This window comes from Anolis carolinensis, chromosome 4 (genome assembly GCF_035594765.1).
Source record: "Anolis carolinensis isolate JA03-04 chromosome 4, rAnoCar3.1.pri, whole genome shotgun sequence".
In the NCBI taxonomy this organism is placed as follows: Eukaryota; Metazoa; Chordata; class Lepidosauria; order Squamata; family Dactyloidae; genus Anolis; species Anolis carolinensis.
In genome coordinates, this window is record NC_085844.1 from 145,012,581 (window position 1) to 145,300,938 (window position 288,358).

At 40.4% G+C, this 288,358-nt stretch overlaps 1 protein-coding gene and 1 long non-coding RNA gene across 3 annotated transcripts; both read left to right on the plus strand.

Annotated features, from left to right (window-relative positions):
- The first annotated feature begins 16,948 nt into the window (after positions 1-16,948).
- On the plus strand, positions 16,949-224,429 carry olfm3 (olfactomedin 3). 2 transcript variants are annotated; one of them, XM_008109141.3, is made up of 6 exons: positions 16,949-17,341; positions 181,441-181,587; positions 193,671-193,826; positions 205,390-205,609; positions 221,824-221,930; positions 223,040-224,429. In XM_008109141.3, exons 1-6 carry the CDS (start codon positions 17,273-17,275, stop codon positions 223,715-223,717), a joined length of 1,377 nt encoding a protein of 458 aa, XP_008107348.1. In that variant the 5' UTR covers positions 16,949-17,272; the 3' UTR covers positions 223,718-224,429. The 2 variants fall into 2 exon arrangements, with proteins under 2 accessions (XP_008107348.1, XP_003220033.3); XM_003219985.4 differs by lacking the exon at positions 16,949-17,341 and adding an exon at positions 158,499-158,817.
- On the plus strand, positions 56,372-105,994 carry LOC134298295 (uncharacterized). The gene is made up of 2 exons (XR_010005303.1): positions 56,372-56,509; positions 63,238-105,994. It is a non-coding gene; the product is annotated as an uncharacterized LOC134298295 (long non-coding RNA).
- Positions 224,430-288,358: the final 63,929 nt, after the last annotated feature.

Here is a 288,358-nt window from a genome sequence, read left to right on the forward strand (position 1 = left end):
TTAGGCTTCATGGAAGAATGCAAGAAAAAAGCCATTGTCAAAATAAAAAGATGTTTATTTATGACTTGTAGGAGATACAGCAAACAATGCGGGGAAAGGTTTTTGGGTTTTTTGCGAGTGTCAGGAGCAATTTGAGAAACTACAAGTGAGGTGAAATCTTCTGAATAGGAGCACAGAGAAAAGAGCAAATATCACAGGAGTGTTCCCTATGCTAAACAAGATGACAGACAGACAGACAGACAGACAGACAGACAGATAGGCTGGAGTTATACTTTAAAAATGTACCCATTCTGACTTACATATAAATTCAGTCTAAAAACAAACCTACAGAACCCATTTTTTTCCTAGCCTGTAGACTGCCTGTATTGGCTCAAAGAGGCAAAAGCTTATATGGGTTTATTTATATAGATTTAACTTTTGCTCCATATTTCTTTTACCTTCCCGGTGTTCAGTATGTACATTGTGGTCACCCTAGATACATCATGAATTTTGGAGAAATGCCTTCTAAATATGAACTGATAGTTATGTTTGATTGCTGTGTTATAATGAATTGTTTGCAAATAATCACATTAAAACTGTTGCATTTGTGGGTATTTTACAAAGTGTGTGAGTTTGTAAAATATTTCTACGAATCATAGCATCCATGGAGTTTTAGGTCTTGGTAGAAAATAGGATGTCAACTGTTTTCCTGGCTGTTGCTCTTATGCCTTTAACAGCAGGTTAAATTTTAGACAGTTGACAATGATGCTTATCTCTCTGCAGTGCAAAGCGTCACAGTGGGAAAGTATATGTTCTGACATGGTTTCTTAAAAGGATTTCAAGTAGTCATGCTGAGAAGGGACTGTCAGTCATAGGGAAAAATATTGTATTAGATAGATCAATGGATTTACTTGGTGTAATGTTAAGTTCATCTGCAGATTTCAGCTCATCTGACTGTGAAAAGGAGAAGAAGAGAAGCCATTTTTCTTCCGGGTTAGTTGGCAACCCTGCAATAAAGCCACATATTATCATATAGCTTTCTCAATTAGACCTGATGGGCATGAATACAAATCAGAGAGAGACACTTTCCATGTATGTGGTTGTATTCGGTTGTTTTAATTTGCACTCTGCTCTGAAGTCATTAATGTGGTTAAGTATGAAAAGTTAATAAACAGATATCTTTTGATGATGTCATCATAAAGTTAAGCATGATTATACAAAGTAAAGAAGATGATAGGTTCATAAAAACATTTCAAAGCTTGGTGAAAATAAGTAACTTAATACATTATTTTTATACTGCTCATCATTTTCATTGCATTTTAAGGAGACCCCCCCTTAGAACTGACATGAGAACTGCATAAAACCCATGTCATTATTAGTTTGTGTTTGAATTATACAAATTCAGCATCTCAATCATTGCACTTTTATCTACAAGTATGTTTCAGTCTTGGTACCATTTTATAGTAATTATAAAGCAATGTTTAAACTGTTGAACTTGGAACAGAGAAATACAAGTTCAAATCCCAACTTGATTATGGAATTTATCCTGTGACCTTAGGCCATCACTAACTCTCCATCAAATCTACTGTACGAAGTTGCTGTGTTGATTAAAACAAAACAGAAATTGGTAAAAGTATAAATGTATACATAGTATACAGTGTTCCCTCACTTATTGTGGGGGTTACGTTCCAAGACCACCCGCAATAAGTGAATATCCGCGAAGTAGGGGTGCTATATTTATTTTAATATTTACACATTATATTAGTAGTTAGGTGGCCTTTCTCCCCTTTGCAATCCTTCTTCCTGTGCTTCTTCTTGGTGGCCTCCTCTCCAGAGCCTGCCAGTTTCCCATTTGCACATGCGCCTCCATTCAGAAAAACTGGCACCTCCTGCGCATGCGCCACCGTTCAGAAAAAACCGCAAAGCAGCAAGGGAGCAAAAAGCGAACCGCAAAATAGGGAGGGAACACTGTACAAAGTGTAAATCAGTTAAAATAATAGCTTTGTTTTCCCTGTCTCCAGATCCATGCAGATATCTTCCAGTAGGCTTTAACTTTCCAGTAGCAACCTTTAACCCTCTGGATGTTTTAGCCCACAGTTTCCATGATCCTTTGCTATTGATCATGCTGAGTGAGGTTGCTAGAGATATAAACTTCAGCATTAGAAGGTCAAAGGTTCCAAGCCCTCTTTGAGTTGGTCCATTTATTTATAGATTAGGACTTTACCTTTCTGACTGCATTTTTAAGAATCCTCTTGCTGGTAAGGCTATGGAGATTTGGAGGGCAGTTTCAGACAGCACCAAATTGTGGGGTTTAGTCAGGGGCAAAAAAAGGACCTGAGAACAGGTCCTGATACAGACCTGTTAGTCCTGGGATTTCTACCTCCATCGTCCACACTTCCTGCTTTGTCCTGGGATTTCACAGCCCCCAAGATGGTCGCTGTGGGACATTTGCTGAAAATTTCAGCATTTTTAAAAGAAACTTAGGATACAAATATGCTAATATGTGAATAATAAGTTCTATTCCTGGCTCATAGAGACTGCACAGCCATCTGTGAAGACAGGTTTGGCTATACACTTGTGCTTGGGAACTACGGAGTGATGTTCCTGGGTTGTACATATCTGTTCCTCATTGCTTTTATTATAAAAACATAGGGAAAGTTGATTACATGGCAAAACTTTTGTTTATGTGTCAGAAACTTCATTTAAAGTGTGGAAGATAAAGTTTCTCTTGCCAGGATAAAGTTTTCGCCCTCTAGTCAACTGTTGCTATGGTTTTAGGATACACTCCATCAAGAACTGACATGTATAACCCAGGAACAAACCAACATAAAAAATCCTGTATTTTCTGAGTTTAGGAACATACAGAGATTCGAATAACAGCATTTCCGGCCAGAACAAGGATATTCCCATAACTGAAAATCTCGTGTGTTTATTACTTTGTTGCAATTACTCCCATGTTTTCAAGATATGTCATTTGGCCAGCCTCCATTTTGAACCAGGAGCTCCTGGAATAAAGGTACTGTGAGAATGGGTCCTGAAAGACATCCTTTTGCAAAGTAAGATGATCATGTTCTGTTCATTATTTATTTATTATGTGTTTAGTTTTGTATATTTTATTTTCTACTTCACATTTTGACACCAATCGGCATGTAATATTGGTCACTGAACTGAAAAGAATTGCCACTAGAGGTGAAGTATATGACAAATGTCAATGAACTCTTGTGAAACTCTTGATCTATCTAAGTTCAAATGAATCCTGTCCAAGGTTTGTGTTAAGAGGGTGTCCCACAAAAATGTTTCCTCACCTTGTTGTAGGCCAGACCTGGTTCTTTTTCATGTCTTCCCAGTCAAATTAATTTCAGCAAGCATAGCCACACATGAATATTGATAGCTATAAAATCCCATACAATACATCCATCTATCAAGGAGGCAGCACAATAAATATCAATAGGCATACTTCACTTAACGAAGTCTCTAAATAAGGAGTTACCTTTTTACAAAAAGACGTTATCACACAAAACTCCTAAAATGAGTCCTACTATTATGGGGCCGCAATGGCACAATGGGTTAAACTGCTGAGCTGTGGAACTTGCTGACTGGAAAGTTGGTGGTTTGAATCCATGAGACGGGGGTGAGATCCCACTGCTAGCCCCAGATTCTGCCAACCTAGCAGTTTGAAAACATGCAAATGTGAGTAGAGCAACAGGTACCGCCTCAGCTGGAAGGCAAACAGCACTCTATGCAGTTATGCCGGCCACATGACCTAGGAGGTGTCTACGGACAACACAGGCTCTTCGACTAAAAATGGAGATGAACACCAACCCCAGAGCCGGAGATGAACATCATCCCTCAGAGCCAGAAGGGGAAGCCATTACCTTTATCTGTGTTTCATTGTTTTTAGGCATTTAATGTTTGCCTTTGTGTTGTGTATGCTGTAATCCATCCTGAGTCTCCTCGGGGAGAGAGGGCGGAATACAAATAAAAAAGTATTATTATTATTATCGTCATCATCATCATCATCATCAATCTGTCTTGCTTGAGATGGGAGTACACTTGCCTAGTCCCTCTTTTTATCACACCAAGCCTTATTGAAAGTGCTTAGAAAAAAGCTCAACATGTGTTTAGATTACTACAGTAGCAAGATGTAACTCCTCCCAATCTATCCATTCCCCATCTTTGTCCATGCCCTCCCTTTTTTGTATGTCGGAATTGCATAACCCCAGGAGTTCACAATCTTGCAAGACCAGCCTTTCAATCTATGAAGATTCACAGCTTTTCCCTTTTTATTTCCATGTTTTCAACTTTTCATCCCCATGAGCCCTTAAAATAATTTAAAAATAAACAAGCATTTTGCAATTAAGAGTGTTTTCTATTTTGTGTATTCTGTAAGGGGGAGATACAGTTTTGACTTTGAAACCATGTATAGCAATGCAAAACCATAGGAAGTTCTTCAAATGGTCTTGTAAGAAAAGGAAATAATTAAGAGGGGAAATTCTTATCAATGGCTTCGTTCAGGTTATGTAGCTGCACAATTCCTTGAATTTAAGAAAAGGAAGCTATTTGGAAGAAGGGGGAAATGTATAACTATGCAGCAAGATGTCTTCTCTATCCGCTACTGGAAGTGGAAATGGCAGCAGATTGAGAATATGGAACTGCAGAGGGTAGAAGGAACCATGCCCACAATAGATGTTAGGTCCCATCTACACTGCCATATAATCTGATTTATGATCACAGATTCTCTGCTTTAAACTGGATTATATGAGTCTACATTTCCATATAATCCAATTCAACACAGATAATCTGGGATCAGAAACTAAATCATATGGCAGTGTAGATGGAGCCTCATATAATCAGGTTCAAAGCAGATAACCTGGAATCGGATACTGGGTTATACAATAGTTTAAATCCAGCCTCACTAGCCCCAAAGTCACTGCAGAATTGGCTTCCCATTACCACATTGCTGAATAAAGACTTCTTTAATGCCCATTTTCAAAAATGCCTGATTCAAAACAAGATGAAAATTGTTTTGCAGTGAGTTTATGACATTGTCATGTGATGCTAAGTTTTTTTCATTTGTGGGTAGAGAGCCTCTAACACAGTTTACATACTCATGTAACAACATCCAACGTCTTTCTATGCCAATCCAGACTCTGCTTTTATTTCTTGTCCTCTGTTTAACTGGAAGCTTTTTAGCAGCATATGCAACGTAGGATGGTGAAGGAGGGATGGAGAAACACAAAACTTTCAATGGCTGGTTGCAATGCTGAATGTTGCAAACAATGCAATAAACCTGAGCTGACTGTACTGCAGCTATATATGCCTGCCTATAACAGGCAAGGTAAACAGAAACTGTCCCTGAATCCTTTGTTGGGCATGCGTGAATAGCAATACAGAGAGCAAGGGGAAGAGCCAATAAGCCTATCTACCTGACCTTCTTATAGCAACACCAGAGGCACTCCAAGTGGCCAGCTACTGGTCAAAGGACATTTAGTATAATGCCAAGTTTGTAAAAACTTTATGTTTTCAAATACATTATAACTTGTACCCTTGGTTCACTTCTGACATGATAAATAAATACCCGCTACCACAGTACATTAAAGCAGCCACAAAAATGGAAATCGCAGTAAAAGTGGAGGCTGATAAAAGAAAAAGTCATCTTTGGATGCATTTTGGAAGTTGTTTTCAGGTGGTCTTTGGCAGATTGCAAATGTTTTTGTTTGTATATGCAATATTTACCTAGCTTGGTTGTTTCATTTCACATGTGCATATTATTAATTTTGAATAAAGGTTCTCTGAAAATGCTGAACTGCTGTTCTTTGTGGTGTAGAAACCTATCCCCATCCATTCCATGTTCTTTCTACCCGTGACACCAACATTTATCTTAAGGAAGTAATGTCCAGGAACATTTTTACACCATTAACTAAAATGTAACCCCCGGTGGCGCAATGGGTTAAACCCTTGTGCCAGGGAGCAGGGTGAGCTCCTGTCTGTCAGCTCCAGCTTCCTATGCGGGGACATGAGAGAAGCCTCCCACAGGATGGTAAAACATTCAGGCATCCCCTGAACAATGTCCTTGAAGACAGCCAATTCTCTCACACCAGAAGCGACTTGCAGTCTTTTAAGTCGCTCCTGACATGAAAAAAAAATAACTGAAATGTATCTGTACTAGGACATACACACACCATAGATTACTCATTTGCTGATACTGAAATATAGATAGCATCACATATATAAACCCAGTATACTCAGAAGAGCTGAATTTGTTTTTATCAGTGTGAATGCTTTTGCTAGAAAATATTTAAACCCGATGGTTTAAACAGCATATTGGATACAAGGCTAACAAATGTGAGACATGAAAGGATTAAGTATGTGTCATTTCAAAGGAACATATTCCCATTGACTAGACTTGCCATTTCCTAGCCTGTAGGGAAGTCTGATTCTTTGTTTTTCAATAGATGAGCAATGGGGAGAAGCTGGTCAAAATGAGCTGTCACAAATACATTAATCTGAAAAAAAATGTGATTTCATAAGAACATAGCAATTGTCATTTCAAGTCACACCAAAATGAATTTAGTTCAGCTTTCTGCTTTTAAGAGGAAATAAATCTTTAAAAACATACCCATAGCAGATATTTTTTACTACAGTCCTATCATCCCCTCCCAGCAGTTGTCTAATGTGATGGGAGTTGTAGTCTAAGACAGCTAGAAGGCATCAGGTTGTGAGTGACTGTTCTATATGCTCACCACAAAGCAAGGATTTGGTGACATTTTTTTGGTTCCCTAACATATGGAAGGAAAAAGGAAGAAGGAAAAAGGAAGAGGGGCTGACCAAGGGCAAGATGGATGGATGGTATCCTTGAAGTGACTGGCTTGATCTTGAAGGAGATGGGGGTGGCCATGGCATGGGCTGGTCTATGGGGTCACAAAGAGTCGGAAGCGACTGAACGAATAAACAACAAAGCATATTGCCTCTGGAACTGGGGGTTTCCTCACCGTTTTTTAGACCTTTAACTCATTAATTTTTAGACCTCTCATTTTTAGACCTCGCACTCATTAATTTGCTTATTCCTTTTAATAAGCTATCAAAACTACTAGTCCTCGTCATATCTTGTGAGAACAAATTCTGAAGCTTATTTATCCTGATGAATCAATAGAAATGAAACATATGGCCAGTCCCAACAAACTCACAACATCAGGTGTCTATGATGCATGTAGCTGACACTTGTGACTGTAATTGTTTTACATTTAGATTGCACACTGAACAGTTTTGTAGAATTCATCCCATAGATTGGTGTCCATAGTGACATAGCACCACAGAAGGCACTTCTGTTAACGTAACTCTTGTCACTCATTCTTTTTCTTTAAAAAACCCCCCGAAGCATTTGATCCTATAGGACAGACTGTACAGGCCATACAGAGGTCCCAAAATAAGATTGTGATTTATTCAGTGACAACCTTGAGTGGGAAGCACCAGAAAAGGAAGAATTTTCTCTCTAAAATATATATAAATGAATGCAGTGGGGGAAGAAGTAATACCGCTATTCTTCTCAAGTTCCCTTGCCTTTAAAGCTGACCAATTCTTTGTCCTTTCCACAAAAGAACATATTTGCTCACCCTCTGTCTCCTTGGGAGCAATTACTTTCCACTTTAATATTCCAGTCCTCATGGAGGGAAGTTCCATTAGATGCCCTGCTTGCTTTTTACAATTGACTGATTTAACTCACCTCTACTTGTTGATTTTATTTTTTTCCCCCAGAGATTACTCATTATGTCTCTGTTTCATCAGATATAAACCTGGCTTCATTAAACCAGTTGTAGATTTTACTGACTCAGTTCTACTCTCATCTTAGATGAAACATTTTCTGTTCATATTCATTTCTCTACATTTCCTTTGACCAAGTATATCCATGCAGTTAAAAAATGCTTTCCATCCTGTGGTAAAAGTTTGTCTGTAGAAGTGCTGCAAATCCTAAACCATAAGGCAGTTTTTCAGCTTTAAAGGTCACTTCTGCATTATCACAGGATGTCTACACCCCACACCACTGGAGAAATTATACTGGTTAGCCAGTATTGCACCACCTGACATCCGTTGGAAAGTAACACCCTGTAATGAAAGGACCAAGGCATTGACATCTCCGGCCCATCCTCTGTTCAGATATCAGCCAGCAAGCCAACACCTTAAATAAAAAAAATAGCTTCCTAAGATCTACAGAGATACACCTCAGCAAGCGGGAGTCCAAAAGTGGCAGGCTAAAACCCAGAACCTCAATAAGTGGTTGATACCAGATGAGAAATTCCCTCCTGGGCACACAGAAGACTGGGTGACTTGAAAGGTGTTGAAAAGACTGTGCTCTGGCACCACCAGATGCAGAGCTAACTTTAAGAAATGCGGCTACAAAGTGGAGTCCATGACATGCGAGTGTGAAGAGCAGCAAACCACAGACCATTTACTACAATGTAATCTGAGCCTTGCCACATGCACAATGGAGGACCTTTTTACGGAGACACTGAAAGCACTCGAAATGACCAGCTTCTGATCAAAGGAAATTTAGTATAATGCCAAGTTTTTAATTTTGTTCTTGTTTTTCTATAATGTTTTTCTATACATTATAATTGTATTCTCAATTTACTTCTGACACCATAAATAAATAGTTTTAAAGGTTTTGGAAGACTAGTTATGACTTGATAATTGTATGCACTTTGAGTCTGGGCTAGCCATTTTACTTGTTTTACTTTATACAGTTATTTAGAGAGTGTTGACATATTTGTGTGCCTTCAAGTCACCTCTTGACTTATGGTAACTTCAAGAATTTCATTAGTTTTTCTTATGTAGTGTATACTCATAGATGGATGCCAGTTCCTTCCTCTGAAATATACCCTACAGAACCTGGTATTCATTGACTGTCTCCCATTCAAGTACTCAATAGGACCAATCCTTCCAAGATCAGATAGGATCTGGTGCTTTTAGGGAAGGCATCTTCAAACTTTGGCCCTACAGTTATTTGGGCCTCTAACTCCCAGAATTCCTGAACATTGTACTAGCTGGCTATAGCTTCTGGGAGTTGGAGTCTCAAACAGCTGAAGGGGTACAGTTTGAGGAGGTCTGCTTTAGGTTATTTAGGGAATGGTTACATCTGTGTCTGTACCTTCTATGCACCTTTGACAATCACTTGAATTCCATAGGACTTTCTTCAGCAAAGAATACTCAGAAATGTTTTGGCTAGTCTTTCCTTTGAAATATAGCCTATAAAACCTGGTATTCATTTATGGTCTCCTATACAAGTACAACCTATCCAAAATTTTAAATTTCAAAAACAGACACTGTTACCTGATAGCAAAGAGCCAGTGCACTTCAGCAAAGAGAATTTTTTTTTTCGTGTCAGGAGCAACCTGAGTTGCTTCTGGTCTGAGAGAATTGGCCGTCTGCAAGGACGTTGCCCAGGGGACACCCGGATGTTTTGATGTTTTTACCATCCTTGTGGGAGGCTTCTCTCATGTCCCCGCATGGAGCTGGAGCTGATAGAAAGAGCTCATCCGCGCTCTCCCCGGGTGGGATTCGAACCTGGCAGCCTTCAGGTTAGCAACCCAACCTTCAAATCACAAGGCTTTAATCCACTAGGCCACGGGGGCTCCTATAGCAAAGTGAATGCTAGTGATGGATTCAATAACTTGAAACCATAATACAGAATAGGGATCCCCAAACTAAAGCCTGTGGGCTGGATGTGGCTCTCCAAGGTCATTTACCTGGCCCTCGCCCCAAACTTTAGACTTAGGATCACCCTAAGTCTGAATCAAATTGAAGGCACATACCAACAACAATCCTAATTAACTTGACTATTTCATCAGCCAAAAGTAGCCCCCAGTGGCACCATAGGTTAAACCCTTATGCTGGCAGGACTGATGACTTGAAGGTTGGGTTGCTGACCTATAGGTTGCCAGTTCAAATCCAACCCGGGGAGAGCGCAGATGAGCTCCCTCTATCATCTCAATCTCTGTCCGGGGACACAAGAAAAGCCTCCCACAAGGATGGTAAAAATATCAAAACATCCGGGTATATCCTGGGCAATGTCCTTGCAGACAGCCAAGTCTCTCACGCCAGAAGTTACTTGCAGTTTCTCAAATCAACCCTGGCATGAAAAAAAATCAGCCACGCTTCCCATTGAAATGCAGATAAGTTTATATTGCTTAAAACTGTTCTTAATTGAAATATTGTATTGTTCTTTCATGTTTTTTGCCCTACACATAAGATATGTGCCATGTGCATAGGCATATGTTCATTTTTTTTCCAAACTATATTCCAATCCCCTAACAGTCTGAGGGACTGTGAACTGGCCTTCTGTTTAAAATGTTTGAGGACCCCTGATATAGATGATCAGTTTGCTTAATACTTAGTTGCACAGTGTACTAATACCTCATAATGCTGTTGTGATCTCTTATGTGGTAGGATCTTGTGTTTCAACCATTCATTTGCAGGATACACAGACGGAGACATATATAATTCCAAGGTTCATTTATCTTGCAATTATAATACTGAACTGGTGCTTTCTTCCATCACTTCCTCTTCACTTGCTCCTGACCTGCTTCTACATATAGCTAGGGCACAGTTTGCCTCTCAGATGTTGTTAGACCATTTCCCACCAGCTTGTCTAGAAGAATCAAAGGTGAAGGATGATGGGAGCTCTAATTTAACTATATTTGGAGAGCAGCAGATTTAAACTAGAGCCTAGTTCTCAGCCAAGTGGTTCACCCTGTTCCTTGTCTGTATCATTTCAGAGAGCAGGTGGAGGCTCACATGGCTGAATCCCCCTATATGCATGCATACATAAAGAAATAATCTATTCACATAAAAAATAAATGTGAAGGAAACTAGACTCCTTCTGCTTATGAATATGGGGGGGGGGGTCCCTCCTACGGAAGCAGCATTCAGTCCACATAATAACTGCAGCAAAGATTTTCTGGAGAGGAAAATTTGAACCTGCATAATGATTTGTGATTGTCATTCATGCACACAATGTAAACCCCTCCAACACACCTGTGAATTTTCCTTCGGTGCTCTTGCACATGCCTCTTAGATTCACTTTCTTTGATTTTCAAAATGAGAACCTGATTGTATTATATTCAAATACTACACAAAACAATATTACATTTGAACATTAGGACTGCTATATAATTATATTTAGATTGAACAGTGTGTGTGTGTGTGTGTGTGTGTGTGTGTGTGTGTGTGAGAGAGAGAGAGAGAGAGAGAGAGAGAGAGAGAGAGAGAGAGAGAGAGAGAGAGAGAACAAGAAAGAACAGATGTACAAATCCAGGACAGGCAGCCTTAGCTTATACCCCTGTCTTAAATATGTCTTGCTATGGTTTTGCTAGCCTTACTGTCCCTGTTATAACACTGACAACTCCACACCAGTTGTCATGTAAAGAGGGTCCTTGGTCCTCCCATAATTTTATTATTATTATTATTATTATTATTATTATTATTATTATTATTATTATCGACTTAGACGAAGGGTTAGAAGGCACGATCATCAAGTTTGCAGACGACACAAAACTGGGAGGGATAGCTAACACTCCAGAAGACAGGAGCAGAATTCAAAACGATCTTGACAGACTAGAGAGATGGGCCAAAACTAACAAAATGAAGTTCAACAGGGACAAATGCAAGATACTTCACTTCGGCAGAAAAAATGGAAATCAAAGATACAGAATGGGGGACGCCTGGCTTGACAGCAGTGTGTGCGAAAAAGACCTTGGAGTCCTCGTGGACAACAAGTTAAACGTGAGCCAACAATGTGATGCAGCGGCTAAAAAAGCCAACGGGATTCTGGCCTGCATCAATAGGGGTATAGCGTCTAGATCCAGGGAAGTTATGCTCCCCCTCTATTCTGCCTTGGTCAGACCACACCTGGAATACTGCGTCCAATTCTGGGCACCACAGTTGAAGGGAGATGTTGACAAGCTGGAATGTGTCCAGAGGAGGGCGACTAAAATGATTAAGGGTCTGGAGAACAAGCCCTATGAGGAGCGGCTTAAAGAGCTGGGCATGTTTAGCCTGCAGAAGAGAAGGCTGAGAGGAGACATGATAGCCATGTACAAATATGTGAGGGGAAGTCATAGGGAGGAGGGAACAAGTTTGTTTTCTGCTGCCCTGCAGACTAGGACACGGAACAATGGTTTCAAACTACAGGAAAGGAGATTCCACCTGAACATCAGGAAGAACTTCCTCACTGTGAGAGCTGTTCGGCAGTGGAACTCTCTCCCCCGGGCTGTGGTGGAGGCTCCTTCCTTGGAGGCTTTTAAGCAGAGGCTGGATGGCCATCTGTCGGGGGTGCTTTGAATGCGATTTCCTGCTTCTTGGCAGGAGGTTGGACTGGATGGCCCATGAGGTCTCTTCCAACTCTACTGTTCTATGATTCTATGATTCTATGATTCTATTTATTTTCTTTGACAAGTGTGAAATAGAGCAACCCAAAGGTGGGGTGGGACAACAAGTGGAATTTGTAGTACAGGTGTGTGTCTCATTGTATTGTAACAAGGCATTGAATGTTTGCCTGTATCTGTGTACACTGTAATCTGCTCTGAGTCCCCACGGGGAGAAGGGTGGAATATAAATAAAGTGTTATTATTATAATTACAGGTGGAGTATCCCTTATCTGAAATGCATGGGACCAGAAGTGCTTTGGATTTGGGATGTGTTTCATTTTCAAAATACTTATATCTATGTATATCATGAGATATCGTAGAGATGGAGCTGAGCCTAAACACAAAACTCATGTATGTTTCTTTCATATGCACCTTATAAGAGGTCATCTTATACAATATTTTAAATAAGTTTTGTATGAAAAAGGTTTGTGTACCATCAGGAAGCAAAAGTGTCTCTCTCTCAGCTTCCCATGTTAACATTTTTGGAATATTCTGGAATCACGAATAAGGGATGTTCAACCTATAATATCTCCTGCCTTGGTTCTCATGTGTATAATTGGATTCTTCCCCGGCCCTGCTACATTGCTCACTAGTGCTTCCGTGCACACAAAGGGCAATAGCAGGGCAAAAACTAAAGCATAGAAAAGATATTTTAGGACAATGTTGTTTGAAGGTCCTGTATCAGTGAATCAGCTCCATGTTACAACCTGAGTTTGAAAGGAACTGTCCAAAGTGCTGAACCCAGCTTTCAAAATAGCTTTAGCTTTTCAGATTACACGTCTCCGAATCACCTAGTTCTGGGAGTTGCAGTCAAAATATAACTTTTCTAAGTTCTACTAATTAAATTATGTCTGCTATCCCATAAACTCTCTGAGGAACCCTTTTACTCACTTTTCATATTGTCATCAATTACACCAACTAATATCATGCAACTTTTGTGTAACTTTAATTTTGGAACTGCCCAGACATTCCTTTAGAACTTAAAATGTTGTTTAGATCTGCAACTTTGTGCTTGGTTGCCCATAAAGAATAGAAGAAAGAAACCATCTTTTTCTGTCTAACTATTCACCGGATGAAAAGGATAAAGTCTATGGGACAGAGAGCTCATTGCTATAGTCCTTTGAACAGACCAGCAGCTCCGCTAGTTCTACATAATTCTGCCTAGGCACTACAACTGTAGGCTTGTGATGGTATGGAAACTGGAGAGAATCTATTAGTAGTAATTCTTATCTCCTCCTCTTCCTTCTCCTCTTCTATTTCCCCTAAGAAGTTATAATAGTTCCTACCTAAAACTGCCCAGGGCCGCAACCCTATACCAACTCACAGGGTAACTAAATTCAGAGGGAGTAAGTTTTGAGCAGATTGTAGCCTGAATTAGGAAGAACCTCCTGATGGTAAGCACTGTCAAACTGTTCAATACTTGTGAGGCGGAGTGTCTTTCTCTGGAGGTTTTTAAACAGATCTATTGGGAAGACTTTGATTGTGTATCACTGCATGAGAGAATGGGTTTGGACTGAATGGCCATGAGAATCTCTTCCAGCAATATGAGTCTATGCCAGTGGTTCCAACCTGTGGTCCGTGGACCATCAGTGGTCCCCAAGAACTAAAATATGCTCTGTGGCCTCACTGTTACTACACCGTTGCAACGAGAGCAACTGGTCTCACAAAACCCTTTTATAATGCTGAGGCAATGGGGATGTTTGGAGGGGAAAGGTTGACTACCCAACAACAAGCTTCCTGACTGCTGCTTCTCCTCCTCCTCCCTCCCCCTAAGCAGAGCCATTTCATGTGGTGCCTGGAAGCGGGGGCACCTTGGTGTCTTTGTTTTTAGGCCTGTCCCTGGGGTTATTTGGGGTGCTGATTCAGAAAATTGCATTGGATAGACCACATCATCTCTAGATTATTAAATATAGTTTTCTGTGGATAAGCATATGGTGTCTACTGGATGTATCAGAAACTAGAGCTGATGTGGTCTATCCAATTCAATTTTTTGAAGCAGCACCTCAAATAACCAAACCGAATCTTAAGTTGACCAAAAACTGATCCGTAACCCTTTTGGTACTAATGTTGGAGAGTGGTCCCTAGTCAAAGTAGTCCCTGGTCAAAAAAAGGTTGGGTACCACTGGTGAATGCAATGCAAATCTTACACCAGAAAAGGCACAGTCATAGGCTGGATCTACACTGCCTTATAAAACAATTTCAGAATGCAATTTAACTGTATTGAAGTGGATTATATGCAGATTCATATAATCCAGTTCAATGCAGTCAATCTACATTCTAAAACTGCATTACATGGCAGTACAAATCCAGTCACAAGCTAAACCAGGGTGGGCATTTTGTAGTCTTCCAAGACCCTGCTGGACTGCAACTTCCAACACTCCTCACTATTGGCTGCGCAGCCTGTAGCTGATGGAGGCTGCAGTCCAGGAACTGGTGACAGTTGCAGGCCAATGACTGATTAGAGATACAGTCAAGGAACTGGTGAGAGTTGCAGGCCAATTACTGAAGAGAGTTGCAATAATAAATAATAATCTATAATAACTTTATTCTTGTACCCTGCCTCCATCTCCCCAAAGGGTGGCTTACATATGACACAAATGCCTGAAATAGAGCATAAAATAAACACACAGTACAATACAACAAAGTAAAACAATAAGCATATAAAATGACAATTTAAAACTCAGAACAGTACCAAAAACCTATGGTGACACCTATTGTAGGACCTGGCCAGACTGTAGACAAGACAATAATAAATAATAATAATAACTTTATTTTTATACCCCGCCACTATCTCCCTGAAGGGACTTGGGGAAGCTTACACAAGAAAAAACATGAACAACAATATAGCATTACAATATAATTAAACAATATGATTTAAAAACACTGCAACACAAGATAAAACAACATCACAGATTCTTAAAAACCTAAGCATAAAATTATTCTGCACAGCAGAGGGAGACTAGTGTAGCGTTCCAGAGGGACCAAGGCTAAAATCCAAGCGAATAAGGGTGGAACATGGGAACAATTCCACTTAAAGTGCTATAACAAATAGAGTGAGGAGCAAGATAAAGGGAATGAGATAGTGCAAATTGTAGCTAAGGAACAAGAGCATGGGATGAAAGTGCAGTATTGTGTCATTGATTGCAGACCATTGGAGACCAGGCATGGGCAAACTTTTCTGCCCTGGGGCTGCATTTTGGGCCCAGCCAAGAGGTCCAGGCTAGGGGAGACGGAAACATGCTGGGTGGAGTGGGCCCGGGAACAGGAGGGCCAGGGCAGGGCAGGATTGTTCTCCTGGCATAAGGACATGGCTGCTAACCCCATTCTTATGTTGGGAGAAAGCCAAGACACGCAGCAACTGCCCGTTCCTCCTCACCCGATCCTTAGGTTGTCCTCTTGCCATTATGCCAGGAGGAGGGTTAGACAAGCAGGGGCTGAGAGTGCTCTGAAGGGCTCTCAGCCATCATGTACCTTCCTCAAGCCATCCTCCTGGCATTAGGATGGGGTCACTTGCACCATCTTTATGCCAGGGGGAGGGGTTTTTTCGTGTCAGGAGCAACTTGAGTCGCTTCTGGAGTGAGAGAATTGGCTGTCTGCAAGGACATTACCCAGGGGGTGCCCAGATGTTTTTTTGATGTTTTTACCATCCTTGTGGGAGGCTTCTCTCATGTCCCCTCATGGAGCTGGAGCTGATAGAGGGAGCTCATCCGAGCTCTCCCTAGGTGGGATTCGAACCTAGCAGCTTTCAGGTCAGCAACCCAACCTTTAGTCCACTATGCCATCGGGGCTCCTAGGAGGAGGGTGAGACACGCAGTGGCTGAGAGTGCTCCAAAGGGCTCTCAGCTGCTGCATGCCTTCTGAGGCAGTCCACCCTGGACAAGGAAAATGAGGACGGCCTGAAGTAAGCGCCTAGGGGCTAGACATTCTCAAAGGCTTGTTTAAACATCAAAGTCTTCAGATGCAGGAGCTGATGAGTATTGCAGTCCAGGAGTTGAGAGTTGCAGTCCAAAGACTGATGGGAATTGAAGCCCAGGAAGTGATGAGAGTTGCAGTCCAAGGACTGATGGGAAGTAAAGCCCAGGAAGTGATGAGAGTTGTAGTCCAAGGACTGATGAGTATAGCAGCCCAAGAACGGATGGGAATTACAGCCCAGGAACAGATGGGAGTTGCATCCCAGGAACTGGTGGGAGTTGCAACCCAGGAACATGGGAATAGGGGGAAATGTAAGAGATCAGGGATGCTCAAGATCCCCTCCTCCTTCCTCCTTGCCCTCTCCTGCCTCCCCCCCCCCCAACCGCCAAATCCGCGGGCTCCCATCAGGAGCCATTCATTGATGTCACATCCGCGCTGGCTGGTTCCCTCTCTGCGGGAGGCTGGCTCGACTTTCTGTGTCCCGGGCGCCCAGCGGGCAAACTTTTCCCTGGTGATGTGTGTGTGGGGAGGGGAGGGCCAGTGACAGAGAAAGAAGGGCTGAGGGCGGCACCCCTCCCTCCCTCCCTCCCTCCCGCTGGCCTGGCTCCTTCCTTTGCCTGCTTGAATTGGGCAGCGGCACCCTCCTCCTCCTCCTCCTGCTCCTGCTCCTCCTCCTCCTCCTCCTCCCTCCTTGCCTCTTCTCTCGTTTGCTTCGCGGAGGCTGCCTGCGGAATGAATGAGCCTCCCCCGGGCAGCTGCTGCTGCTGCTCATGCTCCCAGTATTGTGGCGGCGGCAGAAAGTGGACGCGACTCGAGGGGTTCCTGCAGTGACTGGATGAAGGAGAGTCCAAGGGAGGAGAAGAAGGAGGAAGAGGAGGAGGAGGAGGAGGAAGAAGAAGAGGAGGAAGAGAGCAGCCGCGGCCGTCAAGCAGCAGCAGCAGCAGCCGCGGACCGGCAGCATGCAGCCCTCCTCCCGCATCCTCAACCTCCTGCTGCTGGCTCTCTTGAACGGGCTGGATCCTTCCAAGGTAGGAGATGATCCCAAGGGTCTCCTTTCGATTCTGACCCTTCTCCTGGTTGTTTCTGGAACTCAGGACCCCCTCCCCCCTCTTCCCTTCCCTTCCGGGCACCCTTCCGCAAGTTGAGACGGAGTGAAAGCGAGAGAGAGGCAATGCGGATCTCTCTCCCGGGGATGGAGATGTGCGCCTCGGTGCGTGCGCGTCTATGGGAAGGGAAGGCAGCCAAGGAAGGAGGCAAGGCAAGGCAGGAGCTTTCTGGGGCATCCTGTGGGTCACCCCAGCCCCAGCCTTTGCAGTTGAGGCTTTCCAAACACTGCCTGGGCTCGCTTGGGAGGGAGTCCATGAATGTGTGCGCACACTGGGCTCTCTATTCTCACCTTGCAACGTTGGGATGTCAGAAATAATGCAGGAAGGAAAGCTTGTTGTTCCCCCCCACCATCTGGAACCATGCTGTGGCTCTCCTCCCAGCCCCCTTTCTTGCTTTCCTCGAATGACAAGAACACTGTCTAACCCACCACCCAAGGGTCCCTCATGGTCCAGGGTTACTGTTGGGACTGGGTTGCTGTGAGTTTTCTAAGGTGTATAGCCACGTTCCAGGAGCATTCTCTCCTGACGTTTCGCCCACATCTATAGCAGGCATCCTCAGAGCTTCTGAGGTCTGTTGGAAACTAAAACAGTGGGGTTTATATATCTGTGGAATAATGTCCAGGGTGGGAGAAAGAACTCTTGTCTGTCTGAGACAAGTGTCAATGTTGCAATTGGCCACTTCCATTAGCATTGAATAGCCTTGCAGCTTCAAAGCCTGGCTGCTTCTTGGCTGGTGGAATTCTTTGTTGGCCTTGATTGTTTCCTGTCTGGAATCCCCTGTTTTCTGAATATTATTCTTTATTTGACATCCTGATTTTAGAGTTTTTAATACTGGTAGACAGATTTTGTTCCTTTTCATGGTTTCCTCCTTTCTGTTGAAATTGTCCACATGCTTGTGGATTTCAGTGGCTTCTCTGTGTAGTCTGACATGGTAGTTGTTAGAGTTGTTGGGATTTCTTCTCTTTCCTTCCCTGCCACCTCCATGTTATTGTACAAGTTTTAGCAACATAGAAATGAGGGTTGGGATTTGGATGCCAAAATGCTATGGGATCCCTCGATGGGAACCAACCATCCTTTTTCTAGAACTGAAGAGGCTCCTCATTTTGAATAGTAGTTTGATGCAAAACTGGGCTATCTATCTACCCCAGAGCAGATATATTTACTCTGGACTCTGGAGGAGTTTGACTGAGCCTTGGTGAGATCTAGTGAAAAAGACTAGACCTTGCTGGAATGGGATTTGGAAAGAGAGCTCAGCAATGATAAAGAAAAAAGGGTGTTAAGAGTGTGTAAAAATGCATCACATTCTGAGTTCTTTGGAGCATGGGTATAGAAGCCATGTCTTGCTGTGAGTTTTCCGGGCTGTAAAACTCACATTCTCTCCTGATGTTTCGCCTGCATCTATGGCAGGCATCCTCAGAGGTTGTGATGTTTGCTGGAAACTAGGCAAGTAGGGTTTTTATATCTGTGGAATAATGTCCAGGGTGGGAGAAAGAACTCTTATCTGAGGCAAGTGTGAATGTTACAATTGATCACCTTGATTAGCATTGAATAGCCTTGCAGCTTCAAAGCTTGGTTGCTTCCTGCTTGGGGGACTCCTTTGTTGGGAGGTGATTAGCTGGCCCTGATTATTTCTTGTCTATAATTCATTTGTTTTTGAGTGTTGTTCTTTATTTACTGAATAGAAGCATCTTTCTGAAACCAAACTGAGAGGGGGAGAGAAGAGACATGTGCCATCTGCCCCCCCCCCCTCCATCTATCTATCTCACGGGGAAGAGAAGGCTGGGCTTTGCTTCCTGCCTTGTGGCCATGTGTAAATGTAATTGCCCTCAGGTTGCACAAGGGTTCTCCCATCCCCTGGCCATTTGTGCGATCAAGTAAGATTTGCTCCAAGAGCTGAATGACAGCCCTGCAAATCAAAACAAGATAAATACAAGGAGTTTTTGTGCAATGGTGCCCAGCATTTGAAAACCCTTCCATCAGACCTTGGAAACAAGACTTGTCTAAAGCTATTAGTGAGGAAGGGCTGAAGTGCAAGCAGGGCCTGGAGATAGATGTGTGCGGTGTGCGTACTCCTCAGCGTCAATGTGAAGCTCGCTCTCTCTGGATGATTTTGCATCGTGGGCAAGCTCTGTGTAGCTTGATGCACGGCTCTCTTTGAGAGAACCACTAGCCATTACAGCTCCTCCACATTGTGTGTGGATTGCCGGTGTCTGCTTTAGAGAGGCATTTGAAGTGCCAGACAAAGAGCATGGACTATTTTCAGTTCTTGTAAACAGCGCTTTGTGTCTCGATAGATGTCAGAATTGCTCACATCAAAAACACATAATGGAGGGGGTTTGGAATATAAATATAGGAGCAGACTTCAAACTGGCAATTGCGCTCAACTTCAAAGCAGTTTGCAGGGAATCGTAATTTTGATATTGGGGAGCGAGGGACACCAAGAGAGAGAAGGAGAGATTGAGAAGGAAAGAAAGGACATCTAGTACAAAACCTTTATTAAGGTAGATGTGTAGTTGCTGTAGTGCTCATTTCAAGCGTCGTCTTCTGTGTTGGCTAATAATTTGCCAAAATGATTTTGATGGAAGATGGAAATCGTAACTGTAGTTGCATGAGATACTTCAGATTGAAAAGACAGGAATTTGGGATTTTGTTTTGGGGATATATATATATTTACTTAACACTTTCCTACATGTAACTTAGTTAAACGAAGTACCTTTTGTGAATTGTCTTAGCTCCTGTTGTTAAGATTTACTCTACAATTTAAAGTTGTATAGACACATCTAGTGAATGCCTTCCCTAGCTTACATTGGTAGTTTTCTTTTTTTTTATTCCTCCCCATTTTGAATGAGAGTTAGATGCAATACTATGTTTAATTGCCTGTGTGTCTGTGTCTGTATGTTGTATTTCTAATGACATTGAATGTTTGCCATGTATATGTACATTGTGATCTGCCCTGAGTCCCCTTCGGGGTGAGAAGGGTGGAATATAAATATCATAAATAAGTAATAAATACTGGATTATGCACCCAACTCCACTTCATATGAGATAAATCCTCATATGGCAACACACATCTTTACTCTGGACTCTGGAGGAGTTTGGTTGAGCCTTGGCTGAAAACTACCTTAATTTTTCTCACCTATAAGATAGCAAAGTGATATTTTCTATATATTCCCTCTCTCTATCAGTTTTCAAGAAGTTGCTGTTGTAAGTAGTGAAGAATAACGTCAAGGATAGGGTTATGCTTGGGTAAGAGTTCTTACTATTGCAAGAGTATGAACTGATCTGAAGTTAATTGTGATTAACTTTTTCCAATTTGGCCATACCAAAATCTAAAACCAGACAATCCAACCCAAAGATATCTGTCAAACCTTATTGTGGAACCTTATGTTATCATAGAATAGAGTCTATTTCCTTAAATTAACAAAGTGGTCTAAAAATTTTTTTCCTTCCTCCTTTCCTCTCACATGTATTGTATATAAAATGTGTGTGTGTGTGTGTGTGTGTGCATAAGGAAAAATGTAAAAACAGAGATCGAACTAGGAAGATATGATAGTAAGAAGTAGGTGTGTCCCTATCTCTAGTGATCACCAAAGGAATCAAGATCCAGGTCGATAAACTCAAGGTCAGTCTACACATTATAAGGCAGGTGTGTGGATCGCTCTGCCATAAAAAAAGGAAATTAAAATCAGCCTGAGAGGGGGATATGAATGTAGTAGCTTTAACCAGTGTCTGCTGTCTGATCAATATTTTCTCCACATTTCATTTCTTTTTCATGGACATTCCACGAGTTTTTCACATACCCATTTTCTACAAGACCATGAATAGAAAATAGAACAGCAATTAAAAAAATACATACAGGGAGATAAAACAACTCATGCCCATGTATATGCATAATGATAGCCTACCAGAGCTGCTTGTCATTAAAAAACAACACCAAGGAAACAGTTACTTGCATTAGCAACTAGTAGCTCCCAAGTCAATGAGGCAATGATCCCAGCCTGAATTATTTGGGAGACAGGTTTAGAACTTTAAATAGCTTAAACAGCTCCATTAAATTTTAAATTAAGACCCAGAGTGAGTTTACTGTAGCCCTGCCAGAGGAGCTACCACCTACTGCAGGTTACATGCATCTGCTTTGTTATATATCTTTGACCCTAAAGTGTCAGTGATATCTAAACCTCCATCCCCAGCCCAAGATACCCAGAGACTGAAAAATCTCCACATTGGTAAGTCACCATTGCAGAAGATAAAGATATCAAATCAGAATATAATAAAGGGGGGGGGGGGAAGTATTTTCTTTCTCGTCACTTCAAACATACTTCCTGTTTGTCTCATAGGTATTACAGCAGTGAGCTTGTATTTTGCACTACTTGGATATCAAAAGGTTGTGTAAAGGCTATTGTAACACAGCACAAGTTAAAGTCATGTCCCTGGGTTATGGTTGAGCATTTTAGAAATCTGCCTTGGAGATCCTTATGAGTGGGTAGAAAGGAAATAAAAAAATAAGAATTCCCAGGCTGAAAAAATGTCAGCATTAAAAAATGCTCTTGGAATTTTGTATACCTAAGGAGAGAACTTAGGAGCCCCCAATGGTGCAGCGGGTTAAACCACTGAGCTGCTGAACTTGCTGACCAAAAGGTCGGCGGTTTGAATCCGGGGAGTGGGATAAGCTCCCACTGTTAGCCCCAACTTCTGCCAACCTAGCAGTTCAAAAACATATGAAAGTGAGTAGATTAATAGGTATTGCTTTAGCAGGAAGGTAACAGCGCTCCATGCAATCATGCTGGCCATGTGACTTTGGTGGTGTCTATGGACAACACCAGCTCTTCAGCTTAGAAATGGAAATGAACATCAACCTTCAAAATCAGACACTACTAGACTTAATGTCAGGGGAAAACCTTTGCCTTTACCTTTTAAGCAGAGGAAAAGAACAGTAACAAAATTAGACACTTCTTCAAGGAAAATGCCATTAATGTTTCACTTTTAAACTGTGTGTATCTAGCTTGCATGTTTGTGGGTACATACACATCTTTCTCTGTGTGTGTTACCTGAAAAAATACATTAAATTGGAGGGTTCAGACTTTGCTGATGCTTCAGATTTTTTGTTTTCTTTTATTTTATATCATTTGGAATATTCCTAAAACCAATAATTAGGATCCCATCAAATAATCAATATTTTTAGAATCAAAGACAGTCCTTCTTCTCCTGTTAGGGTTGTTATGCTTTGTTGTAACATGGAAAACAACAAGATGGGGTGATAATGACACAAAAATTCTCAAAAGATTGTCAGATAAAGTTGTGCTTCTCTGCATGCATATATTATATACCCTATCTGTACTCAACTGTTGCTTGTTGGATAATGTGACCTTTTCAGATGCATCATTTAGATCAGCAGTTCTCAACCTTCCTAATGCCACAACCCCTTAATACACCTCATGTTGTGGTGACCCCCAACCATAATTTTTTTTCCTACTTCATAACTGTAATTTTGCTACTGTTATGTGTCATAATGTAGATATCTGATATGCAAGAAGAATGTATTTTTATTCACTGGACCAAATTTGGCACAAATACCTGATACGCCCAAATTTGAATACTGGTGGGGTTAGGGGGGATGGATTTTGTCATTTGGGAATTGTAATTGCAGGGATTTATAGTTCATCTACAATCAAAGAGCATTCTGAATTCTACCAATGATAGAACTGAACCAAACCTGGCACACAGAACTCCCATGACCAACAGAAAATACTGGAAGGGTTTAGTGGGCTTTGACTTAGAGTTTTGTAGTTGTAGTTCACCTACATCCACCCTTCTCTGCCAAAGGGGTTCCCAAGACCATCAGAAATATTTGTTTTCAGATGATCTTTGATGACCCCTCTGACAGCCCCCTCGTGACCCGCCCAGGAGTCCCGACGCTGATTTAGATACACAAACATTGCTCAAAATCTGTCATTTTAGAAATATAAGTGTTTCATAGTGTCTAAGGATTAAGAAATCAAGATGTCTAAGTATGTGTTGGGACAGCACTAGATCCTTTAAGGTTGGCATTGCCCAAATGTTTATGTATCACCATATCATGGTGATTTGTGTTACTGTGGTGAGGGAGACGAGACTTGTTTAAGATTTCTGCAGGGGTATAATTTGAGGGTTACATTCCTGGCTTTCAATAGGACAGACTATTGACTCCACTCAGATGGGAATGAAACCGAGACACTGAGTAATGCTGCTCAATGCTAATGAAGGCATGCTGGTTGTATTTCCATATCCCTGCTGAAATGTCTTGTATGTTAATTATCCTCTGATTAGAATTTCCATTTTTAGACTAATATATATATAAAGAATATTTTTCCTCCTCTCTAATTTTAATAATGTACTACGGAGAGAGTCTTTCTCTGGGCATGTTGTTCGTCTTTTAGGTATAAAGCCAAGCTAAAGCCAAAGGTTTTGCAGTGAGATACATTAAAAAAACAACACAGTGGCCATTACATTATGCCCATTTTTTAATGCCTCAAAAGAGTGAAATGTTTCAGATCTGGAAATTCCTAAGTGCTGCTGCTAGATGGCATCTCTGTGCTATTTTTCCCACCAAGAAATGCAGTGCTTCTGCTGACCTTGGTACTCTGTGTGCAGCAGGTAGGCTTATGCCACGAAGATCACTCAAGGCAAGCTGTCTTTCAATCTTCGCTGCGGGAGAACAGAAAAGGAACCATTTTGAAGTTGAGTGACATAAAGCCAGCATCTAAAGGAAAGGTACACCTTGTGAAAGGTTTAGCAGAGTCGTCTCAAGCCAGAAATCCCACACAGTGCTTCCCCTGCTTGCAAGGGCTTTCCTATCTATTTCAGTATAACACTTTTTCCTGTCTGGTTCAAGAAACAGAGTTTCCTGTACTTTAGCAAAAGGTTCTGGCATGTACAGAGATACTATCTCAGTGGAAAAGAAAGTGGGAAGACTGCATTCACCCAGTCTGTCCATGAAACATCCCAATCACCTCTGGGTGTGTCAGACTACAATTCCCATCATGTTTACTGGCAGAAGATTATTAGAGATTATAGTTTAATTCATCTGGAAAGTGTAAAGTTAGTTAAGGCTGGAGTCCTACCACAACATTTGGGTTTCCAAACTTTTTCAAAATTATAAGCAAGACTCAAGCAGCTGGGAGCTAAAGAGACACAGGAATGAAAAGACCAAATGTATTCCTTTCTGTTAAGAACAAACATTTACAAAGAAAACAGCTCTGGTTCAGTCCCATGGTGTATGTGTATGCTGAGAATAGTGTGTAAATAGTCATAGGATTGTTGTGCATAAAATTGGCTCACATTCCTACATGTCTTCCAAGGTATACATCAGAATTTGGAGCTCTCATTCAAAACTCTCAGCCCATCCCAGGAAAGCTTAAAAAGAAGCACCAACTCTCTCTACTACACTGTAACACCACTTCTGGATTTGTGAATGCCTGGCTGGGGAAATGTCAGTATAACCCTCCATTTATCATCATTTTGGCCAATAATCTGTGCTTGATTTATACACGAGGTCAACTTATACATGAGCATATATAGTAACTAAGATAAGAACTTTGTTAATATTTAATTTTACTTTGTAGTAATCCTGGCTTGTTGTTACATATAAACCAGATGTTATGATTTAAACAAACCAGTGAAATTAATTTCATAATCCATGGTTTGAAGGTCGCTTTTTTACAAAATGATCAGAGTTTGTTATTATTTAATTGTTGTAGTAGTTAGTTAAATGTAGTTATTCTGATTCAAATATTTTACATCTTTGTCTAGATGGTTAGCTACTGAGCAATTTGTGCAGTGCTGTGGGAATGCCTGTCTTGAGAGGCATGAGATAATGTCTGGTTATATTGTCATTGCATGACATATGTGGCCTTCCTTTATAGAACATCAGTTTATTCTGGGATAAAATAGGCTTACAGTGTTGTACTGGACAATTTTTCAGAGCAGGTATGTTTCTCTTGTCAGCGAACTACACCCACATCAACCACATCATAAGTTCACCATGACAAATACAGTCGTACAAGACTCTTTTAGTGTTTACAAAAGCCTGAGAACATCTGTCTCCCCACCCCAGGAAGTCTAGAATATGGCTTTTAAAATTCTTGCTTGAAGCTTTTTCTCAGTGGCTTCATTTATCAAGATATGATTTCAAGTGTCTCATGATATTTGAGCCTACATCATATGTTAGAGTGTTTAAAAATCATTGCTACAGTTGCTGAAGGTCCTTTAGCACTATTTCTCATGGGTTTCCAGCAGTTCCTAGTTGTTGGAAGACAACAACAACAACAACAACAACAACAACAACAATTTATTTAGCCAGAAGACAAAACTATGTCGTATAGCCTCTTAACAGTCTTGAACTTGTCTTCATATTCAGGTGTGGTGAAGGATGCTATTCTGTTAGCAGTATAGAAGAGAAATCATCTTCTAGCCCAGTGGTTCTCAACCTGTGGGTTCCCAGATGTTTTGGCCTACAACTCCCAGAAATCCCAGCCAGTTTACCAGCTGTTAGGATTTCTGGGAGTTGAAGGCCAAAACATCTGGGGACCCAGAGGTTGAGAACCACTGTTGTAGCCTAATGAGTTTGCCTGAAACAGGGAAAAGCTGGTATCTTCTTGTCCTTTGTTTCAAGCAGCAAATGTCTTGGAACAACCCTGCCCTTAACTGCTTTGCAACACTTTCTGGGAGCCACATGTTGCTGTTAAGAACTTTTACTTTGTCAACTCACAGAGCTGGATAATCTTGTACCCGTTTTTTTTCTGGTTTATCTCCCATCTCCAAAGTGGTTTCTAAAGAGTTGAACTGAGCAAGTGTGGGAAAAGGCAGTGCCTTAGTTTCGGTCCCTCGCTGATATGAAGAAGGCTTTCTGAATTCATCTACCGTGAAGCAGAGCCCTATCCACCTTGAGACATGTTGGGATGATTTCTTCAGTCTCCATAAAACTAGTGTCCATTCACAATGCCATGACTACATCCTGTAGAATCCAGCACTTGTACAGTATGACTGCGGTATATGCAGGGATATATTCCTGTTCATGCTGTGGAAACTGGAAATAGTGAACACTAGTAAAACTTACTGAAATGAATGTCCACCATGGGGGCAGAGCACCACCATGACCTTAACCTCAGGCTAGCCTGGACTTCAGGACTTGGTCACTTGTTCCAGCTAGCAGCTTTTTCGTTCTGTATTTGATAGGAGAATGAAAGAGCTCCTTACTTTTCTATAGCTGGGTAAAATTGAGCATGGAGAAAAATCAGCTTGTTATCTCTTAGATCCCTATTTGAATTCACCTCACTCTTGTCAAAGCCTTTGCTTTGATGTACTGCACTTTGAAACATCTAAATAAAGAGAGTTGAAACTTAGAGGAGGAATTCTACAGTTAAATCCTAATTTTGAGCCCCAGGATTCCTTCCCTCCACCTCATAGAATGTAAAATTGTTGCCCTCCTTATTTCATTGTACCCCTATAGTGTGGTTACAATATTATTTTAGATAATAATCCAAAGGTCCCTTGACTCGCAATGGGATGGAGAAGCAGACCATAAGGAAAACAGTGGGTTGTGGCAGATTCAGCCATACAACCAACATGATATTATAATGGTCAGAGATCTCAAAAATGATGATTGCTAGAGGAATCAATGTTTGGTACAATATTTCTGGCAGGGAATTCACTTTGATAGTGAACCAAGGTTTTGAGCAAGGGAGAACCATAGAAGTTTAGGTTGAATATAGGGAGCTTGCTTTATACTGTGTCTGAGCAGTGATTGTCTGTTTCAGTATTGGCTGTTATCTACCCTGAGTTCCCATGAGGAGAAAGGCAGGGTAAAATTGAAGCTAATTAATTAATTAATATTGTCAAGACTGACTTGCAGTAGTCCCATAGGGTTTTGAGTAGGAAATTTTACAGCCCTATCTGTAGATGCTATGAACTGAACATGCAACCATGAGAAATTACTACCACTGAATTATAGTCCCTCCTTCGGGTTTTTCATGTAATAATTTTATCATGCAATTGCCATGCCTAATCCACAGAATTTAACGTAGAGTCTAGATGTTATATCCCTTCCTCGCTTTCCCCTTGTTTCTTCCAATTCTTCATACAAAAGCAAATCTATTAGACAGAATAACTGGATGGGGTCTTTTGCTTGGTAGTGGTAGAAGCTATTTGTGGGGGAGCACGCCTTATTCTGAATTTCACCTTGGGTGCAATCAAGGTCCACTCTGGAGATCTTCAAGGCGACATACAACATACTGCTACGATTGCAAATGCCAGGAAATCCCAAACAATAAGTTTTAAAAAATCAACGTCTGGTATCATATTGCTGGCAATAAAGGGCTTGATGCCAGTAAGTACAGAGAACTTAAATTGACTTACCACCTCACCACATGAGGGGTTGGGTTGGCCACAAATCCTGACATATCCCATCAGATGATGCAGGCTGCAGCCTCGCCCCCTTGATGGGTAAAGTGGTGAGGAATTGTTGCAAGAAGCTTCCTCGCCACTATGGTGAGAGACCCTTTTTTGGGGTAGCTCTGATGGAGCTACAGTTTTTAGACTTTTCCCCTGTCTGATGGGGAAAACAGCAACGCAGCAATGCTCCTTGCTCCAGTTCTGACAGGCTGTCCCCTGTCTGATGAGGGAAGTAACAGGACACTTTGTTCTGATCTGATACCCTTTCCCCATGTGACAGGGGAAGGAGGGAGGGTGTGCAGCCACCGTGAGATGCCTGCCACACATACCTTCCATTGATTGCTGGTGAAATGGGACAGAAGGGAGGGCTCATCAGTATGATGAGATTCTAGTCAGGTAGTTCTGAGAGGAACGTTGCATGAAACTTATAGATTTTGGATGGATGGGGCACTTTCTTTTAGTTCTGTCATGACTGATTCCCTGCCACAACAATTTTGAAGGCCCAAAATACCAAGGGAAGATTCCTTTCATTCTAGAAACCAATATCGATATCACCAGTTACCAGCTGAGACCTGAAGACAGGGAAATCTAGCCTGGGAATCTTGGTTCTTCTCTTTGATACAGAGAAAAGAGCATGGGATAACTCTGACAAATGGAGCTTTGGAAGGAAGTGGGTACAAACAGAGCGTGCATTCCAAATAGAGAAGCTTTGCAGGCTGAATTTCATCCTGGTCTCCACAGCCCTAGTTTAAACAATATTGTACTAAGATAGATAGACCAGTCAGTTGGACTATTTTCTGACACAGAATACAGCAGTGTCCTATGTTCCCAATGGTAATGAAATGGACCATGTCAATAAATCCAGGCACCAGTTATTTTTTTAGTACAATACGAATAGATCTCATGATAGGACAACAATAGGATTAAAATATAATAAAATAGTAATTTTGGGGCAGAAATCATAGGAAGTGACTATCTCGCACTTGTTATATATGAATTGGCTCATGGAGACTTCTCTCTGTTTATTCACAACACTTATTCATTGAGAGAAATGGTGTTTCGACAAATTGCCTTGCTGACTTTGAAGGTTCACTGGAAGACATGAGAAAATAATTCAGTCTCTGTGTCCATTTGCTATCTGCTGAAACAGCCAGCTTTAGTGCCAAAAATAGTGGCACTGATTCTGTGACACTGACACACATCTGGAGAAGCATCAGCACTTTATCATCAGCATTTAATTAAATCAATTTGTATGTGATTGCTATTAGTAACAAGGCTGAACTTGGAACATTTGCATCAGATCTTATAATAAAGCTACTGATGTCATTGTTCTTTTTCATCATTTCCATATTTTAACAACTTGGGGAAATAACTAATTTCAAACTAGACATGACTAGCTAAATTTTGTTCACACTCTAGTATTTGGTGATCCAAAGTGTTGTGAAATAATTATTCTGTTCAGAATACATATTTGGCGTGGGGGGGGGGCATGGTTTTGAGCAGAAAATGATCTTCTTGTGATCTTCGAGAGTTCTTGGAGAACGGGAGAAGTCCCAGCAGATTGGAGGAGGGCGAATGTGGTCCCTATCTTCAAGAAGGGAAAAAAGAACGACCCAAACAATTACTGTCCAGTCTGCCTCACATCAATACCAGGCAAAATTCTGGAAAAGATCATTAAGGAAGTGGTCTGCGAACACTTAGAAACAAATGCGGTCATTGCTAATAGTCAACACGGATTTACCAAAAAAAAAGTCCTGCCAGACTAATCTGATCTCTTTTTTCGATAGAGTTACGAGTTGGGTCGATACAGGGAATGCTGTGGATGTAGCGTACCCGGATTTCAGTAAGGCCTTCGACAAAGTCCCCCACGATCTTCTGGCAAACAAACTAGTAAAATGTGGGCTAGACAAAACTACGGTTAGGTGGATCTGTAATTGGCTAAGCGAACGAACCCAAAGGGTGCTCACCAATGCGTCGTCTTCATCATGGAAAGAAGTGACAAGTGGAGTGCCGCAGGGCTTCGTCCTGGGCCCGGTTCTGTTCAACATCTTTATTAATGACTTAGACGAAGGGTTAGAAGGCACGATCATCAAGTTTGCAGACGACACAAAACTGGGAGGGATAGCTAACACTCCAGAAGACAGGAGCAGAATTCAAAACGATCTTGACAGACTAGAGAGATGGGCCAAAACTAACAAAATGAAGTTCAACAGGGACAAATGCAAGATACTTCACTTCGGCAGAAAAAATGGAAATCAAAGATACAGAATGGGGGACGCCTGGCTTGACAGCAGTGTGTGCGAAAAAGACCTTGGAGTCCTCGTGGACAACAAGTTAAACATGAGCCAACAATGTGATGCGGCTGCTAAAAAAGCCAATGGGATTCTGGCCTGCATCAATAGGGGTATAGCGTCTAGATCCAGGGAAGTTATGCTCCCCCTCTATTCTGCCTTGGTCAGACCACACCTGGAATACTGTGTCCAATTTTGGGCACCACAGTTGAAGGGAGATGTTGACAAGCTGGAAAGCGTCCAGAGGAGGGCGACTAAAATGATTAAGGGTCTGGAGAACAAGCCCTATGAGGAGCGGCTTAAAGAGCTGGGCATGTTTAGCCTGCAGAAGAGAAGGCTGAGAGGAGACATGATAGCCATGTACAAATACGTGAAGGGAAGTCATAGGGAGGAGGGAGCAAGCTTGTTTTCTGCTGCCCTGCAGACTAGGACACGGAACAATGGCTTCAAACTACAGGAAAGGAGATTCCACCTGAACATCAGGAAGAACTTCCTCACTGTGAGAGCTGTTCGACAGTGGAACTCTCTCCCCGGGGCCGTGGTGGAGGCTCCTTCTTTGGAGGCTTTTAAGCAGAGGCTGGATGGCCATCTGTCGGGGGTGCTTTGAATGCGATTTCCTGCTTCTTAGCAGGGGGTTGGACTGGATGGCCCATGTGGTCTCTTCCAACTCTACTATTCTATGATTCTATGATTCTATGATTCTAAACACTTTTCTACAAAGAAACCTGTTCTCCATGCTCAAAGTGGTGCTGATAGTGGTTTTGCATACTAAACCAAGGTCTTTTTCCAAAGAAGCATTTGTTTACACTAAGTCCACTCAAGAACATTTGAATATGAGAAAAATTCTACTGAAAAATATTCATTTCCTCTTACAGCATAAATTATTTTAATTTTTGTCTTCATGTGCATGGATATGATAGTCAAGGAGGTTCATCACAACCACCATTAACTTAGGCTGGTACTGAAAAAGAACAAGCATTTTCATGTTGCTTCAGAAAACTGGGTTTCCCAGTTGCTGGAAAATAGCTTCCATCATCCAACCACTTCTATGCTGTTTGTGGATGATGGAAGTTAGAAGCTTAAAAGGAACACAAGGAACATGAATAGGCACCATTATCCTTCAGATTTCTATCTCTTCACCTGTGGACATCTTGGAAAGGATAGATCATCTCTATGGCTTCTTCCTGAGATGGCTCAGAAAGAGGCTTATCTCAACCCCCATACTTTGAGGAGTTTTTGCTGAACAATTATTATTCCAGCATGGAGTGTTGGACTATGATTGTGGAGACTAAGATTCAAGTCTTGGCTCAGCCATGAAAACCCACTGGGTAACAACCTGGGCCAAGTCACAAACACCCAGCCTCAGAAAAACCCATGATAAGTTTGTCTCAGGGTTTGCAAAAAGTCAGAAATAACTTGAAGGCACACAACAACAGCAGGAGCAGCAATAGTTAAAATGACTTCTTTATTTTATAAAGAAACTAATTTAGGTAACCGGGCTGTGGCGCAGCTGTTGAGCAGCAGCTGCCTTAAATCACTCTGACCATGAGGTCATGAGTTCGAGGCCAGCCCGTGGCGGGGTGAGCACCCGTCAATTAAAAATAAAAAATAGCCCCTGCTCGTTGCTGACCTAGCAACCCGAAAGATAGTTGCATCTATCAAGTAGGAGATAAGGTACCACTTATAAAGTGGGGAGGCAAGATTAACTAATTTACGACCTGGTATGAGGAAGTGCCGTCAGTGTGGATGATGAAGCAGCTGCTCCCCCCTCTGGCCAGAATCGAACATCCCCTCAGAAGAAGGTTAACTTGCCTCTACGTGTGTCTCTCAGTCTCTGTTTGATGTGTTTATGGGCATTGAATGTTTGCCCTATGTGTGTTATAATGTGATCCGCCCTGAGTCCCCTTCGGGGTGAGAAGGGCGGAATATAAATACTGTAAATAAATAAATAAATAAATAACCGGCAATGCCCAGGTTTGGTCATTTTAACACTATTTATTAGAAAAAGGTATTATTTGTTTTTGGATTTTATGAATGGTCCTATTAGAAAATGCATAAGGATATGAGTAAATTACCACTCCCATCATTTCATGTCCACACCCACCCCCACGCCACCAACACTTAAAGTTGTCAATGGGAGTAAGTGTGCCAAGTATGTTCTAGATCCATCAATGTTGGCGTTCACAGTGCTCCCTGGATGTGGGGTGAAATGCAATTTCCATAATTTCAGGTTTCAGTCCTCTCCCCTCAAATCCCTTCTGTATTTTAAATACAGGTGTGCTGAATTTGGTCACAGGACTCTCTGGAAGTGGGAGCCATCTCGGTAAATACATACATACCTACATATATATTTTCACATATATGAAACAGCTTCACAGGAATAAAGAAGTGAAAGAATGGGTTTTTAATAGTGCTTGAAAGAAGGTCCTTTGCATTTAGGTCCAAAGCTGTTCAGGACAGCTCTTCCAATGTGTACTTGCTCTTGGCACGTCTTCAAGTGCTGTCCTCCATAATGACTTCTCCTTGAATCATGGCTGTCTGGACTCATTTGAGGGCATTTAGTATAGTTATTTTACAACCAATGTTTTAATTTCAAAAGGCTTTTATTGGGCATTAGGGAATTCATTTTTTTTAAATGCACTCCTTTTTTCCATTGGCATAAATAATAAAGAAGATTTAATAGTAAATGTTTATTTAATATTGCATCAATGGCCGTGGGGCATTTGTTTTAGTCTGCATCCACAAGTCTTTTAAAAATAGTTTACTCATATTACAGTTACTTATATGAATGCTTGTTCATGCGTACAGCATAATACACTATTCAGATGAGCTCCTCTGTTATCTTCAGACTACCATATGGGGGATTTTTTTTCCACATGGCTCATGAAAGGTCACAAATGCTTTCAATTCTTTTTCAATTGACTTTGTTCTCATAAGGTGATAGAAAGAAACTTTCTATAAAAGTATACAAATATCCACAGGTCTATCAAGTGACAAGAATGTGTATAAAAATATGGCCATAGAGCTGAGATGTTTAGCTGATTTTCCTAACATCTTCCTTTCCCCACCTTTTCTCTTCTTTCCCTTGGTATTAGCTTTCATTGCAGCAATCTGGTCCCCACAACTGGCTCTCGTGATATTGGATTTCCAGTTCACAAAAGCTTCAACCAGCAAGCCAATGATGGCAGTGCTAGTCCAACAACCTCTAGAAACCCACAGCTTAGGAACCATGATCCAGAAGATTGAGACTTCTGTGATCTCTAGCAGTGCTGCCTAAAAGGATGAAACCATTTTGGTCAATGGACATAAATATTGTGCCAGTTCCTCGTAAACTAGGAAAAGAGGGAGAAGCCCCCAACTCAGAGAGCTGTAGTCTCCAAGCTGGTCACATAAGAGTTCAGAGAGTTCAGATGTTCAAACTCTGCTCTGTCAGAGTTCTAGTGTTATACTCAAACCACTAAACCAGGTGGGGTCTCAGATAGATAGATAGATAGACAGATAGATAGATAGATAGATAGATAGATAGATAGATAGATAGATAGATAGATAGATATTCCCCCTTCTTAACATATATATTTTAATATATTTTTCCAACCCTTATGAAAATCTTTGAATATTTTAAGTTTTTCTGCTTTGAAGACTGGCATTGATTGGTAGTGATATGGGTACTCCTCATGCATATTAGAATAAAATCTCATGTTATGTGAACAGACTCTCTTGTTCAACAATGCTATTTTGTTCATATCTCTTCTCACCCTTCAGAACCTGTGTGACCCCTGTTTGCAAGGGACTTTTGCAATCCTCCAGAGCAGGTTTTAAAGGTCTGGGGATATTTATATTGAAAGACGATCACCCTATTCAGCTGATAAATAAGGGCAGTTCTCCACTGACACAACAACCCAGTGTGGAACCAATTTGGGAGGAATTGGTTTCACTGCAGAGTGATCAGACTGACAGGTCTAGAACTCACTTGAAGCCAGGAAGTTGAATACATTTAACACGGAACCTGGCCTCAAACTGATTTACAGAGTTGTTGTTGTTTTTTCCCCCATTTCCCAAAGAGATTTGCATCAGTGCACCAGAAGCATATGGGATGTTTTGGCAACCTCTGTCATACTTCAACAGAGAAAGGTGTGTCTACACTACACTCTGCATTTTGTAGAGCTGCTTTCACCCTGGATCTGGGATATAATACTGCCATCTGCAGCAGTACATTATTTGGCTGAACGATTACTTCCTTGGAACTTTTATTTACTGTTTGCATTGGAGGTGTGGAATTTGTGATCATCACAGTCAACTTCAAACTGCAATATGGTCAGTGTAAAGCGTCCAAAGGTTTTGTTGGCAGGAAGAGTTAAATGGATGCCATCAGTTATTGTCACTTTCAGAATTAATTGTATGTGTAATGTTTATATTTCTAGTATATAGCAGATCCTGAAATAAGCAATGTTTGCTGTTGATATATAAGATAAAGGTAAAGGATTTCCCCTGACATTAAGTCTAGTCGTGTCCGACTCTAAGCCAAAGAGCCGTTGTTGTCCATAGACACCTCGAAGGTCATGTGGCCAGCATGACTGCATAGAGCACTGTTACCTTTCCGCCAGAGCGGTACCTATTTATCTGCTCACATTTGCATGCTTTTGAACTGCTAGGTTGGCAGAGGTTGGAGCTGACAGTGGGAGCTCACCCCGCTCCCCAGATTCGAACCGCTGAACTTTCGGTCAGCAAGTTCAGCAGCTCAGCGGTTTAATCCCCTGCGCCACCGGGGGCTCCTGTTGATTTATAGTAAATTATTATTTAATTTGTAGGAGTAAATAAACATTAAATCATGTCAGAATGACTCCCTTCAATATATAATATTAAAAGATAATTTGTTTGGTGCTTAAGAAATTGTGAGTTACTTTGTTTATATTTACATTTCACTTTGTATTTTGATTTAAAAAAAGAAAGACTAAGCATACATAACAATAAGTAATAAGGATGAAGGAGAGGACATTGCAAATTAGAATATTTCACTGGCAATGTACCATTATATCACAGCAATAGTTTTGAACTGGATTATTACTAATTTAAAAAATGAAACTTAAGGTAACATTAGTGTCTCTGTTGTTGTTGCTGTTGTTTAGCACCATCAAATGTATGTGGTGCTTTACTGTAAAAGAACCAAAACCAATGGAGTCTGCCAAAGACATGCAAACTGAAATATATGTGTACACCCATACAACACTGAGAGAAGAATAACAAAACAAAACACTGTACAATGCAATTTCAAAACAAATAATCCAGGTAAAATTTAAAAAAACCCAACAATAATGTAATACAAATGAAACTGACCAATACATGTAATGAAAATAAACAGGACTTCAAAACAATGTCAAACCAATATGTCAAACGCTTTGGAAAACAGAAAAAGTTCTGCCTACTCTTTGTACTGCTCTATTATGCGGAGCTCCTCTTCCCACCCTCCCCTTATAAACATTTCACTAGTGGCAATAAATGGGTAATTAACATCCGCTAAAAATAACTAACACACATTAATATATCTTGGCTATGCCCCATTGAGATTTTAGTATGATTGCGGCAAGCCACTGCATGGATTAATACTGCTACTCTGTACAAAATGAATGAGAAATCAGAACAAATACTCTTGGAAAGCAGGTACAAAATTACAGCTTAAGGTGCCTTAAAATTTACTATTTTGGTGAGATCAAATAGTGCTAGTGGCATCAAGACATTTGAGTGCTTGTGCTCTCTCTTGAAGATGCAATTATTCTTGATTACTAATCAAGTATGCCAAGGATGGTGAGCAGTATATTTTTAAATAAATAGATGCACCAAAATGTAGTGGAAGGAACTCCTATCTTTGCTAAGCCATGGCTGAATTTCAAACTATCTGTGGCACATATTACTCTTAAACCCTCTTATATTAAAAGCTTTGCCTACTTTCTTAATTGCCTGGCCCTAAACAAGTGCTAACAGCGCAATCCACAACACAGTCGAGATGAAGTACTTTGGTTTATGATTATTGAGCTCAACAACCTTCATCTTAAATCAGCATAAACTAAAGCATTCAATTTTAACAGTGTTATGTACTAAGCTGAATTATTCTGTCATCAAACGATATAATCAACCAGCTCTTCAGCCAGACTTCGAGTACTGATGCTATGTTCTATTTTTGTTGCAAGTTGTCTTTCTGCTCTTGTCCCAGTTCCTTAATTGTTTTTCTGCAGCAGTAGCTAGCTTGACATTTTCTGGATGTTTTACTATTCCATGAGGCCCTTTAACTAGTAACATCCAGAGGTCTGTTTGTGGTGCTGACTTGCATGCTATCATGTGACTTTATCTTCTTCTTTTTTTAACCTTTGATGTCTTTCTCTTCTGTGGACTTTTCAATGTAATGTCATTCTTCCTTGTTTGAGAAACAGGGATTGTATTAATAAACCAGTGGTGCTACTCAGGATTTCATCCCATGAGTGGGAAAAAGTGGGAAGAATTGTATTCTTTCTCATAGCATTTTGTTCCAGTCCATTCATAAGATAAATGGATAATATATTCACCACCATCACATGTGATTCTACAATAATCCTTTGCATTCTGAGCTATTACATGGGTGAGTGTGGTCCCCGCCCACACAACTTTATTTCTTTTTAAAAATAAAAAAAACTACCCCACTGGCTGCCAGTTCCTTTCCGGGCCTGATTCAAGGTGCAGATTTTGACCTTTAAAGCCCTACTTACCTATCTGACCACATCTCCTCATACCAACCTGTCCGAACGTTAAGATTTTCTAGCGAGGCCCTTCTCTCGTTGCCTCCACAATCACAAATGCAGTTGGCAGCGACAAAAGAGAGAGCCTAAATTCCCCACTAAATTCTGCCGCTTGTCCTCAACCAGCCGGTCACCCCTTCCCGCAGCTGCACAACATTGCCAAAACGCTGTGTTGCCAGCCACACCCCCATTGTTGGAAACAAGTGGTTGAGGAAGCAAGTGGCAGAATTTAGTGGGGAAGGAGTTGCAAAGCTCCTTCATCCCTATGGTAAGTGTCTAGATTTGAATGGCGACTACGTGAGATGTGGTATTTGGGTGTGGCTTTCAACTGCATATGGTAAATGTTTTCTCCTATACTTTGTTCATTTTTAATTCCAAAACGTAATGTACTTTCTGGATAACCCTCATATTATAAAAAGGGGGGGACCTCAGAATTGCAGAAGTCTTAAATCTAGGTCTAAAAAGGGGGGAAATATATCTACAGTGAACTGGTAATATATTGAAATTGTGCAATTCCTGAAGAATAAATTATTTTAAAATAATTACTGTAAATGTTTAATGCAAGAAGATTAATGGTGCGAAAAAGAGCATCGTGCGACAATTAGAGACTGCCCAGAAGAATGCCCACACTTTGACATCACTACAATGACCTAGCATGAGGGAATCAGATAATTCCTATCCCACATGTAAATAAGCATCCTTTTCTTCAATCAGGAGCTTTGAAGACAATTACTCCCCAACTCCAAAACATCAGTTCCTACACAATTTAAAAACAGTTTAGAGATAGATTCCCATGGGGAACCACTGTTTTTTAGCATGTCAGATGTGACTTGAGAACATACTGCAAGTTGCTTCTGGTGTGAGAGAATTGGCTGTCTACAGAGACGTTGCCCAGGGGATGCCCAGATGTGTTACCATCCTGCGGGGAGGCTTCTCTCATGTTCCCGCTAAACCAATGTAAGTAGTCTTGCTTCATATAATGGGCTCCATGGAACTCAATCTTTAAACTGCAAAGTGTGTAGAGATGGGGAGGGGGGGGGCTGCATCTGATGATGTCATAATAATGAATCCTTAGCATTAGAAATAAATCTTCATTGACTTGCTATCTTGAGGCTGATCCAGCATGCTATACTCCCAGCAGTTGCAGAGATGTCAGAGTCCCAACTGCCCAGCATTGCTGAACATGGTTTGGCACCACTGGACTACATCCTTACAGCCTTCCCCATCCTCCATGTCATGGTGGTCCCCAGCTGCAATATGGGTTCTATGGATCATCCGTCATCTGCAATGATGTTGGCCAGGGCAAAGGGGGAACAATGGGGAGAGAGGAGGAATTTTCCCTCCTCTCCCCCCCCCCCTTCCGCAATCACCCTGGAGAGTGTCTGACTAATATTTTTATCTGTTTTATTATACATCACTCTGGTACTCTTGGTGGATGATAATATGAATAGCCCACTGGATACAGTTTGGTATTTTTGTGATCTGGATAGGTGCTGGATGCAAAATGACACAAAACTAGAATCAGTCTCAGAGACAACTGCTCCAATTGTATCAATTAGGTAAGATGCAATTTATTTATTCAAATCTGGAGTTATCACATTAATGCCACGTCTGTTCCAAACCATAAGGAGGCTATTTAAAATAAAATGCTGTATTATGTCTTTGAACCTGGAAAAATATATTTTACCATCCTAGTGTTATGTGGAAGCTGTATTTAGTATCTATTCCAGGCATTTCAAAACAGTTTTAAAAAAAATTACAAAAGTAGCCAGCCAGGTAAAGAGGCATAGTATTCACAGAATAATCTAGAGGTGCATCTCCACTGCAGAATTAATATAGCAAGACTGTGGGGAAGATGCATTCGCTGCTTATGCTGAATAGATAAGCAATTCTTGATGTCCCAATCAGCCATCCCACTCCACCCACTTGAAAATGGTTTGGTCTCCTAGCAGTCTAGCATTGGCTTTGTTCTATGAATCAATGACCTGCATACCTAGTAATTTAATAACATTTTTGCTTCATCATCCTCATATTATGAAAGATCCAAGCCCTGAGGCAGGCTTTCAAAAGTGGTCCCTCTAACTGGTATATATTCAGGGGATGAGGGAATCAATAGATTGCTCCAGGCTTACTTTATTAAAATCATGGGGCTCTAAATCCAAACAATGCACACCAAAACAAAATCTGGCTCTGACTATTCTAGCTGCTGTGTTTGGTGGTTGTCACAGCAGCAGCAGGTTGCTGTCATGCTGCTGTGATGGTCTTGAGCATTAGCAAGTCAGTTGCCTCATTGGCTGTGAGAGATTTTAATGTGTGTGGCTTTGCCTGGAAGAAATCTGTGTGTAGTCCAGAGGGAATTGCAGAAAAGATGGAAAGTGTAGAGCCTACTTTCACAAGTGGCAACAGATTATCCAAACTGTGAAATACTTGACTCTACTGCTCATAGTGACAGCCACAAATACAACAAGACAGTGTGATTCTGTATCGAGTGTAACTTCTGGCCACCATTTACTATACAGCTACCAGTTCTTGCAATGCATGTGTCCCTGTTGGGTGGTTAGGTTGAACCTGGAAGCAAGCAAGCAAGCAATAAGGAAAGGACAAGCAGGATGAGAATCCTGTCTTTATTGGCTGTATATACTCATGTATAGATCTAGAATTTTAGTCAAAATGTTGGGTTAACTTGTGCACAGATCAGTCTAAATAGGGCACCTGAATTCTTATTGAAAAAGGAACTATGCCCTTCTGTGAATATAGAGGTGAAAGGTGACAGGTTGGTCTATCCAAATAGAACCTCAAAGATGTGCCAACTCCCTCTAATGCCTCAGTGTCTCCTTGAGGAGAAATGCCAAAGAGTCATCACTACTGTGTTTTCCACCTAGGCATTCAAAAATGGCTGAAGTGGTGCCATGGTCGAGAAAGTAGAGACAGCCAGTTTTTTTTAGGCCATCCCAGAATGAACTAGGTTCTTGTTTATCACCAATTATCAAGGAGAGAATTTTTTTAAGATACTGTCCATTAACTTTAAAGGACACCATCCTCTTTTCTGAGTAGTGTGGCGAAAGTCCTTTTTCAATACCTAGGGTGGGGAAATGATGGTGACAAAGGCCAGGGGAGCTGTCCCCCTGAGGCTGTGTTGGAATGACACTCAATTTATCCATGAGTCATATCAAAATCCATAATCATGCCTGAAAAATCTGTCCTCGACTTATACATGAGATGAACTTATACATGAGCATATATGATAAATTATGAGTGGTTCAGACTGAGGTACTTGGGTAGTTTCAGGAACTTTGCAGAAGAAGGTTGGATGTTATTGACCTATTGTGTCCCTGACTTCCCTCTAGAACTGATAGGTACAATAATATATTTTAGTCATTCACATTTAAAGATGCTAAAGCCAGCTAGGAAGATATCCATGCACATTATCAGATGTTTCCAGAGCTCCTGGGTTAAGAGTGACAATATCACGAAGCACCAATCTCTTGGAATGACATCCACTTCTATATATGTGGCATTCATTATTACATGATTATCTATTTTTGTTCTCCCATTCTGTGAAAAAAGTCATAAACAGAGCTTTAATTAATATATTTGTTCAAATTGGAAGAGCATTTCCTAACTATATCAATGCAGTCTCAAGTTGACCTAAATGCACTGCAACAGAGACTTGATTAATGAAATGAAAAATCAAATAAAATAAGTTATTTTTAACAGGAAACATAAAAACCTTGCTTTTTTTGCTGGCAAATGATAAATAAATTGGATGTATTTTTCTTCTAATGTGCTGCATCAGAGCATCATTTGAGATATCTTTATCCTATATTTTAATTATACACACACACTTTGCAAGAGAACAGGCATAAACAAGCTAAAATTAATAACATTCATATAGGGTTAAAGTCCTTCTAATCAAATGCAACTTATACAATTTGAGCTCAAGATATGAATACTTAATTAAGTGGAGAACCTTTGATTATCCATATTTTATAGGGTGCTGTTCTCATCACCCTTGCCATTGGCTATGCAATCTGGGACTTCTGGGAACTATGGTCCAAAACAGGTAAGACCTTTGAATAAGGTGCAGTGGTAGAAATATAATGAACACTTCCCATGAATGCAGTGTCAAAGTTAAGTAGGTTGTAATAACTATAACAAATATAATTTTTTTTCTCCCATACAAACCAAAAACAAAAAATCAAAAGTTATGCAGTCCAGTAATGACAGAATGCTTGCCGGGTTTAGAACATCACTTAGCTTTGTTTTTATCTTTCTTTCAGATCCACATTAAAGATTCCGAGACAATAGGCAGTTGACTGTTGAATGAAGAAGTGCTGTGAGCTTTTCAATATGGAAATGTTAGCACTTTAAGTCGTTTTCTGAATTTTCAACATGTCTGTGCAGTGCCACGCTATTGTGAATAACGGCAGACAGCTGAAACTCAGGAGACATCATCCTAATTTCTGTTTCATTATCAGAAGCTTGAAGTGCTGATATTGATTTTTCTACATCAGAAATTTGTATCCCATAGCCATTAGTAGATTAATTTGTATTACCTAATTTACTCTGTGCTGCTGAGTTGCTAATCATAAAGTATAACATCAAGTAGCCCAAGGTTGTTGATTTTCTTTTCATAAGTTGCATATTATAGCAGAATTGATAATAGGGGAGTAAGATTGAATCCATTCTCAAGGGTTTGGCTGAAGTCCTATATTTGCTTCCCTGTGAGTGAGCACCATTGGAAATAGGGGTGTGCAATTTTTTCGTTAGTCTTTGTAAGTTGTATGAAATTTGTTACATTTGTACTTTTGAGGTGATATCTGACATGTGGGTGTGGCCCACACCATGAACTTAAGAATCAAAACTTATCCAATACATTTTTGCTTGCATTTTGTAAATTTCAGATGCCTGCCAAAGTCAGTGTATTTGTATGAAAGCAAAGCAAAGCCAAAAAGTTTGCCTTTCCTCTTTAAAGTAATAGTAGTTTGGGAAGGCAAGGAGCCCTATGCCAGAGACTTCAAAAGGCCTTGCCCTAAACTACATTTCCCAGAATTCTGCTCGCTTCAGAAGGCCCCAATCATAATAGGGGAGAGATGTAGCAGCAGGCAGCTAGAGCTCCAATAAATGGTTGAATCTGCAAAAAGGAGGGCTGACTGAAACTTCTAGTAAATAAATCACTATGCTGAGTTGGGAAGAAATCTCTAAATGGATGGCCCTTGGGGGTCCCTTCCAACTCAATAGGGGAAGCATATCAATTAGTTTAGAGGCTGGATGGCCATCTGTCAGGAGATTTTTGATGGTTCCCTTCTGCCTGAAAAAAGGGGGTTGGACTTGATGGCTCTTGGGGTTCCTCTTCAACTCTAGGATACTATGAAAATGTAGAATTGGTTAATATTGGTTTATATTTGTTAATATATGAGAGGCATTCAATGATAGCTTGTTGTGGCTTTTAAAAAATGTTTTTGTCAAAACTTTTTAAACATTCTCTAAAATCAGTAGATGTATGAATATTTCTTTAAGTTGGGGGGAATGATCTCCTGTTATCTTGTTGTCGTTGTATAGAAAATTCAAGAAGATAGGTCTTGTATTTTTTAAATGTTGTTTTTTAAAACTTTGAAAATTTTGGGGATAAGTGAAGTGTTCTAAAACTGGATGGGCTACATTGGTAAATATCTTATACCATTGTAACGAGTTTCATCCCAATAGCTGTAAAAATGAGGGAGAAAGAAGCCCCTGGGGTTTCCCCAATTATAGTAATTATGCGCAATTACTACAATGATAAAGTAACAAAATTGTATTACTCTCGTTATAGTAATGAAATTTTCACTAACTACACTTTAGAAACCTTTTAGAAATGAAACATCAGCACCCCCTAATTTTGTAATGATTATTGAAACTTTTTTAAAAATTGATCGCACATGCCTAATTGGAAACAATGGGACTTATTTGTGAATGTGGACCTTGATCTGGTGATCCCAAAGAGAGCTTGATGATTCAGTCTCAACAAGCTTCCACCTCATCACACAGAGTTTATTTTTCTCCTTAACATGTTGGGGCTCCTCTTCAGCCAAGGATCCAGACACACTGCAAACTGAGGCCCCACTTCATCAGTGGGGGAAGCTGCGAGGAAGTGTTGAACAAAGCTTCCTTGCCACCACGGTGAGTCTCCCATCTTTTTGGTTAGCTCTAACAAAGCTATGCACATTTTTTACACTTTCCCCCGTCTAATGGGGGAAGCGCCAACACACCTTGCCATGATACTGCCTCTCTTCCCCGTGTGGTAGGGGAAGGAGGGAGGGCACGTGGCTCTTCGCAAGTACCCACACGCACACCTTTTGTTTTGCTGATGATTACTGACAAAATGGGACAGAAGAGAAGGAGGGGGCTCATCAGTGTGATAAGGTCCTTTGAAAACCATAAAATACAGTTTGGACCCAAATCAGACCCTTACTTCAGAAATGAATTACTTTCTCACTCTTCACCATCATCACATAAAAATAAATGGCCATTTGCTTTGTGACAAAAGCAAATGAAATTTATATAATAGTAGCTTGCAAAAGGAACCCCGGTGGTGAAGTGTGTTAAAGCACTGAGCTGCTGAACTTGCAGACCGAAAGGTCACAGGTTCAAATCCCAGGAGCAGAGTGAGTGCCCACTGTTAGCTCTAGCTTCTGCCAACCTAGCAGTTCGAAAACATGCCAATGTGAGTAGATCAATAGATACCGCTCCGGCAGGAAGGTAACGACGCTCCATGCAGTCATGCCAGCCACATGACCTTGGAGATGTCTACGGACAATCCCGGCTCTTCGGCTTAGAAATGGAGATGAGCACCAACCCCCAGAGTCAGACATGACTGGACGTAACATCAGGGGAAACCTTTACCTTTTTAGCTTGCAACCGGGAACGTCTAACAGACTGCAACCTGTTCATTTTTGGACAAATAAATGTAAGTCTAGAATTGATAGGTGCCTTTAAAATTGATGTTTTTGTTTTAAAAGAGGGAGTGCCAGTACATGTATTTGTTGGTCTAATTGGATGGGATCTACATTCATAGTTGACCTGTGAATGGGATAAATCTTGTCAATTTATGGCCTAAAAAGGGTATGTGCAAGGAAAGCATTTTGAGTCTGTAATTTTTCTAAGAATGGTATCTAACTTTGCCTGCATCCCTTCTAAGGTTCTTTCTCAGACAGTCAATATGAAAATGAAACACTGCATGGAGACCTGAAATGAATAAGCATCTACAATTTGTGAGGATAAGACTATCTGGGCTGAGATGTGGACTCAATGGCTCTAATAAAATTTGATTGGCCCTTATCTGGGACTAAAAGTATTTTGGATTTCAGGGTTTTTTTCTTCAGATTTTGGAATACCTCAGTTTACATAGACATAGGACCTCTTCACATGTGCCACCAGAATCTCCCAGTATCACCGCGGGTTATGGTGGAAGTGCCTGACTGGGAGAAATGGAAAGCTGTTGCCCTGTGCCCCAAACCATCACAGCTTCCTTCCACCTCATCACATGGGAGAAGCCTCTTTAAGCCATCTCAAGCTATCTTTCCTTATGAAAAGGTGGGGAGCCTCCCCTTGTGCACTGCCAGCAATTTTTTGGTGGTGACAAGGGGGTGGGGTTGACCAGTTTTGCCCCAGAGCCACTTCAGAATACTTCTCTGGGATGTGATGGTAGCTGCCAGGCTCCATGGCAAAAGTACAAAGAACCTGCTGCCACCACCGCCAAATTTGGGCTCGTGTGAAGAGGTCCATATACAATTAAATATCTTGGAGATGGGACCCAGGCCTAAACAAAAAAAATCATTTATGCCCCATGAATAACTCATAATATAGCATTAATAGTCCCCTCGGGTGAGAAGGGCGGGGTATAAATGTTCTAAATAAATAATAAGGATAAGGAATGCTCAACCTGTATTCATTTTTCTCCATAGTAGTCTTGACTTTTATGATTGAAGTTTTCCCTAATTTAAAAAAAGGAATATGGAGAGGAAGGAGAAAAGGATTTTCCATGTGATAGTTCAAAGGCAACAACAACAGGGGAAAACAGGGAGAAAACTGAAGAGGGGAAACGTGTGATGCGAAGACAGAATTTGAAACAGATGATTAGGGATTGAAAAGTACTATTCCCTTCACTAGGCAGACAGTCCACCATGCTTCTCAAGGTCCATTTGATGAGGTCCTAAGGCCCGAATCTCTGCTTAACCATGAAACTCTAGTGGACAAGTCAAACTCTCGCATTGAAAGAAAATCTGGAATCACTCATAAATACCACCTTAAATCAATGATGAAAAATAGTAGGGAAAATAAATATTTTTAATAACATACTGGTTTTCCTCTTTCTAGTTACCTTGGAGTCTTCATTTCTGAAGAAAGAAAGGATACTAATATGATTATAAATACATTACCCATAGACTTGATAGTCATGATTTCAGTAATCTGCACTTCAAAAAATATTCCCTTCCAGAAGGTTTGTGGGATTCTCTAGGTCCTCCAGGGATATTCTATGGTATGATTCCAGTCTAGGTATAGTAAAAAAAGAAAAAAGAAAAAAAGAAAGAATTTGCTATTATTTGTGGTTTCAGGAATCCATGGAAAATCTTGGAAATTATCTCCTATAGATACAGGATTTATATTAAAATGAATGAATAAGAATAATAATAGTTTCTGATGAAATGAATACTGAAAATCATCTTTCAATTCTTCCTGCCTGCATTGTACACAGGGTTCACGTTTATGTGCATCAGACTTAATTCCTTAGTAAACTATGTCTTCTTGGCAGGCTTATTTTTCTTATTAAGCAATGTATGTATCCGACATGTACCGATAGCACATTTGAAGATTTTAAATGCAAAAAATGCAACTGGAGAGCTTCCAATTACCAGAGTTATATTCCACTATGGCACCCCAGTGGCCTTTCAACACTTGCCATCTCCTCCTTCTTCAAGGAATGATAGATACTGCTGCAATTCTCAAAGCTCTCTTTAGAGGCGTTCTTCAGATTTTAAATAGCCTCTCAAGGTTCATGAGCTGTACACATGCAAGTTAATGTGTGCATGCTTCTCAGTTCGAAGCAACCTTCAGTAATCACTCTACACAAGTACTGTAGAGTAGATATATTTTTAAAAACCAAATGAGTCTCAGTTTGACTTTTGCAGAATTCTACAGACTGATCAGAAGAGAAAACAAGGATTAGTCCTGAAGGACTCCCTTCATGTGATTTCTGAGCTTCCAGATAGAAGTGTGATGCTACAAGATGATGTTGTAGACAAATGACATTCATACCAAAATGGAATGGATAAAACACAGTTCTTGGATGTGTTTCCCTTTAGTCATGTTTGTATCTTGTTTCCCCTGTAATATCTACTACTCACTTAATTGGCTTGCTGGTAAATTTTGGTAGTGTAATATTGTCATTGAAAGGAAGCTACACTTTTTAGCTAAAATAAAGTGTGCAAAAGAGTTGTTCATAAGAGCCAGGATGATGTAGTGGATTCACTGCTGGACTAGGACTTGGAGTCCAGAATTTGAATCCCCACTTGATTGTGGACTCACTCTGCATAAATCTTGGCAAGTAGCTTTAGGATTTCCATAAATTGGAAATGGCTTGAGGGCCGACAATAAGAAGGTTCATTCGTGATTTGCTTTAGAAAACAATTGTGCCCAGAGAAGTGAAGCTTTCTTTTTTTTAAAGTATATAACTAACTTTCACTTAACTGAGTTTCTATTCAAATGCATTGTGAGCAAGTGATTATTTTATATTCCTTGCTGCTGCCATGTTGCCTAATCCCAGTGTCACATAATAAACTACAATCCACAATGGAAGCTAGAGGATAATATTTCTCTTCTCTGGTTCATTTTTCTTTTTACAATTGACCAGTGAGAGTTCATCACTTTGATCTCCCCTAACTGCAAATGGCTATTTATGTAAGTGTAGCTTGCTTAATAAACTTGATTTCTCCATACCTGTTCCATTTTTTAAACCTCTCCATTATGTCAAAATAGGCAGGTACTTCAGCAGCCATAAATGCCTGAACATTGCCAAAATGCTGATAATCAGGATCAGTCTTTTTTTTTTAAAAATAAATAAATAACAGATTTCTTTTTATTTTTTTTCTGTGTGTGAATCAATTTTTCTACTTCATTGTAAAATAGATGCAATTACAATTAGAGATGAAAAATAACTGATTGCAGCCATTATTTTTTTCTTTTCACCAAGAAACAGGGTACATTAATATATCTTCAATTGGGCACATGGATAATTTTCTGGACTTTGTTGTTCTTGAACAGCTTCCTAAGTGTCTGGCCATTTTATATTTCATAAGAAGATTTTACTATTCTTTCTCAGTCTCCACTTCTATTTTCCCCCTTTTTTTCTTCTTTATGCTGGAGGATTTGCAGTCAGGAAGGTGCCAGAAAATCTTTCCTTTCTATCTTACTTTAGGTTTGATATGTATACTATTAGGACTTAGTAATTTGTCAGCTTTAATGGTCTGTAGCATTTTAAAAACAAAAAGATGTTATCTATTCCTTCCTGATTACTGAGCTTCTGTCCCATGAGACAGTAGCTAATTCGTTTCCCACCTTTCCCATTTTAAGGCAGATATGGGTAATCTTGTTTTTAAGATTTAAACTGCAGTACTTAAAATGTGAAATTATTTATTTGATCTATGCATGTGTTCAAATAATTCAAACTATTATATTTTATTATATGGCGTGCTGTCTATAAATGATCATGCCAACTCAATTTACTGCCAGGTTTCTTCCTTCCTTGTATTTTCTTCCAATATTGTTGATATTAGACTTGTGCACAGATTTGGATTTGTCGGTTCCCTTCGGCCAGTCCAGCTTGTTTGGCTTGTTCGGATGACCATAATCACTCAGCTGCCAGATTTCATTCACCCAAAATGGCCTATGTGGCTGACGGGTGTGACGGGAAGAAAGGAACGGGTCCCAGTAAGGGTACTTCTTTAACCTCATTGCTCAAACCCAGACTCCCTTGAAAGGAAGAAAGGATCCCCAGAATGGAAAGGGGAGCCTTGTAAGTTCCCCATTTCCGCCAATTGGCTGGAGCTTCCCAGACCTTTCGGCTGTGAAGCTGAAAACAGATATTTCCATTAGCTGATTTTCAGGAGGCTCCCAAAAACAAATCTGGGTGCCCAACGAAATTTGGATACCAAAAACAGATCACCCTCCAGCAGAAATGTACAAGCCTAGTTGATATCTCCCATCTCTAGAATTGTTACCTGCCTATTTCAGTTCAGATTCAACCAAACAGCAAATGTGGCCCTATCATTTGGCAAGGTGAAGCAATTTGCTCCAGCCATCCCATTTGGGATTTCATGAAAGGGCAAGAAATTTAAATGTTTATAAACTTGCATCTTGTTATAATGATTGTTAGAAATACAAATATATCCTTGTAGAATGTTCTACTCTGTTTGAGTGTTGTAGTGTGACTCTGAAGACAAGAGTTTAAATTTGTGCTTGGCCATGAAACCCGTAGGCTGGCCACAGGCGAATCACACACTCACAGCTGCAGTTTCTCATGTCACTCCTGACATGAAAAAAAAGCCTCGGTGGAAGGCAGTGGTAAACCTCTTCTGAGCAAATCTTGCCAAGAAACTCCTGTAATAGGTTTGCCTTAGGGTCACCATAGATCAGAAACAACTTGAACACACAATAGTAATGTCAAAATAAACGTGACACAGGTTCCTTCACCCACCCTTGACATTCCATATATATATATATATATATATATATATATATATATATATATATATACGCACCCCACTTGCCACAGTTGCAGGCAAAACTTCAGTAGAGAATGCTACTATTACATGGTCATACAGCCCAAAACATTCACAGCAACTCAGTGATCCAGCCATGAAAGCCTTTGGCAACATGATATCAAAATAGCTTTCCTAATTATGTACCCTGATCTGCATGTGGATTGCTGTACCACAATGGGAAGCAAATGTGTTGGACTAATTGTGTGCCATTGGAATTGAAATGGAGGAGAAGATTGAATGTGCAGTCAAGTGAAAAGCACCCACCATATTGGCTCCAGTGATTTAATTCACATGCACACACAGGATCATGGATGGATGGTGTGAAGGCACGCTGGGGGAAATGGCTATCTCTAGGTCTGGCTACCCAAGCGGCGTTTGGTTTACCCTTTAAATATACCTCAAACCCCAAAGTAAACACTCTTTGAAGCTAGTTAAAAATAACCAAACATATGTTTATTGAACACAGGAAGCAATCCTTTTACTATATTAGAAATAATGAGATAAAATTGCTGAAATTATAAACAAATTAAAACTATATTGCTAGAGAATGAAGGTTATAAAGACTATAAAGGATAAGCAGACAAGCTATGAGGAAACTATAAGGCAAGGACTATAGGGTACGTACAAGGCTATGATAAGCACTATCTATAATGACTCTGAGGTAAACTATGAGGTAAGTACAAGGCTATGATAAGTGCTATCTATGCTATAGGGAACTACTAGCTATGAAATAACTATAAGGTGATAAGCTATAAGGTAAGTACATAAGCTATGAGGAAAACTATGAGGTATAATAACTATATGGTAAGTACGAGGCTATGAGGTAAGTACGTGATTTATGTTGCCTGTTTGAATTTGCCAGGTCAAAGAACCCAGACCAAATTCTAAGAGCTATTTCTAAGAGGTTTTTCTCTGGAATGCCAAATGGAGGGGGGAAAGCTTCTAGAGCCTAGCTCACAGGCTGAACCATCTCATCCAAACCTACAGGGGAGTCCCAAGCTCCACCCCCAAAATGAGAGCCAATGGAACATTCCACCCAAGAACCGCAAAGCAGGAAATAAGCAGGGGATAGGAACCCAGTAAGACATCACAGAAGGAGCATGATGAACCACTTCCTGTGTAATCCTCTGAATATGAATGGATCTTTTCCTCTTGAGGCACTGACTTTCTCCTTTAATGTATACATGAATAATATTTTGGAAGCAAGCACTCCCCCTCCCCTTATGAAAGTTGATATTTAGCCAACTGGTACACTAACATTCACAATAGTATTTTTTCTGTGTATATATAATTCCCAAGTTACGAACAAGATAGGTTCTGTAGGTTTGCTCTTAAGTTAAACCCTTTGGTTTTTGTTTTGCTATCTCTGCCTCACTTTCTGTCACTGTGAGAATTGGATTTTGAAAAAAAATGGCTTGTTGTGGCACTCTGATGCATTCTTTTGTGAGACTGTTGCAAATTTTATCTTTGAGATTTAGTAACTTCTAGGTATGTTTTCTTTTTATCTGACTTCCTCTTGTTGTATATACCTATGTTGTGATTTTGTTGTTGTATGCCAATAAAGGCTGTGTTTGTGGCTTGTTGTGGAAACAAGGATTGGTGTGAAAGCTTCAGTGGAGACACCTTTTCCCCATGATAACTCCTTCAGGGATGAATTTCCCTTCCTAGGAGTAGATTTCTCTCACTTTCTGTTTTCTCACCCCTGTTCTTAACTATGTAAGTTTGTAAGTCAGATGACTACCTATAATTCTTTAATAAGTAAATGTAAAACATTCTAGACACAGAAATAATACATCAGAAAAGACAAGCCTATGACATTCTTCCTGACGTTTGGACCGTCTTGTGATAAACTAGTTATAATTGTGAGTTTCATGTGGGGAAGAATTCATATAACAGGCCTGAGTTTGTCATCTCCACATTATAGAATTTCAAGTAGGCTATGTGTTTTTGGCTCAAGTAAGGGATTCCCAATCCAAAAAAGGCCAAATCTGGCAGTGCAAGAGGTACAAAGTCATGCTTTGTATGAGGAAGGGCAAACTCCATCTAATTTGGCAAGGCAAAGCAAAATTACATGGTAAGCTTTAGGTTGAAACTTCTCAAAGCATCTTTGTTACTTCACTTCTCTCTCCCATTCCAACAATTTATCTGACTCCATAGTACATAGTATTAAAAATGCATTTCTCAAATGTTGAGAAGTTGTAAGGAAAGCAATACTGGACTGACAAGAATAGTCACAATTTGGGACTTATGACACGTGAAATTTGCATGTGATTGGTTTATGCAGAAAATGTTTTATATATAGAACAACCCTGCATGAATTCTGTGCAAAATAAATCTCCAATTGCAGCATTTTCTGAACAAAAAATAAAGTTTCTGAGTAAAAGCATTCTTTTTGGCATTATACATGCAATTTCCTCTGAGAAAAATACCACTGCATGCTAGTATTGCACAAAATAAGGCTCTAGGCTGAGAATAGTCTTTTAAAAACTGCACAGCTATCTCCCTCAATTTTGTAGAAACATTCTCATTCTCAATATATGTAGATGGGTCAGGAGTTCCTATTCAGCACAGAGCAGCTTCGTATTTCAATAATCTCTATGGAGAATGAAATGGTATAAAACACAATTAAATTCATCAGGTGGAACTTAATCCCCTAAATCCAAGGCATAGCCAGCCATGGCACCCTCCTCTGAAGTTTTCACAAGCTCCTGATTGACTAGATGCTATTTTAATTCATAGTAACTTATCTGTATTCTTTCACCTACCTACAGAACACATCAGAGCAGACAAGGGATGGATGTGCTCCTTTAGGCATAAATTAGAAAGTAGGATGTGAAATGTCCAATGCATCTTCACCAAGAATTTTCTCTATAGATTTCAATGTCCGGAAGTAGTGGGAGAGTTTGAGAGACCGAGATAGATTTTTTGTCACCAAGTGTACCTGACAGGAGTTAAAATAAGCCCTTGTGCCGCTTTGCTTAATTTGAAATTATAACCATTTGCAAACCATTACTGTTCCCTACAGGGCTGCCATTCAGTCAGTCTTTGGGGCACAAGAATTAACAAATAAGCTGCTTCAACTGTTTTCCCAGCAACACTTCTGGACGCTGTGCATGATTGCTACTTATATGTTACACTTCCAATCCATTATTCAATCAGTGACTTTGGTATGGTGCTGGTTTATGTCAATCTACCTTTAAAAATAAATGTAGCATGCTATCAGAGTCTGGAATTACTTGAGTTATTGCAGCATATTTTAAAGGTCTTGTGGGCTCTCAAAGGCTCCTTTGAGTGTAAGAGGAAAGTCTTATTTCTCAGCCTCAAAACTAAAGAAGGGGCGGTTCCAGACAGCCCTTTAACTTGGTAGCAATCACATTTCTTTGACACCACTTTAAGTGTCACAACTCAATGCTAGAGAATCCTGGGAGCTGTAAATTGGTGAGCTACCAGGACTATTTGGCAGAGAAGGCTAAACCATGATTTCATAGTATTGAGCAATGACAGTTAAAGAATAAACAGCATTTATTCTACAGTTTAGATATATCCTTAATTTTCCATCTCCTCTTTTCTTTCTCCTCACTACTTAGACTTGAACAAGAAAGCTGCATTTGAAATGAAGATGACAAGGACACTTCTAGAATTATGTCTTTTCTTTAAAACTACTGCTACTAGTCTTCTTTGTTGTAAATGCTAGCTTAGACAGTATGGTGTCCAAATACCTGAAAGGGATCGGGATCAAGGAAGCAAATCTAAAGAAGTTTTGAGTTATCTTGATTTCTGAGAGAGAGAGAGAGAGAGAGAGAGAGAGAGAGAGAGAGAGAGAGAAGCATTCCCTAATTCATAATCCTATAGAATAAGTGTATCATATCTACCAGCTGTAGTTTCCCTGCTGAGAGACCTAAGGCCAGTGCTAGTTGCCTGACACTGATAACATGGCGGGATTAAGCTGCTACATGAATAATGTTAAGGGGAGGCAGGAAATTGCAGAAAGAATAAGAATAGGCATAATGTTCTCAATGGACAAGATAGCATTTGTAAACTGAGACGAAACAGAAGTTCAGAGCATGCTCCCATGAATGCAAAATGCCCTCTGAATTAACCTACATGTATTGCTGGTTAAAAAGCATGTGTCTCATGACATTTTCTGGCTGCCCCTCGAAGTCTTTCTCAAAACTGCCTTGGTACTTCATCAACCATAATAAATAAAATATAATAATAGCCTCTATAGTTCCCAACATTTTACTTCTCCCATCTTTAGGAGATAACACTTCAGCCATGAAAAATGTCATGCATTGCCCTATGTTCGAGTCAACAAGTGACCAGATGGTTGGAATGCAGGCATTGTCAATGAATTAATTCAGTCAAGGTCAGTCATGATATCCAGTAGGATGAAGGAAGAAGTAATAGAGTGGTCACCAGCTGATCCAGACATTGTTCAGCAAATCAATAGAACATATAAACTAAGTCAGTAAGGAGTGAAAACAGAGCTGGCCAAAGGTCAAGAAAACATGCCCTCTTTTTTAATTATAATAAAGAAGGTTGAATGCAACTGAGCTGCCAGGGAGTGGTGGGAGATTTATATCCAGGTAATTAGACACCAGCTGCCTAATTAGTTCAGTGACTCTAACTTAATAACCACTGGGAGCTAAGTCATCTCTCTGTATCCTCATTGTGCAAGAATGATGGCAATGGGTCTTCAGCCTTCTGCTAGACAGTGATGGTTCTCTCAACTGCTGGCTCAGAAAGGCCATTGTTAACATGAGCTATAGATTCCTGGCAGTCTGCTCCTTCCTTCCATCTGAATGATCCAACTCTAGATGTTGAGTCATGGCATGCATCATCACCTAAGAGGACAAAAATAGACACAGATTTGCATAAAATTTCATTTTCTAATTTAGAGTTACATATGAAAAATTAGAAATAATTGTCCATATTCTATATTGTCCATAATTGTCCATATTCTATATCAGCTATTTAGTTACATCTTCTGGCAGACTGACTCCCCAAGCCTACCTGAATAGCCAACAGCCAAGGAGCCCCCGGTGGCGTAATAGAGTGAGAAAGACTGTGACCAGGTGAACGGTGGGCTCTAGGGTCTGCTATCCAGATATTATAATTGGATAGTTTCAGAATTATTGCTCTTCCTCCTTATGGACTAAATATTCCTTCAATGAGATCATATCATTCCCCTTCTGCCAGGGACAGGGAGAACAGATGGCTGCAATCCAGCACAGCTGGGGGGTATCTGGTTGGGGAAGCCTATTGTAGTGTGACCAAAACTATAAGTAGATGGAGAATGTATTGATAGAAACTATTTTACATTCAATGGATAGGTTCAACCCTGCTCTGAGAATGTATATGCATCTAACTGGACTGTTCCACATCTGGCAAGTTAGTTATTGTCATTCACATGGAATGCAATTTCTCTTTCCGTGGCAGAAACTTAGGAACAAATATCAGGACCAAAACAGTTATAATTAAACTGCCAAACTGGAATTAAAATGGTTAGATTTTTAAAGAAGCTGATAGATGTATGTCTGCATCAAAATTCTTCTACTTTTTGTGCAATTTCTGATGACACACCCTGCCCTTCTATTTACACCTGGATGAAAGTTAATGGAAACTTCCTTTCTGCATTGACATTTTAATCATATCAGTACCTCATTGGAGCCCCCGATGGCGTAGTGGACTAAAGCCTCGTGACTTGAAGGTTGGGTTGCTGACCTGAAAGCTGCCAAGTTCGAATCCCACCCAGGGAGAGTGCGGATGAGCTCCCTCTATCAGCTCCAGCTCCATGCGGGGACATGAGAGAAGCCTCCCACAAGGATGGTAAAAACATTTTTAAAAAACATCCGGGCGTCCACTGGGCAACATCCTTGCAGACAGCCAATTCTCTCACTCCAGAAGCGACTCAAGTTGCTCCTGACACGGAAAAAAGTACCTCATTACATAATGAATGCTGGTTTGTCAAAATATATTTTCCCAACATCTTTACAGCATCCAGAATTTCAGAAACAAAGTAATTTCTATAGCACATCATAGTTAGGGTTTTTTGGACTAGAGCTCCCTGATGTTTCCAGCCAGCAAGTCCAGTAGGCATTCTGACTGTTAGAGTCTGGGAGCAACAATTCAAAAACTTACCTGACTGGGCTCTGCAAATGTCTCTCTTCACATGCATACAAAGCAACTTTTCCAGCATTTGATCTGCTGTCTGGGAAAGGATTTTCTTTTTCAGCACTTTTTCCTTTTAGTCTTCTGCAAGAAGGAAGGCCTCACCCGCTCCAATCATTTGCTTTTGATTCCCCTTTTGAGACATATATTTCATTGAAGACTCACCTCAGATAAAATATATACCAGTCCCAACACGCTCTGATTTTTAGGACACAACCCCCATCTTTGACACATGGCAAAGGGATGGTGTGTGCTGAAGTTAGATGAAACAAGCATTATTTTGCAATCTAAAATGTCTAGATTTCCTCTTTGCTCAATGAAGTTATCACTCCATTATATTCAACACTGCAGCCGAGATGGAGCAAGGCATCCAGCAGGTAGCACTGTGATCAATGTGTTATCATAAATGAAAGTGTTCTTAAAAGACAAATCAGCTGAATTGGAGTAACAACCCCCTTTTACCCTTTTTCATTTATTCATACTACAAAGTTGCAAGGCCATATTTGTGTTCTATCTAGGAAAGTATTCTTCACTAAACTTTCCAGAAACTCCCAAAGAAACTGCAACAATTTGTTTTAAATGCATGCATTTTAAAAGCTAACCAAAAGGTCTAGCTTGGTGTGCACAATAGGCTTGTGCATTTTGGCTGAACCTCCATCCATTTCTGCTGGCCGGATACTGGTAGACCCCTGTATCCATTTTTGCACACCTCCCGAAAATGGGGAGGGGAGGGTAGCCGGATAGCTGTTTTCAGTCCATAGCCTTGTACCCTTTCCTTTTTCCCTTCAAGGGAGTCTGAGTGTCAGCAATGGGGTTAAGAAAGCACCCTTCCTGGGACCCTTTCCTTTTTTCCTTCAAGAGAGCCTGGGTGTGAGCAACGGCAACTCTAAAGGAGAGGTGCTGCGGGCAGGTGCATGCTTTCTCTCCCTGCAGCACACCATGCAGCTTTCCAAGGCATTTTAAGGAGGCTCAGGGAAGGAAGAGCAAAGCTATCCTCCCTGGGCTTCCTTTTTAAAGCCCTCTTTTTTCTCTACTACAGGCCCTGTCTGAAGTGGGCACACTTCAATCTCCTTTCTACTTTCTGCTTTGGGTTTAATGCTTCCCTAAAGCTGTTTCTACTTTCTACTCTAGAGGAGAGGTAACTGGTAGTAGTTTTCTGAGAATGAGGGTTTTCTTTTTGTTTGCTGGGTTTAATTATTATTATCTTTTAGAAGTATTTGAAGCAGAGGAAGGGAAGGAGAAAAAAAGGTGACTCTCTCAAGTCCCCAAATGCACATACACACACACTCACCTGTCCCACACACCCCCAACTCCCAGTCAGTCCCACTAAATAAAAAGAATCAAGAAAATAAAGGAAAATAAAGAAAAATTCAAAATATTAAACTATGATGCCAAATAGAGGAGGAGGAGGCAAGATCAGTTGCCATGTGGTCCTGTTATGGACGGGAATCCGTGAGGACTGGGCCCTTGCTGTTATGGGCACCCGAACAAACGGAAGAAGCTGGATTGGCCAAAGGAAATGGCTAAAAACAGATTTGCATTCAAGCCTAGTACACATATGGATAGGTTACATTCCTGCTAACACTGAATGTGTGCCTGCCAGCTTGTGTTTTGGCGAAGCCTGAGAGACATGATGTGCCGTCCGCCGGACAATAAAAAACTATAAAACTGAAACGTGCTGTCCTTTATCCGGGCGAACTGCAAATCCCTATAAGCTGGCCTATAGATATTGAACGACTGAGTCTGGATAACTTCAAAAAAGGATGTTTATTCATACAAGGTTGTAAACCTGGCACAGATCTTAAAGTTGCAGAAAATGAAACAAATTTCTATAGGTTTTAGTTGCAGAATTATCCCTGATTCCAGAAGGCAAAAGTGATTATAAAACCACTATACCCTAATCACGCTGCCTATATTAGAAGGAGAAACTCTTTCCTTCCCTATCTTTACAGCAAAGATTAGTTCTAGAAGCGATGGAATAACTCTGCTCCTCTAACTAGATTTCTTATTCCAGATCAATATAATTCAATACTTATCTAATTTGGATAGGCTTAGATTGGCCTGGTTTTGAGGATGATTTGTCCCAGTTAGCCTTGCACAGCTCCAGCACGTTGGAAGACTATAGCCAGAATGAAACTCTAAAATGGAGACTAGACCCTGGTAAAAAGGGCGGTCCTAAGATGTTGTACTCTTTGACCAATCATTGCAAAGAAAACTGCAGCCAGCTCTTGCAGACTTCAAGCCACCTTTCCTGGGCTATTGCAGCCAGAGGCTGAAACAGAATGCAAAGGAGGGAAAACAAACAAACGACCAATAAGTAAGGCAAACCATCGTCCTGGGGGACGGAACACTCCCCGCTAAATTCCCAGGATGTGGGAATTTACCAATCAAAAACATACAAACACCTTTGTATACACAACAATAAAACACTAGAACTTTAAACATCTCCAATAAGCAACACGAGATTGCTGGTTGGTCTGTCCAGGACAGACATTTTGTCCTTACTATGAGCCTTTACCTGAACTTTTCTAACCTTACCATCAGGGAAAGGAAAGGTCTTTAGTATAATGCCCATAGGCCGGGCATAGCGGGGCAAGTCTTTGTCCTTTAGCAACACAAGGTTTCCCACCTTGACATTGTCCTTTGGGGTTTGCCAGAGTCTTCTGGTTGGAAGCTGGCTTAAGTATTCGGCCTTCCACGTCTTCCAGAAGTGGTTGGCTAAGGTCTGCACATGCAAAATTGGTGCCACAGTCCGACCAAATTAACTTAATTGGCCCTCTGAGGGCTATGAACCTTTTCAATGCGTTTATGAATGATGAAGTGTCCATTCCCTCTGCAACCTCTATATAGACAGCTCGTACTGACAAACAAGTAAACAAAACCGCACATCTTTTGTTATTTACAACACCACCCCTGGTTTTCCTAGTGACAACCTCCCAAGGACCAAACACATCGATTCCCACATGGGAAAGGGGTGGGTCTGTCAAAGTCCTATCCTGAGGTAGTTCTGCCATTAACTGACTTTGACAGTTACGTCTGAGTCGCCGACATTTGACACACTTAAAAATAACACTGCTGACCAAACTTTTAGCATTTACCACCCACAGGCCTTCATTTCTAAGGGTCGCCTCAGTCAGAGTTCTACCCTGATGATGGATCCTTTCATGGTGATGCCGAACGAGCAGCAATGCAGTGTGACTATTAGGGGGTATGATGATGGGGTTTTTTATGCACGCCTTGAGTTTAGCTTTGGCTAACCTTCCTCCAACTCTCAAAATACCCTCCTTGCCTAGAAATGGGTTTAACTCATGCAAGAAACTCCGACTGGGGGTGTCAAGCCCTTGTTCTAACCTGGCTATTTCTAGACTAAACTCATGCCTCTGAACTGACCTGAATATTACTCCCTTAGCCTTCAACATGTCCTGAACTTGCAAAGGCTGACTATCTTTGCAGACTAAGCGATGTATAAGCCTAGCAACTGCTCTAAGAAGACTGTGCCACTCCGAAAAACGTTCAAAACGGTGTGGTTCCAGGCAAGATCTTTGGCCCATCTTGATTTCTGTGGTTGATTTGCAGGCTTTCACCTCTGCACTTCGTGAGACTTGAGCATTCATAATGTCCGAAAACCTTTGCTCATCTTTCGAGAGCGCTGTGGCTTCGTCTCTCTCAGAGACTTTGAAGATGGAGGAATACTCTGGAGTTATTGCTTGGCAGTAGACCGAGATATGACTTAGGCAACTGCGCACAAGTGTAGGACGTCCACCTTTAAGCACCTGTGCTTGATTGGAGTCCAACGACGATGGTGGGTGCATCTTGTTTATGCACACTGGGCCTATGACTGTCCAGCCTAATGGCAATTGTTGTGCGATAGGTGCACCTGGAGGTCCTTTAACTTGGTCGTTCACACAGAACAAGCTCGGGCAGTCCGAGCCAAGCAAAAGGGCAATGTCCACATCTGGCCGAAAGGCTGGTATAGCATTCTTTAACCGTCGCAAATGTGGATGAGCCTCCACAACTTCTCTAGTTACAATTTGTTTTCTGTTCCGAGGGATGGAGGAACACTCAATCAGGTCTGGCAACTTGAACTGTCTCTTCTGGTCGCAAGAGGAGACAACAAAGCCAGATGCTATGCGACCCTGCAACTTCTTTTTTCCTGCACACGTAGTCATAGTGTAGTCGACCATCTTGGTTTTAAGGTCAAACATGCGGAAGAACTCTGGAGTAGCCAGGGAGGCATCGCTCTGTGAATCTAGGGCCACATAGAGTCTCTTTTTAAGCCAAGGGCTCTTGGATGGATATACATCCGCTAGGCAGATAGGATGACAGACTCTGAACTGGTGCACGTTAGAGCATAGTTCAGTGCAGGCGACCGATGGAGCATCCTCCTGCATCCGTGACGCGGCCTGCATGTTGGTGGCTTCAGTAGATGACCCTTCTTTGGAAAACGTGTCCCCTTTGGCGTGGGAGACAGCGTCAGAGTTGTGCATCGCGGTGCAATGCTTAAGGCTGTTACACCTTGCGCATTTGACATCCTCTTTGCAGTTGGATGCAAAGTGAAGAGTTGCTCCACAGCACCTAAAACATATGCCCAGCTTCTGTACAATCTGTTGTCTTTCTTTATAAGGCTTCTTGCCAAATTCCCGGCAGTTGGCCAAACTGTGAGGCTTTTGGTGAATGGGGCAGAGCACCTCCTTCACCTCTGACTTGGATTCGTTGGCCCTGTGCTGAGTTTCAACAGCCCTAACACTAACCGGTCTTTTGGCCTCTCTGGATGGTTTCTTGTCCACTTCAGGTGCCTTCTCTGGCTGGGTCCCTTGGTATAAGGTGGGGAGGCCCGTCTGCGGATCATTCCTTTCTCTGGCCGCCCTGGTGATGAACTGGACCAAATGAGAAAATGGAGGGTATGCCTGGGAGTGGGCCTCCTTGTAGTTGAAGACCTCCTGTCCCCAGCGTTCTTGCAAAGTGAAGGGCAGCTTGGTCAAGATCTGCCTCTGGGACAGGTGCTGATCGAGGCACTTCAAACCGGGCAGTTCTGGATTCTCCTTGGCCGACTCTAATTCCGCAAGGAGATCGCTGAGGTCCCACAAGAGTTTGAAGTCTTTGAGTTTTAAAGCTGGGAACCTTTGGAGCTTGTCCATAAGAGATGCTTCAATCTCTGTGCTGGCCCCATACCTCTGCTGCAACCTGGCCCAGGCCTTTTCCAGGGCTTTGTCGGGATCGGCTACGTGGGCTGCGTAGATCTTCTTAACTTGTGAGGATGAGGCTGGGCCCAACCATGCAGCCAGAAGAGTCAGTTCTTCCTCCGGCAATAACTTTAAGTCTCTGATAGCTCTCTGGAAGGTGGCCTTCCAGAGAAGAAATTCCTCAGGCTTGTCCGAAAACTTTTCGACACCCTTGTCCTTAAGATCTCTTCTGGGACTTCTGATGATGGAGACAAGCTGGGACTCCGGCGTCGAAGGGAACAATTGAGGAGTTTGCTGTTGTGGAGTGGACTCCCACCGTGTACCTTGCGTCAACCTTTGGCCTCTTGGAGGGATGACATCGACCACTGACGAATCGATGGTTCCCTGTGCAGCTGTCTGTAGGGGCCAACTAGCGCTCGGCCTTGAGGCCCTGATTGACTGACCTAGGGTTTTAGCAGGAGGCACAGGTAGCTCGAGCAAGGGTGAGCTCCCCGCTATGACGCTCTGCTCTGCAGGAAACTCAAAAGTGACTTTGGGGCCCTGCTCTGGGTAAGGAGAGAAGTCTCCCTGTTCCTCATCCGAAAACTGGCTGTACATGCTGCCAAGGTGCGCAAACACTTTGGCAGAAGGGTCCTGTATTGGTAACTGGCTTACATTTTCTTCTGTGAGTGGCTCAATTAGGGCCTTGGCCAAAGTCTCAGCCCTTACCCTTTTGGCTGCGGCATCCATCTTTATTCTAAGCATCTCTATACGAGCCTGTTCTATTTGCATTTCGCTTTGTCTACGGGCCTGTTCTATTTGCAGTCGTTGCTCTTCTTCTTTAAAGGGAAGGGTGAGATCAGCTGCCTTAGCATCAGCCTCCGCCCCCGCTACCTTGCTCTTTAGCTCCAGACGTGCAGCCTCCTTAATGTGCAAGGCAGCTAGGGAAGAGATGGCACTCCCAGCAGCAGAAGACTTGCTAGAGTGGCTATGTTTAGATGATGCACACTCCCTTAGTTTAGATACCTGGCTAGAGCGGTTGGACTTAAGACTAAGTGCCACAGCAGGTGATTTTAAAAGATTGGTCTCATGGCTGCATAAGGAAGACTGATTTCCTTTTGGCTCAGACCTTAGATTAACAGGTGGAGAACTAAATTCCAAGGCATCTAGAATTGCCCTCACCTTATTTTCTTTCTCATTAGTGTCAGCTAAGACACTCACTATTTCTAACTCTGAATCCTTGGCGTTAATGCACTCGAGGACCTGGACTATCTTAGACACCAAACCCCTCCAAATACCGAAGGTCTCTTCAAGGTCTGTCTGTAATATGGATGGCACCCTTGTAATACCCAAGCTCTCAATTCTGTCCATCAATGTTACAATTCGCTCCCATGCCGAACCTAACCTCACATGGAGGAGCTCCTTTTCATCTATTAGATGGGCTAGCATCTTGGCTGAAGGGTGCTTTATCCTTTGGGGCCTTTCATTCCTACTTTCAGCCTCAGAAGGAGGTATACCATCTGTATCGTCTTGAAATTGCATAGACATTATGTATTCTTAATAGCAAGTAAATTTACAACAAAAGCAAATACAACATACCAGCAAGTAAATTTACAATAAAAGCAAATGCAATATATAATACAATGCACAACACTTAACCATAGCAATATATATCACTAAGTAACTATACTTTACAAAGATTGTGACCTTTGGCGCCAGATTTTGGTGGGCAAGTTGCAAAATGCCAACTGACAGCAACTTGCCACTTGATACCTCCCTTGCCCGAGTGACGTAAACTGCCAAAATGGCGACTTCGCCAAATTTTCAAGCACCTCGTGCTCTGCGGCTCGAGGCCTGCCGCCGAAGGAGCACCGAGGCTGGCTTTGGAAAGGAGGAGAGAAGAGACGCCTCCTCCCCGCTGTGAAGGGAGGTCACCACCGCAGGTCGATGAAACAGGTCACCACCGCAGGACGATGAAGCAGGTCACCACCGCAGGACGATGAGGCAGGTCACCACCGCAGGACGATGAGGCAGGTCACCACCGCAGGACGATGAGGCAGGTCACCACCGCAGGACGATGAGGCAGGTCACCACCGCAGGACGATGAGGCAGGTCACCACCGCAGGACGATGAGGCAGGTCACCACCGCAGGACGATGAGGCAGGTCACCACCGCAGGACGATGAGGCAGGTCACCACCGCCAGGCGACTGTCCCGGCCGAGTGCTTCTGGACTCACCACCTCCAGGACCTACTGCTGGGTTTTGCACAGCCGTGCAATTGCCGAAACAGCCGCAGGGCTACGCGCACACACGCGAGCTGAAGAGCAGGATACTGCAGAGGCTGAAGGAATGGAGCCCCACTCTCTCACTTGCCTTTCGGCCTGGCAGCAAGCTTTCACTGCAACAGACCAACAAAATCAAAGTCTCTATGGCCGTGCAAGCTAGCTGAAGCGGAAAAACCGCTGATCTACCTCAAAACTGTGCCGTCCGCCGGACAATAAAAAACTATAAAACTGAAACGTGCTGTCCTTTATCCGGGCGAACTGCAAATCCCTATAAGCTGGCCTATAGATATTGAACGACTGAGTCTGGATAACTTCAAAAAAGGATGTTTATTCATACAAGGTTGTAAACCTGGCACAGATCTTAAAGTTGCAGAAAATGAAACAAATTTCTATAGGTTTTAGTTGCAGAATTATCCCTGATTCCAGAAGGCAAAAGTGATTATAAAACCACTATACCCTAATCACGCTGCCTATATTAGAAGGAGAAACTCTTTCCTTCCCTATCTTTACAGCAAAGATTAGTTCTAGAAGCGATGGAATAACTCTGCTCCTCTAACTAGATTTCTTATTCCAGATCAATATAATTCAATACTTATCTAATTTGGATAGGCTTAGATTGGCCTGGTTTTGAGGATGATTTGTCCCAGTTAGCCTTGCACAGCTCCAGCACGTTGGAAGACTATAGCCAGAATGAAACTCTAAAATGGAGACTAGACCCTGGTAAAAAGGGCGGTCCTAAGATGTTGTACTCTTTGACCAATCATTGCAAAGAAAACTGCAGCCAGCTCTTGCAGACTTCAAGCCACCTTTCCTGGGCTATTGCAGCCAGAGGCTGAAACAGAATGCAAAGGAGGGAAAACAAACAAACGACCAATAAGTAAGGCAAACCATCGTCCTGGGGGACGGAACACATGAGCCTACTCTTCCCCTGTGCATTTCCATAGATATGGAAGGAAATGTCTCAAGACATCATAAATTGTTGGATTTTATACATTAATACTATTTTTTTCACTTGGAAGTATGTCTAGATTAATTCAGTAGGTAATGTCTTTAAGCCTCAGTGAGAGAGGCATGCTGAAGCCAATTTTATAATTGTTTCATTTTCCTGTGTATGTTAATACGAAAATGAGCTTCTGGATTTCACTGAGTCCAGATTAGAAAAGGTCTGAATCAATCCAAACTGGACTGTGACAAGATTGACATAACTAGGTTATGCCCTGAAATGAATCATGGGATCCCTTCCATGTCCCAGTCTGATGGACTGAAATCACCAGGCAAACCTGAATTATCACTTGGTGACTTTGCATATTGAGCTATTCTTTATGGAATGGCTATGTGAACATAGGTTATGCTTCTATGTGAACATTGACACACAAACACAATATTAAAGTATTTGTTAACTTATTAACACTCCTAAGAGATGACAATAATTTACATTTCTAAAAGATATTAATTAGAAGCGTTCTCCTAAAATTGCTACAGCATGTGTACTGACATCCTAATTTTATGAGTTGGTAGAGTTAATTTTCTTTTAAAGAAAATATGGCAGGATGTCATAAAACTCTTTATCTTTCTATCCAGGCTTCCTTGTGCTATATAAAGCAATGCTGGCATTTTCATGCCATTTGAGTAGGAGTCAGTGTTTAGTCATCCAATTTTATAATGTAACAATCATTGTATAATGTATATTTTCATAGTATATCCTGTAGTGCCCTGGAAACCCTTGTGAATGATGGGTAGTTTATTAAATTCAAAACTACATATAGCATGCCTACCATTTGAGATGGCCTAGTACTAACTGGCAGCAGGGGGAGTTATTTGCTATCGAGTTTGTTTCTAGCAAAGCTGGCAGCAAAGCCACAGTTATTTTATTAGCTCCATTTATATCTCACATTTCCCCACTGAGCAGAAGGTGGTATGCATGACCCTTCATCTCAATGCTATCATACCAACCTCCCTGTTAAGTAGGTCAGGTCAGGAGATTGACTGCCCCAAGATCAAGCAGTGAACTTATATCTCGGTGCACCCTTGAAATGGATCTTCCAAGTCACACTTTTGTCATTATACCACACTGGCTTTCTGCCAGCTGTCTCTCTCACACATACATACACACACTCCTCCTAAATCTTATTCCTCTGTTCACCTCTTTTTCTAGATTCAGAGGGCTCCACCCCAAGACTCTGCCCAGGTACTAGTGTTTTTGTTGTTGTTCCAAAAGTTGGCATTGCTATCTTCAAAGGACTGCTGGTGTGACCATTAACACCGCACAGAAAAATCAAAGCCTCACACTGCTTTTCTGCCTGAGAGGTTTTAAAGAATGGAACCATGTCTCTATTTATGTGCCATTCATTATTAGTGAAATAAAAATGCCACGTAAATATTTCATTACAGTGAGTCCTTCATAATGGAATAAAATCAACATACTCTGATAAATGCTGCTTTGTTATTATGGTTTGCTGGGAGGTGACCAAGCTCGTAACATGTTTTTCTTTCCCCAGACAATAACTACAGCTGTTGCCCCTTGATTCCATGCAGTCATATTTTATCTGTCTAGCAACCCAATGAACTGTCTATTGTTAAAATGACAAGCTGGCTCTATAGCTTCACATTAAGGGAACCTGTGAACAGAATAACACCTTGTGCCTCTAATGATATCATTGGGATAAGTATTTTCAGGTAGTATTTGGGTAGTGGCTTAAAAAGGACAGCTGTACTCCTCTAATTTTAAAATAGTGTTAGAAGTCACCAAAAATTGTGCAGGTCGTATCCTACCTAGAGATGTATGGAAAGCAGGCCTGTAGCGAGGTTCAACCCCCCCCCCCCCGAAATTTTTCAGGTTATAAAAAAAACTTGGTTTACTCATGAATTTTAACTGGTTAACCAAATCCCCATGCTAAGTCTATGAGACACAAAACATTAAGAGTCCCTCCAGGCACTATTTCAAGCAGATATTGACAGGTTTGTAGCGGGGAGAGGTGTGTGCTAGGGGTTCAACCCCCCCCCCCCCCCCCGAAATTTTCAAAACCCCTCCCGAAATTTTTTTCTGGCTACGGCCCTGATGGAAAGTATACCCATAGTTTTAACTTGCTTGACAAGAAAGCATAATTTGATATAATGAGACACTGGGCACATCTACACTGATCATTTAGGTCTGTGTGGGGCCAGATCAGTTCTCTGGTTGTCAAATACTGCACAGAATTGATTTAGGGTAATGCAGGGCCACATCAAAGCACCTTTGTCCCACATTAACAAAACACATTAATGGTGTTAATTGACTTCAGGTGCCTCTGAATAGTTGTGTTGGTTTCAGAACAGAACCAGCCACAGCTGTTCCCATTGCCATTCCATGTATCCCAGGCTCAGGAATCCCAGGGACATGGGTTGACAGTCACTGTCTCACATGCAAAAATGAAACAAGGAATTGTTTACATCTCAAGTATTTCCCATCTTTTTGAATGTGATTCAGAAGTATTGCAAGAACACACATTGTCCAAGCATGTGATGCAGAAGTATAGGGGTACTTTCTTGGGACATCTTCTGTCCAATCTAATGCATGTGGTCACTCAGATAGCCACATATCCAGCATGGTGCAGAAAACATACAACCTCATCACACTCACCAAATTCAGCATCCTAGAATGCTTCCAGATTGTTTTGGGGACGGAGCTCCATACTGGCCATTACATGATGTTGTGTAACTTCTGTCAGAGGCCCACCCCCAACCTGGGTGGAAGCGTTCTTGGATACTTCCCTCACAACATGGAAAGCTCCAATGGAGCCAGAACAGATCTTTCTCAGAAAAGTGATGCTTTGCACATGTCATGGAAGAAGCTTCACCAAGAAGGAGCTGTGCATGAGGCAACGGATTCACTCCACTGGCCCTCTCTTTCCTCCGCAAAGGCAAGCAAAGATCATAATCTGCTAGGGCCCTTACTCACATGGAGGAGATGTTCATGCATATGTCTTCAGATGCACAGGAGCAAAATTTGGAAGATATGTAGAGTGCAGATGCAGTAAGATGGGTTTGTTTCACAGGCACAAACCTTCACTGCTCTTTCATTAATTATGCTGAACATTTCCGTTACTGCAATGAAAGAGGAAATGCAAGGACCTTGGGTATCATCATGGACTTCAGATAATGATACTGGGACAGAGTCAAGTGATCTACTGGAGAATTATATGTACTTGCTGCCTTCAGAATCCTCTTCAGAAAGTGGAATCAAGCTGTGAAACATCAAGCCATATGATTTTTGTCAGACAGTATGAACACTGTAAATTAGACAGCTCTCCTAAAAATATCAGGTTATAAATAATCTTCTGCTAGTTGCTTTATACACACAGAGTCATACACATCCTAGTTACAAGGAAGAACTACAATAATTCTAAAATTGGAGAACGCATCATACAAGTTTGAATTTCAGTAAGGTGCCTGTCTCTGACAGGAATTGTGTTCATGTTCAGGGAAGTAGCTGTAAAATAACATGAAATTCTCATTACTTGCTGAGACTTTATGATTTGAAACTTTCAGCAAATACCGAAATACTATGTTGACAGAAATATATCTCAATTGAAGAACACAAAAATAAGAAAAGAGAAATGATAGATGTGCCCTACACCCCAATCTCTTGTTTCTTGGCCTTGGCATGTAATGTATTTCATATTGGCATTTCAAGCTATTTCCCAAGATCTTATAGAAGTTTGATTTAGCATGCCCTGATCTCTGCATGGAGTATTTTAGATATGATTTTTGTGTTGAACTTGCAATGCTTTAGTGTATTATTTCTAATTCATGTGAATTACCTCAATCTCAGAGCTCCATTAACTTGCACTTTACCATTCACAGGCTGGCAACATACCAATTCTCACATCTTAGTACTAGAAGAGAAGAAAAGACAGGGAAGGCAGGTGTGGAAAATAGGCAAACATTGAAGACCATTCACCAAATATCAGGCTCATTGTAGCCCTGTTAGATCTTAGCTACCAGAAGAGGGAACACTGAGATGTCAAAGTTCTGGTGATCAGTTTTCTTACTGCATTTACATGATGAGAATGGAGCTCTGTTGTGGGAATTTTGCCAGTGATGGTTCATTGTGTGACTGTGAACTCTATTTGAAAATCATTTTCAAATCCAGAAGACAGGAGCAGAATTCAAAACGATCCTGACAGATTAGAGAGATGGGTCGAAACTAACAAAATGAAGTTCAACAGGGACAAATGCAAGATACTTCACTTAAGCAGAAAAAAACGAAATGCAAAGATACAGAATGGGGGACGTCTGGTTCGACAGCAGTACATATGAAAAAGATCTTGGAGTCCTTGTGGACAACAAGTTAAGCATGAGCTACAGGAAAGGAGATTTCAAACTACAGGAAAGGAGATTCCACCTGAACATCAGGAAGAACTTCCTCACTGTGAGGGCTGTTCGGCAGTGGAACTCTCTCCCCCAGACTGTGGTGGAGGCTCCTTCTTTGGAAGCTTTTAAGCAGAGGCTGGATGGCCATCTGTCGGGGGTGCTTTGAATGCGATTTCCTGCTTCTTAGCGGGGGGTTGGACTAGATGGCCCATGAGGTCTCTTCCAACTCTACTATTCTATGATTCTATGTGATGCAGCAGCTAAAAAAGCCAATGGGATTTTGGCCTAAATAAATAGGACTATAGTGTCTAGATCCAGGGAAGTCATGCTACCCCTCTATTCTGCCTTGGTCAGACCACACCTGGAATACTGTGTCCAATTCTGGGCACCGCAATTGAAGGGAGATGTTGACAAGCTGGAAAGCGTCCAGAGGAGGGCGACTAAAATGATCAAGGGTCTGAAGAACAAGCCCTATGAGGAGCGGCTTAAAGAACTGGGCATGTTTAGCCTGCAGAAGAGAAGGCTGAGTGGAGACATGATAGCGATATACAAATATGTGAGGGGAAGTCATAGGGACTCATGTCCTATTTATATACAGTGGTGCAGTAAAATATCATGCTTTATATAAAGTGACAAAATCAAGGTTTGTGTTTTGGGGGCAGTGCAGTATTTTCATAATGTGGATGGTTGAATCCATCAGTGTAGAACCTTTGGCCAGAGAGGGCCACACGTTCTCCAGCACAAAAGCTCTACCACAGAAGCTGTCAACAGATGCTCCACCATAAAAGCTATCAATAGCTTGTGGTTAAGGAAGCATACCCCCTGCCCCCAATACAGAGATAAGTAGCTTTTTTCTTAGATTTTTTTAGAGCAGCATTTCTCCAAAGCTTAACTATGCCACTTTGTATTCATTTCTAGAACAGCCTCATAGAATCATAGGGTTAAAAGAAACCCAGTCGAACCCCCTGCCATCCAGGAATACACCATCAAAGCATTCCCATCAGATGGCCATACAGCTTCTATTTAAAAACAGAGAAAGAGGTTTTAAAACATAACTACCTAATCGCACTTGCCCACTAATAGGCATGTGGTTCTTCTTTCTGGTTCCCCCACCCCCAAATCTGCTAAAAGCAATGGCCCTTATTGGCCAAATGTAACTATGTAGTCCCTTAAGTATGGCTTCCACAATGAGAGAAATATGTAAATACAAAGAGGCAAATGGTAGGGGAGATGTGAAGATGCTGAACCCCAACCCCATCGATCTCACTTCTACCTGGGGGATGGAGTACATGAACAACCCCACACAAACAGAAATAAAGAAAGAATAAATAAAAATCCAAGTCATTTTTAATGCTCAGATGAAAACTCGGTTACTTTGTTCCTTAAAGTTATAGTCCTTGGGCAATTAAAAGTTCTGACACCGCTCTAGGAGAAAGTGAGTCTTGTAGTCCATAAGAAAGTTAGAATTGGGGCTCAGGTATATTTTTAGCCCTTTGGTCATGGCGGGGATCTATGTTGTGAGATTCCTATTGGTCAATGCTAGGATTGTAGTAATCATTTGAGCATGGGTCCCTCACTCTCAGATTCAGTCTTCTCCATTTGGAAAGGACTAACTGTAGCTAGATCAATATCCCATTTCCAGTACTGGTCATCCAGATGCTTCCTGGAAGGTAGCAAACATTTGCCTCTTCTGTTCTCATTTCTTTTATGCTAGAAACTGGTATTCAGTGCTGTGTGGATTATTTGCATAGAGTTCACAGTTTGTTTCATGCTATTTAGTAGTATGGAAAATATACCTTCTTGGAGTATGACTTTCCAGATTTCTGAGCTAGTACAGGCACTAGACCATATAGTACAGTGGCTCCCAAACTTATTTAGCCTGCCTCCCCCTTTCCAGAAAAAATATGACTCAGTGCCTCCTGGAAAGGGGGGCATGGCTTAGAAGGGTGGGCATGGCTCCTGTTCAAGCGGGCAGGGCTGAGCCTCTCCCCTAGTCCAAGATGCAGCGCTGCAAGGGGAGGTGAGCGGGGCCACAAATGGGCAGCCAGGACTGGGATGGGCGGAGTTACGAGCTCTGAGTCAGGGCTGAGCTTCTATCCCTCTCCTGCGGTGCCTGCCAGAACAGAGGAGGCGGGGCTAAAGGAGGGGAAGGGCCTCTTCCCAAGTGCCTGATGGGGCTGAACCTCTATACCCCACCCCTGTGTTCTAACAAGTGCCTCAGGGGATGTATCAGCCCTGTCTCGTGGTCTTGGGAAGAGGCCCTGCCCCCAACCCCTAGCCCCGTCCTTTAGTCCTAAAAGGCCTCTCAGGAGAGGTATAGAGGCTCAGCCCTGTCTCGGGCTCTTGGAAGGAGGCTCCACCTCGCCCCCTTCCCTAGTTTTGCCCTCTGTCTCCCAACAAGCGCCTCAGGAGAGGTATAGATTCTCAGCCCTGTCTCGGGCTCTTGGGAAGAAGCCATGCCCACTCCTCTAGCTCCACCCCCTTTGTGTCCTAACAGGCGCCTCAGGTGCTCAGCCCTGTCTCCGGCACTTGGGAAGAGGCCCCGCCCCTTCTCTCCTCTGGCCCCACTCCCGTGTCCTAATAGGTGCCATCACCGCCCCCTGGGTCGCTCCAGCACCCACCAGGGGGCGGTAGCACCCACTTTGGGAATCACTGATATAGAATGATAGTTCAGCCAGCCATACTTCTGTTTAATCCCCTCTTTTAATCTTCAAAGCCCAGAAGCCATCACAATATCTTATCTCAAAATTCCATTATAACAAATAAATGAAATGGTAGAGCTAGGAATGCAAAGAAAGCTCAAAAATAGATCATCCCTCTTGCCAAATGGGCCCACTATGACAGATGAGTCACTTGACTCCATAACACTAATAAATAGATTCTAGAACCTTTCAAGTCTAAACACTCTCAAAATAGCCAGACTGAGACTTTTGCACTTTGACCATATTATGAGAAAACATGACTCAGTTAAAAAATCAACAATGTTTGTTAAGGTAGGAGATGGTAGGAAAAGAGCAATACCATGTTCCATACCCATGGCCCTGAGTATGCAAGAGATGAACATGACTATTGATGATAGGATGACTTGGAGGTCTCTCAGTCCAGATGCCATGGGCTGCAATTTCCATCATTCATCACAATTGGCTCTCCTGGTTGAAGCTGTTGACAGCTATAATCTAACAATTCCCAGCCATAATCTACGTGCTTCTCTCTTCCCTAGTCATGAAGATCCATTATTAGGTAGCACTTACAGCAATGCTCAGCGGCTTTTGGAGTTGGTGGTCAGCTGCTGATTAAATCATCTATGTAGTAAACTATGTGGTAAACGCTTTACACATTTAAACCCTAAGTCGCCTGAAGACTGCTATTTGTTACTACTAATACAGTGCCATTAATGTACAATGCATTTATATTCATGTTGTATAAGGTTGCATTAACGACTGTCAGAAACTATCTATGATACAATGCACTAAAATGGCACCAGAAGCATTATAAATTATACCAAGTATGTTTGCTGTAATGTTTCCATAGATAATATCTTAGTCATAAAAACAATACTCTCTGTATTACCAAGGACAAGCTGTAATTGAGGACAGATTGTTATGGACATAGACATTATTCTGATGCCTGTCTGGGGGAAAGAATTAGCATTTGAAAAGACTACAGTCTTGATCAATCAGCTAAAATGTGGAATAGACCATTTTTAGAAGGGTCAGATTGTTGCATGTGGACTCTTTGCCACACCTAAACTTCACATATTATCTTTTCTGTGCAGTACATATACATGTAGTTACTGAATGCACATAAGCTCTCTAGAGAAACTCAGTGAACCTGCAATTTCCACAGATCTGATTTCACATGGATAGCTTACCTGTACACAATTTGTACACGCATGGGCTTTGTGTAGGATAGCTGAGTTACCATGTAAACATAAAGCAAAGCCAGTGTGCTACTGTCAGGCAGATGCTTCAGTTGGCACTTACTGGGAAACAGCAGCAGTAGCCCACAAGCTATTGGCAAATAGAGATAAATATGTGACATGGCTTGTCCTTCAGCCCATAAACCAAGGGTGGGACCCCCTGCAGATATCCAGTGTTGTTCTAAACTAGCTGATTGTCATCAGATACAGTTTGGGTTGCCATTCAGCAACACATTATTCCATGAAACCCAGAGCTAAGGACCGGGCAAAGGAGGGAGAACAAAAAGTGGCAAAATTATGCCTGGGGCCACTGAATGAAAATAGGCCAAGAATATATGTAAAATCCAGTTAACTGCAAGGCAGGAAGAAAATGAAATATTTTTTTACATTAGCTGAGCAGATGACACAAAACAACAAGTAGCTGTTTTGTTACATTCACTGCTAGGGCTCATTTCTCACATGGCTCTACTACTGCATACATGGCATGTGGCACGTTTGTCCAGAACCTACAGCTAAGGCTTGGGGAAGCCTTGTTGTTTATAGCCTTTAGGGCAGTGGTTCTCAACCTGTGTGTGCCCAGATGTTTTGTCCTTCAACTCCCAGAAATCCTAACAGCTGGTAAACTGTCTGGGATTTCTTGGAGTTGTAGGCCAAAGCATCTGAGGACCTACAGGTTGAGAACCACTGCTTTAGGAATATTTTTCCTACGGGCCCACTATTGCTACTGCCAGAGTTTCTAAAATAAGTATGGCAATAACTCCTAATGCTGGCAGCCTACCAAAGGGCACAAGGAGCTCATACATGTGCTCAGTCTTTGTATTCTAATTTTCACCTTTTTCTTTTGCAAATTATGTTGTGCACATGAGATGCACTTTGTTTTGACTCCGAGAACCCAGCACTATCTGGGAACTAGTGAAGATGAGTGCCCGGGGTTGAAAGCACAGAAACTAAAATAAAAATCTCTCCTGTCACATGTCTTTCTCAGTGTGGCAACCCAGAGAAATATACCATTTCCCAGAAATATTGGCAAGCACCTTAAGATGTTCCAGTGAAAATCAGTGTCCGACTGTGAGTTTTGAACAAAACTCCATGACCAATTTGATTTATTTGTAGAAAAGAACACTATCTTCTCCTTTGCCTCAGATCAAAAGAAAAATCTTTGTCCCCTATCATGAAGCATGTTAAGTGTCTTGCCACTAGGTAGCAGTCAGAGAAATAACCAATGAACAAGACAAAGAGGAATAAACCAGATTGCTAAAGTAGCCAAAGGACTCTAGGAATCAGGAATTCAGAAGCACTGAAAACAGAATAGCCAGGAATGGAAGATACTGAATCTAAGAATTCCAAGTTTCAGACATGGTTATACTCAATTGGCTGTGATAATGCCCCTGATGCTGGTTAGGATTCTTCCATTTCAAGATCTGCTTGAGGTTTGTATTTTGTTTTGTTTTTGTTTTTTTTTCAAATGTCTTTTTTGCTGGTGTCTCTTCAGAAGCTGGAGAAGCCCAATGTTTCAATTCCCCTCCTGAATGGGAACTGGATTTCTGTTGGAAGGCCCAGGCTTTGCCTCACCTTCCTGCTCTGATTCCTCATGCTGGGGCCCATCCACCTGGATATCCTTCTTGGTAAGGCATGGCAGGTTCCCACATATTATTATTATTTATTAATTTATATCCCACTTTTCTTCCCCATCAGGGATTCAAAGCAGCTAACAACAAGGTATAAAACATACAAGGTGCATTTGGATAAAAGGAGTATGCATAATTTAAAAATAACAATTGAAACATAATAAAGCCGTTAGACCATCATAGAACACATTGCAGATTAAAATACATTCAACACTTTATATATAGTTAAAACTAAATAAACATAATCTGAAACCATTATCTGTCCACATAATTTAGCCCCTGATCCAACATATTTCCCAAGTGCATGAGGAGCCTGTACATTTGGTGTGAGCACACAGACCTTGAGGCTAGACATACTCTCATCCTCTTCTGCTCATTCAGTGTTGAATAATTAATTTAATAATAAAAGATTATATTCACATTTGTAGAGACTGGGGAACATTGTAATCAGGTGATTTGTTTGTCTGCTTAGTCTTCAGTCTGGATGTTAAGGACCTCATCACATGGAGGTCCGGAAACCCGGGAGCAGTGGGGGATAGCAGGGGAAACCATGAGGTAGCACCCAGCTTCGCCCCCTTACTGTTGTTGGTCGTGGGCTGCCATTCCACAGCGTGTCCTTGCTGTCCCCAGCTTCATCCCATGTTGTCCCCAGCTTCTTTAGTGATGATACAGGTAGTCGCTATATCCTCGGGGCTCCCTCTTAGTGCACTGCTGACATGCTGCCAGGAAGTAGTCCTGCATCAGTGCACTAATATGAGGAAAAAGCCCCTCTGATGAGGTCACAAGAGTCAGTGGGAAGTTTCAAAGCCTCTACTCTCCTACTGTCATTCAGTTTTGTATCTGTAGGTTTAGAGAAGACAGTCACTCAAACAAAGAATACTTTCAAACTATTTTCTGATCATCTAAAGAGTACATCTAGTGTGCAGAATTAATGCAATTTGAAGACACTTTAACTATCACGGCTCAATGCTATGGAATCATGGCTTTCTTTAGCCTTCTCAACCAAAGAGTGTTGGTGCTTCACCACATTACAAACACTAGGATTCTATAGCATTGAGACATGGCAGTTAATGTGATGTCAAACTGTGCATTAATTCAACAGTAGATCATACATGTAAAATGCAAGGCCTGAGGGAAGAATCCATCCCACCATGTCATTTTCTGCTACTTACAAGACTGTGCCAGGGCAACATCACTACATTTATACAGTCTTACAGCTGTAAACAGCTGAGTCCCTTCGGGTGAGAAGGGCGGGATATAAATGTTGTAAATAAACAACCCTTTGACTGTTTTTATTGATATAATACTGTTTTGTCCCAGTGTAAACTTGCCCTGAGTCCTTCGGGAGATGGAGCGGGGTATAAATATATTATTATTATTATTATTATTATTATTATTATTATTATTATTATTATTTAACCATAATGACAATGTGGCCCTCAGTAAAAATGAATTTGACACCCCTGGTATAGATGCATCCTTAGGCAGAGTATTCTTGGTAAAGAGGATCCCATGTACATCCCAAAACCATAACTGTACCACAATGATTTATTGAACTATACAAATGTTGAGTAGCTTGTGGGGATTAAAGTTCAGAACAGTAAAATTGTTTTCAATACACCTGTATCTCATTTTCTACAATGCATCCATTCTTTCCTTTTCTTTCATATCTTTTTTTTTCTTGAAGAAAGAGGAAGCTCTCTCTGGCACAAAGATATTGATTAAATCACAGGCTTTGCTCAGAAAACAAGAATGATAAAATAAGATCAAAGAGACCATCACTGGACTTGCAACTGTGATACAGATACCTGGAGGTCACAAAAAGTTACCATATGTGTTTTGACCACCAAAACTACATTTGGGTCTTGAAAACCTATACCTTGCAGCTGAATATTATACCTTTGATTCCTCTTTAGATTTTAAACTCTGAAATTTGAAGCTTTTTCCTGATTGATAAGGAAGTGTAAGAAACATTACTTTTTGGGCTACAGCTTCCAGAATTCTTCAGCCAGCCTGGCCAAAATATAACTTTCCGATAATCTATGAGTAAATACACTGAAAGTGAAAATAATCTCTGCGTATGTGAATTAATATTCATTTTAGATAATAAGGTACTTGTGTAGGTGTTTCACAGTAAGCCATTATCAATGTAAATTTAGGAATCTCCTTTTAGGAAGCCTGAGCAAAGCTTTGGAATATATTCATGTGGGTTGTGAGATGCATGATTCTCACCCCTGTGATAGATGATGAGGGACAGGGACTATCCCTCAAAAAAATGACATAATATATACCTTTCAAACAAGAAGTTTTGCTCCTGAGGAACCAATGAGAAGATACAGAGGCAATCAGACTAAAATACATGGGAGCTAACTTAATTTCACATATCGATTTGAAATAATGACGGAATTCTGGTGGTAAACCCAGTTAAAGAATCACTATTAGTGTCACAATTTCCTGGAAATTTACCTTCTTAAAGTGAACAAACAGAAAGATGCAGTGTCAAATTTGCATTCTTTTATGTATCTATTTCTGCCTACATCTTACAACGTGGTAAAGAAAGATGTTGTAAATAAGACACCTTGAAGCTTGAAATTAAAATATTACTTATTAACATCAACCATAGTGACATTCGCATCACACACAGGAAGTTTAGATAATGAAGATAATATTAAAATAAAAATTATTAATAGTATTAAACATAATCCTAAATGAACCTAGTATGCTGCTATCAGTTTATTGCTGTTCAGCTCTATTTTTGTCAGCAAAATTAAAATGCTAAATACTTATAGCACTTGCAGTATTGTTAACTGCCTGTCATACAATTCAGAAATAATAAAATTAGATTCCATACATATCTTTTATTTTTAGTATCATCTTGTAAACAAGGTATTACATGCACATATTCCTTCTGATGCATGTTGGACTTCACAACAATGAGTGGCACACTTACCTACCAACACTTGCGTCTTAAGACCTATTGGTGGACTTCACCATTGCTCGGTTATAACTTCCAATTTTTTGTTCATTTAGAAAGTTAAGTGATCACTATTCCTTTAACTCTATGTTACACAACAGATGAAACTTTTTTTCTGATTTTCTTCTCTTTCTTCTTTCTTTCTTCATGTTTTCTCTGCCCCCTAATTTTTATTCAATTGTAACTCAAGCTACTACCTGCCCCTAGATCATTCTAGAGCCCCCCAGGGGGCAATGCCCCCCACTTTGGGAGAAACTTTTCTAATTGGTTGCTGCCACACAACCAATATGTATGTTTGAGAGCCAGTGCCATGTAAAACATTGGACTTGGGTTCACATCTGTATTGAAGTTCTATAGCGATACTAGCTGTGCCCGGCCACGTGTTGCTGTGGCGAAGTATGGTGGTATGAGAAATAAAGTATTGAGGAATTGGTGGTAGTTAAGGTAAAGGTTTTCTCCTGACATAGTCGTGTCTGACTCTGGGGGTTGTTGCTCATCTCCATTTCTAAGCCGAAGAGCCGGCATTGTCCGTAGACTCCTCCAAGGTCATGTGGCCGGCATGACTGCATGGAGCGCCATTACCTTCTCACTGGAGCAATACCTATTCATCTACTCTCATTTGCATGTTTTTGAACTTCTGGGTTGGCAGAAGCTGGGGCTAACAGTGGGGGCTCTCTCCGCACCCCCAATTCAAACCTGTGGCCTTTCAGTCCAGAAATTCAGTAGCTCAGCGCTTTAACATGCTGCGCAATCAGGATATTATTTCCTAAAGGTTGTGAATATACAATATTTCTGATTTTTTTTTTGTCTGATGGAGGCAAGTATGAATGCTGCAATTAGGGAAAATGATTAGCATGTAATGGCCTTGCAGCTTTAAAGCCTAGCTGTTTCCTCCCTGAGTGAATTTTTTGTTGGGAGGTGTTAGCTGGCCCTGATTGTTTCCTGTGTGGAATCCCCCTGTTTTCAAAGTGTTGTTCTTTATTTAGTGTTCTGATTTTAGAGATTGTATTGTTCTGTTTTATTATACCACAGTAATTTTATATATATTCAGATTTTAGTGTTTTTGAATACTTGGAGCCAGATTGTATTCATTTTCACAGTTCACAGCAACACAATAATAATAATAATAATAATAATAATAATAATAATAATAATAATAATAATAGTACAGTAGAGTCTCACTTATCCAAGCTAAACGGGCCGGCAGAAGCTTGGATAAGCGAATATCTTGGATAATAAGGAGGGATTAAGGAAAAGGCTATTAAACATCAAATTATGTTATGATTTTACAAATTAAGCACCAAAACATCATGTTATACAACAAATTTGACAGAAAAAGTAGTTCAATGCGCAGGAATGTTATGTTGAAATTACTGTATTTACAAATTTAGCACCAAAATATCACGATATATTGAAAACATTGACTACAAAAATGGCTTGGATAATCCAGAAGCTTGGATAAGCGAGGCTTGGATAAGTGAGACTCTACTGTAATAATGACTTTGGTAATACACACTGGTTCACTCCCTTCTCAGCTTCTTTTCTGGAAGAATCGTTTCTTGGGAGATGTTAGCTGGCCCTGATTGTTTCCTTTGTGGAATTTCCAATTTCCTGCTTTCAGAGTGTTGCTCTTTATTTACTGTCCTGGTTTTAGAGATTATATTGTTCTGTATTATTCTATCACAGTAATTATTTCATATTACAGTAGAATCTCACTTATCCAACATTCGCTTATCCAATGTTCTGGATTATCCAACGCAGTCTGCCTTTTAGTAGTCAATGTTTTGTAGTCAGTGTTTTAAATTCATTGTGATATTTGGTGGTAAATTTGTAAATACAGTAGTTACTACATAGCATTACTGTGCATGTAACTACTTTTTCTGTCAAATTTGTTGTATAACATGATGTTTTGGTGCTTAATTTGTATAATGATGACCTAATTTGATGTTTAATTGGCTTTTCCTGAATCTCTTCTTATTATCCAACATATTCACTTATCCAACGTTCTGCTGGCCTGTTTATGTTGGATAAGTGAGACTCTACTGTATATTTAAAATCTTATATTATCTGCTTAGAACTGGATTATATGAGGCCCCTTCTACACAGCTGTATACAATGCACACTGGAGTGGATTATATGGCAGTGTGGAGTCAAGATAATCCAGTTCAAAGCAGATAATATAAGATTCTAAATGGGTTATATAGCTGTGTGGAAGGGCCTTGAGTCTACACTGCCATATAATCTAGTTAAAATCTGATAATCTGTGGAAAAGGCCTAAGTGAGGCCTAAGTGTGCCTGTCCCCTGGGCTGAGTAGGTTGCTAGGAGACCAAGTGGGCAGAGCTTAGCTTTCAAACTGGCAACAATTGGATAAAAACTATTATTCCTCTCCCTGTAATTAAGACTTTATTTTTCTTTTCTTTTTGTTGTATCAACCTAGAGCCGTGATGGGTTGTGTTGTCAAATTTCGAGGTTGGGGGGCCTGTAGTTTTGTTGTTTTGTCCGCTGCCCTGATGCCATCACTCTTTTATATATAGAGATGGAGCCAATCAGAATCTCTGAAGCATTTCATAACTTAATCTTACATATGGTTTTTTTTCACTCCTCACTTTTAACCCTCATCCCCAATGCCTCTTGAAAGGGTATAAATATAATGTGTAGTTAGTTGGAAGAAGCTTGGTCTACAGCAGGGGTGGGAGTTCCTTTTGAGCCAATGTAGCAGACTTTTGGAAGTTGCAGCCCAACATTTGGAAATCTGCATGAGCCCCACACCTGCCCCTTCTTAGCATTAGGGCTTCCAATAAGAAGGTATGAAAATAAATAATTTCACCATCCCACCCAACGTGTCTCATATACTTTCCCAGTTCTCTTCCAGGTCCCAAATTTATATAGTAGTACAGTGATCCCTCTTGAGTCTATTCTAGAGCATTGGAAATTTACTTTGTCAACTAGCACTCCCAAACCTACCCAGCCAGGATAGCCAGTGACCATGCTGATTTGGGGGTTGTAGTTCAAAATATAATATTTCCAAATTGATTTGTTCCTGCTGTAGTGGTGAGATAGTAAAGGTAAAGGTTTCCCCTTGACACTGAGTCTAGTCATGTCCGACTCGGGGTGGTGCTAATCTCCATTTCTAAGTCAAAGAGCTGGTGTTGTCTGTAGACGCCTCCTAGATTATGTGACCAGCATGACTGCATGGAGCACTGTTACCTTCCCGCTGAAGTGGTACCTATTGATCTACTCACATTTGCATGTTTTCGAACTGCTAGGTTGGCAGAAGCTGGGGCTAACAACAGGAACTCACCCCGTCTTGTGGATCTGAACCACCAACCTTCCAGTCAGCAAATTCTGCAGCTTAGCTGTTTAACCCATGTGACACCATGACCCCTAGTGGTGAGATAGGAGAGGACAAAAAAAAAACCAAAAAGGGGGGCATGTGATTTCAACATGGAACCATATTGGGGATCACCCTTCTCTCTCTCTCTCTCTCTCTCTCTCCCTCTCCCTCTCTCTCTCTCATTTGCTTATTTGCCATATCCTTCCCTCTTCCTTCCTTTCTCTTGCTATGCTATGACCAACCCATTTGATTCTATTGTGCACAGAATTAGTTGAACTCATGCCTGGTCCTCAGGAGGCACTGATGAGATTGAAAGGTCTGACACACTGGGAGGTAAAAAGGGCATATCTATAAATCTTTCAGTAGTACTTGAAAGAGTAGCTAAAAAGAGTAGCCAATCCTTCTTTTTTTATCTTTCCTTGTCAAAATATTGAACATATCACTGAACATATACTTTAGTATGTCCTAGGAGTATAGAAACATGACAGTTTAAAAGAGCATGGTTGAATGCCAAGAATGATTTGTTGCCCTTATGATTAATTTGTGTCTTGGTGTCTGTGTGTGCATGTGTAATTTAGTATGATTTAGTGGTCAGTTTTTAAAAGAAAAGTCATTGCTCATTTGTTTACATTCATTAATCTTACTTAAGTTGAAATCTGTCCTGAGTCATTTGTGGGTCTGCTCTGATACTATAAAACATGACTTATTTAATCCTTGCTTGAGCCCTCTGCATTCATCTGCATTTCTTGACTCCCTGGTGTCACTGAAATAATGTACCATGTGGAGCAGTTTAATTTGTAAACATCAAGGAATCTGTGGCAAGTGTTGCATATGGAGCCAACAACTTTAGTAATTGGGAAGAAATGCCACTGAGAACACAGCAGAAAGTAGATACAACTAGTGGATCTTTCTCTACAGGAAGTATTTTGCTAGGGCATCCTCCAGCATTTCCTAGATGAGAACTGAGAACTCAGTTTGCATATATATACTACAGAAGTATTACAGTTTGACATCACATAAACTATCATGGTTTCGTGCTATAGGATTTTGGAATTTGTAGTTTTGTGAGATATTCACTCTTCTCTGTCAGAGAGTTCTGGTGCCACAACAATCTGCAAATACCAAGATTCAATAGGATGGAGCCATAGTGGGAAACTGCTATTATTCTACAGTGTAGATCAGGCATGGGCAAACTTTGGCCTTCCAGGTGTTTTGGACTTCAGCTCCCACAACTCAAACAATTCCTAACAGCTGGTATCTCAGTTTGCACCAATAGGGGTAATCTGAGGAGGAATGGTGAAAAGAAGAAGTAGGTGAGAGAAATTGAAAACAGCTGAAACAATGAGACAGTTGAGGATTAAACTGGACTATCCCTGGAAGGTAAGTTAGGTCCTTCTTGAAGTGGTAATTACAAAAATATACAATAAATGTGTTTGCTATGTAAGGCTTTGTTGGTCTAAAGAAGGCACGCACCTGCCTGAACATATGCCACTCCTGTTCAAAGTAGACTTTTCGACACAGATTCATGTTCCCTTTGCGCAATTACCAAGTAACTCCCATACTCCCGTTGTCCTTTCTTACTACTGCATGTTGAGATAAAAAGACATATGTTCAGGCCTATAGCATTATCTTTTGACCTAGAGTGGAAAGAAAGAAGAATGGCTCTTTGCTAACAGGTTCAGATCTATGTAACCTCCCATGTTCTGCCTCTGAAGACTCTCGCATAACAATTATCAAACTGCAGCCTCAAGACTAACTCCACCTACCCATAGGATCATAGGAAGCTGCCTTATACAAAATCAGTCCTCAGTCCACATAGCCAAGTAATATCATCTTTGACAATGATCCTTATCTTTGGAGTTTCCATACAAGATTTTCCCTAAAGTTCTATAGTATGACTTGAAGTCGCCTACCCAAGTGAAAAGTCAGACCAAACCTCAATTAACTTAAAAAATCAGATGAGCTTGGGTATGTTCAAGATTATTCATATTGGGCATGCACACTATCAGGGTGAGAAGGAATATAATTTTTTTTTCCTTTTGATGCTGGCCCTTGCTCCTCCAGAAAAAAATATGCCTTGGTTTTTCTGAGTGTCATGCACAAGAATAATTCTTTAGATTTAGCAATCCTTCACCTCATTGAAATCTCCAGCGGTGCAGAAGTTACTTAGTGCCCAGTGTCTTCTGGAATCCTAATTAGGATCAAGAATTGATCCAGCATGTATGCAACAGTTTCAGAACCTTTCACCAATCCACTAATTTTTTGGAATTTTTTTTTTTTTACCATAACATTTTTTAATTTAAAAAACTGCAAGAGGGGTTCTGGGAACTGAAGTCCCAAGTGGAATGGAAACAGTCAACCAGGCCTCTGATTGGCTTAGAAAGAAAGTTAAAAACACACAGAGAGAAAAATCACAACTCTCATCATGCTCCGAGAGGGAGCACGGGGCTCCTCAATGCTTGCACCACACAAAGCGAGTTCCCATTTGCCGCAACCGGGGAGGGGCTTCAGGAAGGGATGGAGGAGTCTGCCGAGGAAGAAAGTAAAGGAGAAGGAGCAGCTTTCCTGATTTGCAAGGCTGCTCTACCCACACGCCACCACCTCGAGTAGAGTGCCACTCAGCCTCATTGATCCCCAATTAGCAAAAAAGATCCAGTTGCTGTGATCTGTACCGGCTAATGCTTCAGCTGCCCCACTCCAGGCTTGATTTCATGGATTTGGCAACTGAATCCACCGAGCCACCCGAATCCGGTACACAAAAACAAAATCATGCACACCCCTATTAAAAACTGCACAGACCTTGAGCGGGACATGTTATGTCAATGGCAGTCAGCTGAGATACTGAAGTTCTGATAGAATACATAAGATTTGAATGGATTTATACAATTTTATTGAATAGTTACAATGAATTTTGATTGACAAGTTGAAATGAGAAACGATAGCTGGCTGTTCAAAAGCCCAGCTTTCTTTCCTATTTCTATTCATGTCTTACCTATATTTTTGATATCCATGAATTAGACAATAGGGTTTTCACAAGCTTTCTTCCTTCACCTTATGCTTTTTTCATATGGGATGAGATAGATACAATTTTTCCCTATACAAAACAAAGAAGCCATTCTGTTAGTGACATGAGACTAGAAGATGTTTTCCCCCTCATTAAGAGAAACTGTTTATGCTCTTAAGGGCTCAGAAAATCTCAATTATGCTTAATTTCCCCACTAAAGTGTGTGTTAGAGAGAGGGAAAAAAATCTAAAGCTGTCCCCAAAGTTTGATCAAACAATGCACATTCTTTGGGGGCATTTAAAAAGTATTTTTCAAAAAGCCTTATCCATTTCCCTAGAAAACCTAATTGCACAACATCAACACAAATGTATACATTTTCTTTTTCAGTGTTAGCACCAGCCAATATGCATGTCCTAGCAAAATGGAAGATATATTATTTCTGACCATAATAATAATAATAATAATAATAATAATAATAATAATAATAATAATAATAATAATAAAAACTTTATTTATACCCCGCCACCATCTCCCCGCGGGGACTCGGGGCGGCTTACATGGGGCAGAGGCCCAAACAACATAGGACAAAACATAGGCGACATAATACAAATCACACAATAAATCAGTTAAAACAAAAATACAGGATAAAAAATTGCATTTAAAACACATTTAAAATGGTAAAATCGTAATAAATACAGGATAATTAAAAACCCTCTGGGGCTGATTAATTAATGACTGTATCGCCAAAGGCCTGTCGAAACATCCAAGTCTTCAGTTGTTTCCTGAAGAAAGGTAGAGAGGGAGCCAACCTAATCTCCCTGGGGAGGGAGTTCCACAGTTGGGGAGCCACAGCCGAGAAGGCCCTCTCTCGTCCCCACCAAACGCAGTTGTGAGGCGGGTGGAAGTGAGAGAAGGGCCTCCCCGGAGGATCTCAGCGATCGGGTGGGTTCATAGGGGACGACGCGGTCACGAAGATAGGTCACCATCAGCTCTTAGCTTTCCTCTTCCAACACAAGATAACTAGATGGATTGAGACCCCTTTTTCTGATCCTTGTTTCCCTTCCTTCAATAAAAAAATGTCCTTTATCTTTCCTGTAGTCAAGTTTAGTCTAAATTAAAATTGGTTGTTAATTAAAGGTGAAGATTCAGATGCCTTCTTTGCCATTCCATTCAACTGGTTTAACTGCGTACAGATATAATAATGTTTAAAACTGTTCCAACATTACAGTGCTCTACATATCTCCTCTGACATACGTGAGCAGGCACAGGATTCAATTTTAGATTTCTAAGCCTGCAAACATAACAAGTATTTCAGAATTCTTACTGTAAACTGTGAATAATATTATCTTTCTCTTTTGGTTTGATAAATATTCTGTTTGATACATGGTCTCGCAGTCTGCCTTCATTTTCCTTGTTTTGTGTGTTATTTTCAAACTTATATTTGCTACCTTGGAGGGGCCCATTGGGGTTGAAAAATAGAATATTAATATTTGAAATATTTTAACTCAGTTGTAAAGGATTGCCCCCTGTCTAACCTAACTTTGGTAGAAAGCGGAATTGTACAAGACTGAATACTGGCTAGACCCAGGAGACAGATCGATATCTTTTGACCAAAATGAGAATGAAAATATATAGGAGAGAAAATAATCTTACTTGTCATCAATGTTAAAAGGTGGAAGAAATGCAGAAATAGCTCTTAATTGATTGTCAATACCACTCAGGAAAAATCAAATTGCTTTAATAGCCGAGAGCAGGATAGTCTCTGAATGAATTACATTTCCCACACAAGCATTAAAAAACCCATGCATTTAAGAGAAACTGGCATTACTTTCAATCTACCATGCTTGACACAGAGTAATCTTTAGGATGTGCACTTTTGACAAACATTTGAGGAGATTTTCAACAGTTTAGAGCCAGAAACCACACAAAATGTGCGTATAATTCAACCTGTACATAGATGATGACAAAATTTCCCAAAGCAAAAGAAAGCAAAATAAATCTTTGGCTGGTAGGTAATTTTTAAGAAGTATGACTATAGTCAGCCATAAAGTAAGTCATATTAGGATGATGTTGCAGGAGCCAGAGTATTGTCCTACCATTTCTCACTCTTTGGATGGCGTTGGCATCTAATTTTGGCCATTCTTCATAAAAGTAGCCTCCAAAGCACTGAGTTAAATCAGCCAATATTAGAGCATCACATCACAGGCAGAAAGGAGCAAACAAAATATGCTCTGATGACTATACATACATACTATACATACAGGCCCACAACCAGCAGGTGGTGATAAACTGTTCTTTTATCTCTGATATCTTTTGGTCTGCTATGTGTGCTTTCAGTTCAGAGAAGTACACTTTGGAGCAGGAAGTGCCTTGCTGACATACAGTGATTTCTTTATTTTAGAAAGCATTTACAGTAGAGTGCTCCAAGTGTTCACAGGGAAGGGGTGGGAATAAGGCAGGTTTCCACAAAATTGCTGAACTGCAACTCCCAGAATTTCTCAGAATACTCTTTATAGGTTAGTCCTCCTGAGGGCTACAATCCAACAACATTTGGAGGACTTCCCATCTAATTGCACCACATGACAAAGAACGAAGACAACAGATTTCCTCCAGAGATGAGGGACCCATTGGGACAGCTCATCTAGCCTGGGCATGTTGAGGTGAGGCCCCTCTCCTCATCCAAAAGTCTCCTCCCTCCAAGATGTTAGGGAGTAGCACAATGTGTCACGTTCTTGAGAAACGACACTGAAATTGATCCCTCCTCTCCTTCCCCATCCAAGAAGTCTGCTTTGCCCTTTCCTTTTATTCTAAACAAAGAACTCCCTATACGTATCTTGTCATGATAGAAGGCAAGATGGCAAATTGTTGGCAGATAAATTTCGGAACACAGTGGTCCATAAATCGAGCCTCAGACAGGCGTTTGTCAGTCAATGCCACTCATTACCTTTTTCCCTAACAGGGTGAGATGTGGTGAGTGAAGCCATCTGGGCAGTCAGTTGACTTTGTTCCTTCCTTCACATTTCTAATCAGATAAAGTTGAGGGAGGGGCAAAATGGATTCAGCTAGCACCTTGTGAGTCCATTTTTCTCCTTTCTCAACTTCCATGACTGGAAAATGTGAGGAAGGAGCAAAGCCAGCCACCTGAGTGTCCAGATAGTTTCATAATCCTGATGTGAAATTATTGAAAAATAAGAGTTGATTGGCACTAACTGAAAAAAACCTGACTGAGGCTCCATTTGTGTTCCCAAATTAACATGCCAATAACCTGCCATCTGGCCTTCTACCCTGACAAATTAAGTACAGAGAATCTTCTAGGGCTGGGTTGGGAAGATGGGACTGCCAGTATTTGAAGGCAATGCTGTCATCTTACCTTTAAGGGTCCAGCAATATAATATCATAGAATCATCGAGTCAGAAGAGCCTCATGGGCCATCCAGTCCAACCCCCTGCCAAGAAGCAGGAAAATTGCATTCAAAGCACCCCCGACAGATGGCCATCCAGCCTCTGCTTAAAAGCCTCCAAAGAAGGAGCCTCCACCACACTCTGAGGCAGAAAGTTCCACAGCTGAACAGCCCTCACAGTGAGGAAGTTCTTCCTTATGTTCAGGTGGAATCTCTTTTCCTGTAGTTTGAAGCCGTTATTCCGCATTCAAGTCTCCAAGGCAGCAGAAAACAAGCTTGCTCCCTCCTCCCTATGACTTCCCCTCACATATTTATACATGGTCATCATGTCTCCTCTCAGCCTTCTCTTCTGCAGGCTAAACATGCCCAGTTCTTTAAGCCACTCCTCAAAGGCCTTGTTCTCCAGACCCTTGATCATTTTAGTCGACCTCCTCTGGATACATTCCAGCTTGTCGACAACTCCCTTCAATTGTGGTGCCCAGAATTGGACACAGTATTCCAGGTGTGGTCTGACCAAGGCGGAATAGAGAGGTAGCAGGACTTCTCTGGATCTAGACACTAGACTCCTATTTATGCAGGCCAAAATCCCATTGGCTTTTTTAGCCACTGCATCACATTGCATCACTCCCCCCCCCCCCCCCGTTATCTGCTCTCAGACTGCCTCCCTCCCTTCCAGTCCTCCCACCTGCTCCATCCTGTAGCCCACACCAAAAAAGGTGCCCATGATTGCTCTATCCTGTATGGTATGAATGCTGTATCCTAGCACCATTAACATATTCCCCTTGTTGGCATGCATCTCCCTTCATACAAAAATTTTCAGCTATTGATTGTAGCAGAGGATTGTCTTAAGTAAGCTAGCATTTCCTTCGTGCAAAGTGGCAGCGAGACAGTTCCTTGCTTTCATCCTACCCCTGAAAGGACTGCCATCACTGGTGACCCCTCCCCCCCCCTATTGTCCTATTTATTATCCTGACCCCAAGATGCTAACCCAATACTTGGGAAATCTGTTTAGATTCTGCTGGTCAATCCTCAGACTTACAATGTGGCAATTCATTGTGCTGCAAATGAGTCCCAGTATAAAGAGGTGACCTATGGGATAAGCAGTCCTCCCTCTCTCTCTATCCAGGAATGCTGACAGCTTATACTTTCATTCATACAACTAGGCTGTTCAATGGTCAGTCACTAGAGGCCTGCACCCTGCAAGGCAACTATGAATGAGATGGGATATGAAGGATATTTGTGCACCTAAAAAGAGAGGCAATGTATAAAGCAATTGAAAATCAAAAATCATGAATAATGGTTAATGAGTCCCAAAAGCTGCACTGGGTACAATAGGCTGATTCTACCATGAATAAAACAAATGTAGTAAATACTGAAAAAGATACCTTGAAGTTACTGGTGAGGGATCTGCAGGGTTATTTTGCAAAAAGTCCATTTCTATAAACCCGGTGGCTTTTTAAGCTGCTCCTTACATTTGAAGGAGGCTTTGGTCTTTTTTCATCACTCAGCAGCTAGCCAATTTTGAAAGCACTTTACAGTTGGAAAGAATCTGAGGGATTTACATGCTTGAACACATTCTATTAATTCTAATGTATTCCTGAATTTGTAAAAGCTGGCGGGGGATGGAGAAGGGGAGAGGGAGCCACATCAAGAGAAAGTGGCATCATAATAGGTGACTCCATATGGTGCACGAAATGTTTTTTCCTGTCCTAATTTGATTAATGAAATGCAGTTGAATCGCAGCAGGATTTCCTTGACAGTTGTTGATTGCACAGAAAACTGTTTTTTGCTGTCATTCATATTTAAATTGTATTGTGCCTCTGTGATACTAACCCTGTACCAGGATATGCATAGGGTACCTAATTTAATTCACACTTAAAAGGAGCCTTTCAAAAAGTATCAGCGGATACAAGCACCGTTCTTGGCAACTCCTGTATCATGCAAGTTGAGGAAGAGAAAAATATCAGAATTATCAGATGAGTAATTCGATTCCCCAGATCATTTAGAAAAAGAAGAAGAAGCTTTCAGCAGGCACAGCAAGCGCGGACCAATTGCCCATTGGACAAGAAAACAAAATAGTGTTTTAATGGGGGTGTGAAACAACTGGGAACCATTGGAATGGTGTAGAGATGAAGATGTAAATTATGATATATTCCACAAGCCAGCTGCATGATGCTGCTGGGTTTGTCATGCTTTATTTAGTTAGTGTATTTATGAACTAGTTCTAAGGGAACAGGAGCACCATTCGAAGCACAATAACAAAGCAACTGAAAAACAGGATAATATAAAACCACAGGAAGAATATACCCAGACAAAATACAAAATTGAAACAATCCTCATGAGCTAAAACCAATCCCAGAAGCTTAAGTAATAAATTTAAAATACTGTACATATTTAAAATGGGAATGCAAAAACAATTTAAAAAGTCTTGATCAGACCCTTAAAAATAACTATGTGGGAACCATGCAACTTTTTCTGGGGAGACCTTTCTGAAGTTGTATACCAACTTGAATCTGATTCTAGGAGAAACATGTTGTATATAATATAAATTAATTAAATAAGATGACAGGCCACCTCTGAGAGAGCCATTGATAAAAATTAGACTATGGAAACATAACAACCTTTAAGCAGAAGAACCCAGATGGGTCGTAATATCTTAGCTGGGCCTATTCATAATGATGACTGAAAGCCACTAATTTATATATCCCCAAATGCCTAAAACAGGAAGTAGGCACAAAAAGAGATTTTTCAAACAGAACATATTTTCTGTCCTCACGGGAAGAAGACCACTGGTTTCCAAGTGGAGAGTTTCATAATAACTTGCTACATTACCATGACTACCAACTGGTCTGACCCTTGAGATCGATCATAATACACAATTATAGAACTATGTTACACTTTAACTACGATAACTATACCCATTCTAATCCTGAGGTTTGTTGTTTTATGAGGCACTAGAGCTTCCTGGCATAGAATTCTAAATAGCCTTGAATGAACTGCAAATCCTATGACAGTTAAAGTGGAATCATAGTGCTTTGAAAGTGTAGTATAAACGAGGCCCCTGCCATGTGATCCAGCATAAGTGTAAATAAATTCTCTGTTGTATTGTACTTTGCTTTGGTTAGCCCTCCTGGACACCTGGATATCAATAAACAGGAAGATGTCTAGATATTGTCTAGGGCAACCAAGACAGTAAAGGGTGTTGAATGTATTTAGCCTGAAGACTAGAACGGCAATATGAAAGCCATCTTAAGATATGTGAGGGTATAATAAGCTTTTTCCCTCTATTCCAGAGAATAGGACCCAAACCAATGAGTTGAAATTATAAGAAAATATAAGAAAGGAGCTCCTGATCGAACAAAAAAAATTGTCTGTTAACCAAAGGACAACAAAAGGTAGAGTCAAGCCTAGGACTTCATCAGAAGAGTGTAGGGCTCCATTTCCATGCACTGCAGAAACTGAGCCCAATGGGAGTTCCATGGGAGCCATCCAGTGAGGCTCCCTAGGGCTCTGTTTCCACAGTGCATGGAAATGAAGCCCTACACCCATCTTCAGGAGTCTGATGTTACCTGATTCTGAATGTCCGTAAGACAGGCGAAAGCAGGGAAAAGACGGGTAAGGATGTGGGATGGCTGGCTATCCCCAAGATAAGGAAAGACCAGAGAGAACGGAGTAAGATAGTCCCTCTGCTTTCCACCGCTTTCTCCCGCTCCATCTGATGAAATTCTTAGTCTCCTTTGGAAGGGTGTTCCAGATCTTAGAAGCAGCTGCCAAAAAGCTCTCTTCTCTCAATAACCCTCTTTGAGGTTATAAACACTCATGAATTGTTCTAAAGTGAGCAGATTAAAATATACATACCTAGACTTGGTATGTGTTTTAGTATAAGAGTGAGACCAATTACAGAAATGGTGAGTTTGGAAGGGAAATTTGCAGGGAAAGTCCGGCGCCATCTTTGAGGTAACTGAGGACACTCTCATGAAATGTGCACTGACTACTAGAAACAGCCTCCAGCTGTCTCAGTCTCCCATTTAAGGGAAAGGCACACATTCTAGTTAGCTTGGCAGCCTGCTTTACTGCTCTCTGAAATAAATACAGAGATATATGAAGCTATTCTGAAGGTAGTTTTAGGACTTCGTCACAATAATAATAGATTACATCAATTGTCTTCATTTGATTTTGGAAGCAATCTGTTACTGTTACTGATTTGTGTTTTGATTTATCTTATTTTTAATTTGGATCTGCAAGGGAGAAGAGGAAGGGAGGAAGAGAGAGCAAAAGAAAAAATAAATGTGTGTGCATGGATGTGCACTCACACACACACACACTTTCTTACTAAAGAACAGCCTTGAGGAAGCGATATGAAATTTGTCACCTGCTCATCAGCATTTGATGTGAGATGTTTTGCCACGGGGGTATTTGTTGTCTTCCAATACTGTATACTGGCTTGCCAGAAAGCAGTTTTTTCTTGCCTCATCTCCCTTTAAGCAAATTGTAATGCCTAAGAAAATAAATATTTTCTTAGTGGCACAGCAGATTAAACTACTGAGCTGCTGTACTTGCTGACTGAAAGGTCAGTGGTTCGAATCCAGGAAACAGGGTTAGCTCCTGCCAGGGCCGTAGCTAGAAAAAAATCTTGCAAGGGGGGGGGGGGGTTGAAAATTTCGGGGAGGGGGGTTGAACCCCTCCCCCCCCCTACATGCCTATCAATATCTGCTTGAGATAGTGCCTGCAAGGATTTTAATTTTTTGCGTCTCATAGACGTAGCATGGGGATTTGGTTAACGAGTTAAAATTCATGAGTAAACCAGGTTTTTTTAAAAATCTGAAAAATTTCGGAGGGGGGGGGGGTTCTCAACCTGTGGGTCCCCAGATGTTTTGGCCTTCAACTCCCAGAAATCCTAACAGCTGGTAAACTGGCTGGGATTACTGGGAGTGGTAGGCCAAAATACCTGGGGGCCCATAGGTTGAGAACACTGCTCTAGACCTAGGGTTTCTGTAAAGCCGAAGAATGATGGCATTCTCAGAATGCAGGAGCTTTCTGTGGTTTCACTATTATGGATTGAGCTTTTCTTGATCAGATTTAGATTTTTGGGGGCTTCAGAACCTCTTGTAGGAGAGAGGGACTCATTAAGATGATCTGCTGCAGAGGAACTATGGAACGGGTTGCATACTTGATGGTTCTTGGAAAGTTTCCTGCTGCCTCAGAAGGTGATCCTGTCAAAGCTCTAGTTCATGTCTGGAGTGGAGAAAGGATTGTAGTGGACACAATTATTCCTAAATTGCTTCTTAGAAAACTACCCTACTAGGCTTTCTAAGAAGCTGGTAGCAAAGAAACAAATGAGATAGATGCTAGAATGACAGTGGCAGAAAATCAGAGTGAGTTCAACTGAAAACAAGTTCAAATTTATCTGAAGGCCTATAGTAGTGCAAAAAAGCTCACTTTTCTAGTTGTTGCAGCTACACAGAAGGATTCAAGAGAGCTGTTTCAAGTAGTCTGTGTTACAATTTGGCCCAAAAGAGAATTTTATCCATTCAGCAACCTTCTGTGAGAATGCATCTACAACTTCACAGGTGAAACCACTTAGATTAACTTTGTCTTGAATTCCAGAGTTGATATGGGTCCAGTGGGTTTAACCTTGGTCTTTGTTCAGTCAGTGTTGATTGACACTTTTCAATTATGCATCTCAAGAATGTGAAAAGGATGCTTTGAAAATTGAGCGTTTTCACTTGTATACCAGACCCTTGCTCATTCTAGCCAGAGGGGAACTGGTTAAGTAAGTAAAGAAACAAAGCAGGATACCAAACTGTCTTTAACAAAGCAGGATCCCAAACTGTCTCATGGAGGTAGTGGTAAGGCTGCTTTTGAAAACAAATACTACCCTGGATCCTGCTTTATTGGATAACTGCAAGCCAGTTTCAAACAATCCATTTTTGGGTGTGGATTTCAAGAATTGTGTAGCAGGTTAAGAACTGGTTGACTTTTTTTCTCCTCCCATTAGCAAGTCAAAACATAGTTATGTTCTCAGGATTTTAAAAATGGACTGTGATAGGGTTTTAATACTGTGTAGTTCTGTTTGACAGTTTGTATAAAGATTTTAATGACTTTGAATGTTTTTTTTTAATAATGACTTTGAATGTTTTGAACATTCAGTGTTTTAATGTTATAAATTGTGTGGTGGGTTTTTAAATAACTTTTGTTAATGACAGTTTTGATCTGCATTTTTTTCTAAAATATGTTGTTAGCCACCCTGCGCCCCATTATTGGGAGAAAAGTGGGAATGGAAAGAATAAAATAAATAAATTATAAATTAGATAGTTTAGAACTTACTTGGAGACATTGCTTTTTGTCTTCGTTTAGTCATTCATTTTGCTTGCCCCATCCTCCTTCTGGGAGAAAAACGAGACATGTGATGACTGCTCTGATCCTACTCCCCCAATCTTTGGGCTGGCCTCTCAGCATTATGCCAGGAGGAGGGCAAGACAGGCGATGGCCAAGAGCTCTCCGGAGGGCTCTCAGCCGCTCCGTGCCTTCCTCCGACCGTCCTCTTGGCATAAGGACACAGCCGTACCATTCTTATGCAAGGAGGAAGGTGAGACATGAGGTGGCTGAGAGTGCTCCAGAGGTCTCTCAACTGCTGCATGGCTTCCTCCCCCATCCTTTCTGCATAAGGATGAGGCGAGCCACCGTTTCTTTATGCTGAGAGGACAGGGAAAATGAGAAGGGCCTGAGGTAATCATCCAATAGGTTGCGTCTGGCCTCTGGGCCTTAGTTTGCCCATGCCTGATGTAGGGGGTGTTTTGAATGGATTGGGAGGAGCCAGCCTTCTGTGGTGTGATGAGTCAAAGCACAGCATTTTCAAATCATAAGAATCCTAATAATCAGGTATGATGAGGAGAGTATGCATCTTGTTTCAAGACAGTATGCATCTAGTCCTCTATATGGGATGCATACTGATATAAATGGATTACGTATATCCTAATGTGATAAGATCCTTTGAGCCAAATGCCATCCCTCCACCAAACCTACCTCTAAAGTTGTCATGAAGATATAATGGGAAGGGCGAAGAGAACTCTAAGCTCCTTAGAGGAAGGATAAAAATGTAATGTAATCTAATAAAAGTGCTTCTAATTTACCTGTTTGACTGTGACTTTTATTGGCTATACACCAAGATCCTAAATCAGTTTGCTATTGACTCCTGTCTTATTTCAAAGCCTGGAAACATCCACAAGTCAGCAGATTGGTTAGCAATTAAGTAAGCTTGTTTCAAGTCATTAAAAAGTTCTCCACAAACAATTAAGATGTCTGGGTGGGGAACACAGTATTTATCCTAAAATCATTGCATGAAGAATCAGTTCTGCAGTCCAAAAGATCTATTCTGATTTTTGCCATGCTCTGACTCACTACCTTTCTGCAAAATCAAAAGCTTTTTGCCATCCTTAGGGCTCACCTCTTTCAAAAGTACATTAACAATGAAAAGTATTTTCCCCTCAAAATGTCTTTTTCTATATGAAATGAGCCCGACAATAAATTTAGTAATAGACTTCAGTTCCTATTTTATGTAATCAAAATCCATGTTCAGAATTTGCCATGGGCAATGTGCTGTTTGATCTTGGTAGGATTCAGTCATCATCAGAGCTAGTACTTGTTCTCTTATTGGAAAGGTAATTGAGTTGGCCTGTATAATATTGAACACTTCCACATCTGCATTACTGCCATTTGCAATGTACTCCTTTCCAACACTTTTGAGAATTGTTTTTTGGAGGGATGTTGCTTCTGTAATAGAAACTCCAGTTATAGAGTTATTTTGGTATCCTTGACAAAGCTAGATGCCTATACTCTGTCATATCTCTTGATTGATAAGAAGGAATGTGTGTATACATACAGATTGAGCATCTCTTATCAGGAATTCCAAAATCCCAAACTATCCACATGAGTGGCTAAATAAGTGACATCTTTGCTTTCTGATGGTTCAGTATGCACACAAGGTAACTATTTTTCATAATTTTAATTCACCACAAAAATATTGTAAATATCGTATAAAATTATATTCAGGATATGTATATAAGGTGGGTATAAAACATGAATGAATGTTGTGTTTAGATCTGGGTCTCCTCTCCAATATATCTACATCTGCAAATACAGGGATTCCAAAATCCTAAAGAACCCAAAATATAAGACAATTCCAATCTCAGGCATTTCAGATAAAGCATACTCAACCTCAATGTATTTTCACATGTCTCTTTATTTCACAATTCATCTTCATCACTGAAGTGTATGTCGCATTTTGACTTGGCTTGATTTGAAAACACTCATCATCATCATCATCATCATTATCATCATCATCATTGGATATATTCAAAACCAAAGTCTGAAGTTAAGTGATTAACATAAAAGAAAAGCCCTGCTTGAAATAATAACATTAAAAACAAACCATCTATTAAAATGCACTATAGCTCCAAGATCATGAAACCTCAGTATCTGAAACTTGGTGTATATATTAAAGAGTTCCTGACTGCATACTATAGGGCCATATTAAGGACATTGCCATGCAAATAAAACTTCCGTCCTCCCCCAAGACATTGTCTTTCAGTCCCCACATTTCTAGCATTCCAGAGAAATCCTTGAAATCCTTGAAAATCATTAGTGGCCCAGACACTTATATTTGCTGTGTTCACATCCACACAGTAACTCTGTCTGTTTATTTTGTTTGGATGCCTAAATGCCGAATGTTTGGATGCCTAAATGCCAAAACTTTCATTTGGGGGAACCAGAATTTTAATTGGGAGTCAATACCTTGATTTTTTTTCCCTTCTGCAGCTACACCCTGCAGATGTACAATTATATGTATTGCTTTTTTATGGGTTGATTAATTTTAATTGTATAAAATCTACCTGTAGTCTGCACTACTATATTGAGTCACTGGATGGCAGACACTAGACTCCTCAGGGATGAGAGGTTTTTTCAGGAACATAAAAGCTTAAGGCTTGATCCAAATGCTTACCACTGGTTACAGGCAGGACTGAGATTGGACTTACATTTTGTTTTGTTTTTCCAGACCTGAAATGACACAGATTGTATTTTTGTGTAGTTCAGCAGCCTTGAGGACCTTTCCTTTTCCCCATTCCAATAGTATGTGCATATGTATGTGTGTATGTATGAGTATATACAAAGAAAGGAGGGAAGGAGAATATCCAATGCTGGCAGGAGAAGAAAAAAATGCTGTATGAGGACAGATGATGAAGTAGGGTAAAGTATGAGACTACAGAACTAGAAAGTACACCGACTATACTGTACCACTGACTTTTTACCTTGATTCCAGCAATTAGCTGGCCTAGAATCCCAACTTCTTTTGTCTAGAACACTGGTTTCTTAACCAGTGAGTCCCCAGGTGTTTTGGCCTACAACTCCCAGAAATCCCAGCCAGTTGATTAGCTGTTAGGATTTCTGGGAGCTGAAGGCCAAAACATCTGGGGCCCCACAAATTGAGAACCACTAGTCTAGAAATACCTAAAAGGTAAATATTTTCCCCTGACATTAAGTCTAGTCATTTCTGACTCTGGAGGTTGGTGCTCATCTCCATTTCTAAGCTGAAGAGCCGGTGTTGTCCGTAGACACCTTCAAGGCCTGCATGACTGCATGGAGTGCTGTTACCTTCCCTCCAAAGCGATACTTATTGATCTGCTCACATTTATACCTAGCCCTAAAGAAATTAAGGGTACATCTACACTATGGATTTAATGCAGTTTGATACCACTTTAACTGCCATGACTCAAAGTTATGGAATCATGGAAATTGTAGTTCTTTGGTAGAGGATCTTTAGAATTCTCTACCAAAGAGTGCTGATGCCTCACCAAATAACAACTTCCAGGATTCTATAGCATCAACCAATACAGTTTAAGTGGTGTCAAACTGCGTTAATTCTACAGTGTATATGCACCCTTTCTCCAACATTCAAGCCACTGTAGTCCATTATACAGTGTTTCAAAAAGACGGACCTGTGGATTAGAGGAAATTTTATGCACATATTGAAATGTACTATACATCCCTTTAAAATGGAATCATGTGTAAGTGTGTAAGTATTCATCTATATGAATTAACATACCCAAATTTTATAGAAACTAGCTACTCAGCAGGACATGGACAATGAAATCTTAAGGAGAGTGGGTCTTCATAGATGGAGAACTTCATGTCTCATGGCATATGATATAGTTTGTTTGAAACTGTCACTGCCCATTCTAAACATACAGAGTTGTCTGTCCTTCATATTTAACTCAATGGTTTTGGTTTTGTGTATAAATATAAATGAAGGTTTCTGTAGTCCATAGTGAGGGATCTTTCATCAGTGGAATGGGGGGGAAGTAGTAAATTAAACTGAAAGAATATAAAATCTAATTTCTCCTCGCATCTGCAAATCACCCCTTCCATATTAATAGAATCTGATTATTTAAACAGAAATAATCAGATTTCTCCTGAAATGATTCCCAAACGTTAATGGCTGCTCAAAGGGATTTGCATCACAGATGCATTTGATCCATTAGCTTAAAATTCAGGCAACATCTCTTAGGAAAGAAAGAAACAATGCACAGATGTGTCAGTCTGAGCTTTGTTGAAGCCTTCTGCAATAAGAGATGTACCATCTGCAAGAGAGAGGGGGGAAATTGCTTTGTGTGGGTGTACGAGCAAAGGGATCTCCCAATGGGAAAAGTTTGAACAGCCCTCCTTCAAAAGAAAAGTTTGTCCGCATTAAAACTTAACTGCTCTAACTTGGCAGTTCAGCTGTTATGCTGCCAGTTTCCTATTAGTTTTTCCACTTGTCAAGTTTAAAAATCTTCAAGGCTTATGAAAAATCCATAACCACAGGAAAAGCAAGGCACCAATGTATGCAATCTAATTTAGCTCTCTGCTTGTGGAATACTGAAGAATAGGTGACAGTACTTTTGAAATATTTTAAAAGCTGAGGACGTTATTTCTTTTTTGTGATTCTCTTTTAGTGTATCTTCCACCCTGACTACAAACTAGAGGTGATGGTAATTGTATCTTTCCATTTAATATGCAGGCTTTTAAAAAACCAAACAAATGCAATCACTTGCAGGCTGAATTACAGCCATTGCAACTGGTGGGGAGAGAATATGCTAACCTTTTTTTCACCTGCTCTGGTCTTAAGAACAAATTGTCCCTGGGGCCAAAAAACAAGTTTGATCGAGATTTACAGCAGAAGAACTAGAATGAACCAAATTAAAATGGAAAAGAATGTAATAATTTCAGTTATGAGTACTTTGTCTTTGGCTTCATCTATACCAGATATGGGCAAACTTTCTAACTTGGGTAGGCCAGGCCAAGGTGGACTGGGAGGGAGGGAGTTCTCCCCAAGCCCCCTCCCCTCCCTTTCCTCCCCTTCCTCTTCGCTTTTGGAGGCAGAAAGTGAAGGAAGGACAGGAAACATTTGGATCCCAAAAGGGCTGGTGTACAGGAGAGAAAACGTGTGTTCATTAGACCCCATATTGCCAATCCCTGATACAGAATCCTAGAGCTGGAAGAGACCTCCGAGGGCCATCCAGTCCAACCCCCTACCATGCAAGAAAGCACAATCAAAGCACTCCCAATAGATAGCCTCTGGAGAAAAGCCTCCAGAGAAGGAGACTCCACTACACTCCCAGGCAGCCTATGCCACTCTCCAACAGCTCTTACTCTCACAAAGTTCTTCCTAATCTTGTCAGTCACATCACTTTTCCTGCCATTGCTCCCTTGTGCCCTGGTCTCTAGAGCAGCAGAAAGTCAGTTTTCCCCCTCTTTCCTCCTCAACGGGAACCCTCTGAAATCTTGAAATACGGTTCTCATGTTCCCTCTCAACCATCTCTTCTCTCAGGTAAACATCCCCTAGGAGGAAGGAAAAAGAGAAGAAAGGGAGGGGAGGGAGGTAGGAATAGAAGGATGGATGGAAGGAAGGGGGGAAGATAATGGAGGGAGGGAAGAGAAAGGGAAGGAAAGTCAAAAGGGAGGGAGGGAGGGAGGGAGGGAAGGAAGGAGAAAGGGAGAGAGGGAAGGAGGGAGGAAATAGGGAAGGAATGAAGGATGAAAGGGTGGAAGGTGGAGGGAAGGAGGGAAGAATTAAGAGGGAGGTAAGGAAGAAAGGAAAGGATGGAAAAAGGAAGGAAAAAGAGAAGGAAGGAAGGAAGGTTAGGATGGTGAGATTAAGGAGGGCCTGAGAAAAGAGCCCAAGGGTTTGCCCATACCTGATCTATACTGTAGAATTAATGCAGTTTGACACCACTTTAACTGCCATGCTCAGTGCCATACAATCATGGGAGCTATAGTTTTACAAAAACTTTAGCCTTCTCTGCCCAGAAGTGTTGGACCATCACTAGGGACCTCATCCCATGAGCGGTGGGAAAGCAGGGGGGAAAAGGAGGGAACTGCCACCCCATGTTTTTACTGTATCAATGCCTGTCTTCCCCTTGCTTTTTCTAACTTTCTGCTATTTGGAGTCAAAAGACAGAGGAGCCAAATAGGAAGCAGGGAAAAATGGGGAAACATGGGAAAGAAAACTACGGACACTGATAGAAGGTAACAGAGCCTGACAGCTTCCTCCGGTGCCCCACAATTGCCTCAAGATTGCCCCCTCTTTCCCCCGCCTTACCTCTGCTCATATGATAAGGTCCTGAGCCTCTCATGTATGTATATGTATGTGTGTATATATGTACGTGCACACACACACACACACACATTCCTTCATTCATTCTTTGGTTACTTTTTTTTTTTGCAGGCCTGTATCTTTGGGGGGGGGGGGGTTGGTAAGTGTTCAACCCCTCTGAAATGTTTCAGGTTTTCAAAAAACCTGATTTACTCATAGTTTTTTTTTACTGGTTGACCAATTCATGAGTAAACCACGTTTTTTAAAACCTGAAACATTTCAGGGGAGGTTTGAACACTTAACAGCACACCCCCCCCCCCCCCCGGATACAGGCCTGCTTTTTTGTTCCCCCCCCCCAAGTTGTTTTCTCAAGTTCTATATTGAAATGAAATTTTGTAATATCACAGTGAAGCAAGATTCTAATTATGTTTGACTGTTGATAGACAATATAGAAAAGAAAAGCAGGCAAGCAAATGCCACAGAAATGTAATTTATTGGGTAAGAAAAATATTTATAAGCTCTTTTTATTTGAAATCACTTGTTTTGAATGAGGCCCTTTCACCACTTCATCTGCATACATGTGTTTCAAACTGATGTACATTCTTAATAAAGATTATCAGATTTATTGTTTTAAATGACCTGTTAATGGCCATAAAAATCTTCAACACATTGACAATTTAGCTGAGAACAATTTTTTTCTCTCTGAACAGTAAACTCATGAACAGTAAACATAACTGACTATGCTCTCAAAAACTTTGTTGGCAAATTGTGTCTTTGTTCATCACCACCATTGATTGTCCACAGATTGGAGTATTTTCTGCATCCAAAGAGAAGATGACCTGTTTGTAACACATAGGCATTAATCAAGGGCCCGGTTACCGTTTCAGCAATTAAATTTGTGTTTCTGTACTGTTTTGTACATTCAGGATGTAGGAAACTTTACATCCCCCTCCGGCATGGAAACATCAGTGAAATGAAAGTTAAGTAGAGATGGTAACCATTTGTTTGTCTGATTTTTGGCTTTCTGCTGCAGGCCTGGCAGGGCCTACAGCCGGGTACTGTGTGAGAGGCAATAGGCGCGTTCGGATTTAGGCCTGGAAGGTCCTGGCAGGGCCTAAATCTGAGTGCACTGACTGCCTATCACCTCTCGCTCGGCTGTAGGCCCTGCCAGGGCCTAAGATTGTGGCCCTTGGCACACTGGGATTTAGGCCCTGGCAGGGCCTACAACCGAGCACTGAGTGAGAGGTGATCAGTGCTTTGCGTGCTCGAATTTAGGCCCTGGCAGGTCCTACAGCCAAGCACCAAGTGCCAAGCACTGATAGGTGATCGGCACACCTGTATTTAAGCCCTGTCAGGGGCTCTCGATGCACACCTGTAGGCTGTAGGGTCTGCCAGGGCTTAAATCCGAACATGATGATCACCTCTCACTCAGTGTTCGACTGTATGCCCTGCCAGGACTTAAATCCCAGTGCACCGAGGGCCACAGATTTAGGCCCTGGCAGGTCCTGGCGCTTTTCCATCCAAAGTCCGAAAATATTTGGGGGGGTTGGACCTTGGATGGAAAAGCTCATTCAGAAATGCACCCATTTTCAGGAGAGGTGATTGAAAATGAAAATGGGGCCTTAAGAATGAAACAAATAGTGATTCCATACAAATGCACAAGACTATTAGGCACATATAGTATGCAACCTCCAAAAAAATTGTCTATGCTATAAAGATGGAAAAGCTGTGTAATGATATACAGTCAGTCCCTGAGTTACAAACATATGACTTACAAATGACTCCTAGTTAAGAACAGGAGGTGAGATAAATCTACCACTAGGAAGGGAAATTCACCCCTGAAAGAGTTATCATGGGGAAAAACTGCAAATCCCAGGATTGCACAGTATTGAGCCATGACAATGAAATTAGAAATGTCACATGCACGCACATACACACGCACATATATATGGCTGTAGTTACACTTAAAAATGTACTTGTTCTGACTTACATCAAATTCAACTTAAGAACAAACCTATAGAACCTATCTTGTTCGTAACTTGGGGCCTGCCTGTATAAACATAATTCACATGCTCAACACATGCCAGTATGGCACATATTTACCTTTTCCTTTGCATTTGTGCACACTTTGTTTTTATCCTTAGTGGCAAATTCATTGTTATGTAGAAGTTTACAAATGGTGGAAGGAAACTTTCAGAACTTAAAAATACTATCTGTTGGGTTGGTTGGCCATTGTGGTCTGCTCCAACTCTATGATTCTATGTTAGAAACATTGATTTACCATTGGTAGGAATGTTATTTCCCAGGAGGTGGGAAAATGGGTAACTTTGATCAGGGTTTTGGCACCTACCCAGTATTTACTCAAGCCTAATAGAATCTAATGCACACCTCAAGTTTCAAAACCCTGAAACCAAAAAAAGCATTTGCTGCCTAATGTAGTGTGCAGCAGCAAAAGGTGCACTTTTTGAAATTTGTCCATTACAGTTGCTGCCTGTTTAGAATTCGTTCTTTAAAAACAAAAGTGTTAAAACAACAAAGCTTTCAGCAATGGAAAATAAACCTTGGGGTATATGATATTTCCCCTTTCCTTTGCTTCCTGGGGGAGAACTTTGGACGGAACAAAAACACCCCATGAGGGATATGATTGTTTATCACTACATTTTGCCATTTGCAGAGACTTTTCCCTTAAAAGACAGCATTCTAGCACCACCCTCTTCTTCGTAAGGAATGTTGTTTGCTTAGAGACCCAGCAAGAACTGGTTGGGAGAAGTTACTGTGTTTTGTACAGGAAATCCCAGCGGTTGCCTTCCTTTTGGTTGTTTCTTTTGTTTCTTATTGGTTCTAGCCACTTTTGATAGTTATTTGTATTTCTATGCCTTCCTACATTTCAGAAAAGAAGATGAATTTCTGAAAGAGAGTGAGGGGAAAAAGTCTGGTGTAAAGCAAAAAAAATCCAACAAGCAGGCAATATGACAACACACATTCCAGTGCTAAGTGAAAATATTGGCATATGAATGGACTATTCCTGTATCATGTTGTCCATCCCAATCAAACCCAAGTGGTGCACTCTAGTCTTTAATTTTCTTGAAATAGAAATAGTGTGAGGATATACACAAAAAGTAAACAACACACTTGGTCTTTACATCATCCTAGTAATAATAGTAACAATTCCTAAGCATGAACACATTCAGATTCATGTGTACTTCAGGGAGTAGAAGAGATGTAGCTTGGTTTTGGATATTGTGGACCATTATGGCTTGCCATAAGACAATGTTCATTGTTTCAGAACTGGGAAAGTTTGGTTCTTTTTACTTTGCAGAAAGGAGAGCTGACTAATGGGGTAGCACAATATTGACTACTAATTTCATTAGCCCTGTTGAATCTGTGAATAAACTTTGGGGGTGGGGTGGGGGTGGAGATAAGAATACAAACCATTCAGCTGTGTTGCTGCACTCCAGAAGTAGAGAAGTTAACTGGACTAGCATTGAAATTTTTTTAATCACTGATAGCAAAATAGGGGTCCTCCACATCATCTGAGGGCACGATGCCAGTATAGAGGATTCGGGGCAGACTATGTGGCATTCACAGTGCTGATATGAACACCATCCAAAAGGCTTGAAAGGAATAACTGAAATAAGTACCACTGCTGTGCCCAGCACGTGCCATTTAATGTGGTTGCTTCATCTGCTTAATAGAAAGGACCAAATATATTGTGTGTGCCTTCAAGTCACCCGTTGATTTATGGTGACCCCTTAAATTTCATGGAGTTTCTTAGGCAAGGAAGGGTCAGAAGCAGTTGACTGAAATATAGTACATTTACCCACCAGTGTTATAGGATGGAGGCTATCATCTGCCAATCGTAGAAGTTGCTCCTGTAGAATTCTGGGAAATGTAGTTCAGTGTGGAGGCTTTGGAATTCTCAGCTAAAGAGGTCCTCAGCTTCTCTAAACTACATTTCCCAGAATTCTGCAGGAGCCTCCATTCTATTACGCTCCATAGCCTGCAGCACCCGGTATTCACTGGTAGTCTCCCATCCAACTACTAACCAGAGCTGACCTTGTTCAGCTGTGCCTTTAGGGCATTTAGGCTCTCCCTAGGATAACACAAATGAATACTGTACATTCTTGATTTCTTCAGTCATAAATTTTAAACAAACAGTCAAAATATCCCAATAGCCATACAGCCCGAAAAACTCACAGCAACCCCATCTAAACATCTTTCAAAGCCTAGAATGGTATTTTAATTGGGTAGTTTCACCTTCTTTTTATCTCTGAAGTTTAATGGGAACTTAGGGAGATTCTTCCTAACAGATATCTAAAACGGCATCTGGCAGTCCCTATGAGATGTTCTTTTTTCCTACGCCACTGGATTAGATGAGATGCCAAAATAAGATATGCAGGATTTGGGGGCTGATACATTTCTGTCTGCACGTTTTAATAGTGTCATGGCACATTGTTATTGTAAAACCTGAACTCGTGCTTGGATGCCCCATAAAAAGAGGTTTTGCTCTAGTAAACGACTTTAGTGCTTATCATATAACAATAATGGCTTTAACATTAAAGCTAAAAGCACACATTACAGATTGACTATAGCAAGCTGTGAACTCCATTATTTTCAATCAAATAAGGTTACAATCCATTTAAAGGCTCACTGCCTTTTGTGGTGAACTATCTGGAAAAAATGTAAGTTGTCCATAGATAATAATAGGACAAAGTTACCCTCATTTCAGTGGCCACATTCAGTTTAGTTCAAGTATAATATTTAGGCTGGCCCATGTTATTGTACTGACTGAGGGAGAGCATTTGTGATTCCATATTAACTCACCATTAAACAACTGATTGAATTTGGGCTAACCAATTGGACACCAGCCATAATCATGTATGGTAAGGGAGCTCAATACCAAAAAGACCAATCCAATGTGTTTTATTTTGGCACCTTTACCAGAAAAACCACATCAACTGTGGGTACAAAATGGCCAATGATATAGCTAGATAAAGGCAATCATAAAAGCCAAAACCCAAAACCAAAACCTCATACAGGTTGAACACCCATTTATCTGGAATTCCAAAATACCTTTTCCAGAAATTCCTTATCTGGAATTCCAAATGCAAAATATTTCAAATGTTGTTCAGGCACTTCTGTGGACAATTCCAGATTTTGAAGTATTTCAGATTTCAGAATTCCTGCTAAAGTATACCCAACCTGTATAATGTCTCATGAGAAGATATTTTTGCATAATAACTTTGTAACCCTTTAAAAAAAACAGAGAAAAGATTTGTTCTTCAAACTGTAGGATGACCTCAACAAATCATGCCTCCACAGAAAAAGAAAAACTTTGAAGAGCCCTAAGAGATCTAAGACATTTCTAAAAACTGCCCCCAGAAAAGCATGAAACACGTGGACACAGAGGCAATAGCAAACAGCCAATATAATGAGAATTCATGCTTCTTTAGACCAGTCAGGAAGACGTTAAAGCATTTTTTGGGGTGCCAAAAATCAAAGGATCATTACTTTAATGCGGTGCTGGGGCTTGAGTGCCTCGATGATGCCATGAGCTAAACCATGCAGGGCCACCCAAGACGGGAAGGTCATGGCAGAGAGGTCAGATTAAATACGATCCTTAGGGAAGGTAACGGCAACCCACCCCATATTCTTGCCATGAAAACTACATGGATCAGTACAACCAGAGAAATGTTGGTATACCATCGGAAGATAGGACTCCCAGGTCGGAAGATGGTCAAAATGCTACTGGGGAGGAACAGAGGACTGGTTCAACTAGCTCCAGATGTGATGATGCAGTTATCTCAAAGCTGGAAGGAAGGCTAACAGCCGACGGTGCTGGAGTTGAACGACGAATCCGATGTTCTAAAGATCAACACACTATAGGAACCTGGAATGTAAGATCTATGAGCCAGAGCAAACTGGACATGGTTACTGGTGAGATGTCAAGATTAAAGATAGACATTCTCGAAGTCAGTAAACTGAAATGGGCCATTTCACAAAAGATGACCACCAGATCTACTATTATGGACAAGAGGAACACCGAAGAAATTGAGTAGCCTTCATAGTTAATAATAAAGTTGGTAAAGCAGTGTTTGGATACAACCCAAAAAATGATAGAATGATCTCAATTTGAGTTCAAGGTAAGCTGTTTAACATCACAGTGATCCAAATATACGCCCCAACCACAGCTGCTAAAAAAGCAGAATTAGATCAGTTCTATGAGGGTCTGCAGCACCTACTGGATAACACACAAAAAGGGGACATTATTTTCATTACAGGAGATTGGAATGCTAAAGTGGGCAGTCAAATGATAACCGGGATCACAGGCAAGCATGGTCTGGGACAACAAAATGAAGCAGGACATAGGCTGATAGCATTTTGCCAGGAAAACTCACTGTGCATAACAAACACTCTCTTCCAACAACCTAAAAGACGGCTTAACACATGGACTTCACTGAAATTAGATTGACTACATCCTCTGCAGCCAAAGGTGGCGGACATCCATCCAGTCGGTGAAAACAAGACCTGGAGCTGACCGTAGTTCAGATCACGAACTTCTTATTGCACAATTTAGAATAAAACTAAAGAGAATGGGGAAAATACACAGACCAATTAGATATGACCTAACAAATATCCCTAGTGAATATGCAGTGGAGGTGAAGAATAGATTTCAGGGACTAGATTTAATAAGTAGAGTCCCAGAACTATGGACAGAAGTTCACAACATTGTTCAGGAGGTGGCAACAAAGTACATCCCAAAGAAAAAGAAAACCAGGAAGGCAAGATGGTTGTCTGCTGAGACACTGGAAGTAGCCCAAGAAAGAAGGAAGGTGAAAGGAAACAGTGATAGGGGGAGATATGCCCAATTAAATGCACAATTCCAGAGGTTAGCCAGAAGAGACAAGGAACTATTTTTAAACAAGCAATGCACGGAAGTGGAAGAAGACAACAGAATAGGAAGGACAAGAGACCTCTTCCAGAAAATCAGAAACATTGGAGGTAAATTTCAGGCAAAAATGGGCATGATCAAAAACAAAGACGGCAAGGACCTAACAGAAGCTGAAGAGATCAAGAATAGGTGGCAAGAATATACAGAAGATTTGTATAGGAAGAATAGTAATTTAGAGGATAGCTTTGATGGTGTGGTGAGTGAATTAGAACCAGACAGCCTGAGGAGTGAGGTTGAATGGGCCTTAAGAAGCATTTATTTATTTATTTATTTATTTATTACATCATTTCTACCCCGCCCTTCTCACCCCTCAGGGGACTCAGGGTGGCTTACAACATGAACATATACATCAAAACAATTTATATCACGTTTAAAAATCCATTTAAATTAAAAATTACATTAAGATTGAGAGCTTACATTTAAAAAACCCTACATAGTTATACATATAAATATACATTCAGGCGCATTTCAAGTGGGGGCAATCAGTGAGTCGCATTGCAAACAACAAGGCAGCAGGAGATGACGGGATCCCAGCTGAGCTGTTTAAAATCTTGGAAGATGATGATGTCAAGGTGATGCATGCCATATGCCAGCAAATATGGAAAACACAAGAATGGCCATCAGATTGTAAAAAATCAATTTACATCCCCATACCAAAAAAGGGAAATGCTAAAGAATGCTCAAACTTCCGTACAGCGGCACTTATTTCCCATGCCAGTAAGGTAATGCTCAAGATCCTGCAAGGCAGACTCCAGCAATACATGGAGCGAGAGTTGTCAGATGTACAAGCTGGGTTTAGAAAAGGCAGAGGAACAAGAGACCAAATTGCCAATATCCGCTGGATAATGGAGGAAGCCCGGGAGTTTCAGAAAAACATCTACTTCTGCTTTATTGACTATTCTAAAGCCTTCGACTGTGTGGATCATAATAAACTATGGCATGTTCTTGGTGGTATGGGGATACCAAGTCACCTTGTCTGTCTTCTGAGAAATCTGTATAAAGACCAAGTAGCCACAGTATAAACAGACCATGGAACAACAGACTGGTTCAAGATTGGGAAAGGAGTACAACAGGGCTGTGTACTTTCACCCTAACTATTCATCTTGTACTCAGAACACATCATGCGACCCGCAGAGCTTGACAATTCCAAGGCCAGAGTTCAAATTGCTGGAAGAAACATTAACAACCTTAGATATGCAGATGATACCACTCTGATGGCTGAAAGTGAGGAGGAGTTGAGGAGCCTTATCACCAAGGTGAAAGAAGAAAGTGCAAAAGCCGGGCTGTAGTTAAACATCAAGAAAACCAAGATTATGGAAACCAGACTGACTGATAACTGGCAAATAAAGGGAGAAAGCGTGGAGGCAGTTACAGACTTTATATTTCTAGGCATGAAGATCACTGCAGATGCAGACTGCAGCCAGGAAATCAGAAGATATTTACTTCTTGGGAAGAGAGCAATGGCCAACCTCGACAAAATACTGAAAAGCAGAGACATCACACTGGCAACGAAGGTTCGCATAGTGAAAGCAATGGTATTCCCCATAGTGACCTATGGATGCGAGAGCTGGACCATAAGGAAGGCTGAGCAAAAGAAGATAGAACCTTGGTGCTGGAGGAAAATCCTGAGAGTGCCTTGGACCTCAAGAAGATCCAACCAGTCCATCCTCCAGAAAATAATGCCCGGCTGCTCACTGGAGGGAAGGATATTAGAGGCAAAGATGAAGTATTTTGGCCACATCATGAGAAGACAGGAAAGTTTGGAAAAGATCATGATGCTGGGGAAAGGAAGGAAAAAGGAAGAGAGGCCGACCAAGGGCAAGATGGATGGACGGTATCCTTGAAGTGACTGGCATGAACTTGAAGGAACTGGGGGCGGCGATGGCCGACAGGGAGTTCTGGTGCAGACTGGTCCATGAGGTCACAAAGAGTCGGACTGACCGAATGAAAAAGAAGAAGAAAAATCAGCTGCTTGAGATAGCTACTTCTTCCTAATTGTAGGACTCACTCTTCTGGGGTTGGTACTCCCTGTTATGAAAGACTGTCGCATAAGGCTCCCTGGGTCTACATGTCACACTGCATGAAATTATAAAGTTCCTGTTAGCTTGTCTCACATTTATTCCAGACACCTAGCCTCTCTCTATGAGGGAAATAACCTGTTTTCTTCCCTATATAAAATGTTACTTTGGATGAATGGTTCTAATATGACATATTAGGCACTGTGGTTCCTAGATTCGTTTGCATTTGAAAGCAGTGAGCCCTTTGTGTGGAAGGGGAAAATGATCCATCAATTTGGTGTCAGAACTATTTACTGCGATAGGAAGAAAAGGCTGTCTCTGCTCCACAACAATAGCATGGAATATTGAAGGCCTAGCTATGAATCAGATGAGCAGCATAAAGCATAATTGCATCATTTCTGTCTGGCTGTACATCACCGGCAGTTACCTGCATTTCAGTGATCATTGAAGAATCATTTATTATCTATTGGAGGGCCAAAGTTGCAACCAAAAGGATATTATCTCCTACAGATAAAGAAGTTATACTGCACTATGTAATGAAAAAGCCACAATCATCAGGATGATTAATATCGCCTGAGAACATTTTTTATTTTTAATGAAGAGCTGTCTCAAAAATGACTGCTTTGTCTTGAGCAGCCCATCTCATAAGATGTCCATTTCTGAAATAGAGAATTTAAAATAATGGATGGAGTTGACGTTTCACTCAGAAAGGTCATAAGAACCAACATAGTTCCCTCAGCAGCACAGTTTCCAAACGCTTGCTGTTTTTCATTCTGCACAATATTAGGCATCCAGATTATTTCTAAACCAATTAACTATTTAGAGACTTCCTAAAACGCTCAGTGCCTTCAGTGATATGAATGCCCTATTAGAAGTGGCATTTTGCATTTTCACCATGATGTCTGCTATTCCCCTACCAAATAATGCTTGGTTGATTTTGGTTGAGAGATAAATGCAGGCACATCGAGCCAAAACTCTCTCACTGGCAATGACAGAAGTAGTCCTTGGCACACTGCTTGGAGAAGTTAATTTCTCAATGAAAAAGAATGACCACCTAGCCCCCAGTGACCAGCTGAATGTATTGCACAGGACACTTCCAAGGAAGGCTCCAGTCATACACATTTCATAGATATAGGTAAAGTAAAGGTAAAGGTTTTCCCCTGACATTAAGTCTAGTTGTTTCTGACTCTGGGTGTTGATGCTCATCTCTATTTCTAAGCCAAAGAGCCGGCACTGTCTGTAGACACCTCCAAGGTCATGTGGCCAGCATGACTGCATGGAGTGCCATTACCTTCCTCTCAGAGTGATACCTATTGATCCACTCACATTTGCATGTTTTCGAACTGCTAGGTTGGCAGAAGCTGGGTCTAGCAGCTCAACCTGCTCCCTGGATTTGAACCACTGACCTTTTGGTCAGCAAGTTCAGCAGCTCAGCAATTTAACCCTCTGCGTCACCGGGGGCAATAGATATACACAGCAATAAAGTCAGTGACACTTCCTTCCTAGTAGCCTAATCCAGAAAGCATATACATATTCTTCTGAACCTGTTGATTATACACATCAGTAGATTAGCCTAGGTGGTTTACTCCACATTGGAACCATATCCTGCTGTCCTTTCAGCTAGGTAGTAAGCAATTCCTAGGAAAACATACTTGGAATATTTGGTTGATGCCTTCAGCATGCCCAAACTATGTCTCAGCTAGTGAGACTTTCCAGGAGAGAAATGTGTTTTCAGAAGCTGATTCCCCTTGCCCCATGAGACCACTGGCCCTCAATTCTATGCACCATGAAAACTCCGTAGATGCTTCATCCCAATGCCCATTTCAGCTAGTCCAGCAGTAAAACTACCTGCTGTGCCTAATTCACAAGTTCTCGTTGCTTTATGACATACGTGTGAAACCAAATCCAGTCCACCACATCATTTTATGTGGCCTGCAAGGCTTTCAGTAGCAAGGCAATGCAGTTACATTTATACAGACTTACAATTACAGCTAGCCCTTTGAGAACAACCATAAGGCTGATGTGGACCTTGGTGAAAATGAGTTTGACACCCCAGCTTTCTGGTGTTATTTTTGTGTAATTGATTTTAAATGCTAAGGAAAATAATCAGAGTGTTATCAGTATGAATGTTAGTAAAATAGCACTAATCACTAGAGATTAAGACAAAATTCAAAAATATTTAAAAGGGTCAAAATTTGTTTCTAGAGTGTTGGGGTACTCTGAAGAAGAGAATGCTGAATAGTGAATCTTTACAGTTTCAGACTGTAAATAAATGCATAAAAATGGTAAAACAAACAGGATTTTCTTTGCAAGAAATGAGATTTTGTGTTGTTCACAACAAGGGGTGGATTTTATGCAGAAGTTTTCAACTATAGTTTATCCTACACAGAAAACAGCATTCTGTACACAGAAATATTATTTACTGGACAGAAACTGCTGTTTTCTCTAAAACAAATATAAGCAAATTTTACAAATAGAATAAAGCCCAAATTAGAAATGCTGTTTGAAAAATGCATAGTGTTTAAGGAATTTATCACAGCAGGAAGAAAATTGGTAAAATTGCATGCTGCTTCCTTCAAGAAGGAAATTAGCAGAGAATTACATTCCTGCTCATCACACAGGTTAGGCTGACTGTAAATTTTGTGGAAGCAATGATAGAATCCTCAGTGGTAGAAAAGATAAGTCTACTAAATGAATTTCTCCAATTAGGAGGATTAGTAGGTCATTTTATGCATTGATTTAGCAGATGTGCCAGAAGAGGAAATAAAGTTCGGAAGTTCATTGAGACTCTGATGTAGCATGTAATGAGAAAGGGAAGCTGCAGGACCTAATTGAAAACAAAAGCTTTTCACTTTGGACATCCACAGCGCCACTTCCCCTTTGAATTATGTTTCCATTAGCTGTGAGCAATTTCTGAGGTGGCAAAGCCCTCGGCTCTGTTTCTATGATGTGTGCCAGTTCATTCATAAGCAGATCCATTGTAGATCTAATGGTTAGGAAGAGCCTGATATTTGCTGCTGCTGCAGGCTTGATAAAAGAGTGTCTTGGGAGACTAAAGTGAGGAACAAGCAAACCCGTTGCAATGTTTTTACTCCAATTGCTGTTCTCAAAATGGTAGCTACTTCAGTGATATTACTTAAGTGTCTTTGGCTTCTTCTGAGGCTGTGAGAGTATGATTTGCCTACGAAAGGTACCTGACATATTTTTTAATTCATGGGACACCAAAGGGATATCTGAAAATGAAATTCAATTTTCATTTTGCTGTTCTGCCCTGGACAGCAAAAGCATTGTGGGTTGGACATTACCATTACCTCCCTGTGATCAACCTGTCCCCTGCTGTTGATGGGTAAAATCCATCGATTGCCCCTGATCATGCCACGGGACAACAGACCATTGATGCTTTTCAGTTGTACAAATCACCATGGGCATCAGGACGGTAAGCTGACGCTATCCTTGATCATGCAAACAGCACAGGATAGCAGCATCATACAATGAGGTCCTGTATCTCTTCAAGTTTCATGAGCTTACCTTATCCTGTGGGATATTCTGCAACCATAAATACTGGTTTAAAGCTGTCAGAGTACTGAGGGCCCTTGGTGGGTTTTGATTCCAGCACCAAAATCTGTGGATGCTCAAGTCATATACGAAGGCATAGTAATATGGTGTCTCTTTTATACAATATCAAAACCAAGGTTTGCTTTTGGAATTTTTTTTTTAAAAAACTAAAAAACCGAATACTGCACTGTGTGCATGTGCGGAGGAGCTGCCCCCGTCCGACTGAAAAAAAAAAAAAACAGAGGCTGAGACAGCTGCACGTGAGGCCAAACCCAAATTTAGTCACCCTTTCCCAGGAAGGCACAAAGAGGGTGCCAAATCAGACCAGAGACTTGAAAAAACACAGAGAGGGATAGAGAAGGCAGGAAGGAAGGAAGGAAGGAAGGAAGGAAGGAAGGAAGGAAGGAAGGAAGGAAGGAAGGAAGGAAAGAAGGGGAGAAAACGTCGAGCAAGCCTTCTTTCCCTCAGAGAGAGACTAAAGGAGAGGCAGGAAGAAAGGCGCCGCAGCCATCTTCTCCCCCCCCCCCCTCGGAAAAATGGAGCACCACCACCCTCAATTCAAATAGGTGAACAGGGACCCGGCCGTGGGTGTTTTGGAATGGCCGTGGGTCACTTTGTGTGAGGGAAACGAGGAGGGAGTGGCCGCCATTGTTCTGGGGGGCAGTTTTCTAGGCATCCCATTTGGAGGCATAGCATGTGGGCCCGAGCCAGCCCTTGAGTCGTGCCAAGGATTGTGCTTATGGCACTCTTCTCCCTGTTTGGGGTACATAGGGCACCCCATAAGTTGCAGGGGGAGTTGCAAGCATAGGCCCCTCCCACAGATCTGTATAAAATCCACATTAAACTGGGTAATATGACAGTGTGGAGTCAGACAACCCAGCTCAGATATTGTGGACTATCTGCCTTATATTCAGGGTAGTATGGCTATGTGGAAGGGCTCTTAATGTGCCATTAAACAGGGTTATAGGGCTGTGTGGAAGGGCCCTTAATGAGCATTTGAACTGGATTATATGGCAGTGGGAACTCAAGGCCCTTCCACACAGCTATATTACCCATTTATAATCTTATATTATCTGCTTTCAACTGGATTATCTTGAGTGCACACTGCCATATAATCCACTTCAGTGTGCATTTTATACAGCTGTGTATAAGGAGCCTCATATAATCCAGTTCTAACCAGATAATATAAGATTATAAATATACAGTAGAGTCTCCAACATAAACACTCCGGCAGAACGTTGGATCAGTGAATATGTTGGATAATAAGAAGGGATTAAGGACAAGTCTAAACCAGGACAGTAAATAAAGAGCAACACCCGGAAAGCAGGGAAATTGGGAAATTGGGAATTCAGGGCCAGCTAACACTTCCCAACAAAGGATTCTCCCAAGCCGGAAGAATCCTCGCTCCCACTATTACAACAGTCTTATTTACCCTGGAAAAATAATACAAAACAATATCATTTATAACATCAGGACAACAGGAACCAACAGAAAGCAAACGGAATTCCAGAAATACAACAATCAGGGCCAGCTAACACCTCCATACAAAGGATTCCCCCAGGGAGGAAGCAGCCAGGCTTTGAGTTTGCAAGACCATTACATGCTAATCAAGGTGACTAATAACAGCATGCATACCTGCCGCACCGAGAGTATTAATTGTATTTCAGTTCGCCAAACTAGGATTCCCTTAGGAAGAAAATGGCCAGGCTTTGAGGCTGCAAGGCTATTCACTGCTATTCCACAGCAATGTGTGGCCAGGCACAGCTAGTGGAATACATGGGTGCAGAATATGTGGATATGGAAGATCAACTATATTTCCTCTTTTTATGTGTGGTTCCAGGGTAGAGTACAACAAGTCAGATCTACTTATATCTTTAAAGCAAAGAGGACTAAGTGTTTTATCAGGGTTTCCTATCAGAAAAGTCTTCTGCAGAGCTTTATGGTCAGCATACAAAGAACTCTATTGGATAGTGGGGATGTGTGTGGTGGGAGGGGTTACATTCATGCCCATTACATCCCCATCCATTTAGCCCTCTAAATGTTCATGTTTTAGCCAGATTTCCACAACTCAAAAAGATTCTGCTCTCAGGTTCTCACTCTGCATAGATACAGATTGTTTGGCAGTGTGAAAAGCTTTGTTCCTTTGGGACAAATAGATGGAAATATAGAAGTAAAACTGAAAAGCTGATACAGGTTTTCGTCCATTGTACACTGACAGAGAAAGGGGGAGAGAGAAAGAGAGAGGAGGACGAGGAGAGAAAGACTACAATTAAACCAGCACTTAAGCCAGGTGCACCCATGGGACTAAACTACACCAAGCAAATATCAAGAGGGGAAATGGGCTGTTCGCTTACAAGCTTCTTTAAAATGCATTCAATGTAATGCTACTGTAGTATATTTTGGATTTCCATGCCACTGTCTTCAAATGAAAATGTAGAAGGAAAATACAAATCATGCGCACATTGTAGATATAGGGCCATTTTGTCTTCTGATGATAGAGTGTCAGGCCTTGTCCAATGTGAACTCAAAAGGATGTTAAGCAATTGAGGCATATAAGAGGAGAAGAAAGAGAATCCATGTAAGACCATCCCTGAAAACAAACTAAACTAAGCTCTGTATCAGGACTCTCTCACTTTGATTCTTATCTCTTTCATAATTCTGCAAGATGGCTGAAGGAAAAGTGCTTCCACTTAGCTTTGTCCACACTCTAGCACAGGAGATATAATAATAATCACAGAGTTACAATGTAACAAGGGTTAAAGTGAAAAGGTTGCAATGTAACAAAATTATGTATAGAAAACATTGATTAATCATCATCATAATTACAGGACCATTACAGTTAGTGTCCTAGTCAGTCAACCATGATGTCTTCCAGCATACTTTAGTACATTATTTCTACAACCGTGTAGCCACACTCTGTTATCACCAACAATTGGCAAGTCTATGACTCCTGAGCATGCTCAGGCTCCATTGGGCCCATTCAAACTCTTCTCCCAAATGACATTTTAGTGCTTTTTCAAATGTTGAGGTTCTGCTGAAACCTCCCTCTTGGATTTTAGTGGTCCTAAGCAACATAAGCACCATGTGGCTACATAAGCACCATCACTCATCATATCTAAAAATCAAAAACAGAAGAAATTATTATTGCCTTTTCTTCTCTCCTTTTTAACTTAATACACATGTTTTTATTTTGTTTCAAATGTCAAGCTTGTATAAGAACACAATTGACACAGATGGTAGTTTGCAAACCACTGACTTTGTTTTCAAATAAATGCTGTCAGTTTGGTGATAGACATGCCCTTTTTTGTTATCAATTTTGGCAACGTTTCTGTCATTCAAGATTTGAAAGATCGGCCTTCATGGGGAGTCTTATGAAATCCTTAAGGTCTCTGTGCTTTCTTTTCTCACACCTCTGCATTCCCTGATCACTTTTACATCAGGAATTTTTTCAAAAAACAAAAAAATAAAAATAGGAGACCTACCACCCCCATCATGGCCAATTCTCTCACACTAGAAGTGGCTTGCAATTTCTGAAGTTGCTCCTGACATCTTTTCCGTGGCTAGGCCTCAGAGCCTCGGCTTCACCTAGCTGTCCCTTGCAGCCCTGCACACGCAGGTTGCTAAAGGGTGGAGGCTGCTTGGCTGTTGCTTGCGCCATTGCCGGGCTGTGGTGCAGGCTGGTGAGCAGCTGCTGCAATAAATCACTCTGACCATGAGGTCATGAGTTCGAGGCCAGCCTGTGGCGGGGTGAGCACCTGTCAATTAAAAATAAAATATAGCCCCTGCTTGTTGCTGACCTAGCAACCCGAAAGATAGTTGCATCTATCAAGTAGGAAATAAGGTACCACTTATAAAAGTGGGGAGGCAAGTTTAACTAATTTACAACATTGGAATGAGGAAATGAGGAAGTGCCATCAGAGTGGATGATGATGCAGCTGCTCCCCCCTGTGGCCAGAATCGAACATCCCCTCAGGAGAAGGTTAACTTGCCCCTGCATCTGTCCGCCTGTCTGTCTCTGTCTCGGTTTGATGTGTTTATGGGCATTGAATGTTTGCCCTGTATGTGTATAACTAGCTGTGCCCGGCCACCCGTTGCTGTGGCGAAGTATGGTGGTATGGGAAATAAAGTATTGAGGAATTGGTGGTAGTTAAGGTAAAGGGTAAACGTTTTCCCCTGACTCTGGGGGTTGGTGCTCATCTCCATTTCTAAGCTGAAGAGCCGGCGTTGTCCGTAGACTCCTCCAAGGTCATGTGGGATGACTACATGGAGCGGCGTTTCCTTCCCACCGGAGCAGTACCTATTGATGCACTCACATTTGTATGTTTTTGAACTTCTGGGTTGGCAGAAGCTGGGGCTAACAGTGGGGGCTCTCTCCACTCCCCCAATTCATACCTTTCAGTCCAGAAGTTCAGCAGCTCAGCACTTTAACACACTGCGCCATCAGGGGATATTATTTCCTAAAGGTTGTGAATATACAATATTTCTGATTGTTTTGTTGTTTTTTTTGTCTCTTGGAGGCAAGTATGAATGCTCCAATTAGGAAAAATGATTAGGATGTAATGGCCTTGCAGCTTTAAAGCCTGGCTGTTTCCTCCCTGAGTGAATTTTTTGTTGGGAGGTGTTAGCTGGCCCTGATTGTTTCCTGTCTGGAATTCCTTTGTTTTCAGAGTGGTGTTCTTTGCGATATTTTATGTGTTTCTACTGTCTGTGGCCCTGAGAAAACAGAGGATTTGCCAGACTTTGATGATGGGAATACTTTGTTGGGAGGTGTTAGCTGGCCCTGATTGTTTCCTGTGTGGAATTCCCCTGTTTTCAGAGTGTTGTTCTTTATTTAGTGTTCTGATTTTAGAGATTGTATTGTTCTGTTTTATTATACCACATTAATTTTTATATATTCTGATTTTAGTGTTTTTGAATACTTGGAGCCAGATTGTATTCATTTTCATGGTTGACCGCAACACAATAATAATAATAATAATAATAATAATAATAATAATAATAATAGTAATAGTAATAATAATGACTTTGGTAATACACAGTGCTTCACTCCCTTCTCAGCTTCCTTTCTGGAAGAATCCTTTCTTGGGAGGTGTTAGCTGGCCCTGATTGTTTCTTTTGTGGAATTTCCAATTTCCCTGCTTGCAGACTGTTGGTCTTTATGTACTGTCCTGGTTTTAGAGATTATATTGTTCTGCATTATTCTATCCTAGTAATTATTTCATATTAAAGTAGAATCTCACTTATCCAACATTCGCTTATACAATGTTCTGGATTATCCAACACAGTCTGCCTTTTCATAATTAATGTTTTTGTAGTCAGTGTTTTAAATTCATTGTGATATTTTAGTGGTAAATTTGTAAATACAGTACAGCAGAGTCTCACTTATCCAACATAAACGGGTCGGCAGAATGTTGGATAAGCGAATATGTTGGATAATAAGGAGGCATTAAGGAAAAGCCTATTAAACATCAAATTAGGTTATGATTTTACAAATGAAGCACCAAAACATCATGCTAGACAACAAATTTGGCAGAAAAAGTAGTTCAATACGCAGTAATGCTATGTAGTAATTACTGTTTTTATGAATTTATGAAATGCGTTGGATAATCCAGAACGTTGAATAAGCGAGTGTTGGATAAGTGAGACTCTACTGTAATTACTACATAGCATTACTGTGCATGGAACTACTTTTTCTGTCAAATTTGTTGTATAATATGATGTTTTGGTGCTTAATTTTATAATCATGACCTAATTTGATGTTTAATTGGCTTTTCCTGAATCCCTTCTTATTATCCAACATATTCACTTATCCTGCCAGCCTGTTTATGCTGGATAAGTGAGACTTTGCTGTATATTGACAATCTTATATTATCTGCTTAGAACTGGATTATATGAGGCCCCTTCTTCACAGCTATATAAAATGCACACTGAAGTGGATTATATGGCAGTGTGGAATCAAGATAATCCAGTTCAAAGCAGATAATATAAGATTATAAATGGGTTATATAGCTGTGTGGAAGGGCCTTGAGTCTACACTGCCATATAATCCAGTGCAAATGAGATAATCTGTGAAAGAAGTCTAAGTGAGGCCTAAGTCTGCCTGTCCCCTAACTGAACCCTGGCTGTCCCTTGGTTGGTAGGAGACCAAGTGGGCAGAGATTAGCCCTCTAAACTGGCAGCAATGGATAAAAAAATTATTGCTCTCCCTCTAATTAGGACTTTATTTTTCTTTTCTTTTTGTTGTATCAACCTAGTGGCGTGGATGATGGGTTGTGTTGTCAAATTTCGAGGTTGGGGGGCCTGTAGTTTTGCTGTTTTGTCCGGTGCCCTGATTCCATCACTCTTTTATATATATAGATGTAATCCGTCCTGAGTCCCCTTCGGGTTGAGAAGGGCAGAATATAAATAATGTAAATAAATAAATAATAACTGTTAAGGGAAGGAGCCATCTGTTACAATGGTTGCTAAGGGAGGCGGGGAGTGCTTGGGCATTGCTAAGAGAGAAGCTGTCTGTTAGGACATTAGCTAGGGGGGGAGGAGCCTGATTGGCCGTTGCTTAGGGGATTGTTTTTACTTTTCTCAGGTGGGTCAGGTTTGTGATTGTAGGCTTGAAACACGCATTAGTTCAATTGCTATGTTGTGTCCAAATTTCATAGCATTCGGTGGAATAGTTTGGGAGATATGAGGTCCTAAAAAACTGACATTACATTTTTATTTATATAGATTTTCTAGAAATTTTCACATGCAATTCTCTGTGTTTGTGTTTGTGTGTGTATATACACATAAACTAAGAAAACCCATACTGAGAATGAAATTGCTGTTACTTTTTACTATATACTGATATCAGATTATTTAATATATACAGTACTTTTTATAAAGTGTGTAAAATTATTTTTCTATACTAGAGGGCTGACTGTAAAGTGCTATATGTGGGCTACAATTATTACTGTGTTCATAAACTGCAGCTAATGTGAAAAATAGCACCTAGTGAACAAGATATCAAATTACTACATTTTTATTAAAAGAATGCTACTTTTTTTCTCTGATAGCTATTAAGCTATGTTCACACTTTTTGTTGTGACCACGTAAAGACCTAAACAACTCTGGACCAAGACATTATGAAACCCACATATAAACCCAAGCAGAGAAAGTCATATTGGTTGTTTAGTGACCAATGTTTGTGGGTCATCATGTAATATCATTAAGGATGTTATGTTAAGGATATTATGTCCAACCTAATTTGGAGTGTTAGGTTGAAAATCATGTTTTAAAAAATTAAACAATAGTCACTTCTAAAATAATTTATTATCACAAGTACTAGTAATTGAAACTGTTTAACTGGATAAGTTGTAGCTAAATAACTTATTGTTTGAAATAGTGTTGGGTCATATTAGTGCTTCCCAAAATGGGTGATATTATCCTGTGGGGGAACTGAAACATGTATGAAATCTGATTTGGATTTTTTTTTCTGAATTGTATGATAGTCAGTTAATAATGGTGCAAGTACAATAAGTAGTTAAAATGTTTAATTCATGCTGAAATCAATAAATTGATAGCAGCACACCAGATTCATGCTTCTCATTTAGGATTGTTTTTAATGTGATTCATAATTTTTATTTTAATATATCTTTTATTATCTTAATTTTCTGTGGGGAATGAAAAATTTACTATGGTTGATTTTAATAAATAATTTTATAAGGCCAAGCTTCAAGGTGTATTATTTATAACAACATGTTGTAGAGTGTGGGTAGAAATATAGATACATAAAACAATGCTTAAGGTAGATTTCCAGGGCTGCATTGAGTTTTTTTCCTGAAAAAAAGGGTGTTAAGCCAAATAAGTTTGGGAACCTCTGGTTCAGACAATAGCAAGGAAGGTGCCACCCTTCACCCCCCATTTTTAGTGGTCAAACTTCTATGTTTTGGCAGGCTCATTTTATGCTCACGAGAGGCTTTCTTTAAACAGGAATCATAGAATCATAGAATCATAGAATAGTAGAGTTGGAAGAGACCACATGGGCCATCTAGTCCAACCCCCTGCTAAGAAGCAGGAAATCGCATTCAAAGCACCCCCGACAGATGGCCATCCAGCCTCTGCTTAAAAGCCTCCAAGGAAGGAGCCTCCACCACAGCCCCGGGGAGAGAGTTCCACTGTCGAACAGCTCTCACAGTGAGGAAGTTCTTCCTGATGTTCAGGTGGAATCTCCTTTCCTGTAGTTTGAAGCCATTGTTCCGTGTCCTAGTCTGCAGGGCAGCAGAAAACAAGCTTGCTCCCTCTTCCCTATGACTTCCCTTCACATATTTGTACATTGCTATCATGTCTCCTCTCAGCCTTCTCTTCTGCAGGCTAAACATGCCCAGCTCTTTAAGCCGCTCCTCATAGGGTTTGTTCTCCAGACCCTTAATCATTTTAGTCGCCCTCCTCTGGACGCTTTCCAGCTTGTCAACATCTCCCTTCAACTGTGGTGCCAAAAATTGGACACAGTATTCCAGGTGTGGTCTGACCAAGGCAGAATAGAGGGGGAGCATAACTTCCCTGGATCTAGACGCTATTCCCCTATTGATGCAGGCCAGAATCCCATTGGCTTTTTTAGCAGCCGCATCACATTGTTGGCTCATGTTTAACTTGTTGTCCACGAGGACTCCAAGGTCTTTTTCGCACACACTGCTGTCAAGCCAGGCGTCCCCCATTCTGTATCTTTGATTTCCATTTTTTCTGCCGAAGTGAAGTATCTTGCATTTGTCCCTGTTGAACTTCATTTTGTTAGTTTTGGCCCATCTCTCTAGTCTGTCAAGATCGTTTTGAATTCTGCTCCTGTCTTCTGGAGTGTTAGCTATCCCTCCCAGTTTTGTGTCGTCTGCAAACTTGATGATCGTGCCTTCTAACCCTTCGTCTAAGTCGTTAATAAAGATGTTGAACAGAACCGGGCCCAGGACGGAGCCCTGCGGCACTCCACTTGTCACTTCTTTCCATGATGAAGACGACGCATTGGTGAGCACCCTTTGGGTTTGTTCGCTTAGCCAATTACAGATCCACCTAACCGTAGTTTTGTCTAGCCCACATTTTACTAGTTTGTTTGCCAGAAGGTCGTGGGGGACCTTGTCGAAGGCCTTACTGAAATCCAGGTACGCTACATCCACAGCATTCCCTGTATCGACCCAACTCGTAACTCTATCGAAAAAAGAGATCAGATTAGTCTGGCATGACTTGTTTTTGGTAAATCCGTGTTGACTATTAGCAATGACCGCATTTGTTTCTAAGTGTTCGCAGACCACTTCCTTAATGATCTTTTCCAGAATTTTGCCTGGTATTGATGTGAGGCTGACCGGACGGTAATTGTTTGGGTCGTTCTTTTTTCCCTTCTTGAAGATAGGGACCACATTCGCCCTCCTCCAATCTGCTGGGACTTCTCCCGTTCTCCAAGAACTCTCGAAGATAATTGCCAGTGGTTCTGAAATAACTTCTGCTAGTTCCTTCAGTACTCTTGGGTGTAGCTGATCTGGCCCTGGGGACTTGAATTCGTTTAGAGAGGCTAAGTGTTCCTGGACAACTTGTTTCCCTATTTGGGGTTGGATTTCCCCCAATCCTTCGTCCATTCCGTGTTGCTGAGGTTGAAGATGGCTTTCTTTTTCTGAGAAGGAAATGGCTAGGAGATTGATTTCTGGGTACTTCCTGTTGGAAAAAAAGCCTTATTCGGCCCTTAGAACAATTCAGGGGGGAAACAGGGCAAATGCCTTATACACATTCCAGGAGTGTTGGGGGCTGGTGGTGGAATAAATTATTTTCTTTTTAAAAAGCCTTGGATGCTGCAAGATCCTGGGTTCCAATAATTTAAAGGAACACTATTGCAATAGTAAATTATTTCCCATTACCAATGTTGTCTCAAAGGCCCCTTCCACACTGCCATATAAAATCCACATTATCTGCTTTGAGCTAGGTTATATGGCAATGTAGAAGGGGTCAAAGTGAGTTACAAGAACAACAAAAATGGAATGCTGTTGAAAACTACTTTTCTCAATGTTAAATCCAAAGAGTAGCTAGTAGACCTGTGCATAGATTCATTTTGGCTGTTTCCCTTTGGCTTATTCAGCTTCTTTGGATGTCCATAATGGCAAGGGCTCTGTTGCCATGGTTTGTTTTTTTTTTACTGAGCCAGACCACGTGGCTGCTGGTTACGGTGTGTGGAGATTTTATTTATTTATTTATTTATTTCAATTATTTGTACCTCGCCCTTCTCACCCGAGGGGACTCAGGGCGGCTTACAAGTGGCAATTAATGCCGTTACACTGTTATACAATGAACTAAAACGTTAAAAAAGTTAAAACAGTCATAAAATACAATATACAAAGTTTAAAACAATGCAAAGTGCTTATGCCATTCATCCACCAGACCTTATACAAGAGCCGTAATTCAGATCGTGTCGAAGCCAACACATGCTTATTCTTCAAATGCCTGCGTACATAGGCAGATGGTGCCATGTGCTCTCATGGCATTTCCCTGTGAGTCCTGCTTGTTGGGCCAATCAGAATAGAAGAAATCTGTGATGTGTCTTATGCAAGGTGTGTCTATTTAATGGGGAAAGCACCTCCATTGCTCAGTTACATCCTGGCTCTAGAACAGTGGTTCCCAACCTTTTTTTGACTAGGGACCACTCTCCAACTTTAGTACCAAAAGGGTTAGAAATCCATTTTTGGGCAACTTTAGATTTGGTTTGGTTATTTGGGGTGCTTATTCAGAAAATTGTATTGGATAGACCACATCAGCTCTAGTTTCTGATACATAACATATGCCATCCAGTAGTTGCCATCTGCTTTCCCACAGAAAAACATATTTAATAATCTAGAGTTGATTTGGTCTATCCAATGCAATTCTCTGAATCAAGACACCCAAAAAAAAAACCAGGAACAAGCCTGGTCAGCTCTGCAGAAATAAAATAAAATAAAATAAATAAAGAAGAAAGTTTGCAGACCAAATTTTCCTTGTTGTGGCCCACTGCTGAGCTACGGCCCAAAGGTTAGGAACCACTGCTCTGGAGGGAGGTGCTTCAGTCTGATTGCCGCTGGCTGTCAGCATTAGCTTTTGACTTGCCTTGACCTCTCTCTTGTATTTAATCTTTTTTATTTTCCTTTATTTGCCTTTATTTTTTATTCTTTATTTAGTGGGACTGGGAGTTAGAAAGGGTGGGTGGGTGGGTGGGTAGGTGCCTGTCATTTGGGGACGTGTAAGTGGGTGTGCTTTTCTTTTAGGGTGTCTCTGAGCTTTGAGTCACTTGCTAAAGCCTTTAGCTTCTTCTCTCCCTCCTCCCTTTCAGAAAGTACTTTTAAAATATTATTGTTAATAATTATAGGAATTCCAGTAAACAGCAAAGTCTCATTCTCAGAATAACTACCTACTTACTTATCTAAACTTACCACCAATACCTAACAAATTCTTTCCTTTCCAATCTCATCACAAGTTCTCTCTATGCTCTGTGACCTCTTAATTTCATTTAATAATAATAATTTGGATGTTGCCACCTAATAATAAAAAATGAGCTTTTGTGGAAGCTTTCCCAAGCCGACAGAACCCGTCATCTCTCTCTAACTCCAATTTCCATCAGCACACCGGGAATTCTTAAAGAAAATTTTATTTACTGAAAGAAAATAAATTCCTAAAAATCAGGGGATGACCCAAATGTTATGAAACTTGGCGGGCCAGCAGTTGTAGATGTGTCCTCCAAGTGTGGCCATTTTCATCGCAATAGCCCTAAAAATGACTGTAAAGAGAACCTTTTAAGGCCCCCATTGTCACCAACGGGCCGGGTGTAGCTGCATTTTCTGGCTGTGAACCGAAAACATCCATTTTCGGGAGCCGCACAAAAATGGATCTGTGGGCCCCCCAAAATCCAGATAGCAGAAACATCTTGAGGTTCAGCCAAAATGCACACACCTGGTAACTAGTAACAACAAATATCTTTGCCTGCATTGCCTACAGCATTGTTGCTATTCTTAATATTTATTTTCATTTATTTACTAACTTTTTATTCCACCTTTCTCTCAATATTGGGACTCATAGAATAGACAGTACTTGGCTAAATGAATATGGCTTAACACATAATGGGATTGCTGGCATAAGGGACATGGTTTGCAGAGTAAGAAGTAATATTTGTAAATCAAACAATAGAAGTCTGATTTCCTTGAGCATATTTAACTATATGAAGAAACTTCCAGAAGGACATTTCATGTGGTTGTATCTGAAACAGAAAATAAATATCAGACCTTGCAATGTCATGTTTGTAGTTGAGTTTTCAATAAGATTTAATCAGAATCTAAAGAAGGATGTGTAATACTTTGACACTTGTAAAGAAGAGAAGAAAAACACATTTAAATGTGGCTTCCCCACCCTTGCTTTCCTTAGATGGTTGTGTACTTTGGCTAATGAAGGTCAGCAGTTTTACAGGAAACTTTTAAGTTGAAACATATATTTGCAGAAAATTGTTAGATTAATGTGTTTTTTAAAAAAACCACTGAAATGTCAAACCATGTGTTTCTGTAAGAAAATGGAAAAGAAAGTGAAGAGAGAAGTAATAAAGGATGCAAAGGGCACACACAGGGAGAAGGTAGGACAAAGATCCCTTCTGTCTTAAATCAGTTGTTCACCTACTTACACATGTTATAGCATCACGCACTTAATTTTTGTCATTGTGCCACTTACTATGCTACTTCAAACAGCATTTCCTTCTGCTTTATTTATATCCTGCCCATCTCCCAAAGGGACTTGGAGCGGCTTACAGCAAAGCAATAGCATAAATAATAATAAAACACATAAAAAGTCAAACAATGTAAATCACCAAAAATAAAAACATTATCCTTAGGAATGGACAGAAGTGAAACTAGAGTGTTTCATATCCTTACTGCTTCATAAGTAGGGTTATAAATAATGTATAACATTTATCCCGTCTTTCACTGGATTAGGGAGGGGAACTTTGGCCTTCAACTCCAAAAACCAAACAATGTAGTCAATGGTATGGAATTGTGGGACTTGTAACCAAGACCATCTGGTAGCCTAAGGACGTTATCCCATGGGGGGGGGGGGGGAGTGACATATCACCATGGCATTTAATCCTGTAGCATTACAAAGCACATAGTTCCATTTGTCATTCCTTTTCACATGTTGTTCTTTTTTGCCTTTTCTCCCAAAATAATCCATTTTCAGATTTATCATACCAGCAAGGACAGTTCCCATGCACTTTATTTTTTTAAAAAAGGGGGGACTTTGAGGATATTGGGCTTTCCCCTCTAATCCTGCTGCTCTGGAGTAGACCCCAGGCACAGATTTTAAAGAGACACAACTTTGGGAATACTGGGCTTTCCCCTCCAATCCTGCTGCTCTGGAGTAGACCCCAGGCACAGATTTTAAAGAGACACAACTTCGGGAATACTGGGCTTTCCCCTCCAATCCTGCTGCTCTGGAGTAGACCCCAGGCACGGATTTTAAAGCGACACAACTCTGGGAATACTGGTCTTTCCCCTCCAATCCTGCTGTTCTGGAGTAGACCCCAGGTACTAATTTGAAAGAAACTCCATTCTGGGAAACTGGGCCCAATCTCAGTACTCTCCAATGCAAAAATCCCAAACTTTAAAAGCTAACAGTACAGACTGGAAAAATAAAGATATTTTGAAATTTCAGTATTTTGAATTATTAAATTAATTAAAAAATTATTATGCTATGCTCATGAAGCAGGATTTTGGGACAGAAATGTTAATGATTGGTAGGGGACTGTCCCTTACTCCATATCACTGAAGCAAATTTGACAGCTCCCAGCCTATGTGGGTTTTTTTCCCTATTTTCTCCAATTCCTGAGCTCAGAAGACAATCTCTGATTTCCCTCCCCCCCCCCCCCCCATTTTCAAGGACTTCTGAGACACTTTCCTAATGATTTATGACGTGCACTAGCAGGATTTCCCCCTGCATTGTGAGAAGGGCTTTGTTATACATTGTTATCTCTCTGTTTTCAAAGTGTCTAGAAATGGAGAAGGGGGGGGGCATGAGATAACATCCTAAATGTTCTCCATCCTTACATTAAGTAGTAAAGCCCTTCTTAGTCTAGTCCCCATTGCAACCAACATGTTGTCTTACATGTGAATCCATAGTCACATACTTTATTTTTATTTGTTTCAATGATATCCTTGGTATATCTTTCAATTTTCTATTTTCCAAATTATATTATCTCCCAAAATCAAAAACATGAAAAAGAAAGTGGGAAGACTGTTGAGGAATGGAGTGAAGATACTATTCATTCTTCACTAAAACTTGTGCGCCAGCTGCAACCTTACTTTGTGAAGTTTGACTTGGCCACGGTGGTCCATGCCTTAGTTACTTCCAGGATGGATTATTGCAATGCACTCTACGTGGGGCTGCCCTTAAAGATGGCCCAGAAACTACAATTAGTCCAACGATCGGCAGCCAGATTGCTAACCGGAGCAACTTACAGGGAATGGTCAACCCCCCCCCCCCCCCCCCGGTTTAAGGAGCTCCATTGGCTGCCGTTCACTTTCCAGTCCTAGTTCAAGGTGCAGGTAATCACCTACAAAGCCCTGTACAGTTCGGGACCTGCCTACCTTCATGACCGCCATTCCCCCTACGAGCCTGCACGATCTCTCCAATCCTCAGGGGAGCCCTCTTCTCGTTCCCACCATTATCACAGGCTCGGCTTGTTGAAATGAGGGAGAGGGCCTTCTCTGTAGTGGCCCCTTGGCTTTGGAATTCCCCATGTTAGCTGCCCCGAGTCCCTTTGGGGAGATGGTGGTGGGATAGAAAAATAAGGTGTTGTTGTTGTTAATGTTGGCTCAAAGTCCAGTGGAGAAACTGGGTCAAAGATTCTAACACTTCAGACCATTGCATGCCTTTGCTTTGATTTGCCTTCAGAGTTGGTTGTATGAATCTATATTCAGGCTCTCCCAGTCTCTTTGCCATGACCTCAAACTTACCCCTGTCAGGGGATCTGTAAATCTGCTCTGGGATTTATCTATACATAATGGAGCTACAGTATCTCTAGAGGCCTATTCATCTGTTCTCCCCATGGAACCTAGCAGATGCTAAGTGGAGAAGGGTCTGAACAAATCTATAGAACAGACCTAGTCAACAGGCAACTTGAAGTCACACCCACACACATTATGTAGTGACTCATCTCACCAAGCCAAACATAGCCCCCAGAACTTGATGAACCTTCTTTTTGATGTCTTTGAAGCACTATAAAAAAAGAGAGATTGTAATTTTATTTATTCTACTTCTTTATTAGTTATTATATCTTCCTATTTCCTCTAGTAGGATTGTGGTAGCCTGCATTATTTTCCTCCTCTCTACCTTAACCTTACAATAACTTTATGAGATAGAGAGGCCAGACCAAAGTCAGCCAATGGGTTTCTTATCTCAATATCAAGGGGGAGGAGAACATAGTCTGAATGTCCCAATTCTCAGTCTAGAAGTCCAATCGTTATTACTCTAGATTGGCTCTCAACTTGCCTAACAAGTTATTGTGTGTAGTTAATGCCTGAACTCAGTTTGATGAATCACAAGTTGTGATAGGTTGTCAAAGGCTTTCATGGCCGGGATCACAGGTTTATTGTGCTCACAACCTCACAACCTCTGATGATGCCTGCCATAGATGTGGGCGAAACGTCAGGAAAGAATGCTTCTGGAACATGGCCTGGAAAACACACAACAACCCCAATTGTGATAGGTGTTCTGGTTGAATGTGTAGATATTCACATTTATGAGTCTATGACTAGATGGTTGAAGGCTTCCTTATCTGAAGACCAGTAAATTTTATCTGCAGCTTACTTACTTATTGAAGTTATCCAACATCCCGAATCCTATACCATGACACAGAAGTTTCTAGACACATGCTGAACTAATACCGTATTTCCAGCTTAGAGTTCACAAGAATGACATAGAATCCTTCCTAAACTACTTACCTCTGGTGGCCTGGTTCTTGGCATTCCTTCTAGTAATCCAATGAGCACTTTTTCCTCAGTCATGCTGAACAGCAAGATAAGCAAAAGACAAAGTAATTAAATTGCTGGATGTAACTCTGGCCAATATCCACTTGAAGTGGGCTATATTTTTTTCCATCCTTTTCCAATTTTCAAACCCTCCACTTTTCAGGGGAACCCTCCACAGTCCACCCCACAGGTTCTTCAAAACTCAAGTCTTGTATCGGGGGATTTCTCCATTGTTGTCAGCATGGGTAATTTGTGGTCTGACTGAGGGAATAATAATTTAAACCATGAGTTGTAATGCCTCCTTATGTTCAGATCTCACCTACCCCCCCCCCCCAAATGATTAGCTTTTTTCTCTTCTTATAACCTCATCACATTGAGATGGGAAAGCATGGGTGACTGTTCTTTTTGCGTAGAGAATCATCCTCTTATATCGTCAGCAGTCCCGTTTTGAGTTCTGCCTCCACATCACACTCACACATGGAAACCTAAGAACTGGCAATACATTTGTCTTACATTCATCACACAGTCAGTATTACTTTTTTTTAAATCGGGAGAAACAGCAATATCCGAAAGCCAAGAGATCCTTTGCCCTGCCCAAAGCCCCTTACATTAAAAGAGACTGACACCAGACTAGAACTACTTCTTCCCATGGGATAAAATTGTTCTGTCACAAACTCCATATGGTACAAGAGACAGTGCTCCAGGTTAAAACCATTTCTTTCCATGGGATAATATTGTTCTGCACCAAACCATATATGATACAAGGGACTGCAGTTGGGCAATGAAACAGGATGGGAAATTTTGATGGTTCCCATCCCACCTATTTTTCAGTTGGAACCATGGAAGTAAAGTGCAATAGGGGGTAGCAGATTTGAAAAAGATTGCTGGCCCGTGTTCAGAGTTCCCTCTTTTCAGGGCATTTCTGTCTTTTTTCAATCCCAGTACATGTGATAAGCTCTGTGCCTCTCCATGCTTGAAAAGAGACTCAAGTGTCCTATGAGGGTGAAATGTCTCAATGTAATGAGGTCGATTTCCAGAGTTCCTTCCTTTCAGGACACTTCTGCCTCTTTTCAACCAAGGGGTGCTATACATGACAGCCTGAAGTACTTTAACTCATGTGATGAGTTCAGTGATAAGTTCAGTGCCTCTCCATGCTTGAAAACAGGCTGAAATGTCATACAACAGGGAAATTTCCTGTTTCATACAGTGGTGAACCAGCTTGAAGGATATAAAAATCAGAAGCAGGACCCCATTGCAAGTTCCTTTCATACTCTCACCCAGCAGGAAGGAATATTATCCTTTTTGCATCGCATCATGAAGCAGAACAAACCTCATTCACCCAATCCAGCTACCGGTTGTCAAAGTGGACTGGAAATGGGAGATGTTATTTAGTTTCTTATCTATAACTTAATGGCAAATATAGAAGGTCAGTGAAGGAAAGATAAAAAAGAAGAGATCGAAGTTGCCACTCAGCACCTGGAGAACAGTCCAGCAAACAGGTCAATTAGGCATTGGCTTTCCCCATTATTATATCTATTGCATGTCTGCTTGAAATTGTAGACACATTTGTCTATACAGTATTTCTTTTTATTGTATTTCTCTCTATATATAAAGCAATGCATGCACATTGTTTAAATAAGTACCCTCTGTTAGGGTTAATGTATTTCATCCTGGAGCAATCTTCAAACATCCACCTTAATTTGAGCTCACCATAGCAAGCAGGGCAGACAGCTTCAAGCCCTCCTTGAAATCTCACGCCTGTCTGTGTCCTAAAATATAGTACACTTGGAGATAGAAAATGACAAGTGTTGTCTCTATTAGCCACAAATGACTGAAACAACTGTGGACTGTCCAATAGCAACAGTTTAAACAAGTATTCTTCCCATGTTATGAGACCAACCAAGTCTTTTTAGATTTATCATTGTAGTCAGATATGGAGCACTTAAGAAATTAATCTCATTAGAATGCAGATTCCATTCACTTCAGATAAATATGTTCATTTGGACATGTTCTCAGACAGATGGAAGGAAACACTTTATAGCTAGATGTAAATACTCATAGAAAATGGCATGAAACTGTGTATGGTAGCATTTAATGAAATATGATTGCAGTGCTCTTTTTGAAATGTGAACTGAAATAGATAGCCTTGGAAGAGACTATCCCTGGAACTAAGGACACAACTGGTAGTGATCCTACCAGTTGTGTAAGCCGCCCTGAGTCCCCTCGGGGAGAAGGGCGGGGTAGAAATATTGGAAATAAATAAATAAATAAATAAATAAATAAATAAATAAAATAGTGGCCCAATTCATCCTCATATGCAAGAATGAAGAGTTACACAAGTTTTCTTCTCATTTGGTGAGACTGTGGGATGGCTCTTTTGGACATTTGGCAACATTTTTTCCACATTGGAGGGCATCTTCATAGGAATGTCATTTCCACAAGGCCTGCTTGTTTTTGCATAAATAGCAGCACAACTGCACAAAACCAATAAATATTTTCTGGAAAACCATTTTCCTGCTCAAATGACTGAATTTTTGAATCTATGCAAAGAGTTTTGCCCAGTTTTTTTAAATTAAATATTTCAAGGTTTTTGAAGATGGGAAAATGTGTGATTTTCCACACACACATCCAAGAGCTCACATTTAGACTAATAATAAGGCCAGCAACGTTGGGCCTCTCTAACTTGCCTGATATGATGAGCAGGCATTTGCAGCTGTTTGTATTGCTTAACTCCATGCTATGAAAACAAAACCTCCTGACACTGCTGTTATGGGTTCAAGATGAGGTACGGAATGGGTGACCATTTGGCAACTGATGTAGTCTTCACCCATATAAAATTCCTATGGAGATCTTCCAAGATAAAATTCTAGACATGTTTAAAATGCTTGCTGACACCTTTAGTTGATGATAAAGAATTTCCTTAATCATTGGCTCATTAATTTTAAAAATATGTACATCCCATTCTTCAAATACATTATCAGAATAGCTGACAATAAAAATAAACATAACATAAGTAATGGGAAATGTCTGCCAAGAGCAGCAAAATTACAAGAGCAGCATAAAAAAGTGCTTAGAAAAGTTATTATTTTGGTCTATGCTTCCTAATAGTCTCCAGCTAACATGATTACAGAACTACAGCTCCCAGAATTTTCTGTCCAGCACAGGGTACAATTCTCAGAATCTCCTGGCCAGTATCGAAAGCAATGCTCATAAATGGTGGCAGAGCTTAAGGGGTGGTGAATGAAGCTCCTGAGACTGGATCTGCACTGCCATATAATCCAGTTTCTAAATCCAGATTGTCTGCTTTGAACTGGATTATATAATGTAGTTCAAAGCAGATAATCTGGAATTAGAAACTGGATTATATGGCAGTATAGATGGGGTCTGAGGAAGTTTAAGATAGGAAAGCTATAGCTTCAGAACTGCCTCATCCAAGAACCACCTAGCCCAGGTTGCTAGGGTAGGGTATTGGCACCAGCCACTTTCCTGATGTGGAAAACCCGAAGTAGAGAAAAATCCAAATGTCCTCCTTTAAATAGTTCTCAGAACAAGGTATATAATGGGAGTTCAACTTTACTGAGTTTCTTTCCTCAAAGACAGCCCTGCGAAGTTCTCAGATACCTCTGGTTCAGTGGTTCTCAACCTGTAGTTCCCCAGGTGTTTTGGCCCACAACTCCCAGAAATCCCAGCCAGATTACCAGCTATTAGGATTTCTGGGAGTTGAAGGCCTTAACATGTGGGACCCACAGGTTGAGAACCACTGCTCTGGTTGGTCAAACTGGGAAGCAGGATGCTCCATTGAATACACCATATTTATTTGATTCCAATGCACCGTCAAATCTAATGCACATCTCAATTTTCAAAACCCTGAAACCAAAAAAACATTTACCATACTACACAAATCTAATATGCACCCTAATTTTGGGAAAGCAATTCAGTCAAAAATGTGAACATTAAAATTGAAGATAGAGCAGGCTTGTTTTCTGCTGCTCTAGTCACTAGAAACAAAGCAATGGATTCAAACCACAGGAAAAGAGATTCCACCTGAGGACATGTGTAATGCTTTCCTTTCCTTCAGTCATTGTTCAAGTAGCTTTGGTCATAACTATGACATAAACATTTATTTATAGGGATATGTATGATCCTCTAGTCAAGTCCTGGGCATTCCTAGATCAGCTTTATGTAACGTATAATAATCTTAAAATAATTAATAATCATGAGTCTCTGCAGCAGCAGAAAACAAGCTTGCACCCTCCTCAGTGTGACATCTTTTCTAATAGAGTAGAGCCCCAGTTATCCGAGATAAAGGGGCGGGCCCCATCTTGGATAACTGAACAGCTCGGATAGGGCGAAGTCTCGCCGAGGGACATCCTCGCCCCTTGGGAAGCGCCTCACCATCACTGCTATCGTGGGGCGCCTCCTCCCCCCTCTCCATCTCCTTCTCTCGAACTCAAGAGAAGGAGAGGGAGAGGGAGGAGCACCTCTGGCGGTGCCTCAAATAATACAGAGCCTCGGTTAACCGGAGCTCGGTTAACCAGGGCTCTACTGTATTTGAATATGGCTATCATGTCCCCCTCTTAAGCTTCTCTTCTCTAGCCTAAACATATTCGGTTGTCCTAATCACTACTCATAGGGCTTGGCTTCTGCGCCTCTTACCATTTTGGCCACTTTTTCTGGACAAGTTATAGCTTGTCAATATTATTCTTGAAGTGTGATGCCCAGGACTGGACACAGTATTCCAAATGAAGTCTAACCAAATAGAATAGAATGGTACTATTACTTCTGTCAATCTAGCCAGTTACTTCCTTCAATGTAGACTCTCATTGATAGACATGAATCTGGAGAAGTGATTTCATGTTAGACCCTGGCTACTGTGAACTGAATATGATCAGAATGTTTGATCATGCAAACTTGTGTTTTTTATGTTACCTATTTTGGACCTTCTTTGACTGTTTCCTACTAATTCTAAAACTTTCTCTTGTTTTGATGTAAGTTATGGGTGAGGGGAAAACCTAATATTATGTTTCACCATGGCTAGTGCTTTATATGGTGGGTGCCATTGTTGTTATCTACCATTACGTTAACTTTGACTTGTGACAACCGTTTGCATGAGAGACCTCTACTCAGTTCTTGTGAACTTAGGAAAGTGCTTTCATTTATTAAATCAATTCATCGGTATTACAGACTTCCCTTCTTCCTCATCAGACTCAAGATTCCCACCACCATCACCATTTCTACACACTTTAAAAACAGTTTAAAGATGGAGTCCCAAGGAACCCTTCATATGACTCAAACTACTTCTGGATGTTTTCCTTAAGACTCTGTTTTAGAAATATGTTTAAAGTGTGTAGAAGCAGAGGTTTTAGGAGTTGGTTAGCAATTGTCTTCAGAGCTCCCAATTCACACAGAAACAGGTAACAATGCTTATTTACCTCTGGGATGGGAACTGTCAAATTCCCTATGTTAGATTGTTTGGTGATATTAAAAATGGGTGTTCCTGTGGGTGGTCTCAAATTGAGCCTCAATGCTCATTTTCTTACCAGTAATCCACTTGCATGAAACTTTTATGGTATTTTATTTTAATAATGCATTCTTCAGGAATTGCACAATTTTTATATATCACCACTTTGCTGCAGCTATATTTCCCCCCTCCATTTTTTAGACCTAGATTTCAGACATATACAATTGCGAAGTTTCCCTTTTTTAAAAAAAGAAAAAGAATGCGGAATGGGCGCGGAGTACACTTACCCATGTAATAACTAAGAATGCAGAGGATTACAATAGAAAGGGACAAAAGTGTTGGGAAATCATCCTGGACTACTCAAGTCCAAATGTAGTTAGATAGATGATAGAGTTAGATTGAGGGAATCCTTTCCCTGTTTCCAAAGCATGCCTAGACAGGCTTTACTGTGTTTCACTCTATCCTGTTTACGTCACATCCCTTACTTTGAAGTTAGTAGAAATGTGAATCTTTAGGGACACTAACTTCCCATTGGTCAGAATGTTTTTTATGGCCCCAATAAACTGGACCATGCGGTTGGAACCATTTTGGTTCTCTCTTCTCCTTTTGTTCTTCAAACTAACAAGCAGCATCCTGCCATCTCTCCTGGCAAGATGTAACTATGTAGATGTTTGTTATTTTTCCTTTCTTATTTTTCCTTAGAAACCAGTCTATACTAATCTAGACAGCTCCCAAGCCTTTCTATCTACAATGGAGTTCTTTTTACCTAAATAAATACTTTTTGAACTTTTATTGAGACTCTGCAGTCCATTGCAATCCTAAAGGCTTCTCTTGCTCGCCAGTGTAAGTAACTGTTGCATTTGAAAGCTTTGCTTTTGCTACTCTGCTGATTTTGGTGGAATCTCCCCCAGAGAGGGTTAAATTGAGTCTAACTGCTCAGAGATTACCACAACAAAAAGCACATGGTGTGTGATCGGGGTGAACATATTATCTGTTTTCCTTATAAACGGACCAAAACAAAAGGCTATAGTAAAAAGACGATTCCCGCCATTTTCCTCCACCTATAGGATGAGGTCCAAAGTTTTTCAATTTAACTAAGCATTGGCATCTTTATACACAATGAGTGCAGGACATGTGAAACTGAAATGTATTTCCCTCATCAATCAGAGTAGGGAATCTATGGTCCTCCAGATATTGTTGAGATGTCAGTCCCATCATCTTCCCACTGTGGCTTATACTGTTTCAGATTGTAACAAGTTGCAGCCCAAGAACACATTTTTCTTTTCTGGAGTAACAAACACACATTTATATACACTGCCATAATCCTAGATTAGGCATGCACAAATATATTGTTTTATCTGGATCTTTTAGTGAACTGGAATCCCTTTTACTTATCAGATTGTCAGTATAATTTTGCAATACTGTGCATGGTTCAGGTAACAAATTTCATATGAAACTGGACATTTTAAAATGCACACTAAATTTCTGCATATATCAAGGGATGATCTAGAATAAAAGATCTGCACAGATAGTTATTATGGACATGCTTTTTCCAAAAGCATGAGAGCTTTTATCAATTCATCTATTCAAACAAATAAATAAATATGCATTTGAATATAGACGTTGGCAGAATAAATTTATGAATGGACATCTGTGAAACTGACACAGGACAGTGACACACCAATTTCTGTGTCTCTAACAAAGAGATTTTTCCCCAACAATTTTCTGGTGAAATTCACAAATACAGGAATAATTCAAAATCAACCTGAGTGGCCTTTAAAATCAAAATTAAGATCAAGTGTTACTTGGAAAAGAAGGAGGGGGCTTGGCAATTATCAGTGAAGAAAAAAATGTTAGAAAAATCAATTTGAAGTTAAACTCATGGTAGCAAAGGACACAGAACAATATATTTTAAGGTGGGTAACACATTTCAGAAAAGTTAAAGGGGTAACAACATGTATTGGTTATTACCAGCATATTTTAGTGTAATTGAAGATGGAAAGAAAGGTAAAAATATCATTTTATCATCTCCTGAAACATATCAGATTACTTTACAGCTCCTTTCCTTGAACTATCACATGCATTACTTTGAGGCCTTCAAGTTCAATAAAGTAATTGTTTTTGAACAGATTTAAAATATCCAGTACCTTCGGCTCCTTAAAAAACATTTCTAGGAATACTGTTTCTACTTTTGTTTCCACCAAAGGAATAAAATATATAGTTTCCTGCCTTCAAAAACCTTGACCTGTCATCCTAAAAGCTGGTGTGAAGTGGCCTCAACAGCTTCTTCAAGCATTTTTCAGCATTTATCTTGTGCTTAATGTCATGGCCAGGCTCCCTAATTGATACAAACTTGTCAACATGTTGGAAAAGCTGTTATGAAACAGAAGGAGCTACATATGAAACACAACTACATTTCTTGTTGAAAATGGAAAGGATATTGGACAATATACAATCATGGTCCAAAAACATATTCCTCTAGAATCGAGAAATAGTGAAAACAAAAATCCTGGACTGATGATAATTTTCGCATTCCAGGACTTATTCAACCCAAAATTCATGCAGTCTTTAGGGTACATCTACACTATAGAAATAATGCAGTTTAGTACTCTTTAACTGCCATGGCTATTGAGCCATGTAATCATGGGAGTTGCAGTATGGTCAAGCACTAGCACTCTTTGGCAGAGAAGGCTGAAGACCTTGCAAAACTAAAACTCTCATGACTTCATAGTATTGAACTATGTGATTAAAGTGAAGTCAAACTGCATTAATATTATTTCCTTGGATAGTTCTATACTGTCACATACTATGCATTCACACACTCTGATGATAAGGTGATCTCACCTTTCTCTCAAAATTGAGACTCAAGATACATTACAATCTAAAACCAAAATAAAAATGGATGTTGCAATGAGATCAAACTATTGGCAATATTAAAATGATTTAAAACTACACTTAAAAGATAAAATACAATTAAAAGTTCAACACAGCATTGAAACTTGGCATGAAGATAAAAGAATAAAATGCAATGGAAGAAGGCAAAAGCTATTTAAAAAACAATTCCGTCAAAAGCATTATAGCATCCTCAGCATTTCCTTAAAGCATTATCTTTCAAAAGGCTACAAGAATCAAAAATGTATTTTCTTTTTGACAGATGGACAGCAGGGTAGGGGGACAATCCTGGCCTTCCAAGGAGGCAATTAAACTGTCAGAAAGAAGTCAACAAGAAGGTCCTCTCTGGTTCAGGACTGAGAGAAGGGCATCTCCTGATTATCTCAGAGTTAAGACAGCATCATATAGAAATATACAGTCTGCCAGATGATCTGGACCTAAATCATATACATTTAATAATTTGTAGTCTACTTTGTTATGGAAAGGGTAGATATGACAAGTATCTCTGAATTCTAGGGATATGAAGATTGGGGACTTTCACTTTTGTTGTGTTTTTCAGTATTCTTCATTCTGTTCAAGTTCTGCATAAGGGGTTGTTGTTAATATTCCTGTACAGAAATCCCGAGCGTTTTGTTAAGTTTACCTCATGATGTACCCAACATTATAGACATTCTTTCTGAAAGACTAAACCATTTTTAGTTGTGCAGTAATACATATAGGCAGTCCCCAAGTTCTGCAGGTTTGTTTCTAAGTTGAATTTGTCTGTAAATAGAAACATGCACATTTTTAAGTATAATTTCAGCCAAATGGTTTTTGAATAACATAGGGAAGGGTTAAGACCCCTATGGTGTTTGTTTTGCTGTCTGTGCTCCTGTTCAGAAGATTTCACTTCATTTTCTGTCCCTGTGATAATTGGATTTTGAAAATTGTGGCTTGTTGTGGAAACAAGAATTAGTGATAAAGTTTCAATGGAAACACTTTTTCCCCATTATAATTCTTTCAGGAGCGAATTTCCCTTACTAGAGGTAGATTTCTCTCCATCCTGTTGTCTCATCCCTGGGACCAGCAGCTGCTGCCTTCTGGGAAGTATCTATGCATTTCTCTAGCCTGGAAAAGGTGGACTCTGTTGTTTCATATTTTATTTGATGATGAGTTGGATAAAACTGCTAAGACTTTGACTGTATGACAATATATCCTTTGATCCCCAGTAATTCTTTATGAAACTTAATCTCCTTAGTTTTATCAGCCCCAATTTACATCACAAATCCAAGATCACAACCCCAATGTAAACTGAGACCCTGCTGTACAGGACTACTCCTATCAACATGAGAACTGGATGGTGCTTACTGATTCTCTCTGTCTCTCTCTCCCTTTCTTTTCCATTACCATGTATACTCATGGATAAGTAGAAGTCATAAATTAATCAAGGGCAGGCTGTGGGGCCAAAATTATGGACTTAGATATGGCCAATTGATAAAGTAAGGGTTATTTTACAGATAAGCAAAACCACTAGTGCCACTTCAGGGAGCCATTTGTCCCTAGTACTACTGCTATTTTCCAATCCAAGCATTCAAAAAGACCAGAAGCAGTAGAGAGAGTAGAATGGGTCAGTGCTTCTTTAAGGGCCCTTCTATTCATGTTGTAAAACCCAGAAGTAACCAGGTTAAAAGGGTGATTGGCTACCAGGGATCGGGTTAAGAGCTAAAAAGCACATGTTGAAAAGATTCACTTAAAACCCAATTCAACCTGAAAATAGTGCCCCTTTGCATGACTGTATATCCCTGCAGTCATGCAGAACACATGCTTTCCTTCCTTCCCCCCGGTTAGACTGCTCCATCATGCTTTTAAAAAGCCCAAAACAGCTGATTAGCTGATTGGACTGTCAAACCAATACACAGGTGATTCAAAGGAAGCACAAATGGAGACGAATTAGAACTCTCTGAAACTCTTTATTTTACACTTTATAACATGAAACAGAGTTGAATTAAGACTGGGGAAAGAGAGAGCTCTGACAGATTTTTTAAAAAATTCCCTCCATTATACACTGGACCCTATATGTGCACATGCGAATATGATTGTATTTATATTAAGATATTCACATGTTTGCATATCCGGTATAGTGCATAACAGAAGGGATTTTAAAAACGTTTTCTGGATGTCCAGCATCTTCCCTCCATCTTGATCCATTTCAAAAGAAATCTGTGAGGATGGTGGGGGATCATATCCCGGAACTGATAGGTTCTTGTATGGATCTGCTGTAAGGTCATGGGATTTTTTTTTTGTCTTAGATTTAAAACATGGATTTTGGCACTGTCTGGAAGTGCCCTGAGATTCTTCCAGAATGTGCTAAGCTCTTGCCTTTTGCCTCTCTATTCAGAGAAGGGGGTGGTTCCTTTTTAATAAGAGTTAATGTACAGTACTTACATTAACAAGTGGATAAATCAACCCCAATATTTTGATGAAAATTTCTAGAATTATACATTAGTATATAAGGTAATTATTGGAATTGTTTCTAGATCTGCCATTAAGGATGTGTGAGGAATCTGACTTCATTCAGAGCCTAGATGTTTATCTTGTCCATAATTTCTCCAGTATCTGTGGGATGTTTGCACTTTGTACCCTCCAGTCCTCATGCTGATAGACAGATGTGAACATTAATTTTTAAAAGTGCACTCTGAAATGCGTGTACAGATGCACCCATTTCAAATATATGAAAAAAATCTTTTGTTAATAAGTGAATACAATAATGCATACAACTGAAAATAAAGAAAAGATGCCTCTTCTCCTGAGACAAGATCATAGAAATTGTGCATAAATAAAGCAGGGATGTGGGAAAATATTCCATTTTTTATTTTATAAATGTGGGCATCTGTCTATATCAGTAGTATTTCAGAGCTCTTTGTTTCCTTTTATTTAAATACAATTCACACAACAGTAGAAATGCACCAGGCAGTAAAATCTTAAATGACTGTTTGAATAAATTAGAAGAAAATAAATCCTCCTAATGCATATGCATTCACACTCCTACTTTTCTGGCTATTCCTACAGCATATCATTATGGTTTCCATCCAGCATTTAATGGCAATATTCAGAAGTCTTTGCTCAATTTCAATGAAAGTATGTATGAAGCTTTTTTAACTTATAAGTCCATAGCTGAAGTCAGATTCTTATTTCTAGGCATACTGTTTCTGTTGAAGTGCTCTCTAGTGGTAGAATATTAATGTAGCCACATAATGAATGCATGCATTAAGTGAGTTCAGTACATAAGTGCAGCATAGGCTCCTTAAGAAAAGTTCACAAGGATGTTTCATTTCTCAGTGAAAGGCACAAATTATAATTTGCCCCTTGAATCATTTAAATGATAATGTATATCTGAAATGTACATAACCCAGATAATTTCCTAATGGAACTGCAGCAATGAGCAAATTGCACCGAGTGTTTGCAGAATGAATTATGTAGTTTATTGAAATGCTCAAAAGAATGGTTTCTTGCCAGCGACACAAATCCTCTATTCACAGAAGCTCTGAAACATCCGCTTGCTTCTTGCACAGTGTCATATTTCTCCCTACTCCCAAGATGATCAAATTCAGGACATCCAGAAAGGTAATTTTCAAAATGATAACATAGCTGCTATAATGAATGAAAAAAGCTGCTTAAATTTTTGTAAGATTCTGCTTAGCTTTAAAATAAATGTAACCATTTAAAACTCTTTTCATCCTACAAACCTGCTTAAGTAAACACATATTTTCCAGTTGGCAGGACAATAGGTAGACAAAAGCTGATTAATGGGATAACCTATCTGAAATCTGAGAAAGGTGAGAAAGGCAGGGTAAAAATGCTGTAAATAAATAAATACGGTACCTTACACATAATGTAGTTATTGTAATTTGTTACCACTTTAACTGCTCTGGTAATGTATTGTGGCATCCAGAGATTTGTAGTTCCATGAATTATTCAAATTCTTTTTCAGAAAATTTCAGTGCCTCATTCAACTATTCACCCCAAAATTATCTTGCAACTGGTATAGAAATAATAGCAGATGTAATGTTCAGTGAAGTATTTATATAGTAGGGTTGTTGTATTCCACTTTGTCAAATTCCAATTGTGCAATTAGTCTAATATGCATTTTAATTATGCAAATTCAGCAGACTTCACACACTTGCATGTTACCCTCCATTGCTCCTTACACTGTGTTGCTAACATCAATCATTCTCCTTTTCCTCCTATTTCTTCTCATCTCACACTGCCTTCCCTTGTTTCTTGCACTCTGTCTCTTACGCTTCTTGCTTTTTTATCCAGATTGTGCAAGAGGAGAAGTGATTATCCTGGTGTGTCGCACCAGGAATTTGCAATGCCAAACATGCTTTTAGGACCTCATGCAATAATGTCATTTGAGGCTCTCCATCAAACTGCAGCAGAGGGAGGTGCTGAAACATTGTGCTGAAATATCAGCTCTGGTTACCCCCCTACCTCAAATGTTTCCATTGTACCTAGTCACTAGAAGGCTTACTACTTCACCCTTGGCCCTGGTGTCACCTCTGTGCATTCCTTTTTGCCCCTTTGTGGCATGTTAGATGGTGCCAACTGAGGACCCACATGTTCCTCTTAGAGCAGAGCTGGCACTCTTCAGCCATGGTGCTTGTTGGTGTCTTGCTCTGAAGGCTCCTCTATGGAGAGCAATGGGACTAAAAAGCAGGGCTTTCTAGAGAGACCAGGTCAATCATAGATCAAGTTTTTCAGCTGGTAGGTGCTACCCACTTTCTGACTGCAGCATTTATGTCTGTAGAAGTTCCAGGAAGATGGGGATGACTGAGAGTCAGTCTGCTGTCTGGGACAGGGTATTCACCTCTCTGTGTGTCAAACCTGATCTTATCCCTAAGGACTTCTTCACACTGGCTGCTAGAATTGCCATGCATTGTGGTCACCCCACATTGCCCAGCTTACTCTCAGGACAGTCCCATAGGGGGAAACATTGACTGACTTCCCCTATTGCTCCAAAGCAACATGGGAAGCCTCCTATGTTGCCACCATGGTAGTATGCTCAACTTCACTGCTCCTTTAAGCAGAGCCCCTCCAGAAGTAGTAGTATGTCATGTAATGGGAGCCATGCTTACAGGGACAGTGAAGTGGAGCATGTCGCTGATTCTTCCTCCATCTGATAAGGTTGTAAGTATCTTTGCCAATGGATAGCTAAATAAAAATACTTTAACATTCTTACAGCTATGGCTCCTCCACACAAAGATAATAATAATCTTATGAACTTCTGAAGTGATCACATGGAGACTACTTTCTCTCTCACACCCTCACACACACATACATCTTCTTTATCCATTTGCCAGTCTTTGGGAGGGATTTATGTTTAGAAATTCTACTATTTTTATTTCAATACCCAACAAATTTATTTAGTAGTAAATCCCATTGATTTCCGCCTTAAGTCTCCAAAATACAGAGCTAGTCTCCAAATGAGTTTGCCTTCTGGTGAAATTTCAAAAAGCAAATAAAGTCTGGAAGGAAATGGAGAAGGTTGTACGGGTTTATTGATGAGATTCCCATATAGTGTACTGTTTAATATTGGTAGTGTAGGTAATTTACGATCTTGTTTGCTTTTTACGTTTTTTCCTAATAGTAGCCAGAGGATTAGTGGTTTTCTATAGCTAAACATTTTGAAAAGGTATATTATGATCACCAAGAGTTATCACCAATATATAAAAAAGCCAAGCTAAAGTTTTGTGAAGGTCTTTCAGTTCAACAAATTGAGGTTGCACATAATCCTCACTTACTCGATGTAAATTCCCAGTATACATATCCAGGATTGTAATGCAAACAAACATAATGAGATAAAGAGAGAACGGTTTTGTGATTTCTTTTTTTTTACTTGTTTTTCATTGCAAAGCAGCTTTGTTTTTTAAAATGACTTTTTGATATTTGTTCAAAAAATCATTTACTCTCACAAGTTTCTCCTTTATTAATTTATTAGTATACTCTTGATGTCTTAGACTAAAACTACCATAATCCTTATTCAACATGACCATGCATTCCAACATATTTGAAGGGCATCTGGTGGTAAATTATTCATAACTCAGAATGGTTCTACTCAGACTCCATAATACAGTTTAAAGTTTGCTCAAGGGCAGGGTGTCCACAAAATGGACACTCCCAATTTGCACTGCTGCATGCATCAAGCCAAGAACAACATGTTTAAAAAAACTCACCAGAAACTCCAGTACAAGCCAGATAATATGAACTCTTAGTGTTCATAACATAGCCTTCCAAAAATGTTTAGCTACAAAAGAAAACCATTAATGATCTGGCTACTATTAGGAATAAAGTAGAAAAAGCAAACAAGGTCAGAATATGGACATTATCACACACAGTGCTGTCATTCACCCCCACCCTACCTCCCATTTCTTAACACTTCTGAAACAGTTCCCCATCGAAGCATCATGGAGTCCATCAAATGACACAGACAGAATTCCACCTCTCAGTCTGTGATGCTTTATCAGGGAACTGTTTTAAAAGTGTTAAGGAACATGGGGATGGAAGATGGGGAGAAATTGTCTTCTGAGCTAATTATTCGAGTGGAAACAAGAGAAAGCATGGGGTAGGATCTGTCAAATTTGTCTGTGTTGAATTGCTTCAGTTATGTGGAGTAATGGGCAGGGACTGTGGGCAGTCTCGTACCAAGCATTGACATTTCTCTCCCAAAATCCTGCTTCATGAACCTGGTATGGTAATTAAAAAAAATAATTTAATCATTGGAAATACCAAAATTTCAAAGTATCACTATTTATTTTTCCTGTCATTTCTCCTTCATAGTAATCTTGGCTTTTAAAATTGCGCTATCATTAGCTTTTTAAGTTTCCAACTTCTGTGAATGAGAGTAATAGGATTGGGAGGAAAGGAGAGGAGCCCAGAGAAGGGCATCTGCCTTAAGAATGATGCCTCCTGTCTCGCTGAGAGTAAGCAGATTGGGAGGAAGAGCAGAGGAGCCCATGGAGAGAAATGATGTCTGGCTTAAGAACAATGCCTCCTGTTTCCTTGAGAGTAAGAGGATTGGAGGTGAAAGTCAAGTATCACAGAGATGGTGTTTGTCTTAAGAATGATGCCTCAGATCTCCTCTTGAGTAATGGGATTGAAGGAGAAGTCAGGTATTCCAAAAATGGTGTCTCACTTAAGAACGGTGCCTTGGGTTTCCTCTAAGCTGATGGTTGAGGTGGGATGAGGCAATCCAGTGTGATTTCATCTTCTTTAAAGATTGAATCCCATGTAAGGAAGATTATTCTACATGCAAAAAGGCATTTCCCCCTGCTTTCCCCAGCTCCGACTGATGAAGTCCTATATCTCATACAGGTTTTGAAACTAGGATATACTCTAATCATCTGTGTATCGGTGCATCTCAGAGGACTGGATAAGAAAAAAAAATGCATTTTCTGGAGGCTGTGGTTCTTTGGTTCAATTCTGATCTGCAATTAGCATCATCCCAGCCTCAAACTGGTTCCTGGGAGGTTTGTGTATGTGCTGCATAGTGAAACCAGTTCATTTTAATTCACTTCCAAACTGGATTATAATGTCTGTTTAGAACTACTGTACATTAAATTATGATTTTATTTTTCCAAAGAATCAGAAGCCGCTAAATTTAGGCATTCAAGACTAGACTTTCTGAACTGCAGGTCCCATCATACACCCCGGTCGGTAGTCATACAGGAAAGGTAAATGTGCCATCTGGAGAAGAGGAATCTATGTCTGCATGGGAATCCACCAGGCCAAGACTGGGTCTTTTAATTCTTTTTATTTGGTGCGACAAATTATTTCTGCATGGAAATTTTCATCTATATTGTTGAGGGGAAACATTGACAGATTTTTAAAAAAATAGAAGCATGTCAGCAACACTATCAAGTTATTAAACCTTTCTTTGTGTATAGAAGCAATGGCTCAAAGTTATTTATTTGGGCTCAGCTACAAGTGAGAGGGAAAGAATGAGAGAAATGTAATATACTTTTCCATGCCGAGACATTTTTCCTCATTCTACTGCTGTCTGTTTTCCATCTCTCCGCGGAAAGAGGCAAGGACTCACTATCAATCCTTTTTCAGAAGGCTCAAAGGAGCTAATATTTTCCCCATTTCTTTCAAAAATAAGTTACAGCAACTTTTTAAACCTGCCTGACTCAAGCAAATACACCACAAAAAAGCCCAGATTCTAATTTGGTTTCACACCACTCATATAGCCCCAGGTTAGTGGAGAAATATATGGATCTTTTCATCTTCAGTAGTCTTTACAAACACTGACTAATTAATCCTCTTGGCATTCAAACAGAATTGCATGTGCTGATACTCCCACATTTTATGAGGTTTCGCTATTCTGTAGAGATCATTGAGAAAGTCAGTGGCAGGATAAAACGAAGAAGGTTCCTGCTGCTAGTCAAGTCAAAGTGGTGCTGTGGAAATGGGACTCACACAACATATCCTGGGGTAATGTATGCTGACATAAGTAATCACTCCAGAGCCCTCTTGCCAAACTCATCGTACAAAGAATATACCTCTCCCTTCAAGGCTCCTTACATTTCAGATTAGGTTTCAATTCTTTCTCCCTCAGAGAATTATCCTCCCACAGTCATTTCCAGATTGTAATAATCGTATTCCTAACTGCTACTTATCAGGCAAGAAAGATGTTTCCAGTATTGAGGGTTTCACTGGCTTCTAGATTGCTTTTTATTGCAGCATAAGATATATATATTATGAGTTAGGCTATGGAGACAGGGCCTTTTTAGTCCCATCACTTTGCTTGTTGCATAGACTTGCCAGAGATATTGTCATAGTACAGGCTGAGCATCCATTATGTGACATTCTGAAATGTAAAATATTCCAAAATTAAAAATTGTTCAAGTGGGTGGCCGAAATAGTGACACCTTTGCTTTCTGATGGTATAGTGCACACTAACTTTGTTTAATGTACACAATTATTTAAAATATTGAATAGAATTACTTTCAAACCAAGTGTATATGTTACCACCCCCCAGAGTCAGACACGACTAGACTTAATGTCAGGGAAAAACCTTTACCTTTACCTACACATGCATGCATGCATGCACGCATGTTATATTTAGACTTGGGACCCATCACCAATATAATCTAATTAGATACTCATATGCAAATACAGATATACCAAAATCTGGTGGGTAGGGGGGAATCCAACATCCAAATGCTGTTCCCAAGCATTTGGATAATGGATACTCAACCTGTTTTGCTTTTCCAATGTCAAAAGAAACCAGTGATGTCAAACTAAAACTCATACTGTCAGATGGGAAGAGAAATTCCAAGATTAAATGAGGATAAGAGGGAGACATTTTATAGCCTTATCCTTTCCCCACTCAGCCAACGCATGGGTTTCTGCAATGCCCAGGAACAGGTTCGCAATGCATTGCTAAAGCTAATGTGCCAGCTGTGCTCATGTTTTGTTGTATCCAATTTGGCTATGGTGATATATGTTGTGGTTATATCTTGTTTATTTGACTAGGTCAGGAAATCCTGAGATATTTGGGGGCAGTGATTGGTGATAACCAGGGCTGGCCCAAGGAAATTTTCAAGTGTAAGCGGACAGAATTTTGGCGTCCCCCCCCAAAAAAAAACCAATTGGGCATTGAACTGTTGCCAGTTGTGAGGCCACCCTGAGTCCTCTTCAGGGTGAGAAGAGCGGGGCACAAGTATGGGAAATAAATAAATAAATAAAATCAGGACAGTAAAAAAAGAACACTCAAAAACAGGGGAATTCCAGATATGAAACAATCAGGGCCAGCTAACACCTCCCAACAAAGGATCACCCCAGGCAGGAAGCAGCCAGGCTTTGAAGCTGCAAGGTCATTCAAAGCTAATCGAGATGGCCAACTGCAACATCCACACTTGCCTCAGACAGACAAAAGTTCTTTGAGTTCTTTCTCCCAACCTTTACATTCCATAGATATACAAACCGCACTTATCTAGTTTCCAACAGACCTCTTGCCTAGTTTCCAATGGTCCACGATGGCGGCGGCAGCGGGAGGAAGAGTGGAGCCGCTGGAACAAAACGGTGCTGGCGTTGGCGACCAGGATATTGCAGGAATGGCGGGTCTTCCGTCTCCACAGCAATGGCACGTAGTGGCCTACCCAGGCGGGACCCGTGCTCCCGGCTAGGTAGGCCGCTCCGCGCCATTGCCGTGGAGACAGAAGGCCCGCCATTCCCGCACCACCCCAGCCACCAGCGCTAGCACCATTTTCGCCGGAACAAAATCGGTGCTGGCACTGGTGGCCAGGGTGGTGTGGGAACGGCGGGCCTACGCAGCCAGGCCCAGGCCAAAGTCGGGCCCAGGCCAGGCCGAAGGCCCCAAGGAGGAGGAGGCGGGGGGTGCGTGCACACAGGCTAGTGCCTAAACGTCCTCGCAGTTGAACTGCCCCTGGTGATAACAAGTAAATCTTTCCCAGTATCCACTTCACATGCACACAAAATAGTTCAGCATATGGTGTGGTAAAATGGGATTCATAATACAAGAAATGAAACTTTCCCGAGCTTTGTGTAGCCTAAGATATTGCAAGTGTGGAGTAATTGCTTCTCCTCCACATCTGGATTCCATCTTTCACTGCTAATGTTTGATTCACAGAAGCACATAATATGGATGGAACATGTAGCAAATCCACATCTAAGCTCCAGTGATTTATGGAATTCTATATTTTAATCATTACTGATATGATTTAGGATCTGCGACAGAAGCAGCAAACACACAGCATGCATTCATAATCATTTGAGGGAAAATATTATGTTTAAAGAGTCCCAATGACATAGTATAGCAATATCATTTTTAAAACCTCATTATTATATTGACATAATTATATAAAGTGGAAACAGCTTGACTCATACAAAGAAAATAAGCCTCCATGGCATGTATCCATCCATACCTCTGCCAAGCATGGAGGACTGTGAACTACTTTTCCGTTCCATCTTGGTCTCCCTGCATTTTGCTTCAAAATTTACAAATCCCTGTGAAAAGTGCATCTCTATCCTCACATATGCATAGGGACTGACTTAGAAGCAAGTTTATACTGGTTGTCTGTTATAAAAAGGGTTGTGCAAATGGCAAAGATTGAGTCACTAGTCTCTCTCCAATAATAGAAATCACAGCTTTTCAATAGTAGTGTCTTTAGCTTTCTAGGATTGCATCTACACTGTAACAACAATGTAGTTTGACACCATATAACTGAATGACTCAATGCTATGGAATCCTGGGAGTTGTCTTTTAACAAGATCTTCAGTCTTCTCTACCAAAAAAAGTGCTGGTGCTTCACCAAACTACAAATCCTGAGATTCCAAAACATTGAGCCATGGCAGTTAAAATGGTGTCAAACTGCGTTCATTCTACAGTTTAGTTGTACCCTAAGGCCCCTTCCACACAGCCAAATAAAATCCCACATTATCCGCTTTGAACTGGGATATATGGTAATGTGGACTCAGATAACCCAGTTCAAAGCAGATATTGTGGGATTTTCTGCTTTGACATTCTGGGTTATATGGCTGTGTGAAAGGGCCCTAAGTCTCCTTCTTAGTGTATGGAGGAATTTACTCTTAAATGTATTCCTTTTATTTGATATTATGACGGCTCTTTATTGCTTTTTAACTATTTTTCAGAACTGTGTTTCCCTATTTTTTTTTAACCTACTCATAGTTTATATATCACTAGCTTTGCCCGGCCACGCGTTGCTGTGGCTTATGGGAATCCTTATGGAATAGCAGTGAATAGCTTTGCAGTCTCAAAGCCTGGCCATTTTCTGGAGTAGCTGGAGCTTTTTGTTGTATGAATGCAGAGGCATGAATGAGGGGTTGTGCTGCCAAGTTTAGTGTTTCTGGGATGTGTAGTTTTGTTGTTTTGTCCTAGGCCGAAATTTCATTACCCTTATATATATATACTAGCTGTGCCCGGCCACGCGTTGCTGTGGCGAAGTCTGGTGGTATGGGAAATAAAGTATTGAGGAATTGGTGGTAGTTAAGGTCAAGGGTCAAGGTTTTCCCCTGACATTAAGTCAAGTCGTGTCTGACTCTGGGGGTTGGTGCTCATCTCCATTTCTAAGCCGAAGAGCCGGCGTTGTCCGTAGACTCCTCCAAGGTCATGTGGGATGACTACATGGAGCGGCGTTACCTTCCTGCCGGAGCAGTACCTATTGATGCACTCACATTTGCATGTTTTTGAACTTCTGGGTTGGCAGAAGCTGGGGCTAACAGTGGGGGCTCTCTCCGCTCCCCCAATTCAAACCTCTGGCCTTTCGGTCCAGAAGTTCAGCAGCTCAGCGCTTTAACACGCTGCGCCATCAGGGGATATTATTTCCTAAAGGTTGTGAATATACAATATTTCTGATTGGTTTTTGTTTGTTTGTTGGAGGCAAGTATGAATGCTGCAATTAGGAAAAATGATTAGGATGTAATGGCCTTGCAGCTTTAAAGCCTGGCTGTTTCCTCCCTGAGTGAGGTGTTAGCTGGCCCTGATTGTTTCCTGTCTGGAATTCCCTTGTTTTCAGAGTGGTGTTGTTTGCGATATTTTATGTGCTTCTACTGTCTGTGGCCCTGAGAAAACAGGATTTGCCAGACTTTGATGATGGGAATACTTTGTTGGGAGGTGTTAGCTGGCCCCGATTGTTTCCTGTGTGGAATTCCCCTGTTTATTTACTGTCCTGGTTTTAGAGATTATATTGTTCTGCATTATTCTATCCCAGTATTATTTCATATTAAAGAAGAATCTCACTTATCCAACATTCGCTTATACAATGTTCTGGATTATCCAACGCAGTCTGCCTTTTCATAATCCAGTGCAAATTAGATAATCTGTGGAAGAAGTCTAAGTGAGGCCTAAATCTGCCTGTCCCCTAACTGAAACCTGGCTGTCCCTTGGTTGCTAGGCAACCAAGTGGGCAGAGATTAGCCCTCTAAACTGGCAGCAATTGGATAAAAAAAATTATTGCTCTCCCTCTAATTAGAACTTTATTTTTCTTTTCTTTTTGTTGTATCAACCTTGAGGCGTGGATGATGGGTTGTGTTGTCAAATTTTGAGGTTGGGGGGCCTGTACTTTTGTTGTTTTGTGAATTGCCGTGATGCCATCACTCTTTTATATATATAGATATATAGATTTAAAAACTGACTAATGCTTATATCCTTTCTTCTCTCCAATGATTTCCAAGGGGTGTACATAAGACCACTCTTCTTCCTTTTAGCTTTGCAACACTGATGAGGTACTGATGAGAATAAATGGCTTAAAGTCACTCAGTGAGTTTTATAGCTCAGAGGGGACATCGATCCAGATCTCCTGGGTACCAAAACTTCACTCTAACCACAACTAACCACTTTTTTTGCTTTACTTTGACATGAAAATGGAATTCATTTTTTAAAAAAAAACCTCAAGATTTTACGTGAGGGGCAGCCAAGGATTCTTACCAGCAATGTTCTAATATATTATGCTTGACAATACAGGCAGCCTCTAGGACCTCATAGAAATACTCCAGAGATGTTGAAGGATGCTGTCACCATCATGCCTCAGCTATTGTTGGACAAGGCAATAAAGGTGAATCTTAGTGAGGAGATATTCTCCCCTCTATGAGAACCTCATCAAAAACTGCTCAATTTTCACAGATTTCTCTTCAACAGGAAAAAAGTATTTTATTCTTACCAATGGGAATGAATCATTGCAGTAAGCATATTGTTACCACACAAACATATCTGAGACAAGTGTGGTACATAGGGGCACCTAAAGCTGAAATACAGTTGTTATTCAGTCATGTAATATTCCTGTGAGATCTGCCATGAGCTAATTTTGGCCTAGTATGGCTTTTCTCCATCCATGTGAGTGGTTTTAGCTTTGAATATGCATCAAATATGTTTGAATGGTTTTAACTGTGACTCTTTTAATACTGTTTATATTTAATTCTGTTTTAATATTTGCATATTTTTATATTTTAAATGCTGTGCTAATGTTTTGTGTTAAGCCGCTTTGAGTCCCCTTCGGGGGAGATAAAGCGGGGTATAAATAAATATAATAATAATAATAATAATAATAATAACAACAACAACAACAACAACAACAACAACAACAACAGTTTTTTACCATTTCCAGAATGGCACCGCCATTGCAACAGAGTAAATGGAGTAAATGGAATGTGGTGGAGGAAGAATAAGTAGGCTAGTACAATTTACACTAGTGGTAGGAGTTGGCTGAAAGTTTGTGGATTTGAGATTCCAAAGAGGGATTTTTCTTTTCATCTCAAGAGTGGCTTCAGAAACTGCAAGTCACTTCTGGTGTGAGAGAATAGTCTGTCTTCAAGGACATTTACCAGGGGACACCTGGATGTTTTACCATCCTGTGGGAGGCTTCTCTCATGTCCCTGCATGGGAAGCCGGAGCTGACGGACAGGAGCTCACCCCACTCTCCGGATTCAAACCACTGATTTTTCAGTCAGCAGTCCTGCAGGCACAAGGGTTCAAATTGGTTCTAAAATAAGCAAAGTTATGGGGGAAATGGGCCCCTGGTGGCGTAGTGTGTTAAAGCACTGAGCTGCTGAACTTGCGGACCAAAAGTTCCCAGGTTCAAATCCCGGGAGTGGAATGAGCGCCCGCTGTTAGCCCCAGCTCCTGCCAACCTAGCAATTCGAAGACATGCAAATGTGAGTAGATCAATAGATACCACTCCGGCAGGAAGGTAACGGCGCTCCATGCAGTCATGCCGGCCACATGACCTTGGAGGTGTCTACGGACAATGCCGGCTCTTTGGCTTAGAAATGGAGATGAGCACCAACCCCCAGAGTCGGTCACGACTGGACTTAACGTCAGGGGAAACCTTTACCTTTACTTATGGGGGAAATAACTTGGTATATTTACAAATCACTCTGATGCAACACAGGAGTATCTCACTCATTGCTGGTTTTATATACCGAGCATTTGATAGCCAATGTTTGTCACCGCTGCTGTTCACCTCCTTTGCCTTTATTGCTTGTCTATTTATTGAGCTTTTGTTTTCTAAGGCGGATCTTGGATTCAGATTTTAATTGCTTGTGCTGCCTCAGCTAAAGATTCACTTGGCAGTTTTACATGTTTTAAAACAAGTGTGCAGCAGCAGCAATTATAATAATAATAGCATCAACAACAAAAGCAAACATTTAACAGTATGTAGTTTGTGAAATAGTTTACTTCCATCCTAAAATATCTCATTATTGTTCATGTTCTTTTATCTGACTTTATTGGAAATGCAAGAAGGGGCTTAAATCTAGTTATTTTTCATTATTCTGCATAGTTTTGTTTAAACCTATGACCTCATCAAATGAGCAAAATTCGGCAGCATAGACTGGTTCCTTTTCAATTTTGCCACAGAGCCCACTGGCTCCTACCCACTGGCCCCTACCCTAACCACATCTACTCCCAGCAGGGTTCCATGGCAAAACTGAAGTGGAACCGGTGTACGCCGCCTCTGCAGCTACACTGAATTCTTCCCATGTTGCATAGGAATCAATGAGGGGAAGCCAGGGGGTGGATGCTTCTTCCCATGGGATGAGGTAAGGAGGAAGCCAGGTGATATGAGGCATGGGGTTATAGGTTCTCCATGGTCCCTGCCGGGCACTGCCAGATTTGCCATGATCCATGGCAATTCTGGTGGCTAATGTGAAAAGGTCCCTATACTTTGGGTAGGTTCCTGGGAGTCTGCAGGCCTTTTTTTTTTACCCCCAGGGACCTGTAAGTGGCATTTTATATCATGGAGAAGTGAAACTTAATAGTCAATTTTATTCCAAAAGGAAGCAGTGAAAGATTTAAATAATTTCCTTTACACTACAAGAAATAATAATAATAATAATAATAATAATAATAATAATAATAATAATAAATCTTTTTATTTTGATTCCGTAGCCCACTTGTCGATGGATGTCCAGAATCAGCAGCATCCACCGCGGTCCTTTTTATCCTGGGCGATGACCGAGCTAGTATAGACTTTGTTTTGGTTTGATTCTCCATAATGCTAATGGGTTAGGTGCTCTTAGTTCCACTCCTCAGCTGAGACCTCTCTGGCTTGGTTGGACCTGCTGGTAGTTACACTACTGCCAGCACAGCTCTCAGCATCCTTGGAGCAGTTAAGCCCCCCCACCACCACCACAACAAGGTGGCACCTACGGGGGTGGGGTCCTGGTGGTGATCGGCACATTGGGTGCTGTGCCAAAAAATCTCAGCCAGCATTTGGAAACAATAGACATTGACAAAATTACAGTCTGCCAGCTACAAAAGGCCACCCTACTGGGTTCTGTGCGCATCATCCGAAAATACATCACACAGTCCTAGACACTTGGGAAGTGTTTGATTTGTGATTTTGTGATACAAAATCCAGCATATCTATCTTGTTAGCTATGTCATACAATAATAATAATAAATCTTTATTTATATCTCGCTTTTCTCACACAAAGGGACCCAAACCAGCTTCCAACATATTAAATACAGTACAAAACAACATCAATTAAAACACATAGAAAAACACATAAAACAATCAATAAACATAAATATGCATTTTAAAAACAATATACGTTAATGTAGAGTCTTGTCAGATCATATTGCACTTTGCTCCAGTCAATAAAAATTATCCTTCCTGACACATCAGTGAAGGTTTCTTCGCTGAAAGCTTCCCTAAACAGAAAGGTTTTCAGCTGTTATTTTGAAGGAAGAAAGAGAGGGTTCTGTTTTAATTTCCTTGGGGAGGGTATTCCAAAGGCTCGAGGCAGCCACTGAGAAGGCACTCTCTCTTGTCACCACCAACCACATTTGGGATGGTGGTGGAAGCGAGAGTAGGGCTCCCCTGATGATTTTAGGGATCAGGCAGGTTGGTATGAGGAGATACGGCCGGATAAGAAAGTCTTCTAAAATCAAAGTGCTTTTAATACCTCTTTGTAATTCAGGACTAATTCTGTGCAAAATTCAGACATGGTTTTTTCATAAAGAAAATAGCATTTTCTGCACAGGAAAAAGCTTTTCCTGCATGGAAATAATATCTGTGCCACAAAAGTATTAATAAATGTTATTTTTTTACATGTAATATGCAGTTTGTGATACAGAAAATACAGTTTTCTGCACAAACCAACCATGGACAAATTTTGCTCAAGATACATCCCACATTCATAATATCTCCAGGAGTCTTTTCATCAAAGTTTCTTGACACTAAAATGTTTTGAACATTTTTTGAATATTGTCAATGTTTTCCCATTCTTTTGTGGAAAACTATAGCCAGACCTGCAAGATCTACCAGAAGAGAGAACAAACGTTCACACTTCTGTAACGTAGTTGTCATTACCTTCCTTTTATCATTTGAAAATATGAGAAGAGATAGCCCACTTGCTGAGTAATTTCATCCCCTGCCACAGTTGCTGAAATGCCATAGAAACTGCAGTGACTGTTTGACAGGAGAGGACAAATATGGAATATCTTGCTAGATAATTTTACCAACATTTGCACTACAAGTCAGACAAACATCCCTTGACCTTTTGTTGGATATTGCAGGAGCTTAATTTGCATTGTAATTTATGTTTTAACCATTATTTCTTAAATTAAGTAAATAATGAATTAACTAATTTAGTTTTCATAATAGTTAAACTGGCTTTCCTCAGCCTATTTTCCTCAAGGTGAATTCTGATCTACAATGCTAATGATCCTAAGCCAGGCCAGACATTTGCTTTGAATGATCTGAGCAGTAGCTTTTTGTATCTGCAAAGTATCAAGTTTAGGAAAGTCAAATTAAGCTATTCCCAGAGTCTCTCCCAATTTGACATCCCATGGATTATATCTCTCATCTCCATCAGATAGTAGGGATTATGGGTTTTGCAGTCAAACACTTCTGGAGGATCTTAGATTGGACACTGCTGGTTTAGAGAAGTTTTAAAACAGTGTTTCTCAACCTGAGGGTCAAGACCCGGTGGGTCATAGAATCATAGAATAGTAGAGTTGGAAGAGACCTCACGGGCAATCTAGTCCAACTCCCTGCCAAGAAGCAGGAAATCGCATTCAAAGCACCCCCAACAGATGGCCATCCAGCCTCTGCTTAAAAGCCTCCAAGGAAGGAGCCTCCACCACAGCCCGGGGGAGAGAGTTCCACTGTCGAACAGCCCTCACAGTGAGGAAGTTCTTCCTGATGTTCAGGTGGAATCTCCTTTCCTGTAGTTTGAAGCCATTGTTCCACGTCCTAGTCTGCAGGGCAGCAGAAAACAAGCTTGCTCCCTCCTCCCTATGACTTCCCCTCACATATTTGTACATGGCTATCATGTCTCCTCTTAGCCTTCTCTTCTGCAGGCTAAACATACCCAGTTCTTTAAGCCGCTCCTCATAGGGCTTGTTCTCCAGACCTTTAATCATTTTAGTTGCCCCCCTCTGGACGTTTTCCAGCTTGTCAACATCTCCCTTCAACTGTGGTGCCCAGAACTGGACACGGTATTCCAGGTGTGGTCTGACCAAGGCAGAATAGAGAGGGAGCAGGACTTCCCTGGATCTAGACGCTATACCCCTATTGATGCAGGCCAAAATCCCATTGGCTTTCTTAGCAGCTGCATCACATTGCTGGCTCATGTTTAACTTGTTGTCCACAAGGACTCCAAGATTTTTTTCACATGTACTACTGTCTAGCCAGGCGTCCCCCATTCTGTATCTTTGCATTCCATTTTTTCTGGCGAAGTGAAGTATCTTGCATTTGTCCCTGTTGAACTTCATTTTGTTAGTTTCGGCCCGAGGGAGGTGTCAAGGGGTCGCCAAAGACCATCAGAAAACACATATTTCTGATGGTTTTAGGAACCCCTCTGGCAGAGAAGGCTGAAGATCTCTCTGCCTGTCCTTCTCTTCCTTTTTGAAACAGACAACAAACTATAAATCCCAGCAACTACAACTCCGAAATAGCAAAATAAACCCCTCCCAACACCACTAGTATTCAAATTTGGACGTATCAGGTATTTGTGCCAAATTTGGTCCAGATCCATAGTCATTTGGGTTCACAGTGCTCTCCAGAGGTAGGTGAACTACATCTCCCCTAAATCACTGTCAGTTACTCCCAAATACGTCAAGTATTTTCTATTGGTCATGGGGGTTCTGTGTGGGAAGTTTGGCCCAATTTTATTGTTGGTGGGATTCAAGGGGCTCTTTGATTGTAGGTGAACTATAAATCCCAGCATTACAACTCCCAAGGTCTATTTTCCCCAAACTCCACCAGTGTTCACATTTGGGCATATTAAGTATTCGTGCCAAGTTTGGCCCAGATCCATCATTGTTTGAGTCCACAGTGCTGTCTGGATGTAGGTGAATTACCACTCCAAAACTCAAGGTCAATGCCCACCAAATCCTTCCAGTATTTTCTGTTGGGCATGGGAGTTCAGTGTGCCAAGATTGGTTCAGTTCCATCATTGGTGGAGTTCAGAATGCTATTTGATTGTAGATTAACTCTAAATCCCAGCAACTACAACTCCCAAATGACAAAATCAATCCCCCCCCCAACCCCACCAGTATTCAAATTTGGGTGTATCAGGTATTCATGCCAAATTTGGTCCAATGAATGAAAATACATCCTGTATATCAGATATTTACATTATGATTCATAACAGTAGCAAAATGACAGTTATGAAGTAGCAACAAAAATAATTTTATGGTTGGGGGTCACCACAACATGAGTAACTGTATTAAGGGGTCACGGCATTAGGAAGGTTGAGAACCACTGCTTTAAAATGTACTGAATTATTTAGTGTTATAATTCCTTCACTGCCACTTTGAACTGTCAGTGCAGTTCAGGAACCATTTTCATGAGGTGTTTGCATCAACTAGATAAAACAGGCATCTTAGAAAGTAGTTACATGGACACTGTGATAAATTACCCTTTTGGAGACTGATATCTCCAATTATCTATAATTAACTAGAGGTGGCAGTCTCCTGCTAGCTCTGAGATTTGAGAAGCTGTAGTCCCAAACAGTTTTTCCAAGCTCTTATCAAAATTTTATTCCATGGCCATTATTTATACTGTCCCCTTGTAGCTGATATCCCATAGAGCTGTATACAATTTAACTTGAATTTGGGTTTCCTGTTTGATGATGGACTGTAACTTCAAGTTTTTCAAGGACATCAAAGGAATTGCATCTTTTCAGCAAATAATGTTCAATTGCTCTTGGCATTTCCAAGAAAGGTTTGTAAGCAAAGCATCTCTTTGGCCAATATATTGGCAAGTTCAGAGTCCCTTGTAAAATTATGTTATATAGCAGATCACAATGTCTTTTCAAGCAAGCATTGATTAACAGACATCTTGCTTAAATTGGATGGACTAAAATAGGGGAAGTTTTTTAGCAATACTTTATTGATTTTCACAAAGAAAGAAAAGAAAAAACATACAACACCATAAGATACAAAGCAGCAAAGACAAACACAAACAAGCAAACATGACATAATCCAATTAAACAATACATACAAAGGTAGATGTTCTTCCTAAGTCTTTTTGCATTCCATCGACTGAAATATTTTAAATGGATTGAAGGAAAGAGACTTCTAGTTTGTAGTTGTAAGAGAAACTTGAAAACCTTGCCAAATACTCTCGCAAATGTTTTAACATAGGTGGTGCTGTACTCTGAAAATGACACATTGCACATGCACATGTATGCATTGCATATACGTCCCCTGATCCTAGAAATTTTAGTACCAGCAAGCTCTGTGCTAGCCACTTCTTCTGAAGAGAATCTCTTGTGGTGTCCCTGTGATTGGAAACCCAAGGTCCAAAAATGGATAGGTATAGAATGGGGATATTTCGTTCAGTAATACTACACGTGAAAAGGACCCTTTACTGCTGCAACATGATACTGCAGGAAAGAAGGCAAATGCTATCTTATCCAGGTTTAATAGAAGTGTAGCTTCCAAGTTGAGGGAAACACCATAGTAGTCCTTTTTTCTTTTCAGAAGGATAAGGAAAATACAAAAAAAAGTTATTTAAACTTCCAATCCATGACTCAAATGGAACTTGTCTCTAATTAAGGGTGCCTGGGAGCCAAGCCTCAAGGCCAATACACACTGGTGGCTAATCATCCCTTTCTGGTAGATATTATCTAATGCTTTCATGTGACAACAGTCCTTTGGGATAGGCAGAGCAAGACAAGGAAGACTAGAAGGCCCAACAAACTTAAGACATAAAGAGCTCTAATTGTCTCACAACCAACCCCATTTCATTTAGGAGAACCATAGGCTTCAATTTCTTTGCCAGAGCTTTCATTCCAGGACAGGGTAAGGAAAAATCCATCCCAGTATAAATAACTGGTAGGAATACTCAATCTTGTATCACTTGATTCTGCTGAACATCTACGCCAGTTCTTGGCTTGGGAAAGACCTCTCTGTTATATCATAAAGATATTATACTGATTATAATGGTCCCTGTATTTGTGCAACACCAGTGTATAACATTTTACAAGGTAGTGTATTGAAAGGTAAGATCTTTATCCCAAGGACACTACCATGTAGTTTATAGTTCAGTGAGGCACCAGCACTCTTTGGCAGAGAAGTGAAAAAAATTCTGACTTTGGTATTCAGTTAAATATCTATTTCAGGATCTCTGAGTTTCTTCATAACTTCCCTTTCAAGCCCATGTCTTCTGCTTTCTTTACTGCTATCCTCAGTTCATTGAGTACTTTCTAACCTGGGAGTTTCAACTTTTGGCACTATTACGTCTTTTGGATTGCTTCTTGATAAGGCTCTCAGGGCAAAAGAGTCCTAATCTCTTTTGTACTATAGTGTGAGCATTAGCTATAGCACCTCTGTCATTGTCTTTGAGAGGTCTTCTGCCAGTGTCACATTACTGCTGCTGCCCAGTAGCTGTTTGGTACATTTTGTCTGATTCCCCAGCAGAAGCCTGTCTCACATGTGAGACCTTACTAGCAGCACTCCTGCCATCAACATAGTTTCTTGTCTCTTAGGAGCACTCAATCCCACAACTTTAGAAGACTAGGGTTAAGTCATAATGGAAAAATATACTTATCATATATTAAAGTATCATATGTGTGCTATATTACATTGCATTTTGCTATATAATTTTATAAGCATTTTAAACCTGCTCTTCTTTTAAAAAGTCTTCTAGTAGAGTTTCTGCCAGTGTTATCCTATACTATTGCTATATGTATTCTGTGTGTATATATAGAGGTGGGAGGTTGGGATAGATAGATGATAGATAAATAGGAATAGGTAGACATGTATAGGACTGTGTGAAGCTAAGTTCAGATATTCTGAGCCCATTACATTAATATAAGCCACACAGAATGTTGTGGGACATCTGAGAACACATGAAGATGAGAATGCTTAATTCTATCATATCAGAAGTAGTCATGTGCAGTTCATTTTGTCCCTACTAGATATTATCACATACATTTCCATCCTGTCTTTAAAAGCAGTGCAGCCAGCAACATGGCTTGCTAGTTATCCGCCTTCCAAAGAGCGTATGATTCACTGTGGATAGATAGATTATATAGAGAGACAGATAGACTAATGACTTTGAATGACCCATCACATTCTTCCTCTCATCTTCATTTTGCACAGCAGATTCAATCTGTAAATATTGCCAAAGGCAATGGGGAAAGCTCATATTTACTCAGAAGTAAATTTCACAGCATTCTGTGAAAACTACTTTGAAATGTGCGCAGTGCTATGATTATGCATTACCAGCTTATAGTTGTGTTTGAGGGAGCTTTATAGCAATTTTGACTTCACCATCTCTGCTATGGCCCAGGTATTGTCTGTATATTAGGAGAGGCTCTATTGTATACCTGCCAGTCGACATAGTGTGGAACGTTAGCTCTGCAATGCCTGTCCTCAGGGGTGATGCTTCATTAACCATCAGGTTGTTTCCCACTGGTTGAGCTAACTAGATTTTTAGCCGATGCCTTAGAACCTTCCACTCTCCTTCTCCCCTCCCTTTTCCTCCACAGGAAAAGCGGTAATAATTATAGGCATATAAAAGGACAGTGCATGTCTGCAGCCGAGCTGCTTTAGTTTGTGGTGATATGAGAGACTAGAAGCTGCATGGGGTGACGGGGAAATGGGGGGAGGGAGGGAGAGAAATGGAGGCTGCCTGGCTGTGTGTTTTAGTGGATGATTAAATCTGGAGAGGCTGATCCCCTTTCATGCTGTGGATGTTGTGAGCTGCAGGCACGCCTCTTTCTCTCTCCCTGCCAGTCTTGCACTAGGATGGTAATCAGTGACTATGAAAACTCATTAGCTGCCACAGCAATGAGTCCTCCACTGCTCAAGCTTGGTGCTGTCCTGAGTACCATGGCAATGATCTCTAACTGGATGTCCCAAACGCTCCCATCATTGGTAGGACTAAATACCACCAGGCTGTCCACTTCTAATACTCTTGTAAGTAACTTTTCTCTCTTTCTCTTTTTTCAAAGCCTTGATGGGGTAAGGGAAGGGAAGGAGGAAGGAAGGGAAGAAGGAAGGGAGAGAGGGAAAGATGCTTCCCAACATGAATTCTGTCACTTTAAATTGATCTTCTAGATCATCTTAAAATTATTAACTTGCTTTTTATTAATATAAAGCACAAACAAGACTCTACAGCTATAGAATTTTTGGAAAGCATCCATTTTTATGTCGGCTTTGGGATACTTGCTTTACAGCACTGGTATTGCATACAAGTATTACAATGATTCAGATTTCTTACTTATTTTGTAAAGCTCCTACCCCTATTCCCATTTCACTTGTTGGATGATGATTCCAAACAATTTTTGCTGTATTTACTGAAAGCAAAATAGATTACACAGGATCATTGTTTCTGTTGTTTGTTTTCCCTTATTCTAAAAAAAAAAACCCACGACATAATCAACAGTGCACAAGAACTGTCTCCTTCTTGTCTCTTTTAAATACTGTATATAAATATCACAGCATACAAATTCCAAGTGAGAGTTTGAGGAAAGAGAGGGAAGTTGAAGGCAAAACTTGCAAACAGTCCGAGTAGTAAAGAATGTCAATTATTATTCCCAGGTTCTTAGCTAGAGGAGTATTCTGCTACTTTTCCTAGTGGATTTCATCTTCCGTTACGACTCTTTGCTGCTCATATATGATTCATGGCCATATATCTCATTCTACAGAAGAGCAGCCAAATTGCTCTTATCAAAATTGCGCTTATCTCATTATGTGGTCTGAGTATTGCCTTAATAGTTCAGTGGAATGGCCGGGTTCTGGGTTGTTTGCCATATCATTTGATGAAAGAGAGCTAATCAAAGTTGGAAAAGAAGGGCACTTAACTTGATCTCTGTGAGGATTCCTCCTTCCATGCCTGTGTTTGATGTGATTGCCATCAATCTGAGTGCAGCAGGAAGAGCTGAGTGCTAAATTTCACTTAAAAACTAAGCATGTAGTTTAATTTGCTGGTTAGCATCAAATTTGCTGTTAGCCTCTGGACAGGAAAAAGGAAGATAGTAGTATTTTATTTCTTCATGTTGCTTATTTAGGCCATTTGCTTTGTTATTTTTAGGGACTTTCTAACACAACCTATCAATATATGAGGGTGATATTAGGGGATAAGGAGGAAGATAACCAATAATATTTCTCCAAAATACAATTGCTTATCACCCAACTTTTACACTGACTGTAATTTCAGCACGATAAGAATTTATATGAACTCTGACTTAGTACACATGAAGGAACAATTTGTCACCTAGGATGAACTAGACTTCAGTGGATCTATCTCCAATGATGGATTAGAACCATATCTCTACCCTGCAGCTTTCTTTTTAAATATATATTTGATAGTTTCTTTCACACAAGTTAAGATTAAAAAGCTAATTGAGCTTAGTTACGATAGATAAGAAGCAGCAGAAATAAAGCCGTATTGTGAAAGAATGTAGGATTCTTATTTCAATATTTCAGAAGCATGCATAGTGTTGTGGATACACAAATTGGCTGAGGAGATCTAGCTCTCTGATGTTTTCTGAGTCCCCAAATTCTTATCTGATCTTGTGACAGTCACTCACTCTCCTAGCTTACGCTACCTCAGGGAGTTGCTGTCCTTGTACACATAGAAAGGAAAATAATACACAACTGTAATAGATAAGTTCAGTAATAAATTCAGCCAACTTACCTAGATTCTCTAAATAAAAATAACTGGTTCTCCTGGAAAACATAATACAGCTGATCCATCCATGACTTGAAAATATTGAAAAGTAATTTCAAAAAACAAACCTTGAATTTGCCATTTTATGCAATTGACACCATTTTACAGTGCCATTGTGTTTAACAGGACTTGAGTATCTGTGGATTTTGGTATCCACAGTAGATACCAAGATCCCACTGTAAGTCAGCTGTGCAAGCATGTTGGGATAAGAAGAGACAGAGGGGAAAGACAGCAGCTGTATCTTTGTAAAGTGCTGCAAAAGTCATGGATAGTATTTAAGGGTATCAAAAGAATATGCTTGTACTTCAGCCCACCTGTGTTCCTTCCCCCAAAGTACCTGTATGTCGAGTTATTATGTAAGTGTGTGTTATATAAAGTAGGAAGTGTAACAAATTAACCGTAATAAGTGCTAAGTGCTTCTAACATCCACTGGCAGATAGGGGAAGACTGAAATATTAATCAAAGGGCAGGCCTTTGGGCTAAGGTGGAAAACATGCCCCACATATCCCACACCAAAGCCCTAAAGCAGCTTCTCTGACAAAGGAAAGGAATCATGATGAATGTAGAAATGAAAGCCAGGATGGCTTGAGTAAAAGGGGAGCCAAATATACTTCAGGGTTGGCGAGTGGATTTCCATTCTCCAGGGAGAAACCACAGTTTATTTTCTGTTATTTTTCAAAAAAAAGTTGTTTGTAAAATAATAATAATAATAATAATAATAATAATAATAATAATAATAATAATACACTTTATTTAATAAAGTGGTGGGTGCTTCTTCTTTTGAGGCTTTTAAGCAGAGACTGGATGGCCATCTTTTGGGGGGGCTTTGAATGCGGTTTTCCTGCTTGGCCCATGAGGTTTTTTCAACTCTGTGATTCTATGTTCACTTTGTCCATCCTTTCTTGCTTCTCTCCTGATAACCTCGCTTTAGGGAAAAAAGGATGTCTGCAATGAGTTAACGCATGAACTATATCTCTAGGGATGTTTATGTCTGTAGCTAAATAGACACAGACCATATGTGTAGATATAAGATAGACCAGGGGTCCTCAAACTTTTTAAGCCGAGGGCCGGTCCACAATCCTTCAGACTGTTGAGGGGCCGGATTATCATTTGGAAAAAAAATACAAACAAATTCCGATGCATACTGCACATGGCTTATTTGTAGTGCAAAAACAACAACAACAACAAGAACAATGAAAGAACGATACAATATTTAAAAATAAAAACAATTTTAACCAACATACATTTATCAGGATTTCAATGGGAAGTGTGGGCCTGCTTCTGGCCAATGAGATAGTCAAGTTAATTAGGATTGTTGTTGTTGTTGTTGTTGTTGTTGTGTGCCTTCAAGTCATTTCAGACTTTGGGCGAGCCTAAGTATAAAATTTATTTATTTATTTACTGCATTTATTTACTACATTTGTATCACACCCTTCTCACCCCAAAGGGGACTCAGAGTGGCTTACAAATTATATGTACATACAATATATTACATTATTAGCATAGCACAATATTAGCATTATATATTACTATATTGAACTATACCACTATACTGTAATATTATTAGTAATATTAGATGTAATATAGAATATATAATTAAAATTATTATATGGTATCATTATTAGTGTTATATTGTATTACATTATAATATTATTATCAATATTATATGTATATACAATATATTACATTATAAAACTGAGGGCGGGGGCCAGGTAAACGACATCGGAGGGCCGCATCCGGCCCCCGGGCCTTAGTTTGGGGACCCCTGAGATAGACCCTCATGTTCCAGTATTTATTGCACAGAATGTTTTAGATGATGTTCAGCCTCAGAAGTACAGAACAGTAGTGGAACACTTTGACCCTAGAAATAAACTGTATGGACACTCTTGTATGCAAGAGCTTCTAAAGCTTTCCTCAGCATTGTCTCTGTGATTCCTGGGCCAATATTATGATCCCCATATTAAAGACTGAAATTAAGATATCAGTGGTTTGTTTCTGTTTACAGTGGACAATTGACACTCATGTACTTCATATGCACAAATGTTATTACAAATTATCTTTGGCCAAGCCTCTATAACAAGATCCATCCAATTACATAGGTCAATGTCCTATCAACTAGGGCATCCAGGCACCAGATCCTGTTTAATTTTGGAAGCTAAACAGGATCATCCCTAGTTAGTACTGGGGTTGGAGACCTCCATCTAATACCAGGTGCTGTAAACTATATTTTTAGAGGAAAGAACTGGGAAATTCCTTGCCTGGGAAACCTTAGGAAATTCACGGCATCGTCATAAGTTGATAGACAACTTGAAAACACATACCTGAACACTCCCTTTCAACTTCTTTGCATCACAAAACAGGTCAGAAAGCCAACTTTTCTTCACCTCCCATTCAGCCTGAGAAAAATTATTCCCAACCTATCAACCCACTTGCTACTTGAATGGAAGTTAGAAGTATTTTATGCCTTGGGAAGGAAGAAAAGGTTTTCCTGTAGGCAATTAGTGCATGTGCCTTGAAATTAATGGGGTTGTTGTATTCTTGCCAAACCTGATTGCCTTCCATGAACATAGCCCAGAGAACTGAGGCTCAGAGAGGTGTAAATGGAAGAGAAACTAAAATGATGTTATCTCAGTTAGAATAGAATGATATGCTGCTACCAAGTTTCTCTGTTGCCAGCTGCAATTAAAACAAAGACAAAGCAGGCATAGCTCCCTCCATTCTCTCCTTCATGTTAAGTTACTTCAGTTTTGTCAGTCCTTCTTCTCCTTTTACTGTTTCCTCCTTGCTTAGTTTTACCTGATTTCTTTTCCTTATCTCCCTCTTGTGCAACATTCCTCAACCTACACTTAGCCTACATTTTCCTGAATATGAACTTTGCCTCTGGAAAATACTAAAGCAGGTGTGAGTAACACATGATGCTCTAGATCAGTGGTTCTCAACCTGCGGGTCCCCAGATGTTTTGGCCTTCAACTCCCAGAAATCCCAACAGCTGGTAAACTGGCTGGGATTTCTGGGAGTTGTAGGCCAAAACACCTGGGGGCCCACAGGTTGAGAACCACTGCTCTAGATGCTCTTGTACTACAACTTCCATCATTCCTCACCCGTGGCTGTACTGTTTTGGGTAAATGGGAACTGGAGTCCATTAGGATCTGAACATCTACATGTTCACCATCTTTGCACTAAGGGCTATCAAAGCGCCTCCAGAATGAGGAGAAGGAGAATAGTATCCACATATGAAAATTATGATATTAATATGAAAATCGGAGGTGAACAGAGTGTAGCCCTGAAGCCAAGAGTGTTCCCCTGCACTTTTTTTTGTGTGTGATTCCAGATTTCTATAGATTGCTTTTTTCATTCCTGGGGAAAATTACAGTGTGAACTACCACCCCTGTAAGCTTCTAGGAGGAACAGTTCATCTTTCATCTGAGTCCCTCTGGGGAGATAGGGCGATCTACAAATAAAGTTTGTTTATTTATTTTAAAGACAATTCAGTGTGTCATGCACTGTTTAACATAAAAAGGAGTTTTCAAGCCCAAAAGAACCGAGAGAACAAAACCTATTTTCCAATTGAAGTTGACATTCAGGCTCCCCTGCCCTTCAATGTTGACTCAGATCAGAATATAAACTGAATTAGTTCCAATCTTTTGGTAATATCTGTTCTCATTTCCAAGTTAATCCAGAAAGAGTTGGGACTAGAGCAAGATTTTACCCCACTCTATCCAAACCTCCACTCAGTTCCATTTGTTCCCACTCAGCTCTTTGACTCTCTTTCCTTTGTGATCTATTTTAGCTTGTAGCCTCCATGGGAGATGAGAACAGTGTTTCATAACTTGGTTTCCTTCTCTATTTCACACAGTAAGTGTTGATTCCTGAATATATTTATGTCTTGAAAACATGCTTTTCTGACTGCAGAGAGTATTTTCCATGACTCACTCTGCCAGCAGTAAGCCTGCCTCTATTAGAATCATGTCAGCACCTCTTTTTCATACTTTTTGCAGTCTTTCCCAAGGAGAAGCATGATGTACGGGCAAAATAGCTTTGCTCGAGTTTAGGATTAGAAGGGGGAAATGGAACATTGCAGGCATCATTTCAGTCCAAGTCTACATACACCTCTCTTTATAGTCCATTTTAACTGTTAGGTAAAGGTAAAGGTTTCCCCTGACGTTAAGTCCAGTCATTGTCTGACTCTGGGGGTTGGTGCTCATCTCCATTTCTAAGCCAAAGAGCTGGCATTGTCCGTAGACACCTCCAAGGTCATGTGGCCAGCATGACTGCATGGAGTGCTGTTACCTTCAAACTGCTAGGTTGGCAGGAGCTGGAGCTAACAGCGGCCGCTCATGCCGCTCCCGGGTTTTGAACCTGGGACCTTTCGGTCTCCAGCTCAGTGCTTTAACGAACTTCACCACCGGGGCTCCATTTTAACTGTTACTGTGTCCTTTTCCTAGCAACATAATCCCTTCCAAGATTGTAATGATTCTAGAAATCATAGGAAAACAAAAAAGCATACACACACACACAGAAAAACCCAGAAGGCACTGAAGCACCAAGGCCTAAATATAGCTTAATATCATCAATCATTTAAGCCTGGGTAGCCAATCACAATACCCTTCCACTATGCCTAAGGAATGTCTTTGTGCTAAATATGCTCAGATGAATGGGAGGAAGGTTACTGAAAACATCTTGTAGTAATAACTTCGGAAACGCCATAAATTCAGCATGCATGATACAAAGGTTTCTTCTAGCATGACAATGTATCACATGCAAGCATTTTATCTTCCAAGTTTCCTGAATATTCATTCCCTTCGTTCCTTCCTTCCTTCATTTCTTTTTCATTTTCTTTCCCGATTCATTGATACTTTAAGTCCTTCAGGGTAGAACTGATCCTCATTTTGCATTCTGTGGATCCTTAGTATACGTTGGGGTTTGATTCCAGGACACTCTGTGGATACCAAAATCTGTGGATCCTGAAATCCCATTATATGACATTGTAATAAAATGGCATTCCTTATAGTGCTGTTTGTTACTGGATTTTTTTTGGGGGGGGGGGTGTTTACAAGTTGCTCTTGGCTGAATCCATGGATAGGGAAACTGTATATAGAAGGCCAATTGTGTTATACTCTGGTGACTGCCATCTCCATAAATGGTTCTATAGCAGAAGTGGATTATTTGTAGACCTTAAAGGTTGATACATTTCTATTACAACGATCCTTCACTATTAGATGGTGGGAACTAGAATCCAACATGTAAAGACCACTGGCTTCCCTCCCCTGTCTATAAAAAAGTGATTAATTCATGTAAGCTTTCTAGTGAATGGGCATCTTTGTGATAGTAACACATTTGTGACCAGCTCAGTCTCTCAGTGTGAGTACCTTCAGTTCTCAATCTCATTCATCTTTTCAGCCATGGAAGTAACTGTTACATCCTTGCTTCCACAAGTGACAAATTTGAAATGGAATGCATTAATTGCAGAAAGAGTTGGGGCTTAATGTTAGCCAATCCAGCTTAATTTTTAAGTCTAAAGCTGACTTAATATTTGTACCAATAATGTTGGCATTCCATATGTATAGATTCTGCATCCACCAATTCACCCAAGGCTTGACAATAATATTAAAAATAATAAAATTGTTGTTGTTATTGTTATTGTTATTGTTTTTTGTTGTTGTTGTTGTTGTTGCTGCTGCTGCTGCTAGACTCTTTCCTTTGTGACTATTATAATCAGGGTGGCTTACGAATAAAGATCCCAAAAGTAAATCTTGACTTCCCATTTCATACAGGAAACACTATTTTATTATGTCATTGTATATAATGGGACTTGAGCATCCACAGATTTTTGGTCCTCGAGTCAAATCCCGTCAAGGGTCCTCTAAACTTTGATAGCTTGGAAACAGTGAAATCGCTAAAGGATACCACCAATTTTGATTTCTACAGGGGCCATGCTGGGAAGATGGAATCAATCTGAAGCAGATACCAAGAGCCTACAGTACTTCCAAATAATCTAATTGTCTTATTATTTAGCAGTAAGAATCATAATCTTTTTTATCCTTCTGCTTTAAGGTAGCAGAATGTCTTTGTATCTACAATATAGTTATTATTGCCAAATTATTTATTTATTCACCCTGTGGATTCCCTCCACAGGAACCTCTTGCCACCATCCTTTCCTGTTTTGTGCTTTGGACTTGGCCACCACCCCAGCAAGTGCATAATCCATTACTGAACCACTGTTGTAAAATTTGAAGTGACTTTAAGTGCTACATAAATGTCATAAATGAGGTGGTATATGAATGGCATCAATAAAGAAACCGCCAGAATGCATTGTAATAGCTGTACAGCACTGCCAGAGTGGAGTAAATGTTAAAGAGAGATAAATGGGAGACAAGCAGATCATAGGCCTGGGTCAGACATGTTTGGACATCACTTGATTTACCATTATTTGAATTACTGGGGAAGCACTTGGCTCAATGATAGAACAGCAGCTTGACATATGGAAGGTCCTCAGTTCACTATGTTGTATTTTCAAATGAATGGGTGTCAGCTGAACTAGCCTTTTCAATTGCTGCTATCAGAGTTGAATGGGTGTACTGTTTACTTCTTTCTATCTCAAAATGTTTCATACATTCCTTGGCAGAAAATCCAGGTTTGCCTCAATATTTGCCCTCGAGAGGAATAGCAGCCATTAAGTTTGCCTACATGCAACATTTACAATTACATATTAATTTTTTGCATGGACAGTCTGTGGATTGTAAGAATTTCATCCCAAAACAGAGGGGGGGGGGAGTATTACTCCTTCACAGGTGCAGCTACATTGTAGAATTAGTGCAGTTTGACACTACTAACTACTATGGTTCAGTGCTATAGAATTATAGGAGTTGTAGTTTGGGGAGGCACCAGCATTCTTGGACAGAGAAGGATAAAGACCTTGTAAAATGACAACACTCTTGGTTCCATAGCATTGAACCATGACAGTTCAAGTAGTGTTAAACTGCATCAGTTCTACAGTGGAAATTCATCCTAAGTCCACAAGCTGTTTGTGAATTTTTGGTGGCATTGTAGACATGAGCCTGCTTTCAAGAATGATTGAGAAATGGCAACTGGTTCAAAACAAGGCTACGATTTCTAGCTACAAATGAAGAAAATTAACCGTCTTGTGCCATTATATTGTACTCTTATCAAAGCATTGGCTCTCACTTCAATTCCATATTTAAAGTGCTAGATTTTACCTTTAAAATACGAAGTGGTGATGGACTGGGGTATGATAAAAGCTGTCTTTTGCCCAGTGTTTCTGCTTGAGCTTTCAAATCTTTTTAGAGATCATGCTCTGAAAGCCTCAGCCAAGTTAAGTGAGACAAGCATTCATTAAGAAGAGAGCTTTTGTCATCATCTATGGAATAATCCTTTCTAAAGATTTACCTGTCTCTCTCTTTTGGATGCTAAATGTCTTTCTGTATACCATGTGTGCCATCTAGGCCCTTCTGACTTAGTGTTGTGTTTCCTAGGTATGCTTCAGTTGGTCCAACGAGCAGCAGCCAGGTTGCTCACCAGAGCAGCATACAGGGAGCATACAACTCCCCTGTTGCGTCATCTCCATTGGCTGCCAGTCTGCTACCAAGCACAATTCAAAGTGCTGGCTTTAGCGTATAAAGCCCTAAATAGTTCCGGCCTAATCTACCTGTCCAAACATATCTCCCTGATGTACCACCTCGGAGTTTAAGATCGTCTGGGGAGGCCCTGCTCTCGATCCCACCTCCTTCACAAGCGTGACTGGTGGGGATGAGAGACAGGGCTTTCTCAGTGGTGGCCCCCCAGCTGAGGAAATTCCCTTCCTAGTGATATTAGATCATCCCCCTCCCTCCTAACCTTTAGGAAAAGAGTAAAAAATTGGCTTTGGGAGCAGGCCTTTGATAAACAGCGCAGTGAACTTTTTTTTTTACTTGGAAATTGTGCAATGGGTTTTGGAATGGCTTTAGACATTGCCTTTGGATGATGTTTCTCATATTGGAATGTATTTTAATTATGTTTTATGTCTGTTTTAATTTTTATAATTCTATTTTATGTCTGTGTTTTATGCCTAAGGCACTGTAAGCCGCCTTGAGTCCCCCTCGGGGTAGAGAAAGGCGGGATATAAATATGGTAAATAATAATAATAATTTTATATTTTTATATCATTTTGTATTTATTTTGTATTTATAATATTTTTGTTTGTATATGCTGTCATCACAAACTTGTGTTAGTAAGTATCATGTCAAAGTCAAAAATGAATGAATGAATGAATGAATGAATGGGCAACATAATCTGCATACCTCTTAAATGTAATATCTGTGAAGTGAACCCCCACCCCATTCTTCTATTTTCTCTGTGTCCTGATATCCAAAATAGCACTGGTTTGGAATCTGATTACCTCATCATATTGATGAGGGCACGTGGCAATTCGCCAGCCTCTTTGGTGAATTGGTGGGGCAGTGGGGCAATCCCAGTGCCCTGTGCCCCGCCTCACCTGCAGTAACACTCTCATGCTGTATGGCTTCCCTCCACATGGGCCCCGTTGTTCCCAATAGAATATGGGAAGCCTCCCATGTTCTGGGCACAACGTCTGTAGGATTGACAGAGCACCACCAGAAGTCAGCGTGCATCACATCATGTGATAGGCATTGTGGGGCTCCACGGATCAACTGGGGAACCAGAATCCTATGACAGTTACAGCCCCCTGTGTGATGAAGTCTTCAAAAACATTCAGATCTTTACACATCATTTAATCTATGAAGTTGGAAAGATAGGATTTCTACTGGAGTCATAAAAACCAGAAAGGAGCTGAGAAATATTTCCATTTTCCAATGCTAAAGTGTGAGAGAACATTCTCTGTAACTTCCTCTTTCTAGATCTAGCAGATGAATATTTATTTCTGCAGAATTAATAAATAATCATAATGATAGTCATAATATATTCCAATTCCAAATGGGCAGACAAAACATCTGAATGAAATCACAATATATAAATGTGACACTATATAAAACATGCTTCATTACCAAAAAGTACTTCCCATATTCCTGGCTTCATAGATAGAATTTGAATCAGTCATGATAAAAAACTCCAGTAAATAGCACCTTTACAGGTAGGAATCAAAATAATGACAATCACCACAGGATGTGTGAATGGTATGACTATTCTCCCAAAATCAAGATAAATTATCTCAGGATTTCAAACATTAGAGCATGAGCTCCTTAACTGGATCACATGTCTATGCCTTTAATATGAATACAACTCTAAAATATTAATATATCTTTTGCATACATTGTGCCACTGGTTAGGAGTTGGAGTCTTGAAAACTAGTTTTTGCCAACTGTGCTTGTAACTATAGAATGAACACAGCTTATTGTCCCAGTATGGTGGCCAACCATTACTGTGTTCAATCTTGTTTTTACCATTTGCTTTGGACTGTGAATGTGGGGTTGTTAAACAAAAGAAGGCTACCAGTCTGCATTTGGATTTCTCAGTTGCAATAATGTTTCAAGTATTGTGTGACATCAGTTTTATGGAACATGAAAAAAGAAAACATGGGGATAGCTGACCTTTATTTTACTTACAGTGCAAGCTGTCATACTGGCTGGATTTGTTCTAGTTTCCAGTGTTTCCAGCTGTTTGATATTAAGCAAAGCTGGTCCTTCCAACTCTGTTTTGTTTCCCTTTCATGGTGAAATCCACTGTCACCTTAACAATAATAAACATAACTTATGGCAGACCATTGTGGGCCTCATATAATGCAACACCATAATTCAGCTGTGTGACTCAGCCCTAAGGCAAATCATTCTATGCATCTTTCCAAATAATGGATGCAACTTTCTTGCTTCTTTCTGGAGAAGATTGCAACATCTTCCTTTCTATAAATATATGGATCATTTTATTAAATAAAATCTACATAAAGTAAACATTGAATAAAACATTCAACAAACAGAAAATACCAGAAAATTACCATATACCATATATACAATTACCAAATAAATGCAGAATAAAAGCAAAAAGGGAGGGGGGATAAAAATAAAACATATAACATTCTAGACATGTGTGTGAAATTCGTTTCTCCTATTTATTTTGTCTTTTTATTCCTTTTGTTTCATGACAGATCATGAAACTGGAACACCCCCCCCCCAATGAAAATTAGCTCAAAACAAAAGGAAGCAGGAGCGGGTGCTGTTTCCTTGCCTGCTTTTCATTAGCACAGTTTAATCTTTTTTATTAATCCCCCCAGCAAACAAAAAGTAAATACGCATTTACTCCTCTTCTAGGAAGTCATCACCCTTCCTTATCTGGAAGTGGGAAGCCTCCTTAAAATGCCTTGGAAAGTGTGCGCGCAGTAGTGTTGTGCTTTTGTATGGAATTGCTGTTCATTTTGTGTAGTTTCATGCATGCCGTCTCATTTTCATATTAGGTTCCCGGTAATGAAAATGGGCTGCCTATAAGACACAATTTTTTGTCTGGCTAACGAAAAATACGAACATTTTTGTGCCATTGACAGCAATGGGAGGGCTTCCGAGGCTCACACCCACCCCTCCTCAGTTTTTGGGCTAGAGGGGTGAAAATTGCCACACATGGAGGGCATTTCAACCCCTTTTAGCCTACCAACTTTTGAAACATTTGGATCTTCCCCAGAGTACTATTGTTGTTCATATTATTATTATTATTAACACCCATTGGCACACATCAGCTGTCATGGGGAGGCACTCCTCCCCAGACTCAGCTTAGAGTCCCAGAGAAGCTATCATTATTAATATATATGTTAATATTATTATCTAGACCCATTGGCTCATATCAGCTGTCATGGGGAGGCACTTCTCTCCCAGACTCAGCTTAGGGTCCAAGAGTAGCTATTGTTATTTATATTGATATTATTATTAACATTTATTGGTACACATCAGCTGCAATGGGAAAGCAGCCCTCTGTCAGTACTGTCCTGATTTGTCTCTCAAGAACAGCCTTAATATCACTTTGTAAGTAAATGAAAACTACTTCACTTCAGCAAAACAAAAGAACAGCACACAGTTGTATAATGCAAAAGAAAGCAAAGAAGTCTTAATGCAGACACAATTATTATGTCTCTGATAAAATCCCAAAAGAAAGCAGTAGTCTTACATCAGATGAAGAAACAGCAATAAATCCTTAGGAGCAGTTTCCCAAATGCAGACTCAAGAGCAGGCACAAAGGGGAGTGAAGGCTTAAGCAGCAGAGTTGTTTGTTACCAGCAAAAGCTGCCTCCACCTGCTTCTGATTTATAGCCCTGAGTTCCCCCCACTCAGCAGCTGCTAGGGTGGTTCCCAATTACTTTAGCATTCCTGGCAGCTGTTCTAGCTGAACGGTGTCTCTGCTCTGTTTCCTTTCGCCTTTCCTGAAATGTGGGTACTTGCAAAACCTCCTCCTCTGATTCCAACTCCCCCTCTAATTCCTGAACACTTTCATGCTCCCCTTCCTCTTCTGATAATGAAGAATCCCTAACAAGTACCTGCTTATTGTTACGGGGCCGAAACAAAAGGAAAACGAAAGCAAGCACTATGACTGTGCTGCTTTCATTTTGTCTCACCTCTCATTTCCTATGCAAATGTCATAATTCATTTTGTGTAGACAGTCTAAATGAAACAATAGCACGAAGGAAATGAAGGAAAAAAAATTTGCGCACATCTCTAGTATGTGGCTCCTCCTCTCTCTTCCTTGACTCTTAGAGCTGCTGCCTATGGGTAGTTTGCTGCTGCTGCTGCTGCCGCCGCCTCCATCTCTCATGCAAGGGAGGCACCTCCAGCTCCCCCTTCCTCCTTTGCACCTCTAATTCTAAAGCAAGCCAAGCAGCAGCAGAAGAAAGGCCCCAAGGCAGCAGTTCCAAGACCCAAGGAGGAGGGAGGAGGAGAGGGCCTAAAGCCCACTCATAGTGGCCAATAGGTCAAAATGTTCATAATTTCAGATGTAGAACAAAAATGCCCATTTAGAAAGGTGCCCCTTTTCAGAAGGCACTCGAAAACAAAAACGGGCTTTACAAATGAAACAAACAGAAATGAATAGCGGGTCTATACCAGTGCACAAGCCTAGAAATCTGAACTACCTAAATACAAAAATTACAATTAACAAATTTACTATTAACAAAATAGAAAATGATTACTTCTGTCTATCTTTTCTGTTATTATATTTAACTCTATTCTACTCTCTACTTTGCCTATGAGTTATATGGCATCTATGGCATTTAACTCATACTGATTAAATAAATCAGCAGACATCAAACCACTTTTTTTTTCAAATAGAGGCCTTCAATATTTCAAAAACACTGTCAATGATCAAAATCATTGTAGATAACCTGTCATCATTATTCAACAACATTGGTCTGAAGTGGGGGGGGGGGGGGAGTCATATCCTGGTCTCTCTTTTTTTGGCGATCACAGCTATATTACCCACTTTCCAACTCTCAGGAATCTTCCCAGTTTGTAGAATTGAATTCATTGTCTACTGCAATGGTATTAGGAGGTCTTCTTCAAAGCATTTGTAAAATGTCACAGGTAATCCATATCATCCTAGTTTCTTCCCTGCAGCAGTCTTGTTTGCACATTTCTTTTACTGTCATAGGTGCATTTACAGCTTTTTTTCTGTTCTTCTATGATATTGGGTAAATTCTGCTTAGCTATATAGCCTTATGCCTGATAATTTCTTGTCATTTATAGAGATAAGAAAAAAAAACTGCTGAAATGCCCTCTGTATTTTCTCATTTTCTCATTATCTGTGGTGACAGTGCGATCTTCTTGTATTTTCATTTTCTTCTTTGCTTTTAGTTTATATGCTAGTAGTTTGTTTGAAAATTCAAAATCTTTTATTTTGCATATTTCTTTTTTTCACCACCTCATCAACTACTAACAGTGAAAACAGTTGTGAAATTCAATATCTCTATCAATTATAATTTTGAAGGAACTTTTAAAAAATCATTCTCCTTTTTTATTTCATCCAAAACCAATTGAATCTTCCCCTTTTGGTCACTACTACACTGAATAAAACATCCTTTCATAAATGCATTACCTTCATTTCAAACCACTCAAATTTCAATTCCTTTATCCAAACAGGCTAAAAATTAATTTCTTATTCTTTTCTTACGTTTTCCCCAAACTCTTTCATTTTACAAAATGTACTCTTTTAATCTTCATCTGAAACTTCTCTTTGATCTTCTTAACATCAAAAGCTCAGGATTATGACCTGAAAAAGTCTTTGGTGGTATCTCAATCATTTTTGCTCTGATAGCCAAAGATTTTGAAACCTAGATCACACCAACTACTCCACAATTGAACTATTTCCAGATAATCCAAAAAGCAAAAAAAATAAAAAATACATTGACAGTCGAATATGCTGCCATGAAGTGTGGCAGAGTTTCCTTCTCTTTTAAGCAGAGCCTGGGTGGCTATCTGTCAAAAGTACTTCTATTGGATGCTCCTGCCTAGCTGGGGGGTCAGACTGAATAGCCCTTGTGGTCTCTCCTCTCCTCTCGACCTCTCACTGAACATCGAGAAAACCAAAGTCCTCTTCCAACAGGCACCAGCTACTCCCTCTGCAAAGCCAGGAATACAACTTAATGGTGTAACATTAGAAAATGTTGACCATTTCCGCTACCTTGGCAGCCACCTCTCCACAAAAGTCAACATCGACACTGAAATACAACACCGCCTGAGCTCTGTGAGTGCAGCATATTTCAGAATGAAGCAAAGAGTGTTTGATGACTGGGACATCCATAGAGATACCAAGGTGCTTGCTTATAAAGCCATTGTCCTCCCAACCCTGCTCTACACCTGCGAAACGTGGACGGTCTACAGACGTCACACTCAACTCCTACAGCGTTTCCTCAGAAAAATCCTGCAAATCTCCTGGAAAGACAGGCAGACAAATGTCAGCATGCTTGAGGAAGCAAAAACCACCAGCATCAAAGCGATGCTCCTATGCCATCAACTCCGCTGGACTGGCCACGTTGTCCGAATGCCTAATCACCGTCTCCCAAAGCAGTCACTTTACTCCGAACTCAAGAACGGGAAACATAATGTTGGTGGGCAGGAAAAGAGATTTAAAGATGGGCTTAAAGCCAGTCTTAAAAACTGTGGCATAGACACTGAGAAATGGAAAGCCCTGGCCCTTGAGCGCTCTAATTGGAGGTCAGCTGTGACCAGTAGTGCTGCGGAGTTCGAAGAGGCACGAATGGAGGGCTTAAGGGAGAAATGTGCCAAGAGGAAGGCCCGTCAAGCCAACCCTGACCAGGACCGCCTTCCACCTGGAAACCGATGCCCTCACTGCAGGAGAACATGCAGATCAAGAATAGGTCTCTTCAGCCACCTAAGAACCCATCCTCAAGACTCCACAACTGGAAGACCATCATCCTCGAACTACGAGGGATCGCCTAAGAAGAGAAGAGAGTGTGGTCTCTCCCAACTCTATGATACTATGATCTTTGGTAATTCACCTTGAAAAATCTTTATCTCTTTGTTAGAAGCCCTACCTTTCTCAAGGGACATTATATCATTCCAATCACCCAACAAATAAAAATATTTATAAGGTGGTTCCAATAAATTGTCACAGAGATTTGTCTTCACTCCCTGCCTTCACTTGGAGCACATACCTTGAAACAAACTCTCACCAGTTGAAACAAACTTTTATCTTAATGTTGTATGTGTCAAATGTTTGATATTCTTCTTTCTAATGTGCATTTCTTGTAAGCAAAATACATCTAAATAAAGTATTCTCAAATAATGAAAAAAATCTTTTCTGTGAAGCATTAGCTCTATTAATGTTCTAGGAAATAATTTGTGATCCCTCATTGTCTTTTATTCAGATGAAAACCCAGTAGTCACACCCAGTGTCCCCAAATCCACTTCTCTATTCAGTCATCATTGTTGACTTGTTCCTCATGTAAAAACATCTGCTCCCGTTGGTCTTTTCTTCGTGTCTGTTCTTGAACTGTTGAATCTTCCTTCTTATATTGCTTTTGATCTCCATTAAAATTTCCTGTGATCTCTCATAAAATACCTTTCTTTCTGCAGTGAGTCCACTCAGAATCTTTGACATTTGAAAATAAAACAGTCGTTCCACATTTTCACATCTAAATGGAGGTTGAAGCATATCAAGCAAAGCCCAAAATAAGCCCCTAAACGTGCTGCAGCACAGCCATGATGTAAACCACATCACACTGCAAAATCAGCTTCACAGAATGCGAAGTGCATTGTAGACATCTGTCACACTGATGTGTATTATAAAATTCAGAATAGTGGGGACTAATAAAAAAAACAAGGGCATGGCTGAGAAGCAGAAGGCCAATTGAGCCCCTGGGATAGGTAACTCCACTGAATACCTCCACTGCTAACTGTCACTTTTTGATTCTTTTTTCCACCTGGTATGCCTCCGGAGCACCCATGCTCATCTTGCCTAGAAATGGCAAGGTTACTGCATTTCCCCACAGCTGTCAAGCCACAGATACTATGGGTTTTGGATATGGTTCAAGGCCACTTTCCATGGTTAATGTAATCACCCTCCTGGCCTCAAACCTGTTCCAGAAATGGCAATCTATTCACACAGTGACATTGTTTTCTGCCAAACCAGTTCCAAACCGACCTAAATGGTCAGTGTAGATGAGCCCCTCGAGACTCTGGTCAGATTAGCCATGATGAGGGATATTGGCAACTGCTGTCCAATGTCAACAGGAAGACTATAACTTGGCTATTTTGATTTAGGATTTTGGATGGTTGTAGGTGCTGATTGCATTTATTCATTATATTTCTATCACATCTTCCATCCAAGGGCTTTATAATTTTAACCACTACCACATTTTTGGTGATCCCTTTTTAGAGATTCTTGACTACCAATGGAGTTGAATACATATTTCCTCAGTCCTAGTCTGTACCAGTAGGGTGAATTCTGCATTTACTAAATCTACAAAGCCCATTTATTTTGAAGCAGGGAGATTTTACTCAAAGTGCTTTGGGAATAGAACATTTTTCTCCCATCTGCTGTAGTCATTGTTATCCAGCACACCTTTGGCAGTTGTTTTGATAACCCTTATCATTTTCAGTTATTGGACAGATAATGCCTGTGGCCAGATTTTTTTTCTTTCTCCTTCGTTTAAAAGGCAGAACCCCAGACAGAAGTCTGAAAGAATCTGGTTCTGCTGCATTGCTCAAGCAAGCAAGAGGCAATTCTAAATGTATGCCTGTCTAGGAGCCTCATATATAAAATGATCAGTTATTCCAAAATAAGGTGTAAACTGTAGGGAAGTGTGAATTCTAGAGACACAGAGTGCATATACACTGTAAAATTAATGCAGTTTTATACCACTTTAACTGCCATGGCTTAATACTATGGAATCCAGTGATTTGTGGTTTGCTGAGGATCCAGTTCTCTTTAGCAGAAAAGGCTAAAAGACTTTGTAAAATTACAGCCCCCATGATTCTATGACATTAAGCCATGGCAGTTAAAGCACCCAAACTGCATTAATTCTACAGTGTAGATGCCCCCAGAGTCGATGTCAGTGTTATCTGTGGCTGGAATGAAGGAGATGGTTTGCTCACTGTATTCTATTGTCCTTTTTATAACATCCCTAAGTAACCATTTCTACAAGGCATTTTTGATAGGCTTTTATTATAGACATGTGGTAGCAATGTGCAAATCACATATATGTTATCTAAGGGGAAGATCTATTTAACATGCCACAAGGGTTGTAGTAATAGTAGTACAGGTTGGATATCCCTTAGCTGAAATATTAGGGATGTTAGGGACCAGAAGTGTTTTGGGTTTGGGATGTTTGTTCATTTGGGTTTTGGAATATAAGTATTTGCATATACATACACAATGAGATATCTTGGCGATAGGACCCAAATCTAAACATGAAATTCATGTTTCATATACACCTAATACACATAGCCTGAAGGTAATTTTAGGACAAGGGATGTTGAACCTGTTTTAGTAGTAGTCGTCGCATTTAAAGTATTGCCTCACGGTTCATAAGGACTCCTGAGAGGACGAACAAATTAAAACAACACAGATATAAAAACATTTTTAAACACACTAAAATACTTTTTTAAAAATTCATAAAACAATCCTAGAATTTAGTTTCAAACAGCAATTTAAAAAATTGAATACCATGCAGAACTACACTGCCTGGTGAAAGCTTAAAGGAGATGGAACCAGCTTAACTTCCCTTGGTAGACATTCCACAGTCAAGACACAACCGCAAAGAAAGCCTTATTATGTGTATCTACATGACCTAAAGAAAACAGACACAAACGTATTTTGCAGTTGTGGTATATAGTATTTGGATTCACTACATAAAATGTTTTCCTCTCATGTTTGTGAGAACTGATCAGCTTTCACAGAATATTCAGCTTGCCTTGTTAATGACTATTAAAACCAATTCCTAGAGGTCCCATCTTATCATGAAATGCAAATCCACATGAAAATGAAGAAGTGGGATTATGCAAATAGAATATCACTCAGTTTTCACTGCCTTCACTTTGGTGCCATGGGCTGAGGTAAAAATGGTAGTCTGGAACATTGTTAAATAAGGGGTGAAAAGACTGCATTTTTTTTTCCACAATGGGTGGGAAAGCTTGGTCAGAAATTTGACAAGGAAAGGGAAGGGAAAGGGATAAGACTCTGGTTCTGCTGTTTAACTTACATCAATCTCTTATAAAAAGAGGGGAAAGTTCAAATGCATCTAGCTATCATGAGTCCAGAGCGTGTTGCAAAGCTCCAGCTGCCTGACCAATCCACACTGTGTTTTCCAACTGGGTGGGGTAGATACCCTAGAAATGGAGCACAAATGTAGTCTGGATTAGTTGGGCAGCTGAAGATTTTCAACATTCACAAGCCCAAAGCAACCAGATGCATTTGGACTTTTCCCTCCCCTGATACCTCGTTTTTACAGGGTTTTCTGTAAGTCTAGCAGCAGAACCCTGAGTCTTCCCCATTTCCATTTTCTTTCTCTAATTTCTGATTTTGGTGAAGCAACAGCTTTTGAGAAAAACTCAGTGGAGCTAGATGTGTGACTAGCCTCCTTTCCCTCTTATGTCTTACTGTGTATATGCAAATACAAGTATTCAAAGAAACTAACATTCAAAACACCTTGGTTTCCTTGCATTTCAGACAAGGGAGATTAAACCTGTATTTTATTTTGAGGCGGCAAAGCAGAGGAAGTTGAGTAGACTTTCCTGTCTTTCCTCTTGTTAGAATCCAGCTGCTGGCAATGGGCTTTTGCAAGCCTGTGGCTGTAAAGGCAACAGCTACATGCCAACTACATTTCTGGTCTAAAGACAGAGGTAAACCTAAAGGCACATACATTTGAAAACTAGGGCAGGGGAAACACTTACAGGGAAGAATCTCCGTGTGATGGGTTACTTAACACACACTCCCTCCCCCAATATACTAACTATACCCAGCACTTGTCCCCAGGTTGTATTTAATTTTCCTTTCTTGCTGTGAATTCTGAGAGGAAAACTTAATGGAGGAGATTGACTGGAGAAACATTTACTCAGGGAAATCAATGGATATAGGAACAGTTTTTGAATAATGAGTCAAAAGCTTCATCCCTGTACCCCCTTCTTCAGCAAAGTTAAACTCCTGTTCAAAAAGGAGATATTGAAAATATTACATTTTGAACTGAGCTTGTTAGCATCAGTATTATGTTGGCCTTCTTTCATTTAATAACATTCGTTTGCTTTATTTAAAATTCATTATTTGCTCTGCTTCATATACCTATAGCTCTCTGATATTTTAGGTATATACAGTAGGGTTGATCCAGATTTAATCTTAAAAATGGATTTCCCACCTTCTCCCTCTCTTCATAGCAGACCCTCCAGTACTATTTCAGACTGAAAAATCTCAAGTTTGTTTATGGCATTTTGTAAAAACTCAATTCTAGTATATTACTAACTCATCCGGAGAAAACTGTGCACAAGTTGTGTTTTGTGTTTAATGAGAAAGAGCCTGCAAAGCTGTGGTTCACATTACACTCTGAAGTGGCATCAAGGACAACCTTAGGCAGGGTGACTTGGTAGCCTTAGGCTGTTGGCTTTGTCATGAAAGGGCATCAAATTGTTAGTCACGCCATAAATGTATGTTGTATTATTTTTATGACTTCTTAGACGATATATTAATGCCAAATCATTTGAGCCAGCTTCAAGCATTATGCTCATTGACAGGGAGAGAGGGTAGCATTTGTCGTTCCACTTCAGACACCAAAAAGTCTTTGGCAGCCCTAAATGGTACCATCCAGCCAGGGTTTCTTTGCCACCAATCTTCTGCCTATTTCAACCTTAGTAAACTATTTGAATGTGACACAAATGACCTTCTTTAAAAAAAAAAAAAGTCCACAGTGTTTCCTGAATCAATTTTTATCTCAGCTAATGACAAGTTAGTTTTCCAGTACCTGTTCTCTGTTTCTCAAAGTCTTCTGAGGCCTATGCAGTCCTGAAACAATCCTTTGCAGTGTTATTTCTTTATATTTTCTGTGATGGATTTTGTCTCTCTCTCCTACATGTTCAAAGCTTTTTCTGCCTTGTTTCAGAGAAGAATTGTGCAAGTTGATCTCTTATAGAAAATACAGCCTGTCTGCAAGCTGGTGACTTTAGATGCAGACACTGCCCTCCACTTGTAACCTCTCTTCTTCCTTATTTTGAAAGGAATGAAAAGCTATGCCTGGTTAACATCAGAAGCCCACACTGCCTCTTTTTTAAAATATAAAAATGGATAAAACACCTGTGCTGGGAAAAAAGAGTTCTGTGACACATAAAGGCTCACTGCTGTCTGACAAGTGCTTTTGTGTGTTGTGGTTTGGATGAAATCAGATGTACATCGGGTTTGACTGCAACTTCCATCTGCCTAAAATAGTCTGTTTAATACCTAGGAGTTAGTACAGGGTGCCCAAAAAGACTGACCCTGAAGTAGTTGGTTTATATTTGCTGTTATATTCATTACTTTCTTTATTTGTTATCTACATATTTGTCCCATTCTTCCTCCAATGAGGTCATGGTGGACCTTCTCCTCACTTTTGACCTCATCGTATGGGCCAATTTGCCCACTATATACCAGTTCCTCTCCCCTTTTGCCATGGGGCTCATTACACGACAGCTCTGTGATGAAGAGGAAAGGAAGTGGTGTATGATGATGCCGCAGTAACACAGGAAGCTTCCCATATTGCATTTATAACAATGGGGTGGCAGATGCTTCCCCCCATGGGATGGGGCCAGTGGTAAGTCAGGCGATGCGGGGCATGAGGCAGCAGGTTCTCCACACACCCCAGTGGGACCGTACAGATTTGCCACGCATTGTGGCCAATCAATATGCAAATGTGATATCCTCACAGGAACATGGCGAACTAGGTTAGGTTGAGAGAGATGTTGTATCTGTGACTGGTCCAAGATTATCCAAATTCCAAAGTACACTTCATAGTTCAATGAGGAACTGGAACCCTTCTACACTACAATTATAGTACTATGATTTCATGTAACCTGTCATGGCTGTGTCCTATGAAATGCTAAGGTTTGTAATTTGTTAAGGCACTGGAGCTCTCTGGCTAGGGATTCTAAAGACCTCTCCCTAAACTGCACATTCCAAGGGTCCATAGGAGAGAAGCATGACAGTTAAAGTGGAACATTAGCGCTGTTATGTTTCAGTGTGAAAGCACCTCTGGATTTTCCAAGTTCAAGCCCAGCACTCCCTACAACCACACCACAGTGTCTCTGACCATTGAATAGCCTAGATATCTGGCAACATTCATCCTGTATGATTTATTTTGGATATACGTAGTTATGTGGAGGGAGGCTGTTAGTTTTGTAGGCTTCAACACTGAAGTCCTTAATCCCTAATTATTTTGTTTGCAGACTCAAATTAGTCCTAAAGAAGGATGGCAAGTCTATAGTTCAGCCCAAGATCCAGATGGGCGATGCATTTGCACTGTTGTGGCACCAGAACAAAACCTCTGCTCCAGAGATGCCAAAAGCAGGCAGCTTAGACAACTGCTAGAGAAGGTAAGGGCACAGATTTGCTTCTTCTGTTTTACTTTCTATAAGATACTCATGTATACTTACTCCCCGTTATCTTTCTGTCCCAGTTTTTGTTTTATCGATTTCTCTCACTCATCAAATAATATTTTTGTTTTTCCATTAAAATGTATTATTAAATCACTTTCTCTTTGTAACATTGTGCTTTCATTAATTATAAGTGGTAAATGTTTTGTGGACAAGGTTTGTCTGTAATTTTGCTGAAAGACAGAATTTCTATTTCCATAGGAACAGTGAATAGCTATACTTCCTATCTCCCAAATACATGGGGATGGCCATCTGTCGGAGGTGCCATCAATGCAATTTTCTTGCTTCTTGGTAGGGGGTTGGACTGGATGGTCCATGAGGTCTCTTCCAACTCTATGATTCTATGATTCTATGTTTATGAAAAACATTTATTGTAGGTAGTATGAAACAACCTTTTAAATAGTGAATCTGTTATGTAGGTGTGTGATTTATTTTGTTATTTTATGCACCCATAGAAACAGAGATTATTGTGTGAAAATAAAAATGCCTGCGTTATCTTAAAAAAACCAGTTATTTTATTTAGTGCAACATTATTGTACTGTGAATCATGGAAGAACTAGTATGGTGTAAGAAATGAATCTATCCAGTTATTATAAGCCCATTCTGCCCCAATTACCCACCCATATAGAAGTCTATTTACTGCATCACTGGGTGATTTGTTGGTCTAACCTTTTTTGCTTCTGTCTCTGCCCTAAGTGTGTTTTGGGTCATTTCATCACTGTTGATGCAGTCTGCTTCTAACTCCTGTCTTACTACTCTGCCCAGGAGGTCAGGAACCAAGATTTTCAAGTGAAGGAGGAAGCTGCCCAGTTAAGGTCAAATTTCCTTGAACTCCACAGGTAGCAGGGCAACCAAAGCTGGCTCATTCTAAGCTGATCTTGTCAGAAGAAAATGTTTGAACATGGTAGAGGTGTAACAGGAAAAAAATCATTTATTTTCAGAAACAGCTTTGTGTTGAAACTCTTCAAAACTCCATGCTCTAAGATTGCCTCCCTCTCAGGATGCATACAGATAGAACAAAGACCCAAACAACTGTATAGGGAATATGTGTCCCTCTGCAGTTGGGAAATGTAGATATCTGAGTACCCCTCTCTAATGAAACCATCTAGTTGTCCAGAAAAAAATCACTGATGTCCATCCTCATTGTTTCACTGAGAGAGCCTGGTAAAATGACAGAATGCCCTACAATGAGAATATATAATTATCTCACAATTTTTATTCTCACAATAACTATGTGAGGTTGGTTAGGATGTTAGGTAAGGACCACAGAATGCTCCATTTCCCAAAATGCCAACACTGTCACATAGCCACTCTGAGTCCCTCGACAAGGGAGAGAGGGCAGGATATAAAACAAAGTAAAAAAATAAATAGTTTTTTTCTCCAGAAGGTTGTTTCCTAGAAGATAGCTCTTTTTTCATTGGACCACCACCCAAGAGTCCTTTTGATGTGTGGAACTACAACTCATATTGTTTTCAATGAGAGAAATACAATTTTCGAGCTGTGGATGGTTGAAATCATAGATGTAAAATCTGTGGGTATGGAGGGCCAATTGTATTTAAAAACATAGTTTATTCAGAAAATTATCACAAATTGAATTTCCCTTTTTAAATGTTAAGTTTTCCTTACATGTGGAATTCCAGGATGTTGAGGAACATCTGAACTGTAAGGAACATTTATTGGCCATGCAGATGAGAATCTAATAACTATAGTAAGAATAGTTTTTCCAAAAAAATATAAATAAACATTCAAAAGTTTGTGTTGTCGAAGGCTTTCATGGCCGGGATCACAGGGTTGTTTGTATGTTTTTCGCGCTGTATGGCCATGTTCCAGAGAGAAATGTCAGGAGATAATACTTCTGGGACATGGCCATACAGCCCGAAAAACATGCAACAACCATTCAAAAGTTTTCCAGGGCTGTACATCTCTCCAAGCACCATGACAATAGCTGGGGTGATGGGAGTCGTAGTGTTGTCCAAACAACCCTGGAGGAATCCTACTCTCAGAGAAATCCAGGAGGTACAACTCTGTAGTCAGTTTAGCTGGTGAAATGAAGATCGGTTTTCTCCCAATTTGCTGAAGATCAAGAAGCTTAAGACCACAGAGCCTCACTAAGAGCCTTCAAAAAAGATGAAGTAATGTGTGCCTGGGATTGTGTGGGCTGCATATCAATTCTTTTTTTTCCATTTTTTTGTATCTCCTTAATTTAACAGACATGTTTCCGGCTGCTTGGAGGGCTTCTTTCCCCTGCATCAAATTAGTAAGATATTGTTTCTTTCCTAGGGAGAAGGAAAAAATGGAATAAAAATGCAGGAATATAACAAAGCAATGTTTGTTTAGCAACTGTAGCATCAACAACTCAGCTATAGTTGCCATATAATAGTTCTTGGTTCTTACCCACAGAGCATGTGAAAATTGGAATATTAAAGGGAGTTGTTCGTCTCAAGGCATTCAGCTGCAAATATAGACTTGCCAGCGGGGTGAGGGCTGTTTTGTTTTGCTTTGCTTTTGGATTTGATTAGTTTGCTTTTTACATATTCCACGGAAATACTGTATGATAATAAAGAAGGGGGGAAACGCATATGTGAATCTGGATCCCTAACAGGTACTAGCTCCATTAATCTCAGAGTTTAGAGAAAATATTTTGTTTGGATGACAGCTAACTGCATCTTCCAACCAGCACAGCCAGGAGCGCTGCTGCCCAAGGGATTCAGGGAATTGTTGTCCCAAAAGTTACTTTTCCAAGCTCTGAGTTATTTAGACTTTGGCTTTATTTTAATCTGCTGGCAGCCAAGGCTCCCAGTGCCCACAAATTTGACAACAGTAATAAGGAGGCAACTTTGCAAGGCTAAATAGTGGTCCAAGAGAAAGCCCTCTGTCTCTTTTAAGTGGCCTTCTTTCAAATTTTGTTGCTGCAGGTATTGCTCATTTGCATCCTCTACTTGTTTCTGAGTTGAGAATTTGGCCTGGCATTATTCCTGCATTTGGACTAATACCTCCCAATGAGCCTATAGCATATTTATTTTATTTATGCTAGGATATACTTTTGTTTGTTTCACTTGATTTGATTTCTTTTATATCCCACCTTTTCTTTGCCAAAATCAAGGGAGAATATATAGTTCTCTCATCATTTTTATCCTCACTACATTGCATTGCCCCCTCCCTGATACCTTGGAAAGCTGTAGTTCCCCAATTCTAACCTCACACCCAAACAAAAATTGACCCAAAATGGCCAATAATGCCTCTTGCATAATTTCTAGGGGTCCTTTCTGTATACATCACCTGTTCCATGTTGTTACAAAATAGTTAAAAAGGGTAAGGAGATCCCTAAAAGGCCCTTCCACAGTTATGAGAGAATTGTGTGCAAAATGCCTATCTGTGGATTGCAGGTTGCTGCCATTCACTTCATCTCAGCTGCTTATCCTAGATTTGTGTAAATTAGGTATGTCTCCAACCTGTCAGGAAATGCTGTAAAACATGATGGGCCATTATTCTCTAATGCCACCAAGTTGACGATGCCTCAATCTAATGCTTGGTAATAAGGGTACAAATCAGGGTACTGACTGAATGTACAAATCAGTCAGTTTCACATGTATCCAGTCACAAGTTTTTTCTATCCGATTTGAACTTTATTCTGTGAAATATTTTAAAATAGCAACATTATATTTATTTTTATGAACCACTTTTTCAAAAGTACACATAGAGACAGGCCCCAAGTTAAGAACAAAATATTTTCTTAAGCTGAATTTGTAAGTCAAGTGTACAAGTGTAACTCCAGCCAAAAAAATATATATTTGAGCTTTGGATAGCATAGGAAAGGGTGAACACCCCTGTAGTATTTGTTTTGCCATCTATGCCCCTATTTAGAAGATTTCAGCTTATTTTCTGTCCCTGTGATAATTGAATTTTGAAAAATTTGGCTTGTTGTGGAAACAAGGAGTGGTGAAACTTCAGTTGAAACAACTTTTCCTCATGATAACTCTTTCAGGAGTGAATTTCCCTTCCTAATATTTCTCTCACTTCCTGCTATTTCATCCCCATTCTTAACTAGGAGTCATTTGTAAGTTGGCTGTTTGTATCTTGGGGACTGCCTGTATTTGTATGCAGAGTAGGGTGTCATCTGTATATAGATGGCACCAAACTCCAAAATTCCAGATGACCTCTCCCACCAGTTTCATGTATATGTAAAACAGCATGGAAGACAGCACAGAACCCTAAGGAACCCCACTGGTCAATGGCGGGGGATTCGAACAGGACTCCTCCAGCACCACCTTCTGGGTACAGCCCTCCAGGAAGGGTCAGTAAAACAGTGCCTCCCAGTTCCATCCCAGCAATACGACAAAGAAGGATGCCATGGTCAATGGTATTGAAAGCCGCTCAGAGATTCAGGAGAACCAACAAGAACACACTTCCCCTGTCTAGCTCTCTGGGTAGATCATCTACCAAGGCGATCAAAGCTTTCTCTGTTCCTCAGCCAGGCCTGAAACCAGATTGAAATGAATCTAGATAATCTGTTTCAACCAGAAATTCCTGAGTTGGGAGGCCACTACATGCTCCAAGACCTTCTTGAGAGGTTGGATTCTGGCTGATAGTTGTTCATTATAGAGGGGGGGGGGGGGTTTAATGTAGGTCTCACAGCTGCCTCCTTTAGGCAAGCTGGAACTTCATCTGGGAAGTATCCAGCAATTCAGTTTGTTTGAAAGTAGGGAAACAAACAATATTCTCCAGCATTTTCAAGGTCAGGGTAGTAGTAATTTTAAATGAAATCACCCAGAATAAAGAGATTTGGACTATATTGAACTCACCTTTTTTTGATGCCATCTATCACAGTGTGGAATCCTCCCTTTCACATGTCTGGTGACCGCCCCCCCCCCCCCCAAAAAAAAAGATGAAATTTGTACCATCATCAAAGCAGAGGAATAAAAGCAAGGGCCAAAGAAGCCTGAATCAATGTTAGGAAATCACAATGAGAGAGAAAAGCACGATAAATTAAATTCAGAATCTGACTGGATGATTTTCAGTGCGCAACATAATAGGCATTCGCAGCCGCAAGCCTTTTCTCAACAGCTCGGTTTGTGTGTTGCTGTTCCTAGAAGTTTCACAACTTTCTCTGGCTAAACTATTAGAGCTGCCATTTAGAAATAGAAGCAATCTGTCTTTCGGAATAAAGGAATCCATGAGCCATGGCAGGAGGGAGGGGAGATGCTTCATCCTCAAGATAATACAGAATATGTGCGCAGTTATTTCCTTTCTGCATATGTTTGTTTACAGACAAAATGACTCTTCAGTTTAAACTTCTGCTCTGAAATGCTGCACTAAAGGGTTTGGAGCAGTTTCATAGCATTAATTCTGGCTGTAACTGCAGTTAATCCATATACCACATACTCAAGAACAACCCCTAGAATGCAAAATACACTAGAAATTAACCCCAGAATTCTAGATGCACAAGAAGAGGCTTGCAAGATCGCAATCATTCTGTACTTTATTTTTAAGAGTGGCCAAGTAAATGCCTCTTGAAAACCTTACATTAAATAGACAGCTCTTCTGATGTTATTGAAGTTCAGCTTTCATCAGCATGGTCTAGGGCAGTGGTTCTCAGCCTTCCTAATGCTGCGACCCCTTAATACAGTTCCTCATGTTGTGATGACCCCCAACCATAACATTATTTTCATTGCTACTTCGTTACTGCAATTTTGCTATTGTTATTAATTCTAATGTAAATATCTGATATACAGGATGTATTTTCATTCACTGGACCAAATTTGGCACAAATACCCTATAAGCCCCAATTTGAATACTGGTGGAGTTGGAGGGGGAAAATTGATTTTGTCATTTCGGAGTTATAGTTCACCTACAATCAAAGAGCATTCTGAACTCCACCAGTGATAGAATTGAACTAAACCGGGCACACAGAAGTCCGATGGCCAACAGAAAATACTGGAAGGGTTTGGTGGGCATTGACCTTGAGTTTTGGAGTTGTAGTTCACCCACATCCAGAGAGCACTGTGGACTCAAACAATGATGGATCTGGACCAAACTTGGCATGAATACTCAATATGCCCAAATGTGAACACTGGTGGAGTTTGGGGAAAATAGACCTTGACATTTGGGATTTGTAGTTGCTAGGAGTTATAATTCATCTGCAAACAAAGAGCCCCTTGAACCCCACCAATGATAGAACTGGGCTTTTTGTAGGAGGATTCATCGTCTGTTTCCAAAGACCGGCAAAGAGACCTTCAGCCTTTTCTACCAAAGGGGTTCCTTAGACCATCAGAAATATGTGTTTTCTGATGGTCTTTGGCGACCCCTCTGACACCCCCTTGTAACCCCCCCCCCCGGGGTTTAAGATAAAGGGAGTTATACTCCAATCATGTTTTGCAGTTCCCCACCTTGGGTTGGATGGAGAATCCTGAAAACTGTATTCCATCCTTTTTTATCTTCTAGAAGTTAGCATTCACCGATACATAGCCTTTGAACTTGTATTCCCTCTAGTCACCTTAAAAATATTGCTGCTGGTTAGTTATTTAGTCTGCTAGTTTAAAATCTGATAGACTTGTCATCTTGTAATGTCTCCTGTTCAAACCTTGAACAATTTTATAAATCAGTAAATGTTTATAAACCTAGTTTCAATTCCTCCTTGCCACAGAACTTAAAGAGAATATTTGTGTATGTTAATACACTCATGAATAAATTCACTAGTGGCAAAATCACCTCTCTTTTCTACTAGTATAGGATTTTTTTGGTTTTGTCTTGTCTTTCCTTCCCAAAATATTTAAATTGCCCTCTTATGCTTTTCCTCTGAGTTGGCTTTGCTTGGGACTATGACATTTTCCTATCAACACATCATACTAATTGCATGGCTCTGTATCATTGTCTTTATTAACTGTCTAATTTTAGTATGGGAGAAATCATACCTAAAATTAATTTAGGACAAGGGTGGGCAAAGTATGGTCCTCCAGATGTTGTTGGAGTGGAATGTCTAGCATTCTTTCCCATAGCACAGGGCTTCTGGGAGCTGTAGTTTAACAATATCTGGAGGACTGCACAATTGACACCTCTGACCAAGGAAATAGCAAGAGGGATCAAGCCAAAAAAGAAAGTAGGAACAGCAGTGATGAGAAACAATATGGGTGTCTACCACTTTCCAGGATGAAGAGGAAGCACTGCTGAGCACCTTTTGGATTCGAGGAAGAATTGGGGAGAATTACCCTTTGGATTTGGTCACTTAACCAATTACAGATCCACCTAACTATAGTTTTGCCTAGCCCACATTTGACAAACAAACTAGTCAAATGTGGGCTAGGCAAAACTACAGTTAGGTGGATGTGTAATAGGTTAAGTGAACAACCCAAAGGGTAATTCTCCCCAATTCTTCCTCTTCATCCTGGAAAAAAGTGATGAGTGGAGTGCTGCAGGGTTTCGTCCTGGGCCTGATTCTGTTCAACATCTTTATTAATGACTTAGATGAAGGGTTAGAAGCAGGGCTGGTTCTTAATGGAGACCCATGAAGCCGCCGCTTCGGGCGCAGCCCTTGATGGGCGCTCTCGAAGCGGCAGTGGTGGCAGCGGCAGTGGTGGCGGCGGTGGTGACCACTGGGTCGCTCGCCGGGGAACAAGGAAGTACTTGCTATTCTCGCAAGATTTTGCGAGATCTCGTGAAATATCGTGAGATTTTGGCGAGATCTCATGAGGTTTTGGCAAGATGTCATGAGATCTCGCAGAAATCTCACAAAATCTCACAAGAATAGCAAGTACTTCCTTGTTCCGTGGCAAGCAACCCAATGGTCGTCGCTGCCGCTGCCACCGGTAGGTTTGGGGGGCGTATTTTCGGGGGGGGGCTAGGTTTGCGTACATACTGAAAAACCTAGGGCCGCTCCTGGTTAGAAGGCACGATCATCAAGTTTGTGGATGACACAAAATTGGGGAGGATAGCTAATACTCCAGAAAACAGAAACAAAATTCAAAACAATCTTAACAGATTAGAGAGATGGGCCAAAACTAATAAAATGAAGCTCAACAGGGACAAATGCAAGATACTCCACTTAGGCAGCAAAAATACAGAATGAGGGATGTCTGGCTTGACAGCAGTATGTGTGAAAAAGATCTTGGAGTCCTCATGGACAACAAGTTAAACATGAGCTTACAATGTGATGCGGTGGCAAAAAAAAAAAAAAGCCAGTGGGATTCTGGCCTGCATAAATACCCCTCTATTCTATCTTGGTCAGACCACACCTGGAATACTGTGTCCATTTCTGGGCACCACAATTGAAGGGAGATGTTGACAAGCTGGAAAGTGTCCAGAGGAGGGCGAATAAAATGATTAAGGGTCCAGAGAACAAGCCCTATGAGGAGCATTTTAAGAGCTGGGCATGTTTAGCCTTCAGAAGAGAAGGCTGAGATATACATGATAGCCATGTATAAATATGTGAGGGGAAGTCATAGGGAGGAGAGAGCAAACTTGTTTTCTGCTGCCCTGAAGACTAGGACGCGGAACAATGGCTTCAAACTACATGAAGGGAGATTCCACCTGAACATTAGGAAGAACTTCCTAACTGTGAGAGCTGTTCAGCGGTGGAACTCTCTGCCCCAGCATGTGTTGGGGGCTCCTTCTTTGGAGGCTTTTATGCAGTGGCTGGATAGCCATCTGTCAGGGGGGCTTAATACGATTTTTCTGCTTCTTGGCAGAGGGTTGGACTGGATGGCCCATGAGGTCTCTTCCAACTCTATGGTTCTATGATTCTGTAATTCTATGATTACAGCAGTTTGATTCCATTTTAATGCCACAAATCAGTCCTAATGACTCTTTGAATGGGTAGTTTGTTCTGGGAATTAAAATTCTGTCCTGAACTACTACACCAGAGCTCTCTGGCTGAGAATTCTAAGTCCCTCTCTAAATCAGGAAAAGTTGCCATTCGCAAAGACTGTATTTCTTCCCTGTTTAGACAACATTCAAAATCAACCCATGATAATATTCAAATAAGACACAGTAAAATTATTTTAATTTAATCAGATCAAGTATACAAGGAAATTCTCTGAGTATGTGTGCGTTTCTGCTTCTACAAATCCACATTCTTATAGAGATTAATTGCAATGCTGGCAAAACAGCCCTACTTTTGTCATACTTCCCAGGGTATTTTATCTGCTTGTCTTCCATAGTGACAAGCATAATAAAAAATGTGAATTTGCTATTATTATAAGTACTTTCTCAAAAAATATTAAGAGCTGCATAAGAAGCACATCTGCATTTAGGCACAAGTTTTATTACTCTTTTTAAAACTTGGAATTGGATTATAAAATATTAAATGACCACAAATCCAAAGCATTGTTTCTTTGCAATTCTAAAGACTGCTATCTTATACCACCTCTTAGGTCTACATTGCTTCGTGGATATCAGAATTTAAAAATCTTTATTTTCTAAATCAAACCAGGGATAACCCTTTGTGGCACACACTCATGCATCAAAATATTTGTTTCCCTCCTTTTCTTTTTTAACATGCAACTAGAAGTGACATTGATCTACTTCCTTTTGCCACTTTGGAAGAAAAAGAGTAATAACAACTGCATTGCAGAGCCTGTGGGTTCTGGGATGCTTTTTCAGGGGTTTAAGAGCTTTTTGTGTATTTGAATGCATTTTGGGGGGCTTTATTCAGGCAAAACTCCTTTCTTTTAGAATTTTCTACTCCCAACCCCACACACAGAGAAAAATGACATTGGGGGCAGAGGGTTTGGAAGACTATAAGGGTCAGGTGATGCACTTTAGGGGTTATAGGTATGGGCCAAAGGCTGCATGTTCTGGGACCACATTTTCTCCATTTCTGATCTATCATTCATTTGTGACAGTAACTAACCAGATGCTAAGGTAGTATTCTCTGTCCAAACGCATCTCCCTCTATGAACCATTTCAGAGATTAAGATCTTCGGGTGAGGCCCTGCTCTCAGTCCCACCTCCTTCACAAGTGTGGTTGGTGGGGACGAGAGACAGGGCCTTCTCAGTGGTGGCCTCTCAGCTTTGGAATTCCCTCCCCAGTGAAATTAGACCACCACCCTCTCTCCTGCCTTTCAGAAAGAAAGCAAAGACATGGCTATGGGACCAAAGGTTTGGTTAGTGAGCAGTGCAAGAAATGAATAGGGAATATGTGCAATTAATAATTGGAATGGCTTTGGATAATGATTCTGGATTTTGTGATTCTAATGTTTATACTAATATGTTTTAATTCCATGTTTTAATGTCTAAATGTTGCCTATGTTTTATGGTTTATTTGGTTTTAATAGTTTTAATTTATAGTTACTTGTTATTGTTTTATTTTTTGTTCTGGTTTTCACATGTATGTTCGGCATTGAATTTTGCCGTGCTTATGTTGGAAACTGTTTTGAGTTCCCTCCCGGGGTGAGAAAGGCAGTATATAAATACAGTTAATGAATAAATAAATAGGCAAAATAGATGGGGGAATGGGCAAAAGTACCGATAAACAAATTTTAGTTTTCTGTAATTCATGTTCCCCAAAACTTAGCAAGTTGGTTTTAAAAATCCATAATAAAATGTAACTATCACATATCAAATAAATTCTTACACTTACATCTTCAGAAAATGATTGTGAGGTTATGCATAATTATCTGGGAGTAATCTCTAATGAAGTCAGTGGCCAAATTTCAAGATATAGTCCAGATTGGAGCAGACTCATTAACTCAAATGGATATATGCAAATACTGGGTTCATCTACACTGGGTAAAGTACTTTGACGTAAACTTTCCTTTGGAGAAGTCTCAGTTTCAACATTTATGTGCTGAATCCAGGGCCATTGTCCAGATGTCATGAATACTTTTTAAACGTTAAAAAGGTTCTAATATTCCATTTTCAGTGAGACAGGTTGCATTAGGCACTTTACAGAAAAAGGAAATAGACACACAGATTATATAGTATAGTAAGTATAGTTTGACTTACAAAATTTAAAGAGTTATTATCTTTGATTATGTAAACATGTTGTTTTCAACCACAGTTTAACAGGCTTGCAGTTCTCATCAGGAACTTTTTAATCTAAATTCAGCAGTTCATGACTTCTTTACATCCTTTTGCAGTTTTCCATGCTTTTTTCTCAGAATGGTGTCTTTAGCTTTATATAGGCCTCAACCATACTCCAAATCATACATTTTAATTCAATCCACACATCACACAGATGGCCTGAAAACACACCCACCTCACTTAGCTGTCGCCTCCTCCATATTGCTGGCCCTTCTAGACAGAGGTCTAGGGTTTTCTAGGAGTGGCAGCAGTAAAATGGATACAATCCATCCCCATTCCCTGTGCTAATCAACACAGGTGGTGTATCTAGTCTACCCTGTAGAATAAATAGTTTGACACCACTATAACTGCCATAGCTCTAAACTGTGGAATCCTGGGAGTTGTAGTTGTGGGTTTTTAGCTGCCAAAGCATGCTGATGACTCACTAAACTACAATTCCCATGATTCCATAGCATTTGGGATTTTAAAAAAATTCTGCTTCAGGAGGAGTCCGTCTTTTTTTTAAAAGCAACATACAGAATCACTTTGAGAGATTTTTTTAAATGCCAGCTTATAGCTGGTGCTGACCTCCAGCGCTGTTTTGAATTAAACCAAAGACAATATATCTGATCATCCACCACCCCTCCCCAACCGGACACTGCCATAGCATTTCAAGTATATGTGCAAAAAAGGATCCCTGCCTCTGAAGCACAGTTGCTCTTGAAGCATTTTTCTGAGTTATAACAATGCATATCTTTTGTAAGTTATCATTTGATGGAATAAAGGGTCAGATTCTACGCTGTCACATTCTCATTAATTTTAGAAAGGTTGCGTCTGTACAAGAACAAGAGCAGAATCTCGAATGTGATTTCCATTCTTCTGCTTTTAAGAGCTCAGCATTTTGCTGAATTTTTTAAATGGCTAACAATTCAAGTGCATATCACTCAGCATTTGATTTAACAGCATTTATATATCAGAAAGAAACTCTTGCAAAAAAAATGAATGCATATGGTCTATTTCTTGAATAGGTTCAGAACATGTCCCAGTCCATTGAAGTTTTAAACCTACGGACGCAGAGGGATTTCCAATATGTTTTAAGGATGGAAACACAAATGAAAGGGCTGAAGGCCAAGTTCCGGCAAATTGAAGATGATCGGAAGACCTTAATGACTAAGCATTTCCAAGTAGGTTCTTATTTGTCTTTATCCCTTCTTCTTTTCCTTAATGATCACTTTGAATGATTGCCAGAAGTGATTTGCTTGTGAGAAACAATGTGCAGCTATCCAAAGCTGTTGACTTGAAATGCTCATCAATATGTGCATAATGAACCTTGTTGGGTTTTTTTTGTTTTTTTACTATGATCATATTTCTCACGCCACAGTTTCCTTGGAATGGAAAGTGATCACCAATTACTGGGATGATAGAAAAATGTCTTGCAAAACAGGCTGTTATTTTTGCTCCATCTATGATGGTGTTTCCATTAGGAGATTACTACAAAGCCAAGCTTTGGACTTTGGATAAATGAAGCACCCAGGAGAATTAATAATCAAAAGTACAAGACAGGATGTCCTTTTAAACTCTAATAACATTTTGTATTATCCATGACAAGGTTTACAACATAGGTAGTCAAAGTGTAACCTGCCGAGCTATACGTGATTCAGTTAGTGACCCTATAAGCCTCTCAAATGTGCCCCAAAACTGGCCAACTCTACCATTTTAAAAACAAGTTTGGCATGGTTTTTGGGCCACTTCCTTCCTAAATTTGGGTTAAAAAGCCACAACACATGAAAGCATACAGGAATACCCACACTTCACTACACAGGCACCACAGAACTATCTACAAACTCTCAAATTGTTCTCTTCACTCCCTTTTAAAATAATGACAGAGGGTGACATGATGTCACTTCCACTTTGTTTTGTGAGAGAAAATGTGGAGGGAAATGCAAGTTTTTCAGCTTCGTAGAGGCAGTCCATAGAAGGGGAAATTGTCACCCATAGAGTTTCCAACCCTGGTTTATATAAAAAGAGGTTCAATCTACTTTAATTCGTAGCATTGAGGTAATAGGTTCAATACATCATAGCTTCTCTGTTTCTCAGCTCACAATGTTCTGCTTGAACCGAAGAATAATTCACACTTCCCAATTCTTTCTGTAACATTTAGACTGAGCAATGCCCTGCCTCCTGTCACAACAACTAAAGTATTGTCTGTCTTGGTTGTAACATAAAGACGTTACCTTTCCTGCTTCCTATGCCAAAGTGCAATCAGACACATAGCCTTTCCCACTCAGACTTCTGATATAATGTTTTAATTCTTGCATGAGTTTCTCAGGGCACTTCCAGACAGGCTCAAAACACGGGAACTGTCTCAGGCTTACCTGAGGCATCCAAATGATGCCTTAGGTAAACTTGATTTAAACTGAAGTAAACTGGGATTTCCCAGTTTACTCTGGATTAATTTGACACCTGGGAAAATCCAGACCTTCATGTAAGGTTCAGGTGTGGAGATTGTCTGCCGAGAAGCTTCCATGATGCCAGGGGTCAATCTCCACGGCGAGCCCAGTTTCTCTCAAGATTTAGCCATGTCTGGTAGGGACCTCAAGGAATCAAAGACTCAAAATATGACTTCAGTTAGGACATTAGTAACTTTCTGTTCCACCCATAGTTTATATAAGATTACAGCCTTTTTTTTCTCATGTCAGGAGCGACTTGAGAAACTGCAAGTCACTTCTGGTGTGAGAGAATTGGTCATCTGTAAAGACGTTGTCCAGGGTACACCCAAATGTTTTGATGTTTTACCATCCTTTTGGGATAGAGGGAGCTCATCCGCGCTCTCCCCAGGTTAGATTTGAACCAGCAATCTTCAGGTCAGCAACCCAACCTTCAAGTCATCAGTTCTGCCAGCACAAGGGTTTAACCCACTGCACCACTGGTGACAGCCTAAATGATAACAGGGACTTTGAAATATTTCTACAATTATTTTCATGTGTTGGCATTCTTTCCAGATGTTGGTGTTCTGAACTATCTGATTTTCTTTCTGAAATAACATGAAATGGTTTAAAAGTGAACAAACCTATTCATGCACGATACTATCAGTGCTACTGGTCCTGATGGCTTTGTATTCTCCCCAGAGGCAGCACATTCCCTAGCATCTAACATGAGGACCAGAGCAATTCGCAAATAAAGCAAGCTGTCTGGATAGGATAAACTGTCTTTTAAAGATTGTCCAAGAAAGATTCTATATGGTGGATACTCCTGCATACGATTGGTAATTGGACTAGATTCCGATTTTGCTCTGGTTTTTATAATCTTTGGGCATAATAACAAAACTTGTTTTGTGCCATTTATGCCTTGCCATTACATTTTTCATTGGCTCAGTAGAATGTCAGCATCCAATAGTTCAATATGAGCTGTCAAAGGAAACAATGTGTTCTTAATGCTGTAACCTTTAAAAATTCTTAATATTTTGATTGGTTGGACCTTACGGATTTGATGTGATCATTCGACCAGCAATTGAAATGAATTGCAAGACAATAATATGCCTCAGCAGTTAAAAAGGTAAAAAGTATACTATGCTGCCTTCTTTCATAACAGTGTTTCAAATGTTTTTCATGCATAGAGACAAAAGATCAAAAGGGTATATTAGTCAATTGAATAACATAGGTTTGCCTGCCTAAGAGCCTAGATTTAATTCAGCATCTTTATATCTACGGATTCTGTTAGAAAGTTAGAAATAGATTTCTGATCTATACCATATTTATTTGACTTTTAAAATCAGGGCTGGGAAATTGGTAATCCCCAGTTGTTGCAGAACTTCTACCTACATCATGCTGAGGCTGGCAATAGCTGATGTGAACCAGGGTCCAATAACAACTGTAGAGCCACAGATTCCCCATTTGTCTTGGAAACTATTGGAATTAGAGTCGATGAGAGCCACCATAGTTTGAGTGTTAGACTAGGAGTCTAGGAGGCCAGTGTTCAAATCCCCACTCATCCATTGAAAAACACTGGATTACTTTGGGTAAGTCATACTCTTGGAACCTTAGAGGAAGACCATGGCAAACTCATCTGAATAAGTTTTCCACCACCAACCCTCTGATAGGATCACTAGGCGTTGAAACTTGAAGGTTGTACTTGAAGGTACAAAACCACAAGTTAGGGGCATAAGTTCTAGGAGTATCCCAGTATAGTATTAATGATTTAGCCTTCTTTAACTGATCTGTGCTCAGTTAGGCAACTGAAGTAATTAAACAGGCTTTGTCAATTGGAAATTAAGATGTGATGGGTTTTCCTCCATTTACCCTATGTCATAGCATTTGTGTCAGAATCCCATTTCAAAATAACAATATAAATAATTTCAGGGTCCGGTTATAGCCTCAACCACTTATATGTGGGCACTGAATGTTTTGCTGTGTGTAGAAAAGTCCCTAGACACTCTGAAAGCACCAGATATCATCTGATCTTGGGAGCTATGCAAGATAAGACCTAGCTAATGTTTTAATGGGGAACTGGCAAGGAATACTAAGATTGTCATAGATTTTTTAAAAAAAGATAATGGCAAGCCATCTCTGTGTAATTCTTGACTAAGAAAATCCAATGAAATTTACTGAGTCGCCATAATTCAACAGGCAATTGACGGCACATGCATATGTGTGTATTCCATCCCTACAGGTTTGTTGTAGAAAAATAACTTGGAAAACATTTGTCTAAGGCTGGTTTTTCACAGCCATATAGTGCAAGTTGAACTGCATGATATAGTTAGTGTAGGATGATATAATGCAGTTCAGTGCAGTTCAAACTGCATTACATGGCAGTGTAGATCCAGCCTAAGAAAGTGTAGAAATGCCCAACATTTACTGTATATACTCAAGTATAAGTCTAGTTTTTCTGCCCTTTTTTAGGGCTGAAAAAGCTCCCCTCGGCTTATACTCGAATGAGGATCCTGGCTGGCTTATGTTCAGGTTGGCTTATACTCAAGTATGTAGGTAATCAGACTTAGACAGCTTTATCTTATTAAAGTCTTATTATTACTATCATAAATTATAATTTTATGTAAACATTCAAAAAACATTTAACCTATTGATGCATCAAATAATGTAATTTTATTCGTATCTATATTTATATGTATTTTTGAAATTTGCCAGTAGCTGCTGCATTTCCCACCCTCGTCTTATACTTGAGTCAATAGGTTTTCCCAGTTTTGTGATAAAATTAGGTGCCTCGACTTATATTCAGGTCGGTTTATACTTGAGTATATACGGTATATAAGAAAATAGAATCTGAGAGCTTCGCTTAATAATCTATCATTCTTTCCTGTTCTCTATATGAAGGCCATAAAAGCATATTGAAACCAACACTGACTAAAATCCCACTGACTTATGCAGTCATGGCACTGCATTCATAAATTAAGATCTCTGGAATACAAAGAGGATTTAGTATCCATTTGCAAAGGTCTGTGTGAGCTTATGATACTCTGTCTCATAAAAAAAAACCCTCTCTCAACTCATTCTTTCCAAGCCACTCTTCTTCCAAGACTTCTGGGCATCTGCAATAAATGGAAGTTTTTGCACAATTATAATATTAAATATGAGAACCGCAAAGGGAATTCTCATTACTCTAATGCATTTATGGTAATAACATTTCCACATGTAATTTAACAATACAATTTTCAATCTATTTAAATTAGTTATATGAAATACATGCTTTTCAACACCACCTATGGATTTTTTCCATCTGTAGAGTTAATATTTTCCAAATGATTGTTTTTAAAACTAGTATTTCATTAAGATAAAGCAGTAAATACAATTCATTGAAAGCACCTTTACACTGCCGCCACTTTCGTTGTTATTACAAAATATAGAGGAACAATAACACAAAAAACCTGTCAGAGGATAAATCTCTGCAATGAGCCTAAATCTAATTCCATAATATCTTCTCATTTGTCTCATCATTAAGACAGTCTTTACTAGCTAGGCATTGTTGCTAAAGCTCCAGTCATGTATAATGAGGCATAGGGAAAGTATTTATTATAAATGAACATACTGTAGATACCAAAGCCATCTTATAGCCAATCCATGCAGATGTCATATTTAATCCTGGTAAAGTCACAGGAAGTAACTGAGCTTAAATTCTCTAAATTACCTGCTTCATGGTTTGGAGAAAGATGTTTCTGCCACTTCTTACCTTCTCATGCAACATTTTCTTTTGCTTAGAACCATATCTTACTTTTTTCCCTTCCTACTATCTGTATTGGAGAAGAGGAATGTCAGCCCACAGGCCAAGTGTGGCTCCCCAAGCAAACTCACCTAACCACACAGAGCCTTGAATGAGGTCCCTTCTGGTCTTGTTTAAAGGAGTGGGAGTTTAGGAGCAAATGAGCTGTTGCAGTCATATGGCCACAGCTCAATCACCTTCACTTGCCCCACTTCCTTGAGAAGGAGTGCATACACCTTCCAGGAAAGAGTAGATCAGAGTGAGCTTGGAATTCAGCCATGACCTCAATGAGTGTCCCTTCCCTGGTTAATAAAGGCACAAAAGGAGTTGAGCTTGGGTACTTCCATTGTAAGAGATCCAAAGGGCCACTCCTGAAAGATACATACCCTATGTCTGTTTCAAGATCCATACAAGAATACATAAAGAACTCCCAACATCAAAGGGCCCATCTACATAGGCTCTAAAATGTGGAAGAAACTGGGTTAAAAGAGGGGAGGCTAAATGATGTATGCAAAAATTAACAGCCCAAAAACACACGTTAAAAAGGTTTCAGTTGAAACTGTATAATTGTATATCCCTGCACTCAAGGAAAACATGCGACTTCTTTCCTAAATGCTGCTGTGAACTGGTCCAGCTCATGTGTACCTTTTTAAATCCTGAAACAGCTGAAGGGGGGTGTAAACAAATGGAGCCATGGACATATAGTTGGCAAAATGGAAGCACAATTGGAAAGCAATTACAATCAGAACTCTTTTGTTCTGATGTTTATGAAATTAAACAGAGTTTGAATTTATACAGTGGACACCAGCATGGGAGGCAAGTGACCCCAAAGGGATATGGGGTTCATGAGGGAAAACATAAAAGAAGCAGAGTGTGAGGAGAGATAATGACAAAAACTTGCTTGTGTGCACATTCAGATATCCACATCAGCACTTATGAGGTCCAACGCATCTTGGAGAGTAAATTTTAAAAAATTAAAGTAAATTTCTGCCTGAAGTCCTCTGTCCATCATGCAGATTTCTAAAATCCTCTACAAATGAACATGTCAGGACGGTGGGGGAGCATTTACCAGAACTGACAGCTTGTGTTTGGACTTGCTGTCGGGTACAGTGATTTTTTGCCCCACTTATTTATCCCGGAGTTTGAGGCTTTCTGGAAGTACCCAAAATCTCTTCACTTGCTGCCTGCCATCCTGATCAGGACAAAAAGTAGTTGGTAAAGCTAGCACATGACTTGACTAGAGACTGGTGGAGCAATTCCTATAAATGCCAGACAGTACTTTGGCTTACTATTTGTTTTCCCAAATAGAACAAACTAGAGAGAAAGCCATTTCTCTTAGTATCTGGAAGAACCACTCCTCCAAATCACAGGTAAGTTGTTTTTTCCATGCAGAGAGAGGTGCCATGCTCACTGCTTCTCTTTGCATGGAGGGAGTGGGGTGCACCAGATATGATGATTTCAGTGAGGAGCGGCTTTGAGAGCAACTCCTACCATCCATCTCTCTAGATTTGTGCATTAGATCAGCAAGGAAACTAAGCACATATTGAGGCACTAATTGAATTCCCCACTTCTCGAGTGGCCTTAAACTTCCCATGGCCACCTTAGCTTTTCTAGGACTGACCTATAGAGGCTAACCTCCTATTCTGGGAACAATTATAAAACCTTCAACATTGGTCTCCTGCCTCTGATGGCACAAGGCTAGCTTTGAGAGTGAAAGGCAAAGGCTCAAAGAAATGTACAGTCCTGTTCTTGAGCACTACCCTGCTATTTCCAGCTACCCAGTATCTGACCCCTGAAGCAGCCATCTCACTTTTTCTACCGATAACCCAGGTTTTGTCATCAGTCAAAATGGGATTTGTGGACTTTTGATGCTTTTAAAAATCTACCTCATTTCCCTCTTATACAACTGATTTGCTCATGCCCACCTTTACCTGAAGTATTTGAATACTAAGATCTCTTCTTAATGTAGTAGAGATACAAGGCGCTTCCCACTGAGAAACGTAGTTATCTCAAACCTCTTATTTTTAGGTCCCTTCAAGTCCTACATTTTCTCCTCTGCAGGAACCTCATCACTTACTTCACTTTTTTGCTTTAGGTGAAAGCAATTAAGAGTGAAGTTAGGGATGGGTTGGCTAAGAAAAGCTACTTGTCTTATCCCAGTTTCTTTTTTGCATCCTTTGAAATTCCTGAAGTGTTTCCAGTAAGTGGAAATCCTCAATTTCTCTTTCAGTGACAATTCTGTACAAGTCATTCTCATTCTTCTTTGCTTTCCTGCTGCAGCACAAACATCCTAATGTTAAAAAAAACTCCACCAGGAAGCACAGTATTATCCCTGTATCCCTGGACGAGATGTTCCAAGATAACCCTTCCCCTCTTGCCCTGATGGATACCCAAAACTTTGAATAATACCAAACCTTATATTTTGACTATACTTGGGCCAGAAGTATACTATATAATTGCAGTGAAGGACCTAGAGAGGCTCACAAACACTTCCTGTGAGGGAATATTGTGGTAGGTGGGTAGTAAGTGAAATAATGGATATTAAATCCATACTGGGAAGGAGGCATACTGTATAGCTATGGTTCCTTTTTCTCCGGGTTTTTTCTGCAGAGGGATATTGATTATGTTAAATACACTTTGCTTCCTAGGGCATGTTACAACAAGTAAAAAGGCCCCTCTTTTATTTTTTAGCATCTAATCTATAGATAACTGTGCCTGGCCACGCGTTGCTGTGGCATCGTCCCAAGTGGGTTTTTGTTTATGGAGGCAAGTATTAATGTTCTAATTAGTCGCCTTGATTAGCACTGAATGGCCTTGCAGTTTCAAAGCCTGGTTGTTTCCTCCCTGAGGGAATCCTTTGTTGGGAGATGTTAGCTGGCTCTGGTTGTTTCCTGTCTGGAATATCCTTATTTTCAGAGTGTTGTTCTTTATTTACTGTCCAGATTGTAGAGTTTTTTAATGCTGGCTGTCAGGTTTTGTTCATTTTGATGGTTCCCAGGAACCCAATCTATGCCTTGCTGTCAGTGCGCAGTGGCCGTTGAAGCCCCACCCACCTGGCTAACGTCACCAAGTTTCCCAGGGGGCCTCTGTGCATGCGTGGTTAGTAATTTTTGTTTTTAGGGGTGTTCTGTATTTTGGACCTAATTTTATAGGGTTTTTTGGTGGAAAGACATAGATTGGATGACTATGTCTTTTGTGGCCAAATTTGGTGTGATTTGGTCCAGTGGTTTTGTTGTTTATTCCATGGGAATTACACACATTGTTTTTTATATATATATATATATATATATATATATATATATACACATACATACACACACACACACACACTTATCCAATATAAATGGGCTGGCAGAATGTTGGATAAGTGAATATGTTGGATAATAAGGAGAGATTAAGGAGAAGCCTATTAAACATCAAATTAGGTTATGATTTTACAAATTAAGCACCAAAACATCATGTTATACAACAAATTTGACAGAAAAGGTAGTGGAATATGCAGTATTGCTAGGTAGTAATTACTGTATTTATGAATTTTGCACCAAAATATCACGATGTATTGAAAACATTGACTACAAAAATGCGTTGAATAATCCAGAACGTTGAATAAGCAAATGTTGGATAAGTAAGACTCTACTGTATATATATGTGTGTGTGTTTCATTAGTTATCAGATCATACAGCTGAAATTAATAAAATGGTTGAAATTGGTTGAAAGTAATGACTGGAAATGTGAATTGAATTACAGATCTGTAATTGCTCCATATTCAGTAAGCCTGTATTCTTCCTCCAAGCCCACATTAATAGCAACATCAGACAAAGGCAGTCTGCTCAGCTGCAGTAGCAAAACCCCTGTTGCAATTTCTTGTGGTAGACTTGTTCGCTGATAAGAGGGGACTGGAAACATTGGGATTGTACCCCAATTAGCAGGTAAAGAAACCTCCTTCATCCACTGCCGCTGCTGCCTTAATTAGCAACAGCTAATACACACACACACACACACACACACATATATACATATATATACAGACTTTTAATAAAGAACATTGCTAGCAGGAGGGGAGGCAAATAACCTTTTCAGCTTTCAGTATACATTTCTCATGTTTTAAATCTCTATGGCAATTTACAGAAATGAAATCCACACACATTTTTCCAGTTTTCAGTAGGTCTTTCTGCAAATGAAGCAACCTTTCAGGTCATGTATCTTTTAGTTGCTTCCATAAAAAAAAGTTTCTCCACATCTGAGATTTTCAATTTCTTTAGAAAAAGATCAAAATATATTTTCTCATCCCAGCATACAAGTCACATAAAAAGAGATAATATGTTAAATCCTATAGAATTTGTTTCCAGCAAGCAAATATTTTTCTTAGACTGGTATACCATAAGATCCGCTGAATACTATTGTAGAAACCATTTTTTGAAGTACAGTTGTGTGAAAGCACATTGTCATATGGAATAAGGACCAAATACATTTTTCTCCTGCATACACAAAGATACCCTAAGAAAAGACTTTTCTCAAATCTTAAAGAATAGAGAATCCAGGGGAAAGAATCACAGTAATAATAATAAAAATAATAAAAATAACAATAATAAACTTTATTTTTATATCCTGCCCCATCTCCCCGAAGGGACTTGGGGCGGCTCACAACAGGAACAAGCCTGAAACAACAACACAACATATTTGACAAAAACTTAAAACATTCCAACAATACACAAAATAAAATAATGGACAATACATTAAAATCCAAGCAGATAAAATCAGAGTAATTAAAAGCAAACCAGCGGGGACAGGTTTCATAAAGTGCTGTATCATGGAAATAAGTAACAGTGATAAGTAACAGTTGTCATATCCAGGAATAAAATAAGAAAAAAAAACATTTAAAATTACAAACAAGAATAACAAATTATTTGTCAGATGAGGCAGATATAGAAAAGGGAGAATACTCCTGAAGCATCTTTCAAAACCAGATAATTGACTGGCAAAATGATTGATGAAACTCATTAAATGCAAGGTTATAATCCTGGCAAAAGTAATATAAAGCACTTGGGGAATGATTACCAAATTGCTTTATGGATAAGGGAGGCTACACTAAATTATTATGCAGAGAAAATAGGAAAACGGCTCAGAAAAAAATCTAAATATTTTAGTATGAAACTCAACGCACCCATTTTGACAGAAAGCTTTATTCTTAAAGAAACAGCCTTGTGAGCACATAGCGAATCAAATTACACTCATTATATTTGTCTCATATTGGCAGAATGGTGTGTGTGTGTGTGTGTGTGTGAAAGAGAGAGAGAGAGAGAGAGGGAGGGAGGGAGAGAGAGAGGAAGGGAGGTAGAGGGAGGGAGGGAGGGAGGGAGAGATTAAAATACTGAGAAAAGTAGCCATTTGTTCAGGAAAACTAATTGGATCATCTATGGACCTAAAATATATTATTCCTCACTAAATCTTTGACCACACTGACCAATTGTTGAAGACAAGGGTGTATCCTTAGGGGATCAGATAAAACTGTGTATTTCAATCAATCAGCTCTCTAAACAGAAAGATACGAAACATTAGCATTCCAATAAAGTGCAACTAAGACAATAAAAACATTGGATAAGGTAAATATACAGCTAAAAGTACATTTCTGATTTTTAAAAACTTCAAAACTTAAAAAAAATACATTGCAAATCCCATATTCATAGATATATTCCAGGGCATTGCAAGTACAGTATACACTAAACTTTGGGTAATAGCGAACCCTATTGATTCATTTCGGGTTGTGTCAGTTTCCAGCATAAGCATACTATAGAGTCGTGATGGAAGACCTAGAAAATGGCTAGAGAGGACACCTCTCCAAGCTTCGCTGTGTTTTCCAGTGCAACTCTATGGTCAACTTCCATGGGAAGCATACTATATTATAACCTGGAGGATCTAGAAAATACCTAGAGAGGGCATATTTTGTCAGATGTGGGTAGCTGAAACAATTTTTTCATGTCCGGAGCAACTTGAGAAACTGCAAGTCGCTTCTGGAGTAAGAGAATTGACTGTCTGCAAGGACATTCACCAGGGGACGCTCCGTTGTTTGATGTTTTACCATCCTGTGGGAGGCTTCTCTCATGTCGCCGCAGCTAGAGCTAGAGCTGACAGACAGAAGCTCACCCCACTTCCTGGATTCAAACCGCTGACCTTTCAGTCAGCAATTCAGCCAGCACAAAGGTTTAACACATTGCATTACCAGGAGCTCCAAGTTGAAACCATGGGTTCTGTGGATACAAGAAATGTATTGCACTGGTAAAGATTAGTTCAAAAGAAAATCAGTTATTTTAAAGAAAAAATGCTTCATATGATTTAATGCAAAGCCTCATTGAGTTTTCCGAATCTCTCCTGGGACACCAGTCATAGTTTTTGATACTCAGATCAATGAGAATTTTAGGAGTAGATTTGATAAGATGTCTAAAAGAACTTATGAAAGAATTTAGAGGACATAATACATTTAGACTTCCCTAATGCACATTTCCTCTGCTACCTTCCTTCTCTCTCTTTCTCCCCCAGGAATTGAAAGAAAAGATGGATGAGCTCCTGCCACTGATTCCAGTTCTGGAACAGTACAAAACTGATGCCAAGTTAATCACCCAGTTCAAAGAGGAAATTAGAAATCTATCTTCGGTTCTTACGGGGATCCAAGAGGAAATTGGTGCCTATGATTATGAGGAACTACATCAGCGGGTGCTGAGTTTAGAAACCAGGCTCAGGGACTGCATGAAGAAACTGAGTAAGTTCACAGTTGTGTGCCACACTTCTTTACTTATACACACCTGGGGCAGTTCCAACTGTTTGGAATTCTTACAATCAACCTCAGTTTGCACAGTATTGACTGAGGGAAACAGAATCAGGCATTAATGTTTCACCCCCTGAGTAGACCTTTGTTGTTGTTTGTCTCCAAGTCATTTTCAACTTATAGTGAACTTCAGGTGAATTTCTAGAATTGACTACTTGGCAAAATCAGTTTAACAGCCTCAAAAAGGATCCCCTGCTCACCCCATAGTAAAGGTAAAGGTTTTCCCCTGACATTAAGTCTAGTCGTGTCCGACGCTGGGGGTTGGTGCTTATCTCCATTTCTAAGCCGAAGAGCCGGCGTTGTCCACAGACACCTCCAAGGTCACGTGACTGGCATGACTGCATGGAGTGCCATTATCTTCCTGCTGGAGCAGTACCTATTGATCTACTCACATTTACATGTTTTTAAACAGCTAGGTTGGCAGAAGCTGGGGCTAACAGTGGGAGCTCACCCTGCTCCCCAGATTTGAACTGCCAACCGTTCAGGCAGCAAGTTCAGCAGCTGCACTTATCCCCAGAGTTTTTCATGCTGGCTGGGCTGTTTGGGAGCTGTAGTCAATGAGAGATAATACTGTTGAGTCAGGCTGATCCAGTGGCTCCTGTTTCTCCTGTATAATCTAGAACCTGCAAGCAGCAGATTAATTGCAATAAAAAGACAGATTACATATTTATATTGAAGACACTGAGAAGTGATTCTTCTAAAATGGTACGGGCGTTTTGCATTCCTGTAGCTTTCATCAATGCAGTGTCATATGATTGTGCATTTATAGTGACAGAAAGAGCCCCAAAAAGATTTCACATCCATCCAGTCTTTCTTTCCTTTCCTCTATTTTGCCTACTATCCCTGTGCTGTTCCTGGTATCAAAGGGAGATGCTGAGAATCAATTATTTAGAAGATAACTGAATTTCAGTGTCATCTTTTACCTCTGACTCAGTGTGCAGCCTCGAGGAGAAGCTGGCACACGTGATACTAAAAAAAATATTATCTACTCTTTAAAGTTGTTCAGTTACCACCCACATTTTAATACTGTTACCGTCTTTTAATATCATTGGAATATGAATGCAGGCGAAGCCACACTCCTTTTTGGCCATGTGATAACTCTGTGGATATAATGAACTTCCAAAATGGCCAAAAAGTGAGTGCCAGGACAAATCAAGTCTGAGTTCTGAGGGGTGAAATACTGATAGACACAAGTGGGTGATAAAGGTGGAATCAGCACGGTTACGATTACTAAGAAAATAACATTTTATATGTATATTGAAATGGTGATGGATTTTGATATTATTCTACCTGTGTTTAGAATAAAAACATATTGAAAAAAGTCAGTTCTCCCTAATCAAAGTGAGGCTATCATACTTGGCTGATATCATGAGATGGCATGCCTCATGAGAAAAGTCATAAAGTTTGGTAAAGTGAGAAGCAATAGGAAAAGAAGAAAATTGTGTTACAGGGTGATAGACTAGGTTGCATCTAAAGAATTCACACAGCGTTATACCACTTTAACTGCCATCACTCAACGCTATGGAATCATTGGAGTTGTAATTTTACAAGGTCTTCAGCCTAATGATGTCAAACTGTATTAAATCAACAGTGTAGATGTATCATGTTTCAAGGAAGCCATGTGACTTGATTTGCAGTATCTGATCAGGGTGGTTGATGACAGAGTATCTTGGAGTTCTCTCATTTATAGGGTCACCATACAACTAAGTCACCTTGACAGTAAATAACAAGAAATGAATTGGTCCAGTCTCTTTTTAAAGCTCTTGTGGAAGAGAATTTCACATTTAATGACAAGCTGTGCAATGTGTACAACGTGTCTAAGGAACTGAAAAGGGAAACATCAAGCAGGAACTTCAACATGACCTCCCTGCCTGAGCTTATATTAAACATTATGTGTTAAATCTCAGCTCTCCTATTGTTCCTCTTGAAAAAAAAAAAAGGATGTAGCCACGTGAAAACAGTTGAATCCTGTAGCAACAGAGGAACACAATGTATAGAAGAGCACTGTATAGAGTATTTCTATTCTGCATTCTGCCAGCGTCTGGGGGAAATACTCACAAGATCTGTTCTCTCTTTGTAGGAGAATAAAATACAAATGAATTCATTGCCCGACACTGCCTGCTTTGAGAGTGAGCTGGCATTTAATCTGGTTCTGAAGCTCACCCTCAGTTCAATAGAATGCCTGCTGTCTCCACTGTTGTAGAAAATATATTTGGCAGATTGTTTTTATGGCCTGCACTGATCTTCCTCTAAGCATAGCAGCACATTGAAATCATATCCCTAATAGACACAGGTAGTGGAGACATTTCTCTTACTGACAATCCCTTGCTATCGGGAAGTTGATAAGAGGTGCTTATTAGCAACATTAAGGTGGCATTTTCAGTAAGCACCAGAGTCAGGGAAAGCAATGTACACCTAATGCAATCATAGGTAGTAATCTTTACCATTCATTTCAGAGGTGACAGAAGGGCATAACAGGACAGGATGCCTTCACCTCCTCTATCACTTTCACTCCTGCCAGCATGGCAGCTTTCTACAACCTTTAAATCCTTCTCTTTCTGATTGTTTCCATGAGGAATTGAGACATCATCCTTATTAGTCATACTTAGCCCTTATGGGCATTATCTCAATAGCTCTGAAAGGCAAAATAGCAGTTTGCCAAAGAACTAGGTTCAACTCCAGGACATAAAATATTACTTTTACAGTAACTGCCTTTGCTAGTTGAGATAATTTTGCCAATCTTGGGTGGTCTTCATATTCAAAGGGGCACTGATCAATGTATCCCATTCCATACCATAAGGCCAAGGTGGACTCACCTATCTATGATAACTAATGGGTCCAGCCATATTTTAAATGTCCCATCATGACCAAAAAAGACGCCACATCAGGGTTGAGGTAAGATCCAGCACCCATACACTAGACACAGTAGATGTGAGAGCATCCCTGTGGATGAGTTTGTGTGCAAATATGGTTAATGTGTTGTCTTATGATTCCCAGAATCCCAAAGCATAATAGACGGGGGGATTCTGGGAGCTGTAGTTCAACAAAATAGCACTTCCAAGCCATTGCTTAGGACAAGTGCCTAGAGCAGGTACTGCCAGTGTTATGTTAGCTGCCTACAAAAGCCAGGGGCTGACACTAAGACTGTAAGGGGCCATTTAGTACATTCCTGGCTACAACATTTTGGAAGTCACCTTTGGCCATTCTGATACTAATTCTTAGGGAAGCACTATACTTAGAATAATTCTAAAATTCAATTGTCTTGCCATTTCTACCAGGAAAACCTGACATTTTTTTTAGCTCGATTGCATTTTGAAGTCAGCTCAAATCTCATGTAAGCTGTCAGCTTAACAAAAGATAGTTGGTTCCAATTCAGCCAACATCAGTTGAGAGCTGCTCCTATTCAAAGCAATAGCAATTAACTAAGTTGTTCCACTGGCTTCTCTTCTTTCTTTGTTCTAATATTTGTGATATTTTTTTTAAAGCCTGAACAAATAGAACCAGCTGTTATACAAAGTGAAGAGCTACAGTTTGTCAGAAACAAGTCCATCACTCATGACAAGGGTGACATTGGGAAAACAAGTAAAATGAGGTGGAGGACAAGCCTGGAGAAGTTTTCTTTTACTCTTGTTCCTTTTATCCCCTTAGCAGCTGCTGGATTCTTGGAATTATAGTCCAAAAAGTATTAACTGAAACCCATGCAGAAGACCCTTATCTGCTGTTTGTTTTTCAATTGCCCTTTGGCCTCTATGTTGCCTGCTGCCTTCCTACAGCAACCTCTGAGTTGCATTGACACTAGGCCATCTTTCAGTCTCATCATTTGCAAAGTATGATAGCATCCATCCTTCACCTTTCTTCACTCCATAGAATAGCAAGAGGTATGCCCCCTTCCTAAGAGAGAAGAGCCACTGGCTTGGAAGTAATGACAGTAACATTGCCATTTCTCAGTATCTATCTTTTGAGGCAGTTGCCTCATTCTGTGTAGGAATACTGGGAAATGAAAGATGATTATTGGATTGTCCTAACCAGCCAAGGCCGGTATTCACATACTTTGCAGTGTGACCTCAACATTACCATCACTATCTCAACAAAATGGAAGTGTTGTTTCAGTTATGCCTGAAAGTTGGTCCCCTTGGTGTTCTCAGTAGCTCTCCCCATGAAGGGTTCTCTCAATAGAGAGGGATAAACTTTAATTATAATACATCTTGAGGCTATTCTTCATTTTTCAAAAAGAATGTCCAGTAATGACAACATTATCAAAATAGTAAATCACAATAATTGGAATTATAACTTTGTAGATACTGGGTTAAGTTTCTATTGTAATGTTATTGATTTTCAGAATTGTTTGGGGGGTGGCTCTTAAATCGTGTTGTCTGTTATGAAAACCTAGAGAAGACAGTGCTAACATCAAGATAAAAGAGATTTTAAAACACAACCATTTTATGTTGTTCATTATATTATTACAAAGCCATCTTCTCAATTTCGCTCAGGGCCTGGGGGAACATAAATGTGATTTCTCACTCAGCAAGGTGTTTTAATTCAATGATGGAGGGACAGTGCCTTTCCATCTTCACCTTGTTGAGCTGCAAAAATAAGGAAGTACTTCCTCAATTTTTTAAGGTGGGCTATCCAAATGTTTCATGGTCAGGAGACTTTATTGTTAGTATTTGTATTATTATTTCTTCCTACCTTTCCTCCAAAATTGGGACTTAGGTAGCTTACTTTAAAAAAAAAAGCAACAGTACATTTAGAGTGGGATATAACTTTCCTTTTTCGCACAAATACATGCTGCATTAAGGTGCATTTTAATAAAAGGAGACAGCAATGTGCATCCACCGTTTTATTTATACCCTACCTTTCCCCCCAAACTGGAACTAAAGGCAGCTTACCAAATAGGCAGGCAATTTAAAAAACACATATGGCTAAAACCATACACAAAGCTGAAATTAAAATAGTATGAAATGAACAAAAGAATTAAAACCATTTAGAACAGCATTTTTAAGAGAACAAATAAAAGAAGTACAGCTCCATAAAAATCCATTTTCTATTAACAACAATCAGTTCTCAAAACATGCTGAAATAAACTATTCTGCACCTGCCACAGGAAAAGAAGCAAGTACAGATCCATCCTGGCCTCCCTAGGAAGGATGTTCTGGGGTTGGGAGCAGCCACTGAGAAGGCTGTCTTTTGCATTCCCACCAAATGTCCCCGTGAAGGTTGTGGGATGAAAGGAAATGCCTCCTTTGAAGATCTCATAGCCTGGGCAGGTTCAGATGGGAAGGCACAGTCCTTCGGAATGCATACTGTATAAGCTTTTATAGATCATTGTCAGCACTTTGGATTGTGCCCAGAAACAAATTGGCAACCAGTTTTCAACAAAAGAGATGTGTATTTTTTGTAGCCAGTTAGAAATCTGACTACAACTTGGATCAGCCGGAGTTTCTGAATGTTCTTCAAAAGCAGCCCCTCACAGAGTGCAATACAGTAATCCGGATGGCATGTGTCAACATGGCATATGTCAACATGGTCAGATCCAGCATCTCTAGAAATTGTTACATCCGTGTGCGCCGGTGTGCGCTCTCTCCAGGGGGCCGCCACAGCCACATGTATTTTTCAACAATTTGTTTAGGGGGGGTGCCAAAATTCTGGTTGCCTACTCCCGAAAATTGCCTCGGAACGACTCTGTTGAGTACAAAGATTCTTCCAGGCAAGAAGAAGCCAGGCCTTGAAGCCACAGGGCCATTAAATGCTAATCAAGGTGATTAATTACAACATTCACAACTGCTTCAAAGAAAAGTTCTTTCTCCCACCCTGGACCTTCTACAGATATATAAACCCCACATACCTAGCTTCCAAGTTCCTACAGACCTCACAATCTCTGAAGGCCCCAAAGGTGGGCTTGCGTGGTGCGAAGGTGGGTCTGCGCTGGCCGGAAGGCCCAGCGCGGGCAGTGGGAGGCCCGAAAGAGAAGGAGGTGGAGAGTGGTGCCCTCCTCCCAGGACGATGGTGCCCCCGGGACGATGGCGCCACAGGCAAATGCCTATTTCGCCTTATGGTTGGACCGCCTCTGACTACCACCACTGCTATTTTCCTGCCCAGGCATTTAAAAAAGGCCAGAAGTAGTGCCACAGCACTTAGAGGTATCACATTGACCTTTGCATAACTCAACTCAAGTTTTTTTGGGTCATTTTGGGGCATATTTATTTTCAACGTATACATGAGTAGATATGTAATACTTCCTTGATGTAGTTGTTTCTGTTCTGTTCTGCATATTGTCATTTTGGATTTTTAAAAATTCCAGGAATATATCTTCTTCATTAACTGAAGTATTATGATTGTAACTCCCACATTTCTCAAATTTCTATAAATATTGTTAGCCCACAGATTTCTTCACTTCACCCTTTCAAATGTTCTGAAAAAGTTATTTTTGTAACTTTAAGCACAGACCTACTTTTCAGCCACATTGATCAACAAGAATGCAGTAATGGCCAAAGAAAGCAATTGATGTGGATTAATGGTTGTGTGAGCACTGTAGGAAGCAATCAATCAATCAGGAAGGGTTCCATGATAAGTAGACAAGGGCCTGTATTTTCTTCCAATACTTTTCTACCTTGATCTTACAATTCCTGTCTGATCCATCCATCAATGCAAGAATCTCACTCTGTGTGTTCCCAAGGTCAGTACTTAGTGGGCCAGTTAGTAAGTGTTCTAGGAGTAATTTTCTCTACAACAGTTTTCCAGTGGGGCTTTAAGTTCCTTAAAATAGTATAGTCTGATCCATCATGTTCAACATTCATGGCTGAGACATGCTTCAGGGCCTACCTCTTCATGCTGAGCTGTTTCCTGCATGCAAATGTTGAGGGGTGTAGCTGTCAGAGCTTGACTGCTACAAAGACTCATTAATCATGTTACTTTCTTTTCTGATTCCTGCTCCACCCCTCCCCATAATATAAAATAAAGCACCTGATAAGAAAGAATGGCACCCCCCCCCCCCCATTTTAAAAAAAGATGTGGTTTTCTAACACTTGTTATTGGAGAATAATACTAGTAGTATTTTTCAAGGAGTCGGTTTCCCAATCATGTGGTTCATCAGCTGAAAAATTCAAGAAATGTGTCTATGGATCCAGGCATTCTCTTTTGTGAATTGAAGGGACTGGGATTAAGAAAAGGATCATACTCAGTTAATGTTAGCACTGCTTGCTAACCATTTTTGAAGACTCAAAATTTAATATGCAACTCTGTATTTATTGATATGGCAGAGGATAGATTAGCTCAAGTCCTACTCAGAAGACTATCAGAAACCACCTAATAGGTAAACCTACAAGGGGGGGAGGATAGGTAAGGGGTGATAGATTACACTTTATTATGACAAGTAGTAATGCAGCAATGGTAAAGCTTTGATGGCAGCCTTAGGTCTCATTCACACTGTTATATAAAATCCAGATTATCTGATCAGGACTGGATTATATGGCAGTGCAGATCCAGCCTTAAAAGCAGGGTCAGTACTAGTATGGTTAAAAACTAGTCCATCTGTGGTAAATGCAGACCATATTGGGGTTAGGGACATAGGACCCCAGTGAAATTGGAAAAACTATTAATTAAAAAAAAACCTTCTCTAGGAACTCTTAAGAGAACACCTCTCTAGAAATCTATTCCAAATCCATTTAATTTCACTAAAGAACCTACACATTATTAGATAATGTTCTTTCTGGGAATCTCTGGATCCTCCAGTGAAATCTCTGGTGAGGGTGGATAATATTATTGTGCTGGAGGGTCTGGAAATTTATAGATAGAACATATTAATCAAACCCATGAATAATCAAATCCATAGAAGGCAAACCCACAAATATGGAAGGCTGACTGTAGTCTCCCTTTGGAGAAGCTTGATGTATGTCATGGTTTCTGGTTAGATGTGGGGTTGGGGGATCCACACTGTGTGGAAGAATCCTTATATTTACCTATCAATGGGACAAGTTGTGCATGCATTGCTTCTGGGAGATTTCTTTTGTTCATGGGCACATAACGTGAAAATGATTCCCCATATACCTTAGTCCCAGGCTAATTGACTTCCCTACAACTGTAATTGGGAAAGTAAACCAGTTCAATGCAGACATTTACGACATTATCCCATGCTGTTTCCCACATTTCTAAACAGTTTAAAGACAGAAAGATGACTAGGTATGACAAAGCCCATCCCATGATGCAGAGGGACTTCCTGTCAGCACCCGTCATGCCCCTCAGAAAAGGGTCTCAGAAGCCTCAGGAAATTAGGGAGGGGACAACACAGTTGAAAATCATCTTCTAATCTCAGGAATAGCTATGAAATTGGAGAAAGTGGGGGGGGGGGGGGTATGTGGAATGGGAGCAGTCAAATTTGCCCATGATTAATCACTTCAGCAACGTGAAGTAAGGGGTATTCCTTTGGGTGGTCTGCTACCAAGCATTGACATTTCCCTCCCAAAATCATGCTTCAGGAACTTGGCATAGTAATTTTTTAAGTCAAGCTTCCCCTCAAGTGATGTCTGGTGTAAGAATAGCTGCTTGTGTCAACTCTAGAGCAGCTGGATTGGAGGGGGAGGTCAAGTCCCCCTCCCCAAAGTAGTGTAATATTTAAGATCAGCTGCTTTGGTGTACTGCGGAGTAGAGCGATCTGAGGGCACAGTCAAGGATCCTATAAGCTTGTTTCCCAAGGCTTTTTCTTTTAAAAATTGAGTGGGCGGGGACTACACTCACTCATGGGATAAATCTGAAAACTGATAATTCTGATAAAACTGTTAAGAAAAGACAATATGTGAAGAGGAATGGGAAATGGATGGATGTCCTTCATAATGCTATGGATCATAAAGCCACGGTAATATGACACTCAGTCATATTATGCAACCCCAGTGGGGTAACATCCTTCATCTAATGATCTAATGTGGATTTGGCCCAGTATAATTATCTGTGCAGGAGCCCCAGTGGCAAAGTGTGTTAAAGCACTGAGCTGCTGAACTTGCAGACCGAAAGGTCCCAGGTTCAAACCCCGGGAGCGGATTGAGCGCCCACTGTTAACTCCAGCTTCTGCCAACCTAGCAGTTCGAAAACATGCCAATGTGAATAGATCAATAGGTACCACTCCGACGGGAAGGTAACGGTGCTCCATGCAGTCATGCCGGCCACATGACCTTGGAGGTCTACACACAATGCCGGCTCTTTGGCTTAGAAATGGAGATGAGCACCAACCCCCAGAGTCAGACATGACTGGACTTAACGTCAGGGAAAACCTTTACCTTTACCTAATTATCTGTGCAGTATAGTTGGAATTGGCTCTGGATTGGTGAATATGATTATCGGATTATCTAGCTTTGGATCTATGCATAATAGTCATCTAATGTTTACTTATGTTGTTTTAATGTTGTTTTAAATTTCTGTTTTTTGCTTTTAATTGTTGTTGTTCAGGCATGGAATAATGCCACTCATGTAAGCTGCTCTGAGTCCCCTTCAGGGTGAGAGGGGCGGGATATAAATGTCATAAATAAATAAACTGATCAACTGAAACTGTTCCAGATCCATCCACTCATTGTAATTGCTGTTGTGTGCCTTCAAGTCATTTCTGACTTATGGCAACCCTAAAGTGAATGTACCATGGACTTCATTTGGCAGAATCTATGCAGTGGGAGTTTGTACCTGTTTCCCTCTAAGGCAGAGAAAGTGTGAATTGCCCAAGATCTCACAGTATCCTAGTCCAATATCCAAACCACTACACCCAATTGGCTTACCTATCCATCAATTTATTTATATCCCAGTGTCTCCTAGGGAAATTTCCCAAAAAACATAAAATACAATAAAAACATCTGGTGGTGGTGCAGTGTGTTAAAGCACTGAGCTGCTGAACTTGCAGACCAAAAGGTCCCAGGTTCAAATCCCAGGAGCGGAATGAGCACCCGTTGTTAGCCCCAGCTCCTGCCAACCTAGCAGTTCGAAAACATGCCAATGTGAGTAGATCAATAGGTACCGTTCCGGTGGGAAGGTAACAGCGCTCCATGCAGTCATGCCGGCCACATGACCTTGGAGGTGTCTACGGACAACGCCGGCTCTTCGGCTTAGAAATGGAGATGAGCACCAACCCCCAGTGTCGGTCATGACTGGACTTAACGTCAGGGGAAAACCTTTACCTTTACTATAGTTAAAACACGCACAAAAGATAAACCAGTGCTAAACTGAAAAAGAATTAAAACTTTTTAAAATACTACTTTTAAAAGACTGCAAACAAGAAAACACAAGGCTGTTGGTAATAATAAATTTGCAATGATTTGTTGGAAAAGAAAGATCTTAACCTGCCCCCCCCCCCCCAAAAAAAAGTGCCTTCCTAAGTTCCCTATGGAAGAAATTCCAAAATGTAGGATTGGACACAGAGAAGGCTTTCTCCCATGTCACCACCAGCTATAGCTGTGAATATTTCAAGTTTCAAAGCAGAAGACCAGAATTACTAACTATATCAACATTTCAGATGAGCATGTTCTTAGCCATTTCAGTTGTTCAACTAATATCCAAATAAATGTCCAGCCTGCCCTCTTAATAAATTATTCAGTCTGTGGCTAGAGCAAGGTTTTATGAGAACTGCATGGCTGCCACAAAAACAACTGTAAGTCCTATCCTCTGTCTTCCTACCTACATCACATTGAGTATAGTGGACCCCTCGTATCTGTCAGAGTTTGGTTCCATGACCTCCCATGAATACCAAAATTCATGGATGTTCAAGTTCCATTATATAAAATGACATAGTAAAATGGTGCCCCAGTGATACAATCAAGCTTTGCCTTTTGATGTTTTGAAGATATTCTCAAGCCGTGGAAGGTTGACTCTGTGGATACCGAATCCATGGACGTAGAGTGCCAACTATATTACAACACTCACGACACATTACCAATACTGTGGATTGGCCTTTTCCTCTTCCCTTTCATTGACTGCTACTAGAAAGATGGGAAATAGCCCTGTTACATTACATCACATATTTTATAGTAATGATGTTTCTGGGAAAGGAAGGAGGGGAAATGTACAGCTCTCGTGACACTTAGTTCCAGTCTGTGTCATTCATAGGCTTTAATGTCTATTCAGTTTGTACGTATTTGCATTAAATCCATTTTCCCTGGCAATGGATTGAATGCCTTAAGGCAGCTTATCAGAGCATTTGTCCCATTCTGACTGAATGTAATAGGCTCAGATGATACAGTGCTTTCATTACCAGGAACTTAAGAGTAGGAAATGAAATCACAGCTTGGCCAATGCAGTCAAATCATGCTGTCCTGCTTGTCTCTAAACTGACCTATTTAGTTGCATGTTGAATTTCTAAAGCTAATGTATACTGCTGGGATTTTTCAACATGTATTTGTTTATTTTTATTAGTTATTTACATATGCTGCCTTTGGTCTAATGAGTTGAAAGTGCAATAGATGGCTCCCTTCTTCCTCATTTTATTTTAGGGGTGTCATTCTTATGTTGTTGTTTTTTCTCAAAGGAAGTTATGAGTAATTGGCAATTTCCTTCTCACTGGGAAACAATTTTCAAAAACCATACTGTTTATAATGCTATTTGCAATTTGGGACTTATTCCTTGAAAACTTTTCATGTGGCTGTTTTGCAAAGAAAGAGGCATTTTCTTTGCAAGAAACACAATCACATAGAAATATTCACTCCTGTGCAAAATAAAAGCTGGTTCCTGTGAAGAAAATTCTATTTTCTATGCAAATCCCCCATGAGCACATTTTGCATAGAATAAGTCTCCAAATCCAGCATTTTTTGCAAAGGAAGCAGAACTTTCCATGCAAAAAAAGTACAATTTTACATAAAAATATCACTTTCTGAGCAGAAAATACTTCTTTCATGAATGAAAAATTTCCTACATGTGCATTTTGTGCGGGATAAATCACAAATTCAGAAAATCATACCAGTTAAGGGTTGTTTTTGTCATAGTTTCTCAGAACTTTAAATAGATCCTTTTGGCTGGTGAATATATTAGAATATTCTTTCTATTCTTATTCATTCTACACCTACCTTTTGAAATAAATCAGGTTGAAGAGGAAAATGACTGACAAGATCACTCCATAATTTTCATTGATCATCTTGAACTAACACAACTCATCATAGCAGAAATGGGGAATTATCCTTCTAGATGTTGATAGACTGCTAGTCCCATAATCTCCCATCATCTCTATTATGCTGAATAGAGTTGATGGGAATTAAAATAGAAAATCCCATGCCCTTTAAAGAGTCACAGAGTTCCATACTGCTACTTTATACTGTAGACTCACAGCAGCTTTAAAGAAAGGAAAGGCTGTCTTAGTGATAGTGTTGTTGTTTTGTGTGAAGCTTTATAATGTCTCCTGAGAAAGATAGTGAATAAATGTTGAGTAAGATTATTTTTCAAAGCCTTATGTTTGAGACACTCTGGGAGAAGGCAAAAGGACAGATGATCAAATATAAGCCTCTATTCATGCAGCCCGGTCTAATGGTGTTCTACACTGAGGTCATGGGGTGAAGGTCCTTTCCAAATGACTATTTTGTAATCACACACACTCCTACACAAAAAGAGAGGCTTTCTTAGTGCTCAAAAATGTCAAAAGGTTTTTTTCCCAAAGGAAACACAATTTTCTGCACAAGTGACTTGCTTTCTTCCTGTGTAGAAAAAAAATCACATTATCTGTGCAGGAAAGTTTTGTGTTCAAAAACTCCTGGCCAAGATGTTGCTGCAATGTCATAGGTATAATCCATCTTCTTATCCATCCCCAACAATCACTTTGGCACCCAGACAGCTACACCAGCTAAAACATATCTGAGTTCTGAAGAATGGCATTCCCAGCTCCCTCATGCCAGCAAACTGTGGTGTGATGAACAGTGGCAGGAACCTCTGCCACAACTGCTCATTGAGCCATGGTACACCACAAAATGTCACCGTTCAGTGCCCCACTCATCATTGGTGTAGAAATCTTTCAGTTAGTGCAGCTGTATGGTTTTCCAATGGAGCTTGTTAAAGATTAACATGATTTCTGCAATTAGAAGCATCTGCACAACCTATGTAATTACATAATTTTGAACCCCAGGATGTTTGTTTCAGCAGCTGAACTAAATAAAGCACACAGTGCTTCTGTATAGAAATTCACTCCTAGTTACCCCCTCTTTTTTCATTCACGTGAGTGTATGGGGGGACATTTTGTAGATTATATCATCAAATGGCAGTCAAATTTTTGCTGTTCTACTTCAGCAGCTACAGATCCACCTTTTTTCTCATCCCCATTTTAAATGTATTGTTTCTAAAATGTATACAGTACCTTTAAAATTAAATTCTCATACAATATCTATTTGTAGTACTGTTTCTCAGAGGTCACAGCTTAAACGTGTTTTGACATGTTTTGGGGGCCAAACATGCCTATGAAAGGTCAAAGCCAGTGGATAAGAAAGTTCCAACAGATACATCCATGCAAGATCAGGTCAGCTTGTGTCAGAATTTGCAAAGCAAGGATTTAACAAGCATCTCTAAATAGCTGTGCTCAGAATTCAGTTCTTGATCCCAGTTGAATGTACTTTGGCATCCATCAGATTCATTACTCTGTTTGAGGCACCAATATTTTATGGAACTGAGTGAGATTAATGACCTCTTCACATGGGCTGCTGGAATCGCCATGCCTTGTGGCAAATCCGGTAACCACCATCAGAGGGCATGGGGAACTCTAACCCTAACCCATGCCCTGCATCACCCAGCTTAGCTTCATGTCAATTCCACAGGGGGAAGCACTGACCACACAGCCTCCCCCCATTCCTCTGGTGCAACACGGGAAGCCTTCCATGTTGCCACAGCAGTGGCATATGCTGGTTCTGTGCTAGTTGACCCACCGGAAGTTCCTTTGCATCATGAGATGGGAGCCAGTAGGCTCAGTGGGTCAACCAGGGCTGAACCGGCATATGCCGCCAAAGTAAGCCCCATCTGATGAGGTTGTAACATTCCTCAAATTCATAGTATGGGCTGCTAGCGGCATGAGACAGATCGAGATGTCCTAGGGCATCTCTGCAAGTGAGGACTTTATGAGTCTGCACACATAGAAGAGTGGAATTTTAAAAGAATGAGTCATTGCTTTAAAAGAGAACTCAATACTGCTGAAACATGATATGTTTGGGAATCCAGGATGGATCCACAAACAAAAATGCTCTGCTCAATAAAGGTGACTTACCATCACTTTTGGAAAATCATCCCATATGCTCAGCATGGTCCCCTGATCCTCTCTGTCATATTTTAAGAAGGTTATAAAGGTGATGAGAAAGAGGCAGAGATATTTCCTTTCACCAGTCCTGTCATACATCCTAAGTCTTGACTGAAATAATTTTGTTATCCATACAGAGCCCCTCTCAAGTAGATAGACTCCATAAAAGCTGTATAGCTGAAGTGGTCACAATACATTTTCACAGGCTACTTGCTGTGGAATGAGGTGCTTTTTTGCAGCTTCTGTCATGTTACCCCACTTATTTATTTATTTTTAAAAAGTCATTTTGTGTGTTGCTAAACACTTAAAACCAGACTGCCAAATGTTCTATCACTGTTGTTACATGCCTTCAGGTTAGCTCCAACTTATGACAACCCTATCATAACATTTTCTTGGCAAGACATTTTTCAAAAGAGGTTTGTCGTTGTCCTGCTTTTGGGCTGAGAAAGAATGATTTCCCCAAAGTCATCCCATGGGTTTCCAGCAACTAGCAGATATCTCAACTGTAGTCTCCCAGAGTTCTAAAGGGGAAAGAAATTTAAAATGAGTGTCATCAGTAGGACAATCAACACAATTATCCTTTTCATAGGCAATATGCTAGGCAATTTTGTTCCTCTTCGTTCTGTATTAATAGTCGACACTATAGTCAATTCCACATTAATTAAAGTAAATTTGCATTTAAATTTCAGCTTTTTATATATATTTCAAGTATTAATGGGTTTATTTGAATGAATTTAATACTTAATGGAGAATTGATTTTAATTAAGTTCAACTAATGTTAGCCAATTTTACATATAGCACCTATCTTTTAAAAACCTGAAAAGTGCTTCCCCATCTTGCAACAGTTGAACACTGATGCAGTAGCTTCCCAGTTATGGAGTTATAGAATCCTCTAATAAAACTTCAAACTCTCATTTTAGAAATCTTACATACCCACATATTGTTGTCAATGTGTGCCTTCAAGTCATTTATGATTTATAGTGACCCCAAGGCGATCCTATTACAGAGTTTTCTTGGCAGGATTTCTTCAAAGGAGGTTTGCCTTTGCCTTTCTCTGAGGCTGGGAGAGTGTAACTTGCCCAGTAGATTTCCATGGACAGCATGGTAGCGCTATACCAGAATGTACATCTCCTTTTTCTTTCTTTATTTGAGATAGCTATATTCTAATTTTTTGAGCCATAAAGATGTATATGGTGGGAAGCAGCATGATAAAATCATAATGCATAATTAATCAACATTTTAAAACCACATTAAATGTTATAGTACAGGAGAAAAACTGACAATATTATGCTGCAAAATATCTTCTGACTGGTTTCTCAAATTCTCACTGTTGTTGTTTTTCCTACTGCATGCATGCTACATAACTCATTCAGAGTGAACCATCTACTATAAATAGAGGAATACCTCTCTTTCCCTCACCCCAGACATATTGGGTTTAGAACCTTACAGCGGCTCAAATGACATTTGTGTGTGTTTGTTTGTGTGTGTGTGTGTGTGTGTGTGTGTGTACGTGTACACATACCTTCCAATTACCTGTTGATTTGTAACAATTCCATGAATGTCATGGAATAAGAGAGGGAATAAGATATGGTTTGTTGTTCCCCTCCTCTTAAATAGCAGTCTACAGCTCCTAGTATTCCTTGGTGTTTTCCCGTCAAAGTCCCAACAAGGTCTGACTCTGCTTAGCTTCCAAGGCCGATGAGATTGGGTGCCTTCACAGTTTTTAGGCATCTAGATAACCTACTATTTTGTTTAACTTAGCAAATTAGTCTTTCTTTTGGATGAGACAAAAAGCAAAAGGACAAGACTGCCATTTTCTGAAGGATTTCTTGGCCTATTTTCACATCTAGAAAAACACTGCTGTCAGCATACATTATGGGTTGTCAATTAATTCCCTTTGTTTTTCTAATTTCAGCATGTGGGAAGCTGATGAAAATCACTGGTCCTGTTACTGTCAAGACATCTGGAACCCGGTTTGGTGCTTGGATGACAGATCCATTAGCATCGGAGAAAAACAACCGAGTATGTGATGTTTATCATTTCTTGCTGGGAGCCAAGTAGGAATTCTCCCCGTTGGTTGATGAAGATTGCAATGCTAAACAGAATAAAGAACAGTGTTGTAGAAACTGCTTTAAATTACTGAACAAATGTGAGCATAATTGATATCAGTATGCAGGAAAGACAGATTTTTGGACTAATTCCTCAGAATCTCCCAGATGTAATCACCACTATTAAGAGAATTCTGGGAACTGTCATCTAAAAAGTAATGTATTTGTTTTTGGCAAATGGAGTCAGAGCGTTCATCAGACTTACAGCTTTATTTACATCAACTAGCCACTTTCCATCTCTCTGCTATCTGAGATCCTTTCATATGAAATGAATTGGGTTTTCTGCAAGCCACACCTGTAAAATTCAACTATTGCTGCCCTTGACTACTAGCTTAAAATAATGAGATCTTTTGCCATGCCTGGTTGGGCAGATTAGTTAGGTTCTGTATGCCTAGGATATCATATTTGATTTAAAAATCAAAGAGGAAATCAAAATGATTGGGCAAAATGAACAAAGGAGAGCAGAGCCCAGTTTCATCCCCTTACCCCGGGTGGTCATAGGCTGCCATCCCACAACATTTCCCAGCTGCTCCCCAGCTTCATCCCATACTGTCTTGTCAACTGTATCCTCAGGGCTCCCTCTTACTATGCTGCAGGCACGATGCCGGCACAATGCTGAGATGGAACCCAACAGAGCCCTACCAGAAGTAGCCCTGCATCATATGATGGGCTATGGTGAATTCCGTCCTGATAGCATGCCGGCAGCATACTAGGATGGAAAAAAAATCCCATCTGATGAGGTCGTAAGACTATAGCCCTGAACTGCATACATCACCTTTTTGGCTGTGGAATGAGAAAGCCTTCTATATAGATTGCTATCTTCCTGTCTTCCATATTCAGCAGCAAGCAAAAGCTCTTACCATTTGATTTTCTTCTGCTGGATTCCAGTCATTTTTGGATAATTGAGGTGGCATCCATCTCCTGTTTCCGAGAGGAAGTGGAAATTTGCTTAAAACAGTACATTGATTTGCAAATTACACTTCTTCAGATGTTCACAATCTATTTTTTCCTCTTTGCTTTCAGGTCTGGTACATGGACAGTTACACCAACAACAAAATAGTCCGTGAATACAAATCAATGGCAGACTTTGTCAGTGGTGCAGAATCAAGGACATACAATCTGCCTTTCAAATGGGCAGGAACCAACCATGTTGTCTACAATGGTTCTCTCTACTTCAACAAATATCAGAGCAACATCATCATCAAGTATAGCTTTGATACTGGACGGGTGCTTGCTCAACGTAGCCTGGAATATGCAGGCTTTCACAATGTTTACCCATATACGTGGGGCGGCTTTTCAGATATTGACCTGATGGCGGATGAAATTGGCTTGTGGGCTGTCTACGCAACTAACCAGAATGCTGGAAACATTGTCATCAGTCAACTGAACCAAGACACATTGGAAGTGATGAAAAGCTGGAGTACAGGATATCCAAAGAGAAGTGCTGGGGAGTCCTTTATGATATGCGGCACCTTGTATGTCACCAATTCTCACTTAACTGGAGCCAAGGTCTACTACTCATATTCCACAAAAACTTCCACATATGAATACACAGACATACCCTTTCATAATCAATACTTTCATATATCCATGCTCGACTACAATGCCAGAGATAGAGCTCTCTACGCCTGGAATAATGGACACCAAGTCCTCTTCAACGTCACTCTTTTCCACATAATTAAAACAGAAGATGATACATAAACTATGATCTAATGCTAATTCTGGCCACCCAAAAGCAGTGTCATTTGTGCTGAACTCAAAAGCATCCTGCTGGGTTCCTTTTCAGTTCTTTTTCCAGTATGAATTAAGAAAGAAAGTTTTTTCTACAGTATAATGTATTCCAAATATGGTGGAACCTTTCTTTAAAATGACCTGGTTGGAATTACAGGTATCTTTCTTAACTCTACACAAAGCCTGCCATGACTGGTACAGAAAGCACTACAGTTGATTTCAGTGGCTAAAGACATTGTTTAACAAAAAAATAAAAGTTTAATGATCTGCCTTATATTAGAGTCAGAGACTAATGGTGGCTTAACTGCATGAATGTCTTTTTCTACCATACATCATTTTTTAAGAAAAGAAAAACCTGTCTAATAGTTCAACATCAAAATGTATTTGGACAGTAATTTATCAGAATGCACATCCATACTCTTTTGTTTGTGTTTTTCAAAAACACTGTTCCAAAATCAAATTATTAAACATTTGATTGCTCTCAGCGTTAGGAGAAAAAAAGTAAAATTCCATTGGCTATTGCACAATTTCAGATGCGGTGCTGTACAGTCTGTTTTTAAACCTCTTGCAAGCAATTTCTCAATGATATGTATTTATACCATTGTGTCCACCATTGTGCAATTGTATCTCTTCACTTCTGTGAAAGTCAACTATTTTTTATAAAATACAATTGAAGTTTCAATACAGGTCTGGTGATGGGTTCATTCTGGAATGGTGTGGATAGGAAAATTTCACAGTCATTAAGAATTTCACTTTCAGGATGACAGTCTAATTGATAGCCTTCAACTTCTTCTGATGCCAAGGCTATCTGTAATAATGAATGGTGAGCACTACCTGCTGAGTGTGAACACTGTATTCTTGCCACAACATGACATGAAAGCCGAAAGGAAGGCTATTCTAAAATGCAATGTTAGGTTTCAGGACTTTTCTGTGAGTAATAGAAGTGTTTCTTTGAGCATTCGAAGTGTTCAGATATTATCTAATTTCCATAATCTTTACTACAAATCCCTTCAAAGTATGTTGACTCCTTGTTCGTGTCACATTGGAAAGGTTCCCAGTACTTGGTCCAAACTAAAATTGTTGATATGAAAACCATGTACAGGGAACTCTGTACATGGTTTTAAAATTGGACTCTGTATGGCAAGGGCATTGATATGCAGTTTAGCATATACCAATGGATGGATATGGAGTGAGGAAGGAGTGGCTGACAAATTTTCAGCTATGTGAAACCCAGACTGACCAGCAATTCCAACACTACCCTCTGCTCCAGAGCTGGCCCTAGGTAATTTTCAAGTGTAAGCAAGCAGTATTTTTGGTGCCCAAAATCGAGTCCTCAGCCTCCTCCCTTGCGGCAAGAAAGGAGTCCAGGGCTTTGGTGAGGAGAGAAGCGGCATTTTCCTCGCCAAGGCCCCAGCTTCCTCCCTTGCAGCAAGGAAGGAGTCCAGGACTTTGGCGAGGAGAGAATTGGTGTTTCCCTTGCCAAAGCCCAGGCTTCCTCCCTTGCAGCAAGGAAGGAGGCCGGGGCTTTGGCGAGGGAACACCGTTTTTCTCCTTGTTGAGCCCCTGGCCTTCTCCCTTGCAGCAACAGAGGAGACCGGGGCTTTGGCGAGGGAAGGAACATTTCCCTCGCCAAGCCCCCGGCCTCCTTCATTGCCAAGCCAGTGTACAGGCCCTGCTTGAAGCTCCAGGAAGCCCTGGAAGCGGTGTGGTGAGAGGCAGCAGTGGGTTCAATCCCAACCATTGCCCTTTCCCTCCTCCTTGCAGCAGAGAACCCTCTTTCGCTTCCTCTCTTTTTTTGCAGCTAGAGTCTGGGCGCCTGGATACACCTCAACTGTGCCTCCTAGAGAATTGCGCCTTCTGCAAATGCGTAGTTTGCTTACCACTTGAGCCACCCCTACTCTGCTCTTTCTCTCAGTTCTTCCTATTATGTGATTTTTCTCTTCGATATATTGTTTTATGTTCCAGCCTAAACGAGGGCAAATTATGTCTCATGCACCCTGAAGGTCATTTTTGCAGCTCACACCTCTCCATGCCTCCCTTGTCCACTTCCCTTACTACATCAATTATTATACTTTTCTCTTCTTAGTGGTCTCCAGAAATGGTACTTGCCTCCTCGAATAAGGTACAGAGTCCCCTCCAATCTCTCCCTGTCCAAAAACAGAATGAAAAATCTCTGGGTTTTGAGCAGTCCATGTTGGATTAACAAGGCCAAAAATTGGTCTCCAGAGTGTCAAAACTTACTAATTTTACTTGACGAAGCCTAACAAAATTTAAACTTCACTGTATTAAGGCAGACATTAGGGTATGGTAGCACCAAAATGAAAACCTTATAGACACACATCTCCAGGGTGGGAAAGTAGGTTTGCAACTACCTGAACACTGTGGAAGAACCACAAAAATACAAAATAGAAAGCACAGAGACAGAAAAATGAAGAGAAATATTGGGTTCTTCTGTCATCTCTCTCTCTCTTTATCTCTCTCTCATCTGTCTGTCTACTCATAAACTATCTTCTATACAAATATGGGAACCAGTAGGATATTGTGGTTGAGCATTGTGCCAAGGCTTTGAGAGACCAGGGTCCATCTCCCTGCTCTGCCTTGGGTGCTCTTCAGCAAGACATAGGCCCTTTCTACACTGCCATATAAAATTCAGGTTGTCTTCTTTGAAATGGATTGTATGGCTGTGTAGACTCATATAATCCAGTTCAAAGCAGATAATGTGTATTATCTGCTTTGATTATCTGGATTATATGGCACTATCCTTGGCCCCTTCTACACTGCCAAATAAAACCCAGAATAACCGGAGTATCTGGTAATGTAGGCTCATATAATCCAGTTCAAAGCAGATAATGTGGATTATCTGATTTGATAATCTGGATTATATGGCAGTGTAGAAGAGTCTCTGATATCCCAAGATCTGATCCCAGGTTATCTGCTTTGAACTGGATTATATGCATCTCCACTGTCAGATAATCTGGGATAAATGGATAATCTAGGTTTTGATCCTGGAATATAGGACAGTGTAAAAGGGGCCATCTTCTCTCAATGTTAGAGGAAACCTTATCTGGATAAACCTTTCCAAAATGCTATGATAGGGTCACCTTAAATTGTAATCAGTTTGAAGGTACATAACAGCAACACCAAATATCTATGAGATATTTCATAGAGTGGGGAAGCAGTTAACAAAAGATGAGTAGACCCTACATATCCCAGAAAGATGCTTTGGGTAAACTTAATTTAGGCCCCTTCTACACTGCCATATAATCCAGATTATCAAAGAAGATAATCCACATTATCTGTTTTAGATTATATGGCAGTGTAAATTTGTATTGTATAATAATGTGTATTATCTTCTTTGATAATCTGGATTATATGGCAGTGTAGAAGGGGCCTTGCACTGGAAACAAGAGATACATCTGAAGGAGATCAAAAGATGCTTTGGTTACTAGTAAAAGCAGACAATTTTGAGCACCTTGAAATTTATCTCTTGGAGTATTTTTGGAGGAATTCACTGGATGCTTCTTGGCTTTTGCTTCTTTAATTTATCTTTGGCCTAACATGGAATTAAAGTTTACCTGTAACTTTCCTGAAATTAATCCTTGCACTCACTACATATTTTCGACAGAGGTAGGATTTAGAGCCATCAGCATCAAATCTGAATGATTTCTGTAGTTTTGCAGTGAACAATGACTTGACAAGAGGTTCAACAATTCCTAAGCATTCAAAGCCCAGTACACTCAATCCTCTGTATCCACAGATTCTGCATCTATGGATTCAACCATCTACAGTTTGAAAACATTATTTAATTCCAAAAAGCAAACTTAAGACACACAATTTTACTACATCGTCTATATATATAAAAGGGTAATGGAATCACGGCACCGGACAAAACAACTAAACTAAACACCCCACAACCTCGAAAATTGACAGCACAACCTCTCATCCATGCCTCTACATTCATACAACAAAAAGAAAAGAAAAATAAAGTCCTAGCCACAGCAACGCGTGGCCGGGCACAGCTAGTCTATATATATAAAAGAGTGATGGCATCACGGCAATTCACAAAACAACAAAAGTACAGGCCCCCCAACCTCAAAATTTGACAACACAACCCATCATCCACGCCTCAAGGTTGATACAACAAAAAGAAAAGAAAAATAAAGTCCTAATTAGAGGGAGAGCAATATTTTTTTATCCAATTGCTGCCAGTTTAGAGGGCTAATCTCTGCCCACTTGGTTGCCTAGCAACTAGCCAAGGGACAGCCAGGTTTCAGTTAGGGGACAGGCAGATTTAGGCCTCACTGAGTCTTCTTCCACAGATTATCTAATTTGCACTGGATTATATGGCAGTGTAGACTCAAGGCCCTTCCACACAGCTATAGAACCCATTTATAATCTTATGTTATCTGCTTTGCACTGGATTATCTTGACTCCGCACTGCCATATAATCCACTTCAGTGTGCATTTTATACAGCTGTGAAGAAGGGGCCTCAGATAATCCAGTTCTGAGCAGATAATATAAGATTAGAAATATACAGTAGAGTCTCACTTATCCAACGTAAACAGGCCGGCAGGATAAGTGAATATGTTGGATAATAAGAAGGGATTCAGGAAAAGCCAATTAAACATCAAATTAGGTAATCGTTATACAAATTAAGCACCAAAATATCATATTATACAACAAATTTGACAGAAAAAGTAGTTCCATGCGCAGTAATGCTATGTAGTATTTACAGTAGAGTCTCACTTATCCAACACTCGCTTATCCAACGTTCTGGATTATCCAACGCATTTTTGTAGTCAATGCTTTCAATATATCGTGATATTTTGGTGCTAAATTCATAAATCCAGTAATTTCTACATAGAATTACTGCGTATTGAACTACTTTTTCTTCCAAATTTGTTGTCTAACATGATGTTTTGGTCCTTAATTTGTGAAATCATAACTTAATTTGATGTTTAATAGGCTTATCCTTAATCCCTCCTTATTATCCAACATATTCGCTTATCCAACATTCTGCCGGCCTGTTTATGTTGGATAAGTGAGACTCTACTGTACTGTATTTACAAATTTACCACTAAAATATCACAAGGAATTTAAAACACTGACTACAAAAACACTGATTATGAAAAGGCAGGCTGCGTTGGATAATCCAGAACATTGTATAAGCGAATGTTGGATAAGTGAGATTCTTCTTTAATATGAAATAATTACTGGGATAGAATAATGCAGAACAATATAATCTCTAAAACCAGGACAGTAAATAAACAGGGGAATTCCACACAGGAAACAATCAGGGCCAGCTAACACCTCCCAACAAAGTATTCCCATCATCAAAGTCTGGCAAATCCTCTGTTTTCTCAGGGCCACAGACAGTAGAAGCACATAAAATATCGCAAACAACACCACTCTGAAAACAAGGGAATTCCAGACAGGAAACAATCAGGGCCAGCTAACACCTCCCAACAAAAAATTCACTCAGGGAGGAAACAGCCAGGCTTTAAAGCTGCAAGGCCATTACATCCTAACCATTTTTCCTAATTGCAGCATTCATACTTGCCTCCAACAAACAAAAAAAACCAATCAGAAATATTGTATATTCACAACCTTTAGGAAATAATATCCCCTGATGGCGCAGCGTGTTAAAGCGCTGAGCTGCTGAACTTCTGGACCGAAAGGCCGCAGGTTTGAATTGGGGGAGCGGAGAGAGCCCCCACTGTTAGCTCCAGCTTCTGTCAACCCAGAAGTTCGAAAACATGCAAATGTGAGTGCATCAATAGGTACTGCTCCGGCGGGAAGGTAACGCCGCTCCATGTAGTCATCCCACATGACCTTGGAGGAGTCTACGGACAACGTCGGCTCTTCGGCTTAGAAATGGAGATGAGCACCAACCTCCAGAGTCAGACATGACTGGACTTAATGTCTGGGGAAAACGTTTACCCTTGACCTTAACTACCACCAATTCCTCAATACTTTATTTCCCATACCACCAGACTTCGCCACAGCAACGCGTGGCCGGGCACAGCTAGTATTATATAATAGGTCTTGAGCAGCCATTAAATTTGATATCAGCAGGGCTCCTGGAACCAAATTCCAGCAGATAATAAAGGCCCACTGCATCCCTAACAAGCAATCTTATTTGTGTATTGTATTTATGTACTGGGGATGCTTTCCTTGTTCCAGGCTTTAGTAGAAATTCTATTGCAGATCTTGCTAGAGCACTTCACATTATGATTGTTGTTTCACAGATGTCATCTGTCACAGCTTCCTAGTGAACCATGGGAAAAACAACTTCATTTGCAACAAAAGTTGCTTCATGCTGAAGAGGATAATCAGTTCCTTTCAAAGCTGAGTGCAGAAGGATAACACAATGCCTTAATCCTTGACTGCTCTTCTCTCAAAGAATATTTGTTTCCAGTCCAGTTTGGTGGCCAAATTCCATTCTACTTGGTAGGTTAAATCCGTAAGGATCATAAAGTTCATATCACAAATCACTATTTCAGATTTTTTTTTTTAAAAAAGTTAATAATGACTATAAATTCACAAGGATCAGGGAATAGGCAAACAGTTCATTGGATATTTGGATTCAAATTATATTAATATCATACGGTTCCATAATGATTGTGCCAGGAGGTGTACCTTTCAGGATGTTACACAAAATGGTATGAACAAGCAATCTGGGCTGCACTATTCTTTCACCAATGGCCGCAGTGGATAGAATGTTGCACAATAATGGTCTCCTGCACAAAAAAAGCAATTCACAACTACACACAAGCCCTATAAGTTCCTACTAGTGCTGGTTAACACTGTAATGCAACATACATCCTGTTGTAATGTTATGCTATGCAACTGATGAATAGGATTTAGTACTGGTTGTCCTCAAGATGACAGGGCTCCTTAATGTCAAAGAATTTTATGAAGCCGGTAGTGAATCTGAGAGAGTAACAGACTCAGGGTTAAACTATTTTCAGGGAAGCAGACTTCTACATGCACAACATTGCAGGATTGATGCATCATTTAACACTGATAAGGATATACAACGAATGCGGAGGAACCCCTTTGAGCATGAAGGCCAAATTCAATTTCAGATAAATTACTTTGTGCCACATTCCAATTGTGGTTATTTTAAAAGGCAAACGAATAGGGCCAAAAACACTGCCGCATTTTGATGTAAAGTTATCACAGCCAATAAGGTATATGGAGCCATCAGCTTTGTAGAAGAAAGAAGACCATGCAAAAGCTTGGGATCCACCAGTAGATGGATTATGATGTAATTCTGTTTCTTGAAGCTTTTGCTTCTTGTATTCAGGGCCGGTTTAAACTATGAGGCCCGTTACGCTGCCGCCTCGGGCGCACACCGTTAGGGGCGCCCCGTAGCGCCGCTGCCGCCCCGCCGCCGCCGCCGCTGCCGCCCCGCCGCCCCGCCGCCGCGCCGCCGCTGCCGCCGCGCCGCCGCTGCCGCTGCCACCCGCAAAGTGCGAAAGTTGCTGGGCGCACGTGCAGATCGGCCGAGTCAAGGCCATGAGCCGCGGAGGCAGCACTCGTGTTTCTCTCGCTCCCTCCTGCGCCTGAAGTGAGGGGGTGCCTGGGCCGGCTCGGAGGCTGCTGAGGGAAAAGGAGGCCACAGGAAAGACATGCGGCGGTGTGGAGGCCTGGAGGGGAGCCTGAGGCGGAGGAAGGCCCCGACCGACTGCAGCCACTGGGCCATGAGCCGCACGTGGGGCCGCCTCTGAAGCCGCTGCTCCAAACAAAGAGCATGCTCTGGACCCAGCCCGGCTTTCTCCAGGTAAGGCCTCCCCGCGGCCCCCGTCCCTTCGGGCCCGGGCTCTGCGGCATTCGCCCTCCTCGGCCTGCTTCCTGAGGAGTCATGAACTTGCTCGAGCCCCGTCACACAGAGGCCCATTCCCTTCTCTTCGCGCGCGCACCTTTCCCCTCAGCCCCATTGGCACAGGACGGGAAGGATGCGGCAGCGCGAGGTGGAAGGGGGGGGGTTGGATGGATAGATGGATGGAGAGAGGAGGGAGAGAAGGATGCCTCTCTGCCTTTGCTCCACAGCATTTCCATCTGCCTCTTCTGCAGGGAAAACCTATTGACGGAAGGAAGGAAGGAAGGGGGGGGGGGGGAAGCGATATGCGTGTTTTCGCCTCCGTTTTGACGCCTCCAAAGAGCACCAACCAAAACAAGACAGAAAGGAAATGCAGCCCTGTGCAATGGCTTGCTTGCCCTTCATACCAATTTGCCAGCATTGCTGCAATCCCGTGCTGGATGTTTGTTGCCTAAATGGTACTGTATGGGCTCTTCCACACAGCCATATAACCCATAATATCAAGGCAGGAAATCCCACAATATCTGTTTTGAACTGGAATATATGGCAGTGTGGACTCAGATAACCCAGTTCAAAGCAGATATTATGGGATTTTCTGCCTTGATATTCTGGGATTTAGGGCTGTGTGGAAGGGCCCTGGGATAAACCTGGGATAAACAGATAACCTGGGATCAGATCCTGAGGTACAGTGTGGAAGGGCCCTCTCTTTGGATCATGTTACAGTAGAGTCTCACTTATCCAACGTAAACGGGCCGGCAGAACGTTGGATAAGCGAATATGTTGGATAATAAGGAGAGATTAAGGAAAAGCCTATTAAACATTAAATTAGGTTATGATTTTACAAATTAAGCACCAAAACATCATGTTATACAACAAATTTGACAGAAAAAGTAGTTAAATACACAGTAATGCTATGTAGTAATTACTGTATTTACGAATTTAGCACCAAAATATCACAATGTATTGAAAACATTGACTACAAAAATGCGTTAGATAATCCACAACGTTGGATAAGCGAATGTTGGATAAGTGAGACTACTGTAGTAAAAAAAAAAACCCTACTTCTCGTTTTTAATGAGATGTGTGAGATTGATGGAATGAACAAAGTTTTTGAATATTTGGTGGTATATTAGATAAAGACACACGTATTTCTTCATCAGGCATTTTCAAGCTTCTGCATTTTAGTGATATTGCTTATTTTACTTGTACATAGACTCAAAGGTTTCTTGTTATATTTTCATGACACACCTACACACTGCAGCCAACTCACCGATGTGTCACAATACACAGCTTGGAAAGCTCTGCACAAGCTGGCCCTCTTGAAAATAGGTTAACTGATAAAAATTTACTATTTTGACTTTTTAAAAATCTTCAAAACAAATTCCCTTTTTGGCTGGTTCTCTCTTTTGTGTAATTCTCTTACGTATGGTATTTTACTAAGTATCTTACCATATTAGGGATGTTAACCATTAACTGCTTTTTAACAACTATATTTAACATCTCTATATTTAGAGAACAAAAAGTGCCAGATACCCATAATTGTCACTGGAAATTTAATCTATAGCCAATAGTCTGGACTGTAGGAAGAGAAACAATACCAAATACCAATATCTATGTAATGATTTGCAAACCACAAACAGTTTAAAAATCTAGAAGACTAAAAACCGATAAAAACATCTTCTCTGTTGCTAAAAAATATCCTGGCACCAGGCAAGTCAACTGTGAAAGATGTTCTACAAATGGGGTACCATAACTGGAAAGCACCTCTTTTCTAAGATTCACCTCACCTTATTCCAAAGGAGCACCCAGGTAGGTCCTCAGAAGGGCTACTTGTTCAAGTAAACTGATCTCTCAAGCCATTTATGGATCTATTCCCATTTTTGCTTCCTTTTCCTTTAAATGGCTCTAGGAGTCTCACAGATTAAAAATCAATAAATACAGTATAAAATGTAACCCATCATAACAATTTGCAAAGATAATCAAGTGGACTGAGACCACTATTTAATAATTGTCCGGTTACATCCCATACAATATCTGGAGGCAGAGGTGCACCAGTATGAGGTTGTACTAGAGGTGGCTATGTTTTACACACTATATCGTACTTTGGTATTAGATCACATCATTATGCAAATGTCTTGCATTCTACAAGATTCTAGGACATGTCCTTCGGGAAGGCATTAGTGCTCTCTGACAGTCAGAAAAGGAAGTGGAAAAAGGAGACCAGAAGAAGGAAGTAGGAGGAGGGGAAAGAAGAAGAGAGGAGGAGGAAGAGGAGGAGGAGAAAGAATAAGAAAGAGGAGGAGAAAGAAAAGTTAATTATGTTGTTATTAAGCTATTTATCCCTCTCCCAAATTAATCTGGACCTGTGGAAGACTGTACTTGAATTTATATGATTTTTAAAAATGTCGTCTTTTATGCTTCACTGAAGCTTCATGGAGAAGTCAGAAGCTCCGGAAGGACCCAGCAGCAACTGTATCCTATGCTTTATCAGGTCAAATCCTTAAATAAATGTATTAAATAATATTTTGTGTATGCTGTATTAATTGGAATTGTATAAAGTCAAATTAAATGTATTTTGAAGGCACCCTTTTACCCAGCCCCTCTGTTAACATAAACCCCCTGAGAACGAAGATCGCTGCATCATTAATAAATATTCCTCCAGCGATCTCCCAAGCTTAAAGATGGAATGGGGTTGTTGTATTTCTTTCGGGCTGTGTGGCCATGTTCCAGAAGTATTCCCTCCTGACGTTTCGCCCACATCTATGACAGGCATCCTCAGAGGTTGTGAGGTATGGACAACATCTGAGGATGCCTGCCATAGATGTGCGTGAAAAGTCAGGAGAGAATACTTCTGGAACATGGCCACACAGCCCGAAAGACATACAACAACCCTAAAGGGTAAACGTTTTCCCCTAACATTAAGTCCAGTCATGTCTGATTCTGGGGTTTGGTGCTCATCTCCATTTCTAAGCCAAAGAGCCGGCGTTGTCCGTAGACTCCTCCAAGGTCATGTGGGATGACTGCATGGAGCGGCATTACCTTCCCGCTGGAGCAGTACCTATTGATGCACTCAAATTTGCATGTTTTTGAACTTCTGGGTTGGCAGAAGCTGGGGCTAACAGTGGGGGCTCACTCTGGTCTCCCAATTCAAACCTGCTGCGGCCTTTCGGTCCAGAATTTCAGCAGCTCAGCGCTTTCATATGCTGTGCCATCAGGGGATATTATTTCTTAAAGGTTGTGAATATACAATATTTCTGATTGTTTGTTTTTTTTGTCTGTTAGAGGCAAGTATGAATGCTGCAATTAGGAAAAATGATAAGGATGTAATGGCCTTGCAGATTTACAGCCTGGCTGTTTCCTCTCTGAGTGAATTTTTTGTTGGGAGGTGTTAGCTGGCCCTGATTGTTTCCTGTCTGGAATTCCCCTGTTTTCAGAGTGGTGTTCTTTGTGATATGGTATGTGCTTCTACCGTTTGTGGCCGTGAGAAAACAGAGGATTTACCAGACTTTGATGATGGGAATACTTTGTTGGGAGGTGTTAGCTGGCCCCCATTGTTTCCTGTCTGGAATTCCCCTGTTTTCAGAGTGGTGTTCTTTGCGATATGGTATATGCTTCTACCGTCTGTGGCCATGAGAAAACAGAGGATTTACCAGACTTTGATGATGGGAATACTTTGTTGGGAGGTGTTAGCTGGCCCTGATTGTTTCCTGTCTGGAATTCCCCTGTTTTCAGAGTGGTGTTCTTTGTGATATGGTATGTGCCTCTACCATCTGTGGCCGTGAGAAAACAAAGGATTTACCAGACTTTGATGATGGGAATACTTTGTTGGGAGGTGTTAGCTGGCCCTGATTGATTCATGACTGGATTTTCCCTGCTTTGTTACACCCATTACAATGGTCCACGCTGGTGTGGCACTTCTGAAGGACAAGAGTTCACTTCCTGAGAAAGGAAGTGTCTATTCTCCTGGGGCTGCATTCTCCCAAACAAAACTGATCTGAAGCTAGTCCGAAGTCTGAAAAATCTTCTGAAGAGATATCATGACCAGGAAACCTTTGTGTAGTGCTTGTAGACTAGAAATAACAAAAAAAAAATTGTTGCAAAGTTTATTAAAATATTTATTTATTAAAATGCAAGATTGGTGTTAATTCTATGTAATGTTACTATATGAACATAATATTGTTAATAAACTTCTGGTTGTAAGGTAAACTCTTTTATCCATTCTATTCACCTCTACCTTCTACCTTTTATTTCTCGGTGATTGGGGTTTTTTTTGGGGGGGGGGGCACCAAAATCCTGTTTCGCTTACACTTGAAAATTTCCTTGGGCCGGCCCTGCTTGTATTTATATATTTGTTTAAATATTCAAGATGGCTAACAACAACACTGCATTCAATTTATACTAACAATTGTTTAAAATGGGGCAAAACAAGTAAAGGAACACATGATTGCAGACGGCAAGCATGAGTCAGACTTCATTTTCCAGGAGATTATTGATATGTTCATATTGTTCGGCTCATTAAGGTGAAAGTGACCTGGAAAAATAACAAAGAGATGTAGTAACATAAGAAATTCTAGACTCTACATGTCTTACTTAAGTGCTGCCTACTCTTACCTGTAATGTTATCTGAAATGAGCTAAAACTATATAGAAGAATATAGATAGAAGATCTAGGCTGAAACTAAACTGTATATAGCAGTGTTGATTTAAACAATACTTTAAAAACATAATAACTTTTTCCATGTAAGGGACCAAGTCCAAATTAAACCTTGGCATGGACATAACGATCTTTTACTTCCTCTTGTACTGTTTATTGCTCCAAAAGTGACCTGCTCAAGCAAAGTGATGCTTTGGGGCAACATAGCTGCTAGTTAAATATTGAAAGTATTTTTAATTTGTCCCTGAGTAACATAAAGAAGAAGACAGAGTCTAAGGACCTCATCACATGGATGAGGTCCAGCTTTGCAATTCACCAGCCAACATGGCAATCGCAGCACCTCGACTGGCAGCTGATACTTTCCCATCATATGTGGGGAAGCGTTGCCATGCAGCTTAATCTTGCAGTAACCCCGTTGTTCCTAATGGAACACAGGGAGGCTACTGTGTTGGTGGCACAGCATCCTACCATGCTGCCACCCTGGTCTATCCATGGAGTCCTGCCAGAAATTACCCTACATCATCTGATAGATGGCGTGGGGCTCCATGAGTGAACTGGGGCAGAAGCATCCTAGGACACTAATGGTATTTTTTTCACATGTGATGAGGTCAAAAGAAAGCTATTATTATTATTATTATTATTATTATTATTATTATTATTATTATCAACAACAACACCACTTTATTTAGATTCTGCCCTATCTCCTCAAGGGGACTCAGGGCGGATCACAGTACACATACACAGCAAACATTCAATGCCATTTGGAGACAGGACAGAACAGAATAAGACAAACAGAAAGAGATATGTTGTCTTGAAGTCCAGTTTTTTGGTGCCTTGGAGGTTGATGTTGTGCTCAGATTCAGTCACAGGGGGTGCTGTTCCTTCATTCTCTATGACGAAGAGCCATCGCAACTTCCTCCTTCCACCTCCCTTTCGATCACCGCATTTATGGTGTTGTAAAATACCTCCCCCGCAATTTGCGGTAACTAATTTCTCTACTTACAGCTTATAAACTGTTTTCAAACTGCTTAAGTAAACAGTGAGCTGGACTTGAGGTTGAGCACTCACCCCCCGACTGGGCTTCGAACTGCCCACCTTTCGGTTGGTAGATCTTACTACTGCTGGCAATTTATCAGCTGTGATACAGCCCAGCTGTAAGAAGTGACTCAGCAGTACAATCAGGAGGGAGAATGAAGAGTTGGAAGAATACTTAGGTAAAGAATTTCATATTCTAAAAACTCCTGCCTGATTGATTCTTCATTCATTGACAACTGTACTTGAAGTATCAACTACTGAAAAGAAATGAAAAAGTTGCACCTTAATAAGCCATGCCCTTGATATGGCATTTGCATTTTGATGACATGTAGAACCTCTACACTCAGCACATTAATACTACAAAAGACAGATCTGTGTTATTACTCTTCTCTCAGTTTTATAACAATTTTAATGTAAGCAAGCATAAACTAGAAGCCTAGCTGAGTAGTGGTTCAGGAAGAGAGCTTGAAAGCCAAACAATCACTTTAGCCTAAATCCAATTATTAGTCCCAGCATGAACCAATGATGAAATAGGAATTACCTGGGGGAAGTCTCTGGTTGGATTCAAGCATCCAGGTTTAAATATCTTTTTCAGGGGAAAGAATAAGTACGTTTCCTTCAATATATGAGAGGTTTCCACACAAATTTATTGATGTTTTCTGCCATCAAGCTAACTTTGTCTTATGGAGAACCTATGAATGAAAGATTCGTAAGATTCTCAGTCAACCCAGCTCAGGTCTTGCAAATTTAAGGCTATGGCTTCCTTGATTAAATCAATCCACCTTAAGTGTGGTCTCCCTCTTTTCTTAGTACTTTTCATTTTTCCAAGCCTTATCATTTTTTCCAAAGAGTCCTATTATCTCATAGTAAGTTATAAGTATATCATCTCCAGTTTACTTCTAATGAGAGTTCAGGGTTTACATGCTATAAGAGATATTCATTAGTTTTTGGGGGTTTTTAGCAGTTCTTGGTATTTGTACATCTCTTCTCCAGCACTGCATTTCAAATGAAATGCACTGTTTCTCTTCGTTTACTGAGTTATCATCAGTGTTGCGGTGGTGCAAAAATGCACCAGTGACATTTTTTCTTCACTGATTCTACATGCTCTGGACACCAATGTTTGCTGTGAGCACTTTCAATATTTCACCTTACCACAGCAATTTGGATGTAAATTCTTGTGCATTGACCTTCTTCATCTCTGCCTCATTTAAATATTTCTTTTCTAGAAAAATTGCACAAATCTGAAAGTTCACTTGATCCCACAAGACTTTGGCATCATCTCTGGGCAAGTTTGCAGTTACACAATTAAATAATTCATTTCTGGCTTTGGAGGTGGTGCTCATCTCTGACTCTCAGGGAGGTGCTCTTCTCCATTTCCAAGTCCAGGAGCATGCATTGTCTGTAGACACCATTTGGTTGTGTGGCCAGCAAGACTGCTTGGAGAGTCTCTCTTTTTTCTCTCTTCCTTTTCCTGCTGAAGCAGTACCTATTTATCTACTCACATTTGCAAGTTTTCAAACTGCTAGGTTTGTAGGAGCTAGGGCTAACAGTGGGAACTCACCTGGTCCTGCAGATTTGAGCTGCTAACCTTTAGGTCAGCAATTCAGCAGCACAAGGGTTTAACCCATTATGCCACCGCAGCCCAAATTACTCCTGCATTTTTACAGTACACAAGAATTGTCCCTACAAACACTTAAAATATTAATTAAAATAATTTTACCATTCCCAGTCTTTTCCTATTTTATGTTTTCTGCAAGAGAATGTGCACTTATAATTCCCATCTCTTGTTTTGGGCTGCAGGGTCATGTACAAGCAGGAACTTTTGCAAAACAGACACCAGAAGTCTTGCAAATGGCAAGGAGATAGTTAATCAATAAGGGAAATCCGTAACAGTGCATGGAATTACCGGAAAAACTGGTACTTGAGTTAAAAACAAATAAAAGGAAATGTACAGTGTGAAAGTGGAAATCATGGCTTTGCAGCCAGAGGTCTTCTCCGGCTATTTGCCAGAAGTAGAATAGCCAGCTGCTTGGGGTGGGAAAGTGAAATGGAGGAAAGTGGTGCTCCCAACATGCCCACAACAACACATATGTGTCCTAAACTCATTACAGCAGTACTTTCGGTAGAGGCCATGGTGGTGCAATGAATTAAACCCTTGAGCTGCTGAACTGCTGATCTGAAGATTGGCAGTTTGAATCTTCGGGATAGGGTGAGCTCCCATTGTTAGTCCTAGCTCCTGCCAACCAAGCAATTCGCAAACATGCATAATGTGATTAGATCAATAGGTATCATTTCAGCAGGAAAGTTTAAAAAGACGCTCCGTGCAGTCATGTTGGCCACATGACCAGGAGGTGTCTACAGCTTGGAAATGGAGATGAGCACCACCTTCAGAGCTGGAGATTAAAGGAGAAGCCTTTGCCTTTGTGCATTTGTGTTTCATTGTATTTCATCGTAACAAGGCATTGAATGTTTGTCCATGTCTGTTTATTATATGCTGTAATCTGCTCTGAATCCCTTCAGGGAGAAGGATGGAATATAAATAAAGTGTTATTATATTATTAATTCACCTATTGCACCATCTCAACACACCTGGAAAGTGCTTTCTTCGGCCTAAAAAAACAGGAGTCCCCTGTCTATTGAAAAGGAGACTGGTTTGAGTTGGGCGTAGAATGACATCACACAATCATGAGCATTTCCATTCATGACTAGGGAACTTCTAATGTGTGTTACAAGCTTCATGAGATAATCTCCTAAATGAATTCCTAGCTGTATATTAGGCATACCTTGACAGTGATAATTATCCAATGAACAACCTTAATTCAATTAAATGGTTTATTAGCACTTTAAATTCATGAACTGAATTTTTTCAACATTTTAAATGGTTTTAAACCGCTGAATTGAATCAACTCCCAATTAATGTTTAATTAGGTGTTTCTCTGCAGGAATTGGGGCCTCCTTCACTATTTGTGATAAAATCATGGATTTATTTGAATTAGTCTATTAATTTATATCAGATTGGGATTTTTAATTTTTTTTCTATAACAATTTAACTCCTGACAGTTTTAGAATGCTTTGTTTAGGAATTAAGTTGTTCCTACAAAAGTAGGGTGACAGGTTTATGAAGTGATTTGTGATAAAATCATGTATTTACTTAAGCAATTCTATTAATTTATAGCATCAGTAAATTTTTGTAAAAAATTATTTCTCTAATTAAGTCATGCCAGATTTACAAGTATTCCTTTAGGTATTAAGTTGTTTGTATAAAGGAAGGAAGACAAGTTACCGAAGTGAGAGAAAAAGAGAGAAAAGGCTGAAGAATAGGAAAGGTTGGCCCATTCCTAAATCCAAGATACAAGTTAAATAACTCTTATAATAATACACTTTATTTATATCCTGCTCTATTTCCCCGAAGGGACTCAGAATAGAATACAGAATACATATGAGGCAAACATTCAATGCCTTTTACATAATAACACAGTAACACAAACAAAGATAAAGGTCTTCCCCCTTTTTCCATCTCTGGCATCTGGAGGCGATGCTCAACTTCTGGCCATGGGGAGGTGCTCTTGCTCCGTCCTTCCATGCCTAAGAGCCTGTTATCCGTAGATATCCCCAATCTGTTGCCGGCATGTTTTTGCATATCTGCACAGGGTGAACTTTTACCTTTCTGCCGAGGTGGTACCTATTGATCTACTTGCATTGCATGCTTTCGAACTGCTAGATTGGCAGAAGCTAGGGCTGACAGTCAGGAATTCACCCCGGCTTGTGGCGTTGAACTCCCAAGGAGCCCCCATGGCCTAGTGGACTAAAGCCTCGTGACTTGAAGGTTGGGTTGCTGACCTGAAAGCTGCTGGGTTCGAATCCCACCCGAGGAGAGTGCAGATGAGCTCCCTCTATCAGCTCCAGTTCCATGCGGGGACATGAGAGAAGCTTCCCACAAGGATGGTAAAAACATCAAAAAAATCTGGGCGTCCCCTGGGCAACGTCCTTGCAGACGGCCAATTCTCTCACTCCAGAAGCGACTCAAGTTGCTCCTGACACAAAAAAAAAACTGCCAACCCTCTGGTTGACAAATTCCATCATTTTTTAAGGGAAAATTCCAGTGATTAGGGTTGGTTCTGACTGAATACACTGCAGGTCACAGCCTTAGGATGAATATTAAAATTTATTCTTGTCCATACATGGAGCACCGGTGGCGAAGTGCGTTAAAGCACTGAGCTGGAGAGCGAAAGGTCCCAGGTTCAAACCCCGGGAGCAGCGTGAGCGGCCGCTGTTAGCTCCAGCTCCTGCCAACCTAGCAGTTCAAAAACATGCCAATGTCAATAGGTACCGCTCCGGTGGGAAGGTAACGGCTCTCCATGGAGTCATGCCAGCCACATGACCTTGGAGGTGTCTACAGACAACGCCAGCTCTTCAGCTTAGAAATGGAGATGAGCACCAACCCCCAGAGTCAGACATGACTGGACTTAACGTCAGGGGGAAACCTTTACCTTTACCTATACAAAAATCACATTTGCTAACTCTCTCTACAATTTGAGAAATGCTCCCTTGTGACTAGCCATCACTCTACCCAATATAAAAAAGCCTATTATTGCAGAAGATCTCATTTAGAACAGCACTGAGCAAAATAAAATAAAAAAACACACACACAGTCCCATTCTTTAGTTGCATCATTGAAAAGGAGCAGAACAAGCAAGTGGTGGAGGAATAAGTAGGTACCCATGTAAGGTTCATGTCTTGATAATAAATTCTGTAATACAGCCAAATTCTTCAGGGGATTCATTTCAATGTATTTCCTCAATTCTTTGTTGTTCAGTCGCTTCTGACTATTTGTGACCTAATGGACCAGCCCACGCCAGAGCTTCCTGTCAGCTGTCACCACCCCCAGCTCCTTCAAGGTCAAGCCAGTCACTTCAATGATAACATCCATCCATCTTGCTCTTGGTCGGCCCCTCTTCCTTTTTCCTTCTATTTTCCCCAGCATCATTCTCTTCTCCAAGCTTTCCTGTCTTTTCATTATGTGGCCAGAGTGTCTCAATTTTAAGAGACACTTTATCCCCAAATAAATATTTCTAAGAATGGGGTGTGCCTTAGGTGACTTCTTATTTTTATGTATTTATTTATTTAGTATATTTATATGCCACCTTTCTCACCCCTGGGGGGATTCAAGGGGGTTTACAACATATTAATGGCAAGAATTCAATGCCAACACACATATAATAAAAATCATAGTAACTGAACACTGACATATAACTATACATCAAAATAATTAAAACCATTACATATAATCATGTACAACATTTAAACATGAAGGCTACGCATTAAAAACATCCTGATATAAATATTAAAATCACATGATCCAAAAATCGTACACCATAGCCATTCCCATTGTCATTTCACATATTTTCTAATTTTTCATTGCACTGCATTACTGGCCAAAAGTCTGGCCTCAAAACCATGTCTTTGTTTTCTTTCTAAAGGCCAGGAGGGAGGGCGTTGATCTAATCTCACTGGGGAGAATTCCAGAGCCGAGGAGCCACCACTGTCTCTTGTCCCCACCAACCGCACAGGCGGGACCAAGAGCAGGGACCCAGAAGATCTCAACTTCCATGATGGTTCATAGAGGGAGATAAGTTCGGACAGGCAAGCTGAGCCAGAACCATTTAGAGCTTTATAAGCTAAAGCCAGCACTTTGAATTGTGCTCGGTAGCATACTGGCAGCCAATGGAGCTGACATAACTGGGGAGTTGTTTATATATTCTGTATATATCTAACACTTTTTTCTGTTGGCGGGACTGAAATTAGTGTGTGTCTTACAATTGATGGAGTCTTCAAATCAATGAAATACGGTATATGAGCATAGGTTTACATTTTACATCGATAACATTGGATCTTGGCCTGGGAATTATAGTTTGGCAAATTGCTAAGAATTCAAAGTGAGAGATCTCTCCAAAGAATTATAATTTCTAGAGTTGATGACAAAAAAAATCTCACTAAATCTATTTCTAATTCTGTAATATGAGTATGACCTCATTGTTTTACTGAAGAGGAATGTACTGAAGTGACCTGAAGTCAAAAGGCACCCTGCTGTACAATCAGCACTTTTGTAACTCCTTCCAATTCACTTAACACTTTAAATAAATCATGGTAGTAGTGTCTCTCACACTGTGTCTCCTCCAAACAGGTACCAAGCCTTCCATCTGAATTTCATTAGTTTTCTTTCTCTTTTCTGTATTAATCTTTGTGATCACCGCTTACACCTGCTCTTGCCTCGGCTTATCTTGCCAAATGAATTTTAATGTGGGGTTTCTCGGGATAGAATTTGAAACCACAAATGAGATTTATAACACGAGGGAGCGTCACTTGGAGAAGGGCTTAATTTATTTTCCCAGTTATGTAAAATTTCACTCTGGCATGCCTGTAAAACTGCCTGGAAGCAACAATGAATGTATTTCACTGGCTGCTCCATAAGAATGATTTAAGAAATATTTGAGGGGACTCCCCGCCCCCTCCACTACTTACTTTAATTTTTTAAAAGAAATATTGTGTTCCCCTGGAAGCACAAAATTAGATTAGAATCATCTTTCACCTGAGCTGGTGGCCATTAATCTTCAGAAGAGGCAAGTGCTTCCTCCATATCTATGTCACAGGAGGGTCTATGGCAGTTTCCTTCTCAGGAACCTCAGGAACAGTCATAATATGGCATAGTGGCTGGTGAACAGTGTCAGTGAAGTACGTAATCCAGTATGAGTGTTAGTTTGAACAATTTTTTTTCAAGTGACAAAGGTCAAAAGTCAGCACACACCAGCTTTTTTGCTGTTAACTGCCTTCATGTTGACTTTGACTTATCCCAGCTCCATGAATGAGAGACCTCCAAGTCATCCCACCTTCAACAGTACTGCTCAGGTCTTGCAGAATTATTTGATTGAATCTACCCATCTGAAATATGGTCTTCTTCTTTTCCTATTGTCCTTCACTTTACCAAGCATTATCATCTTTAAAAGTGAGCCATCTTCTCATGTTTAAGTATGATAGCATTGGTTTTGTCACTTTGACTCTTAGGGAGATTTCAGGCCTAATTTAAGGAGATATCTACTTGTCTTGTTAGCAGTTCACAATACTCACAAAACTCTTCTCCTGTATTATTGCACTTTTTTCATTATCCAACTGAATCAGATGCTTTATTCAAAAATGAAAAGATAAGAAAAAATGTGGTAGCATGTGAGATCACATTTTTAATTCCATTCTGAGAGAAAAGTGGAAATGAACACACAAAGAAACAAAATTGAGACAAAGGACTTTGTTGTATGAAACTGCTATTCTATGGCAGTTGTGAAATCATGGACAGTGGGAATATACTGGGATGTTCTCTTTTGCTATTGCACTTCTCAGCATTGGCTGTTCTGCTTCAGTTTGATTCTTAAATGCAATTGCGCCCGGGCTTTCCAGCAGGTCACCTAGGCACAAAACAACTCTCCCCAGAAAAGCCTTAAAATAGAAAATAACTTACCTGTCCACCATTCCTCCTTCTCCGGAGCTCTCTTGGTGTGCAGAATTGATAAACCAGGAGTGGGGACAGGAACAATTTTCCTCCTCCTCCCCCTTCTCCTGGTGCATCATATCTATGTGCCAGGAGAGCTCTGGAGAAGGGGGAATGGTGGCCAAATAAGTTATTTTCTTTTAAAGGCTTTTCTCAGGGGGTTGGGGGGCAGTCGGGTTTGTTGGGTTCCAGCAGCCCAAGAATCCTGGGACAGCTGTGTGGGTGGACACCAGAAGTCACACAGCATGATCCCCGGTCCCCATCTACACAGCGCTCGTAGCTGGAAAAATCCGGGTCTTCTGAAAGACCCCTGGTCTTTCCAGCTGTCAAATTAGCAGGGTTTTCTTTGTGCCAAAGGAATTTGGTTTTACCTGAGGAATTGTTTGGATGCCCTAGAGAAAAATGTGGGAGGGTGTGCACTTTAGGTCCTGTCTGGATGTGCCCTGGGTTATAGGAGCAGTGTGAAAAGGGCCACAGAGTGGATTCAATACTACTCTGACATGAAAGCCACCATTGGTTGTATAGGATCCAGTCTAACAAAATTGCTTGTACCTGCCATAGGATTCAGTGGGTTTACTTCTTTTTGAATAAACACAGTCTCAAAGTAAATCTGTCATTGTAAGCTTTGGAAAACATTAATTGTATGAAACTGAATTTCCATGCAATAGCATTACATTTTCCCATTTTTTCATGTACCTATCCATGTAAACATTTCCTTTGTTAGACAGCAATCTTCACGATATGCAAATTAGGCCACCAGGGTTGGAAGTGGAATATGGCATCCTTTGCATTCAATGGGATGAGCTATATGAAGGTAGAATTCAAAGAAAAAACCATGTTTTCTGGAACCATAGTTCTCAACCTGTGGGTCCCCAGGTGTTATGGCCTCCCAGAAATCCCAGTCAGTTTACCAGCCGTTAGGATTTCTGGGAGTTGAAGGTCAAAACATCTGGGGATCCACAGGTTGAGAACCACTGTTCTGGAATATTATTATGCACAGGGATTTTGTAGCACCCTTGAGACGGAGAGAAAGAAGTTAAAGCATACATCTTCATAGACCTACATCTGCGGAAGTAGATTACTGCATATATATATATATATATATATATATATATTTTACACACACACACACACAAATGTATAAATGGAGAAATTAGTACTGTAAATAGACTCCTCTTTAAAAGAAAAAGAAATTTCTCTGAATAGAATGGCAGAAACCAAAAACAGTCCACTCTGGGATAACATACGTAAAAGAAACACCAACTGCCTCTATTATTTCAGCCAAAAAGGTCTCTTTTGACCTTTTTTGCCTGGCAGAAAAATGGTGGTGGTGGCAACTCTTTAGTGCTTCTTCTCAAAGGAGTGCCAAGACAATTAAGGGAATCGGTGCTTCGTCTATTTTTTTGTTCTTCCAGGTGGGAACAAGCTTTCCGCTTTTGCCACTCAGAGAAGGGTGGTTCCTTTTTTTGAAAAGAGTTGATACTGTAGCTTTAATCAGGAACATTCCCCTTCTCAGAGTAATGGCAAAGAGATTTTTTGAATATCTGGCCAAGATAATAACAGTACCGGTAGCCAGGAATAGTTGGCCTACTGAGGTGCCACTGGCACTTTTCCTTCTCCATGGAATGATTTCCAACTTATCCATGGGTTATATCAAAATATATAATTTTGGCTCCCAAACCTGCCCTCAGCTTAGACATAAGGTTGACATATATGAATAGATATGGTAAATCTGAAAAAGCATGTGTTGCTACCTTTTTCTCTCAAGTTGGTCTCAAATGTGCTACGAGATCCTTTGTATAGAGAAAGATGAAGAATTTCATTGTTAGTCATTCATTCACTGGGCACAACTAACTTTAGCTGGAGCTGGAGTGTTCTGTCAGAGTGTATGTGTGCTCCCTCTCTCTTTTTTTTTCTCTCACTCTCTCTTCCCTTCCCTTCCCTTGTTAAGTCACAGCTCTGTGTCATGCCATGCAGACAAGCCAATTATTCCAACGTGCTTCATCCAAATCAACTGGCCTTATTGTAACCTTGGAGAGCATTATTGATTAATGGTTGCTTAGAAGCATCACTGTCACAGTCCCACTTGAAAGGACAAGAGACATTTTGGAGAAAACAAGCATTAATTCAAGCTCTCTTGTTGCGAGAAAAGGGAACAACCACAAATATGCTTCTGGGCAGAGTCTGCCATCTCTGGATATCCAATTGTTTTAGCAGTCCTTTTGTACTGAGTCTTTTTATGAAATTTATGTCATTTTTATGCAGCATTTTTTCTATACAAGAGGATAAATGTTCTGCATCTGGTCCACTGCTTATGATTTTATTTGTATTGCAACATATCAAACCAAAGTTTAACAATAAGTTTCATATAACAAATGGATTACATTTGTGGTCTCACCACATGTAAATGCATATATTCAAGCAAATAGTGTAGTTCAATGCTTTGTTTTGTTAGTTTCATTTTGGCTTCACAAAAACATATTTTTAAAAACCCAAGGTAAAAGTAAAGGTAAAGGTTTTCCCTGACATTAATTCTAGTCATGTCTGGTGCTCATCTCCATTTCTAAGTCGAAGAGCCGGTGTTGTCCATAGACACCTCCAAATTGATGTGGCCAGCATGACTGCATGGAGTGCCATTACCTTCTCGCCAGAGCAATACCTATTGATCTACTCACATTTGCATGTTTTCGAACTACTGGGCCTAACAGCCAGAGCTCACCCCTCTCCCTGGATTCAAACTGCCGACTTTTTGGTCAGCGTGTTCAGCAGCTCAGCAGTTTAACCTACTGCACCACTGTGGGCTCCAAAAAAAAAACAAAAACAAAAACTCCAAAAATCTCCAAACAAATCCCAAAATTTACCAAGCAGCCATAAACTATAGATGCTTTTTTAAAAAAATCTATGTAAGCAATCCAAATTACAATCAAGCTAGTCAAAAAATAAAGAAAGAGAAAGAAGAGAGAGAAGAAGAACAGAAAAAAGATATATGACAAGTACAAAAAAAAAACATTAAAAAGACATATGACTCCCCTCCCCCAATCTTGACTGTAATGAAAAGTTTTCAAAGACACCAAAATTACTCTATAATTACCATAAGTAACACTACAGAATTACTAATAAACATTACCATGGAATATTAGATTGCTAGATTTCCTATCTTTCAAAAAAAAAATCAATAACAATTTCCAATCTTTCAAAAAAATCTTTAGAATTCAAGTTGATTTAGCTATTTAGATAACTCAGTAACCTTAACAATCTGTTCTTCGACACTGGAAGAATAATCTATTTACAGGTTTCAGCAAACAATATTCTTGCCCTTGTTATTACATATTGAAGAAATAGTCCACATTTACTCTATCGTTCCTTATCCATGAAGCCCAATTGAAACATTGCTGGTGACATTAACAAACAAAACTTCTTTGCCTTGCAACCAACTCCTAGGTCTTGATGCTAGATGATAGCCAAAATCCTGTGTGGTTCAGCATAGTGTGGTAAGTCTGTATGCAGACCTCTATTAGACTGAGCCATGTAAGAGAACCCCTGGTAGTACAGTGGGTTAAACTGCTGAGCTGCTGAACTTGCTGACCGAAAGATTGGCAGTTCGAACCTGGGAAGCAGGGTGAGCTCCCGCTGTTAGCCCCGATTTCTGCCAACCTAATAGTTCAAAAACATGCAAATGTGAGTAGATAACTAGGTGCTGCTCCAGCAGGAAGGTAACGGTGCTCCATGCAGTTATGCTGGCCACATGACCTTGAAGGTGTCTACAGACAACGGTGGCTCCTCAGCTTAGAAATGGAGATGAGGACCAACCCCCAGAGTCGGACATAACTAGACTTAACATCAGGAAAACCTTTTCCTTTACCTATGTACCACCATGACTTATCCCACCCCATATGGCCATTCATGAACAGACAATTGCAGATGCATTTAGCTACATCCGCATAGCCAGACACAAAAGGATTACATCAGTATTGAGATCTTCAGATGGCACCAGCACTATCATTTCACATCTGGCTATAGGTAGATGCCCCTGTGATTCTGTCTGTTTCCAGGATAGCATGAAATAACCATGCAGATAGCTTCAAAAAATGTTCACTAAGTAATTTGGGGTGGAGTTTTGATCACTGTGAAGGGAGAGAGGGAATGCTAACCCCTACAGTGCATATGTGGAAGAGAAACTCATAAATGTGTCAAACCCTAACAGGATAGCAGCCTATGCATGATTTCACCTATTGGAATAGTCATATTGGCTTACTATTCTGAACTGGACTGGTTAGTTCCTGGACTTTTACTTAACTTTGATTTTAGATGCTCCTCACAACATCCCTAACCACCAAGGGCATGGTTCTTCATCCTGGCATAAAGAGGGCAATGTGATGTTATTCCAGAATTCAGAATTCTGTCTGAATTCTAAGATAGAGTGTTCCTCTTCTCTCCTTTTTTACAATTCTGCTATCTTCCAGTTGCAATATTAATAAATTTGTGTGTCCCAAATGATGATATGCATGGATTTCACTGTAAACATATTAAATGGGACATATCCTCTAGTATGGAGCCCGCGGTGGGTTAAACCACTGAGCTGCTTTTTTTTTTTTTTTCGTGTCAGGAGCAACCGGAGTTGCTTCTGGAGTGAGAGAATTGGCCATCTGCAAGGACGTTGCCCAGGGGACGCCCAGATGTTTTGATGTTTTACCATCCTTGTGGGAGCTGCTGAATTTGCTGACTGAAAGATTGGCAGTTTGAATCTGGGAAGCGGAGTGAGCTCCTGCTATTAGCCCCAGGTTCTGCCAACCTAGCAGTTCGAAAATATGCAAAAGTGAGTAGATCAATAGGTACCACTTCTGCAGGAAGGTAAAAGCGCTCCATGCAGTCATGCTGGCCACATGACCTAGGAAGTGTCTATGGACAACATTGGCTCTTGGGCTATAAATGGAGATATGCACCAACCCCCAGAGTCAGACACAACTAGACTTAATGTCAGGGGGAAACCTTTACCTTTCCTATCCTCTAGTATGCATGTTCAAGACTGCAACATAAGTTGCACATTCAGTATCCTATTTGATTTGTCCATCAGACATGATGTATTGCACTCTTGGCATTTGATGAAGGAAAGAAAACTATTACAGGAAACTTTTTAAAATGTTGCAATTAGGAAATATTTTGCGAAACAGTCAGATGTGATGACACAGTGATGCTCATTAAGTATAGCTAAACTAGTTAAAGAATTCTCTCTACTCATTAATGGCTTGTTCTGCAGCCCACATTAACTGGCATTCTGAACATTAAAGAGGACAGAAGATTGCATGCAGTCATTGGACGCACTGCCACTGCCATTTGCCACTAGCAAACAGGGTAAACAAGGAGGTGCAGGTTGTAGCATTCTTCTCCTCTCCAATTATACCAAGAAACATTATGTTTTACACTCACACCTACATTTCTCCTTCTCTGTCCTCAACTGAAAGCAGTGCTGCTGTAGACTGAAGAAATAAGGGTGAGTCCCTTCTCCAATGTTTTTCCTGTTAATTGGTTTCTAGTAGAGAATAATTCTGCTCAATTGATTCGGTTTGGAGAACAATGAAGCAGCATTGCCAATGAGCTGCTTAATTAGCAGTTGGTCTCTGGCCCAATGTAATGTTTCAGATGGTTTTCATCCCTGATGTCATCTTTACTATAGAAACTTACAGCCAGTTCATAGCTATGAACAGGGCTAGGTTTGATGAATCCTCGTTGTGGCACGAGTGCCATTGCACACCTTGGTGCTGAAAAAATATGTAGCAGGTGAAGTGAATGCAAGTTATCACCTTTATATGGACCCATCTCTGGTTTCAGGTGATAAGGAGAGCAAGTATGGCTGCAAATGTTGGCAAGTCATAAAATCCTTTCTTTCTTAATTAAATCATTGGATGGGGAAAACATCTGAACCTCCTAATTCAGACCCAGTAGGCTATCATACTAATGCACAAATACAGGTGAGAGCCCACGTGGTTTAGTGTTCTGAGTGTTCAACCAGAATACTGTGAAACCAGAGTTTGAAACCTTGGGAAAATCATACTCTCGCAGCTTCAGAAGAAGCCAATGGGAAAATCTCTTCCAAATAAATTTCGGTAATAAAACACTATGGTAGGGTTGTTATGTCAGAGTTGACTTGACAGCACATCACCACAAAGCAACAAATCTCAAAATCAAAGTGTATTGGACTAAGAAACGGTCAAAATATTTTGGCCCATGAAGTAGAAAATTCCATAAGCACCTCTTCTTCTCATGAGAGAAAAATGGAAGATTAACAATGTAAATAAGTCGCAATTCTTAGCACGTTGTGGTAGGAAGGTAAATCTTTGCTGACTTCATTCTTGTCTGCAAGGTTTATAGCAGTATCTTAACACATGAGACATGAAAGACATCAAAGATCCTCTATCTGTAAGCTGACATGTGTTTTTGCATGTCTATTGAATGCTTTTCAAATTTATGCAATGTGGGAGGAGACAATGTTTTCTATGCAAAATGCTTGGTTTCATTGTTTTCGATGGGGTTGCACAAAAGAAGGTTCTTTTTCCCTTTAAACATTTTTTTTTTAAAAAAACTAAAGTCCTAAAATGTAAAACAAATATTTCAAAATGGTTGATTTTTTTCTCAACTGGATATGTCAATATATGAAGAATTTTTTCTTGTCTAGAGGTGAGCATGTGTACATATTCGTAACAATCATAATCTATTGAAAACTATAGTATATAGTCAACTATCTACTGAACTCTTATAGAATGCATCCTGTACACATAACTCCAGGGTTCATTACTATGTGATTTTATTACTGTGTTATTTCAAACATCATAGCCTCACGAATACCCATGAAACTCATTTAGATTGCTCTATGGCTTCACCATAGAGCCTTATGTAAAAAAAAAACCATCACATTTATTTCAGCATGAGCAATTTGTTTTGCAGTGAAGACTTCTGCTACTGCCTTCAGAATGAAGGGCTTTGCAAAAATCAATGTGGAACACCTGCCATTTCTGCACTGTCAATGCGGCACTAGGAAAATCCATATCTAGCATAACTTAGATGGAGGGGTCTTTTGGATCAATAACAAGGTTAAACATAAATGCTATCTAGAATCTAAGAATGATTCGTTTGATAGCTGAGGGAAAGAACAGATACTCATTATACCTTGAGAAAATAGATCATGCCAAAAAGAATAGTTAATGTGTCACCAATATTTTAAACAAACAAAGCTGTATTCTTCCATAGTTAGCATTCACCTACGTACCTGTTTTATGAAATCTCATGAGAAAGGCTGAAGAAATTTGACATGTGTGCCAAGCATTAATTCTGTATATACAATAATAAGAGAGGTTGTTGTTGATAGTTCTATATCCTGTCAAGTTGGCTTTGACTTATGACAATGTTATGAATAAGAGACTGTCAAGAATCCATCTCTGCTCAGACCTTGCAAATACAGGACCATGGATTTTTTTAAGTGGGTCAGTCCACAGTTTTCTAACCATAATTGTTTCATATTCACAGTTTTTACATAGTCTCAATTTTGACCTTATTGCTATGATTATAACTCGGTCACAACCTATTTTATCTGTCACGGGGAAAAGGAAAGGCATTCTGTAAATGACTGAATAATATTTTCACTAGATTTTTGTGGATTAGACCAGGAGAAGTTATTTAGTTAAGTATAAGCTGTTACAGGATTCCAGCCTGTATGTTTTCAGGGACCTTTCAATATACAGTGTTCCCTTGCTACTTCGCGGTTTGGTTTTCGCGGACTCGCTGTTTCGCGATTTCAGGGGAGGAGACAGGCAGGAAAGACGGGGGCTTACCGGGTGCAGTGGGTGTGACTCAGGAGGAAGAGGCGAGGAATGGAGAGCCAGCTGCACCTCGCCTTGGCCCCTCACCTGGGAATCGCTGCCACCACTGCCACTGCAGCCCGGAGCACCCCAGCTGCCATTTATTGTGTGCCTTCTGTGGGGAGCCAAGGCATGGAGGGACACCAGTCGGGCTCGCGAGTTCCCTCCTTCCCCGGCTCTCAGTGGGGCCGCATCCCCCAATCGCTGGGCGGCTGGCCACTCCCTCTCCACTCTGGCGATGGCGGGCACATCCCAATCGCCGCTGCCGCCCCTCACTATAGTCGTGCCTCTGGGCTCCCGGATGGTGGTCAAGACCCACGTGTGTCCTCCTGCAACTACTAAACTATTAACTACTAAAATAATGTATAAATATTAAAATAAATATAGCGTCCCTACTTCGCGGATTATCACTTTTCATGGGTGGTCCTGGAACGTAACACCCATGTTAAATGAGGGAACACTGTATATAATCATTACCGTTTTACAAAGATGTTTGTGTTCTGTATTTTAGTGGCTTCTATGCTACTATTTATTTTTTGTTACATTTTCCCCAAAAGAGAGCCAGCTGTCACTCAAAATCTTTGGGGTTGTTTGGAACTATTATAAACTATATGTATGTGCTGGCATTTTCTTCTTAGCCATTGGATTGTGCTTCCCTTCTAGTCTGACAAACACATGCCTTGGGGGAGTAAAGCTGCTTTGTATTGGCCAGAATGTAGCACACTGAGAGAACTATAGTCATGCCATTTGGATAGCTAGTTGATTAATTCACTAGTACACACATGCTACAGAGTCAGAGATTTATTATGGGAAATGACCAGAAACCTTCAGAGTTGGATGAAACATCCCAGATTTGGCTTGGACACACAGAGCTGTGGGGAAATGTCTGCATTTCTGTTTTATAATGAATCCAGAAGACCAAATCTGAAGGATACTTATATAAGGTGCCAATACCTACCAGATGTAAGGATATTCAGCTATTCAGCCTGTGCCCATGCATGGTTATGGAGATAAAACTTTACTTATTTTATTCTTACCTGCAAAAAGGGAAATTTTTTTTTAAAAAAAACAAGCTAGGCAAGCTGACAAGAACTTTGCACATTTCTGGATTTTTCTTACAAGAGAACTTTGGGAACAAATATTTCATAAGTGTCACTATCTAAAGAGCTATTCCTTGTCCAAAATAGGTTCAATGTCATGGATAGTTCCTTAAAGGTTTGGATTAAAACCTTTATTGCCTTCCTTGCCACTATGACATGAAAGCCACCAATGACACTTGGAGGGAGTGGAGCCAATTCTCCCTTCATGTGGTAGTAATTGTGCACTGACAGAATATCTGAACTGCAGAGACGGCATATATCCAGATGATACCCAGAAAAGATTTATGAAGATCATCTTGGCTGGCTCGATAACTACAAATCCGGCTCTTGTTGGGAAGTAGGCACTTTTGAATGAATGCACAGAAGGCAGTCATAAGTAAACGAGTGTGAACTCACTGTTTCTTCTGTTGTGCTTCTACCACCCAACTGATCCTTATGGTTCTAAAAGAACAGCAATTCTCATAAGTCTTGACTAATATGGCCATTGGGGAAATCATAGGAGTTGTGGTCCAAAGATCTAAAGGAGTGATTTTCAGAAATCCTAACTACTGGTAAACTGGCTGGGCTGGGAGTTGTAGGCCAAAAACATCTGGGGACCCCAAGCTGAGAACCACTGATCCAAAGGATGGAATGTTGGAGACATCTGATGAAAATGTATGCTATTGATTACACTCTGAGACTCAAAAAAGCTAGATATATAGATAAACTTTGTATTACATATTGTTCTTTAAGGGATGCTTCTTCACCTTGGAAGACTTAATATTTGAATGAAAAGTCCCGTGATCATGTTGGCAAGGGGATACTGGAAGCTGCCATCCCCCCAAAATTAACTTTTGAATATTCTGGGTTGGAGCTGAAATCCAGTTTGGTATAGACTGGTAAGAATACAAACACATGAACCCCAGAACAGAGAAGTAGAAAACACTGGCCCACAAGACTATAAGCTACAAGGGCTATATTCCCCTTAAACAGCCTGGAGAATTTAAACTAACAAAGTTCCAGTATAGTCGAGTCTCCTCAGGAATTATCAATCAATGGTGTACTAAATGATCAAGCTCTGAAGAAATATTAAGACAGAGATGGTCATTGATCTAAGCTAAGCAATAGATCCTCTGTGCACTACCTAGGGAATAAGCTACACATGAAGAGAACTCCTAAGTACTTGTGATTGTCTGCCTATTTAAGGATGTTTGGATTCTAATGGATGGGGAAAATAACGTTTCCTTTCTCTGCAAGTTCCTATACAGAGACAAGAATAATAACAACCTGCCTGCCAGCATGACTATTTCCCCACTTACACACCCACCTTAAAACATTTATGCCATCCCTTCAGGGTATGATGAGCTGGGAAAAAATTGGGCAGAGTGGATCGATCCATGCAAGGTATGATAAAGTAATTCACAGCCAAACTGATAACTAAAAATAACTGGTGCCTACTATGTGCCAAAGTTGCAATGTACTTTCTCTTTTCTTACAGTGCTTCTGTTACAGTCGTGACTAACACTGCAACTGTTTGTCATCTGACAAGCCAGTAGATTAGGAGGATGGGAAGTGAGGCCATGAATCACATTGCCAATTCTGATAAACAAGCAAGTGGCCATATCCTATAAAAATGAGAAATTAAAGCAGGCTGTTGCATAATTCCATTCTCGTTTGTATTCTCTGGAGATCCCTTGCTCATTTGCTGCTAAACTGGTACTCCTGTGGCCTGCCAAATAACTCATTTCAATTAGCATACATTTACATATATTCACACAAATTGGACACACTCATGCTCCTGCATATGATCTGCTCTAGTGAGCTGCCAGATCAGTTCATTCGAGTCTTCCTTGCTGGTGGTGGGATTGAGGGCTTCACTCACCGAAACTGTTCCACATCCAAACAAAACAAATGTCTGATTCTAATGAGGCCACCATGAATAAACTAAGCTAAAAGCAATAAAAATAATCACTGCATTTCGTGAATGAATTCCCTCTGATACTTTTTAATGGGCTCCTGTGCCTTGAACAAAACATTTCCTGCTATCAGGTTCAGCCCACATCATTACTTTGGTTCTATTGTCCCAGTAGGCCTCTTAGTAGGTGATTCATTACCTCTGTTTACAAGACCAATATTGGTAGTTTCTAATTTCCTTCTTTCTTTTTTTCTAAAGCAAAAATGCTGTTGTACTATAAAAACAGAAAATATAAATAGCAATTAAAGCCCCTCCAAGAGAAAAAAGAGCAGGCAAGAGACAGACTAAGGTTATATTTATCCCACATCCTCAATACACTTAACAAAGAGCAATGACCTTACTAATAGGAAAGTTTTAACTTACATTGCACTGGACTGATATATTGGCCTGACAGTAGCCACTACAGAAGGGCGTTGGCCATGTAGAAAGAAAGACATACCATATATCAATGATTGTGCTAGATCCAGCCTAAGAACCTCATCATACACACCTTGGAAAATGCATTTCAAAGTAGGCAGAATATTATTTTAGAATGCTAGACAAAGACTAGATACCTGCTCATCCCATCTCATGTGCTTCTCTCCTTTCCATACCTAATAAAATGTGTGTTTGGCTTATCACACAGAAGAAGAATGACTCCTCCCAATCCAGCTGATGTTCCCTCACATCGCTTCCTTTTGGGGGGGGGGGGCAAATCTTGCACAACCATGCAAATTCCGGACCTTCGTCCCAATGGAGAAATGCAAAAACATACTTTTGCTCTTAGAGTTGTGACACCCAACAATGTTCAGTGGTTTGACCATTTGTACCATAGTGACATTGATCTGGGTATTCCACTCTAGAACAATATCACCATTTGTGGCCCATTTAGAAGCCCCCATACTTTATTTAGTAGCTTGCATAAATAATTCCCAAAGTGTAACCCATGAGGTGAAATTTTATATTGAACAGAGATGGGGAAAATTCATAAGATTTCACAGTTTCAACAGATATAGCCATTCTCCACCATCTAAGGGTAGATCATATCGACCGGTTATCACAAGGCCAATCTGATGTTGTGTAAGCCAGGTCGGTCCCAGAATGGGCTAGAGCCACTAGACAGACACATACCCCAGGCCCTGCAGAGGCCGGATGGAATCCCAACTGCCCAACAGCACTGAACATGGCGGCTGGACAACCACCCTTACTTTCCACTCCCATTCTCCCTGTCATTGATTTTTTCAGCTATGATATAACATGTGTCCTACTGGTCAGTCACTGCCTGCAGCAACATCAGATGGGGTGACCGGGAGGGGGGATCATACTGATCAGAATGTCCCCCCGAATGACATACTAAGGCAACCAACTGGTAGGACCAATGTCACAGCCAGAGACTACCATAACACAGAGATTTGGGTGGGGGATAAGTGTCATCCTGTGTCACCAGGCTTGGGTGGCCTGGAGACACAGGATGACAGTGAAAACATTGGTGGCTAGTCCTATCTCAGAACTAGCCTAATTGTTTACATGGTCCCAAATCAGGGGATGCTTCAAAGTCTGGGCAGAATTTGGGCTTTCTTGCAACTTTGGTTAATGCAGGGCAAGGCCACCGACCAGCTTTGTGTAGCTTTTGGCCACCACGTGATAAGTGATTTCAGTTAACCACAGAATTCAGATCTGGAGCCTGGTGCACTCTGTTACTTCCAATAGGAAAGATTCGAGACACTAACTGGGTTTGAAAGCATTGAACACAAGTTTAATCTATCTGCTCAGATAAGATGTCAGCACAGAGTCTAAGCTCAAAAAAACCAACATAAGGCTTACAGAAAAACGCAGCACATTTGTTGGCTATTCAAAATATCCAAGCCTTTTCCTGATTCATGGAAAACCAGCTTTGATCCATGTTCCTTTTGGCTTGGGAACTTTCCTGATGTCACTTGCTGAAAGAGGCTTCCCTCGGGGTGAGAAAGAGAAATAGCTGTGGTTGGTACATTTAAAGTCCAAGTCAGTTTAAAGATCCACCCTCATGAAGGGTGTGAGTCCAGGAATGTGTTGACAAAAATGCAAATAGTCCCATAATTGATGTAATGTCCAATCCAGCTAAACTCAAAGAGATAGTCCGGAAAACACAAAAAGAGTGATTGTGATTACTTGATAAAATAAAGGGCAGTTTCACCTGCAGCAGGTCTACTCTAATCCCATCAATGGAAGCCAGGAAGTTTCTCAGCACACGTAAAAAGATTTATGAATGGGGAAAGGTTTTTACAATGGACAGGAGTTGTGGTTTATATGCACACAATAGAAATCTCATCAATGAGGCTCAGGCTCCAGGCTTGCATACATTAGCCATTTTAGCACGTTTCCTGTCCCAAGGCATGAGATTAAGCAAGACAATTTTATACATTTGTAGTTCCAATTACACTTCAGGGATTAAATTTCGTTTGATATAAGATATACAATTTCATAAAAGTGAATTTCATAGTCAGGAGGAGATATAGCTGACCTGACTTTTCCATAGTTGAAGAAGAGTGACAATTCAGAATTGCAGAATTGGGGGGGGGGGGGGGAAAGAAAAAGAAAAGAAAATCATATTTAATTCATCTCTGTTTAATCAAGAGGAGGATCCATTTTTTGATACGACATGGAGCAGATCAACAGCCCTTTTGCATTGGTCAGTATAAATGTACACTATGGTGTATTGGGAAAAAAACACCCTAAGAATGCAGATATTTGGGAGTTTTACAGAGGATTTCAAAGAAATAAAGTGTTCTGAGCTCTACTTAAAATTTTTGAACATCTAAAATGTGTGCAATTGACCAAATCCTTCAAGGCAATTTTAATCAATTGGAGAGAGAGAAAAACAGGGTATATGGATAAATAAATTGAATATGTTAAAAGTGCATACAAATGTCCATGTGACCATTTAAAACAGAGCAATTGAGGTAAATGGCAAGCAGAAAAATACAGCAACAAAAACAAAAATATGTTTAATACCCATGCTCTTGAAAAAGTAATTTGCTATATTTGGCATCTCTCAGATCAAATGAGACTAAAGGTGCATCTACATTGTAGGATTAATGCAGTTTAATAATAATAATAATAATAATAATAATAATAATAATAATAATAACTTTATTTTTATACCCCGCCCCATCTCCTCGAAGGGACTCGGGGCAGCTTACATGGGGCCTTGCCCGATAAAACAATCAAATATCAAAACACAGCAATAAAACAGTTATCCAATAAAAACATCAATTACAGTAAAAACAATCGTTAAAATCAACATAAAACATACAACATACACCACTTTAACTGCCATGGCTTAATGCTATGGAATCGTGGGAGTTATAGTTTGGTGGGACAACACTTTTGGGCAGAGAAAGCTAAAGATCTTGTAAAACTCCAACTCCCATGATTAGATAGCACTAGCTGTGCCCGGCCACGCGTTGCTGTGGCAAAATGGTGGTGGTATTGGTTAAAAATTGTTGTGGAATTTTTATTTGATGCTATTTGTATTTTTAATTAATTTTATTGTAACTTATCTTTTTATTATATTTTATTATTTTCTTGTGTCATTTTTAGTTATTTTCTGTTATTGTATTTTATTGTATTAATTTTTTAGTGTTTTTAATTATTTTAGTGTTTTTTATTATTTTTATTGTATTATTTCTATTTATTTTATTTTTGATTATGTTATTATTATTTGTGTTTTTATTATTTTATTTTATTATTTGTATGTATTATATTTTATTATTTGATTATATTATTTTTATTTATGTTTTTTAATTGAACTATTTTATTTTATTTTATTTTTGTATTTATTTATTATTTTTGTTTCTCTTTGTATTGGGTTGCTCTGAGTTCTATGGTCTGCCTGGTCATGTTCCAAATGTATTCTCTCCTGATGTTTCGCCTGCGTGTATGGCAGGCATCCTCAGAGGTTGTGAAATGTAACGAAAGGAAGTAGGGTTTATATATCTGTGGAATGGCCAGGGTGGAAGAAAGAACTGTTGTCTGCTTTAGGCAAGTGTGAATGTTGGAATTGGCACTGGATAGCCTTGTAGCTTCAAAGCCTGGATGGTTCCTGCCTGCCTGGAATGAACAAAATGTGGCTCCCAGTATTAAAAAAAATATGTGAAATCAGGACAGTTAACTAAAGAACAGCACTGAGCAATCAGGGAATTCCAGACATGATGTACTGAGGGCCATCTAACATCTCCCAAGAAAGGATTCCCCCAATGAAGCAGGAAGTAGGCAGGCCTTCAAGGTGCAAGGACATTCTATGGTAATCAAGGTGGCCAAGTGGAACATTCACAGTTGCATGAGACAGATCAGAGTTGTCCCATCCTGGATATCATTGGTGAGATAGAAATAAATATCCCACTTGTCTGTTTTCAAACAGATCTCATAATCTGAGGATGCCTGGCATAGACATGGATGGCAGTTTGGCAGGAGATAGGGTTGTGAGGGAATGGGATGTTTAATAGGCTTTTCCTGAATCCCTTCTTATTATCCAACATATTCTGTTATCCAATGATCTGCCAGGGTGTTTATGTTGGATAAGTGAGACTCTACTGTATATTTATAATCTTATATTATCTGCTTAGAACTGGATTATATGAGGCCCCTTCTACACAGCTGAATAAAATGCACACTGAAGTGGATTATATGGCAGTGTGGACTCAAGATAATCCAGTTCAAAGCAGATAAGATTATAAATGGGTTATATAGCTGTGTGGAAGGGCCTTGAGTCTACACTGCCATCTAATCCAGTTAAAATCAGATAATCTGTATTTTATAGGCAGCGTGGAAGAGTCCTAAGTGAGGCCTAATTTTGCCTGTCCCCTGGGCTGAGAGGGTTGCTAGGAGACCAAGTGGGTGGAGCTTAGCCTTTTAACTGGCAGCAATTGGCTAAAAACAATTATTCCTTTCCCTCTAATTAGGACTTTATTTTTCTTTTCTTTTTGTTGTCGGAATCTAGGGGCAAGGATGGTGGATTGTGCTGCCAAATTTCTAGGTTCTGGGGCTTGTACTTTTGTTGTTTAGTGGGAGGGGAGGACACAATTACTCATTTATATATATATAGATTGTGCCATGGCAATTAAAGTGATGTCAACCCATGTTAATTTTACAGTGTAGATATGCTCCAAGACAGAAACCTACCACTGAAAAAGAATAATGAAATATCAAAGAGAGCATCTCATCTAGTCAAGAGCATTGCCTGAAAGTGCAAGACACCCATCCACCACCCACTCCAAAAGTGTCTGGAATCCGCAAAACCGCAAAGAGTGTCATGTGAATCAGCCATTTGATTTTGCCCATCTCCTCTAATGGTTCCATACAACCTTGAAAAGAGAAATGAAAAGGAGCCCTGCACATTAAAACCTTGAATTGACTGACCTCTTCTCCAATTAGTGCATAGCCATACTCTCTGAAAGTCGGCTGTGTTTTGTTTGCAGGACTTTTATGGAAAGAGCCATTCATTTTTGCTTTGCGTTTTTTCAAAGGCCAGATGCTCCCAATTCAAAGCAAATGGTTATTTTACGGCCTGCTTTTTTATTTTATTATGAGGGCAAGATTTCAATAGTTAATCACTTTCTCAACATTTGGCCTTTTCACATAAGTCATTAGCGATTAAGCTTTTGAAATTTCCCAGCCAGAGAGCCCACTTGGGATAATTAAAGGGAGACTTCCCTTCTGTCAGTAACTCTTATTTACAAGCAAGGCATGTATCATGATTACAAACACTTAGTGCTGCAAACAAGTCATTTGTCTTTTAAGCAGAAAGATATATTATATTCTGGTTAGTAAGAAGGCTGGGCAAAGCTGTAAAACTTCAAGATTTAAATACCAGCAGAAAGTTTAGCGAAATGCATACTGTGCTGTGAAGAATGGAGCTATAATTCTCTAAATTTCCCCATCAGCATGGCCAGAAAGGGGATTCTGGATGATGTGACTCCCCTTCCCCCAAAAATGAGTTCCATAGTTCTTCTGTATGGTTCAACGGAGGAATTTGTACTATTGACCATGAAATTTGGACTCCTTGATTTGGACTCAAGGTCACCAAATGTCTTCTTTACCCATTGCAGATCTTAAAGCCTGTGAAGCATTTCCCAGTATGGAAAATCTAGTGATGTGGGAAGTTATGGAAGAAGACCAGGCTGTGGTCTGGCCAGGATGTGGCGCAGCTGGTTAGTAGCCAGCTGCAATAAATCACTACTGACCGAGAGGTCATGAGTTCAAAGCCTGGGTCGGATTGAGTGCCCAACTGTTAAATAGCCCCAGTTCATTGTTTACCTAAGCAACCTGAAAGACAGTTGCATCTGTCAAGTAGGAAATTTAGGGACCGCTTATGCAGGGAGGCTAATTTAACTAATTTACGTCACCATAAAAATGTTCAGCAGCATGCCGGAAGATGAGGAAGTACTCCATCAAGGACTCGGTGTCACAGTGGATGATGATGAAGCAGCAGCTCCCCCTGTGGCCGAAATCAAGCATACCCTCATGAAAGCCGGAAGCTGGAATGTTAAATAGCCTCTGTGTCTCTGTCTGTATGTTGTATGTCTAATGACATTGAATGTTTGCCATGTATATGTACATTGTGATCCGCCCTGAGTCCCCTTCGGGGTTAGAAGGGCGGAATATAAATACTGTAAATAAATAAATAAGAGTAGTTCTCATAAAATAAGTATGTTAGCATATGCTAACAGCCTATAGCTAAGTAGTGAATTTACATTAGCTCTAATGTGTGTAGAATTACCATTCTTCAGATATGTCATTGGAGGGGATTGAAGAATCCCACTGAATTCTGGTGTTTTCTGTTCTATGTCAATATTTTGTTTTACAAGGAAATTGCAGTTCCATCTGTAGCTCTACTGTGACCAGCATTTGTGAGGCTTAAACTCTGTGCTACTGCGCTTTTATTTAGACCAGTGGTTCTCAACCTGTGGATCCTCAGATGTTTTGGCCTTCGACTCCCAGAAATCCTAACAGCTGGTAAACTGGCTGGAATTTCTGGGAGTTGTGGGCCAAAACACCTGGGGAGAACCACTGAATTAGAAACTTATTCCAATAAAGCTTCTCTCCTTCTATTGTTCCCATTTCAGCAAAGTGAAAGAATTGCTTATGAAAGATCAAGGATGGGAAAGAAAACATTGGCCTCAAGTTCATTTAAGACCAGGGATGGAAATGAAAATATCTGACCTCAAGCTTCCAGAGTCTCCACCTACAAATTTTTCTGTTGTTTTTGTTGTTGTTTTCTTATGTGCCATTTCCTATGGTCACAGGCAAGGAACAATAACATTAAAACACAACAAATTGAACCCATAACATCAATTAAAGGAGTTTATAGAAACAATACATACTAAAACAATCAATTAATACTTTAAAATCAACAATTTAACAACAATCTGGATAGGCCTGCTGAAAGAGTATTTTGAACTCAGGCTAAATTAATTACCTCCAGCAGTTCATTCCACCATCTGGGAGCAGCTGAAGAAAGTGTCCTCTAAGTTACAGTTGTTTAGGGACTTCCAGCACATGCAAACCCATTCCACCACCCACTCTGATTTCTAAACACTTCTAAAACAGTTCCCAACAAAGCAGCATGGAGTCCATCAAATGACACAAACGGACTTCTGCTTGTCAACCATGTTGCGTCATTAGGAAACTGTTTTAGAAGTGCTTAGAAATAGAGGGGGGCCCAGGAGACGGGGAAAATAATCTGAGCTCATGTGGAACAGGAGAAGGAGGGGAAAACAGGTGAGATGGGATCTGTTAAATCTGCCCATGTTGAATCGCTTCAGTGATGTGAAGTCATGGCCATTCCTATGGGTGGTCTTCTACCAAGCATCAACATTTCTCTCACATGAGCCTGGCATAGTAATTGTTTAAAAATTAATTTAAACATTAGGCATGCCGCAATTTCAAGATATCACCACTTTGTTTTTTCTATCTACTTCTCCTTCATAGTAATCTTAGCTTTCAAATTTTTTAAACTTTGGTTTTTCATTTAAAAAAAAACTACAGTACGTTCTAGTGCCTTGTAAGGAGAGTAGAGTTTAGATCCTCTTTAAATCTACTTTAGGAAGGGCCTTTAAATAGCTCAGCCAGACAGGTCCTGGACTTGACCAAACTACAAACCCCAGAATTCTGCAGAAGGCAGAAACCAGATTGTGGATAAATGCTCAAGTGTGGTGAGGCCCATAGTTTCTGATTTCAGCAATTGAAAGTAAGGAGCTTGGGAGGGAAAGGAAAGGGATTCACATAAAGAACTGATGTCTGCCTTAAGAACGATGCCTTCTATCTCCTTGAGAGTAAGGAGATTGGGAATAAAGGAGAGGAGCCCAGAGAAGGAGTGTCTGCCTTACAAACAATGCCTTTTTTCCCTCTAAAGATGGTTGAGCTAGAGGTGGGAGAAGATGATCCTATGTCATGGCGTTAAGTAAATTCTCAATTTTTTTAAAGATGGAATCCCATGCAAAGAAGATGATTATACACACAAAGACGGCAATTTCTCCCTGCTTTCCCCTGCCCCCCCCCCCTCATTTTCCCCAAGTCCTAGGTTAGTTTTGGCCTACTGAAATAGATGCCATCTAGAGCACCTGAGTGCATGGGGAAGATTATATACATGGATTGAATGAAAAGTAATGCCTCCACCTTCGTAACTCCTCAACATATGGCAGTACTGGTATGCGGCAGGTACTGGCTTATTCAGTAGACTCTCCTCTACGATTCCATTTGGCGGGAAGCCTTAGCATTAAACGGTTGTGTTGTTAAAGTGTGAAGTATGGAACCCTGCGCTGACGATCGTTCAATGCGTTCACGCAGTCATTGAATTCTTGACAGCAGAAGGTGTCATCCCAAAGGAGATTCAGCAGAGAATGCAAGCTGTTTATGGTGATTGTGTTGATGTGAGTACTGTGCGTCATTGGGTGAGTAAGTTTAAAGATGTTGAGGTGGGAACATCTGACTTGCTTGACAAAGAGTTGGACATTCTGTGACAGCAACCACCAAGTTTCACAAGCAAAAGGTTGACAGATTGATTCAGGATGATCATTGTATCACTCAGAGAGAAATTTCAAGCACAATCAACATTTCACAAGAACGTGTGGGTCACATTATTACTTTGCTTGGCTATTGGAAGATCTGTGCACAATGGGTACAGAACTGTGAGACGCTGGTTGCAGAAACAGTGTCGACCTCTTCCGTAACGACTTCAGAAAACTTGTTCATTGTTGGCAGAAATGTATCCAATTGTCTAGTGATTATGTGGAAAAGTGAATAGTGGTAGTTAAAGAGCACATTCTAAGGATTATTTCTGCATTTGATTTATTAAATATTCCCATCCAAACTCAAGTAACGAAGGTGGAGGCATTACTTTTCATTCAACCCTCGTAGAAGCAGGTGATCCCTGAGTAACTGGAACCTAGACAATGTAGAGCTTTAAAGTTAGCAACCAACTCTTTGTAACTTACTCTTTCCTCCATTGTTTTCTAACTTCCAAAAAAATTAACCATCCTTCCCCAAACTGGTGCTCTATGAGTGTGTTGGTCCACAGCTTCCACAATTATCCAGCCCATTATTTTGATTGCTAGAATATGGATTCATAATCCAACATATCTGGAGGGAATCAGATTGGAGAAGACTGTTTTCGGGAAAATCCAAATACAGTACCTCCAGTTGCACCTGATGTACATAGATTGCAAAGATCTCAGGAAGCCTGGTCCATTGGGACTAACTGATATCCTACACATGAGAGTTCTTTTATCTTTCTTGACAACTGTCCTCAGTAGTAGTTAATTATTCTCTGCTTTGCCAGTCCTTTCAAGCACAAGCTCATGGAATATATTTTTAAAAGTCAATAATGAGAGAGAGAAAGAGAGAAAGCTTCAAAGGGTAAATTCTCCTAAAAACACCCTTGCTCACTCTGTATTCATAACCTTGCTCCCTTGCAAAGATATACATAGCAATTAATTTGGGGGATACATTTCTAGATTTTGTTTTCTCAGCCTGGAATCAGGCCTTTCTCCATTTCTTTGGTGCCAGATATTTCGTGTGTAAATGCTTGCTGGAAATGTCTTTGAGAAAGATATTCCCACTAGACTTCGTGCATTAAGTTCAAACCTTTTATTGAAAGTGTCACTAAATCCTGTTAAATCCTATTTTCACTCAGTCATCAGTAGCTCTGTGCATATATAGACAGAAATAATGCTATAAGGGATTAAGCCTGGGGAAAGAACCCTAAAGCAATCCTCACTTCATCCGTTACTAGCAAAATAACTTGCTGATTCTTTAAAAAGTTCACTTTAAGCTTCCCAAGTCAAGAGAATATTGACAAAGCTGCTTTCCATAAAAGAGTTCATGTTAATGCCTCACAGAAAAACTTGAGCACGATCAAATTGAGTTTAAAAGTTTGGAAGATGAATGTGCAAATACACAACTTGACATTCAATCTTATGCATATTTCTTCTGAAGAAAGCCACATTTCTTTCTTTGTAAATTGTTTAGGTTTGTCATATAAATGTGTACACACAGAGAGAGCTACAATCATATGGGAATGGCTTGTCCATAGTCCCAAATGACTTGAATGATGTCACAAAGCAATAGTGATACTTCCTGCCCTTGCTCTGGATGGGATCATTTCTTCCTATATTGTCAATGAAACAGAAGTAAGGTTTTGCATAAAAAAAAATCTTTTACAAAAGGTACCTTATCCCCACATTAATTCAATTTTTTTAAAGACCAACAGTGACTGAGATATTATGCAAAGAAACCCAGAAACATAATGCGGTGTCAACAAAATAGTGTGTAGCAAATAAATTAAAGAATAAAGACTAAAACTGCTGATTCCAAATCTTACTAAGGATTTTACAAAATGTAAAGACAGTAGTTCTGATTGCCTTATATATACCATTAGTATAATGAGCTAGCTTTGTTGGTAGTAAAGGTAAAGGTTTTCCCTGACGTTAAGTCCAGTTGTGTCCGACTCTGGGGTTTGGTGCTCATCTCCATTTCTAAGCTGAAGAGCCAGCATTGTCCGTAGACATCTCCAAGGTCATGTGGCCGGCATGACTGCATGGAACGCTGTTAACTTCCCACCAGAGCGGTAACTATTGATCTACTCACATTGGCATATTTTCGAACTGCTAGGTTGGCAGAAGCTGGAGCTAACAGCAGGCGCTCACTCCGCTCTCCGGGTTTGAACCTGGGACCTTTCGGTCTGAAAGTTCAGCAGCTCAGCGCTTTAACACACTGCACCATCTTTGTTGTGATTCTTTTAATTGCTGTCTAGAAATGTAGCATAAAACTTTAATTAACAAGAGGGGAAATATGTGACTGATTGGATTCCGCTCTTCACAAAACTGCATTCAGAGAGATAGACAGACAGAGAGATTGATGAGGTGTTAAATTTGTCTGTGTTTGTGTATAATATTTCTTCCTATAAATCACTTCCCTGTTGGATATTCTTATAAAATATTCACAAGCAAAAGTGCACATAGATTTTCCCAAGGGGGAATCATATGAGAAGGAGTAAATTTTAATTTCTTAAAAATATGGTGGAATGGGAGTTCATTTCCATTTCGATCTCTTTCACCTGAAAGATGTCGGCCTTGATTGAAAAGTTATGGGAAATTGTTTGAAGCAGGAGAAATGTCAGAGACCATTATCTGACATATCCAATCAGCAGAATGAAAGATGTATCCAGGCTGGGGATACAAGAGAAATGTTAGCCTTTCTTCGGTTTCCAAACGTTATATTGGAACATTTCTGCAGTTCTGTAGTCAGTAAACAATCAAATCCAAAACTTTAGTTTGTCAACAAAACAGAGTGAGAGAGATTGTGATGGATGCTTTGGAAACAATAAAATCCTGCTTCCTTCACTGCTTTATCTAGAGCAGTGGTTCCCAACCTGTGGTCCGTGGACCAACAGTGGTCCCCAAGAACTAAAATATGGTCTCACCATTACTACACCATTGCAATGAGAGTGACTGGTCTCACAAAACCCTCTTATATTGCCAAGGCAACTGGGATGTCAGGAGGGGAGAGGCTATCTATGAAAGCCTCCTGACTGCGGCTTTTCCTCCTCTTCCCTCCCCCTGAGCGGAGCCATTCCATGGGGCACTTGAAAGCAGGGGCGTCTTGGTGTCACCACCTGTTCGTGGTGTTGTTTGGGGTGCTGATTCAGAAAATTGCATTGAATAAACCACATAAGCTCTAGAATATTTCTGTGGGTGAGCAGATGGTGACTACTGGATGGTATATGTTCTGTATCAGAAACTAGAGCTGATGTGGTCTATCCAATGTAACTTTCTGAATCAGCACCCCAAATAACCAAACTGAATCTATAATTGACCAAAAAAACTGATTCATAACCCTTTTGGTACTAATGTTGGAGTGGGGTCAATGTGGTCCCTGGTCAAAAAAAAAAAAGGTTGAGATTCACTGATCTAGAGAAAATCCATTTGTAATTAAATTGATTTCCCTGAAAATCTGATCTACCATTGCCAGTTTGGTTTCCATAGCATAAAGACATTGTGCATCAATCCTTATTCAAATGATGTGGAATTTTTTTCATAATGGGTTAGAGCAGTGGTTCTCAACTTGTGGGTCTCTGGGTGTTTTGGCCTACAACTCCCAGAAATCCCAGCCAGTTTACCAGCTGTTAGGATTTCTGGGAGTTGAAGGCCAAAACATCTGGGGACCCACAGGTTGGGAACCACTGGGTTTGAGATAAAAAGTGTCTGTTCTTTAAAAAAAAAAGTGTTTTGATCAATGAAAGCATATAGATATGGTTGCAAGTATGCCACAAAAGCAAATGCCAAAACTTCCTGAAGATCTCAACTTTTTAAATCTAACACATCAGTTCTCATCATTAAGAACATGATATGCTTTAAAATGTGAGATTTGCGGTCAGTGAAACCTCAGAAACCACAAACATGGTTAAATAAGATACCCTTTGACTGAGTGATCATGTTATAGTGCCTTGCCTATTTCTTTGCTGCTCCTGTTCAGAAGATTTCACCTCGCTTTCTGGCCCTTTTATAATTGGATTTTTTAAAAATTGACTCACTGAGGAAACAAGGACTAATGAGAAAGCTTCAATGGAGATACCTTGTCCCCATGATAACTCTTTGTGGAGTGAATTTCCCTTCCCAGCAGTAGAGTTATCTCACTTTCTGTTGTCATTTTTAAGTTGGATGTTTGTAACCCGGGGACTACTTATATTAATGTTTCTCATATGATGAAGCATGCGAACTATAAAATTTCTAACAGATGCTATGAAAATAGAAAAATAATTCTAACACTAAAGAGCTATGCTAACAAAGGGAAGAAGTTTGTGTGTGATTTGAAATGCTTTAGATTTGCATAATAAGCATCTTAATACAGAGGTGAGGAAAATGTGGCCTACAAGCTCTATGGAGTTCCCGAAACCCCCTCATGCAAAAGATCCCTTTAGTCCCAGACACTGCAACCAAAAGTTGCTTCAAAACACAAAGGAAAAGCCCTATTCCTAATCCGCATGTTCTTTTGCAGTGGTTTCCAAATGGAAGGCAGTCCTAACAAGAGTTGGCTTCCTCTGATACATTTCTGCTTTTTGCCCTTCATTTGTGCCTCTTTAAATTCCACAGCACTGTTGGTCACAGCAGACCTCCAGTTAGAGTGCTTAAGGGCCAGGGCTTCCCAGTTCTCGGTGTCTATGCCACAGTTTTAAGGCTGGCTTTAAGCCCATCTTTAAATCTCTTTTCTTGTCCACCAACATTCTGTTTTCCATTCTTGAGTTGATCATATAATAACTGCTTTGGGAGATGGTGATCGGGCATTCGGGCAACGTGGCCAGTCCAGCAGAGATGATGGTGAAGGATCATCACTTCAGTGCTGGTGGTCTTTGCCTCTTTTAGCACACTGACATTTGTCCATCTATCTTCCTAAGAAATTTGCAAGATTTTTCAGAGGCAATGCTAGTGGAATCATTCCAAAAGTATAGAGTGACTTTTCTAGATAGGCCACGTTTTTCAGGCATATAATAGGGTTGGGAGAATAGCAGCTTTATAAACAAGCACCTTGGTGTCCTTACGGATGTCCCGATCCTCAAACACTTCATTTGGAAGAATGCTGCACTCACAGAGCTGAGGCGGTGTTGTATTTCATTGTCATGTTGACTTTTGTGGAGAGGTGCCTACCAAGGTAGCAAAAATGGTCAACATTTTCTAATGTTACGCCATTAAGCTGTATTTTTGGCATTACAGAGGGATTGGTTGATGCCTGCTGAAAGACCACTTTGGTTTTCTCAGTGTTCGGTGAGAGGACAAGCTTTTCATATGCTTTTGCAAAGGTGTTTAGAGTGGCTTGTAGGTCTTCTTCTGAATGATCATAGACTACATTATCATCAGCATATTGGAGTTCTATAACAGAAGTGTTGTGACCTTGGTTTTGGCATTCAGTTTGCTAAGGTTAAATAACTTGCCATCAGTCTGATAGCTGATTTCCCACTTCCCATCAACAAGTTGCGGTATCATAGCAATGAAGATGGAAAATAAGGTTGTGGCAATACACATCTCTGTTTGACACTTGATTCCACCTTAAATGGGTGGGAGGCATTGCTGTCCAAGACTGTTGCTATCATGTCATCATGAGTATAAGCCACGGTGGTCCAATGGGTAAAACCTTGTACTGGCTGAACTGCTGACCTGAGGGTTGGAGATTCGAATCCACGAGATGGGGTGAACTCCCGTCTGTCAGCTCTTGCTTCTGATGCAAGGACATGAGAGAAGTTCCCCACAGGATGATAACACATCTGGGCGTCCTCTGAGCAACATCTTTGAAGATTGCTAATTTTCTCACACCAGAAGCGACTTGCTTCAATTCACTTCTGATTATTTAAAAAATCATGAGTATGCCACTCATACAAATAGTAGACACATACCATTTGAGGGCAAAGAAAAGAGTAGGGGAAGAACCTAGTGAATTCTCAGACAGCCCTGTAGTTCAAAACTATATACTATTCATCTCTATCCTTCCCTCAGTAAATGTTATGCTTCAAGAAAACATTTCGTCAGACTCACTTTAACCGAAGCTGCACATTTTTATTACCTGTTGATTTAAATAGGAGATATTTCAATGTGTTTTCCATTTTACTATTCCTTGCAAAATGTTTGGACTTTAAAATGTGAATGTTTGAGTAGCCACACATCACCAACAAAATCTATTTTGCTCTAGGAATTTTCCTCTTGTTGCTATATTTTTGGGGGCTCTGCCTATCAGACCCAAATCCTTTTATGTTATTTCTAAGACAAAATTTTAAAATGGATAAGATATCTCTTCCATCAGCCAGTCAGCCACAACACTGAAGTATGCTGAAGTATACATGAAACCAAATGGTAATTCCCATAGATGCACCACAGACAGGGAGAAGATAGCCAGCAACTGATTTCCAAGCCCAGTTCAACATGTTGGCTTTAACCTTTAAAGCCTTAAGTGGCTCGGGGACTGCATATCTATGGGGCCACCTGTCTCAATTTGAATCTGTCCAGTTGTTAGGATTTTCAGAAAAAGACCTCATGAGAATATTATCATTTATGGAAGCCTGCTTGATGGGATGATTTTCTCTTGTGTTGCTTCCAGACCACTAAATCTTCTCTTAAAGATGTGATCATTTCCTACACTAACTGCTTTTAGGAAAAATAGAAATGGATGTCTCTTCAAACTGACCTTATAAACTGATTTGGCATTTGATAGCTGATTGCAATGATTTATTTACTTGATGCTGTCAGATATCTTGTGCACTGTTAATTTTCTACTGGAAATTAAAGTGGGAAAGAACAAATATAATGAGCCCTCTGTATCCACAAGTTCTGCAACTATGGATTCAACCAACCACATTTTGAAATATTCAGGGGAAAAATACCAAAAGCAAACTTTTACTTTACTACAGTAATGTGTAGGCTTGAGCACAGATCCGTTTTTAGCTGTTTCCTTTGGCCAATCCAGCTTCTTTGGTTTGTTTGGGTGCCCGTAATAGCAAGAACCCAGTCGTCACGGATTTCCATCCAAAACGGGATCACGTGACAGCCAATCTTGGCTCCTCCTCCCCTATTTAGCACCACAGTTTAATCTTTTTTATTTTCCTTTACTTTCTTGATTCTTATTATTTAGTGGGACTGATTGGGAGTTGGGGATGTGTAGTGATGGGTGGGTGGAATGCATGTGCACATTTGGGGGCTTGGGAGAGTCACCCTTTTACCTTTTTTCTCTCCTTCCCTTCCTCTCCTTCAAATACAGTAGAGTCTCACTTATCCAACATTCGCTTATCCAACGTTCTGGATTATCCAACACATTTTTGTAATCAATGTTTTCAATACATCGTGATATTTTGGTGCTAAAATCGTAAATACAGTAATTACTATGTAGCATTACTGCCTATTGAACTACTTTTTCTGTCAAATTTGTTGTATAACATGATGTTTTGGTGCTTAATTTGTAAAATCATAACCTAATTTGATGTTTAATAAGCTTCTCCTTAATCTCTCCTTATTATCCAACATATTCGCTTATCCAACATTCTGCCGGCCCGTTTATGTTGGATAAGTGAGACTCTACTGTACTTCTAAAAGATAATAATAATCCCAGCATACAAAAAGAAAACTCTCATTCTCTGAAAACTACTACCACCTAGTTACCTCTCCTCTAGAGTAGAAAATAGAAACAGCTTTAAGCAAGCATTAAACCAGAAGCAGAAAGGGGATTGAAGTGTGACCACTCCCGACAGGAGCTACAATAGAGAAAAAAGAGGGGATTTTTTAAAGGAAGCCTAGGGAGGATAGCTCCAGGTCGTTGCTCTTTCTTCCCTGCGCCTCCTTAAAATGCCTTGGAAAGCTACATGATGGTCTTCAGGGAGAGAAAGTGTGTGCCTGCCTGCAGCACCTGTTGTAGCCCATCCTCCATCTGAGCTGTCAGGTGAGCCTGAGGTTGGCCCCATTCAGCCTGTTATTGTCCCTGCACCCGCCTTGTCAAAGGCGCAGCCAGAGTTTGTCCCTCCACCTACTTTGCCAGAGAACTCTGGGTTTGGGCCTGAGATGCAGCCAGAGTTTGTCTCAGTGGATTCTGGGACCAGAGACAGAGTGGTTGCAAGTAGGCAGTTTGAACCACATTCCTCAAAGGAGTCAAGGTCAGATCTCCAGGTGCCAGATGGACATTCTAGTTCAGATGCTGGAACTGATAAGGTGGAGAGGGATAATGAGTTTGACAGGAGGAGAGTGATAACTCAGTTGAGAAAAGAAAAGGAGTGTGTTAGGAGGAGTAGGCATTTGCTTTTGAAAGGAAATAATGAGCAACCTTCTCACAGAAAGGGACCTTGAATTTCCCATAAGAAGGGTTGCTTTCTCTGACACAGTCAGAGGTGGTAACTTTGCAAATCCAAGAAGGAAGATCTTTGCTTCATCTGTATTTTTGCAGCCTTGTGTCTTGATTCAAGTTCCAGTCTTGCTTGATCCTGTGTTTCCAGTTGAATGTTTCAGTATTTTGCAGTTTGGATTTTGGTTCCAACCAAGACCCTTGCCTTGTGTTCCAGCTTTGTCTCCGTACCTTGAACTAAACGTGGAGTTTTGTTCCTATATTCCAGTTTTGCTTCTTGCGTTCCCAGCTTGATTCATGCCTTGGATTAATCCTTGAAATCTTTTTCGGACTACTCATGATACTTTCCTTGGAACTGACTTTGATATCCGGCTTGGACTATGTTCTTTGAGTGATTTTTATAGATTCTTGCTTCCAGGTTTTCAAGTACTTTGTTCCTGTAGATTCAAACCCATTTTATTGACTTTGAACTTTGATTTTGCTATTGCTTGCATAAACAATAAACAACTCTTCAATAAACAGCTTGCTTGCTTATATTCTGGGGCTTTAGTGTGGTTTTGAGGTGCCTATGCAGCCTAGGGGTGCAACAGCACCACTCCTATAGAGTTGAAACAACTTTAACAAAGCATTAAACCCGGTCTCCTCTACAGACAGAAAAGAAACGATCCTGGAAAGAGTAGTATCTTAACTCTGATGCTTTTAATCCAGGTCTTAATGAAGGATATGGAAGGGGAACATGTGGGAAGTGCTTTCTTAACCTCGTTGATGACACCCAGGCTCCTTTGAAGGAAAAAAGGAAAGACTCCCAGGAACAGAAAGGGGAGCCTCGTAAGTTCCCCACTGCCACCAATGGGCCAGATTCAGCTATATTGTTTGGCTACAGACAAAAAACAGCTATCTGGCTACCCGCCCATTTACAGGAGGCACGCGAAAACAGATCTGGCCAGCAGAAATGGATCGAGGTTCCGCCAAAATGCACAATGTGTAGGAATACCCTATTGCAAACTCATGCCATTTCACAGATCTTTAAGGTCTCTCCAGCGCTCTTTTGAATTGTTCATCATTGTATATAAGGGGTACCTTTTTACTATGGCATTGGATTTGATTGAGGGTGCTACTCCATCTAATCCAGAAAATGGCCAAGCTTTGAGGCTGCAAGGCTATTCACTGCTATTCCACCTGGCCAACAAATAATTCCCATAAGCTACAGCAACGCATGGCTGGGCAAAGCTAGTATTCATATAATAGTTATATTTATATCTTAGCAATGAGCCGGAGCCATCCTATTATCACAAAATGATACCTGTACTTAACTTGGCTAAACAGATTATATTCGCTACTAGCTTGGGTCCCTGGTATTGCCCGGGTTATTTGAAAAAAGTCAGTGTTTTAATTGTACAAAATGCATAAGGTTGTGAGTGAACTACAGCTCACATCATGCCAGGTTAACCTCGGGAAAGTCCATCAGTACTTAAAGTTATGTTGGGAAAGTTTACTCTGGATGAATCATCGGTGGGGTTCAGTTTGTTCTCTGGCTGTAGGGTACTACAACTCCCACTATGGTGAGTCAGTTCTCTCAAACCCCTCCAGTAGATTGTGTTAGTCATTGTGATGACTTATGGGCCATGTAGTCCCGTTCCTAGTACTGTTGTGACAGATGAAGAGGAAAACTTGGGCTTCCCACCGTTTTTGCCAGAATTGGAGCCCTTGCAGCTGCAGGATGTTTGCCCACAAGAAGTCACACAAACAAGCCTTGAGGAGAAATCTCCCCCATTTTCTCGCCGCCTTTATTATAATCAAGATAGACACGCGCGGGAGGCGACTCGCTGAAGCGCCCGAATAGCTGCCAGACAATTAGATGATTAAGTCTGGTTCCCTTGGGAAAGTTTAAGGAGTCCTGCATCTGGACAGTTTAGGTTTCGGTTCTTGTTCCCCAGAGAAAGTCTGCTTTGGCGGGAAAACAAGATCATATATAGATGCTTGGCCACAAGGATTCCTTGCGGAGTCAATTCGTCAGCTTCGGGAGTAGATTGTGTGTGGACTACGCTACTCCAGTTTCCAGGACCTTGCTCTCGTTTCCAGCCCTGCCTTGTTCCCCGGACCTCGCCAAAGATTTCGCCACGGACCCTGTTCTTGCTCCTCGCCTCTTGCTGCCTTGAATCAAGCCTTGTTTACCAAGAATCTAGTTTGCTTCCTAGCCTTGCATTAAGCTCCATGGACTAAAGGACCTTGTCATCTCCCCTCACTTTGCTTGGCAAAGTGAGTGTTTCGGTTATTGGATTACAACTTTGGACCTTAATATTTCATATTGGACATTGTTTCCTTGGACTAATTTTGACCTTTCCTGAAAGGTCTACTTTTGAACTATTTCCTACACTTGCTTTTATTAACTTTATATATTTCCTCAATAAAGATATTAGATAGATTCTGGCCTCTGTGTATGGTTATTGGTGCTCTGCAGCCTGGGTCCTGACAGTCATGGGGGTTTTATGTGCCAAGCCTGGTCCAGGTCCATCATTGGTGGAGGTCTGGTTGTGGGTGAACTACTACAACTCCCAGAAAGGAAGGTCAGTTGCCCCCAAACCCCTCCAGTAATCAAATTTCAGCATATCAGGTATGTGTGCCAAGTTTCGTCCAGCTCCATTGATGTTTGGGTTCACAGTGCTCTCTGGATGTAGGCGAACTACAACTCTGCCAAATCAAGATGAATTTTCCACAAAGACCTCCAATATTTGTTGCTGGTCATGGGGGCTCTGTGTGCCAAGTTTGGTTAAATTCCCTCTTTGGTGGAGTTCAGAGTTCCCAGTGATTGCAGGTAAACTATACATCCCAGTACCTACAACTCCAAAATGTCCAGGTCAATTCCCCTCAAAACCCACCAGTATTTGGGCACATTGGGTATGCATGCCAAGTTTGGTCCAGATCCATTATAGTTTGGGTTTATAGTGCACTCTGGATGTAGGTGAACTACAATTCCTATAAATCCCCTCAAATACCTTTTTGTTGGTCATGGGAATTTTGTGTGCCAAGTGAGTTCCAGGTCCATAATTGATGGAGTTCAGAGTACAGAGTGTGAAGCCTGGCTACTTCCTTAGTAGGAGAATCCTTGTTTGGCCAGCTTGAACTGCACTGAATAGTCTTGCAGCTTAAAAGCCTGTCCGCTTTCTACATAGGGCATCCTTGCTAGGCCAGGTTGAAGTGGAATGGAGTAGCCTTGTGGCTTTAGAGCTTGGGGGTTTTCTAGGGGAAATCTTGATTGGCCAGGTTGAATAGCACTGAATAGCCTTGCTGCTTGCAAGCCTGGCCGCTTTCTACCTTGTGGAATCCTTAGTTGGCCAGTTTGAATAGCAAGTAATAGTCTCAGTGTGGCAGTTATGAATGCCGCAATTAGCCACCTTGATTAGCATTTAATGGCCTTGCAGCTCCGAAGCATGTTTGCTTCCTGCCTGGGAGAATCCTTTGTTGGGAAGTGTTAGCTGACCCTGATTGTTTCCTTTCTGGAATTCCCAATTTCCCTGCTTTCAGAGTGTTGCTCTTTATTTACTGTCCTGGTTTTAGAGATTATATTGTTCTGTATTATTATACCACAGTAATTATTTCACATTACAGTAGAGTCTCACTTATCCAACATTCACTTATCCAATGTTCAGGATTATCCAACGCAGTCGGCCTTTTAGTAGTCAATGTTTTTGTAGTCAGTGTTTTCAATACATTGTTATGTTTTGGTGCTAAATTTGTAAATACAATAATTACTATATAGCATCACCGTGCATTGAACTACTTTTTCTGTCAAATTGGTTGTATAACATGTTTTGGTGCTTAATTTGTAAAATCATAATGTAATTTGACATTTAATAGACTTTTCCTTAATCCCTTCTTATTATCCATCATATTCGCTTAGCCAACATTCTGCTGGGGTGTTTATGTTGGATAAGTGAGACTCTATTGTATATTTATAATCTTATATTATCTGATTAGAACTGGATTACATGGGGCTCCTTCTTCACAGCTGTATAAAATGCACACTGAAGTGGATTATATGGCAGTGTGGACTCAAGATAAACCAGTTCAAAGCAGATAATATAAGATTATAAATAAGTAATATAGCTGTGTGGAAGGGCCTTGAGTCTACACTGCCATATAATCCAGTTCAAATCAGATAATCTGTATTTTATAGGCAGTGTGGAAGAAGCCTTATTGAAGCGGCCCTGGGCGCCATTAAATGGCTGTGGGTTGCTAGGAGACAAAGTGGGTGGAGCCAGAGCCGGCCCTAGGTATTTTTCAAGTATAGGCGAACAGTATTTTGGCGCCCCCCCCCCCCCAAACCAATCACTGAAAAATAAAAGCGTTGGATAAGCGAAAATGCTTGATAAGAAGGGATTAAGGAAAAGCCTATTAAACATCAAATTACATTAAGATTTTACAAATTAAGCACTAAAATATCATGTTTTACAACAAATCAACAGAAAAAGCAGTTCAATACCTTGCGGGGCAGGCCGCAGGAGACAGGAGTTGCCTCGATGGTGCCCCCAACAAGATGGCGCCACAGGCAAATGCCTAGTTGGCCTGGTGGTTGAACCGCCTCTGGGCGGAGCTTAGCCTTGTAGCTGGCAGCAATGGGAAAAAACAATTATTCCTCTCCCTCTTGTTTTTTTGATGTCTAAACACAGCGGGGATGACCATATCTTTTGTGGCCAAATTTCGTGAATTTTGGGTGTTTAGTTTTGCTGTTTACTTTAAGGCAGAAATTGTCAGAACATATATATATATATATATATATATAGAGAGAGAGAGAGAGAGAGAGAGAGAGAGAGAGAGAGAGAGAGAGAGAGAGAGAGAGATGTGTATAATCCAGAGAAGGTTATGGTCATAGTTGCTTCTGTTTCATTGAGATAAATCCTTGTCCCTTAAGACAAAATAAAAAAGAGAAAAAGAAATCTGATCTGCAAAACTGTGCTATAAATATTTCTCGATCTCTTCATTTAACAGCATCCAATTAACTCAAAAGTCCTTCAGAGCATTTAACAAACAATAGTTCAACAATCTGAATATAATTATTTCTTCAATACTGGGAAGCCTGCCAAGACTTTTCCCCCTCAAAAGGTGATGTAAAATGTAAAACTTCCAAATTACACTATAGGTTCATTCATTTGGATCTATCATTTGTCTGTTCTTCAGAGGTTTCTTTTTTATTAAAAAAAAATTTTCACTGTAAGACTACAACAATTGTTGTTTTTAAAGGATTAGAAGTATTCATAGCCCCAGTTTAAAAATACACACACACAACAAGAGAACAAATTCTCTAGTTGCTAGCTTCTCATTTCTTTCAATTTGCATCTTTCCTATAAATTCACAGCTGCCGACAATAATTATAGGAAAGTTTTATGCCTCCTACATGCCTAATATGATAATGCAAAATTTCTTTTGCATTCATAGGCAATGTTTATTCATTCCTTCTTAGTTTGCATAACTGAATGAAATCTTAGATGTTTGTATAATGAGAATACCTGCACACTTTAGTATAAATGTGTTCCCTGAAGGAAAGCCAGGTGAAGGGAACAGAATCTTTATCAGCCTGTTGCAGTGATACACCCATGTCTTACATGAGCTACAGGTAAATGGCTTGTAAAGCCAACTTGTAACATCTGATTATACCCATTTCTTACTTTGGCCCGGGCAAAATGAAATGAAAAACTAGAGATGGACAATTCATTCAATTTTCAGCCTATATCACTTTCATATGCACTCTCTCATTCATCTATGGAGCTCCATTATAGTTTTAATGTAGCATATATTTTTTAAAAAAATATGCAGAAACACTTGCATCTAGATCCACAATTTTGAAAGGGAATTATGTAGGCATAAACACAACCTAATTTGGCATTGCAACGTTTGTAGTATGGTCTACAACATGCAGATCAGATCAGTTTATGTTAGAGTCCACAAAGATCAAATTTCCAAAGCATTTACACTAAACTACTGTTTTGTGGTATATGAATAAGCCAGGATGAGCATTTGAATCTTTGTTTATGCTTTTGCTCTTCTAGACTATCTCTGAGAGACAAACTGGAAGGATTCACTTCAAGGTATAACCCAATGATAGTCCATTACCAAGATCTGGCCAAAATAAACTATTATTAGTTTCAGCTTTATTCAAAATCAAGCCAAGACAAAGTCATGTTTACTGTGTTGTCGAAGGCTTTCATGGCCAGGATCACAGGGTTGTTGTATGTCTTCCGGGCTGTGTGGCCATGTTCCAGAAGTATTCTCTCCTGACGTTTTGCCCACATCTATGGCAAGCATCCTCAGAGGCTGTGAGGCATGGATAAACTAGGCAAGGAAAGGAAAAAATATATATTTGTAGAGAGTCCAGGGTGTGGCAAGAGTCCTTTGTCACTGGGAAGCCAGCATTAATGTTTCAGTTAATTCAGTTAGTCATGTTTCATGATCATTTGTCTGTTCTTCCAAGTTCATGCATCATCACAAAGTTTGGTTAGTTCAAATCAACAAGCAGATGCTTCAGATAATTCATTTTGTTATATGCCAAAGAAGAAAGGGAAGATGGCTTGTTCGTGCATGTTGAATGACAAAGTGACCAAATGGGTAAGAACTGCACCAAGTATACTTGCAAGGGATACAGGTAATCCAATGAAATGGTAAAGTTGTACATAGTTGCCTATGAGAAATGAAACAAATTGGGTTTTTTTAAGAAACAATCTAATCTCTGTTTTAAAAGGCCCATTTCACACATATTTTCCTAATTCTCAGTGAACCCCTGGGAATATTGAACAATAATTACAAGGTATTTGTGGTGTTCTCAGTCCCTTCCCTTCCTGTCCCCATCCCCCCCCCACTCCATCACATTTAAGAAAGATATACAGGGAGCAGGGGTAAATAAAGACTGTCAAAAATTATGCTTTAGAGTGCACAATCTAAATCAGTCTAGACATAGGACTTCATCAGACAGACCCAGAACTTGCCAGATCCCATCACATGATGTCGATCTACTTCAGGCAGGGCTCCATGCCTGAAGAGAAGTCCAAACCTCGCAGGGGGTAGTATTGGCAACATGGGAGGCTTCCCGCGTTGCATAGAAAACAATTGAGGGAAGTTAGTCAGCAACCATCCCCTTGTGGGATGAGGTGAGAGGCAAGGCAGACTAGGCAGGGCTCCAGTATTGCCCGGCTGCCCTGTCGATTAGCCACAGAGGCTAATCATCAATGTGGTGAGGTCCATAGAGCAAAGCAGTCTTGCATGCTAAAGTCATATTTTTTTCCTAGTGGACAAAAATATGACTTTAGCATGCAAGACTGCTTTGCTCTATCTTTATCTAACTATATCTAACTGCGTGTTCATATGTGATATACACTCTGCAAAACATCACCAATAACTAAGCATCCACTAGGATTTGGTGATAAGACAGGCCATGACTTTATTTAGTTACATATGTAGACAAAGGTTAGCTCATATTTCTGAATCCAGATATTACCCTATTGATCAACAAGCCTGCAGATCTAGACAGTACCAGATTCCCCAGGGATAGCATGAGAGTAAGTCTGCAGTGACATTCCTGCAATGGTTCCTTAGCCACCAGAGTGTGTGTCGGACATGTCTGCCCCCACTGGGTAAGATTACTCTTTTCATATCCCATCAAATTTATTTATTTATTTATTTACAGTATTTATATTCCGCCCTTCTCACCCCGAAGGGGACTCAGGGCGGATTACAATGAACACATATATGGCAAACATTCAATGCCAACAGACAAACAACATATATAGACAGACAGAGGCATTTAACATTTTTTTCCAGCTCCACGATTCCGGCCACAGGGGGAGCTGTTGCTTCACTGTCCACTAGTGGCTGTACTTCCTCATTCCTTTCCTCGTGTTTTGCTGGCAGTTTTTTATGATGTTGTAAATTAGTTAAATTAGCCTCCCGCATAAAGCATACCTAAATTTTCCTACTTGACAGATGCAACTGTCTTTCGGGGCTGCATAGGTCAACAGCAAGCCAGGCTATTTAATGGTCGGAGGCTTAACCCGACCCGGGCTCTCGGTCAGTAGTGATTTATTGCAACTGGTTACTAGCCAGCTGCGCCACAGCCCGGCTCAAAGACTCCCTATTCTATTAATCTAGGGTTCACTGGTGCACCTGGATCCATGACCCATGCCAACCACTCGAAAAAGTTGTAACAAAATAATATACAATAACCACTAGAATATGGGGGGGGGGGGGGGATAAAATTCAGAGTGAACGGAAGAGGAGCTCACACAAGGCCTACCTACACACTAAACCATCTGACTGAAGTGGAAGCAGTATTCAGGCCATTCCAGCCAGGTGAGTGGATAGTCCTCCCATCCAATGAGCCTGCAACAATCAGCTACAAACCCATTGGCTGGCACTCCAATGTCAGCCAATGTGTGGACCTTGCATGCTGACCAGCTGAAACAATATAGCCATGGGGCAAAAGCTCCACTCTTACCCCAGGCTGCAACCTGGTTGCCCAGTGAGTTGGGCTCTGTGTTTCATTATTTGACCAAATTCCACTTCTGGAAGGGAACAAAATTTGTCTCCTGTGTCTGATAGCAACAACCCATGATCTCAGACAGAGTGGTGTCTTTTCCATCACGTGCTATCTGATACTTTTAAAACTTCATACTGAGAGACAAAGTATGGGTCTGCCATTGAAAGATGCTCTCTCTCTTTCTCATCTCAATATGCCACTCCCAGAATCATTTTTAAACGATCTTCAATAGTAGACATTACTTACCAAACAATTCAGATCCTTAATATTTAAAACCATCCATGTTATTTTGGAACACGAGACAGAAAATCTCTCAAAGACTTCTTCCTTTCCCTAGAAGTTAAAAATCCACAATAAGACCAAAATTAAGAGCTGGCGATTTACTGCCCTTTAATGACACCCATGCCTGCAACCTTGAGACCTTGCTAAGGTCAGCCCTGTTAAACCAAATATGTTTCTGCATTTTAATGAAAAAAATATATATTTCCAAGAAAACATTATGATAGGTTCACCTTAGGTTCGCCATAAGTCAGAAAAAACTTGAAGGCGCTTCTCATGCTATGTCCAAAGTACTGTACTATTGTCTCAGGTTAGTCATTTTGGCCTCTAGTGACAATTCAAACTTGATTTGCTCCAGGATGCATTTATTTGTCTTTTTTGGCAGTCTATGATCTCTGTAGAACTCTCCTCCAGCATCATGTTTCAAATGATTTGATTTCTTTTCTTATAAGCTTTCTTCACTGTGTATCTTGCAAATGCAGCTGATTTGCTATCTCATGTCAATGATGCTGGCTGCAATGCGGGTGATTATCCAAGCCATATTAAGTATATTACTGCCCAGTAGACTGATAACCACTGAAGCAAGCCAAAAAAAGACTCAAATCCCATGCAGTTCAATATGTACTCCCTGAATTGGTATATTATATTCTGAGAAGCAATTTCAGTCACTACTAAAAATGCCTTTAACTCATATTGTGATAAGTTAAAGTTAATCCCTGCCATTATCATGTGGACTAAAAAAATACCCTGGCTAAATAATATGCAGCAGAAGGACACGTACTCTTTAATAGAGATACATACAGAAGTACTCTCTTTATATTCATGACAAGTGAATTTTCACCTCTGATGTTCTCAAACTCAGGAATCATTTTCTAGGTCTCATATTCTACAAAAATGAAGCCATCTCAACTGGAAGAAAAGAGGTGGGAGGCAGAGGAAAAGGAGAGCAGAGAACCAATCAAAATCAACTAAATTATTTGGTAACTACAGAAGGTCTCTCAAACATTCATATGCTGGAAGTAGTTATCAAGGCACTTAGTGAAGCATAAGCAAGAACATTTTCACTTGACCTGGCACTCGGCTGCATTCAGTTCCACCTCTAAAAATGTGTGAGAGACAGTGAGACTATTTAAGAACATTTTACCCTATTTTGGATCAAACATAAAACTGTATATAATCCTCCTGCTAAAGAAAAAAGACTCCATAACGTCCACATACAATTATCTATGTTTTTAAATTAAAAAGTCAAAGATGTTATCTATCTTAACTTATTTAACTCAGGGCCAATATAGATACTGAACTGAGCATCACAGGAAAGCCTTCTTCATCCATGTAGGAAATTAGTGAAGTCATGCACTTTCATCCATTCAAATTGTATATTGCAAGCTTCTTCAGTAGGTTATTTTAAATTAGCACATAATGTTAGGGAATGTGCACATTTAAGGGCAGGCCTTAAGCAGCCAGGTGAACCTCTGGTTGACTGCTGGGACAACAGGAGTGCAGCAATGAGAGTCCCACCCACCAAAAAGAAGGTGCAGTCTTATTTCAGAAGCTGAGTCAGGTCTAATTAATAATTGGATGGGAGACCATCTGCATATGCTGGGATAGCCAAGTCAAGCTAGAAAATAATTCTGCTTGAAAATCTGGAGATCTCCCACCAGTCAAAACGGACAGTAATGTACTCGATACAGAAGGAAATGTACCTGCTCTCAAGGCCAGACCAGAGTACTGCTACTTTGGACTGGTCCCAGATTTAATTGTGAGTATTCATTAAGCCTCAAACTACTTTGTCTTCCTGCCCTCCTTCCTCCTCTCCCTGAATGACAACGTGAGCTTCCAAAAGATGTGGAAACTGCAAGGGTGGGTGGTAGGGATTGCTAACTGAAAAGCTCTTCTTATGGATTCCCTCCTACCAGTCTCTACACCAGAAATAAGAATGAGCAGATAAAATATAGGAACTGAATGAAAAGCCATATTAGGAGAGTACAAACCTGTACATTATGTCTGGTATAGATAAAGGTTTTCTCCTGACATTAAGTCTAGGCATGTCCGACTCTGGAGGTTGGTGCACATCTCCATTTCTAAGCTGAAGACCCCACATTGTCCGTAGATGCCTCCAAGGTCACGTGGCCAGCAGGACTGCTTGGAGCGCCATTACCTTCCTGCTGGAGGGATACCTATTGATCTACTCAAATTTGCATGTTTTTGAACTGCTAGATTGGCAGAAGCTGAAACTAACAGCAGTAGCTCACCCCGCTCCCCAGATTTGAACCACCAATCTTTCAGTCAGCTAGTTCGGCAGCTCAGCGGTTTAACTTACTATGCCACCAGGTGCTTCTATATCTGATATATTATTATGCTATGTCTCCATGGTGTGCAGTCCTGGGAGTCATAGTTTTCCAAGGTCCATAACCTTCTCCTGGTGCATTTACACTATAAAATGAATGCACTTGCACCCCATTTTAAATGCCATGGCTCCATGCGATGGAGTCCTCCTGGAAGTTACAGTTTCCCAAGGTCCATACCCTTCTCTTGGTGCATTTACACTATGGAAAAAATGCTCTTGGGCCCCACATTAAATACAATAGTTCCATACTATGTGGTCCTGGTGTTATAGTTTCCCAAGATCCATACCCTTCCCTGGATGCATCTGCACTGGAGAATAAATGCAGTTGGGACCCATTTTAAATGCCGTTGTTATTGCTGCTGTTGCTGTTGCTGCTGTTGCTGTTGTTATGCCATGTCTCCATGCTGTGCAGTCCTAGAAGTCATCGTTTCCCAAGGTCCATGCAGTATTGGTGCATTTACAGTATGGAATAAATGCCCTTGCATTCCACTTTAAATGCCATGGCTCCATGCAATTGAATCCTTCTGGGAATTATAGTTTCCCAAGGTCCATATCCTTCTCTTGGTGCATTTACACTATGGAATGAATGCAGCTGGACCTTACTTTAAATACCATAGCTCCTTACTATGCAGTCCTGGGAATTATAGTTTTCTAAGGTCCACGCCCTTCTCTCTTTTGGTCCGCAAGTTCAGCAGCTCAGCGGTTTAACATGCTGCGCCACTGTGGGGCTCCAAGGCAGTGCACTGCTTGGGGCTAATACAGTAGTGGGCAATATGTGGCCTCCAAACTACAACTCCCATTGACAGTAGCAGCATATCCAGCTGGAGGGGATCACAGGAGCTACAGTCTAACAACATCCCAGCCCTAGATGATAGCAAAAGACTTTTGCTCTGCTTGGCACCCTCCATTTGGAGAAATTAAAGTTTAACGTGTTTGTTCTAATTTCCATTCATCTTTGTTTTGATCTGGTGAAAGCAGCTGAAAGATTTAATTTCTCAGCTGGGAGAGACACTGTGCTAAAGCATGGCACATGCTGGCTGAAACTCTTCAGATCATCTTTGCAATCAGGAAATAACAGGAAAGGGGGCGAGAGGCGGAAATTGTACCTGTACTGCAGATACCGACAGAGTATCTTCCCAATTGCTTTCCTTTACGTTAGATGTAGATAAACATATACAAATCCAAAGTGGATGAGCTTTGACAGCCAGACTTCCCTGGTTTTAAATGCCTTTTTGAATATAGCAGAATATGGCAAAGAAAAAAGATAGCAAGGTAGAACTGATCCCCTGTTATCTGCCTCCTGAACTTCAAAATATGATAAAATACTGACAGCAGGAAGGGAACATCAGAGATTTTTTCATTTTTTTTTTGTATAAACTTCTACAGCAGGAGTGGATGGGAGTTATAAATCTTTATAACATGCAGTCTTATTACCATTTAGACCCCTTCTACGCTGCCTTATATCCTAGGATCTGATCTCAGATTATCTGTTCATCCCAGATTATCTGCCAGTGGAGTCTCAGGCCGGTTCCACACATGACTTTAAGAAACCCGATTAGGCACAGGATAAAGTCCACATACCTCCCCCCAAACCCGTGCTTCTTGGGGGGGGGGGGGTGTCTAGATGCCCTGGAGCGATTTTCCCACTTACCCCCCCCCCCCCCCCCCCCTTATCCTAGCATGCCATTTCTACATGCCAGGAGAGCTCTAGCAGCATGGTAATGGCAGCCAGATGAGTAATTTTTAATTTTGAGACCTTTTCTGGAGGAGGGGTTAGGAAGGGGGGGGTTCTGTCTTGGGGTTTCCAGGCTCCAGTAGCCTGAAAATCCCAAGACAGCTGTGTGGATTGGGCTGGGAAATTACATGACACAATCCCTGGACCCAATCCACACAAGGCCCACACCTGGAAAGACCTGCATCTTTCCAGGTCCCAAATTAATTCACTTTTACCTGTGGCGTCATTTGTATGTCTCATGTAAAAGTTTGCAAGCTCAGGTGTTTTGGTTGCTTTGTGGACACGCTCTCATATAATCCAGTTCAAAGCAGATAATCTGGCATCAGATCCTGGGATATAAGGACAGAGTAGACTCTACCATATAAAATCAAGATTCTCTGCTTCGAATTGGACTGTATGGCAGTGTAGACTCATATAATCAATCAGAAAGCAGATAATCTGAATTATTGGATTTGAAAATCTGTTTTAAATAGCAGTGTGGAACCATGAAAGATTACAGGTATCAATAACAGAATCGTAGTCACAAACGCCAGTAGTATTTGTGCATATGGTGTTATTCTTGTGCCACTAGTGTCCATAATGCAAATCACAGGGTGAATATGACCTGGGGGCATTGCCTCTGTGACCCCTTCTGCCCTGCCATATAATCCAGATTATCAAATCATATAATACACATTATCTGATTTGAACTGAATTATTTGAGTCTACACTGCCATATAATCCAGTTCTGGCATTGAAAAAGGGCCTGTCTGCCACTATTATTTTAGAACCTGTCAGAAATGAGTTGGATCAAGAAAGACTTGTCATTAGATTTATTTATTTATAGTATTTATATTCCACCCTTCTCACCCCGAAGGGGACTCGGGGCGGATCACAATGTACATATACATGGCAAACACTCAATGCCATTAGACATACAACATACAGACAGAGACACAGAGGCTATTTAACATTCCAGCTTCCAGATTTCATGAGGGTATACTCGATTCCGGCCACAGGAGGAGCTGTTGCTTCATCATCCACTGTGACGCCGAGTCCTTGATGGAGTACTTCCTCATCTTCTGGCACACTGCTGGACATTTTTATGGTGACATAAATTAGTTAAATTAGCCTCCCCAGATAAGCGGTCCCTAAATGTCCTACTTGACAGATGCAACTGTCTTTCGGGTGCTTAGGTAAACAACGAGTTGGGGCTATTTAACCGTTGGGCATGCAATACAACCCAGACTTCGAACTCATGACCTCTCAGTGAGTAGTGATTTATTTCAGCTGGCTACTAACCAAAACTACCATGATACGTAGTTTTGAGACTGGGTGCAATGTACTAGCTGAAATAATACACAGAGCTAGAATTGCTCAGTTCTATTCTTTCCTCACTTGGAAGTTCATTTGGAAGTCTTTGAAATTGTCACAGTAGACTGTGATCACACAGCAATCACATTGTTGAATAACTGGCAACATACCAGTTCTAACAATAGCTATCATACCTGTCTGGAACTTCGCTACTGTGCCCTCATTATACTTTGCTTCTCCTCTCCTGATCCTCTCTTTTCCTGACTTTCTTCTTCTTTTCTTCCTACATGCGGCCAGTCTTTCCATAGGGTTTGCAAAATGGGTCTTTCTACTCACACACACCCATATGTTTTAAAAGCATAAAAGAAGAATTTTCTCTTTTTTCTCTGTTTCAATACTTCTCACCTTGTTGGAGGGTACAACCTTTTGGGCAGTTGGGAAAGGGGAGAAGTGCAAAATGGTCACCCCAAAAGAAAGGATATTGCATTAAGTAAATAGTGAATAATGAAATCAGAATTCACTTTGCTAAGCCTTCTCCTCTCTTCCCCAGAGCTCACTCTTCCATAGAAAAATCAAGCTCAATCTGCTTACAAATATTAAGGGAGAGGGGAAAGGATTTTAAAAAAAAAGAATCACACCTGCTCACTCAAACAGCAATGTTGGCAGCCATGTTTTTTTCTTGTCAATGAAAAGATGTGCTCTGAAATAAAGGAGCAACAAGAGGGACATGACATTGTGTGATAAGTACCACTTATAGACGCTATTATCCTGTTGTATTGGAGTTTTCCAGCCTTGTGTGATTGAAATTTACCATCTTTAGGCTGGCTACTAAGTCAAGCATGTTGTAAAGTGAAACATATGTTCACTGGTGCCAATCAGTGACTTGTGATCACATTTAAGTCTTCATGTTGTTGAAGGCTTTCATGGCCGAAATCACTGGGTTGTTGTGCATTTTCCGGGCTGTATGGCCATGGGAGAATGCTTCTGGAACAAGGCCATACAGCCCAGACAACTCACAACAACCCATTTAAATCTTCCTTGGTGAAAAACAAATTACAGAAGGCAACATATAGGTTCAATTACTCCATGTCTAAGGAGCCCCTGGAAGTGCAGCAAGTTAAACCATTGAGCAGCTGAA

Coding starts and splice junctions, on each gene's coding strand:
- olfm3 (XM_003219985.4), top strand. CDS start 158,551: ATGATTAAATCTGGAGAGGCTGATCCCCTTTCATGCTGTGGATGTTGT. Junction 205,610..221,823: donor GGACTGCATGAAGAAACTGA/GTAAGTTCACAG, acceptor TTCTAATTTCAG/CATGTGGGAAGCTGATGAAA. Junction 221,931..223,039: donor CATCGGAGAAAAACAACCGA/GTATGTGATGTT, acceptor CTTTGCTTTCAG/GTCTGGTACATGGACAGTTA.